Here is a 283,156-nt window from a genome sequence, read left to right on the forward strand (position 1 = left end):
AGGTCAGAGGTTGATACAAAACATACTTTTCCCAGTGCATTTCCTTTTGGAGCAAGCAAAGCAAACCTTGGAAGGTATGTAAGTGTCCTGTGGCTGCTGTAACAAATGACCACACAGTTAGTGGCTTAAAACAACACAGATTTATTCTCTTATGCTCCAGAGGTAGAAGTTCACCCCAGGTCTCACTGGGCTAAAATCAGTGTCGACACTGAAGCTCCAAGGGAAAATCTGTTTCCTTGTCTTTTCCAGCTTCTAGAAGTGCCTGCCTTCCTTAGCCTGTGGCCCCTTCCTCCATCTTCCACAACATCACAGCATCTGAGTCTCCCTGATTCTGACTCTTCTGCCTCCCTCTTCCACCCAGATAATCCAGGATGATCACCCCATCTAAAGGTCAGCCGACAGGCAACCTTCATTCCATCTGCAGACTTAACTCCACTTTGCCATGTAACCTAACACGTGCACAGATTCTGGGGATCACCACAAGGACATAGTGGGGGACATCATTCTGCCATCCACAGAATGGTACCTAGGAGGCCCTTCACCGTGGTCTCTATTTGACTTCTCTTTGCTGGGGCCTCCCCATCCCAGCCCCGACTCTTTTCTACCAGCACTCCCATGGCCCCTCTTTCCTGGCACCCCCTTCCGACAGCAGGGAGGCCCTCGATGGCTGTGTACAGTTCTTAGAGGCCTCAGGATGAAGCATCTACAAGTCCTCACACTTGCTGATACTGACACTTGTTGAAGACTGCATGGGGGTGCTGACCTCCACCTCCAGTCACTGTGATTCTCCTTCTCTTCCTACTGGCTCCAACAGCAAGGTGTTTTCAAATTGCAGCAATATTATAACCCACTGCCAATCATTCCACAACAAATATACACTAGGCAGATACTATGTACTAGCTACTGGGTTAGGCAACAGGAAACTCAAGATAAATGAAGCCGTGCCTGGCTTCCTGGCGCTCAGTGTTGGAAGATGGATGGAAGAGGCAGGCAGACATGAATAAAAGACAAAGTGATGGGGAACAGTTTGCCATTACTTAGTAAAGTGGAGCCCTGCAGCCCAGCAATTCTGCTCACAGGCAGTGACGACACATTAGATTCACCCAAGGCTTTGCTCTGAAAAATCCCAGGGCGCGGGCCCCACTCCACATCAGTTAAATCAGAACGTGTGTGTGTCTGTCTGTCTGTCTGTCTGTCTGTCTGTCTGTCTGTCTCTCTCTCTCTCTCTCTCTCTCTCTCTCTCTCTCTCTCTCTCTCTCTCTCTCTCTCTCTCCTGGACATCATTATTTTTTTAAAGCTTCCAAGTGATTCCAATATGCAGGCAATGTGAGAACCGGTGCTACCGTGTTTCCCTGAAAATAAGACCTAACCGGAAAATAAGCCCTAGCATGATTTTTCAGGAGGACATCCCCTGAACATAAGTCCTAATGCGTCTTTTGGAGCAAAAATTAAGGTAAGGCCCGGTCTTATTTTCAGGGAAACGCCGTAGCAGTGTGTGCCAGGGGCTCTGATTTAATTGGACTGGGTGTAGTCTGGGCATGGAATATTTTTAAGGCTCCCCCATGTGATTCTAAAGTGCAGCAAAGCTCAAGAAACACCAGTCTAGAGCAGTGGTTCTGAACAGTGGGAGGGCAGTTTTGTCCCCAGGACTTGGCAATGTCCAGAGACATTTTTGGTTGTTGCAAGTGGGATATGTTACTGGCATCTAGTGGGTTGGGGCCGAGGATTCTGCTAATATCCCATGATGCGCAGAACGGTCCCACCACAAACAGTGATCCACCCCAAAATGTCTAGTGTGTCATGGCTGAGAAACTGGTCTAGAGAAACCCTTGCCTGTGTGCCCTAGGGCTGGGAGGCGTGTCTAAGGGTGCTCCGAGGAGCGCTGGAACAGCAAAAACAAACCAACCTGGGTGGGACCCTGCTGAAGAGAGAAATTCATATTCATATACATCCGTATATATTTATAGCACTTCAGGGAACTATTGGTGGGGAGCCAGGCATAAACACACCAGTGAGAATAGAGGCTTCCCTGAGGGGGGGAGAGAGTCTGCAGGACTTGTGACTGCATTCCCAGCTGGCTCAGTAAGTTTACCGGCCTCTTTTCTTGCTAGGCTTCTTGGTTAGTTTGACATTTCATGGGCAAATTTATCCTATTTGGTCTTTTTAAGTAATTGGGGCAACTGCAGTAAAGAAAAAAACTCAGTATGCACGGAAGTATTTCCTGCACTATGAGATATATATATATATATATATCTCCAAAAAATTAGAAACCATGTAAATATCCAGATATGGCAAAGTGATTAAGAGATTATGGTATATCAGCTCAATTGAATGTTATGCAGCCATTAAAAAGGATAATTATGAAGGTGATTTAGAAACATGGGAAATGTTTGTGAGATGATGGGAAGTGAGAAAAACAGGAAATAAACAGCACAAACACAGTGATTACAACTTGGAAAAATATGTTGGCCTGTGGACAAATACTGGAAAGATTTGCAGAAATAAAAATTGTCGTAATTAAGATGCTAGAATTATGGGTGATTTTTTTTTCCTCCAAGATTTTCTTTAACACTATTTTTTTATACTTAAAGTAGACATCTTTCAGAACAACTGCCCAGCCTATACCCCTTTCCTCTGGACATTGTGTCCCCACCCAAAAGGGTGACTCCCCCTCAGCCCTGCTTGGTCCACATGACCCTGTACCCCATGCTGACACCTGATCCAAGCTGAATCAATTAGATTTTCTCTACTGAATGGCTAGAGAGATACTAATGCCTCTAGAACAGTCTCTCTGTCTCTCTGTCTCTCTGTCTCTCTCTCTCTCTCTCTCTCTCTCTCTCTCTCTCTGAGATAATATTCACATAACACAAAATTCACCATTTTAGCCATCTAAAAGTGTGCAATTCAGCGGTTTTTAGCACATTCACAGTGGTGTGCAATCTTCACCACTAATTCCAGAACATTTTTATCACTGAAAATAAGCGCTATAGCCCGTATCAGTCACTCCCAGTTCTCCTCTCCCCAGGTGGTAGGCAACCATTAATCTATTTTCTGTCTCTATAGATTTGCCTTTTATGGATATTACATATAAATGGAATCGTACAATATGTGGACTTTTGTATCTGGCTTATTTCACTTAGTATAATGTTGTCAAGGTTCATTCATGTTGTAACATGTATCAGTATTTCACTCTTTTTATGGCTGAGTAATATTCCATTGTATACATATGCAGCTTTTGGTTTATGTTCATCAGTTCATGGCCATTTGGGTCCATTCTTGGCTATTGTGAGTAATGCTGCCATGAAAATTCATGTACAAGTTTTTCTGTAAATACATGTTTACAGTTCTCTTGAGTATCTAGGAGTGGAATTGCTGGGCCTTATGGTAACTTTATATTTAACCTTTTGGGGTACAGCCAAACTGATTTCCACAATGGCTGCACCATTTTACATGCCTACCAACAGTGTATGAGAGTTACAATTTCTCAACATCCTTGCCCACATTTATTCCCCTTTTCATAAATTATTATTTTTTTATTATTATTGCCCTACTAGTAGATGTGAAGTGATATCTCAGTGTGGCCTTGGTTTGCATTTCCCTAATGACTAATGATGCTGAGAATATTTTCATGTATTTATTGGTTATTTGCATATCTTCTTTGGAGATATGTTTATTCAAATTCCGTTGCCCATTTTTTAAGTGGGTAGTTTGTCTTTTTATTGTTGAGCTGTCGGAATTCTTTTTTTTTAAAAGATTTTTATTAAAATATAGCTAACATCAGAATTCTTTGTATATACTGGATACTAGATCTTTATCAGGTATATGATTTGCAAATATTTCTCCCATTCTGTGAGTGGTCTTTTCACATTCTTAACAGTGTCCTTTGATACATAAAAGTTTTTAATTTTGATTTTTCTTTTGTTGTTTGTACTTTTGGTGTCATATTTGAGAAGCCATTGCCTAATCCAACCTAATCAGAAAGACTTACACCTATTTTCCCTCCTAAGAGTTTTATAATTCTGTATTTCCCTGAAAATAAGACCTAACCATTTGAAAATAAGACCTAGCGTGATTTTTCAGGATGACATCCCCTGAACATAAGCCCTCATGCGTCTTTTGGAGCAAAACTTAATATAAGACCTGGTCTTATTTTGGGGGAAACACGATCTTAGCTCTTACATTTGGGTTTTTTGATCCATTTTGAGTTCATTTTTGCATATCGTGTGAGGTAGATGTCCAAATGCATTATTTTGCATGTGGCTATCCGATTGTTCCAGCTCCATTTGTTGAAAAGTCTATTCTTCCCCCTATTGAATGATTTTAGAGTCCTTATTGACCATGGATGAAGGGGTTTATTACTAGATCTCAATTTTATTCCATTAATCTACGTATCTACCTTTTTGCCAGTATCACATTGTTTTGTTTACTGTAGCTTTGTAGTAAGTTTGGGAATCAGGAAGTGTTAGTCCTCCAAGTTTGTTCTTATTCTTAAAGATTGTTTTGCCTATTCAGGGCCCTTGCATTTCCACGTGAGTTTTAGGTTAAGCTTTTCCATTTCTGCAAATTGGAATTTTGATAGGGATTGTGTTGAATCTGTAGATTAATTTGGAGGAGTGTTGCCCTTTTAATAACATTAGATCTTCCAATCTGTGAACAAGGGATGTCTTTCCATTTACTTAGAGCTTCTTGAATGTCAATGCTCAGTCTTTTTCAGTGTCCTAGTCTTAAACGTCCTTGATTAAATTTATTCCTAAGTGTTTTTGTTTCATTTTGATACTATTGTAAGTGGAATTGTTTTCTTAATTTCATTTTTGGATTAGGGCAGTTGAACCAAGGGTGTGAGCAGGGAGAAGCAGAGAATAGCATCTGACACCTAGAGAAAAACAAATATGAACACACAGAAAAGGCAGGAACAGAAATTATGTGAGGGAGTTGGGACAGAGCTTGAGAAGTGTCCTTGGAGCAAATGCTTAAGCAAAATAGGCAAGGTTCCTGCAGGAACGCAGGAGTACCCTGGGGTAGATAAGAGCAGGTGGGCCAAGGAAAATGTGGACGAACACTAAAGGAGCCCATCAGGACCAGATTGACTCCTTCCTCCAGCAGGCGATGAGTTTTCACCCCGTCCTTAGTAGAGAGAAACTGGAGCTTGCTCTGAAGCCACTATCAGGCCTTCAGAATGCTTTGTGTGTCTGTGTCTTTGCAGAATGAGCCGGATCTCATTCCCTCGTGCCCTGTGAGATCAGACAGGCTCAACAAAGGCTGGCCTCGTCAAGAACTACCTCTCAGTATTTTCCTCTGCAATACTCGGACCAGAGGGTTCTGTCTATAGAAATTCTGGCCGCTAGAGATAGTCGTCAGCCAGGTCCACACCCTTGAACTCTCACCCTTGAATACATGATACCTACCATATTTCCATCTGAGTGGCACAAAGTCCCTCTGCGTTCCTCATGCCTCCTTCAGTTTTGCTCTGTGGGAGATCTGGTTGGTGTATGATATTCTCTTCCACAAATGGAGTGGATTGCGGGAGAGGGGAAGGAGGGGAAAATGGAGGGCACTTTAGAGCCTGTCTTCCTAGAGGATAAAACAAATAATTCTTGATAATTATTTGAAAACCACTTCAAACAAAAAATCTCTTTTTGTCATCTAGGCAATTGCTCAAGGATATGGCTTTCCATCAGAGTGCGTCTCCAGCACTAGGCCCCCCTCTCCACTCCTCTCTTTTCTCATCCGCAGCTGCCTCTGACCTCCCCTGTTTCGGAATTCCAGGAAGATACTGCACACGAATCACAGTGTCTCAGAGTAATGCGGACATAATCCTGCCCTGGGTCGACAGGCTGCTTCATTGTGGATGCTTACAAATATATGCACACCCCCAAATATTTCCATTTTATGACACAATAATTTAGCTAAAATGTGATGAAATCTTTGCTACTTGCCATGTGCTGTACACAAACCATTTCATTTCATCTTCACAAGCCCGTGAGACAGATATTACCATCATTGACATCTCCCAGATGTGGAAACAGCCTTTAAAAGGTGATGAAACCTACTCAAGGTCATTGAACTGGTAAACGGCAGGTCCAGGATGCATTCTGGGGGCCCTCTGCTGACTTTGGAGCCGAGAGTGTTTATTAGGATGCTGTCCTGCCTCCCTAGGCTTGGCCCTGCAGATGTAGCTGCTCTAAGCAAGTCGCTCTCCCCTCTGTTCTCCGTTTCTTGTTGGCCGAGTGACACCCAAGGCTTTCTGAACCTGAGTCCTGCTCCTCACCAGAGGTAGCTGTCCACCCTCACCTGCATCTCCTTGTAAGGACCCTCCTGTTATCCTGCTCTCTACGCCTGGCTCCTGGTTCTCCTGATCGAGTGCCCTAGGTCTGATACAACCAGCCATTAACCCACTCAGCAGATTGGGTATTTATCTGTAAAACTTGCTGGGCCAGGGTGTAATCTTGACAGATTTTGCAAAGGCGTCCCGCACGGGGATTGTTCCAACTTATACTCCCACCAGCAATGGAAGAAGGTGCTTGTTTTCCTACAGACTCTCACGCACAGGGTGTTATCCAACTTTTTGATCATTACAATCCAATAAATGAAAACTGATAATTCCTTGGAGTTTTAATTTGCATTTTCTTATTATGAGTGAAGTGAAGCACTTTTCATATTTTTAAGAGCCATTTCGATTTCCTATTGTATGAACTCTCTGGTCATATCCTTTCTCTATTTTTCTGTTGGAGTGACAGTCTTTTCCCATATTGCTTTGTAGTTCTTTATATACAGAAGGTGCCAAAAAAATGTATACACATTTTAAGAAAGGAAAAAACTATATTAAAATTGTAATACTCAATATATACCGATAACAAGATGAATACAAGCCATGTGTATACATTTTTTTTTGCCCTTTCCCCCCAGTATTAGGGAAATTAGCCATTTGGATGTGATATAATTTGGGAATATTTCCCCAAGGTCGTTTTGTCTCTCGATTTTTTATGTGCTTAAATTTACCAAACTTCTCTTTACGGATTCTGAGTTTGTGCTGTATTCCAAAAGACCCTTCTTGCCCTGAGATCATTTTCTTTTGATATTTTTTATTCATTTTGTGTAAAAATTTAAATGCTTTGGCCATCTAGAATTTACTTTGTACAGTCTGACGTTAGGACCCCCCCCCTTTGCTCTTTTTCCTGAGAACCTAAGTTCATCACTTTTCCCCAGGCAACGGGCAATGCTACATTTATCACATAGAAATTCCCAAGCACTTCTGTGTCCCTCTCAGGACTTCCTGTGATGTTTCATAGATGTTTCTTTAGTCATTCAGTTTTAATTATTGGCGCTTCGTACATTTTAGTATCTCTTAGGGCTGGCCTCCGTTTGAGTCCTGCCATCCCCATAATAAAATAATACCTATTTGTTTCCATCGTCACTGGGACTGAACTGGGGAGCAAATGGATGATTACTGTATGGCCTCTGAGGAAGGAAAACCTTTCTAGAGACCTAACTCAGAAGAGAACAAAAAGCAAAAAAAAGAAAGAAAGAAAGATTAATCCAAAAAGAAAAAAGTAGGAAAAGGAAAAGCTTCGGGGTTGGTTGACAAGGGTCAAACCTGGGCTTTGCCTCTCACTAACAGGATGACCTTGGTAAGTCATGTGACCTCTCAAGCCTGGGACTTATTTGTAGTTGGGGACAACTAACTGACAGAGTGGCATGAGGAGTAACTACAGTAAACTACGTGCCATGTGGGAGGGATTTGGTATTGATTTCTGTCTCTTCTGTATTTTTCTCAACATTTCGGCACCAAAACAAACTCAACTCTAGATAACATAGAAATCCTCATTTTAGCAAGGACAGGATGCTAGGGTAGAAAGAGCACAGACTTTGGAGTGAGACTAGCCTGCGTCCAAATAGTCCTTGTACACTCCAGTCTCGGAGAGAGCTAGGAACCACCACTACTATTTACTAGTTGCAAGGCTTTGTACAAGTCCCTATATCTCTCTGTGCCTCGCGTCCACCTTTATAAAATGGGAATAATAGTTCTTGGCCTACAGGGTTATGATAAGGATTAAATGAGGTAATGCATTTCAGGGCTAATAACAGTGCATGGCATTTAGTAAGTGCTAAATCAAGTGTTGGTAATGCTAGAGGTGGGTACCGGACTTAGCCAGTGCCTGCACACACCCCTCTCCCCACAGTCATGTCAGGGGGATGTCTGAGGGACTTGTGTGGGAATCAGTTACCAGCATAAGATAAAGAAAGGGAGGGGTTCACCCTCCGGTACCCACGGATTGTCAGGTGCCCTGTACATCCCCAAATAAATAAGAAAGCCCCTGCCCCAGAGCCCACTTGGGCACACTGTCCACCATCTGTCCTCAGCAGGCTCTTTGATCCTCTCTTTCATCCTTTGTATCTAGATGAGGCTTCTCTTTTTCAAATTGGGCTGCTGGCTGAGTTTTCTTTTGAACATCGAGCCCTGCCAACTCGCTCTGCTCTTTCACTAACCATGATAGAAATCTCACTCCTGTAAGGAGAGACTCTCTGAAACGGGTGTGTGTTTGGAGGCGACAGACTGAGTGCAATTCCAGCCACCGTTAACACCCACACCACCACCAACCACCACCTCTCTGTCCTGCCACCCAGTTCTGTGTCAGTCCTCCCAGTGTTTTAAAAATGGATCCCCAAATCTAAACGTCTGGGAATCACCAGGCCAAAGAGTAAGGGACATGAGGTGGGAAGAGACAGAAGACCGGGCTAGACATGCGAGCAGAGATCGTTGGTGCAGGGCTCTGCCTATTATGCTAAAGCAGTTGGTTGTTGAGCAAGTGAATGACATGGTTAGATGGATAATTTAGAAAGTTCACTTAGCAGCTGATGCAGAATGGATTGGAAGGATCAAGCCTGGAAGCAAAGAGGTTACTGCAGTGGCCGTGGTGAGAAGTGACATGGGCCATTTGGAGCAGTAGGCCAGAGAGAAGAGATGAATTCACGAGACCTTTTAAAGTAGAAATCAATAAAATTTAGATGTTAGGACAAAGGGCAGGGCCGAGGTTATAAAAACTGCTTTTGAACTTGGAAGAATGGATAGGTCGGTTTCTCCCCGCTTCCTCCCCCATTCCCCAACCTGGCACGTGTCCCCGGACCTGGCACGTACTGGGCGGTTAGTAAACGCTCTGTTTAATGAATGAATGAATGAGGACTAACCAAGGAGGGACAGGTTGGGAACAAGATGCTCAGGAGAGCCCCGTTTGCCCCCCCCATGAAAAGCTCTCCAGCAGGGCTGCAGCCCCGGGAGTCACGTGTATAATCAGAGCCCGACAAGGAGTTGAGAGCACTTAGGCTACTGAGCCAGAGAATAACCGCCACAAAACTTCGTGAGCCCGCAGATTCCTGTGCTCCTCCGCAAACAGACCGAATCAGAATCTCTGGGAAAAGGGCCCAGGAATCTGCCTGCGTAACACGTTCCGCAGGTGACTTTGAATCACCTTGAGGTTGGAGAGTTCGGCTCTAGGGAATGAGAGGCGCGTAGGCGGTGTGGGGAGAGGGGCTGAGACGGTGACTTTGGGTGGCTAGGTGACAGGGCAGCGGCGGGCGTGACGCCACCGGCGGGGACCTTTGGCGCACTGGGCCTCCGGCCGCGCTCCGCCCCGTCCCCGCCCCGCCCCCGTCCCGCGGCTGCGCCGTCCCATTGGCCTCCGCCCCGCCAGTCCCCCCGCCTCGGCCAATGGGGCGGGCGCACGCCGGAAGCCGGAAGCCCCGCGGCGGTGGCGTTTTCTAGGCAGCTGTCCCCTGGCGCCATGCGAGGCCTCGGGCCGAGTCTGGCGGTGCGGTGGTTCCTCCCGCTGCGGCTACTTCGGCGGCCGCCGCGGCCGCCCGGACCCCGGCTGTCGAGCGGGCCGGCGGCGGCGGGCGCCCTGGAGCGGGCCATGGACGAGCTGCTGCGCCGCTCGGTGCCCGCGATGCCGGCCTACGAGCTGCGCGAGAAGTCTCCGGCTGCGGCCGAGAGCCAGTGCGCGGACTTCGTGAGCTTCTACGGCGGCTTGGCCGAGGTGGCCGAGCGCGCCGAGCTGCTGGCGCGCCTGGCGGGGGGCTTCGGCGTGGACCACGGCCAGGTGGCGGAGCAGAGCGCCGGCGTGCTGCAGTTGCGCCAGGAGCCGCGGGAGACGGCCGTGCTGCTGCAGGCGGAGGACCGGCTGCGCTACGCCCTGGTGCCGCGCTACCGCGGCCTCTTCCACCACATCAGCAAGTTGGACGGCGGCGTGCGCTTCCTGGTGCAGCTGCGGGCCGACCTGCTGGAGGCGCAGGCCCTCAAGCTGGTGGAGGGGCCGCACGTCCGGGTAAGGCCCCGCCCGGGCCGCCCCTACCCCCTGGCAGCGGGGACAGCCCGGGTTGCGCCCCCGCCTTGCGCCCAGCTCCACGGGCTCGTGGTGGTCTTCCCGGTATAGTCCTCACCTGCCGGTCAAGCCCCAAACACTCTGCCTTCCCTTCCTGAAGCGCTGCACACCGCGTCCTGAGTTACAGACCCCTGACCCCCGTCCTCTTCCCGGACGTCCTGAGTCCTTAGCTCCCTCTAGGCATGTCTTGCTCCAGGCCTTACTATGTAGTGCTTACCAGAAGTGACACTCGCCTCCTTTTAAGGTGACTGTCAGGTCTCGTTCATGGTGAGTGTGCTCCATAAAGTCCGTTGTTTTATTACTTTAGCTGACAGGTTTCATCTCTATGTAGGACACTTGAATGAGTACCAAACTGGGCATTAGGCAGCCTTTCTGAAAACCTGGACGGTGTCAGCCAAAATAAGCCATCGCCCTAAGAAGTCCCGTGAAACAGCACAAAGATGACCAGAACTGGAGGTCTCCACTGTCTAGGAGTGTGGGTGCCTCTGGACTTCTCTTTGCTGCATAACATTGGGCAGGCTTTTTACCTTCCTGAGATCAGCCCTAAAACACGAGTCAAGTTGACTTCTTGAGGTAATCAGATGCTCAGTGAGCGCATGGTAGATGCGAATAAATACTTTACGATTTAAATAACGATGAGTTGAAAGATTGCTGATGGTTGAATGTAGTCGTTGTATACTATTGGTGTTGAATGTGGTGACACCACTAACTTGCTCTGAGTAAACGAATGATGTAAAAGTGTCAGGAAGTTCTGACATTGAGAATTTTATTGGGTCCAGTGGGCTCTAAAAAACTGAACAATTGAATGACATGTCCTGATTCCTATAACAACTCTTAACACTGGTGTGATAGTTGTCGTGTTTATTGCCTCACTACAGAGGTGATAGGCCTGTCCACTTTCACAGTAAAGGAAACATACAGTGAGGTGGTATGACTTGACCAAGAATTTAGAGCGCATAGATAATCCACAGCTGAGGTTCTTTGCACTACACTTCATATCCTTACCATGAGTTATAGTGTTATCAAAAACTTTCTTGGCTACTTAGCTTTAAATGTACAACAATTGGGTGTAGTTAAGGATGGGATTAATCGCGGTGGTAATAGTGACTGTGATTTGATTTCTCAGGAAGCTGGTTGATTTACAATACTGGTACGTAGGGCCACAAACCTTCACAGACGGAGAACCTACAGTTCATCGCACCAGCACCAAATCAGTCATGGAGTCCTGTGCTGAACTGACCATGTTCCTGGCTCAAGCCCAGTCTGATTCAGTTCCACTCACTGTGTGCATTTCCATCTGATTCCTCTTGAGGGAGGCTTGGGTATAGTCTGCCATCCAAGCAGGCTTTTTTTCTTGAAGCAGGGACCAGTATTTTATGATGATCCTTCTGGAACTTGATTCTTAACCACACAGGAGGCTAGAGAATTAGGTAGAATGTTTTCTGTCTCAAAATGCAATCATCCACCCATCCAGCCAACATGCAGCCATCTGGTGTTTATCTTGTGTGAGACATGCTTTAGACTCCAGGGTCGCTTGGTCCAGGAGCTTCCATTCTAGAATGGGAAGAGTTAGTAGGAGGCATGGTGGTTGCTAAGTGCTTTGCATGAACTTGCTTGTCGCATCTTCAGCAAGCCATAGGGAACTATGTTACCGATCAGGTGATTTATGCTTGTCGAAGGCAAGTACAGTGCCCAGAGCCCAGAGCTGGTGGGGGTTGCAACTCAAGTCGTCAAGTTGCTCCTTACAGTGTGTACTTTTATCACACTACACGGTGACTCTCGGAGTTGACTATTTAACTAGATCTCAAATAGATTTGTTCCCTGAGAATTTTGGCTTTTTTTTTTTCCCCTATAAAATGGAGGTCAAGATAAACCAACCCAGTTAATTGATGGCTTTGTTTTATTTAGTTTCACTGAATGAGAAGTTCAGCATTCTCTAGTTGTGACTGTATTTACTTCTCCCAAGAATTTGTGCAAGCTTCCATCTTATCAGCAATCCCAGTGCCCATCTTTCTCTAAAACCACGGGTCAGTCTTGACTCCCTTGTTGAAAAATCATTAAGCCTCACGTGCCAGAAGGATTGCATTTAGTCTTTCCTTTGGCATTTTTGATCTGCAGCAAACCATCCTGGACGACGCGTCCAGCTTTATTCTCCATTACTTGTTCCTCTCCATAGACGCTCCTCTCTCGCCAAGCCGGCTCTTGGATGGAAAGTTCCTGAACCCCGCTGTGTGATTCCTGCTTGGGAGGCCTGGTAGAATAAGGACTTCCTCCACCTCCAGCTCATTCACTCAGCTTTGCCAACTCCTCCAGCTCCAAGTGGTCTCACCCAGAGACCACTTAAGAGACCAAATAAGACCTAGCCAGACAATTTTTGAGTTTTGAGCTTCATGGCATATATTATCTGCCCCTCTCACTTGCATTTTATACATTAACCACAGAATTTAGTGTTTGAAGTGTATTATTCCCCCACCCCAACTAGATGATCAGCTCCTTAAAAACTGGGAAACTTGTCTTTAATTTCTTGCATAGCAAAATGATGACTGAAGCATTAAGATAAGACTCCTCGGTGCCCTGCTATAAGCAGGATCAGTGCAGTAGCCATTCTCATCTGTCTTGATGTCAGACTGCTCCACTCAGAGTTCTGAGCCTGAAAGGAAGCCAGGAGCACTCGGAGGTTTCTGCACAACCAAGAGAGACATACCAGCCATTTGGACTGCCCCCGGCCGAGTTAATCACGTGTTGGCCCTGGGTAATTTCTAGTATCCCATCCAGTTGTAAATCCTCTCATACTCTGACACATTACTGAATGTGCCCCCTTGCTCTTGCCCACACAAGAAAGCTTGGTTATTGTGCAGTTGAGAAGGAACGTCGTGGCAGCTGACAGCTATGACATTGAACCCTCACTTGCTAGGAGAGAAGAGCCGGCCCTGGGGAAATCCAGAGCTGCCAGCAACAGCTCGTCCTCAGATGTTCAGGGTTCCCTTGGTTTTTAACCTGGTCCACACACGTGAGGGAAAAAGATGCGTACCTACAAGCAAAAAGCCACACAGAATAAAGGTATTTCTTAACAAAGGATGAATATGATATGCTCGCCCTGTGCCTCGGCACGGGGTCTGGACACATTGGGGGCAGAAGCCTCTTCCATTTCTTTACCTAGAAGTTTCATCTTTCTCCTTAGTACATCTGATTGTTATCGGCGAATCTGGTGAGTCCCTTCTTTACTCTACATAATTACATAAAACTTTTTAAAAAAATCCCTGTCGTTGAAATCAAAGAGTAGTGGGGTTTTTAAATCCATAGAAATTGTCACTGCACTTGATACTAGAACCACTTACTATCCATCTTGATTCCTTCTACCTCATTCTGGATTTTACATCCCAAGTTAAAGAGGCGATACAGCTCAAACTTTGTGGGTTTTTTTGGAATTCAGTGTTAGAAACCACCAGAGGCTTAGCACGTGAAGCATTAGGGCAAAAGTCCCAGACCTCCAGGAGCCTGTGATGCCCTGTGAGGCTGGGGGAGTGGGAGCTCCCTCCACAGCTGCCCCAGATGTCAGCACCCTTGACTGTGTGCTGCAGGCACCCTGTCATGGGCATGCTACTCACCGGGCCCCTGCTGATACTAGGACTTGCTAGGTAAGGTCAAGTGAACACATACTGGTTTACTTGAGGAGTGCTGTAGGCTTGGCCCCGAGCATTTATTGACCCTGGAATGGATTCGATCTACTGCGTGCCCCGCATAGGTTGTTTACTTGATCCCATAGGGTGCGAAAGCACTTTAGAATAACCGGTGATGTGAGGCCAGAAAGAATGCTGGTTTGGTGTCTCCTACGCGAAGTGGTTATAGTAGAAGAAGCACTGTGTAGAGGGAAGAGGCCGGCTCCCAGTCCTGTCTTTGCCATCCACTGGCTAAACGCATGAATTTAGGTGATCTTAGCCAAGTCACTTAACTCCCGGGGCCAGTTGGCGCTGCACGGAGGTGAGCGCATCAGCTGGTGGGGGGTATGCTCAAGGTCAGCCTGCTTCTCTAAGAAATGCCCTATGGGATACGGTGGAGCTTTGGTAAATATCTGGCTTACAGATGAGGGCACAGTTTGTCCAGACGGTGGTCTCTGACCAAGGGTTGTGATAACTGGAAATACAGGAAGAATCACAAGACGGACACTTCCATTGGGAGAGTATGAAGACCAATTTGGTCTTGAGGCCCGGTGGGGGTATCTCTCTCCCAGGATATTTTAAATCAGCATGGTGTCTTTTCTCTCCCATGGGGAGTCTTAATCCTTTTAGATTTGAAGTTCAGAATCAGTTTCAAGTCTGCCTGGGAAGATAAAAGTGCTCTTTTGAACAAAGTTTTTATAACCTGGCAAAGGTCACCTATCAGTTGTGTTTTTATGAGATAGCAGATCCGATAATGTGAATGCCATGTGCTAACGCCTCCTAAACAAAATGCCCTGTGAACTTGTAGGTGTGTGTCCAGCTCCACTTACCGGGTGTATGTATGGGTGAGTGATTATGTGGGAGTATGTGTGTGTTCTGTGTGTGGTTTATAGGCTTTTGTCTTTCTCCAAAGACATTCATTCCCAAAGGCCCATTTGGGTTGAAGAGTTAGGGGTCTTACAGATCAAATCCCATTGAAACCAAACTGAACCCCATTATAGCAGACGGTCTGAGCGACTGAGCACTGTGCAGTGATTTGTAGGCACTAGAGCGAAGTTGGCCTTTAGAAAATGGGAGGGGTTTTTCACGGGCAGTTTAAACATAGACACGGTGGAATGAGAGGTGTGGGCCTCCACAGAAGCAGAGGCGGAACCTAAGAGCAGGGATTAAACGTCTGTCAGAAGAGGCTGCATCCCACCGCTGCAACGCCCAGCTCTGCTAGAAGCTTGTGCACGACCTCCTCTGGTGGCTTGTCTTACTTGTAAGGTAGTGGAGTGGTCTTTATTGGTTCTCCTAAACTCTGTGCTTAGCTAGACTAGAAAAGAACTTAGCAGGAGGTAGGAAAGCGTGTCCTAGCCACGTGGTGGGTAGCAGCTGGCATGAGTTGGAATTGTACCCAAAATGTTTTAGCTTCAGTTTGTGACCCTCACCAGTGGCTTTCAGCTCCCCTCCCCAGCTCAGGGCCTCTGAGCAATGAGAAGTAACTCTTCTTCACATACCCAAAATGGGAAGATCTTGACAGCCAAAAACTTCAGAAGAGAGTGCAGGAGACAGCGTTTTCTCTGCTGAAAGGGAGAGTTGACTGGCCTTCTAAACGATGTCATCCGAGAAGACTGGAATTAGCAGCACAGAAAATAGTGAAACCTAGCACTGACTTTGTTTGGCTTCGCCACAATATCCCTAGCAGTTGTCCTTCTCGGTCTTGGATAGTTGATCAATGATTGCAGAAGTAATGAGCAGAAGGTATAGGCGATGTCTGTCCCTCCTGCTCTCTGTGATCCGGTAACCTTGCTGCATGGGGTGCTTAATTCCAGCCTGAACAGCTGTCCCCGTGTCAGAACGAAGCAGCAGAGACTTGTAACCTTTAGCATAGATTCCCAGTTCTCGTGTACCAGTGTCACATTTTATAGTTGTCAGTAGCCCAAAATAGAATGAAGAAACTTTTAGACAGGGAGCTTTCATCGGCCAAACCATTTCTTTCATAATTAATACTGAATTAATACTGAAACTAGATATTTCTGGCTTTTTTTCTGTTGTAAATATAGTAGAGATGCCAGTATGTCTTACGTGGAACTCGGCTGATCCATTTCTAACCATACAATACAGAGGTTCCTAACCTGGGGTCCATGAACCCCTGGGAATGATCCATAGATGTGTTTCAAAGGGTCCATGAATCCCAGGAGATTGTATGCAAAACTTAATATGTTTGCATTTTTCTGGGGTGAGGGTCCCTGGTTTTTACCGTTTCCCCGAAAATAAGACCTACCCAGACAATCAGCTCTAATGCATCTTTGGAGCAAAAGTTAATATAAGACCTGGTCTTCTTTTACTATAATATAAAACTAGGTCTTATATTAATGTTTGCTCCAAAAGACGCATTAGAGCTGCTTGTCCGGCTAGGTCTTATTTTCGGGGAAACACGGTAGCACGTACTCAGGAGGATGTGAGGACTCCAGGAAGATTAAGAAGCATTGTAGCCCTACGCAGTAAGTGCAGTGTGATAAGGAGCCATTCTGTATTGCCCAGCAAATGACATCTCATATCCTCCTTTTCTGCCTCTTCCTACTCACCATTCTCCAGCTTCTCTTCTCTTTTTGGTTTGATGTCATCTAAACAGGGGAATGCTTTGGGAATTAGAGGAATGAATCGGAAATGACCTCTGCCCTTACAGAGCTCAGAGCCCAGTAAAGGAGACTAGATTATGGAATCAATGGAGAGGTCGAAGGAATTGCAGAGGGCATCTGGTCCAGCTGCCTGTGTGGGTCTTAAATCCTTTTTAAAACAGTCTCAGCAAGTTCTTGTCAACGCTGTGCTCTGTCACCTCCCGTGGGGAGGTTCCCACTGTCCCAAGATGACATCTGTGGACGGCCCTAGCTTTTCCGAAGCTCTTCTTTACAGTAAGTTCAGTCCTAGTCTGTGTGTGTCTTCCCCCAGTTAGCCCTGGATTTACCCCCGTCTCCTCATCACTCTAGCTGTTAGAAAGCTCACTGCTGCTACTTGCTTAGTGGTGGGCACAGCAGGTTAGGCTGAGCTGGTTCTGCTGCTCTCGCTTCTTCATGCACATCTCGTTCTAGTCTTGCTTGAAGGGTTTCCGTGCAAGTGTATCTTTGATGGGAAAGTTGACCCAAATAATTTTTGGAAATAAGATCAGATATAAACGAGTGAAATTAGAATAATTTCGTCAAACCTCAATGCGCTGCTTGCTACATACACTGTTATGTTGTGTCCCACTAAGGGAGAAAAAAAGGCTACCAGTTCAACTGTGGCCTGCCATCATTTGAAAGATGCCTCCTGACTTCAGAGGTGTTAAAATAGGAAAGTGCGCATCTCAGAGTTGACAAATTCTGGTCCCTGGGTCCAGTACTTGCTTCCCTTTGGAAAGAGGAATGAGGTTTTGGCGCATCACAAACTATTCCTGGGGAGGGGGGTTTGAGCTCCGTGCTGCCCGTGTTGGCATTTCCTTTATGATAAAAAACACCAGTTATTATACGAACTTTACATTTTCAGTGTGTTCGCGACGGTGAATGAATTGGAATATATTATTTGATTTGGGAAACGTAGCTCAAATTGAATGCTCCCATTCAGGTACCTTCCAGATTGAAGAAGTAAAATCTAAATGGAGAGCTGCATTGCATCTAACTTGGTTGAGATAAGGAGAGTTCAGCAGAGCTCCCTCAGAACAGGCCATCTGGAGATTTCATCTTCTTGCCCAGCCTCGTTTGGTATCATGTCTTGGTGTTTTAATTAATTCATTGTGCTGGCGACGATGCAGAGATGGGCTTGATCTCTTCTCCTTGGAAGGCTGACGCTTTCACTTCTCCTTTTCAGGAAATGAATGGAGTGCTGAAAAGCATGCTCTCAGAGTGGTTTTCGTCAGGGTTCCTGAACCTAGAACGGGTGACTTGGCATTCACCCTGTGAGGTGCTTCAGAAAGTCAGTGAGTAAGTATTCAGGTCTCCACGTTTCTTATAGTTTAGCCGAAAGCCAGTCTCTCCTTCCACGTGTACATTTGGTTCCGAGACTAATCAAACCCAGCACTGACGATGTGTGGGGGTCCTAGCAGGTGATGTCGTGGTCGTGGAGGAGGAAAGGGCACGGAAGGAACTGATCATTCTGCCGGCAAACCTCCCCACAGGGGTCTCGCTTAAGTCCTCATATTTAAAGCACATGGGCCCCCTTCTCCCCAAGACCCTACTGTCAGAGCTGTATGAATTCCCTGGACCAGGTGTTCTCGGGTAGTACTCCAAACAGCATCTATCGCATCTACTTGTTAAAATCTCTCCTTGGATAAAATGTCTGAATTAACTCTATGGGTGCATAATTCCAGCATGTCCCAGACACAGGGGAATGCAGGCGAGCGTGTCGGCTGTTCTTACAGACAGGAAAAGCTCCTCACATTCCATGTCGTCTTACAGCATCTGAGGTTTGGAAAATGTACTATGTGGAGTGTAACAGACTGGAGGGGCTGCTAGTGAGAGCCTGCTGCCGCTTCCTGTGTTGAAAACAAAATAGGGGTTGGACCAGGTTGCCAGCCAAATGGAACCGAGAGCTGTGTGTTTGCAACGTTGACTGCAAACTGCAGAGAGTCAAAGGAAATAAAACATAAAATGTTCACCGAGAGAGCATCTGGTTAGGTTTCTGCGTTAAAATCTTCTGCATAACTGCTTCCCAATGGCCTCACAAACTAATCTTAAGACCAGGTATTAAAAATTAGAGCATAATTTTGAGTGTAAAAATGGTCATTAATTATAGTTCCTCTCAGTCAGTGCTGTTTCGCGTTAAAATTATTTTCTTTGAATACTCCTAAAGAGTCAATTGAAGCTGTATTTAAGGATTTATTTGACTTTAGTGACTAATATGAATCAGAATCAGGATTGGTTATTTAACTGGTAAATTGTCCATTTGTCTTACCTCTTTCCAATCTTCTCATCAGGTCTGAGGCTGTGCACCCTGTAAAAAGTTGGATGGATATGAAGCGACGCGTCGGACCTTACAGAAGGTGTTGCTTCTTTTCTCACTGCACAACCCCAGGGGAGCCCCTGGTGGTTTTGCATGTGGCTCTGACCAGTGAGATTTCCAGCAACATTCAGGTACCTGGGGACGGCCGGTCAGCTGAGGGCAAAGCAGGCATCCCACAGTCCCTGAAGCTTTTCTAAACTTGCTCTTATCCCCTTTGTAAAAATAAACCGCTTTAGGCTTTTTGTGGATTTTTGAATAGGCTAGATAAACTCTCCAAGTTTGTAGCTCCAGAAGGTAGATGTGTAGTTTATAGACCGTTAGGAAATGCAGCGAGCATTCATCCAGCTCTGCTGACTTTGAGTCAGACCTGGTTAAAGAATATTTTATTCTTATTATTCTAAACCTTATTACAGAATATTTTTGTGAAGCACAAAAGAGTTGTGAAGGGAGAAGAAAGGCGCATGGTTCAACTTTTCAGCGTTTGTCAAGTGCCAGTGGGCCGTTTTAAAAGACATGTGATTGAAAAGTAGTCCCCGTGCTCCGGGCCTGATGCAGCGCAGCGCCCTGCCCAGTGGGTGGAGGTGCTGGGGGCCGGGTTTGGTAGGTGCTGTCGGCAGCAGGCTGGGTTTCTCCTTAAGGAGTTGGAGAGAGTGTTTGAAACATTGCTGCAGGCACATGGGGGCGGAAGGAGAACAGGTGCAGGGACTGGGAATAGGAGAGCAGATGTCAGTGAAGGTAAAGACAGGTAAGGGGACACGGGACACCTGGGGCACCGCGGGTTTGCCAGACCAGGAGGCGCGGTGGGCGAGGAGTTTGGGATGGGAATAGCCTGTTCAGAACTGGAGAGATGATAGCAGGCCTCAGGACAGGCACGCAGGGCGGCATTCCTAGTATCCGAAGGTAGAGAAATCGAGCGGGCAAAGGAGCAGAGGTTCTTGATCACAGGGAGAAATCCCTTACGGTCTCTGTTTGAAGGAACCTGCATACTCTCGCACTAGAAGTATTACAACCTCGCTGAGTCCTACTTAATAAGTTAATAAGTCCTATTTAACAGGTGATAGCTGTTAAAATATAAAACGTGCATTCCTTGGACCTAAATATTTCACTCAGGAATTTATCCTGGGGAGGTACTCAGACCTAAGCGTGCAGGCAGTTGCTGGAAATGATAACGTAACTGTCCATCAGTAGAGGACGCTTTAAAGAAATGATGGCCTATACGTCTGGTACGTGCTCACATGAGCTGGATTTCTATGAATGTATTTAAGTGTTGATTTAGTTTTATATTTTTGACATGGAAAGCCAACCTTGACGTACTATTGCATAAAAAATCGGGTTACAGAATATCGTAAATAGTGTGACCTTATTTATAGTATCAATAATATCCACGGAGCATTTGTCCTGTGCTGGGCAGCCGCGAAGCACATTCCATGTGTCACTGCCCACAGCGCCCTGTGTGTTAGGTGTTAGTAGCAGTAGTATGATTGTCCTCATTTTAGACATGAGGAAACTGAGGCTTAGGCAGCGTCAGTGATTTACCCACGATGATAAGATGAGGTGAGACCTGGGTGCCAACCCAGCCCACATCTTAGCCCTAAGGGCATCCGCCTTCCGGGTGTGGAGAATTGAGCATCTGGGATGTGAGTGAATGTGTGCGTACACAGTGTGTGTGTGTGTGTGTGTGTGTGTGTGTGTGTGTGCATACTTATTGCCAATGAGACAGACCTGGAAAGATGTTCATCAAAAGGTTGGCAGCAGGACGTGTTGGGTTTTAAGGTAATTTGTGATCTTTTTCTGTGCATTTACGTTTTGCCTCTTAGATATTATGCACGTCTCATTCGTATAACCAAAGAATGATTTGTTTTTATTTTGAAAACTTTAAAATAAGATTTGCTGAAAATGTTTCAATAAGGAACCCCAAGGTAACCCACAGACTTTTTGAAAAACAAAGGAAATAATTCATCAAGATGGAGACTAGGAATGATTGGAAGTGAGCTCTGTTCTTTGAAGCGCCGAGTTCTTCCGTCAGAGGAGAGGCACGGCAGACAGGGCCTGGCCTTAGCCCCAGGAGGCGTCACTGCCTCTGTTTCACCATCTGCCCCACTTTCCTTTTGGGAATCATAGAAAAGTCCCTTTGAGTATCTGAAGGGATGACTTCAAGAATTAAACATAGCTGGTAGACTTTAGACTAGTGCGAATGTCTTCAGAAGCAAGATGGTGTGCCTGCGTCAAAGCAAACTAAAAGTAACCACCTGCTCTTCCAGTCTTGTCATGTGATCTGCAGGAAGGATGAAAACACCCTGCAGTCAAGCCTCAGAGCTAATAAAATCAGACTTGGCTAAGGGCCTTTCTAGTACAAGCCAGATCTTAGGCTGTTTCATGTATGTATCTGTGGATGTGTGTTTCACTAAGGAAAAACAAGAACGGGGCACAAAATCAAAAAAGTACATAGAAAAGTCAGGAAAAGGTAAATTTCCTGAAAGAAAAATTATACAGGACTCAGTGGCCGATTGAGGAATCTAAAACACTAGATAGAGTTCAGAGAAAAGGAATGAAAATAACTATAGGTTGGAACAAACAGTCCTTTACAGAAAAGCTTCAGAAAGTGGAACTAGTGTGGCCTAGACAGCAGATCGATGTGTTATGTCTGGGTGTTGAAGGGGAGCAGATTAACCAAGTTTCAGTTTGCACAAAGGTCTGAAAAAGACAAAAGGGACATAAATTGCTATTCAACAAAGTTTGCACGAGAATTTCAAAGAGAAAGAAACAATACAGTATTGAGCAAACAACCCAGGGAAGTTGTGCAGTTGCCGCCTTCAGAGAGATTTCAGACTAAAACAGACAGTGTTTCATCTTCATAGCTGGCCCTTGAATAGAAGGGACACTGAGGTCTCTCTCAGCTCCCACCTTACGAGGATTTCTCATGCCCCAAAGTGAAAGGGTGAGATGCGGGGTCTGAGAGCATCCAAGCCCACTCACCACCTTCATTCATGTTTTCTAGATGATCGTGAAGGAGTGTCCGCCATCAGAAACAGAGGAGAAGAACAAAATCGCTGCCGCCATCTTTTATTCCATCAGTCTGACCCAGCAAGGACTGCAAGGGGTGGAGCTGGGGACCTTCCTCATAAAGCGAGTGGTGAAGGAGCTGCAGGTGAGTGAGGTGCCGGTCATAGAACTCTTTCCCTGCTGTGGTGCAGTGGCTTCCCACGTGATGGGCATGGGCTGAATAGGAGCCAGTAGGAGGCCGTATGGGGGAAAAAAGTGCCGGAGGCACTTCTAGGAGCTCTGAAACCACTGAGGGATGGAGATGAGAAAAAGGAATCTGGAGAACGTAAGGAATCTCAGGACCTTACGTGCTCATTTGTATGTGTGGTAGGAGCATAATTAAGAGGAGTGCCTCCTTTCCCTGTTATGTCTCCCAGTTTGAATGATACGTTTTCTGGTCGTTCTAGCCACACCTGACTGTTCCCCACACTCTCCAGGCTTCTGGTCCCTGACATTTCACCACCATGGGCTTTCTCATCGTTTGAAGGAGTGTGAAGGTTAGACCAGGCAGCTTAGAAAACACTGGCTTTTTATTTAGATGTATACATATAAAACTTCCTTCTCTTTATTGCCCTGGGAAGAACACTAACCATCCTGCAACTGCAATCTTCAGGTTCACTCTGGGTCTAGGCTTTTTAAAACTATGTCATAAGGGGCTTGGGTAAACTTGAATGAGTAGAATCTAATTATTAGGTAAAATAATTCAATTGTTAATAATTGGCTCCGAGAGTAGTGTTCTCTGCTTTGAGTGGTGTCAACACAGCTGTGGCCGAAGTTCTTCCTTAGAGAATAACAGAATGGAATGAAAATATTCACGTGCTTCGTATTAAATTCATAATCAATTTCAAACCTGAGGACTCAGGGTTCAGTTGGATATCAACTTTATTAGAATTACTCTCTGGCATTTTTCCCCTGAGGTGATAAGAAGACACCTCTAATCAATATTAGTTTCTTACTTCCCTCTTCTTTGCTGAAGGTGTAAATGAATAGGGTGGGGAGAAGGAGGACCCAGGAGGGTAGGAAAGGCAATCGAAGGAGAGCGGCGTCCGGGGTCCTGGATCGCTCCCCACAGGCCCTGTTTCTGAGGCAGTCAGAGTGGCCCTCAGCCCAGTAGCACCCTGACGGTGGGCGGCTCATCCCGCACTCAGCTGTGGGCCAGAAAGTCATCAGAGAATCCCAAAGGAAGCGTCGAAGGAAGTATCGTCATCTCCTGCACAAAAGTGCTCACGGGGCTTTGTGAAAAGAAACACAAAGAGCCAGTGTAAATGCCCGATAAAGAGAGTGTGGTTAGGAAAATCGTGGTGCAGTCTTGTCTTTTGATAAGACTGTCATTAAAATTAAGTTTTTGAATTTTGATGATGATGAGAAAATGCTCGTAAGTTCATAAAGCAGGATCTAAAATAAATGCCTCCCCCGTTTGAAAACTGCCTAGAGAAAGACCAGGAGTTGGACTTTCCCAACTATTGAGAGTAGTTATCTCAGAGTAGTAGAGAAGTATTGTGGTTTTCTTTGCTTCTGTCAGAAATTTTTTTTCAATTGCTGTAGTGAGCATATATTACATCTATAATCAGAAAATACAGGGTTTTTAAAAATGATCAGTGAGATCCCTATGTAGTTTGAACAGTAATGATTGACCCATACTGTCTGATGTGGGAAAAATCCCCATTGCCTCCCCTTCTACCCCATGCCCTGCGTCCGCTGGGACACAGCTGGGCAGTCACATTCATTCAGCCTCGTCGGGTACTTGTGTGCCAAGCACCAAACCACATTCTGTGGCTGCAAAGCAGTCCATGGGAGGGACGTAGTGTGCCAGAAAGGCAAGATCTGTAGTCAGAAGACCTCACACCATGGCCTGCTTCTGGGCAGCAGCCCAGCTCTGATTTCAGGCAAGTCCCCCAGCTTGCCGCCATGATCAGTGGTGCAGACGGAGACACCACCATAAAGGCCTGAGGACTCAAGATCCTCCAGGGCCTGGCACACATCCTATTCTTAACAAACGTTCCCTGAAAAGGAAAATGAATGCACGTCAGATACCACTTTATAACCTATACAGCAGCACACAGAGGTTAATGATACCTAAATGTTAACTGGAGAGGGGTTTCTATATGGTGACAACCCTGCTGAACTTTCTTTGTATGTGTATGTTTTCTCCACCTTCCTTTCCCCACGCCAACCGTGCCTTACAGAAAGAGTTTCCTCACCTTGAGACATTTTCAAGTCTGTCGCCTATACCTGGTTTCACCAAATGGCTTCTGGGGCTCCTGAACTCACAAGCAAAGGAGCACGGGAGGAATGAACTATTTACAGATTCTGAGTGTAAGGAAATCTCGGAGATCACCGGTGGTCCCATCACTGAGACCCTCAAGGTCTTTCTCAGCAGCAACGAATGGGTGAAGTCTGAAAAGCTGGTCAGGGCGCTCCAGGCCCCCCTGATGAGGCTCTGTGCCTGGTACCTGTACGGAGAGAAGCACCGGGGCTACGCCCTGAACCCCGTGGCCAACTTCCACCTGCAAAACGGGGCTGTGCTGTGGCGTATCAACTGGATGGCTGACGTCAGCCTCAAGGGCATCACCAGCTCGTGCGGCCTGATGGTCAACTACCGGTACTATCTGGAGGACACGGCCACCAACAGCATCGCCTACCTCGGCTCAAAGAACATCAAAGCTTCTGAGCAGGTCCTCAGCCTGGTGACCCAGTTCCAGAAGAACAGCAAACTCTAAACTTTCCTAAAGCAGACGTCCCCGGCCCGGAAAAGGATAATGTTCTGGAAGGGTCAGGGGGGTTATGTATCTAAAGGAGCTCTCGTAGTAAAGCGAAGTTACACAGTGTTCTCTCGCCCGCAGCAGGGTCCTTTGGGAGGCCGGGCCCTAACTTCTATTCACAATTAAAGGTGCAATACCTGATCACAAGACGGTGGTGGGGACAGGTGGATGTGGTCTGGGTGGGGATGCTGTGCTCTCCCGAAGGTTCCGTCCTTGCCTCTGGCCTGGCTCCCTGCCCCAGGGTCGGTGCTGTGGTAACTCGTCTTCAGAAAGACCAAGAGTCTCTGCCAGCTGTGACCCCAGGTGGATCAGTCAGCATCCCAAGGACCCGGGCAGACGGCCCAGGTGAGAACAGATTTTCCTTCCAGCTTAGAACATAATTCAGCCATGGTGGCTTTCGCCACGGCTCTCCGCTCATTGCAAAGGGATAGAGGGCTATGCTTTATTTTCTTAGTTACATTTGGGAGATCACAAATGTATGAAAAGGTTCACGACTTTGTTCGTTTACTAAGTCAAATCACTGAACACGAAAGGTGTTGCTTAGGGTTTAAATGTGATCATAGACTTTAAATTTTCAGTGATTCAAGTTCATAATGAACTTAATAGTATAGAACAAGTTTCTTCTGTGAAACATTAAAAACATGGTTATTTAAGATTGTGTGGTAGTTGTCTCTGAGATCCGAGACCACATACGCTGGAATCGGCCCTGAAATGTCAGCTGTGTCTCTGGGCCCCAGCCAGCCTGTTGGCATGTTTGGGTGCTCTGTGAAGAGGGCCTGGCGTGTGTGGCGTGAGAACAGAGATGAAGGGAGAAGCGATGGCATGTTGTGGGAGGAGCAGGTTAGGTGTGTGTCTGTGTGTCTGCATGCACAGTGTTTGTGCTGTTCTCAGTCAGGCCGACAGCTTGCCTTGCTTGCCATCTTTCAGCCCCACTCCCCTGGTCCTTCTTTGTCTTCTTCTGCGTGTGACTTGTTGCCTGATCACAGTTAGCATGGCGGTGTCACTACCAGAACTTTGGCTTCTTCTGAATACGAGTGGGAGCGGTCTCATGCTGCTTTGCGTGGCTTTGAGCTGGTTCTGAAAGCCCTTGGGCTCCAGAGTTACTCGCAGGCATCCTGGCGTCCTGTTTGTCGCCCCCGTTTAGAGACAGAGTGCGTCATGGCGGGTGGTGGGGCCTGCTGATGCCCCAGGCCATCGGGTGTCTGTTATAACCACTGCTATGCCAGGGTCTCCACCCGTGCTAGTCACCTCCCAGGCTGCGAGATCAACTGCTTCTCTGTGGCCGGCGTGCCATGGAGGTGTGTGGGTGTGCATGGTGCTGTGGTCTGAATGTTTGTGTCTCCCCAAAGTTCCCATGTTGAAATTCTAACCCCCAAAGGTAGTGGTATTAACAGGTGGTACCTTTGGGAGGTGATGAGGGCATGAGGGTGGAGCCCTCATAACAGGGATTAGTGCCCTTAGAAAAGGGGCCCCACAGAGCTCCCTCCCCCTTTCCGTGAGGATACAGTGGGAAACCTGCAACCCGGGGGAGGGCCCTCACCAACCATGCTGGCACCTTGATCTCCAATTTCCAGCCTCCAGAACGATAAGCAATAAATTTCTGCTATTTATAAGCCACCCAGTCTGTGGTATTTTATTATAGCAGCTCAAGCACACCAAAACTGATGGATATGGGTGGATGGATAAAGATGGGTGGGTCTCCCTTTCTCATGCCTCAGTCCAAATCACTGAAGGGGAAGAGCTTAGGAGGCTTCCTTTTTACTGCACCGAGCCGAAATTCCCCCTCACGTCATGAATGTTGCAGGAAACCCCTCATTGTTCCCTTCTCACACTTACCCTACTACACCTCCTAGAAGGCAGAAGGTGGCCAAAATGGTCTGGCTTCCCACTTCCTCAAGGGATGATCCGAATGCCCAGTCGTGTGTATGTTGTCCTTCATATAAGGACCATGGCAGAGCAGGACGCAAAACCAGACAGCAGCTGGGTTTAGAGGCGACAAAAGGTTGCGGGATCCTAGCATTGTGCATTTATATCCTCCAGGAGAGGACGCCCCACTGCCCAGGTGATGTCATCGCAAAGGGGACACAGTAGCTTCGGGCTTAGGCACTGCCTCGCAGGCCTGGTTTCCATCCCACTTGCTCTTAGGGGACCCCTAAGGCAGCCACTCTGACCACAGGATCCTCCTCTGGACAGTGCCCAGCAGAGTGGCAGGCTCACAGTAGGTGCTCAATAAATTGTCAGTAGTAGGCAATTCCCATACACTCCAGGTTCAAGGCTGACGCCATCCCCACCTCCACCCCTTGGATCCTGCTCCTCCTCGGTGGCCCCCTCTCCCCCAGCCACCACCACATCAGTCCTCGTCTCACTGCATGGCATAAATGGTTGAGGCTGCCAGCTTTGGCTCCAGCCAGTGTCTAGTTCAAATCCCAGCCCTGCCACTTCCCAGCTGGGGAGCCTGGAGCAAGCCACCTCTCACTCTGCCTCAGTTTTCCCTTTTGTAAATGAGTGTAATCACAGTCCCTGCCTCGGTCCGCTGAGAGGCTCAAAGGAGACGACGTATGTGAAGCACGTAAAGAGTACCAGTTACTGCCTGTATTACAAATGTTCACGCATCTGGACTTTGACTAGACACCCCTGTTGAGCTTACCTTCATGTAGGTTCTGGAATCTGTCATCGCCTTGTTTGGACATTAGAGTGTTTGGCAGTTTTCTGGCTTCTGTTCACAATTTCTACAAGGTAGCTAAGTGGCGTAATTCATTCCCAGGAATTTCTACTCTGAGCACAGTATGAGTGTTTGAGACATTCTTATCAGCCCTTGAAAACTAAGCAGCACCCCACTTTCAGTTGAGGAGCCCCAGGCTCAGCAGCATGGCCCAGTCTCTCCCAGTTGGTCCCTCGTCCCACAAGCCTCTAACCAGCTCTGCCTTGCTGGCTGGAGTCCCTCTGATGCCTGCTTTCTCCTTTCTCTCCCTACTCACTCCCTTTCTTGCTGAGGGCTAAATCTCCAGATCTAGAGCTCCTAAAGATTGTATAGCTCTGCCCTCTTTTGGTCATCTGAGGACATAACACTCCAGCAAGAGGGGGCCACTTTTTCCTTGGTCTGTCTGTATATGGCTTAAGGAGGGTTGTCTTAACATTTTGCAAGGCATCAGCTTATTCTGGGCTTTGTTTGAAATTAAGCATAAGGTTCATTTAAGACTTAAATGGAGCAAACATCTCTCTGATTTTTAATTGGACTCTAAGACATTCATTGGAATATGAAATCCATTTTGATTGATTGTTAGACAGAAACAAAAGCAGCCCAATGGTTTCTATTCACCACAGAAAGTTTCTGCATCGTTTGCAATTTAGCAAAATCAATAGAGGTGAAATCAGGTCTCTTTCTCGACTTTGGTTTTCTTTTTCTCTTTTTTCCCCTAAATTATATTTGCATTTCTCGAATAGCTAATAAATACTTCATCATCAAGGAAAGGAGAAAAAAACAGTATCTATCTCTCGTCTGGGCCAGATGTTCTGCACACCGAAGCCTGATGAGGAGACAGGCTCAGAGGGCTGAACAGCTGGTGAGGGTGGAGCCAGAGTCAGCTTTTCTCTGGTACTGACCTGGCAGCCCAACCAAGCTGCAGAGAAGAGGAGCCCAGAGGGCTTGGCTCAGGAGCTCTTGCTCTTACAGCACTGCTATGCGACCTAAGACCTCTCAGGGGAAGCTCCTTTGAAACCCCAAAAAAGGGAATTGAAAAGGCCACATTTCTCCTACCCCCACTTCCACCTCTCCTGAGCTAGACAGTGTCCCCCAGTCCCCTCAGGTTAAGTGGGGCTCTCCCCCTGGCTGTGAATGCAGATCCGTTTGTCACCACCCTACACGGAATGCTGCTGTTAGTGGCTCCCTCGCGGGGCTGTGGGGATTTGAGGAGAAAGGCAGGTTTTCAGTCCAGCACCGTACCCACGGCAAGGTATTAGAGGTGATGGTTTCTTGGCTGGTGACAGTGCCGTGGCCGGAGAGGCAAGGAGCCCAGGAATCCCCTTGTTGCCTCAGGCAACTGTCACTTGGGGTCAGGGACTCATTCTGATGCTAAAAAATCGTTCTGAACCTGAAACATTTGGATTTGAATCCCAGGCCATGATGGACGCTGTTCACCCCATTTGCCACTGGATGGCGGTATTGCCTCTTCCTTTCCTGAACTTGGAGCTTATCCTAAATTCTTCACCGGTAACAAACCAACCCTGGTGTTAAACCCTGTACCCAGCTCCTGTACATCAGGTTCCCCTCCCACCACTAAATAACAAAGGCTAACTAACAATTCTTGGAGCCACGGCAGGGATCTGGGGCTGCCCAAGCCTGCTGCTCTCCTAGCTTTCACATAACTTCCCTGCAGGCTCTTGAGAGACCCCCCAGCCAGAGCCCACAGACTCAAAAGGTCCTCAAAAGTCTTTCAAAAGAACAAGAATTGGAAAAGGATGAAATGAAATGATTGCTTTGTCCAAGAACCACCAGATTACCACACATCTCACGTGGGACACTCTGACGACTCCTGTCTCTGGACACACAAAGTGAACTTTTCCCTTGGGTTCCCAAGGCAGGCTCTTCAGAGATGTTCCCGGGAACCCAGCAGTGAGTACGAGGACCCGAACGAAAGCCACGTTCAGGCAGAACTCAGAACCCAGCTTCCTGGAGAGGAACTGCCTGCCCGCTGTGGGCAAGAGATAGCGGCTCCTCGGGTGACCTGGTGACAGCTGGGCTCAGTGACGTGGGGGGACGGCCAGGCTCTGTGGGCCTTCTGAAGTGCCCCAAATCCTTCATTAAGTTTTCATTTACACATCGTATTTGTAATTATTTTTAATTGCAGCGTAAACAACCTATTCATCAATGTGGTGTGTCAGATATTGGTGCCACCAACCTGTCAGCTTGTGGTACAAACTCATCTCAACTTCCCTGAGCCCTCAGCACACCCTGCTTTCTCCCGCAGTCTGTGCAGTTGGCACACGCCCTGAGAGAACTATCTAACGCTGCGGTAATTGGCGGCTCTGTCTCAGACTTTGATCATCCGCGTGACTCAGAGCGCTCTGTCAGTGCCGTGCAACCCCAGACGGGTCAGCTTGTTGAAACAAGCACCGGACATGCCAAAGCCCTCGTTTCCAATTTCCCCAAAACAGCCTTGTTGCGGAAAGGGAAGATTTTGACCCAGGACCTCCAAATCATGCAGCCACTACCCTCCAACGAAATAGCTGAGAACTGAACTTCTGAAGAGGCGTGTGGTATATTCAAAACAACAGTGATAATTGCACTGGCCTTAGACCCGGGCAGAAGGGGGCCTGCCAGGAGCCCACACTTTAAAGCGCCTCACACCACACACGCACACACACACGAGAGAGAGAGAGAGAGAGAGAGAGAGAGAGAGAGAGAGAGAGAGAGAGAGAGAGAGAGAATTAACTGACACATGCACATGGGGCCTCCCTCCCTCCAAACTAAACTCCACTCCTGCATTGACATCAGTGGAGCCCAGAGAAACACTCTTTCCACATCTTTCGCTTTACATCCTTCAATCAAAAGCCAGTGTGCCTGAACGCGGGGTGAGGAGGTGGGGTGTGCTGACCCCATCATACACCATCAGACAGGAACACGGCCGCAGAGCAGAGGGAGGATTAAAACGGAGGAAGAGATTAGGTGAGAAGGAAGACACGTCCGTTCAGTTGTCGGGTCCTTCCTTTCTGAGAGCAGAAACCCAGACAGTTTCTTGCAGGACAAAGCATAGCTTCCCACGGAGCCCGTACAGTTTATGAATTATGTATGAACTTTATTACTCATCCAAACTCAGTAGCCCGTGCATAGAGCACCCAGACATGACTGTAGTCAGTGGTCTTTGTTATATTGATGACCTTCAGAAATATAGAAACCATAGCTTTTACACAGTTGTCTTCCTTACACTTCTGTCATTGCAGAGGACCACTCCTTGTGACGGACGATAGAGGCGAGGACATGTTTTATTTAAACCCAGATACGGGTCTTAACCCTGGCATCATCACTTAGGAGCTGTGTGGCCATGGCTGAATTTACAGTAAGTAAAGGCATCCATTTTAACTGAGAAAACAGATAAACCAGTAAAATAATATTTTTTAATTTAGAATTTTTCATATTGGTATTCCAAATGAGATTCTGTTGGTTGTTGTTTACTACAAGCCTCTGTGGCTGTTGGGGGAAAAGTCTGGAAATGATGGACACGGCGATGTGCAGGTCCTTCTGAATGGCAGTGGCGACTCTGGAGTCTGGGCGGCCTCCACCCTGAGCCCCGTCCATTCTCCCTTCTGCCCTTGGGAGCAGCTGCTTGGTGGTGGCGATGCTCCGGGTTCTGCTGGCTCCCGCCTCTTTCCGGAATGCACTGTGTCCAGAAAGCAGCTCTGTCCAGAAAGCTCCGGTTAATACAGAAGGGTACCCACAGGTGTGGAGGGCCACCTGTCTGAGACACCCAGGATGCCACCGTCCTGGCGTGCTGGGTGCGCGCCCACAGGGCACATGAGGAGACTGAGTCTTGCAGAGGGTCAGACCTCAGCCCCAGGCCACACCGCATGCAGGTAGGCGGTGGCCCTGCTGACCGTGGGGGCACCTGCCCCAGAACCAGGGTTCTGAAGCATCCAATTACAGGGCCAGCAACCTCCAGCCTCAGGCTCACCTGGGCAAGGGGTGGGGACAGAGTCCCAGAGAGCACTTTCCAGGCTCTCGGCCTCACGTGGAAAGGTGCTGGCTCGGGTAGTAGATGGCCATCAGCTGTAATCACATGGCCATCCGCTGTGGCTGGGTGCCGTCAGCTGTTCCCAGTTAGCCATTAGCCACTGATATAACTGCCGTGACTGAGCTAGCAAGCGCGGATTGCAGTTAGCAAGGGCTTGATTGGTCGGTTGGCAGAGAAGTGGCGGCAGATTGCTGATCCTGTGTCTCCTGCTCCCTGTGGCTCCCACCCAGCCGCCAGCGAGACTGTAGTGGAATGACTCCCCCATCCGTGGCTCCGTGGGTGTTCCCTTTCGGCCTTGCCATATCCTGCGTTCTTATGTGGGGAGCAGGGCCGGAGACCCCGCATGACACAAGATGTGACCATTTTCAGAGTGCCCCCACTGAGGCTGCAGGTGTTTGTGGTGGAGCCACTGCAGAGGGAGGGAGCTGGGCCTGGCCAGGCTCCTCGGGCAGAGCCTCTCTGACCCTCTCCCCAACTGAACCCCCAGTCAGCCCAGGGTAGGACTTTGTGATGCGACAAACAGGCCAGCCTGGCCTCATAGCCCCCCACTTTTCTGTTGCTACATCCAACTGGGGAGGCGGGTCCCCTGGGGGACGGCCAGCTCTACTGTGCCTGCTCCCCTCCGCCTAGCACTGGTCACCTGTCAGCCCTGCAGCACCCAGCCTGTCATCAGGTAAGGAAGGGGGCTGGAGGCTTGGAGGGGCAGGGCCTTCTCCAGGGAAGACATGGGTTCTGGTGTGTTGGCTTGACCAGGCCAGAGAGGAGGAAGGTCTCCAAAGAGGAGGCCCTCTGGCTCCTGAGCAAGGAGGGTTAAGCACGTGGACTGTGGTGTAGGGCCAGAGAAGTGGATGGCACCCCACTTGCCATCCTCAGATCTTGGGAAAGTGCCATGACCCCTAAGCCTCAGTCTCCCTAGCAGTAAAATGGGCTAACTCTGGTCCCTCCCGTGCAGAGCTGCTGGGAAAGCAAAGGGAGTTCCTCTGTGGGAGGCCCGAGCACATACCCCACGTACAGAAGGTACTCACACCGTGGGCCATTGTCATCAGGCCACGTGAATGATGCCACTCCCGTCTCAGCTAAGAGTGGGGGCTTTCAGAGGACCAGGCCCAATACCACACCTCCTCAAGGAGCAGCCGTTACGTGTGTCCCCACCCACCTGCAATACTGAGGCCAGGGAGGGAGGGTGGTACTCACCTTGGCTGTGTGTCAGGCTGACCAAGACAGACCTTTGGTTGTCTGACTCGGAGTCTCTGGGAGTCAGGCCAGAGCCTGACATTTGAGTGAACGAGCCCCCATCCAAAATCATGTGCTTCACAGTGGTTTTGGCAAAGGAACCTCAGACCTGGCACAGACGCCCAAGGCCCCCATCCCTCCTCCCCACCCTGCCCCACAAGGGAAAACACTGCAGCCTTGCTGAGCTTCCTCCAGTTCTCGAAGGTTCGAAGGTTCGAAGGTTTGTGACTGACCTTCACTCACAGTTTCCCCAGCCTGAGTGTCTCCGTCCAGCTAACCTCATTCCAGGCTCGACCCGGCACTGCCTCCCCCTCCTGCAGGGAAGACAGGGCTGTGGTTTGAGCCCGGATGTCTCTGGATTTACCACAACCCTTGGCTGCCATGAGAATCCCCTGGGGAGCATTGTCAACCTAGTTCCACCCGAGAGAACATATCGATGGGCTGTGCAGTGTTCAGACCTGGATTAGCCTTGTCCCGGGTGGGGAGTCACGCCAGCCCCACTCCCACCCCTCCTAACCCTTGACCTCTGCTCCCCCTGAGCCCCTGGCCTCTGATCTCCCTGAACCCTTGACCTCTGGCCCCCCACCCCAGGCCCTTGGCTTGGTCAGGAGCCCCTTTTATACCTTCTCAGCTGCTCTGCCAAGACTAGGCTCCCCTGGTTCTGAGCCCAGCCCTGCCAGTTGCTGGTGGGGTGATTTGGGGAAGGTTGTATTACCTCAGTTTCCTCCCTGGGAGGGAAGCTGAGACACCCCATGATGTCATGTAGGTGACGTGCTAAGCTACGGGGGCAGGGCGAATGGTCCATAAATGGTGCCCCTGATTTCTCATCGCTGGCCTTGCAGTGTCCTCCCACCACCTTCCTAGGGAGCAGCAAGTGTTCTGTACGCTTGGATTCATGGGGAGTGGGGTGGGGGGGAGCCTTGCCATGATTAGTAGACAGTCTGTTTTTGTGCTTTAAACGGCCTCCGAGGTTGACAGCAAAGTTCCTGGGTCTTCCACGCCATGGCTGCAGGCAAATAAGGTCAGGCAGAACCAGGCTGCCCTGTGTCCCTAGGACTGGGTGACTCCACCTCGGGCAAACTCAAAGCTCAGACTCTGGGAGGGAGAGGCGCCAGCTGCCACACCCCACGGAGCCACATTCTCTGCCTCCAACTCCCAGGACAGGGAGCGGGGTGCAGAGCTGGGCGGGAACTGCACCTAAAGCCCAAACCTGAAACTTGGAAGGACAGGTAATCCTAAAGAAAATCACCTTTCAGTCAGGTTTTAATCCTGCTGCAGTCCTTCCTGCAGAGTTTCCTGGAGGCTGCTATAACAAAGGACCACAAACGGGTGGCTTACAACAACAGAATGTATTCTCGCACGGTCTAGAGGCGGGCAAGGCTGCGCTCCCTCCAGAGGCTCCAGGAGAGAATCCTTCCTGCTTCTTCCAGCTCCAAATGGGGTTGGAAGAGGCAGGAAAAAGTATGGGCCGCAGGCTTCCTTGGCTTGTGATTGCACCACTCCAGGCTCTGCCTCCTTCCTCACGTATCTCAAATCTCCCTCTCTTATAAGGACCCTTAACTTGATTGTGTCTGCAAAGACCCTTTGCACCAATAAGGTCGCATTCACAGGTTCCTGGGGTCAGGACTTGCACATATCTTTGGGGGCCACCATCCAGCCCACTACTCCCCGCCTCCCCCGTCTCTCTCTCTCTCTAAGACCTGCTGGTACATGGTGCAGCTAGCAAGTCCACGGGGTCTGCATTGTGACCAGTCAGGTGGATAAGCTTACAGTCTTGACCTACAATTCCAATTACATACTCCCACCACTCCCCAAGCCACTTGATATTAGAAATGAGGAAGGGGTAGAAGAGCAGACTTCCGGGATACCTGAGCGAGAAAGTACCGTGGGGAGGACCCAGGCCGGCTCTGCCATCACTGTCCCTCCCAGGAGTTTCCTGTGGCTAATGCCTTGCAGGCTTCACTCTCGTGTTTTGCAGAAAGTCTCCCAACTCTGCTCCTCGGGGTCAGAGCCTTCCTCGTGGGTTTTACCGCTGTCCCCTCCTCTAATCTATGAGCTCTCCAGACATGGCGCCATGGTCTGACCCCGGGGTCCCTGCCGGCACAGAGCACCAGCGCCAGGCTGGGGAATGAACGAAATGGGACCTGCCCCAATCCCGTGCCCAGAAAGCAGCCCAGCTGCGGTCCTGGCTCCCACTCTTGCATTCTCCTGGGCCCCTGCTGGAAGGAAAGCCAACGGTGTGAAGGTGCCCTCAGACATTGTGTCACCAGGGACAAAAAGGTCAATCCCAGAGGAAGGAGCTCAGGCGATCGTGGTCCTAGTGGTCTTTTGCTTAAGGAATGCTCAGTTAATGCAGGGGTATTTAGTGAGCCCCTACTATGTGCCAGGCTCTATACGAGGCTTGAGATCGACCAGGTAACAGGACAGAAAACATCAGCCTGCCTTCTGGGAACTTGCATCCCAATGTGGGGATGCAGACAAACAAATGACCAAGTAAGCGTGCAGTATGTGAAGTGGTGCTGAGGGTCATGTGAAAACACAGCTGGCTAAGGGGGGTCGGAGTCACTGTTTTATACACCGTGCTCTAGCCACTGAGAAGACATTTCAGCAAAGACCTAAATGAATGGAGGGAATGAGTCACGTGGTTATCTGAGGGAAGGTCGTCTAGTCTCAGGGAACAGCACATGCAACAGCCCTGTGGTGGGCATGTGTGGGGGCAGCACGACGCCCCAGAGGGCCAAGGTGGAAGGGGTCAGGTAGGATGGTTTACTCCCTGGATGAGAGGGAGGTCGCCTCTGGGCCAGGGACACCACCTCGCTTCGTGTGGTGTGATTACCCCAGCTGCTGTGTGGCAGGCGGGCCATGGTTAGCACGCTTTGCAGCAACCTGGGCCCATCATGGGGCAGCAGGCGTGGTGCCGAATGGTCACCTCTAAATACATTTGCAGGTAAGATAGGTGGGGTGTGCTGACGGGCTGGGGTGTGAACTCTGAGCCGCTGGCAGGAAGGAAGAGCAATTTCAGCGTATGGGGGGGGGGGGCGGCTTTTTTGGCGCCCAGGCAGGAGCAGGCTTCCTGGTGCAGGAGTGGAGGCGCCAGGCGGGTCCTGCCTAGAAGTCGGCCCTTTTCCACCTGGCTGCACCTTCCCTCTGCCAGTTGCTGCCTGCCCTGAGCCAGCAGGTCAGGCCAAGGAGTCAGGCACCACCCAGAGCCCGGAGGGTCACGCACACAGGTGCCATGTCCCTGAGCACCTGGGCTGCCTCCCCACTGCCCAGACCCCCAGCCAGGCCCCCCGGGGCCATCACCCCATCGCCGCACAGCTGGGGCCGCTCTCCAGCTCCTTCCCACTCGGAGCAGGAGGCACAGGCCTGCCAGGGTACCCACCACTGAGCCTTCTTTCCAGGAATGTGGTCACAGTGTGAGATGCACAGAAGCTCCTAATTAGAGGCCTGGGGAGGATCCAGCCCCTGCCTGGGCCTCTGCCAGCTGCAGACTCTTCCAGGTTGCGGTGTGCGCAGGGAGAGGTGGGAGGGAGCAGGCTGAACGGAAAAGACCCAGGACCCCGAGCCAGCCGACTTGGTTTCTAGGCTGCCTCTGCCTCCTGGGATCCTCCACTACTAATGGTAGCTGGCTGCACAGCTTACCATGTGCCAGGCACCGTTTTCAGTGCGATGCCTCATTCATAACCCTATGTGGCGGTTCCCATTGTCGTCTCCATTTTACCCATGAGCAAACAGAGGCCTGGACAGGTTAAGTCACTTGCCCCAAGTCATACAGCTGAGAAGTGGCCTCTGAGGGAAGTTCCTCCCCACGCTGCCCCGCAAAGCCCTGTGTCGTTGGCCCTCTGCCCACGTCTCCTACATCCCCCATTTCTCACCCCAGAGTTGACAACCTTCGATCCTGCTGCCATCCTCACACACACCAGCCCTTCCAGCCCTAGGGCCGTTGCCCACGCTGTCTGTCCTCTCTGCCTGGGATGCTCTTCCCATGGCTGACTCCTCACACATGCTTCAGGTCTCAGTGGAAATATCACTTCTCTAGGGAGGCCTTCCCTGACTACCCCAGACCCAAATCCAGGCGTCTTCCTGCTCCTCCTCCACCCAATTCGTCCAGGAAAGCCCTTCTGCGGCCAGGAATGCAACAGTGACCGGAACAGGTCTCTCCCACACTGCCTGCCCAGGAAAGCAAATTCTACCCTCCATCTTGACCTCCCGTTTTCACACGTGATGATGGAGCACCTTTTACGTCATCACATAAAGAATGGCTGCAAAATAGTCCATTGTAAGAATGTGCCAGAACGGATTTAACAAGTCACTTAATGATTCTCCCTGGTTGCGTCCATTTCAGCTCTTTTAAACAACGCTGTAATGAATAACTTTACACAGACATCATCTCGCATGGGTGTGAGTCTGTCTCTAAGTCAAATATCTCACAAGGCATTGCCGGGTCCAAGGTCATGTGCATTGTTTTCATGACAGACAGCCACATTGTTTCCCAAGAGAGCATTCCAGCTGCCACACCCACCAGCCATGACTAAGAGATTTTCAGTCACCTACACTGAGTACCTTTCTGTCCTGGAGAGCTCGCCATGTCCCCATGGGTTTCTGGTTTCTGGTCTTAGAATGATTTCTTCCAGTGACATCTTAACGCAGAAGGTTGATAAGTAAATGCAATAGAGGTGGGGTTGGGGTTCAAGCAGGAGTTGGCCTCTGTTCTGTTGTCTCCCACCCCCAGGACGCCACCTTTGGGGTACTCAACAAAGGAACAAGGAAAGCCATTGAGTCACCGTGGGGTAGCAGAGCAGGAAGCCAGTTCTGCCCCAGGCGGAAGGGACAAGGGGCGAGCGTGTCACGGGAGCCAGGTAAGAGTCAGACCAGGAGGGACAATCACAACTAGAGCGGGCCACAGAGCTCCCCCAGGCAGGCGTGACCGAGGGGGACCACCTGGCCCCGCGCGTGGTGTGCTCACACGGGCTCATGCCCACTTGTGAAAGCTGACAAAGTTTTAGGAATTTTGTGAGCCAGTCGTTAAAAATCATGTAATACAATTAATAACATATTCAAACAAAGATAATACATACTCAAAACTCATTAGTCCCTAATGACTGCTACATTTTCCTGCTAGCTATGGTCATGAGGTTCTCCAAATCTACGCATTCGTGCGGTAGAAATATTCCAGTCTCTACTTACACCACAGAATGGGGCAAACACCCCAGATTGGGGGTTTCTACAACACCCTCCTGAAGCTGGTTATTAACCGTTTGCCAGCACACGACTGCCCTGGCCACTCTGTCCCCCTGCCCTCTGACTTCCCACCACTGTCTACCATTGATCAAACCCAACCAGCAGCCAGCTGGCTAGGGCGCCAGCCTCCCTGGGCTCAGAGAAGGGCAGAGAAGGTCGGAGCAGATCTGGGAGAAGCCAGTGGAAGCTAATGAGCATGCCAGGCTTCTACTCTCGGGAAGACAAGAGACAGACCCCCTGTGATCCCCATCTCCCTCGGGTGGGGCATTTGGCCCGGATGGAAACACGCATCAGCGTTGACCGGGCAGCCAGCTGCGAGCTAGCTGGTTCCATGGAGGGGGCTCGGGCTGTGCTCTGGCTGGGTCTCTGATGACATATCAGATCACATCGGCCCCGTGTAACAGGATGCCTTTGCATGTCTTAGAAGCATACTTCTCCTCAAAGAAAGTGACGTTTCTGTTTTGATTGGTTCATTGCCAGCACATTCCCACGCTATGAGTCAGTGGTTCTCACACGGGAGCTACATCAGAAGCCCTGGGGGGTTGTGGGAACACAGATGGCCGGGTCCCAGCCCCCGAATTTCTGACTCAGTGAGTGTGATATTGTGATATAATAAGACCCATATGTTGTGGTCACCATCCCCTCCTCCTGGCTAGAGCTTGAGGAGCTTGGAACATAAAGCTCCAAAAATTGGTGGTTGGAACATTTCTTATACTAAGCGTTGGTCTTTGACCCCAGTTCCAGCTCTTAAACCCCTTAGACTTTCCTATGTGATAGGAGAGTCCTTGACTCTCATGAAGTGACTGTTGGTGAGTTCCAGGACAGCTTCCAGATGGGGGGCGGTCACCAGAAAGACCGTGATCAGAAGCTTAGATGTTTCAGCCCCATCCCCCACCCCCCAGGGCAGGGAGAGGCACTGAGTAATAATCCATCATACCTACATGAAGAACCCTCCATAAAAATCCTTAAAGTATCGGGTTTGGAGAGCTTCCAGATTGGTGAACACATGGAGGGAGTGGGCAAGTGACGCAGCCCAACTCCATGGGGACAGAAGCTCCTGCAGTCAGGGCGCTCTCAGACCTCATTCTGTGTATCTCTTCATCTGGCTGTTCCATGTCTATCTGTTAAACTATCCTTTGTAATGAATCAGCAATAGGAAGTTAATTCTTTTTCCTGGGTTCTGTGAGCTGCTCTAGCAAATCAGTGAACCTGAAGAGGAGGTTGTGGGAACCTTGGATTTGAAGCCAAGTTGGACAGAAGAGGGGTAACCTGAGGACCCACTGCTTGTGATTGGCATCCAAAGTGGGACTGAACCCTCAGCCTGGGGGGTCTGCGTCAACTCCAGTTAGTGTCAGAATTGCATTGCATTGTAAGACACCGGCTAGTGTCTGAGAATTGGTCGGTGTGGAAAAGCACTCACAGACCTGCTGTCCAAAGTGCTGAGAGTGTGACAGTAAAGAAAAGAAACAGTGAGTTTTTCCTAGACAGTGAGTCTGGGGTGGAGCCCAAGCACTTGCATTTCTAAGTTCCTGGGTGGTGCTGATGCTGCTGGTTGAGGACCCCACTTTGAGAATTCACTGCTGGGAGTGGGCTGGCCTATGAGACCCTCCTCTGCCAAATCAAAGTGTCACTGTGGTATCATGCCAATAAGCTTAGAGGTGTGGCCACGAGGATCCAGGTGACCTGTGGACCAGACTTTGCAGTGATTGAAAGGTCAGTGTTTACAAAGAGGGCACGCAGCAAGGCCCAGGAAACAGGGAAGCCTGGACAAAGTGCTGGAGAGTCCTCTGTGAGTGGGACCAGGGCAGCGTTGCAGCTCGGGTCCCCTGAATTTCAAGAACAACTTGCTGAAAACAGGAAGAAGTGGTCTCCACTGCTCAGGAACCAGGAACTTGCCTACAAAGCCTGTACCCAGGCTGAGGACGGCTGAGGACGGCCACGAGACGTGGGAAGAGAAATCATGGGAGAGAGGGAGTAACGCTCATGTAGGGGTGACAGACATCAGCCATTGAGGCAGAAGGGGTTCAAGCCCAGGGAGCCTCATCTCAAAGCAGGAGTCTGGAACAAGCAAAGGAAGGCAGGCCCACGAGAGAACATCTGTGTGATGCCTTTTACAGCAAGTTTAAGAACAGGCAGCACTAATCTATGGGGACAAAAATCAGAGAGCTGGGCGTGTTCCACATCTGGACCTGGTCGTGGTCACACAGGTGTGCACGTCTCCAAATATTCGCCAGGCTGCACATGTCAGATACATATGCTTTACTGTATGGAAGTCACACCTCTACATGTGTCCACTCGGCCTCACCGATTCGTTTACTGCACGTCTACCAACGCAACCTGTGTCCCAGGCATGCTGCCAGGTTGTGAGGACGTGGCTGGGAGAGAAAGCCCACCATTCCTTCTGTGCGTCTATGACATCTCCACACAGTGCAAACCTGCAAAGGTGGCTTAGAGGAGGGCGGTGGATGTGGGCCGAAGGTTTCGGGCTAGGGCCTGAGAGACGTCAGCAAGTCACCAAGACGCTCCAGTGACATGTTAGAGGATAAGGAGGCTGTCCCCTGGAGGACAGTGGAGGGACCTGTGCACCAGGCAGAACGGACAGTTTGTGCAGAAGGACAGAAATGACGTGTGTGCGGTCGTGGGCCTTCAACATGGCTGGAATGTGAGGTTCAAGGTGGAAGAAAGCCAGAGATGTTTGGGAGATAATCAGGGCGGGCGGTGGACAGCCGTGCATTGCTGCTGGCTTTCAACCTTTCCTCTAACCCGTAGAGGGGCCAGCCGGAAGGAGGCAGCTGCAGAAACCCAGGCGAGGGGTGCACCCCTCTGGAAAACCGTGCATAGTTTCTCGTAAACTCACAGACTTGCCTTCCCTGGGGCCTGGCAGTCCTACTTCTAGACATTTACCCCAAATAAATGATAACAGATGTCTGCACAAAGCAACAAGCTGCAAACAGCCAAATGTGCAGGAAACATAAACAAGCTATGGTGCCAGCAGACGGTGAAACTCTGTTCAGTAAGAAAAGGGAGGGAACCACACCTCAGTGTGGGTAATCCCACAGCCCATGGTGTCCAGCAGAAGATTCCGACACGAGAGGACATCCTGAGTGATTCCACTGACATCGAGATCAAGAGCAGGCAACACGAATGTATGGGGACAAAAGTGAGAAAGGGGGGCCTTCCAGGGGCTGGCGCATTCCACATCTCCGCTTGGGTCCCACGGCATGCACCTCTGCAAGCTTAAGAAGTGTGCACTGTACTGGGCATAAGTTACAAGTTCTACCTCATTTATCAAACGCTGATGTTAATACAGGCAAGAGATGAAGGGGCCCTGGGGAGGGGACAGATGGAGCGACATGAAGAGTGAGGAAGCAATAGGACTTCACGCCCTGTTGTGTGGGGCCTCCTTCCCGGGGAACAACGAGTCCCAGGCCTCACCCTGCCGACCGGACCGTGCTAGGGAAGGTGCCCACAGAACACTCTGGGCTGGGTGGGTATTGGGAGACCAGGTGAGGAGGGGTCAGGGAAACCTGCGGTGTGGGTGCTGGTTTAAGGCCAGCACACAGGCAGGACTGGTGCATTTCTAATCTCCATGTCTCGGGTACTCAGTGCCTAGCAGGAACTGGGCACCTGATGACATGAATGAATGAGTGCATAAGCAAATGAATGAATGACAGAAGGAGATCGGGGCCAGACTCCTGGAATATTCTTTTGCTGTAAGGCATTTCTCACCCTGAAAACGACTGGCTGGCGGCCCCACTCCTGGGTCTCTCAATGGATTCCAACCCGAGCCGGCTGCATGGTGTGAACCCTTAAAAGGGCCCCACACTGGGTTTAAAGCTCTGCTGTCACCGACTTGACATTCTTAATCATTGTTGGCCCAGGGGTATCTTGTTTTCATTTTGCACTGGGCCTGCATATTCTGTAGCCTGTCCTGGTTCCGGTCCAGGGAAAGGAGCCTCTGGGCAGCTTAGGGTAGAAAGCGCCAAGACTGAACCAGAACAGCCGTAGGCGTGGGGTGGGGGGATTGGGGGCTCCCCGACACACACGGGCAGTGGGGAGGTGTAGGGTATGCGTATGTTAGTAGCAGGGGGGAGACCCAAAGGACCAGATCCTGCCAGGACCCAGTCTCCTTTCCTCCGCATGAGGTCCTCAAGGAAGTGACAGCACAGGGGGCAAAGGGACATTTGATATCAGTGGGCACTGTGGCCCACAGCTTCCTGCAGAGTGCGAGGCTAGAGCTCAGCCTGTTTCACCCCAGTCAGAGACCCAGACCTTATGCTCCTGAAGCCACACATACCGGTTCCAGAAGAAGGAAGAGGAAGAGGGAGCTCGTGGGGGTGGCTGTCCCTACCCAGAACAGGCCACACAGACTCAGGGAAGAGAGAGAGCCACTGGGCAGTTCTGGACCCTGGAGGAGGAGAGACCACACCCATGGACCCTTGACTTTTATCCCCACAGCAAGCTCCACCCACTGGCATTGTGACCTCCCCTGTCTGCCACACACATGCACACACACACACACACACTCACACACACATGACCACAAACATACAGACATACACATACCCCCCCCACACACACACACACACACACGCAGAGCAACCTGGAATCTGACCTGTTCCAGATGGAGCATCTTCCTGGGGATAAGAAATGGCCATGGCCTTGATGCTTTCTTGGGACAACTGCCATAGCCCCTAACCCATGCTTGCCCTTATCCTCTCCACCATCTTTTCAAAATGCAGGTCTGATCCTATCACCTTCCTCTGACGTCTTCCCTTAGCTCTTGGGAGAAAGACCAAACTCCTTCCGCAGCCATCAAAGCCCTATGTGATCTGGCTGCCATTAGCTTCTCCAGCCTCAACTGATAGCTTCGCTCAGACACATGTCCCTTTCCATTTCTCAGGCTCCTTCCAACCTCAGGGCCTTTGCACCTGCTGTTGGTCTTGCCTGGAAGTCCTTTTCTAGGTGAGTTTATTCTTATGTACCCTCCATTCCCAGTCCAGTTGTCTCTCTCAGGGTGGCTTTTCCCAACATGGCCAGACTGGTGCGTTAGTGACAGTCCATTATTCATAAGTTTGTTTGCTCATCTTCCCCCTGGATCATCATCTTCTTGAGGGCAAGACCTGTGTCTTTTTCCCCAGCATTGTATGCCCACCGCTTAGCCCAGTGCTCAGTACGTAAATTCCTGCTGATTGAGTCACTGGCGGAGGAGCTGTGACCCCCTCCCCAGAAGTCAAAGCCACTTCACGGGGAGAGCAGGAGGGGGCTGAATTCCAAGGCTTGTTCCTATGCGTGACCCTGGATGAACCACTTCCTTTCGCTGGACCTCAGCTTCTCCACCTGAGAAACGGGACACTGGGCTCCTGGGACAGCTCCCTCCTAGCCATTGAGGAAACATCTGGGCTCCCAGTGGGCCACAGAAATCGCAGGATGAGGAGGGCACAGGAGCAGGGAAGATCTGATCCTGCCCCCTGACTGGGGAGACAGGGATTGCCCATCCTGATCAAGTGGCGGGGGCAGATTGGCGTACCAGAAAGAGGAAGAAAACCACAGTGGCCCGGAGTCCTGGAACCCTTAACGGCCAGAGGTGGGCAAGTCCATCCTTGCACAGACTCGTGAGGAGAGTGGAGCAAGGCCCAGCCTGAGGCTGTTTGGGCCTCGCATTCCATCATTCAAACGTCATTGCCTGTAGTGCAGGAGGTGTCCTGAGATGGGGATGGCTGGGGACCCCTGCTCGTGTAGCACACATCTCAACAACTCTTCTCTCCGTGCCCAGACAGCCAGGCTGCTCCTGCACCTCCACCCATGCCCCAAACACGCAGAGCCTGCACGGCCCTGCCCGGGCCTGACCATGCCCGCTGGTGACGCCCCTGCAGAGAGCAGGCCCCAGTGAGGGTCAGATGGCAGGCGGCCCAGCATGCCAGAGAGAAGTCAGCCCCAGGGGCCCAGGGCCTGTCAGGTCCTGTGTGGTGCGGCCCTGGGAGCAAGGCGGTGCTCTTGTCTATTCAGACAGGCGTCCCCCTGTCCCACTGCCTCCTTTGCCAGTGCTTACCATGGCATCTCAGTGCCACCATCAAACTGCCCTTCTCTACCAGCCAGGGGTGCTGTTGATGAAGGTGATGGTGATGGTGAAGATGACACGGGTGACTAACCAGAAGCCAGCTGTGGTTCCGTTTGGTCTCAACTCAGGGTGGGATCAAAGGGTACCAAGTAGGCCTCATTTCCTCAGAAACCAAAAGAAAGAATGCTCTGGGGAAGGGATTAGGCGAAATCAGGAAGATAGGCGCTTGGCGGGGTGAGGGGGTGGCCATCGCACTGCCTGGCTCTGCCCCTTGTCTTGTTGTCTCTTCGTTTGCTTGTCTGTAAATGTGCTAACAATACTACCTGCTTCAGAGGGTGATGTGAAGATTGATTTTATACAAAGCCCTGAGCACGGGCCTGGCATCTGGTTAGGATGTCATGGCTTGTATGATTATCATTTTATGCCCGTCTCTCCGTTCTCTCTGGCTTGCCCTCTCTCTGCCGGCAGTCCCAGCCCTCCCTCCCTCCCTCCCTGGGGTGCTCTGCCACCTTGGCCCCGAGCCAGTGGGGCATCTAAGCTGCTTTGCAAGGTCCTCACGGGATCTGCCTGTGGTGTGGGCCGCTCCGGAGTCACAAGCAAAAGGGGGAAGTCACCAGCCCCGTAAGACCCACCCAGTCAGCATTGCTGGGCTCCAAGGAGGAAACGAGGACAGGGCTGCTTCCTCACAGGGCTGGGGGGCAGCGAAGGGGGGTTGCAAGCACCTAAACAGGCTGTTGGGATGATGCCATTTCTCTTGGCTCCATCCTGGCTTCTTCCTGCCTTTCCTCCTCCTTCTTCTCCTCTTGCTCCTCTTATGCCCAGGCTTTCAACATCATCTCTTTACCAACAGCACCCACATGTATACCCCAGCCAAGACTCCTTGGTCTTCAGTCTCCAACCTTTGTACCCAGCTGGAGAGCTCTACAGGCAGCTCAGCATGGAAGGACAATGCTTGATCCCCCACACCACAGTCCCTCCCCACCCCCGTCTTCTCCACCCAGTAAATGCCCCCCATCATCCACTGTACTGTTCAAACCAGAAAACTGGCTGGCGTTCTTGACACCACCCTCCCCTCTTGCTCACCCCCGTGGAGGCTGCAGCAGGCTCACGCAGTGCCAGCCAGCTGTGCCCATCTCTTCCCAACCCTGCACATCACATCAGTGGCTTGAAATCCCCCCGGGCGGGAATATATGCACCACAGGAATTGGCAGATGCTACAAACCAGGGCTCTTCTTTTTGGGGGAGTCGGCTGTTTCACATTTAGCAGGCCACCACTGCTCACGCTCCAATTTCAATAAGTCACGGAGTCCCATTGACGCCTGCTCCAACATGGGTCAAGAAGCCACCATTCTCTCCACCTAAACTGCCAGCTCCCGCTGAACAGCCACCATGCCTGCCACCTGCTTTCTGCTTCTCTCTGCCCAGTCCCAACCCTCCCGGGCTCATGTGCAGGGCTCTCCCTGCAGCCTCTGTAATACCCACGGTTGTCTCTCGTCCTCCCAGGCTCTGCATGGCCTGGCCTTGACCAGCTCCTCAGGGCTCCTCCACACCCCTTCCTACCTTCCTCCAGTTTGTGAAGGAAGCAACCCCGTTCTTATCCTGGGGCTTCTGCACATGAGGTCTCTGCCCTGTCTTCCCTCACCTCCCCAGCCCAACTCTCCAGGGACCAAACCCACCTCAGCTGAAGTGCCACCCTCCAGAGGGGTTTCCGTGACACCCACTGACCCCACTCCTCTCTTACGTTCTTCAGTCTAACTCAGGACCCTTGGGTGTCAAACAGTTGTTGGCTTGGCTTGTCTGGTTGATAGGGGCAGGCGTCCCATTGGTTCACTGAGCACTTGATTATAAAGCCCTTAGTGTAAACCCTGCGCACAGTAGGGCTCAGGAAATGCAAGCTCCAGGTCCCCCGCTTCATCTGAATAGCAGAGAATCAGAGATGGATCTAAAGAGGTCTGGCCAGAACCAGAGGAAAGCAAGGCAGGGCATCACGGGCAGAGCAGCGAGGCAGCTGGTGAGGATGGCGTTGTGTGCTCAGGCAACTGGAGGAGGCCGGGGAGAGGCCCTTCCTACAGGCTGACAGCAAGCTGCGGGGTCCATGAGGCCTGGGGGGTGGGGGCAGCCTGAGAGAAGCAGGGAGCCCCTGGAGGTGGGCTAGCCAGGATCTACTTTGCAATTTGTAAGATACTCTGGAGGTGTGTGGGGCCTCAGGGGAAAGGAACAGAGCTCTGGAATCCTGCTGCCCACACTGAAGGACCCGAAGCCCTTCCAAAGCCCTCTGGGGTCTTCCAGGACTTCACTGCTGTAAACAAGTGCTCTTCCTATCACTGGGGAAAGGGCTAGTTCACATGACACCAAATTAGCTCACTGAGGCCTTGACCCCACCTGCCCGAAAAAGCAAGGCCTGGGGGGTTTGTGAAACCTGATAATAGTGGTAAACAGGGCTTTTTATAGCAGCATGTGGGGCAAAAGAAACAAAGAAATGCCTTTGCTCTCAGGGCAAAGGGGCAACAGCCATGATGCCAGAGAGAAAACAGGCCAGCAGCCCCAGGGCTGCTTCTGGCCTCTCTGTTGAGGGTAATGAACTTGGGACTAGAATGACCCCCATGCCTCTTAGGAGGTTCCTGGAAACCGGGGTTGATCAGACAGCCCCTGTCAGCCCGCAATCTGCAGACCTCTGCCGGGGGGTGGGGGGAGGGCTGGCACAAGCCCTTACAGGTATCACAAGTCCAGGAAACGTCTCCAGGGCTATGCCACAGGGCTCTGTCTTCAACCTTGCTTAATTCAAAATGGTCATGAAAGAGGTAACATATGGAAGGCATGCTAATCAGTATGCGTGTGATTAAAACAAAGGGGGCCGTTCATGCTCAAAAATGTGTTACAAGTCTGTGAGGAAATCTGCAAGCAAAGAGTCATTCAGTCATTCAGTGAATATTTATTGAACTACTACTATGTCCCCGGCTCTGGGGTAGGCGTCTGTAATACATCAGTGAACACAACACAACACAGAAAATCCTTGTCTCGAATTGCTTTTACTTATGATTATTACTGTTTACTACACAAGGATTTGAATTAGAATTTTAGAAATTAGAATTTTAAAAATCCATCTAAGCTTCCTTGACCCCGGCAATCATTCCAGCTTCCTTTCCCCCAGCCCCCCACCCCGATTCCTCTCTGGCCCCTGCCCACGGGCACAGCATCCCTATGATTTCGTAGCCTACTTCCCTCATTTCTGCCATAAAGAGTTTCCACACTGCCTCCCAGCTCTGTAACTGCCGTTTCCAAAGGCTGCAGGAGAGTCCTCCGTGAGCCACCACTCACTGCACAGTTCTCAGTAGTGCGCACGGAAGTGGCAGAGGTCATAGGACCAAGTCGCAGTAGATGAGCAAGGTGACCTCGAGGTTCAGCCAGTTGGTCCAGTCAATGGTTCTTCGGGCTTCTCAGAAGGCCCCTGCCATCCCGGTGCTCTGGCTCTTCTGCAGACGTATTTCTCTTGTAGCCTTCATGCCTGTTCCCGCGACAGCATCAAGAATGTGGTTTACAAAAAGATGGGCTGCTAGGGTCTGATGTCCTGGCCACCTCCACAGGCCACGTGGTTTCCACGCTGCGTCTCAGCTCATCCTCCAGCAGCAGCACGGACAGGGACGTCCAGCCCCACTACACAACAGAATCTCCCGTGAAAATCCCTCCGTGTTCCCCAAACCCCAGCCCACTGACGTCAGAATCTCTGAGACTGTATCCTCAAATTCTCTCCCAAGTGATTCTGATGTGCAGCGGGGATGAGAAGCACTGCTCTGCCATTATTTGTACCTTGTGTACAAGAAAATGGAAGCTCAGAGAGGTTAAGTAGTTGCCCAGAGCCACACAGCTGAAGGGGATGATGAGTTAGAATCCCACTTTGTCTGATTTTAAAATAGAAGCGTTTTACACCCCTGAGCTGGACTCCCTGTCCACCCTGACTGTGGGACAGGCATATTCGCTCTCAGCCAAAACTTTCCCCCTGGTTTTTAAGGAAAAGATGGGGAAATCCAGAAACAGAAGATGAACCCCATCCTCAGCTTCGCCCCTATGCAGATGCTCCTGCCAGGGCCTAACCCACACTTCCGGTCTAACTTCTGAATTCCCTGGTTCTCTCCCTGTGGAGTGGCATTGACACAGAGGTCTCTGGTGACTCCCTGAGTCATGGACCCAGGCCATGCCCTGCTGGCAGCTCCCATCCTTATCCTGGAGCATGCCTGGGCTCTGCAGTCTGAGTCTCCTCTCCCACTTCACTGCTGTGTGACCTTGGACCAGTCCCTCGGGGTTTCTTCATCTGTAAACTAAACATGTTATTGAAAATATTTGCTCACCTCCCTGGTTGTCTGGAAGATCAATGAGATCAGGCGAATGGCCAGGCTCTGTAAACGGCGAGGCACCAAGCAAATATTGGTTTTCCTGTCATGCACTGGAGGGGCCTGATCTTACTTGTCATGCCAGAGCGCTGGGCAGAACCTGGTCACGGTCCCAGCTCAGGCACCTACCCTAACTTTGGGGCCTCTTGCAGTCTCAGGGCCTCAGTTTGCTCGTCTGTAGCATGGGAGGGTAACACCGTGCCATCCTCACCAGACTGGTGTACGGATGCAATGTGCAGGTCCCTGAAACACTTTATAGTGAGTGCAGGCACCTCATAAAGGGGGTGGCCTTGGGGACAGGCAGCCCGTTCAGAAGAGTCCCCGGCTATGCCTTTGCACCTGAGACAGGAAGAATCTTTGTTCCTTCATTAGTTCCTTGTCTGCCTTTTTCTTGGAGGTTCCCAGACTCTGCAATAGCGGCCCTGGGCTTGAGCTCTAGCTCATTCTGAGTGACCTCAGGCACAAGACGGGTCTCTCTGAGCCTTCGTTGTGTGTAAAGAATGTTCTGTCCATGGTGCCCAGCTCCCGAAGGTGACCAACAAATGGCCGAGCTCTGAGAGTCGCCGCAAAGGAGAAGGGATGAGGAGGAACAGAAGGGGGGGGGGAAGAGAAGCCAGGAGCGGGTCCTGTGAATGCTCCCGGGATTTCTTGGGGACAGAGGAGTGGTAGTTTTGATGTGGGGGCAGAGGGGACCCATTCCAGTACCAGAACCCCCAAAGAAGCACCATGAGGCTACCCTACCCTCTCTTCCATGGGTTCCCCAGCTCTGGGGCACCTGTGGGACACCTGTGGGAGGCCTAGAGGGTGGGGATGGGGGGCCCCATACAAAACAGAACAGAGTGCTGCGCTTGAGCTCCCCCATCACATGCCAGGCCCCTTCCCTCAGCTGCACTGATCAGCTGTCATCACCCTACCAGCCCCACATTGGCAACACCAGTGCACAGATGGGGAAACTTCGGCTCAGCAGGAAAGCGTCTCTCCCCAGTCACACTGTCCAGCCCCTTGCAATGCTTCTGGGTGACCAATTATCATGGTTCACTCAGGACTGAGGGGTTCCTGAAACGCTGGGGGCCTTTCAGTGCTAGCCCTTGGAATGTGCCAGTTTGCATGAGCAGTAAGCAATGGGTGCCAACCTCCAGTAGACACCGAATGAGAGTGGAATGTGTAAATAAATGTTCCAGTAGTCACATTAAACAAGTAAAAAGAAACAGGTGACATTGATTTTAATAATATATCTTATTTAACCCAAGATGTCCAAAATATTTTCATTTCAACATGTAATCCATGTGAAAATCGTTAGACATTTCACTTTTTTTTTGGTACTAACTTACAGAAATCGAGTGTATATTTAATAATTAGAGCTATGTAGCTGCCAAGGTAACCTGGAATTTCAGATAAACAATGAAAAAGAAATTTAGTGTAAGTGTATCCCAAATGTTGCATGGGACATGCACTAAAAGTTTATTTCTTGTTTACCTGAAATTCCAAGTTACCTGGGCAGCCTGCACCTTTATTGGCTTCATCCGTTGCCCTACTTTCAGCTCATTTGAGCGCTGAGGCTCACGTGTCAGGTGCTTAATAGCCGCTTGAACTTGCAGAGGAGAGGGGAACAGGGCAGGTCTAGAGGAATCGGGGCTCCCAGTGGAGTCCAAAAGCACAGGTCCCCCAAAATCAACCTGCAAAGGACTCATCTTGCTCCTTCCCTCCATGTGGCCCCCTCTAACTACTGCCCTCTGTCTGCCTGTGACATTGTCTGTCTGCATCTTAGTAGAGCTTTCTGGAAGCAACTCAACACATTCTATTTCCGATAATCTCCTGGCAGAAAAACAGATGACAGGGAAGAAAGTCCACATCTCTCCCATAATTCTCTGTGTCAGCATACTTTCAAAATCCGGAAAAGGGGTCAGGGCCAGTGGAAGCGGGGGTGGGGGGTGGGGAGGGGGAACAGGTTAGAGAGGAAGAACAGGCCAGACCCAGGAGATGGGGAGTCCAGGAGCCCCCTCCTCCCTGGTTCTGCCCTCTGGACCCCCCTCCTCAGGCCTCCCTGAACCTCAGCCTTGCCCTCCAGATGGGCGTCTCTGACCTTGGGGTATTTCTCTCTTTCTCAGTTAACACATCGAAAGCACTGGGAAGTTGCAGACCAGAGCCCTGGGATGGGGAAGTGGAGCCAGTGAAGCGGCCGCTGGGGAAATATGCAGCCTGCACAAGCGGTATGTCCCTGGAAGCTGCACTCCCCGGCTCTCACAGGGCTCTCTGTGTGGTCAAAACCCCTGCTAGGTCCTGGTCTGTGAGTGGGGTGCAGGTTTACAGTGTCAAAGAATGTTGGTAAGAAGGCCACGTCTGAAGTAGACAGAGGCCCAGAGAGGTAGACCACCAACCCAAGGTCACACAGCACACCTGTAGCAGAGCTGAGGCCTGGAGCCCTGGGCTTCCCTCTAACCCCACCTCCCACATGCTATGTGACCCCAGCGGTCACTGCTGCTGAAGACCCCAGGAGGAAAGGTCTATGAGTGCCATTTTCCCTAGGTAACAAGAGGCCCGAAGGCGGCAGGCAGTGCCTCGCCTGAGCTCACCCAGCCCGTAGTGCCGAGCCCAGGGATCAGCTCTCACCCACCACACCCCAACACACGCCTGGTGCTGCCCATCCCAGACCAGTCATATGATTTGTGGGGTCCAGGACCAAATGAAAATGTGGGACCCCTTGTCCAAAAATGATTAAGAATTTTAAGGTGGTGACAACAGAGCAGTAAACCAAGTGCCAGGGCCCTTTTGACGGTGGTGTCCTGGGCACAAGGCACACACCCAGGAGCCCCCAGGGAACAGGGCAGGCCTGGCTCTGTCCCCAGCTCATCTCCCCAGCCTCCAAGACTGTTATCCGTGGACCCACCTGTGCCTGAAGAGCCCTGTGGTCAGACCTGGTCCCCTGTGACCATCAGGGCCAGGACTAGGAGAGAAACCACCTCTGGCACAAAATACAAGGCGGAGGATGGGGGGCGCCAAAGCACTCCAACAATCAGGGCACATAGTGGGTTTGTGCAATGTTTTTAAAAATTGAAAATAATGCCAAAATCCAGGCTGCATAAAACAGCATCAGTATTCTTATGTTTTGTATCATGCTTCATTCAGTATGGCTCAGCACGGCGCTGTTACCAATTCTGTCTTTATTTGAAATTTTAATATTTTGTTTATCCTGGATTTTTTTTCCCATTCATTTTGATTTTTTTTAATTGCATTATGATATTGTCTTGATCTCTTAGTGTTTTGGGCATCCCTTTAAGTGTTCCATGCAAGGTGCGTGCCTTACATGCCACCCACAGGGTGGGGCTGGCAAGTATCCAGGCAAGAGAGGACACACAACAGGGGACAATCGCATCAAAAATGAAAATAACAGCTAATACACACATGGAGGTCTATAGGCCAAATACTGTCCCAGCTCCATTCCTTCTTCCCTTCCTTCTGGAGCACCAACTATGCTCGGAGCACTGTTCGAGACGGGACACAGTAACACTGCCCTACCCACACAGAACCCACATCCTGGTTTGGGTAGCGTGATAATAAAATAATAAAATAAATAAGAACCAGCAAAATGTGAGGTGTGCGGCGCTCCATGCTGAGAAAAACTCACAAAGGAAAAAAGATAGGAACGAGGAGGCAGGATTCATGTTTTTGGCATGGTAACCAAGAATGAGGTCATTTAAATGCCACCCCCACCCCAAGAGGGTCTGTTACTTGGCCCCATTTTTCAGATGAGGAAACTGAGGCAGCTTATCCAGGAGGTGGCAGAGCTGGGTTCTCAGCCTGGGCAGGCTGGTGCCAGAGGACTTTTTATGGTGGGGAGTGTCAGAGGGGAGAGGGGCTATAGAGTGGAGACACCAAGTGGAACCAGGTGGAATGTGGGAACGGGACTCTTTCTCCACTTAAAGGGGCCACCTCTTACGCTGGGCAGAGCTGTCTCCTCCTCCCTAAGGGAAAAGGCCAGGTTGGCTCAGACAGGAGTCCCGGTTCCTCCATTCACTGACTGAGCCCCAGGGGTGGCGGCCAGCCTGGTTACCCCCAGTTCCTCTACCACAGTGACTGCCTTGCAGTGGGGCTCCTTTAAGGCAGGCCCTGGGGCAGGCAGCATGACTGCCAAGTTCATTCATCCAGAGGCCCCTGCTGACTCACGCTTATGAAAGTGATTTTCCTGGCCCCGCCTGCCGCCCGCCCGCCTCTTCCCAACCCTTGAAATACCCTCGCTTGCCCTGGCCTTTCACAGCCTCTTGGATCCCCACGGGGTAATGGGTGCGCTGCTCCCTTGGCTGGCACCGTGATCTCCTGGCCCTCATAGTGTGGGACGAGTCCAGACTCACGGTCTCCCTTGACCCCCTGCTGGTCAGGTGAGTGGCCTGGGCAAGGCATGGGGGTTGGGGGGGGACATCCTGGGCACATCCTGGTCAGGGGTGGCCAACAGGGCCTGGAGCCAGGCAGGGGGACCCCCACGTGGTCTGAGAGGAAGCCCACCCTGGCTTCCCTGGGGCCAGCATGACTCTCCCCATGCTTCCACCTTCCCCCTCCACCCCTCCAGGCCATGCCCATCTCCAGGTGCCTGGCACCCTTAGCCGGACAGCTGCCCTGCTGCCTGCAGCCGGAGCTCACCCTGGTCATGTGACGCCATTCTTGGCAGGAAAGAAAGAGAGGTGTGGCCGGCCCTGACACACTGCCTGGAATCCCAAGGCCACTGGGTCCCACAGCCAGGCTGGTACTTCCCTTAGGGTCCCTGCCTCTACTGTTCGAGTGGGGCAGAGCCCCCAGGGTCCCAGGGGCTTATTTGGCTTCTCACAGAAGGCTGGGGGGCTGAGAATCAGGGAGGGGAACCTCAGAGCTTTCAGGGGCTCCAGGTGGGGGAGATTCAGATGACAGAACACCTCTTCATCCTTGCCCTGCCACAGCCTCATGTCACTTTCTTGGTGGCACTGTTATCATGCTGTTTTACTCAGAGGGGCCTCACCCATCCTCAGATAGGTATCAAGGGGCAGGATTTGCACTCATGGGCATTGCCTCAGACTTTCCTGGGCTACCCCATCAAACCACCTCCTCCCTCCTCACCTCCGCCCTCCCTCTGTGGACAGGGGATAACCCACCTCCAGGGTTTGCTGCTGTCGGTCTAAGTCACCTGAGCAAAGGGCCTCCCTAACGGTGCTCAATAAATGGCGGTGTCCCAGAGACTTAGAGCTATTTGAAGCTTAAAGCACCAATGCTGCAAATGGAAAAGGAACAGCATTTGAAGGTGTCATGATTTCCATTTTTTATGCTTTGGTGAATTTGAATCCGTTTTTAGTGTTAACTTTTTTCAGTTGACATTTACCTCTTCAACCAGAGGGACATAAACAAAAAGTAAATGTGTTTCACCTCTAGGAAATTAAAAATAGCATAAAAGAAATGGAAATCTTGAACTTTCAAATGATCTGTTGTTGTAAGTTGGCAGTGAGAGCTTTAGGCTGCTCGGGACTTTGGGATGGCTGTATCGCTGCACAGGAAGTGACCTCTCTGGTCGGCCCTGGGTGGTGACCTCATGTGGGAGGCATTCAAAAGCTTCTGGGAGCAAGCACCGGACTTGGAGTCCTAAAGCCCTGGTGCTAAATGGGACCCCTGCACCTCCTGTGAAGCATTATAAGGGGCCATCAGTTCCGATTCCTCATCTTTCTTTCAGGGAGGGCTCCTGAAAGTACCTTCCTACCAGGAAGTAGGAGGATTCAAAGGTGGTCACGCTGTGGGCACTCGGAGCAAGTTGGCATTCTCATTTGGGGAAGGTTATGGGGTGTTTAGGTGGTCTCAACCCATGGGAATCACACTGGAGCTCCATCACCAACTAGTTCTGTGACCTTGGGGGCATGGCCGCACCTCTCCAAGCCTCAGTTTTCCTGTCTGTAAGATGGGTTACCATGAGGATTAAAGGAGTTAACACATACGGAGCATTTAGCAAGACATCACATGTATCCCCTTGGCTGTTATTCCTGGGGACAGTGAAGACAAGGAGTGGGCACCTCTACTGGAAGGAACCAGGACAAAGTGGGAGAAACAGCTCTAAGAACTACAGGCCTATTCTTCAGGGCTGCCAAACACACCCAGTGCCTGGTGGGTAATGAGAAACCAGCCCCTCCCAGCTGGGAACATCGGCCCCCTGGCCTCCCTCCCTCACCAGCACTGGTACAAGCAGGAATGGATGTGTGAGCTACACTTTCAGCCAGGAAGGACCTCTGGCAGGAGCTAATACACTCTGCCCCACAGTGTTCTGGAGTAAGGTGGCCTGGGCTCAATCCAGCTCGGCCCGTGCAAGCTGGGGCAAACTCCTTGCACACTATACGGAATTGTGAGAAGCTCACTGGGCCTCATTTTTCCCACCTGTGATATGGGAGTGATTGTAAGAGTACTTGTAACAACCCAATTAAATAAGGACTAAATGACTTAATGTACACAAAGTATTTAGAACATGCTTGGCACCTAGCCAACTCCACAGAAGTGCAAAAATATTAGCCAGTTGTTGTTATGAGGGGTAGTAGGGTCACCCCAAAATCCTCTCCCCAGGCAGACAGCACAGGCCCCGCTCCATGCAGGGAACCATGCATGGAGCACACAATGCACCCAGATGTCATCTGGATGTCAGTTTTTGTCTCCCCAGGGAGATGCTGGGGGACACGGGGCTCACCCAGACAGGAGGGAGAGGCTGTCCTGGACCCCAGGCCCCAGCTGAGGCAAGGAGCCTCGGGTCTTACCTGGGAATAGGCCGCGTGGCAGTCATAGGCAAAGCTTTGGCACCAGGGAGCCCTGGGTTCAAGAGTCTGTTGCATGACAATGAGCAACTTGTGTGGCCTCTCTGAGCCCCAGTTTACACATCTGTAAAGTGGGGACTCTCACTGATAGTACTTTGTGCGTAGGGTCAGTGTGAAAAGGACTTGAGAAAAAGTATGTAAAATGCCCAGTAGATGGCAAGGGCTAAATGCCCACCCACTCTGCTGGCACTCACATGGATGTGTCCCTCAGAGCGGCCAGGCTGCTGGACAGTGGGTGAGGCAGGGTCCTGTTAGCGGGCTTGGGGGCTGTGGAGAAGGTGGACCCTTTTATTAGACAGAAGATCTACTCAGGGCTGATGTTAATAACATTAATACATTTTACTCTTCGTCAAGAACACTCTAGTGAAACTGGCATTATCTTAACCTAAGTCCTTGTCAATATATCAATATAATGACTGCTAGTGAAGTTCGGGCAACTGCCTTGCTTGGTGCGAAGGTACAGTAGTACTTTTACCCACCACTGCTTTTACATTTTTAGTGCAAATGTCAACACAGTGAAAAAAATCAAAGCATATCTTGGTGTCATATGAAAATAGTTTTGATCTCATGGATTTCTTGCATCTGTGAACCATACTTGGAGAATTTCTAGGAGGAGTGGATACTCGCACTGTTAAATTTCTGAGGCAGCTCTTCTTCTCCCTTCCCGGACCCCAGGAGAGAGAGAGAGGGAGGGAGGGAGGGAGGGAGGGTGGGGGAGAGAGAGAGAGAGAGAGAGAGAGAGAGAGAGAGAGAGAGAGAGAGAGAGAGAGAGAGAGAGAGAGAGAGAGAGAGAATCAAACCCTAAGAACTGGGCGTTTGGGTCACTTCGAGTGATTTAGGCCTGTAGCCAGAAGGGGGTGCTGGTGCTCCAGAAATTAGCAGGTGTACAGGCATTTTCCCCAAATCAAATTACTCCAGGCTTCCCAAGTTTCCCCAAGTCCACGTGTTCCAGCCCAGCCCTTGGAGCAGGTAATGAGTTCTGGCCTTTTCCCAGTGACAGATTTGCTGCAGGCAGGTGCTTCACAGATATGACTGTGCTGTTCCCCATAGCCCTACTGGTTAGGGACATTATTCCCATTTTATAGATGAGGAAACTGAGACCCAGAGAGGTCCGGGACCATGCCATGGTCACCAGCTAGGAAGTACTTCCCTAGAGCCGGGTCATGGCTCCAAAGTCCACCAGACTCCACCCAACTCATGAGGGTTGGATTTCAGGCTGGGGGCTGTGGCCGGCACAGAAGTGCTGGGCAGGGCTTGCCTTTCAGGATGGACAGAAGAGGCCTTCTGAAAGATGGATAGCAGGTGTTGGGTCTCATTACAGCCCCATTGGTGAGATGGGGCTAGGGAAGGGAAGCTCAGAGAGATGGAGGTAGCCAGGCTGGGAAAGGGACCCTGCATATCTTGGAGGAGAAAGAACCCTACTGGAATGGAAGTGTGAGGAGGGGAAAATGAAGAGCAGAGTAGCACACTGATATGCCTCAGGGAAGACCTTGGATTCGACCCTGAGTGCCACAGGAGGACACCCTACAAGTGGGAAGGGACCGACCACATGATACCCACGGCTCACACAGTGGCCCTTCCTCCTCTGTGCCCCCAGGTCAGCTGCCAGTCCCAAGCCCCCCACCAGCTGCAGCCATGAACAACTGCAGGAAGGACCAGCAGCTCGGTGCCAGCAGCTCGGAGCCCCTCAAGGTCATCATCATCGGTGAGTGCCTCCCTGGGCAGGGGAGGGGCTGCACTGAGCCCTCCAGGGTGCCCCCAGCATCAGAGGTCAGGAACCAGGCAGGGCCAGGCCTGGCCTTTCTTTACAATTAATTGTTGTCTTTAACATTGGCCACTGAGCATTCACTGTGTGCCCAGTGCTACACTTGGCAATTTATGTGCTATCATTCCACGTAATCCGTCTAAGAGCCTACAAGGAGGGAGCAGCAAAGGTGTGGGAGCCCGGTCCTGTGCTTGCCCTGTACCTGGCACCACGCTGGGTACCCACACATGAGGGGGGACACAGCCGCAGCACGTGGGCCTGTCCCCAGGTCTGCAAAAATGGGGGACAGATGGCCTTTCCCCCGTGCAAGCATGAAGCTGAACCATGTGAAATGGCCAATTGTGTTAAGTCGAAAATAGTTGAACATCCGCAGTTTCCTGTGGCTCATCCTAATAGCCTAGATCTGGGTAATAGTCTGAACAACAAAAGATAAAAAGTAGAAAGACAGATAAGGATAGAAGCGATGGTACCGGGTTAATTGCCCAAGAAATGCCACAGGTATGTGGTGCGATTTGTTCAGACTTGGAGGTTAGGGGCCCCAAGTGACCTAGCAGCCCTCCTGAGTACCCAAGACCCCAAGCTCACCCCTCAGAGCACATAGCAATCTGTACTATAATATTTTACTTGTTCATCTGACCCACCAGACATTAGCTCTGGGAGGACAGGACTAGTTCTTAGGGAACTCAGAATCTCGGTCATGTTGCTGTGTGACTACAGGCTAGTTATTTAACCTCTCTGTGCCCCAGCTTCCTTGAGTATAAAAGGAGGAAAAGAGTAGCATTAAAGTCATTGGGAGAGCTCAGTGGGATAATGCAGGCACTTCAGAGCTTCATATGGGGTCTGGTACAGCAGCAACATCTGTCAGTTTATTATTATTTTGCTATTATCAAAATCCCTTGACACATAGTAAGCCTTCAACAAACGTCAGCAGTTACTACCACAGCTATATTGTTGTCCAAGTAGTACAGTACCTAGCACCTAGTAGGTTCTCAACAATTGTTCATGACTTTGTTAGTGATTGTTATTATGCACAGTGCCTGGCACATACTAAGGACTTAATAAATGTTTTATTTTTATGAATGAGCAAATCAATGAATGAGTCAGATCAAGACCAAAGCCCTCAGTGGGGGTGGTCTCTTGAACACAAAAGTGCCACCCTCTGACCCCACCCTCTCTCCCCAGGCAATGGTCCCTCAGGCATCTGCTTGTCCTACCTGCTTTCCGGCTACACCCCCTATGTGAAGCCAGATGCCATCCACCCGCACCCCCTGCTGCAGAGGAAGCTCGCAGAGGCACCGGGGGTCTCCGTCCTAGACCAGGTGGGCCAGAGCTGTGGTTGGGAGTGGGGTGGGGTGGGACACACACCCCTCTGGGGAAAACTCTCCCAGCTTCCTCAGGGCAAAAACCAAAGTATGTGTTTTTCAGACACAAGACCAAAGCCAGAAAAAGAAAGGCCACGAGTGAGAAACTGTGAGAGAGAAACCAGGGCTGTCTTTTGAGACCTGCAAATGCCCCAGCAGCTTGTCTCACCTCTCCTAGACCACTGGTTCTAAACGGGGAGATGACTTTGCTCTCCAGGGCAATCCCTGGAGACAATGTCGGTTGTCACAATTACAGGGGTAGTACTACTGGCTTAGAGGGTTGAGGCGGGGCTTACTGTTAAACATCCTGCAATGCACAGGATAGCGCCCGCCGTAAAGACATCCAGCCCAAATGTCAGGAGAGCAAAGTCGCAAATCCTGCCGTAGGTATTGCAGTTCCACTGCTTCCTGCCCATGAGGGCTTACAGATCTCTCCTCTATGCCTCTTCAGGCAACATCCATCCTCCTAATCACCAGCCCCCCCCCCTCCCCTCGAGTTGGTGGATGAGGAAGTAAGTGGCATTTGGTCTAGATCAGCGTTTTTCAAAATTCCTTCTACAGGACACTAGTTCCTCAGAACAATATGCAGAGAATATGTGCCTACTCCAGTAAGTCTGAGAGACACTGGGTTTGGCAAAATGAAACCTGTAAATAACAGCTGCAGGACTTGTCAGAGCCCTTAGTATGCCATTGGCCATTATCTCCTTCGGAGGGGCAGCATTTCCCAGCTTATCTGAGCACCCTGATATTAGGGTGGGAAGGCAAGACCAGGCGGCCTTCCTCCGGTGGCCCCTCTGACCTATGCTCCCCCTCCAGGACCTGGACTACCTGTCCGAAGGCCTCGAAGGCCGGAGCCAAAGCCCTGTGGCCTTGCTCTTTGATGCCCTCCTGCGCCCAGACACAGACTTTGGGGGAAACATGGAGTCTGTCCTCACCTGGAAGCACCAGAAGGAACGAGCCATCTCCCATGTGGTCCTGGGTCGGAACCTGCCTGGGGGAGCCTGGCATGTAAGTAGGGCCAGGAGGGGTGCCAGGGATTTGGGCCAAATCTGCATGAAGTCTTCAGGATTAGTACTGTTCCATTTCCTGCCCTTCCCTATTTGCCACCCTCCCCCTCGTCTCACTCCCCGCCCCCTCCCAGACCCTCTAGCCCGAATGGACTAGAGCAGAGGCCTGAACCAAAGGACGCTTTTTCCATGCAGTCAATTGAAGGCTCCATGGTGACCCTGAGCCAAGGCCAGTGGATGGGGCTGCCAGGCCTGGAGGTCAAGGACTGGATGCGCAGGAAGAGAAGGTAAGACAGCCCTGGAAAGCCCAGGGTGGGCAGGGAGGGCCCAGGCCCACCCCTGACACTGAGCCCAGGAGCCAGAGGTAAAGGGATCATCTAGTCTGCCTTCCTCTTCCTCAGGGTGGGGGTCGGGGGTACAGGACTGAGCCTTAGATGGGGAAGGGACTCGCAGGACCACATAGGGAGTGAACGGCAGAGCTGCGCTCACCCCAGGCCTCCTTGCCCAGTGGCCCTCGCCCTGTCACGTGACAGACCCTCTGACTTGGCTTCCATAGCATCCCAGCCCAACGAGAGGGTAACAGCTATCCCCTATGCCCCATACCCTACCCCGGCTCTGAAGTCCTCTGGCCTCCCTGCTGCCCCTCCCACAATTCTGAGCCTGGCCTGGAACAATCTCTGTCCTTCTAAGTCAGCTAAACAGGATGCTCTTCCTTTATTTTTCCTTTTTAATGTTCTTGCATTAGAAAGACAACCGCACTATAGAAAATTGAAAATTGAGAAAAGAAAGACAACTCACCCCAACCCCATACTTCTACCTATCGCTGTCACATCTTGAGGTATTTTCTCTCCGTCTTGGTTTCTAGCACCTTCCCAAATGACCACACTACACACCTCTGACCACCCTGGAGAAATAGGTAAATCACTGAATAAACAAATGCCAGCCCCTGCTCATCTTGGAGCTCGAGGCTAACGTTGCCCAGTGTTCTAGGCAAGGGATAGGCCCTGTTTCCTCTGCCCTCAGAAGCTGTGACAGGGGCACGTCACTCCCACCCAGCAGGCACTCAGCCTCTCAGGGCAACTCAGTTTCCACCTCTCCAGGAATCACTGTCTATCTCTTTGACACAAAGACTTCTGTTCCCTGCACATTTGGTAGGCAAACATCCAACACAGAGTGATGCGTTACCAGACAGACAGGAAATTAAATTTCACTTGTAGACATACCCTTTCATATCCTACTTTTAATACTCAACATTATGTCACAGCATTTCACTTGGTGATTATGCAGGGTTTGCAACCATCCTTTTACACGGCCATGTAATATTCCCCAGGGAGGGTGAGCATCTGCATTGTAGGTCTTTGTGCTTAGATGTTGGAACCAAAAACTAGACATATGTGCGCCCTGCCCCTGAGGGGCTGCCACAGTCCCTAAGCTTCTGCTCAGGCCTGGAGCTTTCATTCCTTCCAAGGCACTGTTTCTAGGAGTAACCCCATGTGTAACATCTTAGGACAATCCTTTAAAACAATTTGTGCTAAAACAGAGAAGGTGACATGAGAAACCCACAGAAATAAATCCCAGAATTCCAGTTTCTGTAGCAGACCAATGAGTTGGGCTGGCTGGGGGCTGTGATCTGAGCTCACCCTACCGTTGGCCGATGGGTCGTGCTGGCGTGTCACTTAGGATTCCCTTTCAGTGAGTTCATCTCTAACAATATGTTCAGCGTTAGGGACAGTGATTCACCTAAGGTCACACAGGTAGATACAGGGAGGAGCTGGAAGGGGGCCACAGCTGACACCTCAGTCATCAGCAGCACTGGCCCCCAGTCATTGCCTTGAAAAGGGTGGTGAAAATATTAATATTAATAATAATAATCATCATCATCATCATCAAATAGTTCCTGCTGTTACTGTATGTGCTGGGACTGCTAAGTGCTTTACATGGGTTCTTTCTTATCAACTTGTTTACTGAAATATATTATACGTATAGATAAGTCATATGTGTACAGGTGGATGAAATTTCTCAAAGTGAACCCATGTGGGTCCAGCCACCCAGACTCAAGAAATCCATCACCTCTTCTCAGGAGCCCCCTCAGATCCCTCCTAATCCCCGCCCCGTTCTCCTCCCAAGAGGCAATCACTTTCTTGACCTCTAATTACACAGATTAGTTTTACCTGTTTCTGAACGTTGTGAAAGTACGATCCCACATAGTGACATATGTTATTATTGAATCCTTTGGGGTAATAGTGGCCTGGCCCATAAGGCCTGTCAGGTTCTATTCTAAGCTTCATTTACATCTTCACCTAATTCTCTCAGCAACCACGCAGCATAGATACGTCACCATCGTCATCCTCATTTTGCAAGTGAGGAAACTGAGGCAGAGAGTTTCAGGAAACAGCTCACCAGTGGCAGAGTCAGGATTTGAACCCAGGCCATCGGCCTCTGGAGGCCCCACTCTCAACACCCCCTCCCCCATAAGATACCATTATCAGCTCCATTTTACAGAAGAGAAGACTTAACCTTCTGAGACGGTTAAACCACTTGGCCAACTCTTACGGCTGCTGGTGGCACAGTCATCGTGGGTTACAGGGCCTGACTCCAGGCTGGTCATCCCGTCCCCCCTGATTGACCTGCCACCCCAGCCGCTATCTGACACCCGCCCTTTCGCCTCCTTCCCCCAGAGGTCTCCGAAACAGCCGGGCCACAGCTGGTGACATCGCTCACTACTACAGGGATTATGTGACCAAGAAGGGCCTGGGCCACAACTTCGTGTCTGGCGCAGTGGTCACGGCCGTGGAATGGGGGACGCCCGAGCCCAGAAGCTCTGGGGCCCAGGACCCCAGGCCGCTCTTCCGGGTGAGCGGTTTGCTGACCACCGAGGACCAGAGCCAGCAGCCCTTTTCCCTGTATGCACACAATGTGGTCCTGGCCACCGGCACATCCGACAGCCCGGCGCGGCTGGACATCCCTGGGGAGACCCTGCCCTTCATCCACCATGAGCTGTCAGCCCTGGAGGCGGCCACCAGAGCAGGCACAGTGAGCCCGGCCTCGGACCCTGTCCTCATTATCGGCGCGGGGCTGTCAGCGGCAGATGCGGTCCTCTACGCTCGCCATTACAACATCCCCGTGATCCATGCCTTCCGCCGGACCGTGGATGACCCCGGCCTGGTCTTCAACCAGCTGCCCAAGATGCTGTACCCCGAGTACCACAAGGTCCACCAGATGATGCGGGAGCAGTCCATCCTGTCGCCCAGCCCCTACGAGGGCTACCGCAGCCTCCCTGAGCACCAGCCTGTCCTCTTCAAGGAGGACCGCCAGGCCATGTTCCGGGACCCCACGGGCCTCCAGAAGGTCTTCGGCGTCTCCCTGGTGCTAGTCCTCATCGGCGCCCACCCGGACCTCTCCTTCCTCCCGGGGGCAGGCGCTGACCTCGCCGTGGACCCCAGCCAGCCACTGAGCGCCAAGAGGAACCCCATTGACGTAGAGCCCTTCACCTACCAGAGCACACAGCAGGAGGACCTGTACGCAGTGGGGCCACTGGCTGGGGACAACTTTGTGCGGTTCGTGCAGGGCGGGGCCCTAGCGGTGGCCAGCTCCCTGCTGAGGAAGGAGGCTAGGAAGCCGCCCTAGCCCTTGGCCTGGCAGCCTCGTACCCAGACCCTAAAGAGAAAGGGAGATCACCACAGCCCTGCTGGACACAAGACACCCCAGTGAGGGAAGGGAGCCTCTCCTGGCAGGAGACAGGAGTGGCCATGAGCCCATGCAACAGGCTTCTCGGATAAAGAGGAGTGGGGAACCAAGGCTACCCAGACTCAGACCAGTGCCCAGGGTGGGAACAGTGGCTGCAGGTCAGCAAAGGCCCAGACCTGCGATTTGGGGGAAAGCTGCCAGTGTGAGCAGGGATGACCAGGGCCAGCTGAGCGCTGAGCCAGGAGGACTCCAGGCCCCACTCCTTCTAGAATCAGGTCCCGAATAAAATCAGTGCCTGCCTCCACTCATGCGTCTAAGGATTCTGTGCTTGGGGAGGGGCCGACTGCCCAGGAGCCTGTTCTAGGAGCAGGGCAGAAGCACAGGGCCAGGTGGGAGGAGGGCCTTGGGGTGGGCTTTGGGGGGCAACCCATGATGCTCCAAGTGTGGCAGATGAGAGGGCTACCTGTTTCCCGGAAAATAAGACCTAGACAGACAATCAGCTCTAATGCATCTTTTGGAGCAAAAATTAATATAAGATCCAGTATTATATTATTTATATTATATAAGACCCGGTCTTATTTTACTATAAGACCGGGTCTTATATAATATTTTACTTATATAATATTTTACTATAGTAAAATAAGACCAGATCTTATATTAATTTTTGCTCCAAAAGATGCATTAGAGCTGATTGTCGGGCTAGGTCTTATTTTCCGGGAAGCCTGATATGCTAGAGAAGTGAGGGGAGGGTGTGTATGAGGAATGAAGTGCTGAAGACGCTTTCCAAGCCCCCTCCCATTCTCCCTTGCAGCACATTGTCTTAGCCCCTCATGCTCATGCTTCACCTGCCACAGGGCCTTTGCACAATCAGGCCTCTAGACCACTTTTCCCTCCTCTCTTTAACTCTTCCCTCCTCTCTTTAACTCTTCCCCTTCCTTCCACTCTCTCAGCAGAAGAGTTACTTCCCCCAGGAAGCATCTTCTGACACAAACCCCTCCTTAGGCACCAGAGCAAGTTACCAGCTCATGGCCCAAGGTGTCACCTCTTCATAGCAGTTCGGTTTTAATGATTCATTTATTTGTGGAATCTGTGCGGTATCTAGCTCTACCCATTCGGCTGTCAGCTCCAGGAGGCCAAGGACCCTGTCTGTTTTGCCCATTATTGGGACCCAGAGCCTAGCACCTAACTGCACTCCTTTACTAATCTGTTGGAGTGTGTGGGGAAGGGGGAGTTCTGGGGCGAAGACTGGTTCTGGGCGTTGTGTAATGGGAGGGAAGGTCTGAGGGGGCGTAATGCCCGCAGGAGGGAAGGATGGGAGCCCGTGGGAATCGAGGTGGAAGCCCATCGCATGGGCACGGACCACCCGAGCTGGAGCCGGCAGAGGGCGCTCCGAGCTCACTGGACACTGCGCTCCGGCCCCTGCGGCGGTGCCGCGGGTCAGGTGGGGTGATTTTAGGTGGGGGCAGCGGGAGACTTTCGTGGGGGAAGCCCCCAGGGACGCCCCCCGGTAGCCAGACTCCCCGCACCAGCCCCCTGCCTACTGGGCAGCCCCTCCCTGGCCGGGGTCTAGACCCCAAATCTGCGCCCCCGCGGGCAGCCTCCTGCTGCGGCTCTGAGCCGCGGTAGGGGGCGGGGGGGGGGTGCGGTGGACACGGGGCACGTGGCTCGGGGTCCGGGCGGAGCGCACACCCCCTCCCCCGCGGCCGGTCCCCCGGCGCCGGCCCGTCTCCTCCGTGGCCGCGGCCGCGGGGGCAGAGGGAGGGCGGGCGGGGCGGCGCGGGCAGCGGCGCCGGGGAGGGGTCGCGCGGGGGCGGACGGGCGGGGGTCGGCGGGCTTCCGGGCGGCGGCGGCGGCGGCGGGCGCGGCGCGATGTGCGAGCGGGCGGCGCGCCTGTGCAGGGCCGGCGCGCACAGGCTGCTCCGGGAGCCGCCGCCGCAGGGCCGGGCGCTGGGCGGGCTGCTGCGCTGGGTGGGCGCCAGAATGGGCGAGCCCCGGGCGCCGCTGGCCCCCGCCGCCCCCGCCGCCCCCGCCGCGGACCCCGGCCCCGCCTCGCTGCGCGGGGGCACTGCTGTCATCCTGGACGTGAGTACGCGCCGCCGGGACCCCAAGCCCCCTCCTCCCGCGGGGAAGCCCGACGCCGCCCTACCGCGTTCCCGCCGGAACCGCGAGGACCCCCCACCCCGAGCGGGGGACCCCCGGCCCATCCCCCGCAGCAGCTCGGAGCTGGACCCGCAGCCGGCCTCTCAAGTCCCAGAACGCGAGCCCCAAGCCTTCCCTCGTCCCGGCCCGTCTCATTCCCGGACCGAGACGACCCCCACTCCTTCCGACCCCTCCCCCACCCTCTCGGAGCCGGGATTCTGGGGACCCCTCGGCCGGCCACCGCCCCCGACTTTTGTCCTGCTCAGACCCTCGTCTTGCCCCTTTCCCCTCATCCCTTCCCAGGACGAGAGCCCCTGACTGCCTCCTGCCCCCGAGCCTCTCCTTCCCAGGTCCCTGCCCGAGTTGCTACTTTTCCGAGACCACCTTTCTCTTCCTCGCTGGACTCTGAGCCCTTGTATTCTCATCCCTAATCAGAGACCCATTCTCCCTGCTCTCCTCTTTGAAAGTGAAGTCCCCTCCCCGCCTCTGTCTTTCCTTCTCCTTTCCAGAGGATTGGAACCATCCCCATCCGCACTGAGCCTGGACCCCTCTAGGCTCCCCCATCACCACCCCCACTCCATTCTGAGCCCCCTCTCTCCTCCCTTCCCTTCCCCACCTCCACCCTCTCTACTCACCCCTCCCTCATCCTCTCTGGAAACCAAACTGCCCACCTCTGGGAAGCCCACCTCACCCTCCCACCCACTCCCCAAATGGGAGGGAGATTTCACTGGTGGATGGCAGGGTGTGGGGGACTCCTGTGGAGTGCTAGGAGGTGGAGGGGCTTTCTCTCCTCCCCCCTCCCCATGACAGCATGGTGGTGGGATGTGCATGTCCCAGTGTGGTGGGTGGCAAGAAGATGGGGGTGCCTAGAATGTTCATGATGGGTTTCTGGGAGGGGTGTCTGTGTGTGTGTGTGTGTGTGTGTGTGTGTGTGTGTGTGCGTGCAGCACATCCTGTGAGTGTGAGGGAGCTTGGATTACCTCTCTATCCTTCTCTTCTCTCCTGGAACCCATAGCTGGCTTTGGGCAGAGAGCAATGGGTAGAGAAGGTGGAGCTGTGCCTGGTGTGTTTCAGGTTCTGGTGCCTCCAAACACACACTCGTGCATACACAGCCCAACACACAATGGACTCTCTCTCTGAAGACCCCAGCAGAGTTCACCACTGAAAGCCCTGGGCCCATGGGGTGTGCAGACCTAGGCCTGCCCTTGTAGGGAACCCCTATCCAGACCCCTCCTGATTCTCTCCTCTAACAGTACAGGAGGTGGGCGCCAGGTTCCTAGCGTGCTGTGTGAGGGCTGTGAGCCTCCATTTCCTCATCTGTGAAATGGGTGATGAGCCGAGATGGGGACTCACAGTGCTCATGCAGATTCCTAGAACCATACATGTGGTCACGTCATTCACAGGCCCAGAGCACACACCTGAGGGTGGGGTGCCTAGACGGGGGCTTAGAGGAGGTCCTAGGGTGCTCTGATAACTGCTCCCCTTTCTGCCTCAGCCACAGAGGCTCCTGCCTAGTACCCCAACCCCCGGGTTCAACTAAGGAAGGGGGTGACGTCTAGGAAGGCCTCCTGAGCTGCTGCTTTGATTTGTCAGAGCCCCCGGTGCCCGATAATGGATACCCGCACCATTGCTTGAAGGGATGGGGGTGGGTATCTGTCCTTTACCTCAGGGAAAGACCAAAGGTGGGCTGGTCAGAGGTGGTGGTTTCTCCCCCTCCTCTCCTATCAGCAAGGCTTACTGAGTCCCAGAATACCAGCAGGGGGAGTTATCTGGTCTCTAAGCTCAGGATAGGGTTGGGGAGTAGGGGCAGTGGCTGTCCTCCCCCCATCCCTGCCTGGTTTTCTGAGCTCCTGGAGACCTGCTTCTTCCCATTCCCCGACCCCCTAAAAAAACTAATCCTGCCCATGGCTGGTCCAGTTGCCAAACCTCCAGATTCCCTTAGCAGACACCTCCATTCAGACTTAACCCTATCTCCCTACAGAAAACCAGGGCCCTCAAGGGGTTCTGGGAGGGGTGCAGTGGTGTAAGGCATGTGGCTGTGTCCACTGGGCACAAATTCGGAGTGCGTAACTGAGCGTACGACTGGGTGAAGCGCGTGAACCGATGGCTCTGGGAGCATGTGGAACCAATGATTATGGGAGCAAGCATGTGGATGGATGTGAGCGAGTGTCCACATGCGTGTGCATGTGTCTCAGCGTGGCTGTGGGCAGGCTGGCGGCACAGAAGGGAGAGTGGGTGGCTGTTTCCGTGAGGGTGGCTGTTTCCATGAGGGCGGCTAGGAGCGCCTCTGCCTGAAACATCCCTTCCTCACCCCTGGATCCCAGCCAGATGGGGGTCTCCTCCCTGGGAAGGAAGAAAGAGGGAGCTCTGCTTCCCAGGCCCACCTGGGGAGGAGTGGAATCTCAGTATTAGGTCAGGAGCTGCTGGAGGGTGCCTGCTCCCTGGCCCAGGGCCGCCTTGACCGACTTCTCTTCTCTGCAGATTTTCCGTCGTGCGGACAAAAATGGTGAGTTTCCCTCCCACACTGTCCCCTGAATGAGAAGCTGGCTCTTTCTATCCTGAGCCTTCAGGGGAACAGATCAGGGGTAGGGACTGGACAACCTTGAACCTAACGGTTTAGAGTGCAGATCTCTGAAGTCTGAAGGCCAAATCCTGGCTCTGCTCCATGCCTCAGTTTCCCCTCTGAACAATGGGACTCCCAGAGTTCCTACCTAGTGACAATGCCGTGAGGATTCAGGGACTGATGTCTGTGACGCCAAGATGTCTTGCCCACGGTAAGTGCTTGGTGTGCAGCTGGGCTGGAGCAGCCCCGCCTCACGCTGGGCCCTTCACAGACCCTGGCACACTTCCTCATCATAGCCACCTGAGGCAGTCAACCCCGTAGCGGCCCAGAGAGGTTAACTGACTTGTCCAGGGTAGCCCAGCTGCGAGAAGGAAATTGAGTCTGTGCCTCAGATCCCGGCCCTTTTCCCCACATCACGCAGCCTCCCCAACAATGTGAGCGGCACATTATTTTGCCATGAATTCATGACACTCCACTTCTCACTGCTTGGAAAGGCTCTGTCTTGCACGAGGAAGGACGCAGTCCTGCAGATAACCAAATTTACCGAGGCCCACCTGAGCCTTGCAAGTGTAACAAAGCAGTACAACTTCCTGTACATACTGTAGTCATTATCCTCGGGCCCGAAATGACTCTACATGGCCTTTAACCAAGGCCCATTTCCTTTCCAAGTCTCAGTTTCCCTGTCTGTAAAGTGGGGTGATAACACTTAACCTGTCTACTTCCCTGGGTTGTTGGGAAAAAACGGAGAGGAGATGTGGGGATAGATGTTTTCAGAGAGAATTAAGCAGTGTTCAGTGTTGATTTTCTCATTCATTGAAAAAATGCTCATTGTCCATCAAGGCCCATGCTGGGGAGAAAGTGGGGAACGATAGTGCCTGCCTCCCAGGCCCCTCACGTTCTCCGAAGCATCAGGTCCCAGCATCCCCTCCCTCCCTGTCCCTGGGAGTTACTGCTGAACTTCACCCTATGGTGTTGGGGGTTGGAATGTAAGGCCTTGTGGGATGGAAGGGAATTCACAGACCTGGGCTGAAAGTCAGTGCCCAGGGGTCTCTACCTCTTGACCCCCATTCTTGGAGATGACGATGGCCTCTCCCAGGCCTTTTGGGACAAAGGACCATCAGAGCAATTCCATATGGAGCAAGGAGGAAGGAGAGGGTTGTGGTTGGGGTGGGGCAGGGACTTCAGTGAGAGACAAGAAGTGGTGGTGATATCACGGCCTGAACAGTGTTAGATTAGAGAAGGGGTTATGGGGTTTGTCCCCTTTCTAGCATCTTCAGCATACAGCCAGCCTGGGGTTGCATGGCTGTCGCTGGGCCCCTCCAGCAGATTGTGAGGTCTTTACAGGTGGAAATTGGGGCTTGTCCCTACTATGGGCCCAATACCCAGCACACAGTAGGTCCTCAATAAATGCCTGTAGACTTCAGGTAATGGCTTTATTCGTGGATGAAAGTGGACTGCGGCACTGGGGTGCAGCCGTGTGCGTCTGGCTGTGGTCTCCATGCTGCAGGGAATGTGTGCACCCACAGGTGTGTGAGGGTGTCGTGAGCCCATGCACACGCACACACGCATGTGCATGAATTTGTGGGTCTGAGTGACGTGTCTGTAACGGTTGCTGTACGTACCCAAGTCTGTGTGTGCGTATGTGTTTCTGATCGTGCACTCTGTAGGGACTTCTGCAGTGTGAGTGTTCGCACACACCTGTGTGGGCCGTGGGTGGTGCCCTGGTCTCCATTCAGGCAAAAATGGGCTTTTGTCTCCCTTCCCCGTCAGAGGCCATGTTTCCGCCCCCTGAACACAGCTGCAGGACCCTCAACTTCACTCCTGCGGTCCCCACAAAGGCAGAGCCCAGTCCGCCTCTTGGGGCCTTAAGTCTTACTGAATGGTCGTGGGGGGTTTGTCACCAGGGTTAATGTGTGTGGGGGATGCAGAGCCCTTGGAGGGAGGTGAGCCCCTCCTCTATTGCAGAGACTGCCTGGGTTCAAGTCCTGGCTCAGCCACGTCCCACCTTTGTGATCTCAGGCCAGTCACCAGACTCTCGGACCTCAGTTTCCTCATCTGTAAGTGAGGATATTGAAACCAGTACCCAGCTCAGAGGGCTATCATGAGGAGAGAAAGTGGAGCTCCAGGCTGTCATTCTGTGACGAATCAGTGAGTCCTGTACCAGCTGATGAGTATCGAGTGCCTTGGAAAATGGCCTTGGTTTGTCAACAGATGTTTGGTTCCCTCCCCATGCTGCACGGGGAGCCTGCCGGCTGGTGGAGGCTGCCGGCGGCCATTGGGCATCCATTAGGCACCAAGACTTTCATGGACCTTCTCACTTGCTCTTCACTCTGCTCCTACTGGGATAGGAAACACCGTCCCCTTATTACAGACAACAAAAGCAAGGCTCAGAGACAGCGAGTGACAGACTGCAGATGTGCAGTTGAGGAGGGGGCAGATGGGCTCGGATTCAGCCCAGCACAGTTTGGAAACATTGAATGGGAGGAGTATGGGCGAGCGATGAGTGTGGGTGTTACACACAGACACACACAAAGGCACACACATCCACAAGCACTTCTGGAACACAAGCGGATACTGGCCTTGCCCCAGGCTTCTGTGGGAGTGAGATGAGGGGGAGTGGAAGACGGGAGTGTGGTCTCTAGCAAGAGCCTGGGCTGAGTTGGAGAGGAACAGGCACTCGGGAGTACAGGAGCAAGGGCTGACCTGTCCGCATGGCTCCTCAGACAGAGACTTCACAGAGGTAGAGACAGGGCATGTTTCCCATGGGGCAGCCGAGGGAGGGGTCTGCCTGGCAGCCTGAGTTAGAAATCCACAGGGTGGTGGCTGGTGGAGGGGTGACAGACTGCATTTCTCTCTGGGGATGCGGACACTGGCAGCCTTCTGGCATTTGAAAGGTCACTGCGGAGGCGAGCTCATGCTAATTAGAGAAGACGCTTGCAAATGGCCCGCTCAGGGTCCTTGGGGGAAGTGGAGGTACCATGCCCTCTGGTCTAATTGGGCAGGGGCCTGGGTGGAGAAGTTTCTTCCCTCATTAGCTGATCTGGGTTCATTAGGTCTGTGGTGGGACAGGCAAGGTAAATGTCAGCCAGGAAGGCTTTGTGCTCAGGAAGCCTGGTGGGTCTCTCCCTGCCTGCTCTCCTGAGTGCAGATGGGACAGAGATACCCAAACAGGTAGGAGGAAGTGGGAGCAGGGAGACTTCCTAGCCGTGCCAGTGGGAGACATGACTAATCAATCAAGCACACTTCCACTGAGTCTGGACCTGGCCCCAGCTTTTCCTTGTAGCCCCGTGGCTGGCGGGCTCAGCACAGGACCTTGCCCCAGGTTGGGTTGAGAGCATGGACGAGGAAGCCAGGCAGCCTGGGTTCAAGCGCCAGCTGTGGCGCGTGGGCAAATCCTTTCACCACTCTGTGCCTCAGTTTACTGCTGTGTAAACTGTGGGTGAGGGTGATAGCGGTACCATAGGGTGTGGTGAACTCGTGCCTGCCCTGATTCTGCACTGTGGTTCCTGGTGGTTATCGCCAGTCTTGCCAAAGGGAACTTGGAAAGTCTCCTCTTGCACAGAGTACAGAGCCACAACTTAGAGTTGACGTGTTTCACAGCTGGTGTCATGTACTTTTCAGGGTTTGTTTCTGCGTCTTTTGTGTGTATGTACTGGAAGGACTTTTGTTCTTGAAATTTATGAATGTATTCTCCATCTGTGACACTGAAATCTGGGCCAGGATGTTGCCCCTTGCCCCCATGTATATGCCTGCATTTACAGGTCCGATTCTTCCTCTCTCCCAGCCTCTGATATTTTATGCCTGATGGGGCCCAAGAGAAGACAGGTGGACGTATAAGGGTCTCCCTCTCCTGAGCTTGTCCCTTTGCCCTCCTTTGAGCTCCTGCAGAGCTGCTGGGAGCAGAGATAGAAGCTCCAGGGCCTTTAAAATATGAGTGACTTTGACAATGGGCTCAAGTAGATCTTCCATGAATGGTTGGGCGAATTGTGCCCTGCACAAGGGCACCTGCCTGAGGGAATGGAGAGCCTCAGATCCAGTGTGCATTCTGTTCCAAGCTCATGTGCCCTAACGCTGGGCGACATCCCCCCACCAGCACCAGCAGGAAGGGGTATCTCTTTCTGTTCCACACAGAGGTGCCATGTGGGCTCCCAGGGGTTTTGATTACAGACTGGCTGGAAGTAATGGAAGCGGGTCTGCGTAGAGGGGACGGGGGCCCTGAAATGTCCTGGGCTGGCCCTTCTCCCGGACTGCCTCCCACCCTCTTCCCTGCCTTTAAGGAGGAGCAGGAAACTAAGATCTTTGAGGAGGACGTGATGGCTGCAGGGGGTTGGAGATCAGCTTTCTTTCAGGAGTTTGCTCCAGCAGGTGGGAGGAACTTAGGGTGGAAGCTTGAGAACTGAGCTTCTCCCTCAGGGCCCCTCTGCCCCCAGCCAGTGAGAGCTTTCCCCAGCAGTGCCGGTGCCAGGGCGACTGCAAGTAGAGGGAGAAGAGGGGAGACAAAGGGGGTGGAACAGGTGGCATGCACCGCTGTGGGGGCCCCTCTTCCAGAGCCACACCCCCTCCCCATCCCAGAACCACAGCCCCCAGACCTGAGGAGGGCTGGCCACTTGTGGCCCAGGACAGGCCCCTCCTTTTCTCATGGTTTGGCATCTTGATGGCCACATCTGTGGCATGGTGAGAACTCTATGCCAATTATTGGCAGCTGTCATGTCAGCCATGCAAAGATTTGGGCCCAAAGTTTCCCAAGTGGATGGAACAGAGTAGAGAGGGGTCGCTCCCTGTGGTGACAGAGCCCCAGAGAGCAGTTTCCAGGCTCTCGAGCTCACGTGGAAAGGTGCTGGCTCAGGTATTAGATGGCCATAAGCTGTAACCAGTTAGCCATTAGCCACTGATGTAACTGCCGTGGCTGTGTTGGAGGCTTGGTTGGTCGGCAGAGAAGCAGACGTGGCCTCTGCTTCCTGTGTCTCCAACCCAGCCGCCAGGGGGAATATAGTGGTCTGACTCCCCCATCTATGGCTCCGTGGGTGTTCCTTTTTGGCCTCACCATGTCCTGTGTTCTTGTGCGGGGAGTGGGAGCTGAGGCCCTGCATGACACTCCCTCTTCCAAAGTCGGGACCTGAGTACTGGCTTTGGAGATGATTCAAGAGTAGGGAGATGATCTGGGCATCTGGAAGCAAGAGAGAATGGTCATCAGACTGCCCTGCTTTGGACCTACCTCTTACAGAGGTGGTACCGTGTTCCCCTGAAAATAAGACCTAGCCGGACCATCAGCTCTAATGCGTCTTTTGGAGCAAAAATTAATAATAAAACCCGGTCTTATTTTATTGTAAGACCGGGCATCATATGTCATAATTAATATAGTATAATTAATTTAATATAATTAATATAAAATAATACTCAGTCATATTAATTTTTGCTCCAAAAGACGCATTAGAGCTGATGGTCTGGCTAGGTCTTATTTTCAGGGAAACACGGTATTACCATAAATAGTGCTTACCCCTAGGTGGTCAGGCAAATCAGATGGGAGAAGATTGCCTGGAGGGGCAGGTGCCCTCTACTTGTTAACTGTATGCACAGCAAGCCCCAGCAGACTAGCTACTTCTTGTATTTGTTGATTTGGGGATTATCTCTAAATAGGTATTTGTATGTTGGTTTGGGAATTTGCTGGATGAGTTAGTGATTCTCTATGAACTGGAGTTTACTGGTTAATTTAGGAATTAGCGGAGCGGGCAGGGGTTATCTGAGCTGCCGTTTATCTGTGAGTTTGGGAATTAACTGGGCGGACTGGGGTTAGATGACCGGACTTTATCTGTGAGTATGGGACCTGTCTGGTTTGGGGATGTCCTATCGCTCAGACACCAGCTGCTCTTCCTCCTGCCTCCCTTCCTTGCAGATGATGGGAAGTTGTCCTTGGAGGAATTCCAGCTCTTCTTTGCAGATGGTGTCCTCAATGAGAAAGAACTGGAGGGTCTCTTCCACACAATCGACTCGGACAACACCAAGTGAGCTGAGTCCTGCTTGCTCGAGCACCAGGGGCGCCCAGTGGGTCTGGGAGGAGGCACCTTCCTTCTCCCCCAGGCCAGGGGAGGGGCCCTGAAATCCCCCAACTCGCTAATCTCAAAGTCAGAGGCCCACTGTGTGGGGTGATTCGGGAGTGGGTAGGAGGACACTGCATTGGCAAGTTGGTCTCTTCTGAGCACACGTGGCTAAGCAGACCCTAGATTTTGCAGGATATACATAAGAGAGTGAAAGGGGAAGTTGGCGGGGAGGTCACCCTTCTGCTCATTCAGCCCAGGTCTGACCCAGCACGCTGTGCTTGTTCCTGGTCCCCACAAGAACTCTGCCCTGTTGGTCTTCACTGGATCTCATCTAAAGCTATAAACTGTAACCAAATACTAATCCTAGCTCTACTTCTTCACCTTAGCCCTTCTTCTAACAATGTACCCAATTAAACCTTTTCTTCAACCCCATCATAACCTAACCTGCCTCTCAGAATCAACCAGAAACTCTGCACCCACCCAATTCATCCCTAAGTCAAGTGCAAATTCTACTCATACTTGCCCCAACCTTAACTCCACGCTCTCCCTTTCCCTGGGGTCCCCCAAGCAGAATGAGCCCCCTTCTCCAGCCCACTCCTGGTCACCTTCCTCAGGCCCGCTCTGGTGATGAGGGGCACAGTTCCTGGGGGACTGCTTGGGGCACATTTGATAAGTTGCGGTCCCCTGAGACAGGCTAGAGATGGTCTAGATAAGGAGCTGTCACCAGGCCCATTCGCAACGGACCCAGCGCCATAGCGGCCTGGACCAGAGGTCGGGGCTGGGAGCGTCCTAGGAGGCATGGTCTGGGGACCCGGGTGGGGCAGGTGGAACAGGTCTCCTGTCCCTGGAAGGCCACTTGAAAGAAATGGCTTCCTGCTGCAGACTCCAGTGAAGGGCTTTGTACCTGGAGTCAGATGGAGGTTTCTGAGAGGTCCCTGCAGCCCCGGGGGTTCTTTGAAAGGGCTGAGGCAGGTGCCCATTAATTATTCATTCTCTTTTGGTGCCTTTTGTGTCAGGCCAGCTGGGTGGAGGGAGAAGGAGGTGCTGGTTTGAGAGTTTAACCATGAGAGTATGTAAGTGGGGAGCAGGGTGGACCCACCCTTGCAGAAAGTCAAAACTAAACTCCTTTAGGATTTTTTTTCTCCAACATTCCCCAGAATGGGAGCTATAAACATTCGCTCCTGGGAATGCTAAATAGGCCTTCTGCCTAAAACAATTCACACAAGTCAGAAAGACTGGTGAACTGCTAGTTTAAGCTCAGTGAAGCAGCTTCCTTTCTGCAAGGCTTTTCAGAACTTTTACTGTGTGATGCAGATTAGGGGAATCTCCAAGACAGCTTGCAAAGCCTCTGAACGCAGATTTAATCGGCCACGGGAGTCTTTCCCCAGAAGCATCTTGTTGAACCTGGGTAGCCCAGAGCACACTATCCCAGGTTAGCCTCCCCTTCTCTCCGCGAGGGAGCTGGGGCCCAGAAAGGGAAGGTTTCAGGACCTCACAAACACTCAGGTCCCCTGGCACACATCACTGCATCTCTGTTCTGAGGCTGCTATGTGCACCGTCACCTGCATGGCTGGGATTCTCCTGCTCAGCCTCCTCCAAGGAAGGACGGGATCCTTCTCCACCCACGCTGTAGGAATGGGGGTGCAGACCTTTGGGCTGGGGTGAAAACAAGGAGGGCTATCCCAGGGCCTGGGTCCCAAGACCCAGTGGGCAAGAATGCGCCAGGGCAGCAGCGTGTGTGTTGGGTTTCAGCCTGTAATAGCCTTGCCCCTATCCCTTTCCCCTCCCTTCTCCTGGGCTCTGCTTCAGCCCCGTATTTGGTCCCATCTGCTCATGCAGTCAGTAGAATTTGGGCAAGGAAATGGAGCAGGTGCCATGGTAATGGGATCAGACAGGTGCAGACATGGATACCTGCTTGGTTCAGAGGGAACAGTGCCATTTACCTGTTGCAATCTCACCTGTAAAGTGGGGCCATGGTGTCAGCATAGGATGAAGAGAGAAGGCATGGCCGGTGTTTTACCAGCTGCGTGGCACGGTGCATGCTGTGGGAGGGAGGGCAGGAGTGGGGGGATGGGACAGGCTGGCTTCTGAGTCCCCTCTCCCTCGTTCTCTCTGCAGCCATGTGGACACCAAGGAGCTGTGTGGTAGGTGCCCAGCTATGCAGGGACCAAGAGTGGGGTGTGGGGGGAGGGCGGAGATGGGACTGGGCAGAGGCAATGGGGGACACGGGTGGGAGGGCCCAGAATCCTCCTATGACCCTGACCGTTGCCTCCCTTCCCCCCAGATTACTTTGTGGACCATATGGGGGAATATGAGGACGTGTTGGCCTCCCTGGAAGCCTTGAACCACTCTGTCCTGAAGGCCATGGGCTACACCAAGAAGGTCAGTGGGTGTAGGTGGCCCATGGGGGTGCGAGGCCTGAGTGCTGGTTTGGTTCCAGATTTTCTCCTGGGCATCCTTCACCAAGGGTGCCTGGATTTGTGATGACAAGTGTTGGCTGGGCCTGGCTCTGTGGTGGGCTTTGCTTGGGGCTCTTACAGCGAGCTGAGGTAAACTGTGACATGAGTAGAGCGGCTCCATGAATGGCCCTGCCACCCAGTGTCTGGCGCCTAGTTTGGAGGCTGCCCTTTCCCAGAACTGGGCATGGTCCTGGGATGGAGTCTTGGAAAGAGAGCATCAGGCACCCTAAGCCCTCTGGGGTCCTTGGACCAGTGTGTACCTGATGCTCTCAGGCCCTTCGGCAGCAGGATTACGAAACAGGAAGGGGAGAGTTCACACATCTGACCTTGACCCGGGTATCGGGCGGTGTCTGGTATGAGAACACGCGTCCAGGCAGGGAGCCCTGAGCTGGGCATTGGAACCATCAGGAATGTTGGGAGGGGCAGAGTACAGGGACTGGCTTCATGTCCTGGAGAGAGGTCTCTGATGTGGCTCCAAAGTCTGCCTGCAGCCTGTCACCTCCTTGTTTGCATTTATGGGCTGGGTATCATTGTGCCTTCTCCACGATGGCTGGGATGGGCATAAGCAGCCCATCCCCAAAGCTTTCTTTCCCGCCTCTGAGTCTATACTCCCACTGGGCTGGCAGAGAGGGTAGGCAGGGTGTGTTCCTTCTCTGCATCCACGGAGAAGAGACACAAGAAATTTCCTGAGGACCTAGGATGGCTAGTTTAGTTCTCACAGCAGTCCCATGGGTGGCTACTCTCAGTTCCCCCATTTCATAGATATGAAAACAGAGGCTCAGAAGGGTGAACCTGCAGAGTCCTAGCCAGACAGCCATACCTGCTGGTTGAAACGAGAGGGGAAATTGAATCAGGGACCTGCCAGGAGCTAAGGAGCCCAGCATGGGACTCCAAGCTTTCCCGGGGGTGACTGCAGTGACAGTCAGTGAGGAGTAGGGGCCATTGCTTGGGCACAGTGATCAAGGCACTCAGGGAGAGAGCTGGCAGCAGGCCATGCTGTGAGGGGCACTTAGACATCCAAGGACTTACAGCCTACCAGCCACCTTGAGCAATCAGTGGGAGCTCAGAAAGGCCAGCCCCATCTGCTGGGTGAGGCCAGGAAGCTTGGCCAGTAAAGTCAGCCTGACCTGGCTGAAGGACCCCAAGCCGATCATTTCCCTTTCTGAGCGTCAGTTTCTCTGTCTGTGGAATGGGAGCATTCACCTTTCAGGGTCCTTATGAGGACTGAATGAAGTAAGGTCTCTGTCGCGTCCAGCACAACATGGGCAGTGAGGGTGTGAGAAGGGGCGGCTTGGGTTAAGTTTTTAAGAAATAAACAAACAGAGACTTAATGTAGTTAAATTTCTCCGAAGGCCAGGGGTCTCTCAGTCTCAGAGGACTGGAGCCCAGAATAAACCCAACTGGAGGTTTTTATTGGTAAGTATACAAATACAAGAAAGTAACATTGTTTCTTACACGGTCTGTGAGACTCATACATCATAGCAGAAAAATGTTTATTCCAATCACCCTTTGTTTGTAAACAGCCGAAGCACAAGGTCCCATGATGTCTTACTTAAGGTATGTACCCTCTCAGGATCAAGTCTCTCATATTGTAACAGCTCCATTGAGATAAGTGGAGAGAACTGATCTTTATTGTCCTCATGACTTCTCTCACAAACAGGTGCAAGGGAAAAGCCAGAGCTAGCAATGGCTTTTCCCAGGCAGGGGGAAGGGAAGGCAAGGCCCCTTCCCATATTCTTCTAAGGCAGCTCATTGGGGGTCCCCACTCAGTTCCGCCGGGCTTAGGTTGTATCTCCCGTGAGATATCTTACCCGTCTTTGGCTGCAAACCATCTTTTGGGGACCGGACAGAGAGATATAAGGTGTAAACACAAGGATGGAACAGAGTCCCAGAAAGGCACAGTCTCACAGACTCTTCTTTCCTTAAGGAAAGACACAGGGGACAGTTGGCTAGGCTGTTGTGTGACTACAGGTCTCTAAACTGCTTAGCACAGGGCCTGGCACAGAGCAAGGTGACTACTAGTTCTTATCATTAAACTTCTGTTGTATGCTCAGGCATAGGGAAGACCAATTCTGTACGTTTTTTCAAATGCTGCTCCGTTATTGCAATGTGGTATATTAGAGAATCCCTTTCCTCCTATACCCAGAAATAGCTGGGCCTAACCCTGAGCCCCCACTGCCCACATTCCCATTTCTGTCCCAGCGTCATGCTATTTTGAGTCTTGTTAGGTTAAAGTCTATTTTAATAACATATAAAACCAGCTCCCTTTATGGTTCATCCTTGTAGACTATGTGATATTTGGAAGTATCAAGGCGGGTGGGGGATTAGAAGGGAGCATGGAAAGACCCCAGACTCTAGAACCCCAGTCATTCAGACAAGGGTGTCAGCCCTGGCTCCGCTCCTGACAGGCTGTGTGAGGCTTACCATACACCCACACGGGACTCCTCACAATTGAAACTATCTCCGTGAGCCTCAGTTTTCTCATCTGCGAATGGGGCCACTTAGCAGTGTTGTCTTGAGCTGTTGATAACATCCATAGTGGCTCCTTGGTCTTTGGTTCCAACTGTTCAGAGATGTGACCTAATTCTCCATCCAGGAGAGGATTTTAACTTCTACCAGTTCTGGAGATTTTGCTCTCAGAAATCATGCACATGTGACGTTCGGTGAGTGCAGCCTTTGGTGCATTTTTAGTGGTGGCGGTGACAGTAAGTTGCTGCAGTGGCAACGGGCATCTCTTTTTCTCGCGTATTTTCTAACCACCTTTGCTTTGTAGAAATGCAGCTCATTGATTATTTCAAATGCATCTCTTACATCCATTGATACTAGTTGACTCGTTTACTGTTGTTGACAGACAGTCATAGCGTCAGTTGTGAAATACTGGCGTTCTCGTCTTTATTTCTGACATGTGGTCCTTCTATTTCTCTACTGTGTCCTCTTGCATTTCCCCCAAAACCTAAAACATTAACATGGTGCTAAGTCAGGCATCTTTGTTTTGCTCCTGATTTTCAACTGTTTCTCTCTACTGTTTCTCCACCAATTATAACATTAATACCAGCTCTTATTTTAGAATCCTCTTCAGCCTGTTAAAAAATTATTTTTGCATTCCTGTTGTTCAATTTTGTCTTCGGAGGTGGTAGTGATTTTTTCCCCAATGCCTTTTTGGTCATTGAAAAATGATCATGAGATTTTTTTTAAGCTATTGATGGAGTCTATTATTAGCTTCCTGTGATAAACCCGAATTGGTGCATTATTCTTTCACAGCATTGCTGAATCCTTGTCATTAGCTGAGCTTTTTACTTCTATCTTTATCAGGAATTGAGAATTGATGATAGTTTGGGAATGAATTGTAGGTGGTTTTGAATATTTTGTGTGTGTGAACCACTAAAGCTTGGGTCGAGGTACTAAATAGATGGGGATTATTTTAATAGTGACTTTAAGGTCAATCCTAGTTAAGTTTTTTACTTTTTGTGTCCGTTTTTAATATAGTTTTAAACGTGACTATCATGGACATGGTCAGTTGTATGATCAGTTATGTATAGTATGTTCTTATGGTTTTTTAAAAAAAATCTAAGACATTGACACAAACCAGGCACTTAATGCAGATTAAGTTCAAGAAAACATCTGCTTTATAGCTCGGTTCTTATTTTTATCCTGTGTTGCTGCATTTTAAAAACTTATATTTGACGGAGTTGTACCCATTCTAATTAGATGTTTTTACTAACCCGCCTCTGACACATTTATTTAAATTTCACAATGTTTTTTCACTTTTTCACAATGTATTTATAATTTTTATCATTATTATTTTCTTCCTCTATTTCCTTAGGTTTGTTGTTGCTATTCTTTTTCATATGTGAAATAGAATGCTCAGATGTTTTAGGTCATACGTTTTGAAATTTTAAAACATTTACCTTTGAATGATATTTTCACTGCAACCATAGATTTTAATATATAGTAGTTTCACTGTTGGTTTTTCTAATAGCCTATGTCCTCACTCATTTCTCATGTTGTGATGTTTGGATAAAACAGAATGACCAGTGTGGTTTCCACTGTATTTTTTTTAATGTGTTGCGATTTCTTCATTCCATATTATTTGATTTGTTTTTATACCTATCTCATGGATGCTTGAGAAAATGGGGATCTTACTTTCCGAGTGTAAACTTTGAAAATAGCTGTCCTTTCTTTGTTATGAAATCTATGCTGTTGAAAGACAACTTTGTAAAAAGGTAAAATCATGTCTTGTGTAGAAAAGTATAAAATGCACACATGTCAAAGGCCATACTTAACTCATTCATTAATGTGAGAACAGGAAGATGTGACAATTGGAAAATTCAAGGAACACACTCCGGGTATAGGCAACCAGGAATTTTGAAATGAATTTGTGAGTAAATGCAAAATTGGTCACTGTCCATTGAATTCTGCCAGACAAAATTCATGTGCATTTCTGTAGAGGAGAATTATTTGCATTACTATAAGTTTTTTGTTTTTTTTTTACAACTTGGAGGTATTTTTGGTTCTTTTTTTAAAGATTTTATTGGGGAACAGTGTGTACTTCCAGGACTTTTTTCCAAGTCAAGTTGTCCTTTCAGTCTTAGTTGTGGAGGGTGCAGCTCAGCTCCAGGTCCAGTTGCTGTTGCTAGTTGCAGGGGGCGCAGCCCACCATCCCTTGCGGGACTCGAGGAATCAAACTGGCAGCCTTCGGAGTTGGGAGCACGGACCCCCAACGGCCTGAGCCACCGGGCCGGCCCCAACTTAGAGTTTTAAAAGTAGCTCCAACACAAGGAAAGACTTACCGTAGATGAACAAGAAGGGTACACTAGACAAGAAATCCAGTAATCATCTTTGCCCATTTTAAAGACTTCCACACTTTTTCCTGACAGTGCCCATTGTATCCCTGTGTGTATGTCCTGGTGCCCACTGCCCTATGAGGCAATGATGAGCTGATTTCACACATTAAATTGTTTTGTCATTTTATCTTTGTATCTTAATGTTTTTTCCTTTCTATATTTTTAACCATGTTGTTTGATACCTATAGACCTTTCTTATAATATTTTTATTATATAAATGGTACATGTTCACTATGTAAAATTTAGGAAGAGAAAAGTATAAAGAAAAATGTCAAATCGCTTCTAATTCACACTCTCCCTAACTACTGTCAACATTTCAGTTTATTACCTTCGAACCTTTTTTATGTGTATTTGTTTACTATATTTAATATTGTTCTGTGTACCAAAATGTATTGTCTGCTTTTTTCCCCCCTAAGATTTCAACAGATACTTTTCCCATGTTATTAAAACAGTTTGGAAGCATCAGTTTAAATATTCTTATTTAAGTTTACTTACTATTCCTGTGTTCTGGGGGCATGTTAGATTAGATTTCCAGGTTTTTGCTATTCTGAATAATATTGGGACATAAATATCTGTCCACATTTTGCATGATTTCTTAAGGATAGATTGTCAAAAGTGGAGAATTACTGGGTCAAAGAATAAGAGCAGGATAGAAGGCCAAATTGCTCTCTGGAGTTGCTTGTTTCCATCTGAATCCATAAAGCCACGTTGCCTCATGTCTTCTCCCACTGCACGAAGATTTAATAATGTTACGTCCTTATGCATTATGCCTTTTGTCATTATGTTCTTACCCTTTTTGTGTGATCCTTTCACATTTATATTCTACCTCGATAGTGATATTGCAGCCTGTCCTTGATCAAATTTAGTTGCGGAATCTTGGCACAGACTTTTCTTTGTCAATCCTTTGATGCTGGTTTAGATGTTCCTCCAGCTGTCTCTCCTGTAATCAGATCTGGGATTGCATCTTTACGTGGGGGAGTTTAGGCTGCTTTTCTTTATTGTTATGACCTATGTGGTCTGACTGCTGTCATCATCTTTTAGCTTCCCGTGTTTTTACGCTTCGTCTCTGACATTGTATCTTCTGCTGGGTCTTTCTCTATAGCGCTGATAGTGATTTCAAAGGTAAACATTCTAATTTTCATTTCAGTAGTGACTTCTAAAACATATACTGTTAACATTCATAATCCTATTTTTAGACCTAGCTAATAAAAACACTTCCTAGTCCCTTTGGTGGAATTAAAGGAATTTTTAGATTTGGGGCCATTTTCCCCATACCTTCACACTCCTTCGGAACTTAATCCAATGTAATTAAATTTTGAAGATTAGTGACTAATGTTTTTATTTCCTGACTTCTGTAGCCTTAATGCTTAATTTTCAGGGTGATCACCAGCTACCTCACAACTTCCCTCTTCAAGAAGTCTCTCTCTGATTCAACCTTAGGTGATTTGGGAGAAATTCCTAGGCATTCTTTGCAGGAAAGATGATCATACGGTAAAATGTCACAGGTTTGCAGATGTCTGAGTAGCTCCCTGTTATCCTGCTAGATGAGTAATTTGTCCACATGATGCAAAATTCCTAGGCCTGATCCTTTTCCTCTGGAATCTGTGTAGCTGGTCTCTCGGCTAAAGCATTGACTCTGGCAGACGAGAAATCTGTAAAAGCTGCATTTTCACTCCTTTGAAAATAACTTGTCTTTTTGGAATTCAAGTAACAAGTTACACTTATTGACCCATGACCAGACACACCCCCTCAAATTACTGATCTGAGTGCTCTTTAACAAACTGACTTCAGCTCATTTTTCTACTTAATGGCTTCTAGCAGCCTTTCTCTTTGTGTGTACGTTTTTTACCATGTTTTGTCTTCTTGTTCGTTTTTGGCCATGCATTTGTCCAGAGCCCATTGATCACTGGATTGTATGTGAGTTTGGTTGTCTGCTAGGGAGGATAATCGATAATTACAGTACATTAGGCTACCAGAAACTCATATCCTCTCTGCCACAAATTCATTCTCTGTCAGGGCCGCTTTCCAGTGTGCCGGGTGGTCGGCACAGGATGGCGACACCTCCCTGTCTGTGTGTACCTCTCCTTTTGGCCTCTCTTCACCCCTGTCCCTCTTTCCCTGCTCCCCACCCCTGCCTCCATTTCTCCATCTGTCTCTAGCCATGTTTCCCACTGTGCAATTATTGTTAATTAATTCCCAGTCAGAAGTGATGGATGGTTTAATTTGCTTTCCTTGAGAGAGCCCTGTGTCCCCTTGCCTTGCCAGAAACTAGGCAGAATTCCAAGAATTCTCTGGGGCAGGTGGCTCTGGAAAGTAAGCTCTTGGCAGAAGAGGCCAGGAGAACAGCACAGGGTTTGCAGGACCTGCCTCTCCCCACACAGTGTCGTTTTGCTCTCATCCTCAAGTGACCTGGCCACAGCAGAGCCCTCTCCCTTCCAGTGTAAAGTCTTTTGCAACCAAAACAAATTCAGTTGGCTCCAGAATCCCTAAGAAATCTCTTTGCTGCGGTGTCTTGACAAAAGGGGAAATTCTGTCTCACATCACAGAGCGAAACTCGTAGAAAACCCTCTTCATCCGTCTTCTCTGGAGTTTCTCTCTTCATGGTCTGTAAGTCTCCCTCCCTCAGTTTCCCCCCAGATTCCCCTCTCGCCCTTTCCTCTGAGGACTGAGTCTCAAGCACTTTCCTTGGGGAGCCAGTTTAAGCTCTCTGGCTGCTTTTGATTCTCTTTTATCATTTCTCTGAGTAGCAGCGTGAAGGCCCAGGGGCCCTAAGAATCCGCCTTGGAGGAGGAATGGGGCAAAAGAGGTGAATTCTTCTCCCCTAATACTTATCCTCGTTAACAACAACATCAAGAACACCACCACTAATTACCATCACCACTGTCATCACCATCTGCACCATCACCTTTATTATCATCACCACCATCATCATCACCATCCTTATCATAACAGCTGCTGTGTATTGAGTATTTGCTATGTGACAGGCACTGTGTGAGCGTTTTACATACATCTTGTCATTTAATCCTCACTATGACCTTATGAGATAGACACTGCAGTAACTCCTAGTGTGGCCACAGAGATCATATTGCTAGTAAGTGGTAAAGCCAGGCTTCGAACCTTGGGCTCTGAGTCCACAGCCCCTGCCTAACCTCCAAGATGCAGAAGGCAGTAGAGTGGGGTCCCCCTTCCCACTGCAAGGCAAAGACACCGACTCCAGGTGTCCCCCCAAACCCTGTGCCAGACGCTACCCCAAGTTCCCTCCCCAACCCCTTTCCTCTTTGTGCCCTTCTCTTTTCACAGGTATATGAGGGCGGAAGCAACGTGGACCAGTTTGTGACCCGCTTCCTCCTGAAGGAGACAGCCAATCAGATCCAGTCACTGCTGAGCTCTGTGGAGAGCGCCGTGGAGGCCATTGACCAGCAAACCAGCCAGATCCGGTGTGTCTGGGGGACTTTGTAGGGTCACATGGGGGTATGCCACACACGCACATGTGCCAACTTACTGCTTGGTAGGGACATTTGTGAACTTGAGAGCTGGATGACCTAGGGCAAGTTGCTGCACCTCTCTGTGCCCCCATCTCCTCAACTGCACAATGGGAACAATTATATACCTACCTCCTCAGTGATTGTGCAGATTGAATGAGGTCATCTATGCTTAGAAGAATGCCCGGTGTGCGTGCACTACACACATACAATACATCCATCCATACAGTTACGATTGATTATCTCCTAGACTTTCATCAGTGTTGCCCCAGCCCCGTACTGCTCACATTATTATTTGCCTAAGACTATTCCATTGCTTGACTCATTTTTGGAAACTGGAAGTAAATTTTGGAAACTGCATGTGGCTGCCACAATTGGAAAACAAGCCTCATGTGCCATGACGAAGTAGCGGTAACACTCAGCACCTGCAGGGGCCCACAGCTCCCTCTTTGCTAGAAAGAGAGTGGGAGATCATAGGCATCGAAGACAGAGGAGCACCAAATCCGACTTCCTCGGGAGTGAAAGAGAAGTGCAATGGAGTGATTGTCTCACAGGCTTAGTTATTGTTATTTAAGGCCTTGTTTGCATGTCCTCGAAGCCATGGAAAAGCACCTCGGGTCCCCCACCCTTTGCTGGGGGTCTGTGTGGGGGCAGCGAGCCTGGTGTCTAGAGGGGAGTACTTCTCCTCTGGCTCAGTAGTGCCAGTTCTGGGGGGCCACGAGCCCTCGCATTTACTGCCCCAAGTTGAGACAAACTTCTCTTGGCCTGTTCTTTCCAGAACAGCTGATATGCCTGGCATAAGGGGAAATAAAGAAATACAGATAGATGGGAGCAAGATTCAGGTGCCTGGGCCCAAGCGTTCCTGAGCCTTGATTTCTGTGTGTGGCTGTGGGTTCCCAGGCAGAGGTCTGGCATGGTACGGTGTTGGTTGCTAGGGGGGTGGGGGTTTGAGTGCATGTTTTTTGGTTGAGGGGCTGGTCCCAGTTAGATGTGATTGCAAAGTTGCTCGATGATACTGTTCCCAGAATCACCTGCAGCCAAATCACTTGGAAAACGAAAAATACAGATCCCTGGACCCCAGGCCATGTCCACTGGTTTAGGATCCCTGGGAGCTGAGCCCTGCATCCGTGACCAGTCTTGTACTTCTCAGGGTCCGCCACGTTAACAGCCACAGCTCTAGAAGCGGACCGAGATTTCCTTCCTTTTTGCCACTGTCTTAATTAAAAACTTGGCCATTCTTAGCCTGCCATCGAACAGATAAGACTGCTGCACGATTCTCATAGCTGATTTCCTGCCCTTGGCCCGTTCCATCACACGTTAGCCGTTACACCGCCCACCCCCACCCTGGGACCTGACTTCGGAACATTGGTGGCAGGGGTGGGACATCACAGAGGAGAAACATGTCTGCTCCACACACACACTCCCACCTCAAACCGCCTCACATCTCAACTATTTTGGCTCCTGGCTTCGAGTCCCCTTAGGACATCCTGTTTCCTAGTCGCGGGGATGTCGTGGTCCAGGCACCAACAGCTGGCTCAAACCCTGCTGCCCCAGGGCCTCCCGTGGCCTCCCGCCAAGATTGACATCTCAGAGACTCTGACAGCCTTTCCAGTACTGGGGGGGCGTCGTGCTTGCCCTTCTGCACAGGGGGAAGGCTTATGAGCTTTCAGATTCACAAAGGCAGTGCTGCCCAAAGGGCTGGGGACGGGGCGTGTTGGCCATGCACACGGGCGCGTGCATGTGCTGTATGTGGACACGCATGTTAATTCACATTGGTATGCCTGTGGTGAGTTTTCCAGCGTCCCTTTGTACTTGGGTGTTCACGCATTCACCAAGCATTGGTTGAGTCCCTACTGTGGTGCCAGGCACAGTGCTTGGTGACCTGTGAGTGCCTCTCAGGGCTGTGCGTGTGCGGGCATGTCGTGTGCAGGGCAGGGGGGCAGTACGGGGACAAGAAATGGCCCCTGGCCCCTCTCTCCAGGGCCTGGCTGAGGGCAGGATCGCAGATTTCACTGTCCTGTTACATGCCGCCTCTCAACCATGTCTTAGGGATCCATTTTTCAGAGAGGGTACAAACGCAGCTCCCCCCACCCCGCAAACACCTAACTGACTCCTAGTGAGGCAGGCGGGGAGGGGGGAGGGAAGCTGTGAGCCATTGGGTTGGGGGTAGGGACCTGGCCATGAACCTCCAGGGAACTGGGCCTGGGCTGCGGAGTTCTAGAATGCGGCTGAGTTCCCATCCCGACTCAGCCCCACCAGCTCCGTGGTCCTGGCCAGGTGGCCTGCCTGTGGGCCCTGTTTCCTACTCTGTGAAACAAAGGCCACAAGGCTCTCTTCACAGGGATGGGCTTCACGGAGTTACCTGTGCACGTTTCAGCCCACAGTCAGTGCTTAATGTTTGTCAAAGCTGCTAAAAGTAGTCAGGGTTCTACAGACTCCCTCATAGTGTGTGGGTTTCCCCCACTCATGTTGTAGACAGAACCACAGCACACCCGGCCATGGCGTGGTGGAGACCTGGTATGGAAGCCCCACTCCCCCCTACGTCCCCAACCACAAGCTCATGACCACAGAACAAGAGAAGAGCCTGCCTTCTGGTGAGAGAGTGGGGTGGCCCAGGGTGGGGGGCAGCGGGTGGGCACTGGGTTGGGGTCCTGGGAGGAATCTGACAGTGGCCCAGATGGGGCCTCTGAGTGGGACTGGAACTAGGAGGACTGGGAGCCGATCTGGGCCCCTGGGGAGGTTGGGAGCTCCCTTCCCCCGGCCTGGCCCTGCCCACCACGGTCATCTCTGTCCCTCTTTCCAAGTCATCTCAGATCCCAAGGAGGAGGGCCTGGAAGCCCAGATCAGCCGTTTGGCAGAGCTAATAGGACGTCTGGAAAACAAGGTAAGGTCACTGAGCCCTCACCTCTATCCCTCCACTCTCCCCAGACCTCCAGGGAGAGCAGAGTTAGGACAGGAATTTGAGACAGAAGTCAGGGAGCCTTGGGAAGTCATCGCCCAGTGGATTGCGGAAATGCAGAACATGATACAGACAGACCCTGGGAATATGTCCATTGTTCATGCCCAAGGAGAGGTCCCTGGGGGAAGAAGGAGCTGTGGCGGGGTGAGCGGGCAGCGAGGAGGGGCATCTCGAGTAGATAGCAGTCAGCAAGGTCACGGACGGCCAGGGGACAGAGCTTCAAGGAGGCCTTAAGGCAGCTTGGGCAGGTGGAGCCGAGACACAGCATGGAGGAGGGATGGTGACATCGCAGGAAAGATTAGTAACAACCTGAGTGACCAGCGGTGTACAATCTTTTACATACAACATGGTGCCTCCACAGGTGATAGGAGGTGACTCAGCCTTTTCAAAATCACATTGTCAGAGAACGTGTCATGACTCAGGTACAGCACGGCTGTACCAGTCTCCCAGGGTTGCCATGACCACATACCACAGGCCGGGGGCTTAAACAACAGGTGTGTATTCTCTCACAGCTGAAGGCTACCGGGTTCCCCCCAAAATAAGACCTCGCCGGACCGTCAGGTCTAATGCGTCTTTTGGAGCAAAAATTAATATAAGACCCAGTGTTATTTTACTATAATAAAGATCGGGTCTTACATAATGTAATATAATATATAATATAACATATGATACCAGGTCTTATATTGGTTTTTGCTCCAAAAGAGTCATTAGAGCTGATGGTCCAGCTAGGTCTTAACTTTCGGGGACACACGGTAGGAGTCTGAGATCAGGACGTGGGTGGGGCTGCTTTCTTCTGCAGCCTGTCTCCTGGGCTTGTAGGTTGTCTTCTCCCTGTGTCCTCATAGGGTGTTCCCTCTATGTCCTAATTGTCTCTTACAAGGACACCAGTCATTGGATCAGGGTCCACCTATGTGACCTTATTTTAACTTAAATATCTCTTCAAAGGCTCTACCTCCAAATATAGTCACATTCTGAGGTACTGGGGATTGGACCTTCCACTAAGGATTGGTCCTTCAATTTGGGGGAGACACAGTTCAGCCCACAACAATAACCATTTCTTGGAAGAAATGCAGGTTGCCTTAAAGTTTACCAATGGGCTCCGGTATCAGGCTGCCCTAATGGAATCCTGGCTAATCCACTTCACAGCAGTGTGACCTTGCGCCAGTAACTTACCGTCTCTGAGCCTCAGATTCCTGCTCTAACATAGAGAAAATAATCAGGATCGTACCCCTCACAGGGTTGTTGTGAGCAGTAAATAAAATGATGTCTTAATGGCGTAGCACAGAGTCTGCTATGTAGTTAGCATTTAATTAGCAATGTCAGCAATTAGTATTAGACATTCTGGTGCCCAAACCTACAGATGTGCACATCATACCATATACCTAAGTAAACTAAGACAGCAGGTAGCACAGAGCCCTGGGTGGCAGCGATTTTACATTTCCCCAACTTTTCTAATTTCTTACATCTTTTGCAAAAGGGCAAAAATAAAAAGTACTTTGTGATGGGTTTTGGGGTTAGTTCTTAGGGATTTGTGGGGGCAGGGGGAGATGGAGGCAGCGACTTAGAGGGGAGTTGTAGGGAGGAGACAGCAATATCATCTGCAGGGCTGAGGCCAAGGTGGGTTTCCCCATACCTCCCTATCCCCCACGCCCGTTTAGAGTCGGCTGCTGAGTAGGAGCGGCTCCCTGGACCCTGTGGCCCGGTTGTCATAACAACTCCACATGCGCCTCCAGAGGGAGGCTCTTTGAAGTTTATTTTTAGTGCCCCAGTCGCCTTAACAACCAGCTGGCTAGAAACTGGAGTACCTGGGTGTCCTGGAAACAGGGCGGGTCCTTTCTTGCCAGCCTCTGATTGGCCCAGGGCGCCAGCAGGGGACAATCCGGGTCTAGCTGCGGGCCCTGCCCTCTGTGGGCCCACCTGAGCCCTTCCTGGGCCTAGAACCTGGAAAGCTGGGTCGGCCAGGCTGGGAGAGGGTAGGGCAGACATAGGTGCCACCGTGCCTCCCTTTCCCCACCCTCCCCTCATCCTCAAGTGTCCCTGCCAGCCAGGAGAAGGTGGGGGGGACCAGTTGCAGCCCCTGCCCTCAGGGAGCCGACCTACCCCCTGTAAAACAATGGAAACAGACTTGTCTCTAGCAGGCACATCTTGGCTACCTACAAAGCACGTTTATACCATGGGCACCTTGTATCCCCAAAATGCCAGTACCTTCTCTAAGATCGCCTGTTGAATGTACAGGGTCCAGCGCAAAATGAGCCTGCAGGGCCCCTTGTTTAAACATTAAGAATTTCAAGGTGGTGACAGCACAGGTCACCGGTGCACACACACCTGCTGCTGTTTTCCTTAAAAACCAGCTGATGTGCTCGCGTAAGGAAGACCTGGGTGTGCAATTTCGCCAGACACACAGGCTGTGCTCAGGGATGGTGGACGGGGTGCCCAAGTTGAAGGAAGGACACTCATGATTCTGTGTGTCAGGAGGAGAGAGGCCCAGGTTCAAACCCAGGCTCAGCACTTAAACAGCTTTTGTGGCCTTTGGAGCCCAGGATCCTCTGCTATGAGATGGTGACCACTGAGCATCTGTGAGGTTCTGGGCCTGTTCTGGTTGCCAGCATGGGGTCGTGAGCAGCATGCACAGGCGTCCTGCTTTCCTGGAACTTACAGTGGGGTAGCCTCTACCTCAGGTGTCTGGAAAGTTAATGTATTTGTAAAGCTGTAGCCCAGGGCCTGTGGAAGGCCAGTGAGAACAGACCACCTTATTCAGACCTTTCCATTCAGGGGCACCAGGGGTTGAGATTGGGGGTGATTTGTAAGTTGATGGGGAATCTCAGGGTTGTTAGCAGTTACGGCAAAAAAATACCATTCTGGATTCAGGATTCATGAGTCCTCATTGCTGCCTTTCCCCAAACCCCCAACCCCCAGCAACATGGAGCTTCCTTTGTACCCTCTGCAGTAGGTTTGCTTGGTCTCTGTGGCTTCCGGTGCCCCCAGATATCAGGGCCAGGAGGGATCTCTGCCACTTCCTATGGTTGGTCTCCCAGCCTGGCTTCCTGGGTCCCCTTTGAACCAGCACTGGGCATGGAGGGTGGACTGAGCCCTGTCCAGGAAGGCCTGGCCCCTGGAAGCCCCCAGAGCCCCTGGGACCTAGGGGTGGAGGGGCTGGAGCTCTGTGGCGGTCCCAGAGGTCTCCCTGACAGAGAGCCTTGTCTCCAGCATCATGTTGTGCCTTACTGTTTCAGACCCTCTGGTTTGACTTGCAGCAGCGCCTCTCAGATGAAGAAGGAACCAACATGGTGAGGATCCCCTCCCCTGAGGCCCCCTTTTCCCTCTCCTGTGGCCCCATCCCTGCCTGAGCCAGGACTCGAGATGCAGCTGGCTCAGTAGCCCTGCGACCCTGCTTGCAGGGACCACCGTGAGGGGACATGCAGCCCCAGCACTCGGTCACCTGCCTCTCCCAGGGGTGTTCTTTGAGACATCAGGGCTTTGATCACAAAGTTTGGCCTGGAGCAAAGTGATTAACAGGATGGTGACGTTAAAACACTGGTTTGATCAGAAACTAATGTTGGTTTGTTTTTTAATTTTTTTATTGAGGAATATTGGGGAATAGTGTGTTTCTCCAGGGCCCATCAGCTCCAAGTTGTTGTCCTCCAGTCTAGTTGTGGAGGGCACAGCTCAGCTCCAAGTCCAGTCGCCGTTTTCAATCTTTAGTTGCAGGGGGCACAGCCCACCATCCCATGTGGGAATTGAACTGGCAACCTTGTTGTTGAGATTCGTGCTCTAACCAGCTGAGCCATCCGGCCGCCCCTCCAGCAGCTCGTTGTCTTCAATCTAGTTGTGGAGGGCGCAGCTCACTGGCCCATGTCGGAATCAAACCAGCGACCCTGCTGTTCAGAGCTCGCGCTCTAGCCACCTGCGCCACCCGGCTGCCCCATCAGAATCTAATTTTGCGGATCGCTGTTTTGTCCTGTCTTGAATCTGGATGCCTTGCATACAGCTCCGGACGCCTCTAGAGCCTCTTTAAACACCCTTGTCTGTTTTTCAGCATTTGTGAGACTACGTCCTGCATTTGGCTTTTTAACTTCTAGTTCTTTTTTAGCCAGTTTTTATGTGTAAGAACAAAATGTTTTTGTGCAGGTGGCATTTGGGGGGTTTTATTTTGACCAAATGATTGTGTCCTCTCTGAAGGGAGGACTGGGGATGCTGGGTCTGGAGCTGTGCCCCTGGGGCTGCGTGGGGTCCTGCAGGAGGAGAAGGCTGTCAGGGCCCCGAGGGGTGGCTGCATGCTAGGATTGCAGGCAGCCCTGCTCACTCGCCCTGTGGCCCCACAGCATCTGCAGCTGGTCCGGCAGGAGATGGTTGTGTACCCTGAGCAGCTGAGTGAGTTCCTGGACTCCCTGCGACAGTACCTGCGGGGCACTGCCGGCGCCAGGAACTGCTTCCAGTGAGTAAGCTTCGGGGCTGGGTGGGGTGGTGGCCGGCAGCTCTGTCTGGGGGTGGAGGACAGGGTAGGACCAGTCTCACCCCTGAGCACGACCTACACCCCAGGGAAGCACCTAGAAAGACAATCAGGAGAGTGGGGTTCCAGTCCTAGCTCAGGCTCTTCTCCACTGTGTAAATGGGTGACTTCCTGTCTCTGACCTCACCTTACTCATCTGTAGAGTGGGACCATGGACTGGACCCATTCCCTGGGGTTGTTGGAGGCATAGACAGAATAATGACTGTGAATGGCTTACTTAGGCCAGTGCCTGGTGCTTAGTCAGTGCTTGCTCAGTGTCAACCACCACTCTTACTGTGTGGCTGCCCCTGGGGACTTCACCCCTGGTCCCTGCTGCACAGGTCCCTTGGCAGAGCTGAGCCAGATGGCCATGGCCACGTCTGAGTGAGCCACAAAAGACAACAGCCCTCACCCTTGCTGGGGTGGCACCAGAGGGCTGATGGCACAAGCAGCCAGACCCTCTCCCCTCCCCGTTTCAGGCCCACCCATCCGTGCCCAGGACAATAGCTGAAGCCTCTGGCTCACTTTTTCCACCTTGAGAGCACGTGTGCCTTCACCCTGCTTCCCAGGGCCTGTTGGGGGTCAGGCCCTGGGGATACAGCCATGAATCAGGTGGCTGTTTTTGCTGGACATTTATTCTAGGTGGCTTAGACGGGTGGACAAAGTACCCATCTGAATGGTGATGGGTACTGTGGAGGCCAGGAAGCAGGGTCCTCCAAGGATGGGGCTTTGGGGAGGGGCTCCATGTGCACTGAGGCCTAAGTGCTGAGCCCCTAGACTGCAGAATCTGAGCAAGGGCAGTCTGGGTGGGGATCAGCTGGTGTCGAGACCTGGGGTGGTAGCCAGGGTGCCATGTTTGAGAAAAAGCACGTTGCTGGTGTGTCTGGACAAAGTGACCAGGGAGGCGAGGGCCAGGGGTGGTGGGCAGGACCCACTCACCTCTGCCCTGCTCATTTGGAGTACGATGGACCATGTTAGAGATGTATAAGCAGGCGGAGACATGGTGTGGGCTCCTTTGTGTGCAGAAGGGTGGCCAGGGAGAGGCCCTGCGGTCACCCAGGGAGGAGGTGTGGCTTTGGACCAACCTGGGCAGAGCTGGGATCTGTTCTAGAGTACAGTTGACGGGGCTTGCCGGTGGTTGGGAGAAGGGGTGTGGAAAGAGGAGGCAAGGCAGAGTCTGAGAGTCTCTGGCTTCAGAAACATGCTGGAAGCTAGAGGAGTCAGGGAGGTCAGGTGTTTTGGTATGGGGGAGTCACGCAGGCCATTTGGGCCACATGAAATTTGAGATGCCAGTTGAGGTGCCATTGTAGGAGTGCGGAGATGCTGGGAGAGGGAGGGCTGGGAGTGGTGGGCATGCAGATGGCACTTCAAGCCACAGAAGCGGTGTGCTCACTGCAGGAGGGAAGGTGGCAGGAGAAGGCGGCGCAGGGCTGGGTAGGGTGGAGTGGGGTAGAGCAGTGAGGCCCAAGCGCCCCTCCTGTGCACACAGGCGGCACATAGTAGAGCTTGACACTCTGTGTCCTCCCTATACTCCCAGCCTGCCTGCCTGCATCTTCCTGCCCGTCCAGAGGCACCCCTCCAAATAAAAGCATCAGTGCATCGTCAGCTAAACACATGCACTCACTATGATTGCTCTCATCTTGCTGCAGTAACCAAACTTAGATGCACCAAATTGCTCTAATGACCTCTGTAACAGAGAGGAAGGCCCAGAAGCAGCACCTCTGAATCAGATGAAGGGCCGTGGTTCTAGCTGATTAATGGGCGACCCGTGTCCCCAGTCCTCTCATCGAATTACAGACCTATAGCTCCACGTGTAATTTTAGCTGGAGCATAATGAACTAATGACACTATTAGCAGCCTTGTTTCCCTGCTTCTATCCTGGGTGGCAAAACCTGGAATTGCCTGTAATTATACAGCAGGTGCCACCCATGACAGAATTCTCCTCCTCGAGGAATGTTCGGGGATTCTGTTCTGCTGAGCATCTGAAAAAGAGAAGCAGCCAGGAGATCAGGCAATAGGCCAGATGGGGCAGTGTTAGAAATAATGTAATCTTGGAGGTCAGCCTGCAGTCCCCCCAGGCCGGCCACATTCTTGGAAGCCTCCCCGTACATCCTCCCCACCCAGGTAGCACCAGTCCTATTTAAAACGAGGTGAGTGGTCTGCCGCTGTCACACAGGTAATGCAGGAGTGACCTGGTACCTGGCCTGCAGGACCACTGACCCAGGACAGGGTCCTCCCTCCGCCTCGGTTGGGCCAATTCTGACTCACAGGATGGTTTTAAGGGTTAAATGAGATGATGATCATGAAGGAGAGTGTGGTCAGAAGAAATAAATATTAAGCCTTCAAAATGACATTTCATTATAATTCAGTCAACAAACACGTATTGGCCACTCTGTGGGGCCAGGTCTTACTCTGGGTGGTGGAAATCAATCAGACTAGATGGCTGGTCCTGAAGGCTCTGGGTTGTTCCGATCAGAAAGGCAGCAGCATTATGGAGAGCGGCCTCAGGGTGGTGACAAGCTGGCTGCCTGTCTTGGAACACCGCTCGGTGCCCCAGCTTCTGCCAGGCTCGCATTTCCAGAGTCTTAGGGTATCCTGTAGCCTAGCTCTGGGGGCGCCCAGTACGGGCTCATTTGAGGGCAAGGGGAGGACATGGTTCCAGAGAGGCCAGGCCCGTGGTGGCCCAGGCTAGTCCACTGACTCTGGCTTCTCCTCACCCCTTGCAGCATTGCCGCCGTGAGGCTGTCGGATGGCTTCACCTTCGTGGTCTACGAGTTCTGGGAGACGGAGGAGGAATGGAAGAGGTAAGCACGACCATGTCCTCTGGCAGCAGGCCCGCAGCAGTTGGTTAGGTGAGGGGATGTGGAGAGGCAGAGCTGCCCTGGCCCCCCAGCACTTTCCTTGTCCCAGATATCCTGGGAAGGGGGGCTGAAGGGGAAAGAGGGGAAGGTAATAATGAGCCCAGTTTCCAGCAGCATCCACCCCCCAGAATGCTGGTCTCATTGGCTCATGCGTGCCCGTAAGCCAGTGGGAGACAGCATTTCTCAGCGTGAAGTGTGACCCCCTCATCCCACTTAGCTGGGCTCTGAATCCAGGTTCCTGGCCTTGAGAGCTGAGGCCAAGGCCACTCCTGTTTGAAAACTGCTGCCCCGAGGGATAAAAATCCAGAAAGTAAGTTACTTCATTAAGGACTCTCCCTGAGAGGCAAGAAACAGGCTGTTCTGTCCCCAAACCTGCCATTCATTCTCCAGGGCCCCAGCTTTCTTACGTTCAAGTGGTGGCTCTGAGCCCCAAGATTGGCTGGCTGGTGTTTAAGCCTCACCCCTCCCCCCATTCCCGGGCAGAGCCAGAATTAGAATTGGACCACAGCCCGAGCTCCTGTCCCAGAGGCTCTTGTGACTCCCCAATCGCAAGGACTCACCAGTGTCCCCCTGGTTTGCAGGCACCTGCAGAGCCCTGTGTGCAAGGCATTCCGGCACGTCAAGGTGGACACGTTGAGCCAGCCTGAGGCCCTCTCCAGGATCTCGGTGCCAGGTAGAGGGCAGGGCAGGCAAAGGGCCTGGCACAGCAGTGGGGGATGGCACGGGCCCCTGGTTCCCACGGGAGCAAGAGCCATCTCCAGGCAGAGATGGCTGAGTCGAAGGAAGAGCAAGACCCAAATCTTCCAACGACCCTTTATTCTGCTCCCTTAGCTGCAGGAATTACAGTTCACAAATGAGTGCCCCACGGTGATGCCAGGTGTGCAAAGAGGGTCCTAGAAGTGGGGAGACCAAGGGCAAGAGTGTCAGGCTTGCCCCAAAATAGAAGGACAGGGCCAGAGATAGAAGGTAGCCCTACAACCTTAGAACAACCGGAGAGGCCGCAGGTACAGGGCCTCAGACGAGACTGGTGGGCCTGTACCAGAGGCCTAGAAAATGCCCCCAGGGCAGGCCTGCCATGGGTGCCCCTACCCACATTCACAGCCCACTGACATCACCTCCATACCCCTCAAAAGGGCCCAAAGCCCTGCTTTTACACCCCTTCACCCCTCTACCACTTGCAGGCTAGCCCCCAGCCTGGCAGCCACAGAGCTGGCCCCGGATGAACGAGGGGATGTGCTTACAGGTGGTGCTTTCCTGCCCTGAGCAGCTGTGTCCAAGGGTGCAGGAGTGGGAAGCCTCCCTGGGCCACAGGGAAGGGGCGGCCCGTCCTCAACAATCTCGCCTGCTTAACGTGTCTCTCTCCCCACCCTCTCACTAGCTGCCTGGTGCACGGTGGGCCGAGACTGACAGCTCCCCGATGCCCTGTGGATGAGCCTGGCACCCTGCCCTCTCCTTATAAAGGACGTCCCCTCTTTTCTAGAAACTTTGGTATATGAGCTGTCTTTTCAATATACTTCCAGAAAAGAATGTATGTTCCCGCTGTTTGAAGTGAAGGTGAACCCCCTTCCCTGGCATTCCCCCCCTCCCATCGCCCCCCACTCTCCCCCCCCCCCCCCGTGTTGGTAGAGCAGCATATGAGCTGCTGAGACCCTGCTGAAACCAGAGGCCTGTGGTGATGGGGAGGCTTCCTAAAGCCAGCACCCTCACCCCTCACCCCAACCGAATGGCCACGCATGCCCAGTGCCCCACCACATGGCCCACTCTGGCCTCAGCAAGACTCACCTCTCCGCCAGCCACCACTTCACCCACCGTCTCTTCCACTCCTGGCCGACATTGCTCTACCTGGTAGGAGCCTGTAGTACCCGACCTAGGCCTGTGCCGAGTCTGCACGCGGCAGTAGAGCCCACGTAGCCAGTGCCACATTAGGCAGCCGCCGCTGGGACAGGCACCAAATAAACTCCGGTTGGAAACAGCTGTGTGCTGTGTTTGTTTCCCACTTTCTAGTTGATAACAGCTGGGGGAGTAAAGCTGGCAGGATACATGGGGCCCTGCACCCCTTCTTAGCCATGAAACCTGGACCCCGACACCCAGAACCTCCATTTTTCCTCATCTGGAAAATGGAGGTGCTAACCATGAGATACGTATTTTGACAAATAAGTTCATGCCTATTGCAAAGTTCGCGGATCCCCAAGACCACCCTCAGGTTCAGTAATTCACTAGAAGGCTTTACAGCATTCTGCAAAGCCTTTATACACTTTATACGCTTTGCCATATACAGATTATGGCAGCAAAAGGAGCCAGACTAAAAGCAAAAGAAAGAGATGCGTGGGACAGGAGAGACCAAACGCGCGCTTACAGCCGTCTCCTCCCAGTGGAGGCGTGGAGACAGCACCCATTCCTCCTGGCGCTAATGGGTGACATTACGCAGCGTACTGCCACCCAGGGACGCTTACCAGAGCCTCGGGGGTCAGTGATGGGGACATGGCTACCTTGACCTCCAGCCCCTCTGAAGATCAGGCTGATGCTCTGTGGCCCAAGGCCCCAGGTAAACACTCATATCAGGACATCCTAAGGTCCTGAGGTCACCTGCCGAGAGGTGGTGCAAAGGCCAGACCTCAGGGCGTAGTTCATCCTTCCCTACACACCTGTCTGTGAGCTCCGCCTGTAAGACAGGAGACCGAGACCCTGAACTGGACATAATGTTTAAATCCTGTTCTAGAACCTTTGTATGGACATCCCCGCTTCCATTTCCCTGTTCTGGTTAACAGGAAAGACACTGGACACAAAAATCTCAAGGGACAAAGAAGGAAAGAGCCATGGGTCCCTCACCTAAGGCAGTAAGGCCGGTGGGGGACAGCTGCCAAGAGCAGCCAAGGCCTGGGGAGGAGGGAGGGCGGGAGGAGACATGCCCTAAACCGGCAGCAGAGGTTGGGGCCAGTAGGAGCCCTGGGGAGGCAGGACCAAGGATTACATCTCTTTCCCCTTGCTCTGAGCCTGGAGCAGCCAGCCTGTGGAATGGGGTTTGTTACTAAAGCACCACACTGTCCTGCCTCCTGCGGGTGCCTGGAACCTTGACACCCCTGTTCCCCAAGGCAGGTCGCACCCTCCTGCTGTGGGTCCTGCTACCTCCTCACAGGGTTTGATTTGGCCACTCATGCAAAACCAGTGAAACACAACGTGGGCTTGAAGGAGAGTAAAACACAGATTCCAGTTCCAGCTGTGCATCTCTGAGCTGAATCTCATTGCACTCACCCTCTCAGAGACTGATTCTCACCTGTAAAGTGGGGAGAAGACCCCTACTCTGAAGATCAGGAACTGTCTGGCTCCTGAGAATGCCCCGAACTGGGTCCTGCTGGTGGCTTCAGCAAGCAGAAGAGCTGCCCCTGCCTCACCCCACCCCACACCACTGCTGCTACTGTTCCAATCAGTTCAGCTCTTTAAAAATAATATTCTCAGGGGGCTGAGGCTCTTTGGGGTGCAACTGAAGAACCCCATCAGCTGGGCATGTTACATTTCTGCCACACCTCACACCCAAGCTCTCCCCACGCTGTAGCAGCTCTGCTGATGGCGGCCCACGAACACTTAGAGCCTGTTAGATTCTGAGTGGGTGGAAGCAGGCTCTGAAGCGAACAAATTTCAACCCTAAAAGGTATGAGAGCTCCCATTTAATTTACACTTCAGTGCCAGGCACTTGGCAGGCACCATCTCCCTCAATGCAACCTGTGCCGTACTGTGATCAGCAGGTGGGGAGATGGAGACACAGAGAGGACAAGTAACTCACCAGAGTTCACACAGCAAGTGGTACCACTAATATCCAAGCCCAGAGCTACCTGTCCCCAATCCTGTGCCCTAACCACCACACCGCACAGCATAGACACATGAGGAGAAACAGCTCCACATTAATACATTAAGATCCCAGTGAGGTTCCTCAAACAGACAGAATTACCGTGTGGCCCATCAATTCCACTCCTGGGTCTATCCATGTGTAGTATGCCCCAAAGAACGGAAAAGATGCATTTAAGCAAATACTTATGCACAAGTGTTTGTAGCAGCACTATTCACAACAGCCAAAATGTGGAAGCCAACCGAAATGTCCATCAGTGGATGAATGGACAAATAAAATATGTTCTCTCCATACAAGAGAATATTTATTCAGCCATAGAAAGGAATGAAGCCCTGACACATGCTAGAACACAGGTGACCCTTGAAAACACTATTCGAAGTCAAAAGTTAGTCACAAAGGACCACATGAATGATTCCATTCATACAAAATGTCTACAACAGTTTATAGAAACAGAAAGCAGATTCTTGGTTGCCAGGGGTTGGCGGGGAGAGGGAGTGACAGCTAATGGGCACGTGGCTCCTTTTGGGGGTGATGAAAATGTTTTGGAACTAGATGAAGGTGGTGGCTACATACATTGTGAATGTACTAGATGCCTCTAAGAGGTTAATTCTAATGTGGCATGACTTTCACCTCAATTAACAACAACAACAAAAATTTCAACTCACCTGCATTCAACACTCTGCACCCTTGCCATGTCCAGGTCCAAACCCCGACCATCCTCGGGCGGCATTCAGAGGCAATCCTGTGTGGGACGAGGGCAGCTCCTTAGGCACTGGGGGCCGGCAGCTCCCTGGGCTGGTGTCCGGGAGCAGTAACTTGGGGGCACCTGAGCCAGCAGGAAGGTGCTTCCCCAGGATACACAAAGCCCCCCGCAGCCCATACCACTCAGAGCAAAAGAAGTCACTTATAATACAAAGGGACACGTGGCCACATTTGCAGCTGTTACATGAGACATACAGGTCTCTCCCCTCAAGCACAGTTGTCATCACTGACCAGGAACCTGTGACAGGCCAGCTCATCCTTGTGGCTGTCTTGGGAAGGAGGGGCCGTCCTTAGCTTTGTGCTAAAGGAGAATGTAGAGGACCTAAACCAGGTTCCAGAAGGAGGAAGGGAAGAGGGTGGTTCAGACCTAGGGCTGAGAAAGGATACCACGATTCGGAAAGCACTGAGTTTTTCCTCTGTTGGCAACCTGAGGACCATGAGATGTTCAGATGTCACAGAGCTGGTAAGTGGAAGGCAGAGTCAGCTCAAACCCAGGGCCCGTGCTTGAAGTTCAAGGATGCCACTTCAGCCCTCCTTTCATTTAGCTGCTGTCAAAAAGCTTGAGGGAGTGGGGCCGCCTGGTGGCTCAAGTGGTTAGAGCTCCATGCTCCTAACTCCAAAGGCTGCTGGTTCGATCGATTCCCGCATGGGCCAGTGGGCTCTCAACCATAAGGTTGCCCTGCAACTAGGATTGAACATGGCATCTTGAGCTGAGCTGCCGCTGAGCTCCCGGATGGCTCAGTTGGTTGGAGCACATCTCAACCACAAGGTTGCCAGTTCGACTCCCGCAAGGGATGGTGGATTGCACCCCCTGCAACTAGCAATGGCAACTGGACCTGGAGCTGAGCTGCTCCCTCCACAACTACGATTGAAAGGACAACAACTTGACTTGGAAAAGTCCTGGAAGTACACACTGTTCCCCAATAAAGTCCTGTTCCCCTTCCCCAATAAAATCTTAATAAAACCCAAAACCTTGAGGGAGCTACTTAGTACTGCAGCAGGACAGTCCAAGGGAGAGCTCCAAAGGATACCTTCCTTTCTAGGTCACACACCAGAGCGTGACCTCCCAGCCTGCATTGCTTTGACTGCATTATGTCCTTGCATTATGTCCATGGCTGCTTTGAGGCTCAGTTCTATGCAGATCACATCTGTACCCGTCACAGATCAAGATGGAAACTACTGTCCCCAGGGGTGATATTTGTCACCCCTTAAAGAGCCCCACCCTCATCTCTTCCTAGCATTTGGTGCTATTCTCCTTCCTTCCTGACGTGCTTTCCTGCTTTGGGGTGGGCCCTAGCATCCTATTTCTCTTTTTCCCTTGGCTTCCACGATCACCTTTAATCCTCACAATTAACCCACATCGCATCATACACAATAAGCCTGCTCCATTGTTCTGGTAGAGAAACCAATTCTTAGAAGAGGTTCGTAAACTTCCCAAACCTTGAGATAGCAAATGTCAGAGCCAGTGTTCAAAAGTAATAATCTGACTCCAAAGCCAATTCATACACTGCCTGTTTCTTCGCCCCCCCACTTACCCCATCATGCTTTGGTCCCAGCACAGCCCCAACCTTCCTGGCCAGTGCCACAACACTTTTAGGAAACACACAGCGTCCAGCTAATAAATGACTGACTAGCCATTCGCTGCTGGCTCTGGGGTGATAAATGCTCCATTAAAGCAGTTCTGCCCCTGCACATGTCCTTGCCTGGGAGGAAAACGTGACCACTACACACAGAGTGTGGCAAGTCGAGATGGGGGCTGGTCAGAATCCTTGGAGAAGGGTCCTATGTCCCCCTCACTGGGCCAGAGTCTACATTTGCAGCCATAACTTCCTGCCTCCACCAGCAGCCAGGAGGAGGGCAGAGGGCCCATCCCTGCCCTCAGAGTTGGGCACCCCAGTTCCCACACCCTGGGCCACGTAAGGACTAGAGAGTAGAGTAGAAAGGAAATCGGTGAGAGAATTTAACCCCAAATCAGTCCCTACCTCAACTCTGAACCTCTCAGGACAGGCATTCTTGACTTTTCCAAGCCTCAGTTGCCTCACCTGTAAAATGCACAAGTGTGAAACCATGCTAAGTTATGTGAACTGTCCAGAAGAGGCAAATCCGTAGGGACAGAAAGTAGATTTGGGGGGGAGAAGGGGGGCGATGGGGAAAAGAAGAGTGACTGCCAATGAGCACAGGGTTTCTTTGGGGGTGATAGACTGGAATTAGATATGGGTGATGTCTACACAAATCTGTACATTGACTAACACCCACTGAATTATACACTTTAAAAGGGTGAATTTTATGGTATGTGAATTATATCTCCAAAAAAAAAATGCAGGTGGACAGGCTAGAAAAAACAAGCAAACAAACAAAAACAGTTGTATTACCACCGACCTCACACAGTCATGTACACATTACGGGACATAACAAATAGAACCTACCCGGAAGGAGCTGTCCTCGAATGTCAGCCCAGGGCTCTGGCGCCATTGGCTTCTATCAGATGTCCCAAGGCAGAGAAGAGTGGCCTGAATCCAGCAACGTCCAGGACGTCCACTGGCCTAAGCAGGGTCGGTGCCGGCGAGCACAGCAACCTGGAGGAGCAACTGGCCCCTGTCTGCCTCCCCCCAACTCCCCCCACCTCCCAATCCCCACCCCACCCCCACCTCATCTCCTTTCCCTACCCCGGCCCCAATGCAGACCCTCGGTCCCCTCACCCTCAGCCTCAGGTACCACTCCTCACCCCAACATTGGAGGGGGTTGGGAGGGAAACAGAGCAAACATTCCACTTGGCTTCCAGGCTCTTCGGGTCCAGCCAGTAGAAGGGGAAGGGGGCTCTCTTTGGGGGTCCCTCCATTGGAAGTGGGCCAAGTACAAGGTTGTGGGTCTGGTTCTGGGCATCTCCTTGGCCATCTGGTCAAGGACAGGATTTTGGCCCAAGGACCAGCCTGAATCCACCTCCATCCCCAATGGACGCCACCTGAAATCCCCTTTTGGGTTCTCATCCACTGCCCTCACCCTGTTTCTTTGATCCCGGTGCCCCAAAAGAGGGTTCTCTGGGCTTCAGCTCATACTTTTCTGTTGTAAGTGGAATTGTGTCCCTAAGAAATAGTAAATTGAAGTTCTAACCCCTGGAACCTGTGAATGTGACCTTATTTGGAAACGGGTCTTTTCCAACCCTAATTAATTTAAGATGAGGTCATACTGAATGAAGGTGGGCCCTAATCCAGTGACTGACATCCTTTTAAGAGGGAAATGTGGACACAGACACACAGAGAAGATGGCCATGCAGAGATGAAAGCAGAGATGAGAGTGATGGCTCTACAAGCCAAGGAGCACCAACGATTGCCAGCAACCGCAGGGGCTTGAAGAGGCAGCCTCCCCTAGAGGCTTCAGAGTGAGCGTGGCCCTGCTCACACCTTGACCTCTGACTCCTAGCCTCCAGGACTGTGAGACAATAAATTTCTGCTGGTTGAAGCCACCAGTCTGCGGTTGTTTCTTAGGGCAGCCCCAGGACACGAATGTACTCTCCCCCCCATTGCACCAGAAACCCTTTGAAACAGCAGAAGCCCCAATGAGCAGCCTGAGAAGGCAGAAGGTATCAGTTTCTCCAGCATCTTTATGATGGAATTACACTGGTCTCATGGCTAGACCCAAGCAGCCGCTCCGCACCAGGGTGGCCTATGGAGGCCCCCTCCTGCTCAGGCATGGGCCGTCCCTCAGAAGAGCTCGAAGATGGCTGCCACCGTGCTCTGCCCGAAGATGAAGGTGCCGACGAGCACAGACACCACTCCCCAGACCTCCAGGCAGCACCTGCCAAGGCAGCAAATCCACGTCAGCACGTACTTCTCTGGGGTCTTGCACAGACAAGCCAAGCACATGCAGAAATCTTATTATTAGGTTGGTATAAAAGTAATTGCTGTTTAAAAGGTTAAAAATAACTGCAAAAACCTCAATTACTTTTGCATCAACCTAATCTTTGACGCCAGTTGTGTCATCAATTTGGAAAAAATTCAGAATATTCTCCCCTACCTGGAGAGATGGGTTTCTGAGACAACAGGAAATAAAGTACCCAAGGCAACTTTAAAAAACCTTTCACTCCATCTATTTCATAACCTCATTCCTCCCCAATATTTTATCAAAGCCCAAAAAAGGGGGGGAGCGAGACACTCGTTTCAAACCCCCTTCCTCTTCACTCCTCTCCGTTTTTGGGGGTGGGAGGACGAAGCCCCCTGAACATGAGAAAGGAGAAAGCTCTAAGTCACACACGATGGGAATAGCGACGAGGGGAGGAGCTCGCAGGAGGGCAGAGGTGGCTGGAACTGGCGGTCACCCAGGCCATGTCTGCGAGCTTCATAATGTAACTAGAAGAGAGAGTGTAGACAGTGAGATGAGATTGATGATAATAAAATTCCCACAAAATGGCAGGGCCGCCAGAGATATTTCCGGCCCCATTAATAAGGGCAACAAGGATCCGTTGTCATAGAAAGACCATCTCTAGCCAAGCTGCATCTCAGAGCGGCAACTCAGTGCCATAAACATCTGCCCATCTGAAGCGGGAGAGAGAGGTGAATACGACCGGGGGCTGAAGTGCTCCTCAGAGCAGCTCTGATGGATCAGAAGGCCCTAAAGTGGTTTTAGAGTTAAAATCTTGAAAGCCCATCACTAAAACTGTTGTAAGTGTGGATCAATGCACAAAACAAAAACAGCAGGACTTCAAAGAGTGCTAAAGAGATTGAACTAGATTGGGTGCCCCCAATCGGGGGCCAGATCTAAGCCCAAGGCAGGTTTAGAGACATCCAGGAAAACCCAGCAGGGAACCAAGCCCAGGCTGCAGCTTTGGGAAAACCAAGCTTGGTCTTGATGTGACCTAGAGGAAAGGGGACACAGGCACAGGCCTGCAGGTGGGACCCATGGCTGCGATCACTTAAGAGCATCTGTCCTGGGCTGAATGATGGTGCCCAGAATTCATGTCCACCCCAAACCTGTGAACCTGACCTTATTTGGAAATAGGGTCTTTGCCAGGAAGACCTCAAATCTTCCTAAAGCTCTAACCACAGATCACAACCATCAGAGTGGAAGGGAGGGCCGTGCATGAAATGAAAGGTCTCAGGCCCTGGTCACTGGCCTGAGTTCAGGTCCTGGCTCAGACACCTTCTCCTTGTGTGGACACTGCCCCGACCCCACGACCAGCAGTTTTCTCATCTGTAGGATGACAGGACCTCCACAGGCCGCTGCAGCATTCACATTCTCCTCACTCTGAGCCCAAGTTGCCACCCTCATTTGGAGACACTTACTTAACCCGTGGTCCTATGGGCTCAGCATTGATGGCACAGATGAGACACAGACCTGCAAAGGAGACAGGGGGTCGCCCCAGCTCTTCATCATCAAACCCAAAGCAGCCCAGAGCTCGAGAGAGCTTAGTCAACACTCAGTAGTTCCCAGGGACCCAAGAGGCCAGCAAGGCCTTTGCCTAAAGTGGCTCGTGGCTCATCCAGCTCATGGCAAGGGGGCATAGTGTGGTGACAAAGGATCCTGCAGTGGGGTCCCAGCTCAATATCCACCTAACGCCTTGGCCTCTCCGAGTCTCAGTCTTTCAGATGACAATGACACCACACCTTCCCACCAGGGTCTCTGTGACGAGATGTGCAGGGCCAGTCTCGGGCCTGCATGCAACAACGGGCAAATGCTGGTTTTCTCTTTTCCTTTCTTTCCATCTTTCTACTTTCAATCTTTCTTCTTTCTCTATTTTTTAATAGTTCTGCCAGACAGCTTTGCCTAAAACTGCATGGCATTTCCCCCCATTCCAAACCTGTCCCAGGACATGGGCACTGAGCCCAACTTACTGTATGTTTGTTTCAGACCCCAAGAAGCGTGACTGAACCAGCAGCCCTGGGCCAGGAAGCCAAGGGAGGAGGTCATCTGACCTCAGTGCTGTCATCTGAAAGCGCATCAGAGCCAAGGGCAGCATGGAGCTGTGGTGTCTGCCCTGAGCACCAGTGGCCCCTCCAATGCTCCTGCTCCAGAAGCACCCTCTAACCTTGGCTTCTGGGTTTCCCAGTCTGGGATGATCCTCAGAACGCTGGGACTGGAACATCTCATCGCTCATTAACATTGGGAAGGTTTCCGAACAAACCATCCATCAGAGGACCATGTTTGCCTCCCAGGCCAGGGGAGAAAGCGGGAGGAAGAACCTCATGAGGTGCCTCTGAATGATAGGAATTTCATGGAATTGAAAATGTTTTTAAAGAAACAAAACAAAATCTTGCAGTGAGCAGCAGCAGAGGAAAGTGGGCAATGCTGTGAGGTTGGTTCTGCACTTGCTGTGCCAGCTGGGAGGCCGCTGGGCCTCGGTCTTCTCATCTGCAGGATGGGATGCCAATGGTGCTCCCATCAGGTACGTCCATCAAGGGCCGCTGAGCTGCTTAACAGGGACGGTCTAGAAAGGCCCCAGTCCATGCCTGGCTCATTCACAGGGTTGGGAGCCATCCTACCTACACAGGGGCTCCCACCCTCCAGACTCTTGACCCCCAGTACAGGTACTCCCCAAAGACAGGGTGGGGGAAAGATGAGCAGGCAGGAGGCCCAGAAGCGGGAGCCTCACCTGGGAAGATGAAGATGAAGAAGGAACTGATGCCGCCGATTATGCCGATGATCTGGCTGAGGTCTGGCAGGAACAGGGCCATGGCAAGTGTCACAATGACCCACAGGATGGTCATTGGCATCCGGACCCCCAGCCTGGAGGGGTCAGCCAGGGCCCTGGGCCCACACACCTGGCAGCAGGTTCTCCTCCAGAAATCCTGCATCACCGACCTGGAGACACACATGGGCTCCCAGAGGCTCCAGCCCTGAGCTCACCTGCCTGCCACTGGGCTCCCTCGAGTCTCCTCCCTGCGCACCTGGCAGGGCTCCCATTCCTCACCAGGGGCTTATCCCCAGGGATCGAGCCAGCCCTCGGGGGTCAGTCCACATCAGGCAGCCGACAGCGAGGGGCCACTTGGTGAGAAGTCAAGGACTGCTTGGGACTAGGCTCCAGTCCTGACACTACCCGGTGATGCTGGGCCAATTACCTAATTCTCTGACCCCGTTTCCTCCTCTACGAAACAGAGATGATGGCAGTCCCTACAACACACCAGCTAGCAGTGCCTGTATGCGCTAAATTGCAGAATAGGTCAGTGCCCTGTGCTGAATGGTGTCCCCACTGAGCCAGGCTCACCTCCCCAGGAAGAGCACGATGGGGTAGACAGTCACGATAGAGACAGCAAAGAAGACTCGGGCAACAATGATGACCCTGTCGTTGCCTGGGTAGGACATCAAGATGTCAGCAGAAACTTCTGTCTGGAAAGTCAGGAAGCCATAAACACCTGGGAGGGAAGAAGGATGGAAGCCGGGAGAGCTGATCAGAAAATGCTGTGCCCCACCCCCAACTCCCACACACCAACAGTAACCGGCTTCTACCATCTGTACGATTTCCCTAGGAGTTGGTGGAAGGTTCTAGAAGAGTTCCCCTTTCTGCCATTTCCCAAGGCTTTCCTGTCCTCAGCCTATACGATACTGTGTTCTTCTGACAAAAAGTCCTGCTGGGCAAAATTATTGTTTATCCTTTCAAATAGCTCACTGTGCTGGCGGAGGGGGCCTGTTCACAGAGTGGACATTCACTGGAAGCACACAGTACTCTGAAAACTATATCAAATCCTTCCATGCCCTGGCCATCCCACACCTATAGAACCAAAGAAAGCAGCTGGCAGTGCACCCATCTTCCTGATGGGGAAAACAAAGGCCCAGGGCGTCAACAATTGCCAGAACCACCCAGACAGCTAGTTACCACAGAACCAGGTCCAGGGCGCCTGGCCACTTCCCCACCACCCAATGCTCTCTCGGCATCCTGGTCACCTGCTCTGTCCTGAGACACCCACCTCTGGCCAAGAGCTGTGGCTCATTTTGGTCCTATGATACTGCTGGCCCTGGACCTCAGCCGTCTAGAGGTAAATCTCAATCACCAGGTCGCTCTCCGATCCAGGGGCCACAGACTGACAGGGACCTCCCCTGCTGGGGAGAGGTCACCCAAGTTTCTTAGGTAACCATGGCTCCTTACGCATTCACTGTAGCCCAAGGGCTTCCTGACTCAGAGGTTCCAATGGGCAGACAACAGAGTGAGGGGGCCATGAAAGTAGATGGTCAAGGGCATGCTGTGTGACCTTAGGCATGTCACAGCCCCCCTCTGAGCCACACTTCCACCACCTTTGAGAACCCTTCTGCCTACAGCACAGGGTTGTGAACACCCGAATCCACGAGAGTGTTTTGTAAATGGCTACTCAAATGTAACGCTACGGTGACCATCATTATCGCCGTCCCATCAGAGAGTGGCAGGCAGGGGGCACAATGTGTAAGCATGGGGGCTTCAGACACAGCTGGGCCAGGGTTGGGGCCTCCGCTTTGCCACATCTAGTTGGGAGACCTTCAACAAGCAATGGAAGCCCTCGGAGCCTCAGTTTCCTCATCTATGAAATGGGGGTTTTCCCATGGGATGTTAAGGATTAAACAAGAGAAGGGATTCTATGCAGCACTGCACCTAGCACACCCTGAGCTCTCTATAAACACCTGGGTAGTCATATTTCTCCTGCCACTCCCTGCCCAGCTCCTGGGCGCCATCGGCAGGGCCTTACCTGTCAGTGAGTAGACGAGGCAGCAGGCCAGCAAGGACAGCACGGAGACCAGGGCCCAATGGGACAGGTTCTGGTTGCGCATGCTGCAGTAGATGGAGACCGCAGCTTCGTGACACTGGAAGACAGCGGTGGCACGCCGTGGGGCTCAGGCCAGCTAGGCTTTAGAATCACTTGGAGCAATCTAAAAAGTATCACTGTCCCAAAATACAGGCAAAAATCCATAGGTCCCCTCATCGTAGAAGGCATAAGCAAATCACCAGATAGTATTTGCATGGTGGAATATTATGTGGCACTGAAAAAAGATGCGTACACTATATACCCCCACACAGAAGAACCTCGTAGCTCTGATGCTGAACAAAAGAAGCCAGACACAAAAAAATGCTTCCATGCATAGGAAGTTCAAGTTACAAGCCAGAACGGGGTTCTCAATCACGGCCTTCCTGGTAGTTGGGGGCTGTCCTGTGCATTGTAGGATGCTAAGCAGCGTCCTTGGGCTTGACCCACTAGATGCCAGGAATACCTGTCCCCAGTTGTCAAAGTCGAAAATGTCTCCAGACATTGCCCAGTGTCCCCTGGGGGGCAAAGTCACCACCCAGCTGAGAACCACCACTCATGGTGCCAGAAGGTAGAATAGTGGTGTAGGTGGGGTGGGTGCCACTCAGTGGAAAATAGCATGCGGGAGCCTTCCAGGGGGGCTGACGATGTTCTATATCTTAACTGGGGTGATGGTTACATGGGGGTACATACACTTATGATTTATATACAGTGTATGCATTTATTATATTGCCGTAAAACTTTTAAATATAAAATACATCTCGCCAATGCCAAGAGCCCACCTGTGATGGGACCTGTATCTATCAGGGGCAGGCCCTGGGCAGTGATGTTTTACAAGTGGCCCAGGAGAGGCTAATGCCCAGGTTCAGAGATGCTGCTGTATTTGGAAGGTACCCTGTGGGTTCTGGGATCCTCCCAGGCCCGTGGGCTGGGTTCCCACCATCACATCCACTTCTCACTTCTGATCAGAAACCAAACGTGCTGATCTCCTCCTACCCACTCTCCAGGTTCCCCAAACATCACAATCCCTTCACTCACAGAACTCAGTCTCCGTCTGTCCCTCTGTGCTGCCTCGGGGCCTTTGCTCGAGCTGTTTCCTCTCCCTGGGATTCTCTCCTGGTCTGGCCAGCTCCTACTCATCCTTTAGGAAAGGCTTCCACAACTGGGCCAAGCTCCTCTCTCATGTGTGCCCATGTCCCCCCATGTGAGCAAGTTGGGGTTTGCTTGTTCATCATCTGACCGTCAGCTACGGCACGGCATCTGCCTCACTCATGCCAAGCACAGAGCCTGGCCCACAGCTGAAGAACACTCTGGGGGTTAGTCATTTACCCATCTCTTTAACCCACCCGGCAGCCACAGGTTACCCTCCACCCAATCCCAACTCTCTGGCACTCAAATGCTTACCGGTCCAACTCAGCGCAAGTCTGGGATCCCACATACACTAGCCCAGCATGGCCCCGCCCTCGTGGAGTACACATTCTCCCGATGCCAGCTGCCATGGTGGCAGCAGCCAGCCCAGGGGGAGAGGACAGACCAGCCTCAGGGCACCAGTGCACCTTCGAACTTCCTCCCAGAGACTTCTCTGACCTCACAGGAGCCTGCTGGTCTGCAGGCCGGCTCAGCCAGGCAGTGAGGGCCTAATGCCCCTAGGGGCCCTCAAGCACTAGGCAGTGCAACTTCACAGATCGATGTCCTTGCCTCCCAAATTCAGGAACGGAAAAAATGCTTGGCGGTGGCTGGATGGAGCCCTGCCATTCGTCCTCAGTTGGACCTAAGACTCCTGGGTCATGTTTCTCTTGGTTTTATAGGGGAAATACAGCACATCTCCCGAGGCCAGGGCTGCCCTGCTGGGAGAGCGTCTGTGAGGGTGGCTGGCTGCGCGCAGGCTCACTACTCACGCAGGGATGGAATGCAGGGCAGAGGAGCACATACTGGCTGAGACATGGAAAGAGCCCGATGTCCACCAGCTAAGGAATTGGATCAACTGTGATCCATCCACACAGTGGGCTATGATTCGGCCGTGAAAAGGAACAAAGCACCGACACATGTGACAGCATGGGTGAACCTCAGAAACATGATGCTGCGTGAAAGACGTCCGACAAAAAGCACCACGTATTGTAGGAGTCCATTTATATGAAATGGCCAGAACAGGCAAATCCTCAGAGACAGAAAGAAGATTCGTGGTTGCCAGGGGCTGGGGAAAGGCTGAGGGGGATGGGGAGTGACTGGTAATAGGTACAGGTTTCTAAATGTTCTAAATATTCTAAAATGTTCTAAAATTGACTGTGGTGCCGGTTGCATAACTCTGTGAACATACTAAACACCACTGAATTAGACACTTTCAATGGGTGAAACGTGTGCTATGTGAGTTATACACCAATAACGCTGTTTAACACACCAACCACAGAGAAGTCCCGAGTGTGGCCAGGGCTGGAAGCAGAGCTCACACCCCCCTCTGCTCCCCGCAGACCCCTCTTACCAACTCTGTGCAGGCTGGAGGGGGTGCCCAAGTGCTGAATGTGGTGGGAGGGGCAGTTTGAACCACAGCTCCTGAGGACAGCAGGTAACCTCCTCTTGCCCCCGCACAGCCGCTCCAGCCTGTCCCACTGCCCACTCAACTTCTTATCATCTTCATCTATACCTGCTCTGCCCCGACTCCCAGACCCTGAGATCCCTGACGCTCCAAGCTGGATCCTGGCAGCCCCTGCTCTGACCTCAGTGCCTCCTGCACCCCACCATTCATATCTTTTTCCAACTCCCCATCGCTACATCCCATGTCCCTGGAAACGGCAGCCCAGGCCTCGGTTGCTAGGAGAATCAAATGACGCAGCTGAAGCAAAGGTGAGAGAGGTAGCTCCTCATAAGCATCTGGAAAGCAGCCCCCTTCCCGCGTGAGCCTGTCACACCATATGGTGCTCAGGCACAGAAGGGATGGTTAAATGACATCTAAACAGTAGACAGCAAAGTCATTGCTTTACATCTTCCAAAACATTGGGGGTGCAAGAAGAAATGTGAGAAATGTCCTGTAAGCGATGTGGTAAGCCCCAGAAGTGACACCATCGACTCATTTATAAGGAAGACAAATGGAAGCATTTCAGAGTTTTTTTCAAAAGTGTTTCTGCAAGAAAATGCAAGATGAAGAACAGAATCTGGAGCTAGGTGATGAATACGGGAAGACACAATTCAGGCTAGGAAGCTGAGATATTGTCAATCCTGAACCACTTTCCCTTGCAAACTTGATTTTGCTTTGTGGTGGTGGTGTTGTTTCTGTGGTGGGTGGGTTTTTTAGGAGAGAAGCAAATATTTTCTAACATAAACAAGGACAGAATGAAGTCAGCTGCCATATGCTAGGAACCTGGAAATGCCCAAGAAAGATGGAAGGCAGGGAGTACCACTCCATGGAGCACCCACTTAGCCGAGACCTTTATGGCTCGCCAGCCCACCTGGGACCCTCTCCCCTTTGTGGCTCACTGGTGCTGTCCTCTCTGGCTGGAACGCCCTCCCCTTCACCTGCCCGCCTCCCACTATCTTCAAGATGAAAGGCATCGGAGCCTGAAAATGGTGCCTCTGCATCTGCCCCACCCAGGGCTATGTCAGAAGCCCCTCTGCTGGACTGCACATACAAACCCACTCTCATTCCATGACACTTCGTCAGAAATTCTGTATATTCTGCCCTGTACCCCCGCCCTGCAGCCACCTGCACACCTTCCAGCCCTTCTAGTCTGCCAGCCTCCCAAGGCAGGCACTTTCCTCTCCAAGGGCCCTGGGGCAGAGCCCACCTGGCATTCTGTATGAGGAAGTGGGTGGTGCTAGGTCTCCAGGTGTGGTGACAGTCTGTGAGAATTTTGCAGAGTAAGGGACAGGTGCCACATCCCCACCCTCCACCCTGGACCCAACAAATGTGCTGCGGCTGTTGGCTCCCAGTGGGGGCTGGGCTCCCAAGTTCAGTGGCAATACCAGCTTCCCTGAGCCCAGGGGCCAAGCCCCACAGGCAGCCCTAGAACAAGTTTTCAAACTTCTCTCCTGACGAGGAGGCCACACTCTCCCAAGGGAGCTGGGAGTCACCACACCTTGCAAACGCCACAGCCGTCAACACAGATATTAAGATTACCTGAAATCCAAAGCAGATGGTTGGGAAGACACTGAATACAGAGGTCCAGGAGGAAGGACTGCAAAGAGACATGTTGATTACAAAGAGTTAAACTCAAAACCCCCTTCAACTTGAAGATGAGTTCTAAACAATACCAGGAAGGTGTAAGTAAGCATGACTGCAAAATACATTTTTAATGACCGCATCTACTACTAGGTTTGGGGAAATGGAAAAGGATACATGTTCAATGCCGCACTTTCGAAATACATCTGTGCTCCCATTTGGTAACTTCATGTGCTCCGCGCAGGCAGAGCTCGGGTACAGCATGGCCAGCAAGCACTCCCAACCTCCCTCTGAGGCTGCCTCTGCCCAGTGAGCACAGGCGGCACCCATCAAACAGACCCCCAACAGTGCAAGGATAGTTTGACCTCCGTGCAAGCTTCCTGAAAGGACTGAGGTGTGCAAGGGGCAGAATTTTCAGAATGGTGGCGCTCCAGCTTCCTTTGACAAGCAGTTCTAGGTGCCACCCTCTGGCCCCTTTGGGGACATAGAGTGGAGTGGAGAATAAACCACACTCTCTATAGAGTCAGGGTTTCTTGGTTATACCAGAATAATGCCCCCCAAAGACGTCCACATCCTAATCCTAGGAACCTGTGAACATGTGGCCTGACGTGACAAAAGGGACTCTGCAGATATGATTAAGGGTCAGGATTTTCAGATGAGGAGATCACCCTGGATTACCCAGGCCCACCATATCACATGCGTCCTTGAAATCAGAGAACCTTTCCTGGCTGTGGTCAGAGGGAGCTGTGACTATGGAGGTAGCGTCCGAGAGAAGGAGTGTTGCCGACTTGGAAGATGGAGGAGGGGGCCATGAGCCAATGAATGTGGGTGTCCTCTAGCAACTGGAATTGGCAAGGAAACAGATTCTCCCTTCAAGCTTCCAAAAGGAATCATCCCTGCCGATACCTGGATTTTGTCCCAGGGAGACTTATTTTGGACGTCCGACCTCCAGAAGTGTAGGATAACCAGTGTGTGTTGTGTTAGGCCGCCAAGTTGGCGGTCATTTGTTACAGCAGCCATCGGGCACTACCCCAGAGCTGTCTCCTGCGCTGTGCTATGTACCTGCTGATTCTTAACTCTTCATTCTTAACTTCTGCAGCAGCCTAGGAGCGCTCGGCTGGCGTGGCATTGACTGCTTTTGTGTCCTTGGCTGAGCCCCGGTCCTCACTAGCAACAATGGTGCCCATTGTGAAGAAGGAAAGGGGCCTTCACTGGGCCCTGTGGCATCAGAAACATGAAAGGCTTTCACAGAGAGAAGCCAGGGCTCTGTGCAAAGCATGGTGGGAGGAGACGTGCCCTTCCTTCCAGGATCCCCTTGCAGTATCCCAGGAAGCCAGGAAAGGTCCTCCCCTGGACTCACCTCAATGCAGTGCGGGGCTCACGAACGAGGCCCTGGGGCCCGAGGTAATACTGCACCGTGACAACCAGGGCCAGGTAGCAGGCGGCCAGCGTGCCTAGGATGCTAACACAGACGGTGAGTGACCACAAATGCACGGGGCCACCTGCCCTGCCAGGCAGGGCCTGGAAGCCACACAGAGTGGGGTCTGAACGCCAGCTCTGCACACACTAGCAAGGTGTCCAGCAAAGGTCTCCTGCTCAGAGCCTCGGTTTCCTTATCTGCACGGTGGGGACAACGGGAAGGCCATTTCTCCTGCTCCCTATGTCTCTATTCCCAAAGTGAAAAGTCCATGGTTGCTCTCAACACAACAGGGAAAGGCGGGTTGCAAACACGTATGCATACTTTGGTCAGGCTTTCTTTTTTTCAAAAAGATACGGAAAGCCACAGATCACAAAATGAAAAACAGTATGTGTATGTCTGTGTGTGTGTCTCTCTGTCTATATGTCTCTGTGCCGTGTGGGCATGTGTGTGCGCATCTAAAATCTGTAACAATTCAATAACAACATGTCAGCAGCAGGCTATGTCATTACGGTATTTCCTTGCTTATCTCTATTTCCTATCATACATGTATATTGCTTGTGTCATTTTTCATCTTTTTCCACTTCTCCACATGGGAAGGCCTTGCTGGCAGCTCCTCTATTCCAGGCAAACAGAAACCCTGCTACAAACGCCGGCCCGTGGGACCCAGTCTGAGCCACTTCCCTCCCAGGAAATGTCCGCAGCCACGTACCTTGTGTATTTCTGGAACCTGATCTCCCTCGGGGCGGACAGGGGAAGGATGACCAGCAGGGAGAGCAGGGTGAGGGAGAAGCGCTGGTCGGTGTACCAGGGCTGCAGAGCGGGCAGAGCACTGGGCAGGAGAAAGTCACACACTGGCGGGAAGGAGGGAAGCAGGGAAGAGCTACAGTGAGCCCTGCACCGCCCCCACCCACCGCCAGTGCCCAGCCACGGCTCCCGGCTCTCCGTCCCTGGGTGGGGTTCACCACGGGCTCTAAGTCAGTCCAAAGTGAGTCAGACTACGTGAGTCTAACGGGATGGGATGAAAGTGTGATGGGGACCCTGTCACGGGCCACCAGGAAGCAAGGAATCCGAATCCCACCACAGGAATTCATTCAATAGGCGTTCAAGTTCCTCCAGGCACTGCTCCAAGTGCTGGAATCCAGCAACAAGAGAAAAAACAGAAAAAAAAAAAACAAAAAAAAACACACCGACCTACCCTTGAGGCACCTGGGCCTTTCTGTTCTTACAAAAGATCATTTTTGTCTCTGCTTAGGAGTTCTGTGGGTTTTGGAGGTTGAGCTGGGGCCTGGAGTAGCTGTTTAGTGCTGGTGCTAGAGAGAGCCAAGCTGCCACCATTCTCTGCACAACAAACCACCCAAAACAGTGACCTAGAGCAACAATTTTATTTTCTGCCTCCAACGGGAGGTGACAAATTGGGGCAGGGCTGTGCTGGTCACTTCTGCTCCCCCCGGGGCCGGCTCAGTTCACTTTGAGGGTATTTGGCTGGGTGGGGAAGGCTGGTCTGGAGGGTCCTCGATGTCTCCACCCACAGCAGGTGCCTGGTAAGGACACCTGGGCTCAGGGGGGCCTTCCCTGCCGTCTCAGAGCCTCTCCACATGGACCTGCGCCTCTCCCGTCCCCTCCCCCCGCCAGGCTAGTCCATGGCAGTTGGGGGCTCCCAGAGATGAAGGCCTGGAACTGGCACACTGTCACATCTGCCATGTTCCGCTGGGTCAAGCCATCACAGAGTCCACCCTGATTCATGGGAGGGGACACAGACCCCACCATCCTCTCAGTGGAAGGAACACCAAGGAACTAGGACCGTTTTTATTCCTCCACAGTAAGATGGAGAATTTAGAGTTCATATCAGAGGTAAGACAGGTGGGGGAGGGGAGACCAAAGGGGAGATGGCAAGATGGTTTGAGGCTGGAATCCGTGGGGTGAGATGGCCCCTACAACCTCACTGTGGAGTGGCTGAACTTTCAACTCTGGTCATGTGGTGGTGTTGCTATGTTCAGAAAGATTCTGAGGCTGCTTTCAGCAAGACCATATGCTGTCTATAAGAAACGCATTTTAAAATCCCAAGCCACAGCTAGATTCACGCTGAAAGACTGGGAAGAGAAATACTGCACAAACACTAATCTTAAGGCAGCTAGAGTGGCTTATATTCATAGCAAAGAAGGTTAATTTAATGACAAAGTATTACCAGAAACAAAAAGGAATATTTCATAATAACAAAAGGGTAATTCATGGGTGTGTGCCTAATAATAGAGCTTCAAAAACTCTGAGGCAAAAATGGACAGTATTAAAGAGAGAAATAGATAACTCTGCAATCACAGTTGGAGATTTTAACATCCTCTCTCTCAGACTGCTAGAATAACTAGACCAGAAAACATCAGCAAGACTATGGAAGATATGATCTTCCAAAGCTGTGGACCACCTTGACCTGATGGAGAATTCTAGAACACTGTATCCAACAACTGCAGCATACATATCCTTTAAGATTTAAGAGCATGTGGAATGCTCACCAAGACAGAACATGTGGGGGGGCCATAGAACAAATCTCGAACGCCAAAAAGTTGACATCACACAGCATGTGTTCTCTGACCATGATGTACTTAAGGTAGAAACCAAAAAGGAATCTAGAAAATGGAATTAGAAATCAAACCACACAATGCTAAACATCCTGTGAGTCAAAGAAGAAATCACAGAAAAAAACTGCAAATGTTTGAATGCAACAAAAATGAAATTAGAACATACCAAAACTGGCGGGATGCAGCCAAAGCAGTGCCTAGAGGGAAATTGTTAGTGGGAGACTAGAGGTCAAAGTGCTTGAGGTTAGTGGGGTTGAGTCTTCAACAGCCCAAAATTCAAGATGTTATCTCTCATAGGTGCTTTTTTGTAGTTGGCTCCACTTCCTCGTTTGTAAAAAGGTTAACCTCACTAGACATCCCAGCCATAGCCTCCCTCTCCTTCCATGATTCTCACTGTGCTAGTAATTACTAATTCCAAATCTCCCTCCCCCATGATGTTGGGAGCTCAGGGATGGTCTTGGTCTCTGCGGTTCCTAGGCCCAGCCCAGGGTCCAATCCTGCTCACCAACCAGGAGCTCCAGGTGCATAATGGACGCCTAGGGTACCCCCACTCCAGCGCAGGTACTTACACTTCTCCAGCTGGTCCCCGATCACCCGGAGGAAGGCCACAGATATCATGAGCAGGTTGACGATGAAGCAAGCCTCGCACAGCTTTCCGATGGTGGGGCCGCACAGCCCTCCGACCACAGCCTGGTAGGTGTCCTGGCCGCTGACGGACGCGGCATAGCCCAGGATGACCAGCCCACTAATCAGGAAGACCAAGGAGACCTGCAGAGCAGGACCGTGGGCCAGGGCGCGCCCACAGCCCGGAACCCACGCCAGCCGCCCCCTGGACTGGATGGTTCCCTCCATTGGGCGTCTCACCTGCAGAGGGCACGGCTGCCGACCACCTGGGGGCCCCTCCCCTGCCCTGAAACCAGAGCTGCAATGCAGGTGGATTGTACAGGCCTCACTTTCTGTCCATCTGTGACTCTGGGATGATTCGTACCATTCTGCCCAGATGAGCAGATGAGGTATCAGAAATCCAGAGTCTAAATGACTCTTCTAAAATTTCATGCACTGTGGGTTACGTGGATAAGAATGACCACTGGACGAGGCACAACAAATGTACCTCTATGAAGACACCGAACGTACTACCACAACCCTGACATTCCCTCCTGTTCCTTCCCGGTCAGTTTGTGCCCCCCTCCTATCCCCAGAAGAAACCTCAGCTCTAACATTTTCCCACTTTTACATGTTTTGTATCTGGCTTCTTCCACTCAGTGTAACATCTGTGAGATCCAGCCACGCTGGGTGCCTCAGTCCTGTATTCCTTTTTCTTTTGCTGAGTGTCATTCCATTATATGGGTATCGTCACCATTGCTTCATCCAGTCCCCTGCTGACAGACACCTGGGTTGTTCCTAGTTTTTGGCTGCTGTGAACAAAGTGTGGAGCAACCTAGAACAAGTCACTTTGAGGATGTACATTTTGTCCTCTCAGACACACATCCAGGAGTCAGGCTGGGTCACAGGGTACACATGTGTTTAATGCTCTAAGAAGTTGCCAAATTGCTTTCCAAAGTGTCAGTGCCACTAGACACCCCCATCGATGCAACAGAGCCCCACTCGCTGCACAGAGTTAAGTGATTTTGATCCCCTCCAGGGCTGAAGGCTACCTGACCCCAAGCTGAACTTGGTCCCTGGGCCCCAGTGCCCCTCCCACGTTTGTGGGAAGGAGAACAATGCAGAGCTGGGAGACACTCAGCCCAGAAGCCTGGGGGAAGCTAGGATGGCTGGTCTGCAGACACAGTTCATGTCACCTGACAAGCAGATTGGTTCTGTGTTAGTCCAGAAGCCACAATGAGAGCTGCTGAGGAGAAACATCTAACTGAACTGTGTCAGAGGAACGTAAACTTCATGCTCCCTCTGGCCACCGGACCTTTGCTCACGCTAGTTTCTCGCCCTCCCTCACTTCCCTCCACCTGGGAAACTCTTACTCCTTTTCTTCTTCCTCTCTGAGGTTACTTCCTCTAGAAAGTCTCCCTGACCCGTCACCCCAAGGTGGGCTAAACCCATCTCAGGCTCTGAGACAACCACAGTGGGCTGCATGGGGGTCCCCCAGAAGGTTATGTCCATACCCTCACCTCCAGAACCCGTGGAAGTGACTTACTGGGCACAGGCTTTGCAGAAATACATGATGAAGATAGAATTACATTTTTAAAAATGGGTCTTTACAGGGATAATTAAGGATTTTGAGATAAGGTCATCCTGGTGGAGGTGGGCCTAAGGTCCAATGACAAATGACCTTGTAAGAGACAGAAGAGAAGACAGAGAGGAGAAGGTAGTGTGATGATGGAACAGAGGTTAGAAAGATGTGGCCGTAAGCGAAGGGATGACAGGAGCCCCCAGGAGCTAGAAGACGTAGGAAGGACCCTTGCTTTGGTCTTGCAGCCTAAGGACACATGCTTACAACTATCCATGGATTACAGGGCTCTCCAGCATCTCTCACTCACAGACTCTAAGCTCTGTGCAGACTGGGATCGTGTCTTTTATTGCTCACCATTTCACTCCCCAGAAGTACCTGGCACACAGCAGGTACTAAGCAGATATTTGTGGATGAAGTGGGGGGAACAGAGGTGCAGTCAGAACACCTCTGCCAGTGAGATGTTCGCTAGAGGGACCCTGAGCCTTTGCGCAGCACGACAGCCGTTAGGACCCCGTGCTCAGGCCCCGCCTCTCTGCAGCTCTTAGAGAGGCTTGGGGTTCATTACATTTCAGGAATCTTCCAGTCCTAACGGGGGAGTCATTAGAGACCTACAACCTCACACTGCTGACCTCCCAGTGGTGGGGATGTTTAAGTGCTTCTCCTGCCCAAACTGGGGCCTTGTAAAGGGGACAAGGGCAGAAGTCTCCTTGGCTAAGAGGGGAGAGGCAGAAGTGGGGGTGCCCATTGCCAGCCTAATTCTTTCCCTTGTCCTGAATGTCCATCTATTTATGTCTAGGTCCCGTCTCCACCAGTCTGCTCAAGGCAGGGAGCTTTAGACCATGCTGCACAATGGACAAGCCACATCAGCAGCAGCCATGCCCCCCCAGAGCTCGTTGGAAATGCACAGTCTCAGGCCCACCCAGCTCCGCTGAATCAGCATCTGCACTTCAGCAATGTGCCCAGGAGATGCGGCAAGTGTGAGGAGTGGGGACCCAGTGCCCTGCCTGCCACCCTGGGATTGGCCACAGGTGTGACTGACCACACCCCTTCCTATCCCCCCCACAGCCCCACCTGCTTCATCATTAACCCTTTGTGGTTGGAGACAAAGCTTCTTCCCCGTGGTTCTGGAAGGGTGGCCTTTCTGCTGTACGCGTCCAAACACAGCTATGTGTGCCCCTCACATGCACCTGGACAAGTTCTTCCATTTCCGCTGGGGCTCAGCTCAATGTCACTTCCTCCAAGAGGCCTTCTCTGACTACTCACCTCATGTCATTCCTCCCCTCTCTCACAGGACCTCCTAGCAGTACCCACCATCTAAAGCTATCTCATTTGACTTCTTACATCTTGTCCAAGCTCCCCATTAGAACAAGCCTCCTGAGGCCCGAGCCCACACAGCCAGTCATCTAAAGCCATAGCAGGTTACAGCAGACACTGCACAGCCCGGAATTCCATAGTTTCCAAAAGGGCCCAAAGGCCCACAAACAGTTACCACATGCCTGTTACCAACTGGCTGCCATAAAAAAAAGTCATCTGAGATAAGCTCTTGGGCAGGCATTGCCACAACACACAGCGGCTTCAATCAGCCAGGAAAAAGAATCTTTGCAAAATAAAATGAGGCTTTGCTCATCGGTGGTTCTTCTCCACGAAGGACACTCGGCCCCTGGAGCTTCTGGAAGGGGAATGCAGGCTCGAAGGTAGCCAGCAGAAGTGGTTGAAGGTCTGACACTGAGGGCCGGGCCCAGCTCAGTGTGGGGGTGTCACCGACAGTCTTAGTCCTGACCCAATCTGCACACGGACTGAAGCTCTGGTTAGTGGAGCTGAGACAGGCAGGCAAGAGAAGTCAATTGACCAGGCAGTTGCTCAGAGACTGCGTCTTCTCAGGGCCTTCCCGACTGAAATGCCAGGATCATTCGATCCAGGTGTCTTGCCCACAGCTTCCCAGCCCCGGGTTGGCGGCAGACCTCCGCCGATAGAAAATGTTCTCTGCCCTAGCCTGACCTGCACTGGGTTGTCTTCTCCCCTCATGAGCTGAGCAAGGCAGAAAAATCAAACCCCACCGGTGTGGTTTCTAAGACAGGCAGATCTGCAGAAGCACTGCTGAGGAGAATCCTGCCCGAGGAGAAACCCCCCAAACACTTCCTAGGGGCTTACCAGCTCCACCAGGAGGGCGGGGCCCACCCCACCTGCCTTGTAGAAAGCCCAGGGGAAGTTGAGCAGGCCAGCCCCCAAGGCGGATTTCAGGAGAATGAAGACAGCGCCCAGGGAGGAGAGACTGGGGCTGGCGGCTGCGGGCTTTTCCAAAAGGCCTCTGCTTCCGAGGGTCTGTCCCTCCATGGTTAGAAGGAACTGAGGGGCAGAGAGAGGGACACTCTTTGCAGTTTCTCCTTGGTTCATGGTATCATTCTCAACCTGTGACAGGTCACTCTCCCCAGTTCAGCCACAGCCACCTCATGTGCCTCAGTGTTCCCAAGCCACCATCTCCCTCTTCCCGGGCCTCTGCTTCCCCTCCCCCTTACATTACACGCTCATTGGCCCCCAACTTACGGTCCTCACTGCTTTCCAGCTCATGAAATGTCATCCCCTTCACCTCCCCCTCTTGCTTTCTAACCGTGTTTATTGTCACTGCTGCTCTCCCACTCATCCCCAACCTTTTCGTCCTCCCCGCTTCTCTACCAAACCTGCATCTCCTTCCTGCTGCCCATCACTGCCCTCACCCCGCCACCGCTCTGCCCCCAGCCAGACTCCTGCCCTGACTGTGCTGCAGCCTGCAGGCCTTACCACCAAATGTGAACTGCAAGGCAAGAGACACTCCTTGGCCACCAGACGAGGACTCTGGGGATTCAGGCTTGCTCCAGGTGGTTCAGCTGCATTTCTTGGGCCAGGAGGGGTGGAAGAAGGAAGATTCTAGCTCTGCTAGGAGGGTAATGAATCATGAAGGGACTCTCTCTCTCTCTAAGGGAGCCCTAGAGAGGTATTGGGGTCACGTCCCCAAAACTGGAGGGACAGGCACATGAGATCAGCGCCATCTGTCCCAAGAACTAACGGCTTCTGAGACTTCAGGCCTGAGAAAGGGCATCTTAAAGACTCCTTCCCCTCCCCCCAAAACCCCTCCCTGGGGGCGGGGCTTCCCCTACTGCCTGAGGGTTAGAGGGAGCTTAGCTGGGAGAGATCAAGGGGGCATGCCTGATCTCAGGCAGGGACCTGGGTCAGTTTGCCCCATGCCTCTTCCTTTGGATGCTTCTCTGAGGCCCCCAGTCTGAGGGATGGGGCATGGAAAGAGCCTGGAGCTCAGTGTCTGTCACCGGCTAGCAGTGTGTGATCTCTGCAAGTCTCATTTCCCATATACCCGCCTCACAGGGGGATGTGGGAAGCTGTAGACTGAGGTACACAGAGGTACTTCATGGAGATGGTTCCCAATCACAAGGATGTGCACAAGAATCAGCTGGGGGTCTTGTGAGAATGCAGATTCCGATTCACTATGCCTTGCCTGGGAGCTGAGATTGCACATCTCTCACAAGCTCCGGGGGACAGGCCCTGCTTGTCCCATTTAAGAGTAGAGATCACCTCTGAGACCCTATACATTGTCAGTTAAGATGGCAGAGTATCCAAAATGGTCCCGTTCCAGAAAATGTAGGCCCCTGGAGGTCAGAGCTTGAATTTAGATGTGACCCTGTTTATCCCAGGCTCAAAGCCCCTCGAGGGTGTGTTACGACACAGATTGCAGAGCCTCGTCCCCAGAGTTTCTGATTCAGTGGGTCTGGGGTAGGTCTGAGAATCTGCTGGTCTAACCTACTCCTACCGTGTTTCCCTGAAAATAAGACCTAGCCGGAAAATCAGCTCTAATGCGTCTTTTGGAGCAAAAATTAATATAAGACCCGGTCTTTTATATATTATATTATTATATTATTATATTATATATTTTATATTATAGTATAGTATAGTATAGTATAGTATATTAAAGACCCAGTCTTATATTATAGTAAAATAAGACTGGGTCTTTTATTAAATTATTTTGCTCCAAAAGACACATTATCGCTGATTGTCCGGCTAGGTCTTATTTTCGGGGAACCTCGGTAGGTGGTGCTGATGCTGCTTGCCAGGGATCTCACTTTGAGAATAGCTGCTTTCAGTTAAACATCTTCAGTGCCAAGTGCCTCACCCAATTAGCCCTTATCTGTGGGGCATCAGATTGGCCTCACACTTTTCTTCCCATGTGTTTTCTGACGGTCTTAACCCCCTGACTGTGTCATGTTTTTGCCACAGACTGTTTGTACCTTTGCAGGCTCCACACAGCAGGTGGTCAATAAGTGCTGGGCCTGCGGTGTGGACAGCATCCCAGCATATACTGGTGAGAAGAGAGTGGGACTGGCCAGGAGCTCCGAGCTGGACCACACCTCAGGCAGCGTGGTTGCTGCCACCACGGGAGCCGGGCTCAGTGTGACCGTGCACTCCCAGCAAGTGCTAGATGTCCTCACACTGAATCCCGAGGGGGTGTCACCATCGCCACACTGCACAGAGCAGGAACTGGGCTCAGACAGGTGAAGTCAGTGGCTCACAAGGGCTGGGATTTAGCCCCGAGTGTGTGTCATCTCAACGCCTGTGATGTTATGCTGTCTCCTCCACCCCTCCCCCACCCTCACTCTAATGGTACCCTGGACAGGAAGTGCTGAATGAGTGAATGAATGAATGAATGAATGAATGGTGGGATAAATACACAGACTCCAGAAAACACAGAAGGAAGGAAAGTGGCATGGTTTCTCCCCATGTATTAATCTCCTGAATCTGCTGTCACAAATTGCCACAAGCTGAGGGGCTCAACACAACAGAAATGTACCTGCTCACAGTTCTGGAGGCCAGAGTCTGAAGCAAGGTGTGGGCAGGGCCGTTCCCTCCAAAGGCTCTAAGGGAGGATCATTCCTGCCTCATCCAGCTCCCGGAGGCTCCAGGTAATTCCTGGCTTATGGCCGCCATCACTCCAATCTCTGCCTTCCTCTGTCTGTGTCCTCTCTTTCTCTTATAGGGACACTGGTCATTGGATTTAGGCCCTCTCAGATATTCGAGGCTGACCTCATCTCGAGATCCTTAATTTAGTGAAGGATTAATTAATTATATACTTGCAAAGACTCATTTTCTAAAGAAGGTCACATCTACAGGCTCTGGGGCACAGACATATCTTTTAGGGGCCACCATACACTGCTCCTTATGTATCTGGGGCCTGATTGTATTCTCAATCACAGATAGTCATTTGACAAACACAGATTGACTGAGCACCTATTGTATGTCAGGCCCTAGGGATTCAGAGGTGGAAGAGAAGGTCTCTGTTCTGGAGGAGGGGATAGACCACGTGGAGATCAGACCAGACAACCACAAGGTCCAGTGGGAGGAGTGGACCATGAGTTTCCGGGAGGGAGAGGAATCTGGAGGAGCTTCCTGGAGGAGGTGTAGGAGCTGATAAGTCTGTGCACCTATAGTAAAAGGTTGGGGAGAGGGGAGACATTCGGGGGAGCGGGGAGTCCCTGTGTGAAGGCTCAGGTGGGGAGACGAGCCAATGCTCCCAGAAAGGCCTAGGTTTTCTGGGGTTGGAGTCTCCTGGGTGGAGACCCAGGTCGGGGCACCAGGGAAAGGCCTTTCTTGCTGCACCAGGGGCTGAGGTTGGCATGGGCACAGTGGGGAGGAGGGGCTGGAATAGGGGGCCGTGCAGTGCAGTAGCTGGCAGATGTAGGCTCTCAGGCCTTCCAGTGCAGCCCGACCATCTACTTTCTTCCCTAAAGCCGCCCCTGAGGCAGAAAGACCAGCGGGCTGTGGCTTTGTACTCCTTAATCTCAGCTCCCTGTCACTGCCCGGGTCCCTCATTAGCTGCCCATTAGTGTGCATGACTTAGAAATTGGCCACCAGGCTGTGAAATTCCACTCACTAGGAAAACCTCTTAATTCTGAGGGGCTTTGATATGCTCTCTCTGTAGGCATCCCAGGGCTGGGTGACCTTTCGTGGCAGCAGACAGGCACCCTGTGGGGCCCCATCTGTGTGGGCGGCGGGCGCTGTGCTGCACAGGAAAGCCTGAGGTGGCACATCAGCGCCCTTGAGGACGAGGCAGGCGGTGGCTTAGCCCGGTGCCTGCACTTGGGAGCCGTCTCCCTTCTCCCACCAGGTGAGCAACCATCATCAAGGGTTGTTCCTGGGGTCCCTCCTTTCCTTCTCCATAGAGTATGGGTCCCACGACAAGTGAGGGACTTCCAGGAGATGGTGACCTTGGCTTGTTTTCCTGGAGGTGTGACAGAAAGTTCTGGAAGACAGATGAGGGCAGGTCTAGGAGCCAGAGTGGGACTGAATGGCGACCTGGTCACTCACGGGCTTTCATCGGGGCCTCGCTGGGGCACCTGAGAAATGGGGTTACAACATCCGTATTCTGTTGGGCTGTCACGAGGGTTCTGTGAGAATGTGCTCACAGAAGTAAGCAGTGCTTGTTACCTGTTGTTGAAACAAGTACCCATCAAACCCCATGACCGGCACTTAATGTGTTTTTTCCCTCTGCCTGATGCTGAGCATTCCGAACCTTGGCCATACAAGAACACCCAATGCCAGACACCCCCTCAGGGCTGCAGATGAAGTTGATCGGGGTAGCCGGGCTTTGGGATTTCTGTAAAGCTCCCCAGGAGATGCCAGCATGTCCACCAAGTGGAAAACAGCAGTTCTGAGCGCGGAGGGACCCTGTCTGACCTGTGTCCCTCAGCCCACAGCCCCCTTTTCTCTGCAGTTTTCTGCCCTGGGGGCTTTAGGAAATGCTGGGTGGAGTGAGCCAGACTCCTGACCGTACAAAGTGTCAAGGTCTTTAGATGACTGGAACGGTGGACTTTTTAAGGCAACTCCACCTGTGGCAGTTAACCAGGGACCTAAGTCCTCCTGCAGGAAACGCATGACAGCCCAGGGAGAGAAATCCAGCATGGTCAGCTGGATGATGGCCCCTAAAGATGTCCCCATCCTAATCCCAGAACCTGTGAATACGAGGTGTGACAATTAAGTTCGTGAACTTGTTGCAACGATGTTGGTCACCTTTTTTTTTTTTTTAAAATATCAGAGGGATTATTCATTACGAATTTTTACTAACTGGACAAACAGTTAATCAAGTTTACTATTTGGAAGTGCTGAAAAGGCTGCATGAAAAAGTTAGATGACCTGAACTTTTCACCAACAATTCATGGCTCTTGCATCACGACAATGCACCAGCTCACAGGGCACTGTCTATGAGGGAGTTTTGAGCCAGTAAACAAATAACTGTATTGGAACACCCTCCGTACTCACCTGATCTGGCCCCCAATGACTTCTTTCTTTACCCAAAGATAAAGGAAATATTAAAAGGAAGACATTGAGGACATCAAGTGTAATAGAAAGACAGCTCTGATGGCCATTCCAGAAAAAGAGTTCCAAAATTGCTTGGAAGGGTGGACTAGGTGCTGGCATCGGTGCATAGCTCCCCAAGGGGAGGATTTCGAAGGTGACCATAGTGATATTCAGCAATGAGATGTGTAACACTTTTTCTAGGATAAGTTCTTGAACTTAATTGTCAGACCTTTGTATGTGAACTGGCATTGCAAAAAGGACTTTGCAGGTGAAAGTAAGAAGGATCTTAAGATGGGGTGAGGATCCTGGAAGATCTGAGTGGCCCTAAATGTGATCATAGTATCCTCAAAACGGGGACACAGAAGGGGTCAGAGGTCAGAGAGGTGACGTGATGACAGAGGCAGAGGTTGGAGCAATGCACACTGAAGATGCGGGAAGGGGCCATGGGCCGAGGAATTTGGGAAACCTCTAGAAACTGGACAAGGCAGGAAAGTGGATCTCCCCTGGGGCCTCCCGCGGGAACCAGCTCTGCTGACACCTGATTTTTGCCCAGTGAGACTGATTTTGGACTTCCAACCTCTAGAACTGTAGGAGAATAAATGTGTTGTTTTAAGCCACAAATTTGTGGTAACCTGTCTCAGCGGCAACAGGAAACCGATACACCAGCAGCCTGAGTTCTGACTGCTGGAGGCCCACGTGTACCCCACTCCCCATGCTGGAGCTTCCAGTGGAGACACAGCCCAAGGCCACTGACCGTGCCAAGTTCTGCTGTCCCCTTCCTGCTGATGGGAGGCTGGAGCCAGAGTTCTGATGGAGTCCCACTCTGGGTGAAGAAGACGGAACGGTACCTGGAAGGGAAAGGAAACGTCCAGTCTGAACGCTCACCTCCCTGGTACCCCTGCATCCTAAGGACACCCCATGGTGGCTGAGCAGCCGGACCGGACGCTGAGCAGGGCCAGCTCGGGGGCATGGAGCCCTTGCAGGGGCTTCATTCATCCCCTGGTCCTGACCCCAGAACCTCTCCCACTCTCCACACCAGGGGCTCCCACCTGGCCTATTTACAGGAATCCCCTGGGGAGATTGGGTGGTAAAATTCATAGAACATAAAATTCACCATTTTGAAGCGGACAGTTCAGTGGCATCAAGTACATTCGCAGTGTTTTGCAACCATCACCTCTAGTGCCAGAACGTTTTCATCGCCCCCAAAAGGAAACCCTGTCCCCATTAGCTATCACTCCTTGTCTCCCCCTCCCCCAGCCCTACGGAACCACGAATCTGCTGTCCCTGGATCTGCCTGTACTCACATAGATGGACTCATACATTGTGTGGTCTTTAGTGTCTGGCTCCTCTGACTTAGTGTGATGTTTCCAGACTCATCCATTTTACAGGTGCACGCGCAGCAGACTCAGTGTGGCAGGTTCACCAACTGTAGGGCCGCTCCTGTGTGTTCCTCAGGGTCATCAGGCACGGGGCCTGCTCCTGTAGGAGCACAAGATGGACAAGTGCACGGGCTGGGGGACCCGTGGGTAACACAGGGTGGGGCGGGGGTACCCAGTGGTCCCCATTTCTGGCTCATCTCCACGCAGCACCTTCAAGCTCCCTTCCGTCAGAGCCCCACCTGACTCTCAGGGGAGAGCATGGTTAGGGAGGAGTCCTGGGCCCGACCTTCATGTCTGGCCCTTCGCGGGCCCCAGGGCCCTGTGGACCCCCAGGTCTATCTGCAGTTGTAGTGGGTTGGTTACTTGTTTTCTCCGGTTCTTAAAAACAATGTAACTGTTCCCTAGGACAATGCAAGTCCACACCAGAAGAAATGGTCCCCTCAAAGCAGAAAGTGGGCCTGACGCGGACCCACAGCCTTCAGGTACATCTGTCTCTGTGAGGGACCACCTGACGTAACTGGGCACGGGCTCTGTCAGGCATGTGGCTATATGATGGCACACGGCTCCATGCGTTGCTCAGTTAAACCCTACAAGCAGGAAGTGGCCGGGCTGGAAGGAGACCCCAGGTAGTCTGGGTCTAGGGCCAGGGCGGGAGTTCCAAACCTGTGCCCTGGCTGGTGACATCTTCTCTAGAACATTCCTCCCAGGGGGCCTGGGTATCCCATGGCAACCGCCCGACAATGTCTCTCTCCTTGGACAGTGCATTGCACCCTGGACCCTATCAATCGGGTCTTCCCACAGATTTACTCCTTCGTCTGTGGAAGCTCTCCCCACCTGAGACTTCTCTTTCCCGCTCAATCTCATCTGCTCCTTCCTCTCATGACTCTGTCCCAAAGCCGCCTTGTCCAGTCATCCTCCCAAGTGTGTCCCTGTCCCTGAAGTGAGGCAGACGTAGGACATCATGTGGATGCTGGCAGGAAGGACAGAGCTTAGGTACTCAGGCTTCGTTCCAATCCTGCCTGCACGGCTAGTTGTGCGATTCTGGCAGGTATTGAGCCCATCTCTCTGGGCTGCCATTTCCTCCGGGAAATGGGGCCAGCGATGCCTCCCCTCCAGTGTTTTTGCACAGATGCAAGGAATTCCGTGTTATGCTGAGCATGGTGGGCCTGGCTCCCAGCTCCTAACAGTGCAATCCTGGCTGCAGACAGGAAGGGATCCACCTCCCTTTTCTATGTTGCAGCCTAGTACCGCGGCCCCTTTAGCAGGCACGTCACATGGTTCCTGGCACCCCTGTCCATATGCCAGGGCTTCAGGACTGCACAAAGCTGCCCTGTAGTCAAACACCAACCACAGTCTTTCAGGGCTGCTACTGAACTTCACCTTGTTAGATGATCCCTCATGCAGCTTCCCTCCTTGGAGCCACAGTAACCACAGGTCCCTAAAAATCTTGGTACCTTAACAGCCCTCTTCTGTTCTGGACTTAATGTCTCAGTGTCCGTGCTTGCCCCTCTCCAGCCTCTCCTGTCCCAACTACATGACCCTTCAGATGCCCAAATCAAAAGGAGCACCCTAAAACTGCCCTTAGTGTGCTTGGTCCTGAGCTGGCAGGGCCACCCCATCTAAACGGACAGGGCACACAGGGCAGCAAGCAACCCTGGCACAGGAATAGGTGGGGGGCAGGAGAGTGGCTCCCGAAGGCAAGTGACATGTGTAGACGCAGACCTCAGGTAGGAACAGGGGACAACCCAGGTCGAAGCTCCATCTTTCAGGGGTGAGGTATGCAAGTCCCCGGAGGGACAAGTGAGCCTGCGACTGCAGCCAGCGTAGGGACTCACAGCATGGGTTCTACAACGTCACTCCACAACCACCAGCCTACAGTGTTTGGACGACGACAACGGAGGTGGAGCCTTGTGTAGTTTACACAAAGCTTTCTCTAGCTCAGTCATTTGCCAACATTAAAACGAGGAGATGTCACATACTCTAGATTTCAGGTTTCTCTAGTGAAATCGAGATGTGCTGTCCCTGAGAAAGGGCACTGCAGCGTGTCCCAGCCCCGGGACCTGCTGTCTTACGCTGGGGCCATGTCCTCCTTCTCTGGGGGGACAAGGACGGGCCGTGACCCTGTCCTTCACAGAGATGGTACGCTGTCCGCACCTGGAGGGGAGGCAGGGGGATAAGAAGGCCCTGTGACAAGCAGTGCACGAGCCCCTCATTCTGACACATGGAAGCTACACGCAGATCCATGACACACCTCTAGGACAACACGCGACTGTGAGCCTGAATGCCTGTTCTCGGGCTGCTTTGCGGGGCCCTCAGCAGTTTCTCCAAAGCTGCAAAGCAGCAGCAGCCACGGAGTGCATTTCAAAGTACAAGGTCACCAACGTGACCTGCCAAGGAAAACCCGTCACAAGAGAGTTGGGCCTTAGTGGCTCCTCCCTGTCCCTTCTCCTGGGCCTTTTTCTTTCCAGAACCTCATCAGCCCAATCTCACATGGCCTCTGCCTGCCTCCTTTCCATTCAGTTCATTCTCACCTGTGATGTGAATGAAGGCTGATATTCAGACAGCATAGAGAAGACTGGTCAAACAGGGGTTAAAAATTAACAGGCTGCCTTATATTGGTTACTTAGAAATGATACCTAGTAGGCAAAATAGACTTCATCGAAATGAAAATATTTTATGCTTCAAAGAAAACCATCAGGAAAGTGAAAAAGACTACAGAATAAGAAAAAATACCGGGGTGCCAAAAAAATGTACACACATGGTCCTCTTTTTTATCAGTATATATTAATACCGTTGTTTTCTGTCTTAAAATGTGTATACATTTTTTTGGCACCCTCTGTATTTACAAGTCATGTATCTGACGAAGGACTTGTACCTAAAAAATACAAAGAACGCTTATAAGTCAATAATAAAAAGAAAACCCAATTAAAACATGGGCAAAGGCTCCGAACAGGCATTTCCTGCAAAGAACATGCACACATGGCCAGCAAGCGCATGAAAAGACGCTCCACGTCATTCGTCTTTAGGGAAACGCAAACCAAAGCCACATGGCACTTCACAACCACCAAGATGGCCAGAATCAAAAAGACAGACAGTCACAAGTGTTGGTGAGGATGTGGAGAAGCCGGAGCCCTCAAACAGGGTTGACAGGAACGTGAAACGGGGCAGCCACTTGGGAAGCAAGTTTGGCAGCCACTCAAACAGTTATACAAGAGCTGTATGATTTTACTCCTAGGTGTCTACCCAACAGAAATGAAAACTTACGTCCACACGGACACTTGTACACAAACACTCAGAGCAGCATTATTCACAGTAGCTGAAAACTGGAAACAACTCAAATGTCTATCAACTGAGAAATGGATAAACGAAACAAGGTCTATCCATTCAATGGAATATTATCCCGCAATAAAAAGGAACAAAGTACCGACCTGCTACAACATGGGGTGAGTCTTGAAAACATGCTGAGTGAAAGAAGCCAGTCACAAAAGACCATATATTATATGGTTCCATTTATATTTTGAAATGTTCAGAATAAGCAAATCCATAGAGACAGCAAAAACCTATGGACAAATTAGTGGGTGCCATAGGTTTTGGGGAAAGGGAACAGAGAGGATGACTTGCTAACAGGTACAGGGTTTCTTTTGAAGGTGATGAAAATGTTCTGGATTTCTGGGGGTGATGGCTATACAACTTACCAATATACTAAAAACCCCGCATTGTACACTTTAAAATGGAGGTTTTTATAGTATGTGAATTACACCTTCACAAAAACAAACAGGCTGATTCAGAACCCATTCCAGGTTGTCATCAAAGAGAAATGGGACAGGTGGAAAAAGAGCCAGTGACACAATTCTTTTCAGCTTCATACAGGTAATGCATATTTATTGAAAATTTTCTTCACCGATAATGGTGAAATCAAGACCCCAAATTACAAAACATGATGGCAGTTGAGACTTATAAAAATAAAGCGAAGGTCTATGTTTCACAGATCTGTGCAATTTGCCTTCAAATCTCAGTCTGTCCTTTCATCAAAAAGGAGATCACAGAATCTGTTATTCCTCATGATGGAATAGTAAAAAACTGCATTCCATTGACAAAAAAAATAGCTTTGCTTCCAAATAGCACAAGTTTTTAAAGTGACTTTTTCCCAACAATAAATATAGAAAATAGCCTTAATGAGCACATCTTAGCTTGGTCAGAGTGTGTCGTTGTTTAAAAGTACATCCTCCCGCTCGGGTCAGGAGGCCGCAGACAGCCTTAGCTCTCCAGGTCTTTGGTGCAGCAGTGGCGGCCGTCGCTCCGGAGGCTGAGCCTTGGAGCCCCTTCAGCAGGAGCCCCTCTAGCAGGCCCGTCGAGACCCTTGCGGATGTACGTGAACCTCCGTGCACCACAGGGGAGGCCCGTTTAGAACAGACTCTCAGACCCCTGAAGATGAAGACCCAGTCCCTCTAAGCGGGCGGCCCCTCTGGAGACTCCACAGCAACGCCTGCCCACCAGGGCCGTCAGGAAAGGCTCTCTCTGGCTCTCACGGTCAGCGGTCTGACGTCACACGGAAGGGGTCTTCGGAGGGTGGACCTGCTGCATGAGCTGTGGGCGCTTCACCCTGGGTTTCCTCCGCTTCGGCCTGCTTTTAGCCTTGTTGATTTGTACCACAAAGAAGGCCAGGACCACCATAGCCCCCAGGAAGGCGAACACGGGAATGGTCTGGCCCACCTCCTGATTGTAGCGGCCAGGCATGATCCCTGCAAGAGGACAGCAGGGGACCGTCAGGAACGCCACAGCCCCTTTTCCCATGAGAGGCAGGCTCATTGGCAACGAAAGGCTGGCTAATTTCATTAGCCGGGCTTGCAGAGCAAACATAATTTTTAAACCTTAGCTGAAATAACCCAGGCCATTAGCAGAGAATGAATGAGAGCGACCTACAGCTGCATTGTCAGATTAGCAGATCCTGTGTGTATGGCGAGGTGGGGGTGGGGGGGCGTGCAGTGAAGTCTCTGCTCCTCACCTCAGACAGAGACCAGGACTGGCCTTTGTTCTGTCGCAGACAATCTACAACAGGGCTGCCCAGAGCTGCTTTTTGTTTAGAAACAATGGAAGATGGATGAGTCTGGATGTGGGGAGGAGAGGAAGTGCTGGTGTGATAATAGCTGAGTGGGAAGAAGAGGGAGAAGGCCAGGCAGGGAGGTAAGGACAGCTGGCCATGTGCCACCCTCCTGGGAAAGCCTTCCACGGACGGGACACTGGTCAGGAACTAAGAGTGGCCAATGGAGACCCCTGGATCGAGAGTCAGCATGACTGTAACAGGACTGCTGGGATTCCAGGATTAACTGTTTTCAGTGCACCCCATGACCTGCAGGCAGGCCCTCAGGAGCTTGGCCTTCCCTCGCCAAGTTCCCAGGGTTGGACTGCAAGGGGTGGGTACCCTTTTCTGATCCCCAGAGTTTCTGTCCAATTCCTGGAATCAGAAGAAACCCCCGTTGGCAGTCATAAACTCTTGGAAGAGCACAGGGGTTTCCAGAGTGAAAGCTGCCCACACTCTGTTGGAATGACTGGGTAGCAGTGCTCCCAGGTCAGGGAGAACCTGTCCCAGACAGGCCGGTCAGGCCAAAAGCAAGTATCCATAGAGGGTACATTTGATGTCACTTGGGGTGAGGGGACAGAATCAGACCACCTGTATCTAACTGAGATCCCAGCCCCATGAAGTCCCACCCACGGAGGGCAGAGACTTGGAGACCTCTGGGCTCAGGATTCAGGCTACAGCCCCCGGCTGGGACCCACGCCTGCTAATGACAGACATCCCCTGGGGTATACGATACATGCTTGTTTGCAGAACTTAAATAAGAATGTACAAGTTACTCTGTTGGAAAATTTTAAGTGTTGTAACAGGCCATCATAAAAGAAATTCAAACTTGAAAATCATAGTAGAATTTTCTGAGAGGAGTGATGGAGTGTTAATTTCTTCGGCCTGCTTGTGGCCTTGGTGATTCATACGCCAAGGAAAGCCAGGACCACAGTGGCTCTCAAGAAGGCAAAGATGGAACCATCTGGCCCACTGCCTGGGGGAGGGAGGGAGACAACTTTGAACAAACTATAGTATGACTTCGCACAATAATAAAGCACCTAAGGACTGACCTCCAGGAATGTCCCAGGCACCACTCTCTCCAGGAGACAGGGGTCTCACTTGGGGACGATTCGATCGAAAGTTGGGTAATACCACTTTGTCCAGGTCGATGGAGAGTAACTTCTGATGTTTCCAAAGATTACTTCAGGAAAATGGGTAAAAACAAAATAAAAATAAGTAACAGTACTAGCCTAGGAAGCTCAGCCAACACCTAAGACACAAGGCGATTTAAAGAGAAATGTCAAATGACATCCCATCTGCATCTCCCTACATACAACCACCTAACAACCACAGTGACAACTTCCAGGTCCTGAGACAGGAATGTCAAAATCAAGTCCACACCCATAAGATTTTAGTATCCTGAGCAGGGATCAGTTCTACTGGGTTTATCACACTGCCACCTCAGAAACATTACCAAGCACTAGGAGGAAACCACACATGAACCTCAGAAAGGAGCTCGCGGACGGCAGGGGCCGACAGCAGGGTGTGGCCACAGGCCAGGCTGGAGGCGCACGGAGGTCTGTCCTGGAGACATTGGAGCTGGCAGAGCCTGCTTTCTGATAAATGCAAACCAGTGCAGCAAAGGTGCAGCCAGGATGGTGAAGAAAGAAAACACACGTGCTCTGTGAAATGTGCTGGGCTTGTTACGGCAGCACTGTTATTACTAATTCTGAGATCTGAGGAACTTGTTCAGGCCAATACAACTTACACCCAAAGAACAGAGAGGCTGACATGCTGCAAAGAGCAGCAGACACACACCTAGGTAAGAGCAAAGAATGCCAACGGAAAATCTGAAGATGGTTCTGGCTACAGTGAGGGAATGGAATTAAATCTGTTTGCAAATGATGAGTTCCCCATTTTTCTGCTTCTCGTTCATTTGGAAACAGTCGGCCTATCTCTGAGTTTGCCAGGTGACAGCAAAGCTGCTCAGGTGTGCCGGCCATCGGGGTAAAGGTCAGCAGGCAGCGGGGCGGCGCTGGGTCTGTGAGGAGGATTTCTGTGTAGGAAAGAGACAAACTGCATCGTGCACTTCTGCCTGGGTGACCGCCTGGAAAATGCAACGAGTATTACAAGCTATTCTACTGTATATGATTTAACTTTCCAGTTCAGGTTTAATCAGTCTGAAAATTAAACTGACAATGTTAAATTCTGAAATCAATGACATTTAAGCTTTATGATTCTAGTTGAATATATATGGGACTATATTGTAATTCTAATGGGTGATATCCTGTTCTGGAATTTAATTATCTGGTGACGGCCCTGTCTAGTTAGGCAATCATGGGAACGGCATGCCACACGATCATCTGAGAACTTCACAACGCTCTGATGGAAGGACAGAAGGGGTTCCCAGTGGGCACGATCCCCCTGCAAAGCTTGAAGGACACCTGATGCTCAACAAGACACTGGGCAAATGAGTCTTCACTTCAGAGATGGACCGAAAACTTGCACTCAGCACTGGGCTGCTGGACACCCTGCGCCTTTCAAGGGCTGTCGGAAGCTGCCGGACACGGTCTCACAATCTCTTCAGAGATTCAGAACGTAGACCTAGATCTAGGCCTCTGAGGACTGAGGATAATATTCAACAAGATGTGAAATGTGAGGTAAAGGTGAAGCCTGGTGGGTGGTGTATCAGGAAGGAAAATCAGATTCTATGAGCTATACATTATCAGCACCCTTGATGGGCCAGGTGGACGCGCAGAGACTAAGGACACTGTTATCTGTTTCTCGGAGTCCTGAGCCACTTCGTGGAGAATGACTGGGTTTCAGGAACTTGAGCCAACAACGGTTGTCCAATGAGTATGAATTGCTGATCGCAGCTGGAATTGAAGTCTGGTTTGAATGCTCGGATAATAGTGCGTTATAAATAGAAGGGATGTAAAAATAGAATCTTCTCAGAAATTTTTAAATGACAGGTTGTTAACTGGAATGGAAAAGTACTCAGTAATTAAAGTTTCAGGAAGAACACTGCTGATGAGAAGACAATGTCATGATGCTACAATTCCACTGTTTTCTACTGAGCACATTCTACACCAGGACATCTGGTCAGTGAGCGGAGCACGACGACAGGAAAGCACAGGAGGCTTCCAGGCCGTCACAGGCATCCTCGTTTTGGTGGTGCTGTCCCCTGCCAGACACCCCCTGGCCACACCAACACCTGTACACACTGAGACCCGAGCAAAGTTGGTGGGGGAGAGAGGGTAGGAGCCCCCCAGAGGGTAGCCTGCTGCCCCGGCACTGTGGGGGAGCCCTGGCCACCAGTGTGTGTGCGATGTGCCTGTGAGAGGAAGCCCGTTTCCACAGCATCGCTCAAAGGAGAGAGAGTGGGGGACGGCCCCATAGCTGTCTCGGAGACACGAGCAGCTCCTTCATCCTGCCAGGACCCCGAGTCAGGACAAGCCCCCATTCTCCTGAGAGAGCAGGATGTTGTCCACGGAACTCAAGTTTTGGCTTCCGAAAGGAAATGACACACATTAGGAGGTCGAGCTAGACAGTGAGATGGAGAAGCAGGCAGACCCACAACGTGTGGGCACCACATACAGACGCATCGACCCAGTTGTGGTGGGCGGTCACATGCCAGGCACAGCACTCAGCGTGACGAGGACACAGACACCCGTCCCGGGCAGGGCAATGTCCGAGAACCAGACCTACTCTGTGCTGTCCCAGCCCCTTGTGCATGACAAACAAAGGACCTGTCTATGTTTCAGAATCAACATCGCAAAACAGGGTGCACTCAATTCCTGAACCCCAAATCCAAGGAGTCAGAGCTTCTGTTCAACTGATACCACTGTCAGAGCACAGCTTTGTAAGCAAGAATCGACCAAACCTAACGAAATGCTAATTATGCAGAACACCACCAGAGAGCACAATTCTAAAGGTCAATACGGGGGCTCACTAATTAAAATAACCACCACAAAATGACACGCTAGAAGATTTGATTATTCAGTAATAATGTCAGTAAAATTCCATTCTCTTTTATAAAAAAAAAAAAAGTAATGAATCATAAACCCCACAGAAGGAGAAGCACAGGAAGACACCAACCTGGGCGCCGTCTCATTTAAAGGCTGCGGCTTGGCCCACGACAGGTGCGGACAGGCGGGCAGTGCCCGAGGCTCGGGACCTCCCAGACGGGCCTCCAGGACCTTGGAATACCGGTGCAGGTGGTTCCCTGCGGCGGCGTCAGCACAGACAGCAGGGAACGATCGTTATGAAGACGCAAAGGTAAAAAATGAAACTTCATCAATCTGTTTTCTGCCAATGGGCCCACTACACGCTCTGTGAACCTGCCTCCAGGGGCTTCAGGAGTGAGACCTGACCGGGGCCGCCCCGGACACGTGCTCACGGCCGAAATGGAGTGAGCAGAACAGCCATTCCACTGAAGGTGGCCACGCTGTCCGCACGGCCCTGGCTGGGCGCCCTTTACTGACCATGATTACATGCACCAGGCTGAACTTGAGGAATCCAACCTGTAGAAATGCTGCATGGAAAAATCTTTCTCTTTTGAAATTACTGAATTCCCATGCAAAAAAAAAAAATAATAATGTGCATTTCCAAACTTCCAAATTTCTTTTATTTCTCAGACCTGTGCTGTCCAATACTGCTGCCACTAGCCCTGTGGCCAGTGAGCAGCGAAAATGGGGTGAGTGTTGCCTATTTAAATAATGATACTGTGAGGTACTGGTCGAAAGTATTTTATTCAAATGAATTTCCCCTCTTTCCTTTTACTTTGTAATGTGGCTACTGGGAACTTTAGAATCACGTCTGTGCCTCCCACTATACTTCTGTGGACAGCGCTGGGAGGGTCGGGACACTCGGTCCGCGACAGCACGCGGACCAGCCTGCCGTGCAGCAAGCAGGCGGGGCCACAGGCCCCCACAGACCTCTCTCTCCACGCTCCACCTCATAACCACCCGTGGCCCCGAGGAGTTCCTTAACTTCCCTCAGTTCCGGTTTCTTCACTGATGAACTAGAAAGAATACTATCTATTTTCACAGGGTTCTGAGAGGACTCAGCGAGGGAGTCTGTGTAAAGCAGCCCCCACCCATTTTAGCGAGAGCTCAAAAATGTCGGCTGTCCTTACCAAAGACCCCCCGGAACCAGGGTCTTCGTCTGTGAAAGGGGGACATTAAATGTTAACTCGGAGCAGTGTGGGGACCTAGGAGTGAGAATGGGAAAACACATGGCACCCGAGAGGCCCTCAGCACATATCTATCCTGTTCACGGGAGAACGGCCCTTTCTGTGGGTTAGAGCTACTGGCCACCATTCTGCCTGTGGTCACTAGAAAAACCGTCAGCGGCCCCGCTGACTGGCTCCATTCTCTGGCAGGCACGACCATTTCCTGAAGCAGCCTGAGCCAGGCTTCGCCCAATTCTCCCCACGAGTGCCTGTGTGCCCACTCACCTTCCATCCTCTCTGGAGTGACTGAGCCTGCCCCGCTGGGAGGGCGCTGTCGGTTCCCAGAATGACTGAGGCTGGGAGGTGTCACCCCGTACGACGTGTACTGAAGGAGCGCATCCAGGAGCCAAAAGCAGTCTGTTGGTTCAACAAGCAAGCTGCTTAGGAATTCGATTATTTTTTAATGGAGAATAGAAGTTAGCCCCCAAGCGAGGGGGGGAATGGGAGGAGAGAAGATTAGGTCCAAGTAAACTCCTGTTCTTGAGAAACACACATTCTCCTCGGTCAGCATCAGACACAGAGCCCGGCGACAGAGACGACCTGGCCATGGGCTGCACGGCCGGCTGCAGCGCTCGGGAAGGTCAGCAGCACTATGCCCTGGCTGGACCAGCTGCCCCAGTGCTACTCAGTTCTGGATCCCTCACGATGAGGACACAACAGGGCTCATTCAGGGACAGCGACACCATGTGACACCCACTGAGAAAGGAACCATCAGAGATGGGGCTCCAGGCAAGGGGAGAGGAGAGAGCAGGGCACCAAAGCTTCTGCCAACGCCCGAAGGCTGTCCTGAGGGCAGGATCTACATTTACATCGTGAGGGCAGAGCCAGGACCACCACGTGCGCTCCACAGGGAGGTGGCCTCAAGGTCAACACAATGCAGACTCCAGCAATTTGGGGGGCCCTCTAGGACATGTGCCCCACCCACAAAGCATGGAAGCAGAAAGCCCTCGGTTACTCTGGGGGACACCACGGGGAGTGGAGGTGCTGGGATGTGCTCACAGCTCCCCTCACAGAGCCACGTGGATGGACCCTTTCTCTCAGGGGATGGAGATGCTACACGGTCGTCAATCCTGGAATCACCACGTGCCTGCCGTTTCTCCCCACATCTACCACTCCAAGTCCCAGCAACACCGGCCTGGCCCACATGAGACTCACGAGACACAACACCAGGAAGCACTTCTTGCAGGAAAGAGTGCTTTCTGGGGAGGTGCCAGAAGCCTCTGAAAGGTCCTCCATGCTGCCATTTGAAGTTTAAGGACCAGGACAGCCCCCTTGGGCATTTAAAATGTTAATAAAGACTCTTAGCGGGAGGCTCCAGGTCTTAAAAGAAAATCTCTGTGGAAATAAAACATTAATCTTCTTTGAACTGTGACTTTCACCTTCACTTTTGATTTTTAAAAAGAGCAATCCTACTCTAAGGATTTACATAAAATGCTAGGAATGTAGTCATCTTCAACTTCAAGTCAGAGAGAGACTTGACCACACAACTCCCAGTTCATGCTCTCGTGGCCTCTTTCTTTCCCGTTAACCCCGTTCACTGTTCGCAAATATGAGGATATAACCCACTGCCCTCCCCGCTGCTCCAGTTCTCCAGGGAGTTAGAAGACTAGGTGTTAGTCCTGGTTTTGTCATCATCTGGCCAGGCAAAAACATGTAACACTTTCACCATTCCATTTCCTCCTTTACAAAATGAGAAAAAGAAAAATGATGTCCGAGCTCAAAATCTCCAAATTTAGAGGATGCTGAAAAAGAGGAGGGTTGCTAAGGACTATTCCCCACCTCTGACACCCCCCGCCCCACTGATGAAACCAAACACCCCTCACTTGTGAAGGCTTACAACAGCCAAAATAAATAATCACGTCTGGGAGGAAAGCCAAGTGCTGCTCCTGCAGGAAAGAGTGTGTCCGACTTGAGAGGGGTACCACACGGCAGGGCTAGTGACATGCAGACTCCAGAGGGGGAAGCTGCGGAGGGCAGACCAGTGAAACCCGCAGAGGGTCTCTCCACGGAAACTCAGTGGTGCTGGCACCCACTGGCCAGGACAACAAACATGGAGGGGAAGGCAGAGGAGGCAGTAACTGCGGTTTTGTTTTGCTTATTAAATGTGTCCAGACTTATATATACCTATCAAAATATTCCAAGCAATCAAAGCAGCGGCAACTTTCCCAGCGGCGCCTGGTTCTCCTGAGCAGGTTTCTGTTAATTTACCAGCATCTCACCAGTGCCTTTTCAGGGAAAAGGGGGAGCAAGGATTTGAATGTCCAAGTCGTGAGGCACAATCTACTTTTCAGCCACAGCACCAGTTCTCACCCTTCTGTCGGTGACTGTCGTCCAAGCAATTGGAGTCCCCGTACAGCACGATCCGGCCTCCACCTTCAGCTGGAATCTGATAAAGTCCCAAAATAGGGACATTTTCAACAACTGCTGTTTCCTGCTTTAAAACCTCCAATCCTGAAACAACACAACAAAAACAGCAATGAGAATTTGTGTCAAGGAATTAAATGATTTTCCAGTTGCCACTGAACTTGACATTTAGTCCATGTCACAATTAAAGAAAACACAGCAAAATCTACTCTTCAATCACAACAGTGTAAACTTTTAGGGTAAGAAAACAATGCCTTAAGTGCCATTAATTTGGGTTTTAGCCAAATTCACGTCCACGATATATTTCCATATCCTCTTTCATTTCTACTTAAAATGGTGATGCATCATATTTATAATTTTCAAGGTGCCACTTTTTCTTTTTATACTAAAACCCACAAGCTTTTGTCCCTTCTTATTCTGCTAAAAGGTTTATGTCCTTGGATTGCAGTCACTAGGTGCAGCCAGCCAGGCAGCTATTGCTAAACACATAGGCAGGAACCTCTATGGATATCATCACAGACACTGATACCCAGTTTTGTGTCTTATTATTCAAAGCTAGGACAAACATAACTAAGTTTTAAAATATACGGCCACATATTTTAAATTTAGATTTAAGATATTTTTATATTAATCTCACAAATATAAATGTTCCAAGAGACTTCTTATCTCTGCCCAAACAGATGGCACAATTTTAATGTCTAGTGAATCAAGAACTCAAAGATGCATAAATGCCATGGGCAGCACCTGCCAGTTGTGTCATCATATGATCTAAGAGTCGCTACCCTGAAGCAAATGCATTCCTCGGCGCTAGATGACACACATTGTCATCAGAATCCAGTATTTACCATGTTGGAAACATCTAAAATGTCTGTGGCTATAAAAAGGCAGCATTTCCTGCTGTGTATAATTCCACTAGAAACTGAGTGCAAGAGAAAGCAAGATTCTTTCTGGTGGGGAGGGAAACAGCAGTAAAACAGATGAAATGGGGCAAGTACACACTGCATTGCCAGTTGGCCTCCTGGTTTGACAGAATTTTGTTTCCGACAATAAGGTCCTTTTTGATCCCACATAACCCAGATTTTCAAATTCCTATTTTGTACCCAAAAGGTTATTCATAAAAGCCTGTGTGGAGATTAAAAAAAAAAAAAAATGTCCTTAAAAAAATTTCAAGGTGATTAATTTTATTTTCAGACTAGCAGAATCCCAAAATAAAGTACACTACCTTAAATCTACTTTTGATTCCTCTCCCTCAACAAAATGAGACAAGTCACAAGCCAAGGGAACCACTGCTGTCATCCCTGTGTAGACCTGTACCAGAAATGACACTGCCCTGTAAGAAACCGATTTCAGAAAGCGTCACGAACCCATGGTAAACTGTGCTAAATGACTAGGAAGACATGATTATTTATTTATGTGCTTGAAGTTAAAATATAGCCCCATGAACACTGATCTATTGACTGACCTTGTCTTGATGAAAGGAAAAAGCAACCCTTTCTAGATAATTAAAAATAAATTCTACCTTGCAGTTGTAAAATCTGGCAACTATGAAAGCAGAATGATTCACAAACAGTAACAAAAATTTAAGCAACTTTAAAAGTAGTTTTTTAAAAAAGTCTACAAATATTCATCAGCAAAAGGCTCTTATCTATTTCTGCATCTCCCAGAGCCACAACCTAAAAGTCTTGCTTAAAGTAGGTACCATAAATAGTATGGAAATAAATTATAAAAGAAAAACAAAACAAAAATGCTAAGGAGTATAAGGATTTCTTTTTGGGGGTGATGAAACTGTTTTGGGGAGGCCAGTTGGCTCCGTGGTTAGAGCGCAGTGCTCATAACACAAAGGTCATCGGTTCGATTCCCACATGGGCCAGTGAGCTGTGCCCTCCACAACCAGATTGAAAATGACTTGACATGGAGCTTATGGGTCCTGGAAAAACACACTGTTCCCCAATATTCCCCAATGGAAAAAAAAAAAGAAAAGAAAACGTTTTGGAAGTAGATAGTGGTGATGAATGCACAACTGTGTGAATACGCTAAAAATCACTGAATTGTATACTTTAAAGGGTGAATATGTTACGGTACATGAATTATATGTGATAAAACCATTATTGAAAAGAAAAAAAGGAAGGAAGAAAACAAAAGCGTATGAATAGCAATGCCTCACCTTGGTCTTTAAAAGTCTGTGTTATCACTATGCCATCTTCTGGAAATTTCGCGATGCTGCACCCTGATGCGTAATACACTAGAAAATAGTTGTTCAAAGTTATGAGACCATAGAAACATGGAACATTTTATCCATAGCTACTCGTTTACCTAAAATGCATTCTTTAGACATTATACGTTTTCTAAGATTATTGTAAATTGTAAGAGAGGAGCTGCTATTATTGCCTGGTCACACTTAAACCACAAGGTTAAACTTCAAGTTAAAAAACGCTATTAATATAAGGCTCTGAATAGATTTCAGAAGTCAGAGTTGTCACAGACTTGAAACAACTAAGTCAGGACGAGCAGAATCAGTAGTAACAACAGCTCAAGATGTTGTTCTAGAAACTAGCTCCCAAAACTACTCTGGGGAAATTATTTAAATGAGATTTGCAAAGTTATTTCATAAACACAATTTTATAAAAAAATCAGGAATCGATGCGGTGTGTCTTATTTGGGAACACACGGGATACGGAGCACCTTACGGATGGCACTAAAACTAGACATGCTTGCACACAATATTTCCATTTGAAAAATGTGGACTGGACGAGAGTGGTTAACACCCAGGCTTCCGGTCCACTGTGAGGACATGGAATTGTTCTCTCCACGGACCCCAGCCTCTTCCAGAATCACACCATTCTCTGAAACTTAGACTTCAAAGACACACTGCATCTGCTCTTGCATTGCCTGGAATACGAAAACACAAACACAAAACCTTACTGTCATGGCTCGCCAAGGTAAAATCCCCTTCGTACAGGCCATCGCTGAACCCCATATTCCAGACAGACAGAAGTTCATTCAGAGCTGGGATATTGGCTCCTCCAGTGTCTGGCATCCACCACTGCCTGTGAATGTGATAAGGAGGCACAAAAAAGGAAGGAATTAAAACACTCCACATACACTTACTCTCTGCACAATGAAACTGAATTTCCTCTGCCAGAAACCAGTCCATCCACACTCAGCTTTCAGCTGAAACTAACTGTGTGGGTGTGAGCAGTACTATAACGTACATGCTTCAGCCGCTGTGCAGAGTACATCAAAGCCAAATTTATGAAATGCACCCTATATAACATAAATGCACTGCATTTAGAGCCTGGACCTCGGGAAGGTCAGTGAAGGAAAAGACATGAGAAAGAAAACAAGAGAGAGAGGAGAAGCTTCTGAAGTTGATCACAGACCCTAAAGAAAAAAATCCAAAATCTATTATAGGGGTGACATATTCATAATACATTGGGAATCCTTGATTAATAACTAACTTACTGGAAGGTTTCTTTAAATAACAGTTAAATTTGTATAGATTCAGTAATAGAGCGATGAGAGACTAGAAAAGAACTAAACAAATTTAAAGCTCAAATAGCTAAGATGAACAAGGAAAGCCAACGAACCCTTTAACTTAGTACTTGGAATCAATGAGCATTTTGTTCCCTTTCAAGTAGCTTTCAAGAACATCTCTACTACATGAAGAGATATCTTGCGCTAACCAAGCATCTGAACCTGTCTCTCACAGCTGAAAAGACCACCAACGGCCCAAACGGTCACATTATGTGTTTTCGAGGCAGAATTTAATTCTCCAAAAGGCAAACTTTTTATCCAAGTACCAGCACCTATCAGTACCTCGTGTTTTCATCGTAGAACTTGACTTTCCTCATAACGGACGTGTTGTACCAGTCACTGAAGACAATGAGGGAAAGGCCGTTGTCCACGTCCCGCCTCAGCTTGGCGACCTCCTCAGGGAAATACTCCTCTTCACTGTCCACCATGAGCAGCGTTCCTGGGGGAGGGACAAAGTGCCAGGCTGGGAGAGACTTCACCTCTGAACAGCGGGCCTCACTGTTTCACAAAAATGGTCTCTTACTGGCATCCACACCTCAAGTACCTGGCTTCTAACGCTTTGGTTTGTGCCCCTGAACCGCTTTAGAAGGGAGTGAAAAAGAAAAGATCAGGGCCCTGCAGTACAGACAGCAGCTGGCTGCGGCCTTGTTTCGTTTGTGACGCCCAATATAAAGACATCTCACTTACTTGGGAAGAAGCAAATTACAATGAGTGCTGGAGTTGCTTTTAATGAAAAATAAATAAAACTGTGCAGACGTCCTTGTCCCCCATCATCCTGACAGTGTCGCATTTTAGCTGAACATTCCCACTGTCACCACTACCATGTTTCCCCGAAAATAAGACCGGGCCTTACATTAATTTTTGCTCCAAAAGACGCATTAGGGCTTATGTTCAGGGGATGTTCTCCTGAAAAATCATCCTAGGGCTTATTTTCTGGTTGGGTCTTATTTTTTGGAAACACAGTAAGTAGGGCTGTTCTACTTGGCGCCTTGTTCTGGCCTCCACTAGGACCAGGAGACCCCACGCATGCTCCTTTTGCTGGCCTCTCATTTAAACTGTGATTCGCCTTTCAAACTTTCCACAAGACACCCACGCAAGCAGAAAGAACACCTGGCCGGCACCTCCGTACTGCTCACCATACTGATTAGCGTCAAAGCACGTGAAGGGGGAGCCGAGGACTTCGACAAAGTAGCCCATGCTTCTCAAGTGCTGGTACATGTCCCTGAAGTTGGTGTGGATATGGTCACCATTCCTGAAAAACAGCAAGCGCCGGCGCTGAAGGATCAATCGTTACTCATAACAAAGGCTACCTCACCAGTTAATTCCTGAAAGCTGGTCGCCTCTGCAGGGCACGGCTCCATCCCAGCAGAGGCCTGGGGAGGCCCGCCCACTGGCACAGAAGCAGCAGTCGGCCTTTCAGACCAGCTTTCTCTGGGCTAGCATGTAAAATGGGTGATAAGAAATCATGCACATGGCACGAGCACGAAGGAGATAAAATGACAAGAAATGGCCCAAGAAATACACTGAAGCATCACTTTAGTGGTGGCCTATGTGTAAATGGTTAGCAACCACCTGCAGTTGACAGAGTCAGCACAGAAACACAGATGTGCTGGAACGAGCCACAGGGGGCAAGTGCACTAAGACGGCAACGTCTACTTCACCTCGTATCACTGCTGCTCATCACCTTGCTATCCCTCTTCCTCCTAAATGTGCTCATTTCCCTATTGTACATTCTATGTAAGCTGCCTACCCCACCGTCCCATGAAAAGACCCAGCGGTCATTCTATCTGCCTCCCGTCACCTCTCGGCCCTTCAGAGTCCACCTCCTCAGTAGGGCTGAACCCAGGCGCTCCTCTCCAGGCCCAGGGCCATTACAAACTTCTGCCACTTTCTGTCTACCTGGCTCTGGTCTGAGCCCCTCCAATCTGATTTCCAGAGACATCTTTATAAAGAGCAGATATGACTTTGCAACTGTCCTGCTCAAATCTTCAAGACTCTTTTTCTCCCCTCACCTTCAGGGTCAAGTCTCAACTCCTTTACTTACACTAAGGCAGAAATGAACTTGGCACCTGGGCTAGGAGACTCAGCCCAGCTGCCCTGGAGGGGCTGTGAGAGGGCAGGGGCTGGAGGCTTGAGGAGGACACAGCAGGAAGTCTGGCACACAAACAAGTCTAGACAGGCAGCCACTGGAGTTTTAAGCAAATTGTGACAGAATTTGTTTTTAGGTGACTGCTGCACGGACAACGGGATTTAAGAGAGCAAGAATGGCAGCAGTGACTCATCAGGAGGCTACCGACACCGTCCAGGCGAGAGATGACAATGGCCTGAATGAGAGTGGGAACAGAGGTGGCAGCCATATAGGGCGGGAGTCAGGACATGTTCTGGAAGGAAAACTGAAAGGATCTGCTGGCTGATTCTACAGAAGTAAGGGAAAGAGAGCAATTAAGGACAAATTCAAGGGTTTTTACTGCACAATTATGAAAGTCTGAAAGGAGAACTGCAGGGTGCCTTAAAAGCATAACAAGGACCTAAAAAGTCTGGGGGGTCGTGGCAGCCCAGGCTCAGTGAAGAGCAATGTCTGTTCCCCAAAGGGACAACAAGCCCGTCCTGCTGCGGATGGACTGCGTGTTGCTGAGCGTCGCGTCTGGCGGCTGGCTGCTCACCAGTCCAAAGGGTCATTCTTCATTCTCAGATTATCCCTGGGGAAGTAGCCGGGTGGATAGCGGAGGTTGTGGTACTGGTCCCACAGAACTCGCTTGCTTCGAGGAGGAGCCGGAATTATCTTCACCTTAATTGGCAGCTTCACTGTTGAAGTCTGTTCTGCACCATTTTTTGACTAAAAATTAAACAAAATAAACTTGAAACCCCCCTCACGCTCAGAAGAAACTTTCAGATTCTTGGGTTTAAAAAGTCATTTCTATTATGTAACCCTAACAATTTGAAAACAAGAACTTCTAAAACAACAAACGGAACCTTCACTTATCACAACTAATTTCATTCAGAATCTTCTTTTAAGAGTTTGAGACTTAAAATTCAAAGCACTTTGTTCCTGAAACACGAGTGCTACATAGGATTCACCTTACATTCCCTGAGAGAACACCCATTTTCTGCAATCATTTTGAGCTTGAACTTGGGCACAGAATAGTCCTATCTGCTGCTGCTCAGCTACAGAATCGGAGGCACTATCATTACCGAGCGGGCATTTCAAATCCAGCTGCTCTATATGCCCTGGAATCAGGCTCCAGGGCCTTCAAGTCTAATAGTGTCTGCAAACTGTGCATCAAATCCGAGACCCTAGGCCTTCAGCCTGTCCCTCCCTTCCAGCAGGCTAGGGTGAAGGTCAAGAGAAACCAGTCCCTCCCTGCATGCACTTACTTCCACCTCTGCTGGGGAAGCTACGGTGATCATGACGTGCCCCTGTGCAATGCCTTCCCAGGAAGCCGCTTTCTTGGTGACAGAAATGGAAATGGCCAGGTAGCCTGACCAAGGCCATAACACCGAGGAGTAAGAGAAAGCTACTTCGATGTTGTCTCCGTTCTGTGGTAAATAGGGCTGCCAGTCAGGCTGCAGGAGAAAAACAAGCAAAGGCTAAGGTGAAATGCTCAATTCCTAAATGACCTACAGTGGTTTTTGAGAAATGCTTCATATCTTAAATAAGGCAAAATGAAATTTAGACACAGATACTAAGCAACATATACCCAAAGGAGCCTATGGAATGTCTAGAACATTATCCACTAGAAAACTCTAGAATCCCACTATTTCTGACAGACTCCAATTTTAAAGAGAATTTTTTTCCCTAAGCTTAAAAAAACAAAAAACAAAAAGGGACACGTTTTGATGGAAAAATTTTATCTGATAGAGAACGTAAATAAATGAAAACACTCAGATTTGAGGTGAGATCCCAATTAGTCGAAGGCTTCAAGCATCACACGAATTGAAAGGAATCATGGATGCAAAACTGTCACCAAATTCTGAAGCCAGTAATTGGGCAGGTAGATAGAGGCTTATGGTGCTCCCAGAGGAAGAGCTGGCTCGACTGTCAAGATGACTGCCCTTTCAGTTTCTTCCTGCTTTGAGGAAAGCGAAAAGGGAAGCATGAGAGGAGGCCATCAATAACCAGTATTTCAAAGTAATCTCAATTACTTATTTCCCTCACAAGCCAGAGAGCAACAATACACTCCCCAAGTGAGTCAGCATATTAAAAACAAATTGGAAAAAGAAGACGAAATATTTGTAGGATACATTATCCCAAACAATGAGGAAGGAAAGGGATTTTTAATAAACGCTCTTGAGATCACTGGTTAGCAATTGAGAAAAAAGTTAATTTTCATCCATTTCTTATACCACGTATCAAATTAACTCAACACACGAAAAAAATTACATATTTAACAAGCATAAAAGAAAATAAAATTGAGATTTTTATTATGTCTGTGAAAGGATAAGTTTCTAATTTTTGAAACAAATGAAATCACAAAAGATCAAAATTCAACTAGATGAAAATGTGAAATTTTTACAGAACTTCCCCCTTAAAATAAAACCTACTACTGCATTAAAGAGAAAACTAAACAATAAATCTGTGGGAATTTTTTGCACAAAACACAATGGTTCATTTGTCTATGATATAAAGATTTTGTTCAGATGGATAGAGAAAACCTAAATTCCAGTATAAGAAGGAGCCAAGACAATGAAAAGCTACTTCACACAAGAGAAAATGCAATTAGTAAACAAACCTGAAGACAGCCACCTCACAAATAACTGCACAAGTGCACATTAAACAAGGTACCCCATTTTACCCTCTGAATTTAAAGTTAAAAGATGAAACACCGAGAAATAAACCAAATGTCCATCGACTGGTGAATAAACAAAATAAGGTCTATCCATACAATGGAATATTATTCAGCCATAAAAAGGAACAAAGCACTGACACATGCTAGGACGCGAGTGCCCTTTAAAAGACATGCTGCTGAGTGAAGGAGGCCAGTCACAAAAGACCACATGTCATAGAACTCCATTTATATACACTGTTCAGAACAGATAAACCCAAAGAGCAGTAAGTATCTGAGAGATTGCCAGGGGCTGTGGGAAAAAGAATGGAGAGTGACTAAAAATAAAGGTTTCTTTTGGGGTGATGAAAATATTCTAGAATTACATAGTAGTGATGGTTGCATCACTACTCACTACTAAAAACTACTGAACTGCACAATTTAAAAGGGTAAATTTTATGGTATGTGAACTTTATCTCATTTTTTTAAAAACCTCATAAAAAAATGTTCCACCCAGGGCAGGCACCGTGGAAACACTGCCCCTCTGTATGCCACTGGCAGCAGTGTGAGATGGTGTCACTTGTCTTGGAGAGAATTTTGTAGTATGCAGCAAAGAGCCGTAATAATGTCCACACCCCCTGATTCAGGATTCCAATGCAGGGAATTTATGTTAAGAAAATAATTCAGAAGAAAAGAAAACTGTATATGCAAAGATATTCAGTGAAATGTTTATATTTGAAAACTACCTATTTGTAAGCAAATTATGGAAATAGTAAGCAAATTACGACTTGACAGTTTTATGTATTATTAAACAACCATGAAAAAGTACATTGGTGCTACTTTTAAATGTATGTATAGTTACGTTTTTAAATGTTTACAAGATGGAGAACTGAAAAAAAATACTAAATATTTGCCTGCTGCACAAAGATAACAAAAAATATGTATTTCAGATAAGAGTTGGAAAAGAATATTTTAAAAATAGTGGCTGTGTTAGTGAGCTGGGGCTGGAAGTGATTTTTCTGTTCTCTTTCCCTAGCCTTTACTTTTTTGACGTTTATGCAGTAAGTATAAAAAAATCATAAACACAAAATGCAAAAAAGACCATGCCTTCTAAACGCTAAGGCCCATTTGTGCTCATTAAGCAATAAAATAATTACAAGTGGGTCTTTAATTATAGGTGGGAAATAATAAAGATGAGGAATCAAATGCAATTAGTTGATTCAGGAGACAAACTCAAAATGCCAAAGTGGAAAAAAAAAAAAGCCAATTGGTTGCATTAATTTATCCCTGACTTATGTGGAAAGGATTTGGGGGAAAACAAATCACTGCTTCCAATACCCCAGCACCCCACACAGGAGAGAATCATCCCTGTTTTAACTTCAGGGGAAAGAGCTAAGGCACAAAGGTCTGGGCCAGGTCTAAGTTCACCACTAGCCAGAGTGCAATTTCACCTTGTCTACAATTCTTCCTGTGACGCCCATGCCATTGAGGATCGTGACATTGACGATTGTCGGCATTCCTCCATAGTAGATGGGCTGGGAGCAGTAGGGCCACATGTAGGGACACTCGGTCAGATCTATGTAGCTGGGGCTCAAACTGAAACAAAGAACATAGCGTTAGAAAACAACACCAATGTGTACACGGAGAGTCAGCAGGGCAGGCCTGAGCCTTAGAAGGGCCTGCCTGCAGCAGGCATCTGGGAACTTGGCTTTGAAATGCTTCCTGCGCTAAGACCACTGGGCCAGTCTGCCTCAACTGTCTGTACAAACAACGGGATGTGTGGGCAGCACCTCCTTCCTTCTGCAATTCTGGAACTTTGGTGGTTGTGGCTGGCAGAGAATAAGGACGTGACCAGCCCCAGTGAATGCCTTGGACTGAAAGTCTCAAATCATGAAATCACTGGGGCGAAGATGAATTTTTTAATAAATGCAGCTGTGACAAATTGATGGTCATCTGGCAAAAGATAAAATTAGATCCATATCTCACACCACACCTAAGCATAAACCCCAAATGGATTAGGAGTCTCAAGTACATAAAAGGAAGCAAACAAGAATTAGAAGAATTTCTCTTTCACCTCAGCATAGAGTAAGTCTTTCTGCAACTCAAAATCCAGCGGCAACAATAACAAAAGACTAACAAAGTTAGCTATTAAAAAAAAATTGCATTGGCAAAAAATCAAAGGACAATTGACAAACTGAGAAAAAGATCTGCACTATGTATCACCAACAAAGGGTTACTAACTCTAAATTATAAAGAACTCTGAACAACTGAGGGACGAAAAGAACCCCAGAACAAAATGGGAAAAAGAAATGAACAGACACTTCACAAGAAAGGTATAAAAATGGCCTTGAACCCCAGACAAAGTGCTCAACCTCACTCATAATTAGAGAAATGCAAATTACAGCATTACTAAGCAACCATTTCTCACCTATCGGATTGGCAGAAAGTGACCAGCACGACACGACATTCTGCTGGCGAGGCTGTGGGAAGGCAGGCGCTCTCACACATCACTATGGGATACACATGGACACAACCCTTTGGGAGGGCACAGGAGTGATACGTAACACAGCTCCTATGCTCTTCACTTGGACCCAGCAAAGCCCACTTCTAGGAATTTGTCCTGAAGACACACCTCCAACAAAACTAAAACACGAGGCCCAAGATGATTTATAGCAATAGCTTATCATTGCAAAATATTGGAAACACAATATAAATGCCCAAATATAGGTAAGTGGTTGAATAAAAGATGGTACATCTCCACTACGCAGCTATAAAAAGGAGGAAGATCTCTATGAATTGATATAGAGCCATTTCCAGGGTACTGTCAAGTGAAAAAAGATCAAAGTACAAAAGAATATTTGTAGTAATGCTATCCTCTGTGTTAGAAAGGGGATTTAAGAAAATACGTATGGATTTGCTCATTCGGGCAAAAAGAAACACAAGAAAGCACCAACGAATGAGGCTGTTACCTACAGGGTGGGTGGAGCCAGTGTGGAGAGAATAGAAGGGTGGAAATGGGGACAGAAGGATGAGGGGAAGTGACCTCCTCCAGGTGAACTTTTGTGTGCGGTTCTGACTTTCGAGCCGTGGTAATGCTTCACATACCCAATATGTAACCAGCTGAAATGAACAGGACGTGGAGGGAATCCAAAAAGAGATCCAAACACTAACAAATGAACTCTACTGTATGGAAACTGAACAGCAACACCACGCTGATGGAATGGAGGGAGACTTAACCTAAGTAACTTTGGGAAACAACATGACTATATTCTGTAAAGCTAAAGATAAAAAGCACTATTCATTATCACTGTAAGCAAATTTGCTAGTATATTTATTTTTTGCAAGGGCGCGTGTTTGCAACTCTAAAACTACTCAGTATGCATATACTAGGACTGAGCAATCAGTGAACATATTGTGGATAATGAGAGCCAGGTTCCTCACTGTTAGAAAAGAATTACAAACAAGGAGAGGGCAGACTAGACTGAGAACCGTGGTGATGGGTGGGATCGGAGAGAGACCAACTCATGTTTTTGGCATAGCTACAGATGGACATATAGAGAAATAGGTACTATGTGTGTATGCGTGTGCACACATACAGACATTTCCTAGCTCTGTCTGCTAAAAAGGCCTAGAAAAAACTATAAGCACAGCTGCCAAGAGCAAAACTAGTGCCAAGGTCTGGCTTCTAAATACCACCCTCCAGTTGAAGGAACCAGGCTGTTTGGAGAAAGAACTGACACCACGCCTGGGGCATGGAAATGCTGTGCTGCCAAAAAGTGAGAAAGTGCTCAAAAAATGATGGAGACATGCTGAAAAGACATAAGAGCCAACTCGAAGGGGCCCCAATAGCCAAATCTGAGACAATGTGAGCAACAATATAAACAATGATATTATTGGCTTATAACCCAGAATCAAATAAATATTCACGTGTCCACACTGATAAAAATAAATTGAATAAATAAATAAATGAGCGAGAAGGGACAGCTCTTCCTTACAGCAGATTGCCAATTAATAAATGTAGGAAGAATGAGAGAAATAGAAAATCACCATGGGGCAATCTCTATTGTAATAATCACTGTAGGCAACAACCATCAACGGACACTAAAATTAGTGAAAGTATGTTAAGAAACAAGAGGGTCTCCAAGTGTACCCGTACACGTGACACTGAGTAGTCACAAGGGACAAACAGTAACTGCAATGAAGAAAGCTGGCAGACGCCACTACAGGCAGGCACCGTGAGCCAGGCTGCTCGGATCTTCTGCTACAGAAGCGCAGCGATGGACGCCGCCAGCTGCTGGCCCTCTGGACCCTCCACCATGTCTGTGCCAGGGCCACGTTCCCCCAGGCTGCTCCCAGCCAACGACTGAGTACGGAGGGTACTAGGGTAGGCCCATCCTGAGGGACACAGCCTCCTCTAACAGGTCACTCTGGCAAGGACTCCTCCCAACCAGAAGAAACACTTAGACCTGTGTCATGGTGGGAAGATCTTCCTCCACAATCCTCCTTCCTCCCACCTCTTTTCACAGGCATCAGGTCAGCACGGCAGTCCTAAGACCATTCCTGCCTCCTTCTCTTTATCCTTCATATCCCCCTTCCCCAACAGCTCTCTTGGACAGCTGACCCCATCTTGGCATCTGATTCCTGGATGGAGGGCCTGGACTGACACATCACCTGAACTAAATGATGCAAATGACCTCCCCCAGTAACAAGAGGAAGGGAACCAATGACGTGTTCCCCGAATGAAGGAGACCATGGAGACAACTAGAACATGGGATGCTGGACTGGCTCCTGGTCCAGGGAAAGGACAGGGGTGGGACAGTGGGTGAAATCTGAATACAGCCTATCGATTAATCAGTGGTAATGTATCCACATGAATTTCCAGACTCAGCCTTATACTATGGTTATGTGAGAGGTTAACATTAGGGAAAGCTGGGTGAAGGATTTATGGATCCGTGTACTGTTTCTGGAACTATGCTGTAAATCTAAAATCATTTCAAAATAAAAAATGAAAAAAACTTCCTATCAAAAATATGTAACCTCAAAATAATCATGAGAAAGCATCAGAAGATGAGCCCACATCAAGAGACAGTCTACAAAACAGTCGCCAGCACTCCCAAAAGAGTCAGTCACGAATGACACCAAAAGACATGAACTGTCAAAGTCTGGAGGAGACCAAGAAGAAACAACAACTAAACGCAATGTGGGGCCTGGGTTCTGGACGGGACAAAGAACACGGGCGAAACTGGCAAACTGGGAATAAAGGCTGCAGATTAATTACAGTACAGTATCAGTGTTCATCTGGTAGTTTTAACAGTTGAATTATGGTCATCTAAGATACTGCCATTAGAGGAAGCCCAGAAAAGGGTAAACTCTGCTAATTTTGCAAATTTCTGTACACCCGAGATTACTTCAAAAGAAAGTTTTAAAAAGTAAAAAAGAAAATAGGAAATCATTATTTTAAACCATTCATGTGAAAAATAATAGAACATCAGGCAGTGGAAAGCAGTTCAAGCTCGACCAGCCGGCACCTTGGTACAAGCGGCAGCATGAAGCTCTCCCTAGGGGCCCTGAGTGTCGCGTGATCAGGGACTGGTTCCCGTTTGGAGACTGGTATTCTGTGCAGAGGGAAAAACAGCCTCAGAACGCAGTGCAGAGAAAGGCCCACGCAGGAGGAGAGCACACTGACCTTGCCTGTGGCTTGTAGCTGTTGAGGACCTGGTAGGCTCTGAGGAGATCCAACTTGCCGTGGCCTTGCTCAAACATATTGACCCCAGGAAGCCTCCGGGCTGATGCAATCAGGGCCTGCTTCATACTGGCTGGATTCACCAGTTCACGTTTCTGGACTGTGCTGGGGGAAAATCAAGTATTTGCTCATTTTCTCATAAAAAAAGTGAAAATCAGATTATTCATAACCTGCAAAAGTGCAAACATGTTTTGTGTCTACGAAAGCTTCTTTGGTCAGGCCTCTGCAAGATAAGAAGGAACATGTGTTCATTTCCACACCTGCCTCGGAAGTGACCAGTTATCAGCCTTCCACATGGCTTGTGAGAACAGTGTCTCAAAGACCTACTGCTTTTTATACTAAATTTATCAGAAAAACGTTATTTTCCCAGTAACGCAACTAAATCGACCTTACAGGTTACAAGAGGCAAGAAGAGGTAAGAGATACTGGCTCCTCAGGGAAAGCCAAGAGGAGGAAACAAGCTGGGACGTGACCTCGCTGGGAAAAGGAAAGGAAAACAGAGGATCCTGTAGAGGTAAGTTGATGCGGGCTGGGCAAGGGGCACAGCACCTGAGTGAAGCCCACCTCCTCCACAGCCAACAGCGCCTTTTCTGTTCCGGAGGCTGAGTGTGATGCATCACCCTGGTGCATAAAGCCTGCCAGAACCGCGCAGATCGGAGGCCACCTTGAGAGTTTCATCATCGGAATGCATCTGGACCAACCTGAACAGTCAGCTCTACTAGGCTAGGAACTTCGTGACACCTAGGCAGTATCAACTGCTTAAGAATGCTAGCATGTAAACATTCACTTCTGCATATCGATGCATTGTAAACACAAGTAAATTTTAGCCTCTCAACGCAGGGAAGAAAAATCCAGTAAGCAAAAAAGAAAACCTTACTGTCTGAAGTACCTACGTATTTCTCTATGATGGTGGTTGGTCTTGGAGTGCAAGACATTGGTGGGTTTTTCTAACAGGTCTAGATGGGAAATCCGACATAAGGGGAAGTAACAACACGTAAAGCGGGACCGATTTTCAGTGACAATAAAAGAACTACTCAGGGCTCAGCTGTGGTCACCGATCTTCCCCGCTTCCTGCCGACAGAGCAAGACCAAAGGTCGGTTTCTAGCTCCTTCCCGAGCTCTGGGAGGCTGGCAGCTGAGGGAGCACTCCCTGGTTGCTCAGCACCTATTAGGAGCTCTTTGTCAGGCCATAAGACTATTTCTGAAATATCACAGTGGCGTTCGTTTCTATCTGCTGCAGGGAGAGAGGCAAGTGAAAGGATTCCTCGACACTGAAAATATCTGAGCTTAGACATGCCCCTGAGGATGGAACGTCACACCCTCCTCATCTCCCCACTCATTGGACAGGACAGAGTTCTGACAGGCTCAACAGTAGAGCCTGAAACCTCCTTCCTGCTAACGGTCATGCTAAGTGGGAGACTGAACCAGTATTTTCTCAAATATAAAAACATTTACTATCATTTGACGGTTTTAATTTTAAAATTAATATAGAGTGTAATAACTTTGAAATATGCAGAGTTTTGTGTTATCGCAACACAAAAGCTCAACTAAAGCCTCACCTAGACAGAAAGAGGATTTTTAGGGAGGTAAGACAGGAAGAGTTGTTTTGGGAGGTAAGATATAAAATAAGTGCTAGTTCCAAAGACATCTTTTCATGACGGTAAGTACGGCACCATGGCCCATCTAAGAGCACCCGAGAGTCGATTCCGGTGGACTGTCTTTGAGAACTTTCTTCCAGTTTAATTAACTGCAAAATTAAGGGTCGATCACTAAGGTCCATTCCGACTGTGGATAGGATTCAATAAGACAAAGAGAATAAGTAAATCGCACTGTCTTTTATAAAGGAATGGTGACTGCTGGTTTGACAGCTCCTTAGCTAACAGAGAACATTAAAAGGTGAATCCCCAAGGAAATGAAGGATATGGCAGAGAAAGAGCTTACTTTTTGTTCCCTGCCTGATAAACACACTTGCTTGGATATAACATACAGCTGTAGCACAAACACAGTGTGAAAACAAACAAAATGGGGGCGCAGGGGACATGGGGGAATCTCTGTATTTTCCTCTCAATTTTGCTGTGACCCTAAAACTGCTTTAAAAAAGTCTTAAAAACAAATCTCCAAAACAAAACTTTATGGTTTAGTTTACATAGTGTGTTACCACATACGCCCTTAACTGTCAGAAAAATCCGCTATCAAAGAACAGACTCGGACTTCTGTAGAGATAGAGAAACAGCCGGAGCAAGGTCCCATGATGTGCTCCTAAACTTTAAACCTAGCTGGTGACAAGCGAGATTCTAAATCTAGCTGGTGACAAGCGACCAGCTCCTGGTCGGCTGGCACCACCTTCTCTCTCTGCTCAGCAACGCTTACCTTACTAGCAAGGTGACAGCACCGGCAACCACCGGAGAAGCTACGCTGGTCCCCGACAGGGCCCGGCACCCTCCTTTCACACCGGAGCCCCTCACTCCAGCACCATAGGTGACAATATCAGGTTTCACACGGCCATAGCCTCCTGGTAGCTCCTAGGAATAAAAGTAGGTTGGTTTCCACCACGGAACACACATGGGCTCACAGGTTACGTGTGGTTATCAGTGAATAAAACCAGAACAAAAATACGGGTTATTTAAATAGAGTGTCATTTCAGTAAGTTCCTGGTTTTAGTCTGAAATTCACTGCAGTACAAAAAACAAGCTTAAATGATAATGTAGAAAATAAAATTATTTGGGGTGTGTTTTATGATAACCAGTGTAACAGTAACGCCATCAAGCAATTACAAATGAATTATTTTTAATTTTGCTAACACACAAGACTAGAAACTGGAAACTGATTTATCTCTAGATAACTTAAAAATTAGAGGTATCTTAGAAAAATCAGAAAATTAAAAGTTAGGAAAAAAGATATTTTCTTTATAAGGAAAAAAGTACATTAATACAACTGAAGATTTGAATCTGTCACTAGAAGAGAAAGAAGAAAGCATTCAGAATGATAAATGTAACTGTAAGAGTAACTTGGGAAAAGATTTTTAACTGAGTACTCTGAAATTTCCTGGAAACTGAGGCAAAAATGAGAATTACAACAAGGGTCTATGTTCTGTAGAAAGAAGCACTCCAATTTAAAGTGAAAAAAATCTCGTGGCAATCAAACATAAATGGACTTTGCACCCATCTATGTGGGACACTGAGTAATGATATCTTAAACTGCAGCTCTGTATATGATTCAGGAACATTTCTCAAAATGTCATTAAAAAAGAAGGCCATGACAAAGGCCACGGCCAAGGCATTACAATTCTGTGAAAGCATTTACGAGGGAGCAAGAGAGACATCAACTGGTACAGGCATCCTTTCCAAGTATTTGGCAGTAAAAAGAAAGTGCTGAGGAAGTGTGGATGAACAGGTAGGAAACACATGCCTGGGACTGACTTTCTCGGAGTGGGGTCCCCCTGACTGTGGCAACAATTCAGTGAACATCATTCCGGGAGGCATCTGAGTGCGCACAAGGCAGGGACCCTCAGTGGGATCGCCTGACGGGGGCACCAGGAGCGGGGATACTGTCATGGTGGAACGCTATCCCGTAAAGTGGTGCCAGTGTAGACAAGGCCACAATGTTCTCAGGAGGCTGTGACTCTCTTCTGGGACTTCCCAAGACTTCCAAGCTCGGCACCCTTGAGAGCCTGAAGATCGCGAGGGACAGGCAAGAGTGCCCAGTGCTGCTTGAGGGAGCGTCTAACTCTGAATCCAACTCTGTTCTCATGGGTAGAGGAGGATGAATTAGCAGCACAATTAAGCCCCGAGTAGCTGAATTATTTAACTTGCTGGATTATTTTGATTTCGTCCAGCTGTATACAGTTATCTCTGTGTTAGGAGAGTTGATAGTTCTCCTCAGTGGTTTCTCTTATTTCTTAAGGCCAAAAAAATCATCTCACCCAGCCTCAAGGAAGACTGCTCACCTTTCTACTAGTTAGGACAAGTGGGTACGAATCTAGTTGAGACCTAAAAAGTGAGTCACTCAGGAAGAAGTTCAAAAGTGGAACCGGGAAGAAGTGGAACAGGGAAACACCCCTGCCCAGAGCTCCAGGGAAGTGACAGACGTCACAGGAGCCAGATCTCGTCTTCACAGCTAAACAAGTCCCCGCAGCCCTGACTACGTCACCTGTGCATGTGAGTGGGGCTTACAAGCTGCTTTTCTATCGGTGAGCTTCAAAATACAACCCCAGGCTTTTTGACAAATGGTTCCTTTAGGCACATTTGACAAACGCAGAAAAGCCTACCCAGGTAGTCATTCCCCTCGAAGAGAAGCGGGCGATGTTATCCTCAAAGTCAATGCCACCTACTCCAATCACATCCATCTGATCAGCAGGGTTGTTCAGAGTGCTACATTGAGGCACAAAAACACAAAGGAAGAGAAAGAATTTTAAATGAACTAATTTAAATAAGGGCAATTACTCCCCGAAAAATCAAAACCCGGTTGGGGTGGACGGCTGCTCCTCACCGCTGTCCTGTGAAAGGCCAGGCTCACGGCCACCTTCATGCTGGGTTCAAATCATTCCCTTGTACCTGGAACACTTTCTTACCTCCCTTCCCCGTCAACTTAGCATAGGACAGCCCAGGACTTCCTTTTCCCTCACGACTTCTAGGCTTGAAGGAACCCCCCCCATCCCTTTCTCTGAACTTCACAAGACAACACTACAACAATTCATCACCTATGCACACATTCTCGCACTGCTTTCAGATCGTCCCAAGTGTATTCATCTTGCCTCCCCAACTAGAGTCCACATTTCTCTGGGAAGGAACTATCGTCCCTCATTTGCATCTGCCATGATCAGGAAGTTACAAAGTTTTCCACAGATCTTTGTAGGGCATTCCACTTTCCTCCCAGGGAACCGTGGAAATGACTATCATTACTCCAGCATCTTGGGCTCCTCAGAGAGAAGAAGACTTGATGTAAGGGGAAATAACGTGTAATTCTCTTCAATACTTCAAAAGTACTAGATCTGCAAGGAAATTATAGTGAAATAAATAATGACAAACACGTTTAAACTATAAAGTCAAGATATAAATCAAGATGCAGCTGAACTATTAGAAAGTGTAAAACAAACAGTTATGAAACTGCATTTCTGAGCTTTATCTAGTACGGCTCTGCTACCAAAAAAATAAACTCTTTGACAATTCAATAACCCAAACTGATTCCAAGTGGCTTAAGGGATATTAACAGCAAAATTCTAGAGTATCTGCTTTTAACCAACTATTTTAAACCATACTGAGTCAACCTTGGCACTGCCTTCTTAGTTCAATGGCCACCAACATGCTACCAGGTGAATGTTCAGAGGTACAACAGTGATATTTTACAGACTGCTAAAAATGTATAAATTTCTATGAAATCAAGGAGCAGAGATTAGTATAGAAATCACTGATAAAACTTCCCACTATAGTTGACACACAAAAAAAGCCACCTTCCCACCCCCTTCTACCTGTCAATCCCTGTAATACTTAGTGTGCTTTAAACCTTTACAACATAAAGGAAAGTATCAAGAAATCTTTGTTGGTGCTCAAAAGGGGGCAGCTGCAGCTGCAAACTCCCTGCACCATGAAGTCTAAGTATCAAGGGTACCTCAGGATGAGAGCATTAGCTGCAGGGTGGCTGGCAGTACAACGCCTGCGATCAGCGATGCAGTTCTTTAGGCACATTACGGCTACGTGACCAGCCCTACCCCATGCCCAGCAGTAAGCGGTGCCCCTGTGCTTACGTGCCATTCTCAGCACTACAAAGCAGGTGGCAGATGCCAGATCTCTGTGCAGCTCTATGAGCAGGTGAGTCTGACACCAGGCCCTCCTCTCCAGAGCTCTCTAATACACTGTAAATGAACAACTCTTTGATTAGAAGCCACTGAATGTGACTGCCAAGAGATTTCAGCAAAGTGACTAGTGTGTGGCAAAGCAGTTGGAACGGCATGTGGAAGAACTGGCAGTCGAGCGGTGTGAACAGAAGAAACGCCAGCGAGGAGGGTCAGTAAGCAGGAACACAGGTGACTGAGACTGGGACGAACGTGGTTTCCTCAGGGAGACACAGGAGGAGACTGATCTGGGGAAGATGTGCACACAGTGTGGAAAATAAAGCTGAGCCAACAGCTGCAGCTACAGTTGGGGAACTATGGCTTTGCTCACAACAGGCTTACCACCTGTTTTTGTAAATAAAGTTCCACGGGAACACAGCCACGCCCACTCGTTCCCACATTCCAAGGCGGCCTAGAGCAGCTGAGTAGCTGGAACACCACATGGCTTGCAAAGCCGAAGCATTTACTCTCTGATCCTTTACAGAAAAAGTTAGCAGACTGCAGGCTAGAAGACTGATGACCCTGAAACTAAAAAGAAACATCTGGATTTCATTAGGTGAGAGTCATCCACTGCAGATTCTGGGGCAACAAAACTGCCAGAACATGTGTTTTCACAGGAGGAATACAGGAAAAGAAGGAAGAAAAGAAGAATAGCCACCACTTATAGAGGCTTGGTATTTCTGGTGCTTTCCCTTCGTTCTCTAATTTCACCCTCAAAACCACTAATCAGAGTGGGTCTCAAGCCTGCCCGTGACAGGTAAGGAGTCTGAGGCTCAAAGAATGAAGGCCCCACAGCCTGCAGTGGGCAAGTCGGGGTCACTCGGCTCCTCACCGGTGCTCTTTCCACCAGCCCACGTTGCCCATGCAGGGAAGAGCTGGGTGGGAAAAGACTGAAGGCAGAACGACCAAGTGATGACCTGGTAACCCTGATCTGATGAGGGCTGGCCTTGAGTGGGGACACCAGAAACAGGACAAGTGTGCAAAGGACAAACATTTGGAAGGGAAAACAAGAACACTTGATGAAATTACTTAACAGTTGGTGTTTTGCATGGTAGAGCTACAATAGTTAGAATGTTTATGTCACCAATGAGTCACAACATACGTTACTGATGACATAGAAAAATCCAGAACCTTGGACCCCTTACAAGGAGACAGCATCAGTGACTAAACAACTATTAGCCTGGAACCATGACTGCCCATATGCTTGGTCTTAGACCTATAAAAACATTAATTTCATACATTCAGCCTAACCCTATGCCCTATACCCTTTGCATAAGATCAGCCAGTCCTCAAGGCGGCTTGCTCTCCCCAGCAAGGACTCCTAGGATGTCACTGAGAGACGCAATGAGGGAGTGTTTCTGAAGGCACACGCACACGTCCTTGCCATGTACACGATAGACACACACACACGCGGGAGGGAACGCATACATTCGTCTCTTCCTCTGCTACTGGGTAATGGCGCACTGAGGGCAGACTCTATTTTTTCTTTTTCCTTTGTGGTGACCTCAAATCCTCTGTCACAGCACTGAACTGCACATATCCTGGGTACCCAATAAAGGAGGATGACAAACATCTTACTGCGAAAGCATTTCAGCGTGAGAGATTATTTACATACATTACCTATAGAGTAAAAATCAGAGCTGTAGGCACAAAGAAAACTGGGATCTCTAACCAAAGTGTATTGCGTGTGATTCAGTGACTAATGTTTCGCATCTCACGCTGCTTCAGTTCACCACGACAGCACAGCACAAAGGAACGTTTCCATGACACCGTTCTCTGCCTCCCCCACCTGATCCCTCTCGTCAATCCCCAAAGCACCATCTGTATCTGTTATGTCGCTTTCTCCTATTTAGTTCCCTCGTATCTGTACCTCTTCTTTCCTAAAGAGGCAGATCCCTCATCTTATCTACCTTTTCACCCCTGTGTTTCATATAGAGTACGTCTCAATAAATATTGCAGAATCTATTTATTTCTAATCGATTGAACTTCCTCACTGATTGTGGGGGGGAAAAAAGGAGAATAAAACATTAGGCCTCCAAATTGCTATTTATAGCAAAGTAAAAAAATAATAAAATAAAAATTAAACAGAAACAAAATTGGCTTTGAGGTGACAAATGCTGAAGCAAGTGGTGGGGACCTGTGGTTTATTATACAGTCTATTTTTTGGTATGTTGAAAATTTCCACATACAAGATGTTAGATATATATAAACAGGTATAGGTAAAATACAGAAACAGACAACAGATAGTTTTTTCAGTTATTTCAGGGGAAAGGAAACACACCTCTGAGTTCATCCCTATTGGGGCTACTTACCCATAAAGAGGCCCATCGTTTCCAATAGCAGAAACCATGATTACGTTGTTAGCCGTTAACTCCCACACCTAAAAAATCAGCAAGCATTTACTGATGACAGTACACCACTTTTGAACAATTAACATATAATTGTTAAAAAATAACCACGACTTTGAAAAACAGTCCTAAAAAAAGAAGCGTTCACCCTGAAAATAGAACACTAGACCCTAACAGGCACGAATGTGTTTGTAACAAGTCTGCTTAGATAGCAAAAGCCCGGGTGTAGGATTATACAGTGCACAGAGCAGACACCGCCTTTCCGGGCATGTTCAAAACACAGGTTATGTGTTTAGATAAGAAGGAATCAACAAAGTGCCGTGGGCTACTTCCGATGCAAGCCACTAAAGCTCGTGTCATCATCTGTCTGTCCTCACAGCAGGGTCACCTCACAGGTGACAAACCACCGGCCCCGTAGAGATGAAGCCCTCGAAAGTCGGGGCATGGAAAAGAGCAGGGGCCATCACCAAAGGAGGCAAGATTCCTTCTGTGCGGTGACATGACTGACCTTGTCGACAAAGGGATGGTCCATGAAGTCGGGGCCGCCAATGCTGAGGTTGAGCACGTCGATCTTCTTCAAGATGGCATAGTTGAAGGCGTCCAGGAACCAGGATGTGTAGGACACCTGGTTAACGACAACACAGGCCTTCAGGGCTTTGAGGAAATGTCTCAAAGTGCCACAACAGAGTTTCTCATTTTAAGAGTAAAGTATAGAATTTTAGCCGCATGAAGTATTAACTAAAATCTCAGAAGTGAACCCCAAGAACAAAGAAGGCTCTGAAATGTGAACTACTCTACCCAGAAACTCTAAGTCCCTCAAGGGACCTGGGCTCGAACGAGCGCGCATGTACTCAGGGTGCTTATCTCTCCAGGTCTAAGGTCCAGCTCCTTACCTTAAAGTATACCCTCTGAGGCAAAACCCCAAACTTCTAACTGCCTCTCTTATAAAAGGGGTTATCCCAAGACTCTTCTATTAAGTTGAGCATTTCTAAACAGTGTAATATATTTGTCCAATCATCTTTATTCCTAAATAGACTGAAGGATACATGGCAGCAATAAATGTTATCTCATAGAAGTATTTCTCTGATGTTCAATTCCTCCTAGTTTTCTGACAGAAGTTAAATTATTTGTGTATCACCATTTAGGGGTTTCTATAAAATACAAAATTAAACTTATAGTGGAAATAGAATGAGTGTAATAATTCAGGGTTTAAAAAAGTAAGACTAAACATTTATATTTGCTTGTGTATGCTAAAGAAATTCTAGGAGAGCGTATAAGAAAGTAAACCCTCCCACGGGACACGGGAAAGTAAGGTAAGCACCTGCGAGATGGGGACAGGGTTGTGACAATTATCCCTGTGTTGCCTTTTACATAAATACATAAAACTATACAAAAATTAAATTTTAAAAATAAATAAAGACTAGGACCCTCCCCCTTTTCTATGAATAAGTTATGCTTGTATATCCATGTTACCCAACACGATCCTAGGTGCTGGGCTACAGAGGTGACCCTCGAGGTGGTCCTAGGACAGTAGGGGTAACACGCACACAAACATGCGATTATTCTCTCATGTAGAAAGCACAAGAAATGTACCCGAGACAGGTGGCTCAGGAGCCTGAGGCAGGCCCAAAGCAGAGGGAGAAATGGCGGTCAAGGAATCCCTGCATGCAGCTGCCTCAGGGCAGGGTCTTCAGAGAGAGGTCGACGAAAGGGGTGGTGGGAGGAGGGCAAAGCCACACAGAAGGGACAGTGAAGAGATGGTGGAGAGACAGCATGACACACGTGGGATGCCAGCAGCAGCTCTCAGCTCGATGACGTGTGCTGCATTTAAACCCGTAGGCATTTTCTAGAATTTTCACTTTTTACATTTTAATATCAAGTCTTTATTTACTTAAGTTTCAGGGCCCTCAAAACACCTACCTGGTTGTTGGTGAAGACCCTGAAAATATGAAGTTCGGCATCCGGAGCAAATCCTTGGCATTCCCTCATGCTGGCTATCACACCCGCCACGAAGGTGCCATGGCCCAGCCCTGTTGCCCGTAAGGGGAGAAGTCATAAAACCGCTGAGACATGTGCCAACATGCAACATTTCAAACCACCAATTCAAACAGGCTCCTTCTCCAAGTCCTCGCTACCTAACGTGTGCCTCTGCACTTCCCCCACTCAGAGCCCACGCAGCACCTGCCCCCTCTTGTGGCCACCACCCCTACTGTCCCCCAAACAGGGAGCTGCTCCTCCACCAGGCGTCCCTCTCGCCTCAAACGCTACGTCCTCACATACTCTAAGATATTCAGCAAAGTCTCTGCAAAAAGACACAATGACAACTTGGGTTCATCTGAGTAACGATGGCACACGAACTGTTTAATCATTAACACACAGAAACAAAATACTCCTAACTGATAAAATGGAGGACGGGAGTCACGCACGAAGCCCGTATGGGACCAGAAAATGCCTCACTCCCGGTCTCACCATAACACTGCCACCTACCGTCGTCCAGCGTTCGCTCGTTGGTCCAGTTGGTTCTCTCCTTCACATTTTTGAAGTGGGGATGCTTCTCACTCAGCCCAGTGTCAAAAACAGCAACCCGCACATTAGCACCTTATTCCAAAAAGACAGGGGTCAAGTTTGGAGAAATGATCTTTTTGGATTTTTGCCTATAAAACACTTCCCTCCTTAGAACCCACAGAGAACGACATGTCATCGAGGGCCAAAGCCTGCCCAGAGTGCACAAGTCAGATGCCCCAGGGAGCCTGGCTGAGCTGAGACTAACAAAAGGGGACAGCTGGGGAACGCTATCATTTGCTGCTAAGCAAGACTTGAGGACAAACAGAAAATCTCTCTGGATACCCTTCAACTGTCACCAATGCTCAGAAATGAACCACCTCTCCCCACTCCTCCATGACGACAGATTTCCCCTTCTGGTAATTTCCCACAGGCCTCCATCCTCTCACCTCCTTAGAGAGGCCCTACAGGCAAAGGGCACCCACAAAGCACACACCTTTAGGAGACGGGGGAACTATCCCTATTCCTGACAAGGACAGCGATTTACTGCTGCTAATTCATGACGACACTCTACAGAGAGGACTTGTCAAACACATGCAGGGATAATCACATTTTAAGGAAAACTGTTATATTAGGCACTTTTCTACAATGAGTCTATTTCAGATACTGGCCAAAAGGCACCCGCACCAATGCAAAACAATTGATGCTGTCAGATCAAGAAATTCTAGAAAACAATGAAGAAAAGAATCCAAGATACTTCTGTTATTTAACAGCCACCAGTTGTCATGAAGGTAGTGTCTTCCGGTAACGAGAGTTGTGTTTACGTATCTATACTACATTAAATAATCAATTACACTGAGATAACCATCAAAATGTAATGCTGACTTTTAAAAATTCACATATAAAATTGGAAACTGTTTGGGGGGGGAATAAAAAATGCTTTTCTGATGATTAGCGAATTTCTGTTTTGTGAAGGACTTTTCACTCTAAAAAGGATAAAACCAAGAGGAGACAATCATTTTAATAAAATGTCCATAAACATCTAACTAGTATGTTGCTTTGTACACCTGAAAGTAATTAATAAAAAAAAAGTCAGTCCACCGGTGTTAGAAGTTTAAGTACCTCAGGCTTTCTGAAAGGCAGGAGGCTGAGGAAATCAAAGGACAGCTGGGGGTGGGGGTCTCTAGGTCTAGACAAACTGTGGTGCGCTGGGGGCTAGGGAAATGGGCTTACATTTTTAAAAATGTCAGGGTCTAAATCACATTAGTTAAAAAAGGAATTTTCTGCCATGATGAAGCAGTAAGAAAAAAAAAATCTTATTGGTTGTTTTATTTCATAGGATACGGTCATTTCCTGTTCTGAAACAAAAGATCAACCAAGAGTGATAGTCAGTTACTCAGCCATTCTGCACACCGGGCGCCACACAGGACTGAGAAACTCATTTCCATAAAACTGCCCGAGTCAAGGTAACCATCTTTTGACAATTAAAATCTCTTTCCTGAGAAACTACAGAACTTGGCTGGACTGCAGTCAGCTCTGGCTGTGGGCAGTGCTGTCTGTTCACATATGCATATGTGTCAAGAGGAAAGAAATGCTTTACGATCTACCCCTTCTAACCTCAGACACGGTACAGAAAACTAAAGTACCAAACGTGGATAGGATGAAACAATGGGAAAAGCCACAGAAACAGATGCCTAGCACAACAGGAGTCACAGACAGGGCCAGCTGGCTGTGTCCAGCTCAGTAAAGAATGACAAGGATAGATGCCTGAGGTGGCCTGGCTTCAGCGCCTGGCACTCGAGAGGGAGACCTCCGGGACACCGGATCCTGTGCTGCTTCCAGACGCACAGCACACACCTGTATATCCCATCTGCCACAGCACGTCTGCCTGGAGGGTCTGGGCAACCTGGCGCGGGATGGCTCTCAGCAACCGTCGACTCGAATGTCTTCCTGTAGCGTGCCAGAAACCAGAGCCCAGGGAGAGACTGGCTCTGCGCAGGGGACGGGACGACTGCCACTTCTGGCTCCATCGAGTGTCATTACAAGGCACTATGGGGTCAGCTAGAGGCAAAGAAGAGCAAGATCAGACGAGAAAAAACACCAGAACGACCCGATACCTGTCAGGGAAAACAGTCATTCTAAACAGTGCAATGGTTACCTTTTCAAATCCTGTTTGAAGGAAAATGGGCTTTGCTAAAAAGATTTTCTCAATGCAGTTGTACTTGTAGGATATTATTTAGCCTATATGATTCCCAAATAGTTTTTTACCTGAAATTTTCTAACCAATGTAAGGCAGAGAAAGAATGATAAAATAATCATTTTTAAAGAAATAATGTAAACTGTGATACCAAAACTGAAGAAATGCCTGACTTTTCATCAGCAACTTGTTCTCACTGAACCAGAAGAAGGGAGGAGAGGGGAGAGTTGAAGAGAATGACTACCACCCATTCGTGAAGTTTTATGGCACCGGATTTCTAGGACAGGAAAAATACATGTCATCTATCCCATTACACATGTCTCCAATCAAACATCAATACCTTTTTACAACTTTATGTCGCTCGGTATTCTCAATATACTTATCTATCAGAAAGTCATCTTTCAAACAGCAAAAGAACTACAAAGGAGTCGGGAGTATTTCTGAGAGTGATGGAACTATATCATATTTTGATTTCGTTGCTGGGTAACTGACTGTACCCTTTTATCAAAACTTACCTAACTGTACACTAAAAAGCATGCATTTCACTATCTGTGAATACCTTACTTTTTTTCAAATGGAGGAGAAAGCAAGAGAAATATAACAAGACCTGTCCCTTTACCTTTCAAAGACCATGCTATAATGAAGACAAAACTGCATTTCAAATCAGTTTTAAGAAGAGCAAATCCATAATGATACTGAAGTTCTGTTTCTAAAGCAAATTATCATCATTTTAATTCCAGTCTTACCAGACTACACCCATGAAAATACAGAGACCTGGAACAATATATACTCATGTCAATCCCATTAAGTAACTATTTGCTCAGTCCACCTGAAATTACTCTACACTGAACTTCCCGTGTTTTTAAATCCCAGCATGGGATAATACTGCAGGTACTAACTGAAGAATAATGTATAGAACAAGGGAGGGGTCTGTTCTGCTTTACCTTAAGTACTGAATTTAATTCTGGCTTCACTGTTTAAGAGCAATTTAGAAAAACTGAACAATATTCAAAGGAAAGCAAGTAAAATGGTAAGGGGACTTGAAACCACGTCATAGGAATAAAATGGTGAAGGGATTTGAAAACATGTCATCCAAGTAACTGTTGAATAAAGATATTTTTATTATCCTGGTAAGAAGAAATTCTCAAGGGGGGATACCATGGATATCTTAAAAATAAATCTTTTAAGTACCACCTTGTGGAAAACAGGTTAGCTCCATCTTTGGCCTGTGGGACAGAGCCAGAGATGGGATCCAAAGTGAGACAGATTTCAGACCAAAATGAAGCAAAGCCTTCTAAACCAGAGCCACAGAAATAATTAAAATTTAACGTCTACTTACAACATCCTAAAAACTCGGCTAAGCTCTCTTCACAAGCACGATTTCATTTTATCTTTATAAGAACCCTATAAGGTAGGTTATACTATCTTCACTCTTTGGATGAGACAAGTTGAGACTTCGAGAACAGTTGCTTACCATCCAAGGTCACAAGTAACAGGAGACTGGGCCCATCAGGCAGTAAACTATCTCATTAGTCAAGCATAATATGAGACAGCCATGGTGGAGAGTGCATCAAGGAAGCCCCACCGTGAGGGTCTATGAGTACCGTGCTAAAATCAGGCATCTCCATATTTCCTAAAATATTCTGGAGCTCTTTAAGATTAAAAATAATAATAATAAGGAATAATATATAATATTTGGCTAATAGTACAAGGCTTGATTTGTTTTTAATCTTCCTGGATTGCTTTGAGGTTATTGCTTTTTAAAGAGCAAAAGCACTACAAAACATCTGGACTAGTAGAAAGAGCTCTAAAGAAGTCAGACACCTGAGTTGGAGAGCTGGCGCCAGAACTGGCTGGTCATACCATGCAAACAACTTAGCCTTTTCCCGTGTGTTTTGTAAACCTCAGAGACTCACAGGCCTAGTATAGAGCAAAGGAAGAAAAGCGAAAAAAAATTTTTTTCCTTCTGATGAAAGAAATGATAGCAAATGGTAAGAGAACCGGCAATTTATTACCCTAGTTTATGACAAATAGGAAAAAAACAAAAAACCTTTCCTTTGGTAATCCATATGCTTCGGGAAATATTATGTAATAAGTATACAATTTGTTTTTTGAGGATAAACTCTATCTTGACAAGCCCAAGTTGTAAAGAAGGAGGAAAGAATAAGCCCTCGTGCTGAAAAGGCAATCGTCAAATTCTTTCCGTCCGGACACCCGCTTGGCACAGCCCAGCCAAGGCGTATCATGCATGGTCGGGAAGCTCTGAGCAAACAAAATGAAACCCAAGGAAAAGATGTTTTGCAAGACGCCATAAAAAATGAAAACACACAGTGATAGAAGCAAAATTCAAGTAAAGAGGAGACTCAAAGACACGGTCTTTTATGTCAGTGTGAAGGGGCTACAGGGCCTCAAAGTCTGAAGGCTGGGAGACCAACGTGGGTGAAAAATCACTCCTGACAGAAGCAAAGCTCACTCTCATCCTCTACTGTAAAGTCTGATTTTTTTCCCTACCAGAATAGCATGATGCCTCTTTTTTGTTTTTAAGTTCCTGCCAAGAAAACATTCACAACTAATGAAATTAGATGAAAGGTCATAGGTATTCATTCACTGTACTATTTTTCAATTGTTCTGCTAGTTTGAAATTTTTCAAAATAAAGTAGAGGGGGTGGGGGGGGTAGTTTGTCATGAGTAAATATGTACATTCTCTCTCTAAATCCAAGTGAAACAAACTGACACAGATTAGCCTGAGATCTCAGTACTCACACTCAGCATACTTGAGGGAACGAAAGACTTTCCGTTGGGGTGTTACCCGTTTGATGTTTGGATGATCTTCAAGTGTTAGCAGCCCCGCTTTCTGTTTTTCTTTAATCTGAATCACTTCAAAATCACTAGGGTAGTCACTGGATGGATTATTTCGAGGAATAATTCTCCAATTGTCTATTTCACTGCTCTTCAGGGCACTTGAAATAAATGAATTTCTAGCTTTGGCTGTAAAGTATCCATTGAAAGCCACAATATATTCTGAAATCAATGACCACAAATAAAAATAAGAATTTATATACATATGGAACGTAAGATTATACCTAATCTAAAATTTCGCTGGCAAAAGAAAACTGACATATCTTAAAACCCACAAGAACAGTAAACAAAGAGACTGGTTTAAATGCTCTGGACAGCAGTTTCCAGAGCTTTAAGTTATAACGATTGGCACGAACCCCCTGATCACAGGACACATCACTCAAAATCAGATACCTGTGCTATTTTTTAAAAAGCAATTACCAGAAGTTGGAATGTACAGCAAAGAATTGCATGTTAAGCTTTTCAAATAGGCAAAAGGAATCCAAAGAAGTGAAGGCTTAGTTTTATTTCACTGAAAACAATGACAAAATGTGGAGATTATATACGCATATGCTAATTATTCACATCTGGTCCCTGGAACTTCAGAACATAACAGCCGATTCCTCCAAGCCCCCACCCTCACTAGCTACAGTGGCATCTGTTCCACGGACTCAGATTTCAGGGAAATAATTCAGAATGTTGATTTCCTTGCTTCATATTAGCTAACTAATTTTAGCAGAGATAACACCAAGCGCTATACACTCACTCCATTTGAAATGTAATATAAATAGGAGAGAAATACTTGGTGGCAAAAGCTAATGTTTAAAATAAGTTTGAAACAAAAATATGGGGGCGGGGGGGTCCCTAACATGTACAATAATATCGTTACCATATTCCACCACCGTTGAAGAGAATTCCACCTTCAAAGTCAGGTGGGAACAGCCAGGGCACGGGGCCTTTTCAAAAGATCTCTTTTCCAGTCTGTCACCCAGATGTTTCTTCCCACAGAGCAAAACCATTAGCAGGAGCAGCCAGATGTTGACAAGCTTCATGGTCATAAGTGAATACGGTCATAAAATTGCATAAATTCAAATCACACTTTTTTCTTCCTTGATTATAAGTTAATTTTTGTTTCAGCTAAAAGCCGAAACATTACTGATCAGCCATTTTACAGTCTTGTCCAATGTAAATAAAAGTTAAATTTCATGGCCTTTTGTGGTTTGGCCTGAAAAGAGGCTTTCATTTCTTTCTTCGTTTCTTCTCCATCTTGGACATGAGGCTTCTGTCACTCTGGTCCAGACAACTGAGTCCTACACTCCATTTGCACCACAGAACCAAAGTCCAACAGGGATGAGCCAATCTACAAAACAAAACAAGCACAGAGACATAAGTAGCACACTGACAGAACCAGGTAGGATTTAGTAGTTACCAGCATAATTTAGATAAGAATCTCAAAAAGATACCCCACTTATAAGACAAAAAGAATGCATAACACAACCATGAAAACACCTTATTATTTCATTTTGAGTTACTCCTCACCTCATTCAGGGAAAACAAAGTTTGAAGGCAGCTTCAAAACTAAGAAAGGAAACAATGAATGAGAAAACTAAGAATAACAAATAACCAGGAATATGACGAGTTGGTCCTTGAGAATCCTGGCAGCCAAAGAGAAGGAAGAATCATGGTCTTTTGCTTATTTTCCTTTACTTTGTTTCTAATTCAGATTCTGTATTTTCCTACCATTTGTAACTCTTCATCTCCAGGGCATTTCCCCAATCAGCACTTTAAATCTCCACAAATTCCACTAATTTTTCAGGCAAAAGCTTGGTATATACACCCTTACTATCTAGTGTAAAATTAATATCTAAGAACAAACTAATTTCTATTCAAGTCTTGTATGTATCACCTTCTTTAAGAGATACTGTGCTTTAAAATTATTCAAACTACACCTTTTTCTTTTGAAATATTTTCTGCCAATTCTATGAAAAGGCCATAGAAGGGTTTTTACCATCATTAATGTTACTTTATCTGATGCCTCAATTTAAAGAAATTTAACGTACTACATATGTCATAAAACCAAATCATCTCTTTGCTGGAAACAGTATGGGAAGACAGTTTGTGAGGTAAGCTTCTGCCTAAGAAAAATGTTACTTGAGTGTTAAATTACATATGGACACAAACACATTTCAAAATATCTGAGTGGTAGGAAAAATGATCATTCTTCACAGTGAAAATTATAGTAGCAGTAAAAAAAAAAAAAAACAAAAAACAATGCTGGCTGTAGTATTCCCAGAAAAATTAGTTGCATAGATCATACCAGAAATGTAAATAATCCAGCAAGGGGAAGATAGATGAATCAGACAAGACAGCCTTATATTATCACTTGTCTCTAAAATGAAAACATTTAGGAAAAGAGTTAGCCCCCTTTCCAGATGGGAATGCCGAGCTATTAAACCCGTCTTCGAGCAGAAACTGGTGCTTTAGAGTAACAAGGAATTGGTGGTTTCTGGGGTTATTCATAGGCACGTCTATAAACAAGAAAACACTGATAAAGTAAGGGGTGAGAGTGTCTAAAGAATTTTGAAAAGTTTAACAATTAGGACTTTCACTCCTGTAATAAATGATTCTGAAAAGCAGGCCTTTCTCTGGAACTAAAGACTAAGGTTGGTGAAACGCAGCTCATCCTACAGAAATGAAATTGTAAAAGTTATTTCTGCATCAACACAATGAACAATGAGAATGCCAACCACAAGAAGAAAGAAATGAAAACCAAAGTCCAGAACTGAAAGACCAAAGAAGAGGAACAGACGACACCAAAGCCACTCCACACACAATGTGTTGTATGGTAATCCACCTGGGAGAGAGCCCAGGAAGTTTGTGTTTATACTTCCTACTTGCAGCAACGGAGTATCACAGAATAAACTACATGGGGCATGTGCCTCACCTAATTCTAGTCTTACTGGTCAAAGAAGACTGAAGCTCATCACTGGTGGTAAGAGTGCTCATGTCACATTACATGAGCTTCCAATTAAAAGATTTACATAGGTCTCTCACTCAAAGCAACCTTTTAAAGAAATAAACGTATCTCTTAAAACTCTTTTGCCTCAAGCTAAAGAATCTATGCCATATTCGGACTACATATAACACAAATATTAGTGCGTGATCCTAGTGAGCAAATCTTAGACCAAAATGTGTCAGATCAACTTGAATTAAACCTGTTCCCAAAAAATTCACACAGGTAAAGACAGTGGACTTACAATGCAGCCTATGGAGAAGAAATGGTTGATGTTCTCTTACAACTGAGGCAGAAACTTAACTTTAAAAGAGAAACAGAAAGAAAAAGTTAGTGGGGGGAGGTTAAATTTTAAAATGCCTAAAGTAATCCGTTCTCTCTCAAATAGAAAAACAAAACTTTTTAGGCTTTTGGAAACTAGGACACTGCAATATCATAAGACACGCTATCTTAGTTTACTCACTGAATCATGTCAGTTTACAGAGTGCTAACCAAGTTTAAGACACCACCAGGTGTTGCAGAAGAAACACGTATTGTTAGTAAGTGAGGGACATAGGCCTCCACGTGTGAGCCAGCAGAGGCCAACCATAAAGGCAAGCAGCTAACCAAGGTGCAGGAAACTGCCAGACAGTGCCAGGGACACTGGAGTGAGGGTGTAAAGGGGAGCCTTCTGTTGATGACGTGGATGGCCGCTGGCTCTGGTGGAATTGGAGCTGGTCGGGCTGGAAGTAGGGACCTAAGGAGAGGAAAAGGGCATTCTGAGCAGAGCTCCATCACAGAAGAGGAAAACACGCGCCGTGCACAGGATCAGCAGACCAACTGGCAATGAGATGCCAGTCTGGAGAGGCTGAAGATGGGGGACAAAGACCTCAAGCAGGTGTGAAGTCGGAGCGGCACGGCCAGCAAACAACCAGAAATACAGACCCGCTCCATCCAGTGGGAGTGAACTTCACAGAGGTAAAACAGAGCCGTGTGGGACTGCTGAGCAATTTTGTTCACTTATCTGACTCATTTACCGAGCGACTCCGAAGAGCCAGGCCACTGTTCCAGATGGTAGGAACAGAGCAGCAAACAAAATACAACAGAAATCTCCGACCTCATGGAGCTGACCTTCTAGTGTGGGGAGACAGGTAACACACACGATAAGTAAAACATATGGTACTCTTAGCCAGTGATAAGTACTGTATTTTGAAGGAAAAAAGAAAGAAGGGGAACATGACATGTCAGGGGGAGGGCTGAAGTTTTAGACAGAGCGCTGCAGAAGCCCCTGAGCCTCTGATGGAAGCAGGAAGCCTGCCAAGCCATCTGGAGAAAGACAGCAGGCGCTGGGGAGAAGCAAGTACAAAAGCCCCGAGGCAAGAACTATACCTGGCTTGTGTAAGGAAAGGCAGAGACCAGTGTGGCTGGAGCAGAGTGAAGGAAGGGCAATCAGAATACGAGATGAGAGAGCTGAATGGGAGGCAGACGAGGAATCCTTGTGGGTCAGAGACAGGTGTCCACTTTCCCTCTGAATGGGAAGGGAAAGCACGAGCAGAGCAGAGCAGCGACACGGGCTGGCTGGCTCATTGACTGGCTTGCTCTGGCTTCTGCATGGAAGGGGGAACAGGCAGGAGCAGGAACCAACAGGAAAGCTCCTCTAAAGATGGTGGCTTTATAAGGCCACGGGGAGGCAGGAGAAGTGATGGGGTGGGCACATTACAGATCAGAAGGCAGAATGGAGAGAATCTGCTGACTACCAGACGTGGAGTGTGTGCAAATGAGGAGCCAAGGACACACCCAGGCCTCCTGTGCTAACACCATCGGTGTTTGCCCCTAACGGAAACTAAGATGGAGAAGGCCGCAAGCAAGCTGGTTTGGGCCCCTCAATACTAGCAGGAGCTGAGTCCTCAACATGGGAAATTTAGGAGCATTAGAGTTGGGAGTGCATGGCTCAAGGCAGACAGAAACAGGATGATAAAAAAAAGTTTTAAAAATAAGCACCCCAAATAAGTGAAAACGACTTTCCATAATGAAAGGTGGTCACCTGAAAGAGACCACTGGTGTAGTAAGTAAAAGGTCACTGACCCATTCCACACAAGGGCCACACCAGTGAAGGCCATCCTGCTCTAGTCTCCAACCCACCAGGGCCTGGAAGGAATACACACTCAAGTAGAAAACCGCATGGGGTTGGAAATGACAGATAAGGTACTGTGAGCAACTGGCTGAACTACTTATGCATTTCAAAGATGAACTAACATCTGGGTTCTAAGACGACATTCTTTTCAAGACCTATAGATCATAAAACTAGGACAACAGATACTGAGGTTTCTATGATTTCCCAATCCAAGAATAAGAGGGCTTCAAAATATAAATCTGCTTTATGGAAAACAAAAACGCCACCACGGGACCAGAGGCATTGGGCTCTGGCGTCACAAGACTGGCCATTTACTGTTGACCTCTGCTTCTGGCCTGATCGTTTTAAATAGGCCAGTCCCCACTGGCTCCTCTACTGGGCCTCTGAAGGCACAGACTGCGCTTTCCCACGTCTAAAACATCTATTCACCTGTGTTGACAACAGACCCTTCCGGGCTCACTGTCTAAAGCAAACCTGGTGAGCATTCGCCCCAGGACAGGCTCACCATCTAGTGGGAAGCAGACAAGTAGCAACAAGCAAAAGATAAGCACAGAGCATGTAAACAAAGACACATACATATACACACATGAAAAGAAAAACACTTTTTTAAAAAGAGTTGTAACTTTTCCTTTTCTTCTTCCTTTATATAATTCAGCCGAGGACAAGGTAGGCATATGTGGCAGCCACAGCAGCCCCGTGTCGGGTGATGGAGTCTGCGAGGGTGAGGAAGGGGTGTGTGGGGTGGGGAGGGAGGCAGCTGGTGAGGGGTATCACAGCCTGAATGGGGTGAAGGCAGTGACACACCTCAGTGACAAATGGAAATCGATTTGATCAAATAAATACGTTACAGATAATGGGAGGCAGCTTTTTCATTGTTAGAATGAAGTCACAGATATAAAAAGGGAAAAATCTTGAACCATGCAAGACCAGATTAAAATTGAAAAGTACTGCTGTGAAGTTTTCACTATATAGACCAGGGGTGTCCAAACTTTTTTCAACGTTTTTCCCCAAGGGCCATATGCGGTAAAATACACAAACAGCCAGACCCCTCACTCGAGGTGAAGTACGTATTGCCTCACCTGGTTTATTTAAGTAAACTAAATATATTTGTGGAATTTGCTGCGGGCCAATTAAAAATGGATCGTGGGCCGCAGTTGGCCCATGGACCGCAGTTTTGACACCCCTGATATAGACAGACAGATGTAGAAATAAATATATGTAATTGTCTGTATGAATGTGTACACACACACATACATTTCCTAGCTCTGTCTACTGAAAAGTAACATCCCAAAAGGAGGGAGTGCACCTTACTGCCCAGAACAGGTTTTTTGTTTGTTTGCTACGATTGGCTTTTTATTTTTAATTTCACACATTTTTTGTTTTCTAATTAATGCATATTATACAAAGAACTAAAGCTACCATTGTTTCATATGACCCAACAAGAGCCAGGACTTAGACAAACTCGTCTAGAAACAACCCCTATCAGGAGGAGACAGAGTAAAGCCTGAGTGGTTCTTCCCAGTTACATTCCTTTATTCTGAAATGTCATTTTCAGATTTTACCAGGACTCCATGCCCACTTACTAAAAGGGGCTCAGGAATAAAGGGCATTATCCCCACTTCACAGTTGAAGGAACTGAGGCTCTGAGATGTCAGCAAGTTTCCCAAGACAACAGAGGGAGTTTGTGGCAGGACTGATGGCCACACGAGGCTGCCAGCTCCAAGGTTAGTGCTCTTTCATCATCATCCTGTACAGGGCTTCTGGCAAATAGTGGCGGTTGGCTCCTTCCTCACAATGGCCTCAAGAAGCACCCAGCGGACACCTGTGTTTGCAGCAGGTGCTGGGGACAGAGAGAGAAACCAGACCCAGCCCCTCTCAAGGACCTCGTGGTCTGATTGCGGAGGGGGTGGGTCCTTAAACAGACTCTTAGAATCTTGTGTGATAAGTGATGGCAGAGTTGTACACGCACACACCAAACAGGCAACCAACACTTCAAGGTGTGAGACATACAATTTTAGATTCCTTCCAAACTCTAGTATTCCATCCGGAATAGGAGGAGGGGTTGGAGCATCGGGGCTGAGTTCAAACCTCAGACAAAGAACACTGATGTTTATATTTGATATGAAGTAGCACGGCTACGATTATAGCTCTGAGATCAGAAAGCATTAGTTCTTTTCTCGTGGAAGGCAAGTTATGATCTCCATTTTTCATGTGAGAAAACTGAGGCTCACAAAGTCGAGTCTAAGATCAGCAGGCCTGCAGGTGGCAGAGCAAGACTGGAGCACAGGTCTCCAACATCAAGGCAGGTCTCCCACTCGCCTTGCTTTGCTTGGGTGGTTCTCCAGACCACCCCTCTACTGACCCCTGGCTCGGTCTGCAAGACCAGACCTGGCCCACCATCTCAATTTTACTTTGAGGCTAGACACCTGAGTGCCTGGGAAAGGCTGTCAGAAACATGTCCCTTCACCTGGAAAGAGGAAATCTCGCTGAGGGAAAGACCTACCCCTTGTGAGTCTTGTAATGCTGACTCTATTAGACTCCACTGCGTGAAGCCAATACTCTGAAACTCTGGGTAGACGGAGGCATTAGACTGTCCTTTTCCTTCCCTGCAGGAATTATCTCTGGAAGTTTACTCAGTTCTTCTGTAGGGCTCCTGGTGCCCCTGCATTTTTTTAAAAAAATTTTTTTTTTCGCTTACGTTGACATTCAGTATTATATTAGTTTCAGGTGTACAGCATAGTGGTTAGACATTTATATAATTTATGCAGTGAAGCCCCCTGATTAGTCTAGTACCCACCTGTCACTATACACAGTTGTTCAACATTATGGATCACATTTTCTATGCTGTACTTTACATCCCGGTGACTATTCAGTAACTACCAATTTGTATTTCTTAATCCCGTCACTTTTTGCAACCAGCTCCCCAAGCCCTCTCTCCTTGGCAACCATCAGTTTGTTCTCTGTATCCGTGAGTCTGTTTCTGTTTTGTTTGTTAGTTTGTTTTATTCTTTAGATTCCATATATAAGTAAGGTCATGTGTTATTTGTCCTTCTCTATTTGACTTATTTCTTAGCATAATACCTTCCAGGTCTATCCATGTTGTCGCAAATGTTAAGGTTTCATTCTTTTTTACGGCTGAGTAATATTCCCTTGTATAAATGTACAATTTCTTTATCCAATTGTCTACTGATGGGCACCTGCATTGCTTCCGTGTCTTGGCTATTGTAAGTACTGCTGCAATGAACATAGGGGTGCATATATCTTTTTGAATCTTTTGGAAGGGTTTGTTTGGATTTTTTCGGATTAATAACCAGAAGTGGAACTACTGGGTCATAAGGTAGTCCTATTTTTAATTCTTTAAGGAATCTCCAAACCATTTTCCATAATGGCTGTACCAATTTGCAATCCCACCAACAGTGCACAAGGGTTCCCTTTTTACCACATCCTTGCCAACACTTGTTGTTTGCTGATTTATTGATGACAGCCATCCTGACAGGTGTGAAGTGGTATCTCATCGTCATTTTAATTTGCATTTCTCTGATGATTAGTGACATTGAGCATCTTTTCATATCTATTGGCCCTGTGTATATCCACTTTGGAGAAATGTCTACTCATATCTTCTGCCCATTTTTTAATTGAATTGTTTTTTTGGTGTTAAGTTGTACGAGTTCTTTACAAATTTTGGAGATTAACCCCTTATCATATATATCATCAGTTAATATCTTCACCCATTCACTAGGCTGTCTTTTTGTTTTGTTGATGGTTTCCTTTGCTATGCAAAAACTTTTTAGTTTAATATCGTCCCATTTATTTTTTGTTTGTTTCTTTCCCCTGCCCGAGGAGATAGAATAGAAACAAATATCACTGAGAGCAATGTCGGAGAGTTTACTACCTATGTTTTCTTCTAGGATTTTTTGTGGTTTTGGGTCTTACATGTAAGTCTTTAATCCATTTTGAGTTCATTCTTGTACATGGTACAAGTAGGTGGTCCAGTTTCATTTTGCTGCATGTATCTGTTCAGTTTTCCCAACACCATTTATTGAAATAGACTGTCTTTACCCCAATGTGAATTCTTGCCTCCTTTGTCATATATTAAGTGACCATATAGGTGTGGGTTTATTTCTGGGCTCTCTATTCTGTTCCATTGATCTATGTGTCTGTTTTTATGCCAGCACCATATTATTTTGATTACTATAGCCTTGTAGTATAGTTTGATATCAGGTAGCATGGTACCTCCAATTTTGTTCTTCTTTCACCATTTCGTTCTTCTTTCTCAAGACTGGCTATTTGGGGTCTTTTATAGTGTCATATAAATTTTAAGATTATTTGTTCTAGTTCTTTGAAAAATGGTATTTTGATAGGGATTGCACTGAATCTATACATTGCTTTGGGCAGCATGGACATTTTAATGATGTTAATTCTTCCAATCCATGAGCACAGGATATGATTCTATTTATGTATTTGTATCTTCTTCAATTTCTTTTTTCAGTGTCTTATAGTTTTCCAAGTACAGGTTTGTTACCTCCTTCGTTAAACTTATTCCTAGGTTTTTTTGGGTTTTTTGATGCAATTGTAAATGGGATTGTTTTCTTCATTTCTCTTTCTGACAGCAGAACTGTTTTTCTAAATACCATTCTCTACTAAAAGAAGACAGGTTCCCTGGAGCAGCTAGTTGGAGGCTAGGCAGGGTAAGAACAGATGAGTATGGGACATCTTCTTGTGCCAGAAAGTGGGGAAGTGCTCCAAGAATGATGGGGGTGTGTCAAAGGGACACAAGAGGCCAGCTTAGGACATTTTGGGTATCAAAATAAATAATCGAACCCACTGAGTAAAACGGAAACACATGAGTCCACAATGACATATATAAATAAATTGAAAGTTTTAAGAAGAATTAGATATTTACATAGTCTCAGAATGCCTCCCAACAAAATGCTGATTTACAAAGGGGAAAAAGGTACCTTTACGTGGCAAAAATTTATTAAGTTAATCAGCAATGGGACACATGGAAAGGGAGCCACAGAGCAGATGCTCTGGAAGAGCCCAGCAGCCACCGTGGGGTTCCTGCCAAAGATGCACAACCTGAATCGGGTCACGAGGAAACACCAGAACCCAAACCGAGGGAGTCTTCAAAATAACTGGCCTAGAATTTTCATAAGTACTGAGGTAACAAAAGCCAAGGAATGATTGAGATACAGCTCCAGACTGAGATTCAAGACACATGACCACTAACTACAACTCAAGATTCGGAATCGGGTCCCTTTGCTATAAGGACAATCCTGGAACAAACTGCAATACCTGAATGGGGCCTCCCTGTAATTAGATAACAGTGCTGTGTCAATAGGAATTTCCTGATTTTGAAGGCTTTGCTATCATTATGTACAAAGGTCCTTGCTTGCAGGAAATATCCACTAAAGTATCTGGGGATAATGGGCATCAGGTCTGCAACTTACTTACTTTCAAATGGTTCAGATTTAAAAAAAAAAAAAAGTTTTATACTGTTTTTGGAACATTTCTGGCAGGTTGAACTTGTTTCCAAAATATGCAATATATACATGCACTGAGAAGGGTGGGAGTACTAAATTTTAAAAAGTAGTGAAAGGAACACACATATAAACCCCTTATATTAGACTCACTGGGTCATAACTAGACCATACACCATGTCAAAGAGATTTACACGCATCAACTATTACACTGAATGACATCATAACATCCCAACAGATGGGACAGCTCATCAAAATGAAATGTAAAATATTTCACATTCTACATAATTGAGAGAAATGAAAAGATTCATGGTGAAATAACTTTCTGTTAAAATTAACCCGTGTTTCCATAATTTATATTATAAAAAGCAAGTAACATTTTGACAGACATAAATTGACACTCAGCATAAAATACAAATCATGTTTAAGAATTCAACCCAATAGGGAGCATTTTAGATCTTGCTTCCTGGCAATTGTCATTAGTTTGCCTCAAATAAAATCTTATAAAAAAATCTTTGCAGGTTTGGACATTTCTTATGCCAAAAAACCAATAAATTACTACCCTGTTTTTGTTAATCTTAAAAAAAAAAAATCAACCCAATAAAATGAGTGATCTCGTATGTTGCTAGTGAATGTAAAAAAAAAAAAAATTCTTGTAATCTTTTAGAATGGTAATTTGCCAACATGTATTAAAAGCCTTAAAAATGCATGTAGTAAGTCCAGTAATAACAAAAACAAACACTTACTGAGGTAGACACTATTCTAAGTAATGTGCATGTATTAACTCATTTAATTCTCGCAACAACCTGTTACTACCCCCATATTCAGATGAGAAAACTGAGGCCCAGGTAAACTCAGAACCTTGCCTGGAGCCACATGGCTAGTTAGTGGGAACGCTGGGCTGGGAACTTGGGAGTCTAGCTCCACAGACCACACTTTTAAGAGGTAGGCTACCCTGCTTTTCTAAAATCTCCCCTAGAAATTCATTCCATGTAAGTGTGACTCTGAAAGCATACAATCAAGGATTATAACTGGGATAAATTAGGGACCATCTAAAAGTACAACAGGGGACTAGCTAAATAATTATGGTTCAGCCATAATTATGGAATGCTATGCAGCAATTCTAAACTATGCTCCTTTAGAAAGTTGAATAATGGTCCCCCAAAGATGGCCCCAGCCCCAGAACCTATAAATGTTACTTTATATGACCAAGGGGAGTTTGCAGGTGTAATGAAACTAAGGATCTCGAGATGGGGAGATTATCCTGGACCATCCACGTGGGTCCAATAATAAGGGTCTTCATAAGAGGGAGGCAGGACCACCGAGCTGGCAGTAGTAAATACAATGATGGATGTACAAGACTGAAGTAATCAGAGAAAGAGGTCAGGAGCCAAGGAATGCAGGTGCCTCTGGGAGGCACCTGAAAAAGGTAAGGAAACAGTATCTCCCCTGGAGCCTCCAGAAGGAATGAAGCTCTGCCGATACCTTGACTTTAGCCCAAGACTGACTTTGGACTACTGACCTCCAGAATATTAAAATAATAAACTCGTACTGTTTTAAGACACAAAGTTTGTAGAAATGTGTTACAGTGGCAATAGGAAACTAAAATATTTCCCAAAGAATATGGGGAAATACTAATGAAATATTAAGTAAAACAGTTCATGTACAGTGTGATCCAAATTCCGAATTTAAATATGTACCTACCACATGCACAGGAAAAAAGGAACATGAAAAGATGTCTACCAAAGTGGTAACAGTGGTTCTACATTTCAATGGTATAATTATTAGTAATTATTTTCTTAATTCTATTTATTTACATTTTCTACAAAGAGTGTATGTCACACTTTTATAATTAGACAAAACATAAGTTAAACACCTATAAACCTTTTTAATTTTTCTGGTAAGACAGAGATACAAAGATTCAAAATATGTTAAAGGTTTAATTTTATTTGTACATATAGAACTTAAAAGGGATCTATTTCCTAGGAATTGTTTACAAAAATCTATCTGTGCCTACCTTCTAAGGTAAGGCTAACTTTTAGCTAGTTCATTCTGAATGAACAGGCTTATCATCAGTAATATCATGTACTCATAGGGTCTAATTAGGACTATTACTGGAGCCACTAAGTGTTTATTGGATTTAATATCTATAAATTCTCTACATAGAGATCTGGTTATCTTTACATACAAAGGTACACTCTAAAAGATGGTATATACATAATTATGGGTTTTCCACAATTAGGTATAATTATGCTTCTAATACAGATTTAATCAAAAAATAGACATCAAATATTGAAGAAAAACAGTTTAAATAATACACGCCAAGAATAATATTTGATTATTCTTGGAGCTATATGTGAAAAAGGGAGATGAAGTAGAGGAAATATATTACTTGGGCTACCAACTGGTCTGACATTTAACATTCTTTGCAACTCTGAGATTCCTCTACTTTGCATTATAAAAGAGCATCACTAAGAATATAATTCTAGGTATAGCTAAAGTACATCTGAAATTATTTCTTTGCCAACAATTAAAGAACACAATTCAGGTGAGAGGAAATTACTTGTACTACCGATAGTTACCTAATTATGCAGATATGCCTTGCTTTTTAACGAACCTTTACTGAAATAGCTCCAGAGAAAACTGAACTGTGTTTAGGCCATGAAAGGGTACCATTCAGCGTAATTAAAATTTGGCTGTAAAAATACCACTTTCATAACTAATTGCATACTTGGCTATATTATCATTGTTTGATAAGCTAACATTTAAGAGATGTCAAACCACACTATCTTGGAAAAAAGGTGTATTCTTATGCCTGATTGAACCATTCTTTCCGGCACATTCTGTCCATTAGGTTTTATAAGGGGAAAAACACACACCTAATTCAGCCCAAAGAATCAATAGTGCCAAAGTTAAAACAAATCTTGGTCTGCACTGCCTTTCATTGCCGACCTAGCCTTTCACCCATGTTGCACCTGTCTAACTTATTTCCTTTATCCTTCAGTCCTCTGGTACTGATTAGCCACAGAAGAGGCTCCTTCAAACTCAGTCCTTTTCCCATTGTACTTTAAACTCATTTCCTTAAGCAAAAAGACATTGTCCAGATTAATAAATCTAGCTAACAGATTTCTGCAACAGTCAAAACTGATGAGGAAAACAGAATGAAAAATCAACTTAAGTGTCTTTTAACCACCTCCTAACCTGTCTCAGGCAAAACACTGGAAAAGACCACAGTCCTCGACCCAAATGCCACGTACAAGGTCTAGCTTCCAGTTCTTAATAGTTCAAATCACCAAGGGTTGGAGTTGTCAAGTTTTTCCAATAAAATATAACCAATATCTCTACTCTCTCCTGGTGCAAAGAGGCAGTTGTAAATCTCCCCTGGAAAACCCTACTTAAAACACCAATAGGAGCCTTTACCTAAGTCTTCAGCCTTCCTAGCTTTTGTTACTCTAATTATTTGTGGGACTTACTGTGGTTGCCACAAAAATAAAGAGGCATTGGGCAAGAACTATCTACCACCATAATTACAGAACATGGAATCAAAGAACATGTAAATTTGAAGGAAATGCTAAAAATCTCTTGACTAGAAGAGATCCTGCTTGATCTCATGGGTGCTTCAAAGGCTCTGCAAGCATTTAATTAGAATTTCTTTTTTCATAGGAACAACCGACTCTTGATTATCAGGGATGGTTGGGGAATGCAATGGAGAGAACCAATGGACAAATGTCCCACTCAGGCGACACCCCCAGTACCTCCAATAAAGGGCTCTGGCCATCTGCATTATACATGGGAACATAAAATAAAATTTCACTTGCAAAAAGGGTACAAAATGAATGGATAAACAAAATGTGTTGCATCCGTAAAATGGAATATTATTGGGCCAGAAAAAGGAACGAAAGGTTGACACATGCTACAACTTGGATGAACCTTGAAAACACGGTACATTAATAAATTAAAGAAGCCAGACAGAAAAGGCCACCTATGACTCCACCTGAATATGTTAAGTATTTGGAAAAGACAAACCTAGGGAGACAGAGAGAAGAGTAGTGGTGGCTGGGGCCGGGGTTAGAAATAGGCAGTGACTACAGATGGGCACCAGACATCTTCTTGGGGTGGCGGAAACGTGGATTGTGGTGATGATGGCACCACTCTGTAAATCTGCTTTAAAACACTCAGCGAGTGCAACCACTATGTTGTACACCTGAAACCAATATAACGTGGCACGTCAACTAGAATTAGAAAATTAAAAAAAAATTATTTGACATCCCTTAAATACCTTAGTACACGTAAGTAAGTGCCTTGAAACAGGTGAATTCTATGATACATTTCACCTTAAAGCTCTTAAGTCTTAAAAAAGTGTGTATGTGAAACGGGTGCTGCGGACAAAAAGGTTTGGGAAGCATCACTGTTCTCCCTGCTTTTCATACTTGTGCTAATAAGACACGTGCTAACTAGGACCCTGACGTCAGAGAGCTCCTCACTAGCCCGGCCAGCCATAGCAAACCCAATTCTCCAGCAAGTTCAGCTCACATCTCAGGCCCCTCGAGCTCCCTGGGAAGCGTCTTCAATAAATTTAGGTATTTCCTTTACCTTGCCTGAACTGATCGGCCAACATCCCCAGGGGCGCTGACCCAAACAAGGGGTAACATCTTCATAGAAACGATCGCTCTACAAGAGTCTTACTAAGCAGCCCCCCGTGGCAGGGCAAGGCGAGACCTGCAGAGCCCACGGGTCTGCAGGGCCCTGCGGTTCCCACAGTAAAGCCGGGTCTCGGGCCCTCCTTGACCACGAGCTTCCCACCCTGCGGTTCTGCAAACCAGCGGAGCCGCGCGTGCGGGCTGCGGCCGCGCCGAGACCCGAGGGCGCTAACCATCTGACAGCAGCGGGCTCCGGGCGCAGAGCTCGGCCTGGGGGAGTGCTCGGGGGCGAGGGCCAGGGCCCGAGCACTGGGTCACGCCGCGTATTGCACAGACGGAAAATGAAATTGTACCAGCAACCGCGCCGTGTACGCACGCACAGGGGCCAGGCGGGGACAGCAGCCGTCAGCCTGGGACCGCCGGTTTCCTGGCGCCGCGTCCAAACGCCCCGCTCACCGCACGCCCCGCTCACCGCACGCCCCCTTCGCCGCCCGCGCGGCGCCCCGGTCGGCGCCCTGCGGGTCCGGCGTCGCACGGAGGGCCCAGCCGCCGCACGCCGCACCGCCACCCGCGGGGCCCCGGGCCCGGCGAACACAGCTGACCGCGCGGGCGGTCGGGAGGGCGGGCGGCGGCCCCGGGGATCCGGCCGCCTGACGTACCTGCGGCTGCCTCAAGCTCGGGTCCGGTGGGCCCGGGATAACGGCGCCTCAGCGGCGGACACACCTCGGGGCTCCATTCGGGGCTGTTTACTCCCAACTCTCGCGATACCGCGCGTCGGGGCGGAGAGCCCGGCAGCGGGAAGAGCCAGCCCCGCCGGCCGTGCGTGCCTTGCGTGGGGCCTGCGTGCGCGCTCTGGACCCCGAGGGCCGCAGGGCCCAGGCCGGGCGGGCGGGCGGAGGTCTCGCGACATTTGCGGCGCGGGGGCGGGGGCGGGAGGCCGAGGAGAGCGGTCCTGCGGCTCGAGGGGAAAGTACAGTAGGAGTGGCTGGGAGTGGGATGCGCCGCGCTGCGCTGCGCTTGGGGGCCAGGAGCTTGGAGGACGGGCGCGGGCCCGACAGCGGCCGCGCCGGGCAAGGTCCGCCGGAGGAGGACGCTGACTGACGCCCCCCGTGGCCGGCATTTGCTGAAGCGTGTACACGCCTGAAGCGTGTACTCCAGCGCGCTCCTCCCGGGGCCTTTGGGTGTCCCTGTGCAGGGCCAGGCTCGGGCGGCACCCACTCTGCAGACCTCGCCCCATTTCCCCGACGTGGCAGCTGAGGCGCGGGCAGCTGCATCAGTCACCCGTCTGACGCCCGTTCTGCCAGGAGAAAGCCCGGCGCCACAGCCCGTCCGCTGCAGCCCTGACCGCTCCCCACCTCGCCGGGGCCGCGAATGCCCGCCAAGTGGCGGCCCTTTTGGAGACGTAAGGATCCATGTGTCCAACTCTGAAAAGGGTGCCGCCCCAAACTAGCTGGGCGACTGAGATGTGAGGACCACAGGCTGTTTTCTGTCTGAGTGCCGAGCCGGCCACACGTGGCATTGGGCACCACTGGGGGACCGAGAACACGTCTTAGGTTACGCTAAGGACAGTGATGTGCTGTGTAATACACGGACAGAACCGCTTCTACTAGAACTTCCCACGGCACCAGGATAATGCAGAATGGTACCGATGTGACCAAAAAAAAGAAAATCACAGCATTTCACTTTACCATTTAACAAAACTGACTTACTAGGGTGGATAAATGCAGAATCACCTGTTAGCCTTGTGATCCTGGGCAAGTTGTACCCAATTCTTTGTACCTCACCGTCCTCACCCCAAAAAAGAAATAGTACCTACGTCATAGAACGAGGGTTAAAGCAAACCTACACATACACGGCCTGAGGCATACATATTCAATAAATGGTGGTGGTTATGTCTAGATCTACCCACACCTGATTACATTCTCCTCCCCCATTCCCACCCCCCATTTTGAGATTGTATCACTTAGGAACTTGCAGAGAGAGAATTCCATGGGGAAAGCCTCAGAGCTAAGCACTCCCTGCTGCCGCCATTAAGGTACTGGATCTTAACTGTGTTGTTCCAATTTGGGGTCAACTGGGCTTGGCCAGGGTTCTTTTAACTCCCCTTTAAGTCACCAGGCCATTGAATACACAACCCAATTATTAGGGACTGAGATAGGCCAGTGAATTGCAAATATCCCGGTAATGTGACAGTGAAGCCGAAAAAATGGGAAAGGGGAGAAGGCTGCCAGCTTCTGAGAACCCTACACACTGAAGGGAGTCAGGACATGAGACAGAGACGGTTCGGAAATCTACCAAGAAAAAGCTGAGAGCCACAGATTCCACCACTCCAGGTTCTAAAATAACGTCCTAAATCCATGCTTCATGTGTGTAATAAAACATTCACAATACCATGGAAGGTAAATCTTTATTCAAACTAAATGTTATTTTAAAGAGTAACAGCCTAGCCAATACTGAGACAGAGAGAAACATGGAGAGACGGGACTTGGTTTCAGAGGGCACAAAATGTCACGATGGAGGACACTAGCTAACCCCCTGGTTCCCAAATGTGGTAAGACTTTAAGTCACAGGTTAAAACAAAACAAAGACTCCTCAGCAGAGCTCTCTCTCCTTGCTGTCTCCCTTGTATTTCCCACTCTTTCTTAAATCCACTACAATCGACCTTTCATCCTCACACTCAAGGAAATGGCTTGTGGCAAAACTGCCAGTGATCTCACTGCTAAAGTCAATGATCAGGAGAATGAGATCAAGAAATCGACTCAGTACTTTCAAAAGACATGGTTGTATACAATTTTCTTGCTGAATTACCAGCTCTTAATGAATTACTACCGCCGGTGTTCACAGATTAAAGTTTTCTAATTTTTAAGTAATTGTTTCTATGGGAGGAAATGTATCTTTCATTCCAGACAACGAATTTACAAACACACAGAGCAAAAGCTCTTCCAAAGAAAGAAGCAACAGCTGTCATTGTTAAATTTTCAGTTCACAGATTGTTTCAAAGGTTCTTATTTTCCACATTCTTAATAAGAAACCCATCTACAGTGGTCCAACTATGACTCTGAAATGAGCTCTGGGAAAACACATTTTATGTAAGACAAACCGTACGGAAGATTCCTGGTTTTGATCTTTCACTAACTGCACCAATCAGCTTATTTACATACGTCCTGCCAAGTAGAGAATTTTAAAACATCACTGACATGGTTTACTTATTCTCATCATGTAACAATGATTCAATACCTAATCTATAAATATAAGACATCGCTGTACTACATAACACCTTAGAAATAAATATGGTATTTTTTTACATAAAGTTACTACTTCTTATTACACATCAGAGTTCAGGTCAATGTGGCAAGAAGTCAATTTATTTTCTAGTCTTAATGACCATAAATTAATTGGTGGATGAGGAAAAATGCCAAATGTGACCAAATAAAGGCTTCCAAGCTAACTCCTTCAAAACCTTCAGTGTTATGTAGTGTTGCTAGTGTGTCAGTTTTCATATCTGAATGTCTTCCTCTTATGTGACGAGGGCCTGATCAGTTAAGTGGAAGAGCTTCTGCACTGAGTTGAAGTCACATCGGGAAACACTGAGCCAATGTCATTGGCAAAATTGTGGGTATAGCATAAAAGCATGCTTAAGCCTACTCATGATGGAACATCATCTCAGGAGAAAACAATTCAAGAAAAGTCCTGATTTCAATCTATTTACTAGTTTCTGCATCAGCGTCCCATTGAACTCCAAATTTTCAAATTGCACAGACTGCCATACTCATATAGTGCTTCACAACTGCCAGAGCGCTAGGTAGGTATGTGGTCCTCAAAGGTGTTTGCCTTTACAGGCCCTGAACCAAAAACATTTCCAAGTAGGTTTCAATGCTAACCCGTATTATGGGCTATGGGGGGTTGTGCACAATTATCTTCACACCAATAAAAGTATTCACTATAATATATAAATTAATTACAAGAATCGAGAATGAGCTTATAACTTATTTCAACAGATACAATCATTACATCACACACATAAGTTGTCCCTATTTTAACTACTATTCCATAAATACTCGATGTTTACACACCAATAATGCTACTGGAATGGAATAATACTACATGGAAAAGTGTATGAAAACCAAATTAACAAGCTCTAAAGGCCTAAATTCAGTTATAAAATGGGTCATAGGCTTAGAAATCACTACTTAGCCACAATAATTATAAATCAAGATATGACTGAGGGTCAGTCATTACACGTCCAAATATAGGAATGCATTAATTCCATAGATTTTTAAAACACAGAATATTGAAGTAATATTATACATGGAAAACCTATAGCACAAAATTGGGTAGGCTTGTTTAGTACAAAAAAGGACAACCTAGAATTTTAGTACCCTGTGAGATACCACGTTAGGCCATCTTGACAAAAAAATCTTTTTGAAAGGTAGATAAAGTTGCCCAGATACACACAACATACATACACATATGATTCACTAATGAAGTATCAGTCGAAGAACAGTATTTTCTTAACACAGAAAGTCAAATAATTAGAGCTATACAATATTAATACACACAGATTTCTACTGCTAATCACACCAGCAATCTTATTTATAAAATAACACTTTTAAATAGCCTTTCCTGATGAACATTTGAAAACCAATACTAAGATCCATCTACTGAAATAGATAATTTCCTTTAAAAAACAACATCTGGTAAGAAGAGACAAGTCATGTTATAAGTATACTTCAATGTCAGATTGCTGTAGCAACATATATCACCCAACTTTTGAACAGCTTAGGGAAAAAAAAAGAATCGAAATTTAGGTTTCCTCTATCGGTTCTTGTACCTCAGTCACTATTCATGTTGTGCCACCCACGTGGCCCTAGAGGTTTTTCCACAGCATTCTCTGAAAGTATGTTTGATCTGCAAATGATGCGTCAACAGTATGCTAAATAACCAGTAATGAAAGAAAATACAGAAGATAAATTAGATGTGTTCTTCCAAACGTCAAAATACTGCAGGTTCCCGTGAGTTGGCAAAACTTCCCAAACCATCATCCAGTTTCATGCTTTGCAGGATAAGGCCTCTTTACGTAAGGAACGATTGAGAATATTTGCTCCCCACACCCAGAGCCATTCAGGCATATACTGTGCAAAAAGAAACTAAAAATGAAAGAGAAAAAGGTTATAAGGTTAGAACCCAAAGCCACTGACACTGAAATGCACAAATCAGCATATGATCTAATCCAACATATATCACCAATCACTTTAAACACAAAAAAGGAATAAGCCCTTAGGCGCTGCTGTACTGCACACCTACTTGTGCATAAGACCCCGTGCTAGGGGTCTTATAGACTCAATAGGAACAGAAACATGATCAGCACCCATCCACCCCCTTTCTCTCAAGAGGCCGGATAGACCTCTATGCAGTAATATGATTCCATTTTTACTTAACATGATATTAATAGTATGTTCATTTGGTTAAGAATTACAAAATCATTTCAGGAACAAAAGGCAGTTGAAACAGATAAATGCACACGTGCTCAGTACTGTATGAGAAAATGCGTTTGAGGGGCTGAATGGAGCTCAGCTGAATGAGAACTGAGTCAAGAACACCAGGACGCTGGTTCACTGTCTTAAGACATGATAAAGACGACTTGGGGATCCAGGCAGGGAGTCCTGCTGACATCCTTCTGCTCTAGGGGCTCTCAGCCAGGGCCGTTTTGCCCCTCAATGGACATATGGACAATGTCCAGAAATATTACTGGTTGTCACAACTGGGGTGGTGGTGCTACTGGCCCCCAGTGGGTAGGGGTCAGGGCCAGGCTAAACAACAAGCAATTATCCAACCCCCAATACCAGTAGTGCTGCGGTGGGAAAATCCTACGCAATACTGACAGATCTGTTAGAACCCAGATTTGTCAGTATAGTGAAAGCTACACTGAAAGTTCTAACACCTTGTGTGTTAAGAAAGGGAGATGAACAGGCCCCTGGAAAGTGCTGAAACTATAGCCTTGAACAGAAGTATAATAATAGAGGTTACCCCACCTCCTCCTTAAGAAACAGACCCAGGTTACTCTCCAAGGGCCCACACTGAGTGAGGAGGGGTCGCAGTACCAGGACGACAGCCCCAGAACTGAAACTGTTCACAGCACGCTTCCCAGCTGGGAGACAGGAGCCCAGTGTCTGGCTTCGCGTCATGGGTAACTTTCTGGGGAAAAAACTAAGGTCTCTGTGGACCTCTTTAAAGAACCAGGATTTCATGGAGGAGAAAAAAACAAACAAACAAACAAAAACCCAAAAAACACAAAACCTGGATATCCCTCCTTGGAGCTGCTGTCCTAAAGCAAAAGGTTCTAAATCCAAGGCGATAAAAGTCAGCTTATGATCCCTAAGGAGGACCCTGTAAGGACCGTCATGCTCAAACACACAGGTGCACCTGACACAGATGACATTATTGGTTCCCCCTTCAAAGTCCTTTTTTTTTCGCTACTGATTTAGTGGAGAAAGAATGAGCAGCTGCAAACCTGTTTGTTTTTCATGACCACTGTGTTATGACGCACGGGGAGTAGTACCAAGGTGAACTCTGCCTGTTTCCTCAGGTGCCGCACGTGGAGGCTTCCCTGACACCCTGTCTGCCTCATCCCAATGAGGTTTCAGCACCCTGAGCAGGAGGGTGGAAAGAGCGAATGGGAGAGGAGAGACTTTCATCCCCTGGGTATCTAGCTAAACTACAGGGGCTGACTCCTGGACCTGTGTAGGTAACAACAGAAGCAAGGAATGCCAAGTCTCTGGGCACTCGCAACTGCAGGAGAGTGCCCCAAGTGAGGAGATGTGAGCGTGAGTGTGTGGATAAGAGAGGAGGGGTGGGTTTCGGGTTCTGGCAGGCTTTGCGCATGCTCAGGGCTCCCGACCAGTCTGTCCAGGCCTAAGAAAGGAGCTGGTCCTCCCCTGCAACAAAAACTGACAGAAGGGCTTTCATCTCGCACACAGTTGTCAGCCTGCCCCCCTGGGCCCTCCCCTACACTGCAATATGCAGTCCCAGGGCCTTTCGTTTCCTCCAAGCTCCACCTCTCGCCAAAGCCACGTTTTCTCTTTCCAATAGCAACACACAGACACAGAATATGTGTGAACAAATACATCAAAAGTAGGTAGGAATTCAGAAAAGAGTTCAAGCCAATCCGAGAGCTCAGATTCTCCCACTCTGCTCCCCATTCCCCAAAGATTTCTCTACGGATCCTATCACCTGGAGCACAGTCTCCATATTCATAAGCAAGAGATTTATTGGTCAAGTTTTCAAGTTAATTGTTTTTTCAACCAAACACATAGCAGCGTGTTTCTGGCCCTTATGTCAAGTATCAGAAATAGAAAGCTACAACAGAAAGGCTCTTCTTTTTCCGTCAAACTTACTGTGTGTTCTGAAGCTGACAATTTAATATTGCCTGATGCCACTTCTGAAAATGATAAGAAATGCTCCCAAATCAATACTGACACCTAGTTAAAATTAAAGCAAATACATTTCACTCCTTTCTAGCTGTTTTTTAAGTCCAAATCTCTTTTTTCCTATTTTTTGCTTGCAAATCTTTATTAAGACAGCTAGCATAATACATAAAGATGTAACTGTTAAATTGTATGAATCGTTGTGGAGAAAGCAAAGAAGTTATGGTTGTGAGTCACTCTGACACTGCTCCTGCTGAGAACTGCTATTTGGCAGACATGTGTAAGGAAGGCTGAGGCACGGGTCAAGAGTGAGGAAACCTGCTCCCTAACTTCTTTTCATACAAATTTAGAAATGTGCCCAGTAAAATGTGGGGAAACTACCTTAGATGCCATCTTTGAAGTGGCTTCAAGAAAGGTAACTCCTACATACGAAAAGTGCTGAATCCTGCTGAGGAAAAGCCGCAGAGACTGCAGCCACCATCAATTCTGAGTCCCCATCATCACTCGGGCCTCCTCTCTGCTCAGTGATCCACTGGTGTTTCCCCGGGCACCTCACTCTCCCTTCTTCACAGTTATTATTTCAGAGCTCCCCCACGCTCAAGCCTCGAACACCGTCCGCCTCACCGTCAGTGAGATGACCCAAGCGCATAGGAGCTATCAGACAGGAGTGCCGCCGCTTGCACGTGGGCTCCCAGCCTTTCCTCTCGCCTCTGTCGCTTTCTAGTTGTTTCCTAAGTCCACACCACTGCCCCTCTACCTGTGCTATCAGTCCTATCACCCCAGCTTCCTGGAACCATGCCTTCTTTCTCCTGTCTTTCAGCTTTTCTTTGACACCTACCTTTTCCCTTCAGCATTAAGTTACCGTCGAGTCTCTGCTAACTTGCATAAATTAACTAACAAGCAGAACTTCCTTCCTTCGACCTAATCCATCCACCAACACCTGCACAGCCTTACTTCTTGAGCATGTCCCCCTCTTCTCCACACACATCTACTCACTGCAATCCAGCTGCTCCCTAAAATGCCTCTAAAAACTGCTTTCATCAAGGTCACCGAGGAGTTCCAAGAATCTAAACCCAACACACATGTGTTGGTCTTTATGATTTGGGACAGATGACATCACGTGACACTGATGGCTGTTCCCTCCTCCACCTGAAAAGCATGTCTCCCCTTGGCGCCTGTGTTCCACTCTCCTCCTCTCCTACTGATCCTGCTGACTGCCCTTCGCAGTCCACCATCCCCTGGAATGTGGGAGTTCCTTGAGTCTCTGACCAAGCTGCCTTGTCTCTCTACACACTCTCCTTAGATGAATGTCACCTACCCCACATCTTCTCATCCAGCTAAACACTGATGACCAGTAAGCCTTTACATCCGTATAAACCTCTCATCTGAGGTTCCACCTATGCAGCTGCCCACTCTACTTCTCTTAACAATTTCCCAGAACATTCAAATCCAGCACGTGTAAAACGCTTAATGTTTCTCCAAAACTTGGTCTCTTCCTCCCATGCTACCTATTTGAGTCAATGGAACCACCAGGTTTTAAAGCCCAACACTTGAGAATGTCTTGTTGCTTCCTTTCCTTCCACCACTCATGTTCAATCTATCACCTTTCTCGTTAAGAAATAAAAACAGTCTAATATTCTTATTTAACTCATAATGTAGAAAACTAACCAAAATAAACACCACAAAACAAAGCTTTACACAATATGTTGACATGTCAAAGCTCATACAGTAAATTTCTTATTAGCTGAAGATTGACAGAGGATTAAAATTTTAACAAAATTTAGATCTTTGCAATCTGAGTAAACTACATTCAGAAGATACAATGATTACAAAATAAAGGTCGCAATGGCAAAAGCTATCAGAGAAATCTGCTATGGGCAAAAGCTATAAATAAGTCAAATCTTGTTGTAAAATTGAAAAAATACTGATGATGCTAAAAATAATTTGAGTAAAATAAAAATGAAAATAGAAAAAAATGGAAAGTTTTAATAGCTTTGTATAGAAAAGTATTCTAGGAATTAAATTAGCTTAACAGAATTTTTGGCAGAAAAATACACATTTTCAAGAAACGTTCATCAATGTGAACAAAGTTTAATTGTAATTAAAAAGTTGGTGTCTTATAACTGCAGTCAAAATATTTGCTGCATCTAAACCCCGTCCTCATTATATCTTCACTTCTCAGGGAACTTCATGGTCAGTGGCTTCTAAAACTATTTTAGGTTTCTCTGCTTTTCTCCAGTAATAAAAGACCTGGAAATAACCACCTAAATAAAACTGCTTCTTATTAAAGAAACTTTTAGCCAAACCTTTTGATAAAAGTAAAAGTTCACTGTTGATTTACCTATCTATTTATTCAGTAAAAGTAAATTTAACAATCTTTATACACAGAGTCTCAAAAATATCTGTTTGGTAATTTAAGAAAACTCCACATATTAAAGAAAAAAGACGTCTAAACTAGGGCTTATCTAATTACTATGCCAGATAAAGAAACACAACTGTATTATAACAAATCATTATGAGTTCTCTATGTAATACTTACAACGAAATTTTCAAATATGTAACAAAGTTGCTCTTTAAAATACTAAAGACCCAAACTTTGTCATGCCTGAACAATAAACGTAAAAAAGAAAAAGCTGTGATTCTTGAACAAATACGTCTAAGAATATACTGACATATCATCTGACATAATGGGTACATGAAATATAGACCTATTCTGTGGTTTTGTGTTTTGGGATTACCTTGTTAACTTAGAGGTACCCCCTTAAGCATTACTAGAATCTCTTTTGAAATTCCCCTATAAATCCTTAGTAATTTTATACTATTACTATCTGCTAATATTATAAAAGCATATTTTATCTCTCAGGTGTCAAGTAGAATGCTCTTAAAATAATAAGCCCACAAAAAAGAATTCAGTGACTTAACCAGAACCACTAAGAGTGTCAGGTTTAAGAATCAGAATTTGCAATTCTCATCTTTCAGCATTAGGCTTCAGTCAGATTCCCATGTGTCATTTAGAAAGGTTTAGGGTGCATTAAGCTAATTATTACAAGAGCTGAGCGCATACTGTTACCTGGATCGAATGGGACCAGTATCCTGTGGTCCTTTTTGAAATGCCAAGCGTAGAAACAGCATGATGTGCATATACTTTTGGCGAAGGTACCAACCACGGGCACTTGTGCAGAAAGCTGCCAGGTGCGGTCATGTTGGTAGCCACGTAGAACGGGATTAGACTCTGTACAAAGATTCCTTTGGAAGCATATTCATACTGCAATGCTCTGCTGAAGTGGTCTAAGTAAGCCTGTTAAAATGGAGCAGGGGAAAAGACATTTAATTTTCCGGAACTTGGAAGAAAATTCAGGAGACAAAAGGCTTGCTTATTATCATTTCAGGAAAGAACACAGCATTAGCAAACATGAGTTGCTGACAAAGAGCTCCACAAATGGGACCAAACTATGGTAATAAATGTCCTATCGCATCATGATTTCATTTTCAACCAAGAACACATTACCTTGGAAGCGGAGAAGGCAGCCAGCTGGGGCGTTGGTTTGCAACAGGAGCCGGAAGAGATAGTGACGACAGCGCCTTTCTTTCTCTCCACCATCCCCGGTAACACTATGTGGACCATCAAACTAGCCGCAGCAATGTTGACATTTATGATGTCCCAGAGTTTGTCCTCGGAGACCTGAGTAAAATACTGGGGGTAGGGATAAAACACGCCCACATTATTTACCAAGATGCCAATGTCTTTGTCTTTCAAGGCTTCTCGAATTGGGTGGTAGATCTCACGGCCGCTGCTGAAGTCCGCCACTATGACATCGGTCTCCACTTTGTAGGTGTCAGCGATGTGTTTAGCAACCATCTGTAACTTCTCTTGGTTCCGACTAATCAGGATGATATTGAGACCACGGCTCGCTAACTCTTCTGCATAGGCTCTTCCAATCCCATCTGTTGCACCTACAGTACAACCAGGAAAAGTGAGCATGCTCTTTTCGTGGTGAGATCTTCAAAATTGAACTTTAAATACCCCATTTCCCATTCCTGCTTTCATCAGAGAAAGAATCATACTACAGTCAAGCGAGCTCTAATACTGGTCAGTCAAGCACAACAGCGTAAGATACATGCCAGTCAAACGCTCTCCCAGACACCCTGACGGGGACAGGAAGAGCTGTTTCATATTCACCAAGTTGACTGTGAGACACAGTAGGAAGCTGTTTCCAAACTTATTTCTCTGGCTTGAATGAGTGCCAGGAGGTACTTTCCTGGGCAACAATGACAAATTAAAATGACATTTAAAATAAGGAAAGCATTTCTGAAAGTGAAGGGAGTCCATCAGGACAATTTCAAAACACAGCAAAAAGGCAAAGGTGTAGGAAGGTGGAGCTGGAACATGACCGGGAACAGGAGAGGGCAGAATAAGGATAAAAACCACAGGAAAATTCTTCCAAGATGGGGGCAGTAAGGAAATGGGAACACAATCATAACAGAATATGTTTTTATTATCAGCAAGTTCCCACGAAAACATCCCATTAAATTCAGTGACGCCTAGAATCATGCATCCAACTTAAAACACAACTTAAACAGGAACCATCATTTCCATTTTAAATTAGGCAAGAATTGAAATCTCATGTCTTACCACTCACAACTGCCCATCTTCCATACTGCTTGATCAGATCTGCTCTGCTCACCAGGCGAGGGACAAAGTGCAGCCTGATGAGGCTATAAAAGTCACAGATAACAGTGATGCTTTTTCTGGCCGTATACCAGGCCCCAACCAAGGCTAGAGCTTCCACGTAGCAATTGCACGACCTGGCGATTTCCCTGTACAAGAGGTAGAAGCTGTCAACAGCAGCCATGGCAGCCTGCAGGGAAGGGGAAAGACAGGTGTGCTTTGTTTAGTAACGTAAAGGAACGCACATAGTCTGAGTGAAGAAAGACATCTGAGGACATCAGAGCTTAACAATTTTGCATTCCGACAACAGTAACAGTTCCAATGCAGGTAGCCCGTGGATCCAGGCAATTTATGATCTCACTAGCATTTGTAGTTTATAAAGTTCTTTTCTTCCAAGGAGATTAGTTGTGTTGACAGCTACCAAGAGATACCAAATTCCTACTAAAATGCAGGCGCTGTGCTGCATGTTGTGGATACAAAGATAAACACAGCATGCGCTGTGCCCTAAAAAAAACCTCCTAGCCCAGTGTAATGACAGGCACAGACTTTTTAATTCATCTAACTGCTGAGAAGGATGTTTGTTTCTTTCTTTTATTCATAATCAGCAAGTGCAGAGGGCCTACTACCCAGGTAGAGACAAAGTAGAAGAAATAGAAGTAATATATTAAGACCTGACCTTGGCCACAAAGGGCTTACAGTCCATTTGAGACAAAGCTAAGCTTTAATAACCTTTCACATAAATTAAGCACACATTACACATAAATAGTATACACAAATGGGTATTAGAAAAGACATACTCTACAAACTTAAAAGAAATGGTTTTCTCAAATGACAATGGAGTAGGCGCTCCTCCATCCTACTAGCTTAATTTGTACACCGTTATGATCTTTGTCCCTTTATGTTTGAGGAAAGGAAAGTCCAATACAACTCTTGTAAGTATCCACACAGGAAGAATTTACAAAGCACCTACTATGTTCATGTACTGTGACAGATGCTAAGGATTCAAAGGTGAATTAAATTACTGTATGGAGAAGAGACAGACATGTAACAGAATCATTTTCAATGCCATGTGAACTGGTGCAGGCAGGCAATCAGAGACAACCCTGAAGAGTAGACAAGGGCCGGGCATGGCCACGGATGACGAACTTCATCCTAGATGGGACCTGGGGAGCCACTGACCCAACTGTGCACTACCGATGAGGGGGACAAAGTACCAAACAGGACCAGAACAGACTACAATTAAACTACAGGGAGATCAGATTTACACAAACACAAAGACACAGCATTTATTATATAAAAGAAAACCGATGGTAAGCCGAAATATATGTATATAAAACTTCTGGGATTAGACCCTGTTATAGAAATCCCATTAAAATGGTGGGGGGCAAGGGGGACATCATGAAACTAAGAAAACACCCAACAATAGCAGCAAAAATTGACATAAGCTTAAGGAAGAATGAGTGAATTTCCTCCCACTCGGCTACAAAATAAGCTCAACTAAGCTGCAGAGCGAAAAATGAAATAAACAGGAGAAAATAAATTAACCACAAATGGAATGTTTATATAAAAATGACACCATATTGTGATAAAAGGCACATAAAATAATCAAAACTGTTGAATATATGAATATATGTGTTGACTATATATATACATATGAATGCATAGTCCAAATTAAAAACAAAACATACAAAAGAAATATGATAGAAAACCGAAGTAATGGATAGGCAGTAGGATTCTTAAATGCCCCCCAATAAGGATATATACTCTCTCATCAAACAGAAAGTTGTATATTGCTACCCTATTACTAATTAAGTTGATGTGGCATTAAGTAAGTTAAAGAATGTTTTTCTCTAATGACAATATAGAAAATGACTGAAGTTGGGCCACCTTATTTCCTATGGGTAAAATGCTATATACTGTGGTTCTGTTCACAGAAACTTACCTCCTAAATAAGAATGTCAAGATTGATTATGGAAAGAAAATATTATAAACTTTATTAGCTGCACAAACCAAATACTTGATAAATACAATTAAATGCTCTTTTGGGGTAATTTTCCCTCATGGACTCCAAGGACTAAGATTTCCTAAAGTATGAAGTACCAAGATCAACAAAGTTTGGACTGGAGATGCCTTTCTTTTCCTGACCCATCTGCCAGACAACAGGCAATCACACTCCTTGTCTGCTCCCAAATCATTCAAAGTTAGGATCATTTGTCTCAAAACTGTTCATTCTTTTTCTGCTGTGCATGAATGCCTCTCCAAGCTTACCCACACTAGAGAAGAGGGAATGACATCCCACCCCCTTTCAAGGGTCTCCTGCTCTGCCGTCTCGATATATAATTAAGTCCCTGCTGAGGCAGGCAGCTGACTGGATATGCCCCTGACCTGCATTGTATCAGCGTTCACAACGGTTACAGCCCCTGAATAGTATTAGCTGCCAGATTCCCAAAGAAACGACCAAAACATTAACTTCGTATCAGAAAGAATATAAAAACTGAAAGTCCATGTTAAGCCATCTGAAATTGGGAGATCCTGAAATTATGTTTTAAAGTATACACGTGCCTTTTGTCATAATTAATCAAAGACTAGGCCATGAGAAAGTAAATGCAAAAAATAATCACTTGCATGCACTAGTACTTTTCAAACAAAGTGTAATAAAAGTAGAAATAACAAAACTATGACAAAAAAACTACACACTTGCAATATTGAATATACTCTTCTAAATAACAGGTGCATGTTTATCTAAGATGTTAAAACAATGTTTTCAATGAAAAATTAAATACCACACATCAAGATCTAATGGGTTGTAGCCAAAGCAACACCTGTGGGAAAGTTAACTGCATAAAGTGTCTAAAAAGAGGTTCCAGCTAAACAGGCGGTCTGATATGCCTCATGGAATGACCTCATACTAATGGGAAACTCAACTTCCACCCCCCACCCCAGACCATTTTTTTCAAGAATTTGAATATTTGTGAAGGAAAAAACTCTTAGCAAAAGATGCCTGACTATAAAGGATCTATAAACAATCTTTCTACTCTAGTCATTAACTGTCACGGTTTCCTCTTACTTTGTCTCTTGGTCTTCAGGAATATGCTGTTCTACCTCTCTTAAGGCCAATCTGTAAACAAAAACCAACACAAAATAAATTCCTTTCCTTTGTCCTCGTAGCTCAGCTGGGAAAACTTGATATGAAACTGAGATAAAAGTTTTTGAAAATTTGAAGAAAACACAAAAATTCTTATGCCATGAATTCCTATATACGGGGGAGAGGGAGGGTGCCAAAAACTGTATACAAGTAGACACTTTGGTCAACGTTGCTCAAGCAGTAGGTCACCGTAATCAGAAGTGTCTGGACGCTGATGGTACCACTTTGAGCACCTCTAGTAATTGCAGAAGTCAAACGTGACTTGTATGCATCTTTTGTTACTGGTATATATTGAGTATTACAATTTTAATACAGTTTTCCTTTCTTAAAATGTGTATACTTTTTTTTGGCACCCTCTGTATATAGGCAGCAAAGCATTTCCTCATCCCAGAATAAGGAAGGGAACAACAGCGTCTGTCTGGTGAAAGGCTCAGCGGAAATGGGCCCCTTTTCCTGCACCTTTTTGCTTCAGGAACATTTCATCAAATGGGACAAAACCTGTTCAAATAGCTTAGAGCGAGATGGTGCTCTGCACAGACATGGGGAGCTCAGGACACACGCACAGGAAGAAGCTGGCCAGGGAGGAGAGGCAGACACAACCATCCTTTCCCCCTGGTGTCCTCCTGGGCTTTCCCCTGGGCCTCATCTTTCCCTCTGCAAACCACCTTCCTGCACTCTACCTGAAGAGCACTTGAACTTCCACACTCCTGCAGCCACCTGGCATCTCTATTCCAAATTCCTGGCAGAGATTCTCACTAGCCCTTGAGCTCAGGTATCCAGCACTTGTCTGATCAGCTGGCAGAGGTGGCGGGGAGGAAGTGTCCTGCGGTATCTTGAACAGCCCATTCTAGCCTGTGAGTGGGGCAGGTGCTGCAAGAATGAGGAAATGAAAAGAAACTCTGGTACACCTTTTCCCTCTCCTTCCACCCTAGACACTGTGTTATAACTGTTCTGTTTTTGACCCAGTCCCACCCACGAGGCTGAGTTCTCTAGGGCTGAGGCCCAATCTGACTCCTCTGTTTCTCCAGCACCTTCCACAACCCCTGGCATAGAGCAGGAGCTCAACAGATGTTTGTTGCATTAAACTGTACTACCCAGTGTCTGCTCAGCTCCCAGGCTGCTTTTCCTGTCTAGCTCTCAGTCTCCACAAATCATCTTGTTCCCCATTCCAGAGGGGACCACCAAAGTCCTTTGATTCTTTATAGAAAGAAAAACGTCATGGCAAAACCCACCAGGGACCTCCTGCTCAGCTCCAGCAGGAGACACACTGACTTCAGGGGTGAGTTGAGAACAGTGGTGTCCAGGGCCTTCACCCCCAAGTTGGCCCCGCTTCTTGACTCTACTCACTCAATTCCCCTTCACCATATTGTTGGGGGGAATACCATTACCATATTTTAACATACAATTCCACCACAAGTACCTTAAACATGTATTATCACTGCTATATTTTTTAAAAGTCACAGAAAGTCAGAGGGCTGAAGGCATTCAGCCTTGAGGTACAGAAAGGCAACTTGATCATTCCCCAGATGCAATTCCAGTGGGAGAGATTTGACTCACATCAACCAAACTCACAGAAGACTGACAAATTCAAACACCAACTTATTTATGAATAATAGACAATATAGCCAAGAAGCCTAAACATGCATGGTCACTTGTCTGTAGGAAAGTCTACGAGGACATTCAAACTATGAAAACAACAGCAATGCAGAAAACTCTGGGTCGGACGCTGAGGACCCTTTCCGAGTTAAGCCAAGAGCCTCTGCCGCCCCGTGGACACAGAGAGCACTGAAAGATGAATAGAGCAATTCAATGTAATGTGGTGAGGGCGCTGCTGACGAAGGTGTAAGACCGTTCTGGGCGGAGAGGAGGCAAGGCCCAGCCTGCCCGGTCCGTGAACGGTCCGGCCTGCCAGGAAACAGAGACAACTTCAGTGTGCTTACAGCACAGGATGGGCACCTAAGGACGGAAAGGGGGTGGAGGGGAGGCCAGATAGATCGTGACACACCTTTAGGCCAAATGGAAGCTCGGGCCTCACTCTCAGTAAGTCCCTTAGGCCAAAGGAGGAAGCTTTGGGGTTTGTTGTGGAAGGTGGGGCTGCAGTAGTGCAGGCAGAATGTGAGGAGTCCTGAATCCTGGTCGGTCCAGATGGGGCTGAAGCAAGGCCGGACTAAGAACACATGGCTTTATGATTGAATGCTTGCTGATCCTCAGACACACCATTTCCACACATTTGTTCATACCTCGATGGGACCATAAATGAAAAATAACAGGAAATTGTCAATTCCTTTCCTCCGCTCAATCCTCTTCTCCACCCTAAAGTACAAGATGGAAAATCATTTCTAATGAAAGAAGAAATCAGGACCCCCTCCAAAGCCACTAAATTCCAGGAAAGCTCATGGAAACAGAGTTTTAAAGGCGTTTACTACGCATTTAAGTCTAGGAGCCAACCAAGATATGTATAGATATCGCGCTGCATTTAACTTGCTTTAAGGGTTTGACTTGTTTGACTTGTTAATTTCTCTGTCGATAGGTATTAGTCTAAAACTTAGAGAAATCCATTATTTAAAAAGCAACAATAAAACACAGTACAATTCTGGTTCCTGTACAACCTTCCTATAAAAGTTATTATAAATCTTTGTTGTCTTGCCTCTACAGAAAATACTATCAAAACAAGAGAAACAGGTGCAGGAAGAAAACAACTCCCTGCTGTCTGTTAAGCATCTTCTACTTTGATAAGGCCATACCCATCAGGGCGAATTCATCAAACACTTAAAAGTCTCTTAGGTGGGGCGGTCAGATGGCTCAGTTGGTTAGAACGCGAGCTCTGAACAGGGATACTGGTCCGATTCCCACGTGGGCCAGTGAGCTGTGCCCTCCACTAGATTGAAGATAACAAGCTGCCGCTGAGCTTCCAGGGGGCAGCCGGATGGCTCAATTGCTTAGAGCACAAGTTCGCAACAACAAGGTTGCCGGTTCAATTCCCGCATGGGATGGTGGGCTGCGCCCCCTGCAGCTAAAGATGGAAAATGGCAACTGGACATGGAACTGAGCTGCGCCCTCCACAACTAGATTGAAGACAATGAGCTGCCAGAGGGGAGGCTGGACAGCTCAGTTGGTTAGAGTGTGAGCTCTCAACAACAAGGTTGCCAGTTCAATTCCCGCATGGGATGGTGGGCTGTGCCCCCTGCACCTAAAGACTAAAAACGGAGACTGGACTTGGAGCTGAGCTGCGCCCTCCACAGTTAGATTGAAGGACAATGACTTGGAGCTGATGGGCCCTGGAGAAACACACTGTTCCCCACTATTCCCCAATTAAGAAAAAAAAGTTTCTTAGGTAAACTATGGCCTTTGGGAGATGCTGTGTCAATCCAGGTTCATCCTTGGTAGAAAAAAAAAGGTACCATTCTGGTAGTGATGTGCGCTGACAGTGGGGGAGGCTCTGCAGGTGTGGGAGAAGGAGCCTATGGGAGATCTCGGTACCTTCGTCTCATTTTTATCATAAACCTAAAACTGCTCAAAAAAAAACCCTCTTAAAATGAAAAAAACCTCCGGGAAACAACCTTAAAGGTAACATTACAACTATAAAAATATCATGGGAAAATTATGGTCAAAACTGCAAGGAGCAAAGTCACTTCCTCAAAGCACAACTGCTATGGCCTATAACACTGCCCTGACCTACAACTGAGATGACTCAATTCAGCGGTGACAAGGGCACCTGAATCTAATACAGGCAGACCTCAGAGATACGGTGGGTCCGGCTCCACTGCATGCTTATCTAAAACCTTCAAGAACCAAGAGTTCTGGGAAAAGTGTCTTGGGTGAAACATAGACACCACCGAGCTATCCAAATGGATGGTAAAAGAATCCAAGACAGATTGGCAAAAATGTTTTCAGAGAAAATAAAGCAAGTATCACGGGAAGAAAACAAAGCACCACCAAACGAAAGGTAGTGTGGTCGTCTCCAAGATGTCCACCCCTTAGTCCTCAAACCTTGTAAATATGTTACCTTTGTAGCAAAGTGGACTTTGTGGGTTGATTAAAGATTTTAAGATGGGGAAATTATCCTGAATTATCTAGGATGGGTCTAATGTGATCACATGCATTTTTATGAAAGGGAGGCAGAAGGGTCAGAGTCAGAGAAGATGAGACCAAGAAGCAGAGGTTAGAGGGGGGAGGGGAGATACTTAAAGACGCAAGGCTGCTAGATTTGAAGATGGAGAGAGGGGGTCACAGTTTAAGGAATGCAGGCATCTCTAGAATATGGCAAAAGCAAGGAAACAAATTCTCCTCTGGAGCCTCCAAGGTGACATATCCTTACTGACACCTTGACTTTAGCCCAGGGAGACAATTTCAGACTTCTGACCTCCAGAACTGTAAGAGAACAAATTGGCAAATTAGGATGGATGGACGGATGGACAATCTGCCAGTCTAGTTTCTAGGACCGTAAAGAGACAAGCTGCAAATCCTGCAACATCCCTTAAACCAAAACCTTCAAGTGTATGCAGGAACAAGAAAGCCTCTGGTTTCTAGGATCTCTCATAGCTGGGATAGACCTGAGGTGGTCCTCACCATCCTCATCAAAAGCTGGTACTGTCCAACTTTTCAGGAAGGCTCCAGGGCTGTGGACTTCATTTTCATTAACATTTCCCCCCCCACAGGAATCTTACTTCTTTCACACAGTTTAAATCTGCCTTGCTGTCAGTACTCAAATCCAATCTCAAATCCTACTAAGAGCAGCTCAAGTCCCGTTCCTTCTCTTCCATTCAATCCCAGCACTCACTGAGAGGCACTGATGACACACCAGGCCCTGGGGACAAACTGGAGGCCCACATACCTCTTCCTTTTCTCTCCTAGGTCATAGCACCAACCCCCACCTCTGAGTTCCCCTCTCTCTCTCTTACCCAACGTGGCACTTACCAAACTGCTCTGCATTCTACTTAAGTGTCTAATTGGTTCTCTATCTTGGTTCCCCAAGTAAAGCACCAGGCCTCTTGAGGACAGGAAATGTCACCTAAAACTAACTTTTCTGTAATTAAAAAAAGAAAAGAAAAATACATGTGGAAGTTGTAAAACCTATTATGCACCGTTCAAAGAATAATAAAACAAAACACCCACGCAGCCACCCTACTTCACAAACAAAACCCATCTTAGAAACCCCATCCACTTCTTCCCTGATCATATCCCCTTCCACCACCCTGGGGCAACCACCTGCCTAAATTCTGACAGAATTATTCCTTTGCCTTTATTTTTTTTTAATAGCTGTACTAGGTATTACCCCAGCATGGATTCTGAAATACCTAATAGTATTCAGTTTTGCCTGTTTGTGAACCTTATATAAAGGAATCGTACTGCATGTATTCTTTGGTGACTTGTTTCTTTCACTCAATATTGTTTTTGAGACTCATCTGTGCTCCTATAGCGGTAGGTCACACTTTCACTGCTGTACATTATTTCATGGTACGAGTACACCATATTCATATATCCCTTCTATTGCTGACGGGCATTTGGGTTGTTTTGTTGGTTTTTATTTTACAGCTTTGATCAGTGATGCCATGAACATTCTTACGCACATCTGGGCACATGTATGAGAGTTCCTCAGAGGAATACGCCTGAGTCACACCGTGTGGCCACAAGGCATCCATGCATTCAAGCAGACACTGCCCAAGTGGCTGAACCCATTGGCATGCCCACCAACAGTGAGTGTGAGTTCACACTGCCTATTTCGCAATGGCTGGCAATGTCCAACAGTTCACCTTCTGCCCACAGGGTGTTGTGAAATGGGATGTCATTATGGTTTTAATATGCATTTCCTGATGACTAATAAGGTTGACTGGCATTCTTCTGATATGTGCTGTGTTTTCCCATCTATAAAATGCCTATTCCTATTTTTGCCTTATTTTCCTCTATTGTGTTGTCTTTTTCTTTCAGAATTATAAGAATTTTTTTCTATATGCTGGATACTAGTTCTCTGTATGTTTCGTCTTCAGTGCTTTCAATGACCTGAATGTCTTCATTTTAATGGAGTCCAATTTGTCAGTCTTTTCCTGTATGGTTTGTGCTTATGTTTTATTTCAGAAATCCTGCCTTATAAAGATGTTTTTCTATGTTATTGTCTGCAAATTTTTACAGTTTTGCTTCTCAGATTTACGTCTTTAATCCTCCTGCAGCTTTGTGAAGCTGTGAGGCTGGGCTTCCTCCACCTATAATATTCCTCCTCAGGACCTGGCGGGGTGCGGTGGATACAATATTTATTTAATAAATAGAAGCAAATACTGCTTTGCATTCAAAGCTCAAATTTCACTCTTGAGGATAAAAAGCTTAAGAAGCTTCTCAAACTTCGCGTCAGCACTTTGACAAAGTTATTATTGGTGTATCATGACTTTTTGGATTTTCCTTACCTTCCTTTGCCAATTTATAATAAGCCACTAAACTGAATCCATGGGAACCTGAGTGGAAAGAGCAGAACATGGGATTACTCATCCAGGATCCAGTACTCCTGTTTCATGTCTCCATTTGTGTAGTAGAAATTAAGATATTAATAACATCTACTCCTAGGTGTGTATACCCAAGATAACTGAAAACTCACGCTCACACAAAAATTTGTATAGCCATGTTCATAGAAGCAGTATTCACAACATCTAAAAAGTGGAAAAGACCCAAATGTCGACCGACAGATGAATGGATAAACAAAATGTGGTCTGTCAACATAATGGAATATTATTCAGCAATAAAAAGAATGAAGTATGGATACATGCTACATGGGTACATGCGACAAATCTTGTAAACATTACGCTGAGTGAAAGAAGCCAGATACAAAATCATGATGCCAAATATCATGATTCCAATGATATGAAATGTCCAGAAAAGGCAAATCCGCAGAGACAGAAAGTAGATTATAGTTGCCAGGGGACAGGGGGAGTGGGAAATGCGTAGTGAACTGCTAATGTGATTTCTTTTTGGAATGAGAATGTTCTGGAATTAAATAGTGGTGAGGGCTGTACACTGCGAATATACTGCTATGAAAAGTATATTTTTAAATGGCTAAAATGTGAATTTTCTGTAAATTTTATCTCAATTTTTTAAAAAATCAACTAAAAAAATGCCATGCCCCTGGACTATTACTATAGTAATTAAAAACACAGACTCTGAAGAGCCTTCCTGGGTTCAAATCCAGAATCCCCATGTAAGAGTTGTGTGTCTTGGGTGAAGATGAGGTTACTTTACCTCTAAACATGAGACAATAGCTCCTACCTAAGATTATAATGAGAAGTGAGATCAGACACATAGAGCACTTAAGAACAGTGCCTGGGATGTAAGTAAGTGCTCAACAAATCTTAGCCAGGAGCCACTATAATTCAGTGCTCAATATCAGCCATCAGTTCTCTGTGGTGGTCAGGGGTAAAACTGAGAGCTGGCTTTATGCAAAAGACCCTTAAGTGCTTTATTCCTATCGCCTCACTTATTCTCGCCTCAACCTTATGACGCAGAATTATAATCATCCCCAGTTTACAGATAGGAAAGCTGAGGCTTATAAAGGCAAAGTGACATACACGGACCCCACAGCAAAGAAGCGGCCGGTGGGAATTCATTTCAAGGTCTATTCAAGTCCAGAACCCGGGATGGGGGCCCCAAAGTGCGCCCCCTGCCTCCGCCCCTCTTCCCCCGCGGGCATCCCGCCGGCATCTCGGAGAGGGTCTCAGGGTTTGCTTTGCTCAAGTGTCTGGGCTGCACGTTCCTTTGAAGAGGAGCAGCCACACTGGTCTCCAGAGCCGTTCCCCTCCAGCACCTGGCAGGGCCCAGCAAGCCCGAGCAAACGACGGCCGCTTCGGGAACTGGCGGTGCCCTTTCTTCAAGCGCTCCTTTATTCTAAATTACTTCTAATTCGGAACAAAAGACGACAACAAATTCCACTCGTACCAAGTCCTTAGGAAATGAGAATAAAGAAGCATGGACAAAGGGAGGGATTTTCAGAGCGCTGTAGGGAGCACCCCGGTTAAGGGTCTGGGGGGACGGGGACCTGGCACTCGCGGTGGGTGGGGCCCCGGATCTGCCGGGTCCTGGGGGAGGAGACAGGCCCAGAAGAGAGTCCTCTGGGATGCAACGCAGGGATGGAATTAGGGGAGAGCGCTCCGGGGTTGGGGACACGGGTCTAAAGGGAGAGGTGTTGGGGTGGGTGTCCGAGGGAAGGGAGCAACGAAGGGGTCAGTGTCCCGATGGCGCGAAGGGGCACTGGTCCGGGGGGGCGTGGTGGGGCACAGCGAGAAGGGCGCGCCCAGGGGAACGAGGAGGACCAGGCGGGCCTGGGGCCCGGGGCCGGACGCTGGGAGCACGGTACCTGCAAAAGCAACGCAGTCTCGGAGCTGCTCCCGCCGGACCGGTGCGTCTGCCGCCCCCGTCGCCGCCGCCGCCGCTGCCGCGGGCCGCACCCCCACGTGACCCGCGCACGCGCCGGAGGCGGAGCCGTTGTAAGGCCCGCCCTCCTGCATCCGGACGGGCGGACCTGCCTGTGTGCGCCTGCGCGGCGGTTGCCGTGGAGACCAGGGAAGCGTTGGGCTACTAACGCCCCGGGCTCGAGTGGCGGGCAGGGAAGAAAAGCCGGTCCTCCCTGGCGCGGCTGAAAGCCACAGCGACTCCGCTCAGCGAGGCTCCCCAGGGCTACCCTTCGGTGTTCGGAATAAACATGCACCCCGAGACTTTGGAGCCCGCGGCGGAGGGGCCAGAGGAGCAGGACTGCGTGCAGGAGCCCGGCGTGGAGCAGGGCGTGGAGGAGTCTGCGGGTGACCACGGGAACGCAGGCCACGGAGACCGCAAAGAAGGTGCCGACCGCCGCCCCAGGGAGGCGAGGGGGGCCACGGGCTGACCTCAACACCACACACCTGCTCTTCACAGCCGGCAATAACGATGAGGATAATAGCAGGGGCGGCCCACACTTGGTGAAGGACACCTGCCCGCTGCGGAGGGCTCTCCTCTCCCTATTTCATACAGATGAGCAAGCTGACACTTAAAGAGGTTCTAGGACTTGCTCCAATCGGATGACCCTCCGCCAGTCAATGACCACAGAGACGCACAGCTGGATAGTCCGACTGCGGGGCCGAATCCTTACCCCGCACGCCATTCTCTCAGAGCCCAACTTCTTCGTGTTTTGAATGTATCCCTTTATGGCTATGAGTATGTAAGATCAAAAGGTGTCTCGGCAGGACATCCTGAGTGAACCTGCAGCGTCCAGTCCCATCAATGCCTGACCCACGGTAGAGAGAGTGAATGAAGAGCTGGTGGTGGTGGGGTCAGCCGGTCGGGCCCCCCCACTGCTTCCCAGCATGAGCACAGAAAACAGGCTTCAGCCTCTGCTCCCACTTGGCTTGGGTCCCTAAAGGAAACATTTTAGTGACTGAAGGAAAGACTTGATTTGTGTTTCGTTTTTTGAACACAGTCAACAAAAATGTATCTTGAGCACAGACTGTCCAGACAAGCCCTATATGAGGAGCTATAGGGAAAGCACGTTGCTCTGTGGAAAGCCACTCACGCTGGGTTCAAATTGCGGCTCTGCAACGGGCCAGCGTTGTGGCTGTTGGCCCAGCGCTTAACCTCTTTGTGGTGCAGTCCCCTCATCTGCAAGCAGGAATAATTATAATTAGAGTTTCTGGCACACGGTGGGCCATGAATAAATGGTAGCATTTGTTATTAATGTAATCAATTGTATACATTGAGCACCTCTTCTTTATTTCACAAACCTTTACCTAGTGTGGTAAATGCTCCTGTGGTTGAGCATTGTAGGCAGTGGGAAATGGGGAAGTGTAAGACAGTCCCACACACCCAGTGTTTAGTAGACCACACAAAGACACAGACAGCAGAAGCCAGTGGCCCTTAAGATTAAGTGCATTTGAATTAGCCAATTTTGGTTGACCTTTAAAAAAAAATTAAGTGCATTTAAATGGGCTCATTTCCACCATTTTTGTTTCTTTTTTTTTCCTTTTGTGAACTTTAAGAACAGAGAACATTATAACAATCACGCATGTATCGCCAACTGAACTGAAAATGATTAATATTTCTATCGTGTTTATTTGAAGTATTTTTTAAGTCTTTTTTAAATAAAGAAATAAAACATTTCAGATAAACTTAACATTCCTTCCCCTCCCCCTCCATTCCTAATCTCATTCCCTTCTCCCCAATGCATAACATTGGCTTGTGTGTTTTTAATTAATATATAGTAACTTGTGCTTATTATGAAACTTCTTGCTTTTTTCACTCCATGTATGTTTCTTAGAATTAACCATATTGTTGATGTAGCTCCAGTGCATTCTTTTCAAAGGCAGAATAATAATCCATTGTTTTATTTAACCAGTTCCTATGGATGGACATCTGCATTGTGACGAGTTTTTGGCTGTTACAAATAATGTAACAGAAATGAATAACTTTGTGCACATCTCCTTGTTCACCTGCACAAGAACTTTTATAGAGGACCTACCTAGAAGTGAAATTTCCATAGTCCTTACAAAGCTTTAAAAAACTGTTATAACAGCACTAGGAATAGAGACAGTGGAAATGTAATGGCTCGGTGCGATGTCAGAGGGGTAGTGGATGGGAGAGGGGGTTTACACAGTGTGAGGGATATAAATGATAAACATCTAAGTATTACTTTGTCTTGTGCCCCTGAAACTAATAAAAAAAAATGTATACATTTAAAGAGAACTGGTGTTCCCTACTAAAAGCAGACAGTAATCAATGAAGTTGACCTTGGGGGAATTTTTAAATATTTTTCTTCATCTCCACAGACCCAATCTCTTATTTTACAGAAATTAATGATCCTAAGGCAACATGTGTGGGTCCTTCTGACACATCCTACCAAAGAGAGCAGAAACAGAGTGGTGACAACAGGTCGCATGGTTGCTTAGAACACCAGAGAGATGACAAGGAAAATTATGGTCCCAGGTATGTGGGAATGATCCTGCCAATTATAGCACATATTTGCCCAGTAAGGGAGATGGGTAATCACCCCTTTGACAGGTAAGGAAATTGAGGTTCATGGAGATTAAATAGCCCACTGTCTGTAGTAGTGGAGTCAGGACGGCTGATTACACTATTAAAAGTATTCTTATTAGAACATATGTTGCAATTTTTACAAATGCTGAAATATTAGATGAGGCCCTGAAAGCTATACAAAAAAAAAAATGAAGAACTTAAAATAGTTATCAGGTACATAACATATTGTGGCATTTGGGGAAAGAATGGATGTGGTAAAGAATTTCTGGAATATATTTTAGAGCTGACAAACTCAAATTTCTTGTTCATGTTTTTCATTTAACAGAATGACTAAAAGTTTCCTGCAAAAACTCTGCAAGCAACACAAGCTTTATATTACCCCAGCATTGAATGATACACTGTATTTACATTATAAAGGTAAGGATCTGATAGAGGAGATGTCTCATGTCAGGCAGAAAGACTGATGTTATAAAAAATTACTTGGGGGGGGAAATCATCTGGAATTCTCACATTATATTATAGTAGAAATTTCAGAATTTAGTGGAGGTTTACAGAAAAGCAATAATATTTCTCTGAGCAGAGTCTTACCTGACTAGAATTTATAAAGGGTCACTGGCTCTATGCATACGAGGGAAACACATTGTTATCTTTTATTTAAGATTTCCATAAACTTAATAATTTTTCAAGCCAGAAGCTAGTTGTAAATTCTTGGGGCTTCTGAGGGATGTATTGTAAAGGATTGAAAACTGGCATAGAAAACAAAGGATGAGGGTCCTGGGGTGCCTCTCAAAATTGAGAAGTATGAAGAATGGCATCCCCGAGGGCTCACATTTGGTGTCCAGTATCTCTTATAAAAGTTCAGGTTCATACACAGAGCTATTTCTCCCAATGCTAAAGAAGAGTGATAGCACCCAGTCTGGGCTGAATGGGAGATGCTCCACTCGCCTCCTAAGTCGTCTATGTGTTCATTTGTTTATTCAGTAAGTGTTTACTGAGGGCCTTCTGTGTGCCTGGCACTGTCCTGGTGCTGGAGACACAGGGATGGATGCCGTGAAGATGGCTTCCTGGTGTCCCGGGGAGGGGCCCCGGCCAGGGAGGCCCAGCAGCACAAATATCTTACCAGTTCGGAAGGACTCCCGAATGGTCTCCTTACCTCCACGTTGTCTCCTCCAAAATGCTCCATCCATTTTCTAGGGGTAGCGGTGATAAGATGACGTAGAAGGGCAGATCCCCGGGAGGTCAATATTTAATAGGTGGGAAGAAGAAGGGGACCCACTGGGTTGGACCAAGTAGAAAGATTCGGGGAGGTAGAACAAGGAGAGAGGTGTGCCCATATTATCTACCACTGTGTAACAACTTACCCTCACACTTAGCAACTTAAAACAAATTCATTATCTCACGCTGTTCGCTGTTCCTCGGGGCCACGAACCTGGGAATGACTTCTGCTGGGTGGTTCTGGTTCAGTCTCTCATGACGTTGCAATCCAGCTGTCAACTGTTTCTTTTCCTAACTTTCCATTTGGATCCCCAAACTGAAAAATAAAATAAGAGCCACAGTTTGCGTTAGCTCCAGGTGTAGCTCGATCCCAGTATTCCTAGTGCTTCTTCAGGAGGCTGCACTCTCCTTTTCTTGGCCCCACTTTCCTCTGATTCATTTCCTGCAGGTCACCCCTCACCTCTACCCACACCAAGCCAGGAAGGGAAGGCAGCTGCTGCAGAGCGCGGCTCCCCCTAGCCAGGCTGGCCACTCCAGCAGAACGACCAGCTTTTTCCCAATGGAGCCCACCATACGCCCCAGGATTCACCAAGTGGGCCCCCACTTGGCTAAGTGTGACCAACCCTGAATAAATCACTGTGACTCTGAGAGTCACGGGGTAGTTATCAGAGAGGATGTTCCTCGAAGAAAAGTGGCAGTGGTGTCCCTAGAGGAAGAAGGCATGGGATATTAGGCAGGGAGGCAAAAACCATGGTGACCCCTGTGTTTCTTATCTGCGGGGAGTTTAATGGACACCCCGTTCCTTCTCACTAGGTTTCGATCGCATTGAGAACTTGGAAGAGTACACGGGACTGCGCTGTCTCTGGCTGGAGTGCAACGGAATACAGAAAATTGAGAACCTGGAGGCCCAAACCGAATTGCGTTGCCTCTTCTTGCAAGTGAACTTGCTTCATAAAATCGAGAACCTAGAACCTCTGCAGAAACTCGATGCTCTTAACGTCAGCAACAATTACATCAAGACCATTGAAAACCTTTGTGAGAATGCCCCACCAGGGGTCTTTCTAATCGCCATCATGTCCACCACTTTCCCCTGGGGGAGGTTCTACAATGTTATGTACTATTGTGGGCAAGAAACAGTTTGATGCCTTTGTTGCTTACTTCTGCTGACTTCCCCTTCCAGCCTGTCTGCCGGTGCTGAACACGCTCCAGATAGCGCACAATCACTTAGAGACGGTGGAAGATATTCAGCATCTAAAGGAGTGTTTGAAACTGTGCGTCCTTGATCTTTCCCACAATAGGCTGAGTGATCCCGAGATCCTGAGCATTCTGGAGAGCATGCCCGATTTGGTAAAACACACCCCCAAAATCTCTCTTCTTTCTTCTGCTTCATTCCACCCTCCCAACCTCTCTCCTTCCTTTCTTCCTACTGTCTTTCCTTCTTCCTCACTCTGCCTCTTTGTATTTTTAGCTGGAGTATATTGAATGCCAGATGCCATATCATTGCACCCACAGATCTTTCAATGTGTCTCTCTGACAGATAAGGACCCTTTTTCAGCAAAATAAAAATGCTATTATTCTATCTAAGATGTTATAATAACTACATCCAATATGCAGACCATGTTCTGTTTTCCCCCTTTGTCTCAAAAAGGCGTTTTGACCATTGGGTTGTTTAACTCCAAACCAGATCCACATATGGTACTTGGGTTATCTGTCTCTCGAGTCTCTTGATCTCTCACTGTCCCCCTTCCCTGTCCCCCACCCCCATCCACCCCATTAATCGTTGAAGAGGCTGGGTCCTTTCTCTGGCAGTGTGCAACGTTCTGGAGTCGGTTGATTGCATTCTCATGGGGTCATTTACCAGGTTCTGCTGTACCCAGTATTCCTGTAAAATGATAATGGAGCCAGGTGCTTTATCAGATCCAGGCTCAGTCTTTAACTTTGGGGTGTGGTGTTGCAGCACACCCTGCGGCCTGTCATGTCCGGTGGCCTCTCTTTTCCTAACTTTGAGATTGATTAGTGGACTCAGGTGTTGTCAGCCTGATCCAGCCATTATGTCCCCCATCGATCTTCCTCCCAGTTGTTTTAGCAGCCACTGAGAAGCATTGCCGAGATGCCTTATTTCATTAGGGCACACGACGATCATTTTCTAATTCTCTTATTCCTTCTGCATTTATTGGTTGGAATGTTCCTACAAAGAAGAGCTTTCCCTCATCAACTAATGGTTCCCTAATATCTGGTTCATACAGAAAAGACCGGGATAAATATCTGGTTCTTTCTTTTTATTTATCAGTTTTCAGAGAAATGCGTCAAGAACCTAGCAACAATCAATGGTGACCATGAAGGGTTTTTCTTTTCGGTGGAATTTATACATACAGTGTATAAATGGATTTATACATACAGTATTTGAGGTGACTTAACCCTTGCTTTCATTTTAATATTGGATGTTCAAATGGTCCCATCTTCGGACTTGTGACAACCCTCCAGGTGGCACCCATGTCCTTTTCACTCAACCCCAGTGGCCTTTGATGGCTGTCTTGCCTTTTAGGGTATATGCATTATCATTTGTACTAGTAAAAAATATTTAAAATAGCACATAAAACACTTGAGTTCACTGTTGACTGCTTAGAGCATGGGTAAGTAAGGAAAAAGTGAGTCAATTAAAAGAAAAATAGTTTAAGTATACTCTGCAGAGCAGACTGTTAAGGACTGTTTAGAATTGCTAGCACTTGGTGATAATATAAAGCTGTATTATAATATGTACTTTTTTTTCCTCACTTGGCTGCCATAACAAATTACCACAGCCTGGGGGGCTTGCACAACAGGAATTTATTTTCTCATAATGCTAGAGGTTAGAAGTCCAGAATCAAGGGGTCGGCAGAGGTGGTTTCATTCTGAGGCTTCTCTCCTGGGCTTGTAGACAGCCATCTTTTCCCCATGTCCTCACACTCTTCCCTCCGTGTCTGTCTGTTTCGTAATCTCTTCTTTCTGAAAGGACGTCCATCCCACTGGATCAGAGCTCACCATTTGTGACCTCGTTAATCTTAACCACCTCTTTATAGGCCCTCTAACCAAATACAGTCACATTCTGAGGTGCTGGGGGCTAGGACTTCATCATATGACCTTTGGAGGGACACAATTCAGACCATAACAAAAGCAGTCTGCCTTAGAGTTTGTTTTATGATTGCTTTCGTCTCCACACCCCCTGTACCCCTTTAGTACCTCCACCTGGAGTACTGGCTCCTACCACCCCAGGCCCCACAGGACAGGGTACTGGACAATATGACAATAATGTTGAAAGCAGTACAAGAACGAAGTTAGGGAAATGCTAAACTAACTAGTTCACAATATATGCATTTTCTCCAACAACAAAAGCCACTTTAGATGTGAAAACTATTTCATCAGCGTAACCGATGAAATGGTTTGCCCACCTGTCTTCTTAACTGTTCGCCTTCTTTGAGTTTCATAAGCAGGAGAGGAGGTGACAGTATTTAAAAATTGGGTGGGGGACAGGGGAGTGGCATGCCGTCACTGCTGTATCCCTTTCCCTTTCCTGGTCCCCACATGACATCAGGGAGACCTGTAGGCCTGGTGAGAAAGGCCCTCGCAGTAGATAAGCAGGCATTTGGCATCCTTTCCCCTTAGTCACTGCTTCTCTGTCAAGCCGTTGTGTGTCTTTTCTTAAAATGGATCCTGGCTGGGGAGGAGAAAAAACAATTAGACTGAGATTAATTTCAGTAGGAGGGATTGGGTGAGCAAAACTCCTGTAATCGCTGCCCTTGGAAAAGGCCTCAGGAAATGTTTCCCAGTATTGTTCTGCAAGGCCGAGGAGACTGCCATCAAAGCTCAGAAAAGAAAGTGCTGCCCAGTTATCAGGACAGTTCTGATGACACAAAAACAAGGATACCCTCCTCGCTTCACTAATAAAGTCCTCAGGACACGACGAGGTTGGCTCTTCCTCTTGATTGATTTATTCTGAGAGCACAGCACATCTGAAATATTTAAACCACATCCACTTTTTAGTAATTAATTTGGTTCTGTCCGTCTGCTTACAGCGTGTCCTGAATTTGATGGGAAACCCGGTTATTAGGCTCATCCCTAACTATCGAAGGATAGTCACGGTTCGACTAAAACACTTAACATTCCTGGACGATAGACCAGTTTTTCCAAAGGACAGGTAAGGAAAAGAAAAGCCTTTTGATCACATTTTAATATACAACAGTGAAGCATGCTTATTAAATGTTTTTTAAAACTCTATAATTTTTGGAGGATTTTCACACATTGTTAAATGTTCTTTAGAAATAGGTTTAGGGCTACCTAATTGGTCATAGTAGGAAATTTCTCTATTGTTGAGCCCTTATTCATAGGTTTTGTTTTTGTATTTTTTTAAATAATCCTTTGATAAATATCTTTGTGTATAAGTCTCTGACCTCATTGCTGATTGTTTCCTTCTAATGGAATTCAACAAGTTGTATCATCAGCCTAAAGAGTATGGTTTGAGCCCTTTTTGAAGGTGCTTATACATATTTTTTAATCGTTTTCTAGAAAGTTTGTAACAGTTTATAACTTCACCAGATTTTTCCATGTAAAAAAAAAAAGCTTTGCCAGATGAACTGATGAGTGAAGACGGTATCTCCTTTTAAATTCGCATTTTCTGGTAACTAATGAGGTTTGTCACGTTTACCATCTTTGTTGGACATTCATGTTTCCTCCTCTCTGTGTCATCCATTCATGACTTCTTCCCAGTTTCCTTTTTTTCTGGCAGTGCTGTTTCTTATTGATTCATAAGAGCCCTTTTTATATTAAGAATTTTGGACCCGGGACTGCCATGTGTATTGTCACTCCCTTTCTGTGCGTTTTTCATTGAAGTCACTATTCATTCTAACTTAGACTAAAAACTTCAGTAACATGGACAGCTTGAAGGGAAGTGCAATCTGAATTTTGAATGATACAACATTTTGAAAGAAATATACCTGGTAATATGTTTTTGAACTCACAAATTTAAGTCAAACTAACAAATATTTCAAATAGAAGTGAGAGCAGAATTGGGCAGAGAGGCACCCAGCTGCCCGGGGCACCCAGCCTTGGGGGTGATGGGGAACAGAGAGTGGCGCCTGCATGCTGACATCAAAGCCCAGCTCTGCAGCCACAAGTTATGTCCACTTGGGGGGACATAACCTCCTGAGCCTGACATTCCTCATCTGGAGAGTAGGAAAGTACTGACTGCAGGGTCCTTGTCAGTACCTGTGAATAACACGTGGGGCTTGAGCAAGTACAGGGCTCACAGGAGGAGTGAACCAATGGGAGTAGCTGTTGCTGAGGAGTCTGAGCCCCACCCTGGGGCAGCACTGACCAGCGGGAAAGTATAAGCAGGGATATGAGGTGGACCCTCAGCAGCGAGACACACCGCCCTGTGCAGTACAGCACCAGTTCAGGAGTCAGGGTTGGAATCCTAAGTCCACCACTACAGGCTGGTCCATTTTGGGCCTTGCTGTGGCTCTCTCTGCCTGGGATGAGCTTCATGGGTGTTTGCAGGTATCTCTGCTCACCTGTTATCTTATTAAGATCTCCGTGACTGACCACCCTATCTAAGTAGCACCTTTTCCTCCCAGTGTCTCTTCAGCCTGATTTATTTTCTTAGGATACAACAACGTCTAACATGCCTGTTTCCTTGTTTAGGGTCTGTCTTTCCCCATTAAAGGGCAGCTCATACAGAGAGTAATGTCATCTCCAGTATTACCTGTGGTCTCCACAGCCTCAGAACAATTCACCCATTTAAAGTGTACAATTCAGGGGTTTTTAGTATAGTCACAGAGTTGGTGCAACCATCACCACAATCAATTCTAGAATATTTTCATCACCCTAGCAAGGAACCCTTATCCATTGTCCTCCCCATTATCCATTATCCATTATCCTCCCCATTACCCGCCTTCTCCCAGCTCCTGGCAATCACAAATCTGCTTTTCTATCTCTGTAGATTTGCCTATTCGGGACATGTCACATAAATGGAATCATACAGGCGGTGGTCTTCTGTGACGGGCATGTTTCACTTAGCATGATGTTTTCAAGGTTCATCCACCTGTAGCAGGTGTCAGTGCTTCATTCCAAAACAATGTTACAAAATAATATTCTACTTGGATGTGCCACTTTTTATCTATCCATCAGTTGATGGACACTTGGGTCATTTCCACTTTTTGACTCTTGTAAATAGTACTGCCGTGGATATTTGTGTGCAGGCTTTTGTGTGGACTATTTTTTATCAACTCATTTGGGTAAACACTTAGGAGGAAGATTGCTGGGTTATATGGTAAGGCTATATTTCTAATTGCCAAACTGTTTCCCAAAGTGGCTGCACCATCTCGCACTCCCACCAGTATGAACGAGCGTTCTTTGTTGTTCCACATCCTCACCAACAGTTGGACTTGACAGTGTTTTGGATTTTAGCCATTCTAGTAGGTGTGTTGTAGTATCTTGTTTTAATTTGCATTTCTCTAATGTCATATGATGTTGAACATCTTTTCATATGCTTATTTGCCATCTGTATATCATTTTCGGTGAGGGGTGTCCAGATCTTTTGTCCACTTTTTTTTATTGTTTTATTTTTGAATTTTATTAGTTCTTTGGATACAAGCCATATTCAGTTATCTGTCTTGCATATATTTTCCCCCAGTCTATCGCTTGTCTTCTCATGCTTTTAAGCTTTGCACGTTTTTAAATTGTGTTGTCTTTGTATTATTGAGTTGGGAAAGTTCTTTATATATTCTAAATACAAGTCCTTTATTAGGGATATGATTTGCAAATACCTTCTCACATTCTGTCTTGTCTTTTTATTTTATTTATGGTATTTGTGTTACAAACATTTTTAATGTTGATGGAGTCCAATTTCTCTATTTTTTTTCCTTTTGTCACTTGTGCTTTAGGCATTGCGTCTAGAAGACTTTGCAAACCAATTGACTTTAGAGATTAAAATATACGTATGTTAACTTCTGTCCTTGCCAGTTAACATATGTGAACTTCTGTCCTAACTTGTGTCCTTGCCACATGTCCTATGTGCCTTTGGTTTGATTTGGGGGGGAAATGAACAAGTTTGGTCAGATAGTATGTTTAGCATTTACCTTTACCTGTGACCATTCAAACCTCCCTGATTTCTGTTTATTTATCCTTCTACACAGAGCTTGTGCAGAGGCCTGGGCTAGGGGAGGGTATGAAGCTGAGAAAGAGGAGAGATGTCAGTGGGAGAGCAGAGAACAGAAGAGGATCACGGACAGCTTGGAGGCCTTGGCAATGATCAAGCGGCGGGCTGCAGAGAGAAAGCGGCAGAAAGAGAGCCAAGAGAAAGGTACATGCTGGAGACCAAGATGCTACCCAGAGCTCTGTGCAGATTAGAAATCCAGGCTGTTGAACTCAGTCTTTCATCTCTGGGTTTTGGTTGGTGGGGGGGAGGGTTGGACCATTTACTCACATACTTGCAGATCCAGTTGCACTGGGCGTCTCCAAACGGCCGGGGCAGTGAAAAACCCAGACAAGTGTGTGTAGTTTCAAACCACTTCTAGTGATTAAAACATAATTTGTTATTTTCCAAAATAAATGATATATTAGTTTTCTATGACTGCTGTAACAAGTTACCATAACTGTAGGGGCCTAAACAACACAAATTTATTATCTTACCACAGTTCTGGAGCTAAGTCTGACATGGGTCTCCCTGGGCTAAAATAAAGGTGTCAGCACCGGGTTCCTGCTAGAGGTCCCAGGGGACATTCTGATTCCTTGTCATTAAGGAAGACAGCTTGTTTTCCCCATTCCTTGGCTCATAGCCCCTTCCTCCATCTTCAAAGCTAGCAGCACAGCATCTTCAAATCTTTCTCTAGCTCTGACCTCCTGCCTCCCTCTTTTGAGGTCCCTTGTGATGACATTGGGCCCACCAGGACAGTCCAGGATAATCTTCCCATCTCAAGGTTCTTAATCCTAATCACAGCTGCAAAGTCCCTTTTGCCATGTGAGATCACATAGTCACAGCTTTTAGGATTAGGACACGACTGCTTTGTGGGGCCATTGTTCTGTCTACCACAAATGAACATTATGACCTCATATCAAAGCAGCACGGTATTGTACAATACCATAAATAAAATAAAATCACCAGCATGTGTACTGGGGGCTTCGTCAGTGTCCTTTATGCCTCGTTTGAATCAGAGGGTTATAGTAATCTTGATTTTTTTTTAAATTGCTATTAAGGTTTTTCATGACTACTATTGCCCCTTTAATCTCACATTTTTCTGCACACAGAAAGGTCTCACCACCCATTTAGTTGGGGGGGGGGCACTCATAAATAAATAGGTTTCTGTACATAAATCTCAGGCCCAGATACACACACTTAGATACATGTGGAATGAGCATGCAGACACTGTCAGAGATCCCACCAGAGGGAGAGGATATGGTTCTGCCTCCTCCAAGGAGCCCAGTTTCCCTGGGGAGGCAAAGAGGAGTGCCAGATACCCGGATATAGAATTAGGTTGTCAATCGGGAAATGAGACAAGGTTAGCTGGGCTGGATGGGAGCATATCAAGAAGGGCCTTGGAAACCAGCTTTGACATGGCAGGTGACAGTAAGTCATGGGCTATGAAGGATAGACAGTGGTCAGGAAACAGTGTTAGTGGAATGAGCTTGGTGGTGGGGATGGTTGGATGAATAAGGGGTAGGGGGTAAGGAGGTCCTGCACGTGGGGAGCCAGGAAGGGAGCTGCAGCCCCAGGACTGGGGAGAGACCTTCTGTGCAAATCACAATGGCAGGACCAGGGCAAGCCTGGGAAATGTTCTTGTCCCCACGGACCCTCCATGCTATTCTAGGATCTTGGAGTCTCTCTCTTGCCTTCCTTCCTTACCCCCCACCCCCACCATTTCAAGATGGTCTGTTACTTTTCTATGACTGCCGTAACAAGTTACCATAAATTTAGGGGCCTAAACAACAAAAATTTATTATCTTACCACAGTTCTGGAGCTCAGAAGTCTGATACGGGTCTCACTGGGCTAAAGTCAAGATGTCAGCAGGGCTTGGTTCCTTCTGGAACCTTCGGGGTGATGGGGCAGAACCAAGTATGGCTGCTTGCTGCCCAAAAGCCAATACCTGAGAGACAAGGGTTGGGTGGAAAGGAAAGTTTATTTTATTCAGGAAGCTGGCAGCCTGGAAAGATCGTGAATTAATGTTCAAAGATCATCTTCAAAGTCTGGGACCAAGCAGAAGAGTTTTAAAGGGGAGGAAGGAAAGGGGGAGTTCCAGGGAACTGAGAGAGAAGTCTGTTTCTTTAGTCACAGAACACTTTTTCACGTCAGACTCCTGGGGGGTGTCAGCAGCTGGTCACAGCTACCTTGTGGAAACATTCTTTCCTTCTGCAAAACAAACTCAAATTCTCCTTGAGACCCTGAAGTTATCTCCTGCTTGATAAAAAAACAGCACATCAGCAACACAAAATTATACTATGAGCCCAAAGGAGTTGAGCTAGAAGAGCTGTTAACATGTGAACAAAGGCCTAATTAAGAATTAAATTATTTAATTCTAGCTGCCAAAATACCAGGGGCACTAAAATTACAAGGAGCAAGGCTACATGTCTACTTTCAGGTTTGGCGTAAATGAACCCCTCCCTGCCCCCCCAATCTACTGCCCTGAGTAGCCAGCATTTGGTAGATTGAGGGAGGAAGTGAGTCCTGATCCAACCCCAAAGAGAGCCTGTGGGATCCTGGGGATGGTGCTCAGGGCTCCTTCACAAATAAGAACCCCCTTCCGCGTTCTATACCCAGAACAGCCAGAGTCCCCATATGTGTTTTTAAATGACACATTGTTTTTCACCTGATTACAAAATGTGAATACACTCACTACACATAGGCAACATAGAAAAGCGTAACATAATTGCAGCAAAGTCACTCATTATTTCGTGTGGGTATTTCCTGACTTTTCCTCATACATGTAACATATATATATTTTTAAATAAAAAAATGGCATAATTATATTTGCCTACTCTTTTGAATTAACATACTATATTTTCTATAAAATAGTCATTCAACACATAAAATAGTAATTCAAAACAACATGTTTTTTTCCCAGCTTTTTATTTTGATAGTTTTCAAATTTTCTGAAAAGCTTAAAGCATAGGAAAATGAAAAGCTGTTGTGTCTAGATCAGATGGTTTTTAACACTTACACACACACCTACACACACTTTCCACTTCTGTTGAACCATTAGAAAGTGAAAGCAGACACTGTGGCTCTTAAACCCAAATACTTCCAAGTCCATCTCCTAAGAGCCTCCTGCATTTTCTTAACGGCTGTGTCTAGATTCCTCTCCTGGACATTTAGCTCCGTTTACTTAACAATCATAAACAATGATTTGATGAACACCCCTGTGGGCAATTCTTTACTGGTCCCTGACAGATCCCCATGGTCACTCTTAGCAGTTTGCTGCGTGTCCCCAGGACACAAGACACGAGATGTGGAGATACCCTCGTCTTCCCAGAATGCTTCCCTGTTCACCTTTGGACTTCTCTTATTCAGGAGAGGGGCCAGCGCCAGACAAGAAGGAGAACGGGGATGCTGATGTGGAAGGGAAGGAAGAGCCTTGTGAGGATGGAGAAAGGCAGCAGGAAATGGAGCTGTTTGTCAAGGAAAGCTTCCAGGCCAAGGATGAGCTCTTCCCGGAAACGCCAAGTCTCTCAGAGCAGCTGCCTGCAGAAGTCAATGCACCGGTTGAAGACCAGGAGCCACGAGGGGCTCTCCCAGCTGAGGCCCCCAGGGCAGCGACCCTGGGAGCTGCCTGGGAAGGTACTGTGATCTAGAACACAGGTGCTGGCCCAGGGCCACACTCCCAGAATCATGGCCTCGGGCTCATGCATTTGTGGGACCTGGGCTGGTTTCCACTTCCGGTTGCTGTTTCTGTAAGCTAACGTACACATATCATCTCATTAGCCAGAGCAGCATGGCCCATGGTAGTGTAGCGGGAGGCATGACTACATTTTCTAATAGTCTCATGAAACAAAGTAAAAAGAAGTGGGTGAAACACTAACAATATATTTTATTTTCCCCAATATAGCTTAAATATAATAATCTAAATCAGTATAAAATTATTAATGAGATACTTTACTTTTAGGGGGCACTAAGTCTTCCAATCCAGCATGTATTTGATACTTAAACAGCACATGGCAATTTAGATGATAACTTTTCAATGGTTAAAGTGAAATGTAGTCCTACCAAAAGAAGCGAGTTGTTTTATACTGCTTCCGCTTTTAAATGTACTTCATTAAAAATAAAAACAATTACAATGAAAAATTCAGTTCCTCAGGAGCACTGGCCACATTTCAAGTGCTCAGTCGCCATACGTGGTTCTGCCTACCTTAGCGGATAATGCCGATCTAGGAAAAGGAACCCGTCAAGTTCTAGCCACGGTCCTTGGGTCCTGCCGACTGACAGATAGCCGCAGGGCTCACCTGGGATACTGTCCTGTTGCTATGGTATTAGTGAGGATGAGGCAGAGCTGGCACCTGCCCAGTTCACAGGCCCTTGGGAAATGGGATCATTCTGTCCCCAGCCCGCAACATGTGAGGTATGCTTGGGGAGTTTAGTTGGTCTGGCCCAGTGTAGTTCTCCCAGAATGGAGGTTCCCCACTGTCTGGGAGAGACATAGAACTGCTGATTTAGGTGTTGTCATACCTACAATTCTTGCATAATCACTCCATCCCTGTGATTTCTTGCTTTGAGATCACACCTGGTCTAGCAGTAGAGTTTTCCATGAGTGAAACCAGCCTTCGCCTCACTGAACAAAGGGCACATTTCAAAAGGAGTGGCTTAATTGCAGCATCTGAGGTCGGGAGACGGAGACGAAATCCAGATCTATGTTTCCAATATGCATGGGTACACAGTGAAGGCCACGGCTTCACAGGCTGTCTTGTTTAGCCTTCTCAACTTTACAAGTCAGGTGCTATCATCATTGCCCCATTTTATGGAATTGGAAACGGAGGCTCAGAGAGGTGAAGTAACTTGTTCCAAGTTGCAGAGCAAGTAAATGGTAGAGCTGTGTTGTGGGGCTGGGGTCATCCAAATCACCCACAGAAGCCCTGTCTGCATGCTTCCTTGTTTCCTCCTAAACTGGTGCCCCACTGTGGCTCTTTGAGTCAGGCTGGGTATGGCTATTACTCAGGTGGCACACTCTGGACCTATGTATAATGAGAAAAGTTGGGCCATTACTCTCTAATGTAATAACTGAAGCCATGAGACTGAAGAGAAAGCAGAGAGCAGGACCCAAGGATACAGCCTTGGGAAGCTTGAAAAGTTGGGGCCTGGAGGAGGAAGAGGAACCAGATCTTGATTCCATATTTATTCCCAAGTTAAGCTTGAGATCATTTAACAGGCCTCCCTGGCACTTGTGCAGTGCTCCCAGGCATGTGCCCTGAGGGATAGGCAGTCCAAGAGGATGGGGGGTTCTGCCCTTCCTGACAGGACTATGTCACTTGACTCTCCAGTTTGCCTCTTCTCCAGCTTCCAAGTTGGCCTTTGACGTTATCACATTTCTCAGTCTCCTTGCCCATCCATCAAGTCTTTTCCAAGGTTCCTGTGTACTCTGCCTTAATTCCTGGCTGGCACTTCCCTCTCGTTGGAGTCGTCCCTGGGTCCCAGAAGGGAGAAACTCTCTCCTTTTCCCTTCCCTTCCCTTTCTTTTCTTTTTAGACATAACCCCATCCTAATCTGGGGATTCTCACAGCTCCTATCACAGGGGCTGGCCTTTCAGGCCAAGAAAGTGTTGTCCTTCCACCGCTCTTGGAATCCATGACCTTGGCCTCGTGAACCTGACTGCTGCGTATAAAACTAACCCCAAGGTTAATTCTTTGTTGTTGTTCCTTAGAATCGACTCCTCAGCCGGTGGCCAATGAAGGTGCATCAGGTGCAGAACTTGATGAAGATGTGGAAACCATTATGCAGGACACAGAGGAGAAGCTCTTCATCGATGTACGTAGATAGTTCCTTCACTGATATGTAAATACCGTGTTTCCCCGAAAATAAGACCTGGTCTTATATTAAGTTTTGCTCCAAAAGACGCATGAGGGCTTATGTTCCAGGGATGTCCTCCTGAAAAATCATGCTAGGGTTTATTTTCTGGTCAGGTCTTATTTTCGGGGAAACACGGTAGTTCCATGAAGAGATAACTAACTATGTGCTTCACAGCTTATAAAACAGGTGATCAGATACAAACCTTCAAAATCCTCACTCTCCTAAGTGTGGTCCTTGGACCAGCGGGCGGGGCATCCCCTGGGAGCCAGTTAGAATACAGACTACCACGCCCGACACAGACCTACTGATCCAAATCTGCATTTTAATACCATCTCCCCAAGTGGGTCATACACGTGCACATTCAAGACTAAAAAGCGCTGCCCACATGATTCCCCTTGAACTACGTAGGTCTACAAAACTCTTGTTTTCCCAGAAAGAAACGTTACTAAGCCAATTCTTTCCAGCTTGCCTTACGCGTATACACAATGGTTGAGAAAATTCTGTTATCATCAGAGCCTCCAATCCTCTGTGGACAGCTGCCCAGCAAGTGGTTGCTGCCATCGGCCTAGCCGGTCACTTCTCCAGCGGCTTGATATGACAGCCCAGTTCAGCCAGGGGGGTGTCTCGCCTCTGATGATCACCGCCTCACGAACCCTCACCTTCCTGACACTGTTCCCATTTTGGTAACCGTCTTATATGCTTGGGCCCAAGGAACGAGCACCTTTTATCACCACCACCCCCAGGAACTAGAGTTTGGTGGGGCAAGGAGTGGGGAGGCGTTTCCTTGCACCTTTAGCCTCCTCAGCCCTAGTGGACAGCTGGTTGGTGTTCACTCTGTCCTCCTGGAAGGACGGCCCTGCCCCTCTGCCCGTGAGTGAGCTCGCCAGTTTAAACCCGTGGGTACAACATTGCCCCCTGCCCACTTCCTTGATAAATTTCTAAACTGCTTCATTTCCAACTTCACAATTTCACTGGGCTCAGTAAGACTTAAACTGAGCATTGTCAATTTTCAGAATGGCTTTCTAGTTTTCTGGGTGTACATACTAAGAAACAGAACTGGGCAATTCATCTTTAACGTTTGAGAACCAGACATGTAGAGGACACCTAAGAGCTAATACTTACTGTTCTTGCCCTTTGCCTGGCACTGTTCTAAATACATCTTGTATTGACTGATTCAACCTTCCAGTAACTCTGAGAGGTAGGTACTATTCTCATTCCTATTTTACAGATGAGGAAATTGAGAAGCAACTTGCCCAGGGCTACATAGCTAGGTGTCGGTGGAGCAAGAATACCCACCTAGACAGTCTGGCTCCAGAGTTCATACATCTAACCACACATTGGGTTGCCAGCCTCCATGCTGGACCAGTTGTTAGACATAAAGATACCAAAAAACCACAACACAAAATCCTTCTAGTTTTGTGGCGGTCCAAAATATACTTATTTTATACCACAGAGTCCTGAGACTTCTTTGTATATAAAAGGTGCATTTGGTTTGGGCCCCATCATGTCCCCCCAGGTCACCTGGCTGTATCTCCGATGACAAAGTCGAGTGGAGAAGAATGTGGAAATTCTTCAAACATGTCAGGCCTTCCAAATCTCATTCAGTGATGAGATCCAGATACTTGAAATGGCAACGTGTGTGTGCGCGTGCGTGCTGAGCGTGTGGGGGGATGCCCGAGGGGTTTGCATCGTTCCTTATTTCCCCTCCACGCTGTGCTTGCATAGAGTTCAGGCTTCCTGGACTACGAAGGCATGTGTGGCCTCCCTCCAATGTTCGGAGTGTGAGTGGCCTCCTGGTGACACGGGCTCCTTTGATCTTTCAGGACCTACCCGACTTGGAAGATGTTGACACAGGCGAATCTCTGGAAGGCCAGGACAAGGTGATAACACAAGCTTTCCCACCACCAGCACAATTCCACTTTCACTTCGTCTTCCCACTTACAAAGTGTATCTCCTTACCTTCGAAAGTGGTCTTTGTGCTTAAAGCATTGCACACCCCTTGTATTTTCACCTTTCAAAAGGAAATGTAGCTGTTGCTCACTTCTTCCGGGTTTTATGATCAACCACTTGGGTTTTCTTGAACATATTTTATCTCTGATTTTTAATAACTAGGCACTTACATCATCACCTGACATTTTTCTGCCCTTCCGCTGTATTTATATGTTCATCGTATGAATGTCTACACTAAAGCAACACAGAGAGGGGAAGGACAGATGGGGGGAGGAAGGAGGCGTATAAGAGGCACAGTGGGGAGTTCTCCCAACGTGACCTGACCCTCCTTCCCACAGCGGTACTGGGCATCTGTGTCTGCCAGACCCAGGCCCTTAGGGAGAGGAAGTGTGAGACAACCTGTGCTCATCACTGAGGAATGGAACAGACACGAGCCACAGTTCCCATGGGGCCTGACCTCCAAGGGGACTAAGTCCAGGTGGCCGGATTAGGCTTATGGTAGCCCGAGGCCAAGCCTCAGAGATGAGCCCATTCAGGAACCCGGGAGGGGTGGAGGTGTAACCAGAACAGAGTGGGCAGGGGCAGTGCAGCGTGGAGACCCAACAGAGAGTGGGAAAGAAGTGCAGACGTGGTTATGGAGCTCACCGTGACTTTGGGGCTCAGAAACAGCTGGCCAAGGCTATCCATCCCGAGGCCCAACTTTCCAAGGACAGAATGCTCTACTCCCTGCAGCCTTTCTTGTATGTGGCAACAGAGTATCTTGTGCTAGATAAAAGTGGAATTAACATTGTGCATTTTAGTGACTTGTGAAAACAGAAATGTTCAAATACATCTTTTTTAAACAGACAACGTGCTCTCCAAAGATTACAGTCATCTCGAGCTTAAGTGATGACAGTGACCCTGAGCTGGACTACACCTCAGTTTCAGGGCTGGGAAACACATCCACAGACACCCTTTCAAATATATTCGCAATCTCCAAGGACACCTCCAGGAAGGCTGAGACTCCCTTTACACACATATTTAAAGGAGCAGCAAAGAGGGATTTGGAAACCCAAAGCAAAGAAACCAAGTGCCCACGCCCGCTGATTCAGGAGGTCAATGACGACGAGCCTTCAGGCCATCTGCCAATGCCCCCAACCTGCAAAAGGGACGCCACACCACCCCTCTCCAGTGAGGATGGAGACAGTTATCTACTTTCGGCCTCTCCTCCAGGTAATGCCACCCCACTCTCAAGAACGCAGGGGCTGAAAGCTTTGACAGTGAGGAAATGAGCTGTTGACCCACACCCAGAGGTGCGTAGGCAACGGGGCATTCACCCTAAGAATCCCACGTTCTTGGACTGACTAGAGATGGCTGTGATCACGTTCCGAAGTTTACGCCTCTTCGAAACAGCCACTTGTTGGCCTGAGCCGATCCATTCCGAGGCGGGTGGCATCTCTGGGCTACTTAGGGCCATGCAGACCTTAGCAATCTTGTTCACCGGGTGTAGATGGGGGGCTGGGAGCCTGCATTTTTCAGCCCTTTGGCCTTTCCAGACCAAGGTTTCTGAGGCAGGGAGGGGACGGGTGACACCACAGCTAGGAATGTGGGACAGAACGAGGGTGGCTGCAGGCTTGAGGGAATAGCCCCTCCATAGTGAAAGGCCTGAATCCGGATGGGTAACATGCAAGATGGTGCTGGCAGGGAAGGGAGGTTCACCAGGCAGGGACAGCGTCCAGATCAACTGGCTGGGTGGACAAATGAAGCCACAAACTGACATATCAGCTCAGCCTGGTGCTGGGGGCCTGAGCACGTGACCAGGGAGATGCATTTGTGGGGGAAGCTGCCTAGTGCTTACTGATAACTAAGAAAACTGTGGCTATTTGTTCAGCAACTGCCTTGGGGACCCAAGTCAGGGCGTCTGCTGAACCTGGACAATTCCTGCTCTTACCTGACACTCCTCGGTAGCCAGCTTTGTCTCTCAACACAAGCTTTTGTGGTTCACTCAAGGCCTGCACAAGGGAAGAAATAAGGGGGTGACCACACTTCCCAATACTGAGTTATCTTCTTTCCTCTTTAGGAAACCACACTGGAAAGGATGGAGTGCCATCTGAGATGGAGCCCAAGGTAGAGGAGCAGGACATTGAATACGGCTTAGACTGAACCCCCTCCCCTCTACCCGGCGGCCCCTCTGCCCTTGGCCGAACAGGAAGCCACTGCTGGTGCAGGGGGCTGGGCTCCCCCCTTCCTTCCTGCAGTTCCCGGGAGTGCTCTGGGGCCTTGGCTGGAATGCATGCCTGCCGCACGACTCCTCTCCTATGCTCTCAGCCCCTCAAGTACTTCCTGTTCTCAGCATAACCCATTTCCCCTGGTCATTTGTGCTGTAAACCGTGTAACCGTAGATGTCTCATTTGAACATTATAAACATTTTAGTATCCACACGAGATGTGTTACTAGATTTAATATTTATATTTAATATCCGCGTGGGTCACGTGATCCATATCATCAGGTACCCTGAGACAAGAGCCTTCTTCTCTTCACGGGTGAGTAGAAATCTAGAGCAGATCCTGGTGTCCTGTGAAATTTCAAGTGGGTCTTTTCCTCACGGGAGAGCAGAATCCTCCACCAGAGCTGCAAAACTTGCAGAAGCCAACTTCATGCCTTAGACATCAAATCTACATGTGACACCTCCCAGGCTAAGAAATTTTATCATTCAAAACCATGCTCAGGTAACAAGTTTATTCAATCCCGAAACGTGGATCCAAAGCCTCTCCCTCTAGGAAACATTAATTCATGGTAGAACAGTAGATCATTTCTTCATACACACAAACCAGCCCATAGCACTTGCTGATGCCCCCCGAGGACCGCTAGGCACTAGCAGCTCCTCAGTGTCTCATTTCATTGTCACTGACCATGGAGAGGGGCTGGCACTGTTACCCCAAAGTCACTGAGGGTCACCGGGGCCACGGCTCACGAGGTGGAGCCCACAGCCTGAAGGGAGCTTGTGCTTCAAGCCCAGCACCGCCTCCTGGGGGATCTGACGACAGACCTTCGGGCCAGGCGACTGGGGTCTTCACCACCTGCCTTCGGAAGCATCGTCAGGCGAAAGGACAAACTACTATTTCATTCCTATTCGTCCGACCTGGCTCCAAATCTTTTTTGGATGTCTCCCAGTCACAGTGGCCTTTAGGAGGCAGAAAGGTCTGCACCGGCTTTATTTCCTAAGTTTCAGTTACAAAAGGCACAGCTGGAGCAGGACTGAGGGCTCCCCAGAGGTGGGGGAGCAGCTTCCCTGGGCCCTCAGAAGCCCATGCGGGGCTTCTTCCGGTGTGGCTGCTGCCTGGAGGGGGTGGCCCGGGTGCTGGAGGTCTGGGAAGAGAGCACAGTGGCACCTCCCGGGGTGTCCCTTTGGAGTGATAGCTTGGCAGTGCAGTCCCGGAGGGTCTGCTGCCTGGAGGGGGTGGCTCGGCTGCTAAAGGTCTGGGAAGGGGGTGTAGAGGCACTTCCTGGGGTGTCCCCTTGAAGTGGTAGCTCGGCCATATAGTCCCGGAGGGTCTGCCGCCGCTCTGAGGGGACGCACTGGGCCCAGAGCTCCTGGGTCAACTCCTGGGAGGGTGGGGTCACCGGGGGCCGAGGCCTGGACACAGGGGATGTCCTGTCTGGGCTGTGAGGGGGGCTGGTGGCATCTGAGAGGTCCAGCCGGCCGCTGAGAGAGGAGAAGGTACTGGATAGCTGCATCCGGCGCTTGTGCCGCTTGGGCTGTTTCCTGGGTCCCGAGCCCCTTCCCTGCCGCTGCTCCCACCAGGCAGCAGCTGGACCTTCCCAGGCTGCCTCCAACCGCTCGCTGAGCTCATCCTCGGGGCCTGGCTCGGGGGCAGGAGGTGGCTCTGCTGTGGGGAGCGAGCCCAGGTCCCTCTGCTGCACTAGCCGCCCTTTGGCCATGGCCGCCCGAAGACCCTCTGGCACTGTCCCCTCAACCTTCTGCTGCTCCTTGAAGCCCAGTAGACGGCGGTGGGAAAAGGTGGGTGTGGCCCACACAGGGGGAGCCGGGGGCACCTCCAGCAGGGCCTTCAGCCACCTGCGACAGCAAGCAGTGGCCTGGGGGCTCCAGGAAGCTGTGGGGGCGTGGGAGTTGGGCCCAGGATCACTGGGGGGCCCAGAGTCTTCCTGGAGGTGGAGGCGCTGCTGGAAGACATCTCCAGCTGCTGAGAGCTGGAAGAGCCACAGGGCTGTTGTGGAGGCAGAAGGTAGGAGGGTGGCGGCCAGACCTGGAGACAGGAATGACAGTTACCCCAAGGCCTGGTGGGGGTGCAGCCCCCCCCCAAACTCACTCCCTCACCCAAGCACACCTATGGTTGGTGCTTGCAGACGCTCCTGCAGCCGCCACTGACTCTTGGGCTCCAGCAGGGGGAATGAGGAGAGGGAGTCGCTCCTGGAAGGGAGAGACTGGGGGGGCCCTGCCAGCCGGGGCGTGGAGGCCCCCTCCCCTGGAGGAAGGGCAGACAACTGAGGCCCTGTCCAGGCTCCAGCCCTGCCCATCTTTCCACGTCCCTCCTGCCCTCGCCCGGACTCTCACCTGTGATGTGCAGCAGCTGCAGCTGCCCGTCCTGGCCTCCCAGAAGCAGCGGCCTCGGGTAGCCGGGGCGGGGTGGAGGCAGCAGCCGGGCCAGCAGGGGTGCAGAGGGGAGGTTGTGGTCCCATTTCAGCATGGGCACCAAGGGGAGACGCTCATCCATCAGATAGAGCGAGAACTAGCGGACCAAGAAGAAACGAGACTGAGGTACGGGAAACATCTGCTAAGTCTCAGGATGAGTGTAAACCTACTCCGTGACCAGCCCTGCCCACCTTTCCACCTTCGCCTGCCCAGCCCTGCACAGGAGGCGTTTCCCGAGTGGGCGGCATCATCTCTCATCCTGACAGCCACAACTGGGAGGGCTCTCATCACATCAAGACCCACCTGGCTTTCACCAGCCTTTCCCTAACTCACCACACTCTGGAACCTATGCATGAGACACACCTACTAACACCCTGGGACCCTGAGGGGGTGGGTGGGGAGCAGACCCTCGGGGACCCTCAGACCTCCTTCCCTTTCCTGAGCACACGGTGAATTGTCCAGCTTGGCAAAGACTGCTCCCCCGCCCCCTGCCTTTCCTCTTCACCTGGTCCATTGCCAACGGCATGTTTCAAGCCCTGCTCAGATGTCACCCCTCCGTGAAGTTGTTCCCACCCGCCAGTTAGCATGTTTCAGCCACAGACTCATCAGGGTTTTGTGATTCTTATTTCACCTGCATTTGTCCTAGAACCGTCTTTAGTAACCGTGCACAAGGGACAGGAGGGGGAAAGTGTTACTCACCTGGGTACAAATGAGATGGAGTGTGGGCTGCAGAGAGTCAGGGCCACACTCCCCTAGGTACTGGGTTAGCATGACACGTTCCCCTTTCTGGCACGATGCTTCCGCCCCACCACGAAAAAGCAGCAAACCACAGCCTGGTGGGCCCTGGAGGGAAAAGCCAGGTGGGTCCTCCCACAGTCTGAGGTCTGGGGCACCACCCTTGCAACTTTTCATTCCCCAGGGGAGGGGCCCTATGCCAGCCCCCACCCAGTGTATCTGCTCTGAACCAATGCTGGGCTTCTGACAGTCCCCACTCTTTCACCTGAGTGTCGATAATTTTCACTCCAGTGCGGTCACCCACAGTCAGCGCCCGAGGGTGGGCTGTGAAGTCTGCCCAACGCCAGGGAGAGGGGTCCCGGAACACAAGGGTCTCAGGATCCTTATAGATTTGCCGAAGCCTTGGAGAAACAGGCCAGCCATGGGTGGGGAGACAAGCTGATGGACGGGAGGTGGGGGTGGGGAGTGCATGCCGTAGTTCAAGGGGAACCATTTGTGAGGATGGAGTTGTTTCTTGGAAAAGGGGCATTACCCATCCTGGGGGGTCCACAGACAGACGGCTCCCGAACGGCTGCAGATGGCCAGCTCCCCAGGCAGGTGCGGGCTATAGGGCACAAGTGTGAGTAATGTTGAGCCATTCCCTTCCCCCATGCCTACCCCTTGCTCACCAGCCCGATTCAGCCCCCTCACCTGAGGTTGATCCCTGTGGCCCCCTTCCTGACCTGCAGCACTTGGAGCGGCGCTGGTTGCCCCCGCTTACTGACCTTCCAGAGGGCACAGTGGTAGTCAGAGCGGACAGCCAGCAGAGCTGATGAGGGGATGGAGAGGGTCAGGCTAAGGCAGCAGGTCAGTCAGCAAGGGAAGGAGGTGTCTAAGGGCCCTTACCTTCTCCCTGCACAGTGCGGGTCACCACCTGCCGGACAGGCCCCCGGAGCTGGATGTGGCCAGGGTCCCCAAAGATCCGGGGGTCACCGCCTGGGGTCAGACGGACCTCTTGGAAATCTGAGCCTCTTGCTCAGGAGAAGTGCATGACCGCGACAAGCCCCCTGCAACCTCCTGCCTTTCCCCTGGACCAAGCCAAAAGCACGTCCCCCACCAGAGGGAGCTGGCCGGGATCCTGCCCAGTGAGAAAGGATACACAGCCTGTCCCGGGCGACTCCTGCGGGGTAGACCAGCTGCCCTACCCGGGGCCTCCTTCCGGGCAGCCAGGCCAGTGCACCTCCGGTGAAGGCATCGTCTAGGAGCAGCTGCTCCCATCGCATTGCCAGCTCCTCATGAAGCAGCTCTCCCAGGAGGTTCGCCACTGACTTGCCCAGGATCGGGCCCCCAAGGATGGAGAAGCGGCGCTGTCGGTTGCTGAGGTAAGCCCAGGGACACCTGGGGACAAGAGGATGGCAGGAGGGTCAGGCTGTGGCAGTGACAGTGAGGAAGACTGGGTACCACTCCTAGGAAGGCCAGGTGCAGTACACACATCTTTCATCTACCTAGAATTTCTTCCTTTTGGAAACCACTCCACCCTATTCCCATGCCCTGGGGATAGTCACATGACCCAAGCCCGGCCACTCAGAGTATTCCATCACCTCTGGCCACAGTGATTGGCTCACAGATGGGCACGACACCCAAGCCAAGCCAATGACACCCTTCCCAGGGCTTCTGTGAGTGCCCCAGGTAAAGACACTGGCTCTTTCCTTGGAATCATAAACCATCTTGCTGCACTTGGAAACCACCTAGGAATTAAGCCAGGCAGAGGCAAGTGGATGAGAAAATAAAAAGAAACAGAGCCCGATTTCAAACATTTGAAAACCTGGATATATCCTTGCCTGCAGCCCATGAATTTAAATTCCCCTTTCCCCTTAGGCTATTGGAGTTGGGAGTTTTGTCTGAGGAAATATGGCTCGTGACTGCATGAGGTACAGAGCAACTGTGATGGAAACCTGGATCCATTCCCAGCAACGTCCACATCTCCCCCCCACACCAGCTAGGCCTACCCCCCCATCCTTTCTCACTAGCCACTTGCCCCCAGGGCTGGTGTCCACCGAGGTCCTGGAGTAGGCTCTTCACACTGACCACTGTTTTCTTCTTAGAGCGGCTCTGTGTGAAAAGGCCTCGTCAAGCTCATACACGCTAGGGCTCACCCCGACACAAAGTGGGAACCCCTCTCCTAGACGGCCAGGGTTACTCACCCTTGCTCCCTCCAGTTTGAAATTCTCCAGCATCAGCTTCCCCAGGGGTGCAAAGGCTATGTCCCCATGGTCCCAGAGGAATTGGCTGAGCTGCAGGAGGAGAGGAGGCTCGGTCACTAAGCAAGGCCCCCGTCACACAGCACTGTCCATTCCCTTGTGGGCCACTCACCTGTTCAGTAACATCCAGCACAGGTCGGGGCTGCCTCCGGAACTTGGGACTTCCCCGGAAAAGCAGGTCCTGGGCAGTCAGGCCAGGGTCCCAGGGATCTGGGGAAGAGTGAGGTCGAGGAAGGGGTCTGTCCCAGGGACTGGGAAGGGCCCAGGCGACCGGACGTACCCAAGGAGCCTGGGGGTGGAGGGCATTAGGCGGGGGCGGGAAGGTCTCAGGATGGGTGGATTGGGGGAGAGAACCGATGGGGCTGCAGGTTGGGAGGGGGCCCTGAGGATCACGACCCTTACCAGGACCAGGTGGCAGCACAGGAAGGGGCCCAGGGGTGTCTGGCTCCCAGAACAGGCCCCTGGCCAAGGGCAGCACCCTATTCTGTGGAAAACACAACCATGACAACAATGCTTCTGGGACAGGTGTCGTCGCCAGCACTTGTCTTATTAACTCATTCAACCCTCACAAGGAGCCTGCCGAGTGGATACAAGAGTCATCGTCACTTCACTGATGAAGAAATGGAGACACAGGGAAGCTGTCACTTGCCCGAGGTGACACCCAGTCAAGAGAAGGGCTGGGTCTGAACCCAGGCAGTCTGATTCCAGTGTGTGCTTTTGACCTCCAGGCTGCACGGCTCTCGAAGGAGCCCTCGCGCTCCCCGCACCATTACTGGCTGACCCAAACCCTACCTGATTTTATTTCTACTCAGGACACCCTTTGGTCACTTATTCGGGGCACCTACAGGCTACTCCCTACTGCAGGGCTGGGAATGGCTCAGCTCAAACACCAGTAGATGGAAGAAAGAACCCGCAGGCCAGGCTTCCAGAGAATGATTTGACTTAAGCCCTTCCTTGTCAAGGAAACCACACTGTTTCCCTCCCCAGTCCCTCACTGTCTCTTTTAATTTTCTCACCCACCTGCCACTGCCTGCCATAATCCTCAGCCAACCTGTCTCCAAGTAGCAGCTTTAGGCTTAGGCTTCCAGGCTTCCCTCCTGAGCCAAGAGGTCTCCGCTCCCCTCCCTACCTCACCCCCTTGTCCTGTTTCAGCATAGTTTTGGTTTCTGCTCAAAGCTATTAGCATTACTTTGTAATGATTTTGTCCTTTGGTCTGTTTACTTGTCTATTCTCACTCAACCTAAGTTCCATGGGGTGGAGATTGTACCCAACCTATTCATGCTGGATTCCCAGGGCCTCCTAAGGTATCTGGCAGGGTTGCAGGAGCTGTTCAATTGAATATTCAATGAGTTGAACACATAGAGGAAGGAAGGGCTGGGGGAGAGGGAGGTAGGAAAGAGCAAGCCAACACTTTACTAAGCTCCCACTCAGTAAACCCTGTGGATGGTAGATTGTCCCATGGACCCCAAAGGAGGTGCATTCTGGCTCAGCCTGCTTTTAGCAGACACATCACCTTGTACTCCTACCAGCTGGTGTGAATGCTAGAAAATGGGGGCCAAGTGAAGGCTCTCTCTCCCTGCCATCCTTACCTCAGAGTTCTGGGGCAGGGACTCTGGCAGGGTCAGTGCATCTCTCCAGCTGCACATGAAGGATGTGTCAGGGACATCGCTCAGACCAAGTGGGCCGGTCATAAACAACGTGGGGCGGAGGGAGCTGGGGAAATCCATTCTAGAAAATAAGAACCACATGTCACACTGGCATTCTCAAAGGCCTGAATCTGACCAATAGCCTCCAAGGTGAAAAGTGCCTTCAGAGGAGTATACTTCTTTGAAGAAGCAGATAATAAAGAACAAATGAGTATGTAGCCAACTGCCAGAGAGTAGCAGTATTAAAAACCAACCAACCAACCATGAGGGAGGGGATGGCGATAGGCTGAGGGTGTGGTTTTAGCAATGGAAGCCAGGGAAAGCCTCGGTGAGGAGGTGGCTTTTGGAATGGCCTGAACCTAATGAGGAAGAGAACCACAGACAACAGGGAAGAGGGTTTCTGGTAGAATGAACAGCAAGTACAAGAGTCCTAGGGCTGGCAGTGTTTGGGAAACAAGTAGGAGGCCATCCAATGAACAAGAAGAGTGGCTAGTGACAAAGGATGAAGACAGATGGCGAGGGGTCCGCTTCCATCATAGCTCTTAGGTATTATAATCACGTGTTAGTAAGCTATGCACCCTACACCAGGCTACATTCCCAGGAGTAACTCAAGTTCCCCCTAGCCAGGCACTGAGTCTTATTTTCCTGTCTGAACCACTGTCAAGCATAGTATCTTCCAGAAAACACAATATGTGTTGAATAAAAATAAGTTCAGTGAAAGGGCTTTGCTACATACAAAGTGCTCTAGAAGTACAAGTAGCCACATCATCCCTCTTTTTTTACTAACAGCACAAATCACAGCGGTGCTCACTTACTGAGTGTAAACATCTGCCAAACACAGTACGACACGTGTTAGTCTTCTAGTCTCCCTATTTTGGAGTTTAGGAAATTGCGGCTCAGGAAGAGCCACTTGCCCAAGGCCAATAGCTTCCCCCATCCAATTCACAGTCCAACTTCTGCACCGCCACTCTCCTGTGCACCCCAACGCAAACACGAGCATTCGGGTCTTCGTATGCACAAAGCTTTTCCCTTGGAACTGCTGCTGCATTTTATCAGCTGATTCTGTAAGCTCCGTGCATCCATGTATCCTCAGGACCACGCAAAGTGTCCACCACACGGTAACTACTTGTCAAATGAATAAATGTTTCTCCAGCAAGTCAGCCTCACTGCAGCGGTGGCTTGAATGTAGTCTTATCTCTTCCGCTAGACTGCAGCCCTCTGAGGGCAGGGACTGTACCTCATTCATTCCGGGGTTACTGGTGCCTGGCTGCTGCTGTCATTCTCTTTAACGTGACCAGAGAGAACAGTGGAAGGAATCAAGAAGATGCTCAGTGAGTCCTTGAGAAAAACACTGGCCTCCACAGGACTGACTGTACCGACGGCAGTGAAGAAGCCCCTCTCAGAGGCGGCTGCACCCCTGATACATCAGTGTGCGCCTGTCTCCGGGTTGTCTCTTGTGCCTGGGCTCCAATCACACTGACCTCCTCTAGGTTCTTCCTCACCAGGCTTTTCACCACAGGGTCTCTGCACCCTGTCGCTCTGCTGGAAGCGATTGCCAGGGTCCTTCCTATCTATCGACAAACTCCTACTCATCCTTCAGATTTCCAGTCGGGAAGCCCCTCCCAGTTCCCTCAACCCCATCCTCCCACAATACTCTGCATGCTTTCTGCAGAGCACGCACCCCCCGCAATGTGTAATGACATCATTAAAGACGTAGCTGTTCGATTAAAAAGCGGGAGAGGGATTTTATCCCCAGGGCCTTGGTATTTGCTAGGCGGTAACAACCAGCACCAGGATTGGTGCAACAATCAAATGCAGGGATGAATGAACGACAGCGTAGTCAGGGGTTCACACAGCCCGAGCCTGTACCTGGGGAGAGCAACCTGGAGCCCCGTCCCCTGGCCAAGAAGCAACAGTGAGCAAAGAGAGCCACAATCACAGGAGAGAGAAGCAGGCTCGGGAAGCGTGTCTAAGGCTGTGCACGCACCTTAGTGAAAAGGGCTGCCCTGCAGTTAACGCTTCCTCGTTACGGTAATGAAAAGCACTCTCCCAGGCAGAGTCTTACGCCGCTAGCACGAAGCAGCCCGCGGGGCCACGGCACAGCGGCGCGTAGGACCCGCTTCCCCGTACTCTGGGGGGGACACGAGAGCGAGGCCTCCAACCCCAAGGGTCTACATGTCCTCTCTACTGGCGCGTGCGCCCGTGGGGCCGCAAACTCTCGCTTCAAGAAGCCTGTCTCTCCGCAAAACTCCCGCCCACTCCCGTGACGTCTATTCCGCCAAGGGCAAGGCAGGCCCCGCGCGCCGGGGACCCGAGGAAACGGAACCCGCCGGCCTCACGCGAAGCCAGGCAGTCCGAGGGTGCTGCTGGGCCCAGGAGAGCCTCCAGGCAAGGCCACCGCGCCTGCCCAACCTCCCCTGCGGCTCTCCAGGCCTCCGAGGCCGCGTGACCGCCACGCGGGACACGCAGAGAGTGGGCCCGTGGCAGGAGTGGGGGAAGGGATCCGGACGGCCGCCCCCTCATACAGCTACCTGGCCACGGCCTCCCTACTCCTCTCTTCCGACTCCCACCTCCCGGCCCTACAATCTCAACAGCAAAGGACTGTCATCAAAAGACAGCTTGGCGACCGTGGACTCGCGCGGGGAGCAGACCCGCGCTGTCTTCTCGGCCCCGGGGCCCCTCTTCCGGCCGTCCCGCAGGGCGCGCGCACTTACGTGCCCCGGGCCTCGCGGAGCTCGTCTGAGAAATGGACCTCCACGTGACGCTCGCCTGACCCTCGTGACACGAGGGAGCCCTAAGCGACACCCTAGCTCCAGCACACACCGATGAATCAACCCCACAACGGTAATTAACGGACTTCCGGACCTAGCCGGAAGTGCTCCCTCGAAGCAGGAAGTCCCGCCTCCCAGCCTGGCCTCACGGGCGCCCCAGAGCGCCACCTTCCGGGAGGAGGGGGAATGGGAGTGGAAGTGGTGCTGTGGGCAGTAGAAATCAAACCTCAAGTCCCGAGAGTGAAGGCCACGTCGAGGAGAGTTCGAATTCCCCCTGTATTTAATTAACGTCCTATTTTGCAGGCTTGTTTTAAGTATTAAATTTATTCACTCAGCAAACACTTTCTGAGCACCCACTATGAGGCACTGTATTAGTCAGTAGGAATCCTAATGATTGTCCTTATATCCTATGAAGTAGGCTTTACATATAGACGTACAGGTAACTCTGGGGATGCATGAGGTTTCCCCAATGGTCAGGAAAGTATAGCTTTAGGCATTGATTCTCAAATGATGGCGTGCATCAACATCACCTGGAGGACATGTTAGAACATAGTTCCTAATTCAGGGAGGCTGGGGTGGGACCTGATAATTTGAGTTCCTAAGTTCCCAGATGATGATTCTGCTTGCTTAGGGGCCAAGCTTTAAGTATTGTGCAATTATCTTAACCTATCGTGTTTCCCTGAAAATAAGACCTAGCTGAACAATCAGCTCTAATGCATCTTTCGGAGCAAAAATTAATATAAGACCTGGTATTATATTATACCCAGTATTACATTATTATTATATTATACCTGGCCTTATATTACATAAGACCCGGTCTTATTTTACTATAAATAAAGTAAAATCCTTTATTTTACTATAAATAATTTTTGCTCCAAAAGACGCATTAGAGCTGATTGTCCAGCAAGGTCTTATTTTCGGGGAAGCACAGCAGTAGCTCTCAAACTTGATCGCGTATCAGAATCCCCTGCAGCGCTTGTTAAAACAGCTTGTTCGGCCCCACCCCAGAGTTTCCAGTTTTGTAGATCTGGGATGGATCCAAGAATTTGCATTTCTAATGAGTTCCTAGGTGATACTCACACTTCTGGTCCAGGCACCACACTTTGAGAACTATTTAAAGAATCAATTTCCAGAATCTTGGCTTACATCTATAGTATATTAATAGCTTTTATCTGGGAAATGCTTGGAATCAGATGATTCCCTTTTTGCATCTCCCCTTTCACGATTGCTTTTCCCCCCACTTTGTAGTATTGCCCAAGATGGGCACTGAACAAGGAGGGCGATTCCAAAAAGTGGCATTCCTGCAAGAGAGTCCCTGTGAGACTAAGAAAAGCAGGTTCAGTAAGAAGTAATGATGGACGGGTGCAGGAAGGAGAATTTTGGGGGCTGACAATACTTTGTTCCTCTGAATACTGGTTACATGGATATGTTCAGTGTGTGAAAATTCATCAAAAAATTTGTACACTTTTCTGTACATACTATGTTATACTTCAGTAATGAGTCTTTTAAAAACAGAAGAAAAGAAGAAAATATTGCTGGCTGTGACGCTATCTCATTGAGACTTTAACTTCTTGGTTAGGCTAAGGGCTTTCCCAGCTACCTATCTCAGAAATAGAATTTAGAAGTCACTCTAGGAGGGTGGGAATTCTTCTGTCTGTGCTGGTCACCAGTGTATCCCAAACAACTAGAAGGGTAGATGCTTGATAAATATTTGAATCAATGAAATGAGATGGTTCTTCTGAGAAAATATCAACACATTTATTTAAGTTGAACAAACGAAGTCAGACTGTTTCTGATAAAAAGTAAGTCTGAGTTAGGTGAGTGTTTTGACTATGAGGATAGGCTTTGCCAGTTAGATCATTTGGAGAGAGTTTTCATAAATGAAATAGGCTCAGTCTACATCTCTATGGTGTTGATAAAATATATTGGAAGGATTATTATAATAAATAATAAGTAAAAAATTGCTCCTTTTGTAATTATTTAAACTTGTGACTAAAATATTTGGGATAGTTTTTAAAAACTATTTTATGGGTATGCATGCAAAAGAATTGAAGACTATATTAGTTACCTTTTCCTGCTGTAACTAATTACCACCAATTGAGTGGCTTAAAACAACCCAATATCATACAGTTCTGGAGGTCAGAAGCCTGAAATGGGTCTCACTGGGCTAAAATCAAGGTGTTAGCAGGGCTCTGTTCCTTTCTGAAGTCTGTAAGGGAGAACCAGGTTTTTGTTTGTTTGTTTGTTTGTCTGTTTGCCTTTTCCAGCTTCTGAAAGCTGCCTGAATTCCTTGGTTCATGGCCCCCTTCCATCTATAAAGCCAGCAATGGCCAGTTGAGACTTTCTGGTGATGCCATTTCTGATTTTGACTCTCTGTCTCCCTCTTCCCCATTAAAGGATGCTTGTGATTACACGGACCTACCCAGATAATACAGATAATTGCATTATCTTAAATTCAGCTGATTAGAAACCTTAATTCCATCTGCAACCTTAATTCCCCTTTGCCATATGATGCAACATATTAATAGACCGTGGGGATCAGGACCTGGACATCTTTGAGAAACTATTCTTTCACTTTCCACTCTTACGAGCCACCCATCCAGCTTCTGCACTGGGAGGTCAATTCCATTTCTTCCTTCTTTCCTTTCTCTAAACAAGCTGTAATGTTTCCTTTTGTTACTGCGTATTACTTAACATGCAGTAAAGTGCACAAGTCTTAAGTATACAGCTCATTGAGTTTTTACATACATGTAAACTTAAGACAACCACTACCTAGCTCGAGACAGAATATTTCCATCTCTCCAGAAAATTCCTTGGTGCCACTTTCCAGTCAATATCCCCTTCAAGAAGTAACCACGATTCTGACTCTTACCACCATAAATTAATTTTGCTGGTTCAAGAACTTTATATAAATAAGATCATGCAGAAGGCACTCCTTTTAGTCTGGCTTCTTTCATTTGTCAACTGAAAAATAATATGACTGGGTGTCTCATCACCAAAAAAAGATTTGGGAAAAAGAAGGGTTGTAACCCAGGGCAAGTGAATATGGCAAGTCATGTGCACACTCTGGCCTGCACGCCAAGATGGAGGAGTATTTAGAGATGGGAAAAGGAAGTTAATGGAAGGGGAAGTTAGAACCATGGAGTTTTACCATAAACAGACTTCTTCCTGTAGGGTTCTGATGAGTAGGATTCTTGCAATTACATAGAGTGCAAGAACTTCCATAAACCCTAGCTCCTCCCATGCTCCTCTTCACTGATTATGTTGGCTTAAAGTTCCACTTTGTCTTTTATCACATTTAACATGCCCATGAGATTTACCCATGTTGTGCAGTAGTTTCTTTTTTTATTTTTTTTCATTACTGAGTAATAGTCCATTGTATGACTAATATCACCATTTGTTCATGCAGTTTCCTATCGGTGACCTTTCTGGGTTGCGCAACTCTGTTCAAGGCTCTTTGTGGATATGGGTCACCATCATTCCATTTCTGAATGCTGCTGTGCTGGGCCTAATTCTGCTCTTTGAACTATACCCCAAAACCAGAATTGTTCTTCCTGGTGCCAATCCTTGAAATGTTTGGGAGGTTGAATCTACTCTTCCTCTCACATCTACTCTTTCCAAGTTAAACATTCCTGGTTCCACCACCTGCTTGGTATATGCCCCAGGTTACACACAGCAGCAATCCTGGTTAGCATTGTCAGACTCAAAGGTAGCATCTACAGCAACAATGGGACAGGTCTTAGAGACTGTGAACTGACTAACTGGTCATGTTTTCCCCAGCACTGGCTCCTATAAGATCCGGTTAAATTTGTGGCCCCCTTCATGCTATTGTGTTCTATAGCAGGCCATACGTAAATTGCCTTTATCCTCAGTTTCATCTTAATTCTGTTATTTCTCCTTCATTCCTAGTCCCTCATCTTAAAGAATGGCTGTCTTGTGGTATTTTTATGAGCCAACTCAAAATCCCTTCTGAAGAACAAAAGGGCAGGGTGCCAAATATTTAATTTTGGCTAAGGAGCACTTCCAGTTGGCTTCAGGAAGGCGTACAGTTTACAGTTTTTAAATGTAAATCCTGACTATGCCGTGGGATTGTTTCAATTAAGAACACCTTTATTTATGGGATGAGAACCCCCAAGCTCAGCTCAGCGGCTAGGGGCTGGCTGCTGTGATGGCTGTGGCTTGGGGGCATCCTTGTGCGGAAGCCACAGAAGATGCCCGACTTGGGTCCCCAGACATCTTCCCTAGTCTTCGCCTTTCCAGGACCACCTAAGGGCGAAGAGGCTGCTAGGAGAGGCCCCACGCCTCTCCAATCACCGCCCCCGAAGCTCTGCACCTGAGATGGGATGTCCACTCTATCCACATCCAGGCTGCAGCTGTCCAGGAGACTGGCCTTCCCATTGGTTGGGCGCACCGTCGGCCACACCTCTGCGGGCTCACGGCCAGCCGCGAAGAGGGGGCGGAGCTCGCAACGTGCTGTAGGGTGCGCCGCGTGACCCCCACGCGGAAGCCAGCTGGCGCGTGTAAAACGGAGCGGGCGGCGCAAGATTAAGATCGGCACACTGTGCCCTCAGGTCCTCACGTCCAGCCATGGCCTCAGCGGCTGGCACGGCCCCGGGCGCCGACGAAAGTGGCCGCAGGAGACACCGTCTGGCCGCTTCATTGCAGATCAGCCCGCGGCCCAGGCCCTGGCGTCCTTCTGCCGGCCTGGGCCAGGATCCCTTGGAGCCAGCCCCTGCCCCCAGCTCGGTGGACAATGAGGGGGGTGGGCAGCCCCTGGCCTCGGCTGCTGCGGGGGACAGTGGGCCCCGGGCGGGGGCTGGAGTCAGGGTGCTGGGGGCAGCTCAAGCCCAGGAAGACTTGGGAGAACAGACGGGGCAGTCCCCGAGGGTCTCTGTCGGGCCTGCAGGGCCTGCTGGGGACTTCTGGAAGGCGGCCAGACATCTGGGCCTACAGCTCAAAGACCCGCCTCCCGGCCAGGCCGTAGCCTTGCTCACGAAGTACGCGGCCAGTATAGGCGTCTCCCTGATCTTCCGAGAGGACCAGACTGCAGGTGAGGAGGCCCTGTGGCCTGGGACGGCAGCATGTCCCCGGCCAACCCCAGATGAAGCAGTGGGGTGGGCCTGAGCCTGGGGTCCTGAGAGGGACCCCTGCTGTGAGCAGTGTGATGTTAGGACTACTGGCTACAGTGCACATCTAACTGGCTGGTCACCACAGGGTGAACAATATCCCCATCTGAAGCGCCTGGAGGTTTAAGGACATGCCCCAAGCTACCCATCCTTTCAGTATGCTTTGTTTTGAAGACCAATGACCTGTAGTTACAGTTGCCTTTCCAGCATTGGAGATGAGATACCTGAGTGAGGGCCAGCCCCAGACTTAAATACATGATCAAACACAGTTTGATAATAAGAACACTACATGGAGATGTAATCATACTATGTCCTTTCCTCTTCCTCAATGCATGCCCTCTGCCCCACACTCCTGGCTCAGACACAGACACACACAGCAATACACCGGGTCCCAAATTCAGGTTCCCAACCTGAAGCCAGTGCATTCCTAGTTTCTAAGGAGATAGCAAGAAAATCATTCCTTAAGCTGTTGGGACCTTTTGTAAAACGACCTAAGAGAACCCTGAATGAACAGCTTAAAAAGAAATAATGTATTAAATATGGATTGAGATTTGCTTTAATTAGGTAGGGTAGGACAGCAGACGTAGAAATGATTATCATGAAGGAGTAAGTAAATAGTCACAGATCCCTAAAAACTGAAGGCACAATTCGCCATGCAGGGCAACGTGCGTGCGAAGGGACTAGGGTGGGTCAGGAGGCAGAAGAGGGAGGGGGAGAACAGGGCCCAGAGCCTTTATTGGGGTTTTCTTGGGAAGGAATGGTCGAGGCAATGCAGGTAGGCTGAGTAAGCTTAGGATTGAGGAAGGCATGACATTGAGCAAGTTTCGGGGGTCCGGGGAGTGGTCCCTAGTTATCTACTACCTGGCCCTGGGGTGATTTAGGGTATGAGGAATATTGGCTTGAGTGAGAGTTTGATGATTAGGGTGTGAGCTCTAGATTGGCTGGTTTCTATATCAAAGGCATGCTTTCTGGGGAGTCATTTGCTACCTCCAGGAATTAGGTAGACCTGGGGGGGGCGGTCTCTACAGGATCAAGGGCCCAAATGCCAGAGCATCAGGAATACAGAAAATGAGAAAATAGATTCAATACAGATAATAATAGCTAACATTCAATAGTTCTGGATGATGGGCCAGGCATTCTCTGAAGGGCTTCGGGCACGTTAACTCATTGAGTCCTCACAACTATTCCTTACAAGAAATACAATACTGTTAAAAAAAAAAAAAAAAAGAAAGAAATTCAATACTGTTAACACCATTCTGCAGATGGGAAGACAGGCCAGAGAGGTTGTAGCTGCCTGCATGGTACAGTATAACCCCAGGCAGTCTTTTTTCAGAGCCTGAGCTAAACCACAAGATTATAGTGACACGCCCTTTGGCTTACAGTATCCTTCCCACTGTTTATGTGAGTAGGTGCTGTTCTTAGTCATTTTTATTTTCTATGTTGACACAATTTCAAAGAGTATCATAAAAGAACTCCCATAAACTCTTTATCCAGGTTCACCATTTAATATTTACCACCTTTGCTTTGTGTATCTCTCTCTCTCTCTCTTCCTTCTATATATGTATTTACATAAAAATATCCACATTAATTTTTTCTGAACAATCTGAAAGTTCATTTACCCCTTAAGTGTGTATTTCCTAAGAACGAGGACATTGTCTCTATGACTACAGTACAATGATCAAATTCTAGAAATTTAACATTGATATAACACCATTGCCTGATTACCATTCACATTCAAGTTTTGCCAGTTGTCCGAATAATGGCCTTTATGTTTTCTAATGCCACGTGAACTGTTACATTTAGCGGTCATAGCTCTTTAATCGCCTTTTTTTCTGAAACACTTTCTCAGTCTGTTTTTGTCTTCAGGACATGATGTTTTTGAAGAGTCAGGTGTTTTGTAGAATGTCCTTACACTGGGGTCTGTCTGCTTCTTCAGGTGTGGGTTCAAGCTATGCATTATTGGCAGGAGGGCTGTGATCTGTATGTCCTACCACTGATGGTGTTAGCTGGGAGGGCCTGACAAGGGTGGCATCCAACAGATGCCTCCACTTTCCCCCTTGTGCTTAATCACTCGTGCGGGGGGTAGGGTATCTGGAGACGGTGTGAATATTCTGTTCCCCATAACACGGTCACTTCGGGATTTTAGTGTCCTTTGATGATGGTTGCCAGGTTCGGTTATTATTGCGCTGGCTGTCGCATGCTGGTTTTCTGATGCCAGCATTCCTTCTGCATCTACCAGTTGGCATTCTTGATGCCCTTTTACAGTGGGTGAACCTGAGTGCTAGCAAGCAGTGCTGAGATGTGGGTTCTCTTCTAAAAGGGCAGTCCTTTTGGGAAACAATTTAGCAGCAAGTACCAGCAACTACCGTGAACTCAGTTTATGCCCTTTCGTCAAGTGAACCCAGTTCTAGGATTTTCATCTGTCTTGTGTCATACGTGACCCTTGAAATGATGGTGTTTGGTAGACAAACCTTTCAAATGTAGAAGAGAAATAGAGCCGTGTGTCTGGGGAAAGGCAGAGGGGGTGCTGTGTGCTCACGGTCATCATCCTGGGAACAGAACGGCCCTGGATTTGGGTCCTGGCACAGCCTGGGTACACTGCCTGTCCTTTGTGTGCCCCTTTGTAAAATGGGGTCTAGCCGTCCCCATTTCAGAGGGACTTATGAGGATTGTCTGAGTGATGATGGGCTTGGAGCAGCAGAGCAACTGCTGTGCCTGGTGTGACAGCAGTCTGTCACCTGTCATCCTGGCGACCCTCAGTGTCAGATGTCAGGAGGAAGCGGTGGGCTGCTGTGGCTCCGTAGGGGCAGATGTCATTGTGGTCGTCTCAGAAAGGGCCCATGATGGGCATGAAGTGCAGGGCGCCACTTCACGCCGCCCTCCTCCTCTAGACTCCTGCTTCCCATTCTCGGTGCGTGTGGAACTGGACGGGGTGCCCTGCCCTGCAGGCACTGCCAACAGCAAGAAAGAAGCCAAACAGCAGGCAGCTCTCTCTGCCCTTCGCTACATCCAGAGTCAGCTGGAGAGCCTAGGTAAGGGGGCAAGTAACTCAAGTGACCCAGCCCCAGCTGGGGGTGGGGGGCTGAAACACTGTGCACATGCGCATGTGTGTGGGCAGGGTGAACTGCTGCAGAGACCACCTGGGCATCAGACGGGGCCTGAAGGGAGCTCAGGAGGGGGCATGAGCTGACCCTTGCCCTAATGTCCTTTGAAGCCTGGCTACCCTGGGGACAGGGACAGCTAGAGGGCCAGCCAGAAACTGGTTTCTGGAAGATGAATTCCGCCCCCCCGTACCCCCCCCAACACACAATGGAACTTCTTGGCTTCCTGAAGGACAAAAGGATAGCAGAACAGATTGCAGCATCTGTGGTGACCCGCCTCTCCTTGTCTCTCTTCCAGAGCCCCCAAAGACCCCCAGCAAGCCTCCACTGGGCTCCGTGAGTGTAGGTAGGTGGGCCCCTGTTGACCCAACCCCCATAGCGAAGGGAGGGACATGGCCTGTGGGGCTCCCACCTCTGCCCCTTTCTCCCCCATGTGCAGAGAACATCCTGACCCACGAACAGCGCTGCGCAGCTGTGGTCAGTGCCGGCTTTGACCGCCTGGTGGACATGACCTCGCCATACTGGGCCTGTAAGGGGACTGTGGCTGCCATCATCTTGGAGAGAGGTAGGCGTTGCCCTGCCTTCCCCTACCTCAGAAGGCCGCCATGGGCCCCTTGCCTTAAGCCAGGCTGTCTCTGCCTTTTCCCCTTGCAGAGGTCCCAGGTGCCAGGGGCCACGCCAAGGAGATCTACGAGCTGGTGGCACTGGGCACAGGCAGCAGCAGCTGTGCTGGCTGGCTGGAATACTCGGGCCGGCAGCTCCATGACTGCCATGGTGTGGTCGTCGCTCGACGGGCCCTGCTAAGGTGAAGGGGGGGTGGGGTGGACGCTCTGTGGCAGCCCTGGGCAGGACGTGGCATAGCCCAGCTGCTTCTCTCCCTGTCTCTCCCAGATTCTTGTTCCGGCAGCTCTTGCTGGCGACACAGGGCGGCCCCAAGGGCAGAGAACGGTCGGTGCTGGCCCCCCAGCCAGGGCCCGGGCCCCCCTTTGCCCTCAAGCCCCGGATTTTCCTACACTTCTACGTCAGCAACACCCCCAAGGGAGCTGCCCACGACATCTAGTATGTGGGGAACTCCCACGGGGTCCCTTGGTGTGGCTGGGTGGGGAAGGGCAGTGTCGTGTGGGGTCAGAAGATTGGCCTTGGCTCTCATATCCAACGTCCTGTTTCTTGCCCGGCCTCTGCAGCCTCCCACAGTCCTCCGAGGGCAGCACCCCCTTCCGCCTGCAGGCCCACATCCGAGGGGAGCTGAAGCCCGTGTGTTACTTGGCACCCATACTCCGGGACACCCACGTGGGCTGCCTCTCGGCCAGTGACAAGCTGGCACGCTGGGCTGTGCTGGGACTGGGCAGCGCCCTGCTGGCCCACTTCTTGCCTCCCCTCTATGCCACCAGCCTTGTCCTGGGTGAGGACCCTGAGAGGCATGGGGGTGGAAGGGGGGCTCTGGGTGGTGTGTGGGAAAGGGTGTTGGTGACGCAAGTCATGTCTTGTGCCTTCTGCCCCCGCAGCCGACCCCTGCCACGACCCCCCTACTTTAAACAGTGCCATCCACACCCGGCCCACTCTAGACAGGGATTTGGGGTCATGCCTGCCACCTCCCTACACCCGAAACACACTGCACCTGTTTTCGGGGCCCCCGGTGGCCCCCTCCGACCCCAGTCCCAACACCTGCCATGACCTGAGCCTCAACTGGAGCCTGGGAGATCCTGACGTAGAGGTTGTGGACGTGAGCACCGGGCGTGTGAAGGCTGAGTAAGAAGGGCCCCGGATGGGCTGGAGAAGGGGCGCCGTGCTGAGGGGTCCGCATCTCCCTGCCTCGGGATAAGAGTGTCCATCTAGTCACCAGCTTGCGTTCTAATCCCAGCTCAGCCTCCTACAACTCTGACTGTGACCAGTGCTTCTGTCACCCATGCAGTGACAGCCCACGCCACCCTCTGAGATTGTCATGGCATGAAATGAGATGGTGTAAGGGGTGTGGTGCGGGCCTTTTAGCTGAGTCCATCTTTTCCCTCCTCTAATCTTCGTGTCTCTTTTTCTTCATCTCTAGTGCTGCCCTCGGGCCTCCCTCCCGCCTCTGTAAGGCAGCTTTCCTCAGGGCCTTCCGCCAGGCTGCCCACGCTCTCGGGAAATCCCACCTGCTGGCCTTGAAGACCTACGAGGAGGCCAAGGTCAGCCCCTTCCCTCCCTCCGACCCTCCTTCTTCTGCAGCCCCAGGAAGCACCTTTTTTTCACTCCTTCTCATCTCCTACCCTAGGCTGGGCCCTACCAGGAGGCTCGCCAGCAGCTATCTCTCCTCCTGGACCAGCAGGGCCTGGGGGCTTGGCCCTCGAAGCCATTGGTGGGCAAATTCAGAAACTGAAACAGCTCTTTAGGAGCTCGAAGTTCCTGAGCGAAGCTGGATCCTGCTGGAGGAGTGTTCCTGGCAAGGGGTGGTGCCGGGCCGGGGAGAATGGGGGCTACACAAGGTGAAGTGGGGATGAGGGAGTGGCCTGATGTGGTAGAGGGATGGGGGTTACTGCAGATTTGGGCTTGAATAAAGAAAATTTCTGGTGCTTCAACGTGTTGTTGGCTGTTTGAGGACGGGGTAGCCTGGAGCCCTTTTGTTTGTGAAGAGAGAAGCCCCTGCTGTGGCAGGGCTCTCAGCTGGACCCGCCTCACAGAATTACATATTGCTGCGCCAGTCCTGGGTCCTGCCTGCCTTCCAGCCTACGCGCTCCAGGGGAGGCTGAGGCTGTGTTGTTTTGGAGCCAGGCTGTTGGCAGCAGGTGTGGGAACACTTCCTCTTCAGGTGTGATGGAGGCTGCAGCCTCTCTTCCTTTCCCAGGGCTCGACCTGAGAGGAGTGGTAGAGAAGGGCGGTGCCTGCTCTTGAGTTCCCCCCACCCCCAGTTGAGCTAGCCCAGTGGGCCTGAGCACCCCCTTGTTGAAGGGTGCCTGGAAGGTGTAGGCACTGGTAGTCCCCAGTCAGGAGGGGAGGAGAGTCCTGCAAACCACAGCTCCAGTCTCTGCTCTGAGGTCCTCTGTGTTTCTGCAAGTGGCTAGGCCCTGGAGCCCTGTAGGTGTACTGGGGTGAATAGTGTTCCCCCAAATTCACGTTTCCTTGGAACCTATAAAAGTGACCTTACTTAGAAATAAGATCTTTACAGATGTCATCACATTAAGATGAGGTCATACTGGATTAAGTGGGCCTTGAATCCAATGATTGGAATCCTTAGAAGAGGAGGTACACAGGTTGACACATAGAGGGGAGGAGGCCATGTGAAGATGGGGGCAGAGATTGGAGTGAGGCAGCCACAAGCCCAGGAAGGCCTGGAAATGCCCGGAGCCAGGAGAGAGGCGGGGACTGGTATTTTCCTTCTCCAGAAGTAGCCAGCCCTGCCAGCACCTTGATTTCAGACTTCCAGCCTCCAGAGCTATGAGAGAACAAATGTCTGTTGTTTGAAGGCTCCCAGGGTGTGGGACCTTGTGTGGCAGCCCTGGGAAGCTAAGCCTCCCACCAACTCTGCATGATGGCTGCATTTCACAGGTGAGGAAACTCACAAGGTGAAGTCGGGTCCAGAAGAGCACATGTGGCCAAGGTGGGGCGGCGGTTTCCGTGCAGGCGTCTGCTTCTGAGCCCTTCAATCCGTCACTGCCTTGGCTGCTGCTCAATTTACTTCTATGACCTTGGACCACACTCCCAACCTCTTTTATACACAAAACTTGGTGATGTGGTTCCTGCAGTTCCCTCATAGCTTTGACGTTCTCACCTCTGCTCTTTCCTGATGGCCACCAGAGGTGGGAGATGCAATTTTGCCCTTCAGAGAGAGAGCTGTGGCCTGGTGTGCTTGGGAGAGGGTGAGAAGTGGCTGGTGGGCGGACAGGAGAGGGGAGGTTTTCAGGAAGGTGCACGTGGCACAGACTGGTAGGAAGATCAGAGGGAGGGAAGTTTGAACCAGGAGGGAGGGTCTCAAAGCCAGGTAAGCACTGAATTATTATTATTACTATTGTTTGTGTAACTGAGGAAACAGTTATTTATTGTTAGTTTTTTTTGTTTTTTTGTTTTTTTTTAACTTCTAAGGCCAACTTTGAAATGATTTTTTTGTGGTTTCTTTTTTCAAAGATGGAGAGGATTTTTAAAACACCCAGGCCTGGGGCCGGCCGGGTGGCTCAGGCAGTTAGAGCTCTGTGCTCCTAACTCCAAAGGCTGCCGGTTCGATTCCCACATGGGCCAGTGGGCTCTCAACCACAAGGTTGCCAGCTCGATTCCTCGAGTCCCTCAGCAGCACCCCCTGCAACTAAGATTGAACAGGGCACCTTGAGCTGAGCTGCCGCTGAGCTCCTGGATGGCTCAGTTGGTTGGAGTGCGTCCTCTCAACCACACCGGTTTCAATTCCTGCAAGGGATGGTGGGCTGCCCCCCCTGCAACTGGACCTGGAGCTGAGCTGTGCCCTCCACAACTAAGACTGAAAGGACAACAACTTGACTTGGAAAAAAGTACACACTGTTCCCCCATAAAATCTTTAAAAAAAACAAAACCACCCAAGCTTGTTAATTAGCCCATTTATTACATATTGTTTTCTTCAGGAGACAATTTAAATTGATTTACTTTTTGCGCTAAAATGGTGACTGCAATCAAACCTAGGAATATAGTAACCATTCAAACTGTAGTTTTATGCAATGAGTCTTTTGATATTCATTAATCACATAATCACTGGGTAAACAACTTATTCAAAATGACATTAACTCTGCTGTGTTCTGCCAAGTAAGTAATATTTGTCCCCATGTTGCATAAATCGGCCTGTCCAATCCCTTTCTCCCAAGACAGTCCTCATTACACAATATTCGCTCCGTTCCCTGGACTCAGCTGATTTATTATTGCAGAGTGATGATGAACACCGCTATTGAAACGGAGAATCTAAATCAGGAGGTGACGTAATCAAATGCTGCTTCCTCCAGGATGCCTTTGCAATCATTCCCCTGCTCTGTTCCCTGCAGCTCTGAGCTCTGGGGATCATGCCTAGACACTGGGCACCCGCGCCACGCCCCCAATCCCAGCACCATGCTGTCCCTCTGCTGGTGTGGTGTTTACCACTGAATGGAAGTGTAGACTTAGCCCAAGGGGCCACTCCACCTTTCCAAGCCTCAGTTTCCCCATCTGGCAAATGTGAGTCACTCACAAATGCGTAGCCCGTAGGGTTAGGGTGAGATAAACTGGGACCTAGGCCGAGCACTGTTCCTGGCCCTTGGCAGTCCTCCGGCAGTGGCTGTCATCAGTCCTGTCCGCTCAGCTCCAGAGGTAGACCAGTTGTTTGTTTCTCTCCATCCTCCCCTGCGGGTCTCCCACATAGAAGATGCCTAACGGACAAGCATTGAATGGAAGATCAGTGATGTATGGGATCTCCTCTTTGCAGGAGAGGGTGAGAGGGAGAACATAGTAACCCTCTCCTAAAAGAGGGTTTTAGAAGACATTTAGAAAATTTCCCTTTTATTGTGGCTCTTTTTTTCTCTGCCCTGCGGAAGCAGTCAGTAAGACCTAGAGAAAAGTTAGTGAGAGTCTAGAGAAAGAGGGCCTTCTCTATAAATTGTCATTCTGCTCCCTGGGTTAGCAGTGAAATGACAGCTTAAAAAAACATTGGGCACGTGGTAAGATGCTCTGACAAAGACAGCCCCATACTCTGGCTTTCATCAGAGGTTATTCCTCACCGTGTACCATCCTCACCTCAACAGGAGGTGGCTGTCCTCCTCCGGAAAGACATGACCCGGAGGTTCCCCACGTCGCTCTGCTCACATGCCTGTCGATCCAAACTCAGTGATATACCACACCGAGCTGCAGAGGTACCTGGGAAACAGGAATCTGGCTGCAATCTGGGTGGGTGTAGGTGAGAACGGTAATGGCAGCCGTTCACGGTTTTCCCCACATGGAGCTAGGAAGGACTGACAGGCTCTACCCCACGAGGAAGGACCAGGCACTGCAGGGAGCATCCCACAGCCAGGAAGGGAACACAAGGAGACTCCACAGGCTGCATGTGCCACGTGAGGGAGCCCTGCCCTGTGTCCCCCACTGGTCCCTTACCTCACCTCTTTCACCACCCCATCACTCCCTCTACTCCAGACATGGTGGCCTCCATGCTGTCCTTTGAAGGACCAAATACATTCCTGCCTCAGGACCTTTGCACCTGCTGTTTCTTCTTTCCCAAAATGTTTCCAGAAATCTGCATATCTCGCTCCCTTCACTCTTTCAGGATTTACTTAAATGTCATGGCTCAGAAAGGCCTTGCAGGTCACCCTTTTACAAAATTGCAATCCCACTCCTACCCTGCTTTGTTCCTTGTCTGTTTCATTCCCTGCTGAGTCCCCAAGGCCTGGAACAGTGTCTGGCACAATAAAGATTTATTGATGAATGAATGAAGAATAAATATGAAAAACAAACAAACAAAAACACTCATCTGCATGCCTTGCTGTCACCTCAGCGTCCTGGCAGCTCAGTTGGTCACATCGTAGACACCCCACACCCTTTCCACAGCCTCACCCACATCCAGCATCCTCGGACACCCTGGATTCATCTTTCCTAGTGCTATCCCATGGTGAGCCTGGAGCTGGTTAATTTACTTTCGAAAGATCCCAGTGCCTAGAGTAGGTGTCAGTTGAGAAGACATCACGTGTTGCATTGCCCCCACTCTGGGTGAGGTGGTAATGGGTTTGCATGCATGTTTTCCCCACAGAGATTTTCTATTGCACTTTGGGTACAGATTCTTGTTCCCAGAGTGGCAGATCACCAGAGCCAGCCTAGGTGGCTGGAGAGCCAGGTCTCCTGACCCCTCCAGGACCAGCGGCCAGGGGATGACTGGCTGAAGGATGCCTTTGGAAACTTCTATAGAAAACAGACATTTGTCCATGGGGTGCAGGGTGGAAGGGTGTACCAACTGCTGTGACACACAACCCTCCGGTTTCAGTGGCTTATTGGTGCAACCCATTAATGCTGGTGATCAGCATGCAGCTCCTTCCATCTTTTGGCTCCATTGCTCTTACAGCTGGGCTGGCAAACTTTTTCTGCAAAGGGCCAGAGAAATATCTCCCGTTTGAAGGCCATAGCAGTCCGTTGCCTGACTCGGCTCTATCATTGCAGTGCCAAACCTCCTTAGACAATATCTGAATGAATGGGCCTAACTATGTTTCAATAAAACTTTATTTGCAGTAACAGGCAGAGGGAGATATAGTTTACTGACTCCGGTCTTAGGACTTTGAGTATATTTTGAATCTGCACAGGGTAGCGGGTGCAGAGGATCACGCAGGGGGTATTTGCCACTGGCCCACAGTGGCGTGTTCCCCTTCCACCACATTCTACTGACCAGAACTCTGGCCCTGCCCCCCCCCCCACACACACACCTGCAGGGAGGCTGGAAATGTGAACGAGGAACCAGATATTGGCTAATCCATTTCAATTTCAGAAGCCTGTTCAAATTTGGCACCCCTGTGCCTCCATGTATGGTTTTCACATTACCACTCTGTGCTCTTCCTTCCTAGGACTTACCACAAGCTCTGCTTGTCCTGTTTATTTCCTTCTTGACTTCTTTGTGGTCTGCCTTCCTACCTCCCTTCCTCCCCTCCACTCAGGCACACGCATCTCCACTGAGCTGGAACAATATCTGGCACATGGCAGACACTTAAGAAATACTGCCCCAGAACCTAACTACTGCCCCTCCTGACTTCTGACTTGGCAGTGGCCCTGGGATGGGTGACCTGTGACCCCTGCCACCCCTCACTTGGGGGACCCTCCCACCTCCTCTCACATCTCAGCAGCTCTGACACTAGACATGCCCCAATACACCAGATGAGCCCCAACATCACTCCTTAACATTGTTTCACCTTTCTCTGGGAGTTGGGAGAGGCAGAGGGGGAAAGTCCCAAAAGCTTAATTAGGAAGGTGCTAGGTGAAGCTGCTGAGCTTTCCAGGGGGTCTTCTTTCATGCTGGTCATTGGCAGAGTACAATGGAAGCCTTTGGAACAGCAAGATTGGCTAATTTTAGCTCAGGGCGCCCAAATTGATTCCCTTTTCTTTGGCTTCGTCCCCCTTCCAGCGAAGGTGAGTGGTAAGAGTCACATGTTCTCCATGTGTCATCCAGAGCAGGCTGCGCTGAGGCAGGGCTGGGCTCTGCAGCTTTAGCCAAGGTCGCTTGGGACGACTGGAGCCATAGGGCTCACGGAGACAGCCAGCAGCGTCTCTTTTTATGTTTTCGTTTTAGCTGACATTGTGTTCCTGGAGGTGCCCCTTGGTGAGATGTCAAAGGATGGATGAGACAGCTGCTGGGCAAGGAGCTGGAGGCACAGAGCTGAGGGCACTGGATGGGTAGCCCTGGCGTTGCCACGCCTGGCTGTGGGACTTGCCACATTATGTCTCCCCCCTGGGTCTCTGGTGGGCCTGGTGACCCTAAAGATCCTTTTAGCTCTAAGAATCTGTGAGGCAGCCCATAGTTGGCAGGATCAAGGAAGACCACCTGGTAGCAGGTGGAAAGAGATCACCTGATCTGAGCCTCAGGGATTCGTTCATCTGCAAGCAGATACTCTCTCTTCCTCACAGAGACGGCCCGAGGTGGCCTGCGCATGCCTGGCCTTCTGGCATATTCTTAAACAGAAGTTAATTTTGTTTCTTATTTGAATACCTTTGGAATCAGCCAGCACTCTCCAGCTCTCCCCACCCCCACCAGTGTTTCCTGGGGTCACATCCCAAATAAAGGGCTCATACGTCACCCAAGAGGAGTATATCAACCCCAGATATGATACCCCGAGAGGGACAGAACTTCTGGCTGGGAATGCACAGCCTTAATCTAAGCATGAGGAGACATGGAACGGACACAAAATGAGACTTCTATTAAAAAGAGGGGTTTGTAGTCATCCAAAATTTCCATGTCATCTACGTCAAAGGTGGGCAAAGGTCCAGATTACGGGAGGCAAAGGAGATAGGACAAGCAAATGCAACATCCGACCTGGAAGGGAAAAAGCCCGAAAGGGTATTATTAGGTCAGCTGACAAAATTGGAACAGACGGTAGATTGGATTAAAATATTGCATCCAAGTTAAGTGTACTGACGTTGATCACTGCACTGTGGTTTTAGTAGAGGATATCCTCCCTCTTAGGATCTACACATAGAAGTATTTTGCGTTTCCCTGGGCTCTGCATCTTACAGTGGAGTTGGTTTACCTTAGAGCTTCCTATCCATTTATTTTGACGGGGAGTCATGGATTCCTTGAGAGTCTGATAAAATCATTGAACACTTTGCACTTTGAAACACATACCACGTACAGATTCTTTGTTGCCTGTCATCTCCAGAGGTCACAGACTTTTATGGAAACTCTTGCCTAAGAATCCTTGGACTGATGGCCTTCCACTGACCACATTCTAAAGTTTGGAAAGCAAAAGACAACTTACTCTCACATGGCCCAGAAAAACATACTGTGTATATAATTTAAAGAGAGAGAGAGCATGCGCACAAATGATAACGCAAAGGGGCAACGTATTTAAAAAAGAGGTATATTCCAGTGTTCTATGCGCTGTTTTTGTTCTTGCAACTTTCTCTTGTGAATTTGACATGTTTTCCAAAGAAGATGTTTTAAAATGTTATTCAGTAAGCAATGCCCATTATCAGCATTTCAATACAAGAGGAGGCAGGGCGTTTAATGCCGCTGAAGAGTGGCAGGCAGCCGAGCACGTACAGATATACACAGATACGTAGCCAGGCACTGGCGGGTGCCATGTCAGGGTGGGGTGGGTTGGAACGTAGCAGGCAGCTGGTGGACAGAGATCTCAGTGAACTATTCAAACTTGAACTACTTGCTGATTTTTGCTAAGTGAGCAATTGTGTGGATAGTCAGGGACCATGGTCTGTTTTGCTTTCTCACCTCTCTCCTTGTTTCTTACATGCCCCTTGCCCCTCTGTGGTATGAATTGAGATGAACTCTACTTCCAGAATCACACACTGCCCACACTGGGAAGGACATTAACCAACATCTCATCTGCCCTCTCCTTGGGATCAATGAGAAAAGGAAGACCCAGTGAAATCAAGTTCTAGGTTCACTGTTATATAATGCAGGGTAGGCGAGAGTTGGTGCCCTGGACATCCCAAGACAATCCTGCTTACTCTGCTCAGGATAGCATTGCAGTGTTATCATCTTGTCTTGAAAATTTTCTTTGAGGGTTTGGGCATTGTTTCAGAAGAGCCTAACAGCTGCAGCATGTACTAGAAAGAGTATTCTGCTGGGAACCAGGATACTGGGATCTAACTAAATGAACTGGCTTTGTGGCCTTGGACAGGTGGCTTTCCCTCTCTGAGCCTTGGTCTCTCCATCTTAAAATGTGTGTGTTGATTTACTTGAGAACTTTTTATCCTTTTTGCGGGGTTGTGGATTCCTTCGAGGATCTGGTGAAATCGTTGGACCCCATTTCAGGGCTGTGCTCTCTCAGATGCATAATCTCCACAGGGTCACAGAGCCCCTCAGGGAAACTCCCTGCTTAGACTGTCTTCTGATGGTCGTTCCGTTTACTAATTTTTCAAGTCTTAAAAGTCATCAAAAGGGAGGCAGTGGATGGAGCCCCACTCACATTGTATTGAAGAATTAACCCATCCATCTCCAAGTCACTTTTTGGGCTCAACTCTGACTAGGGGATGTTGAACCAACATTTTAAAGTTACCTCTGGTAGATGTATCTACGGTACAACATGAAAATGGCTTGAAGTAAAGGCCATTTGCTCTTTGACTTCAGCTGGAAAATTACTCCCTTTGGCTACAGTCACACCCATTGGCCTCAGATAAAACAAACCCTTCTGGGACTCACAAGACTCCTTCCAGCCAATGGGGATGAGGAGACCATCTAGCAATTTGCTTGTCATCCCTCTGCCACCCAGTCAGCATGAAGGAAAGGACGACTCTGCAAAGCTAGACTAGCCCCCCAGGACATTACTGCGGAGGAAAAAAAAAATAGAGCGTTTAATTAAGCCCTACATGTGAGCACTTGATTCCAATTTTCCATTTCTAATTTAGTAAAGAATTTCCACTGGATATGTACTAAGACACTTAGAACCTTGCCATGTTGGTGTTGGGCTCACCTATTTTTCTTTCAGTCCCTGCATGCTTTTGTTCAGATGCCTGGTATGTGAAACAGAGGAAAATGGAGATGCCGGGGTGGAAGCCATTCCTAGCGATAGGCAGAGCTGGAGTGAGGATATTGCACCTGACACACAGCACAGCACAGCACAGGTCTCTAATTAGAAGAGGCAGGGCCGGTGTGGGATCTGATGTGGGTTTCAGGCCTTCTGTTGGCTGTCGAATACTCTTCCCTGGTCCGGGACAAGCTTGCCACCTCAGTTCAAAGGGCTGTGGACATGCACTGATTAGAAGTGGGAAAGCTGTCTAGAAATTCGCACATGCTTTTAAAAATCATTACTTGCCAATGTTGCACTTTGGGGTGAAGAATTCTCCACCCACACCGAAGCCCTGAGGCTCCTCATGAAACTCCAGCCAGAAAATCACAGATGTAGCCCTACTCCCGAAGCTGAGGGTGGAAAACTAAGGTTCTTGCAATTCTGGAGGAACCAGCAGCAGGAACAGGGTACTCTCGAGGGACAATGCAGACCCCCCTGCAAGAGTTCGCCTCTGTCAAGGCCAAGGATCGGATTATTAGAGAACGTCCCACCTGGAGTCCAGTTGGCAAAGCAGGGCCTGCTGTGCTGGCAAGTGGCACTCCTGCCCAGGTCCCAGGCAAGTCAGGAGGGATGGCAGGCTTGCAGCCACTGTGCGCTTTAATGCAAAGAGGCCAGGTCTGCCTTCTTGGCTAAGAGCTTCCGGAGCTGGGCGGGAAGTGGGGAGGGGGGCGGCAGCTGCATTAGGAAAACCATTAGAGGTGGTGAATAGACGGAGAACCCAGTAATCCCTGCTGGAACCCATGATAAGGCTGGCTGGGGAGATCGGATCGGATGGGTTTGCAGTGACTGGACCCTCCAGTGCCTGGTGGTGGGATGGCCCAGGAGAGAGGGTCTTAGGGGAGGAATGAAATTCTGTAGGCTGGATTCTGTGGGAACCCGCTGGGGAGGGGATGTTGAAGACTCTTTTGGGAAGGAAATGAGAATAAAGGGAGATTGTCATAGCCAGGAGGGTGAAGAATCACAAGGACCTACATCTCTGGCCTCGGGCCTCTCCTAGCTTTGGGAGCACTCCCTGAGCTCTAGAAACATACTGCCATATGGTCTGTGCCTGGTGTTCTCCAGCCCAAATCAGTCGAGGGTGACGGGTTGAAGTCCCAGCATACTCATGACAGGTTTTGGCTTAAATGTATTTGATGGGCGAGGTGGGTCCCTCTAGGACCAGGTCATCCACGTCCTTCAGGAGCTCATGTTCACTGGCGGTGGTGGCGTTTTGCAGGCGGTGGAGGCGGGCCTGGAGCTGCTCCTGCTCCTTCTTGAGCTCCAGATAGGAGTGTGAGAAGGTGTGGAAGATGGACGTGGCTGGGAAGGCCATGATGAGGATCCCACTCAAGATGCTGCTGAGGGCCACCATCTGGCCGGGCACACTGCGTGGGACCATGTCTCCGTAGCCCACCGTCGTCATGGAGATGATAGCCCACCAGTAGGAGGCCGGGATGCTCGTGAACTCCAGGACCCGCCCGGACTCGTTCTCGGCCACGTAGACCAGAGGAGAGAAGAGGGTGATGGCCACGCAGAGGAAGAGGAGGAGCAGGCCGAACTCGCGCGTGCAGCGGCGCACGGTGAGGCCCAGCGTCTGCAGCCCCAACGAGTGGCGGGCCAGGCGCATGATATAGAGGATACGCAGAGCCCTGAGCACGCGCAGCACCAGCCCCACCTTCTCCAGGTAGGAGCTGCCGCCGCCTGGCTTCTCACCGTCCCCTCGGGGCTCCTCTGGCACCGCCAGGGACACGTAGTAGGGGGAGATGGCCAGGATGTCTATGATGTTCAGGGGCCCTTGGAAGAACTTGCACTTGTTCCGGGCCTGGACAAACCGCAGGCAGAACTCCAGGGAAAACCAGGCCACGCATACGGTCTCCACGATGAAAATGTAGTAGCACTTCTGAGAGCACTCACCCTAGAGAGACAACAAAACGCAGGGTGGGGAGTGGACAGGCAACAGCGCTGGAAATGGGAGGAAATAAGCAGGCGGAAGAGCGATTCCGTATGTCTATATTGACATAGATATCGGTATTGATATAAGTATATATGGAATTAGTATAGATATTGATTCCATATATAGATTCCGTATATAGATTCTATATGTGAAATAGTTTCTGTATAGATGCTACGTACACTGGATATTCTCTATTCTATATATTATCGATCTGTATCAATTGAGCTGTGCTGTGGACTCTCACTTGTCCATCAAAACCCCCTTTTTACGTAGCTGTCAAATTGTGGCTGGGCACGCAGCCCGTCAGCTAGATCAGAAACCACCTTTCCAGTCTCGCTCGCGGCTAGGTGAGGCCAAATAATTAAGTCCCTGCCTGCGGAATGTAAACAGAGGTGACATATGCCACCTCCAAGATGTTGGTGTGAATTCCTGCACGTTCTTTCTCCCTGGGAGCTGGCACAACCCATTTGGCCCTGCAACCCAGCTCAGAACCAGCAGATTGGACCAATGCCCCAGGTCGAGGATGGAGCATCCAAGGGGAAAAAAATCTGGGTCTTTTGAATGAGAGCTGTCTACTTGACCACTCTCTGTGAAAGAAATCAACCTCTATTTTGTTTAAAGCCATTCTATCTTGGAGGCTTTTTGTTATAGCAGCCAACCTTCGCCTTTTCCGATACAAGCCCTCTTGTATACCAGGCACTGCTCTAGTGCCGTCACGTAAGCTCCTCGGTGGTGCTGTAAGCAGGCAGCACCTCATTTAATGGCGCAGGACATGGTTTCCAGTGGTGAAATGACTTGCCTGAGCTCACAGCCATAGTAGATGATCTCTCAGCCACTGTAGTCTATTTTATGACTTTGCCCACCATCCTTCATTCATTCATCCAACAAAAATATACGGAGGCTTCACCTTGTGCCAGGCCCTGAGTTAGGCTCTGGAGGTAAAGTACTAGAGAAGCAGTTGTCATTTCTGGGGGCTTGGAGGCTGGTGGTGCAGAGAGGGCTCCTGCATCCCTAGAAGGGCCCTATGACATGGATTGCAATTGTTCCCACAGGGTCTGCTTCCCTGGGAGAGTCCAGCTGGGTGGGAGCTGTGATGGAGTACCTGTGTCATTCACATGCCCTGCCTCTGGCTTCTAACAGAGAATCCCACCTGCCCCTCTGCTACTCCAAGTGTAGTCCTGGCACCAGAAACATCTGCTTTCCCTGGGAGCTTGTTAGAAACACAGACTCTCGGGCCCCACCCCATCCCCAAAGATTCAGAATCTACATTTTAAGAAGACCCCCACGTGATGTATGTGCAAGTTCAAGTTTGAAAAGTCCTGGTTCAGTGCAGTGGTTCCCAGCCTTGGCTGCACGTCAGACTCTCCTGTGGAGGGGAGGGGCTTTGAAAGAAATTCTGATGTGTGGGCTGGGACCTCAGAGATTCTAATTTAATCGATAGAGGTCTGAGCCTGAACGGTAGAATTTTCCAAAAGCTTCCTAAATGATTTTAATGGGGAGCCAGAGTGTAGAACCTAACTCTAAATATTATATTTATTTTTATATATTTATATTTATGATGGATGAGTAAAGGAATGACCGAAGCCACTTGCCTGAGTAAACAGCAAGATGTTGACAACTGCAGTTTTCTTTGGATTCAAAGGCTCTGAAGTGGAAAAAGAAATTATTTCCAGTGCCTGGGCCCACAGGAATACTAAAATTGAAATGTCCTTTATGTCTGGCGGCTGGAGGAAGAGGAAGAGGCTGGTGGGTCCTGACATCTATCTGCCTGTGGGGGGGTGGGGGGCAGGTAGTTTTCTCTCCTGACTTGTGTCTGGTCTACCAAGGGGTAGGAGGCGGTAGGAGTGCTGTTGAGGGCTAGGAGTCCAGAGCGTCTGTGACTCAGGCTCAAATCTCACATTTCCACTTTCACAGGGATGTCACTTGGCCTCTCTGGACTTGCAGTTCTATGCCCCGGAAGTTGCTGTGATAAATAGAAGTGACGCATGTGAAGTAGTCAGCAGGCTGCTGCCCCTGCAGGCACAATATATTGTAGCTATCTTTATGGGAGGATTGACTGATCACAGATATAGCCTGCCTGGTTAGCTTAACGGTAACAATATCCTCCTCCTATCACTGGAGTCTACAGGAAGCTGAGGAAATGCTCCAACACTCTGGGAAGTCTGCCACTATTGCCCGGGTTTGCTTCAGGATCTCAGAGGTCTCAGGAGTTTGCGATCCTGTATACCCAATCCTGCCACAAATTTGCTGTGTGACCAAGCAGTGGTCACGGCCCTTCTCTGTGCTTCAGTTTCCAATAAAGAGGTTGGAACAAAATGTATTTCTCAACGCTGATTCAGAACCTCCTGCATCAGAATCCCCCCGGGGTGCTTGTGATGAGTGCAGAATCTTGGGCCTCCATCACAAAATCAAAACCCTGGCGTGGGGCCCACGGACCTGCATTTTGGCGAACCCCTCTTTTGACTCAGAGGCACTTAGAAGTTTTTCAGACTCTGGGCCAGAATCTTCTCCCAAGGTGTCTTTCATCTCTGACATTCTGGGAGTTTTCCTCCTGGCTTAAGAGCCTCTTGTAGTTGGGAAGAACGGTTCTAGGTCAGTGACCCAATAGCTCAGGAAGGTGACTCTTGAGAGGTGGAGAAAGCTCTGTGGGTCCTCTCTCTTTCTCTGGTGTTGGCATTTGGATATGCAAAGCATGCACGGCCCACCTCCTTCCTGCGGCCTGGCCCTGGCTGTGCTGGCCACAGCCCTGCACTGCAGCAAGCGCTGTGCTGTCACCCCCCCCCCCCCACTGCCGCTCTATTTTGCATCTTTAAACCAACCTCCCAGCCCTCGCTCATTCTCTGAGAAACGACCTGACCCGTTAGCAGCTGGTGTTGGGGTGGTGGTGATTTATGGGGCTCCAGCTAAGGAAATAATTCCCAGGTGAGACAATATTTGAAGAAAAATAGAAAGGAAAGAAAAAAGTTATTCTTTCTCTCTGAGAAAGTTTCTGCTTGCTTTTTGTAGGTAACGTGAACCACTTATCCTGGTTTGCCCAGAGATGTCTGGATTTGTGCACAGAAAAGGTCCCAGGTCACCAGAACCCCTTCAAGCCTGGGCAAACCAAGACGGCCGGTTGCCCTCTTGTCATGGGTGGAAATGAGGTGTGCTCTGGTTCTCTCGTGCCGGGAAGAAGAACGGGAGAAGGCTGGAGGCATGAGCCATGCAACCACATGGATGAATCTCACAGACAGGACGTGGGGCAAGACAAGGCAGACATACGTCTCCATTTATGTGAAGTTCATGAACAGGCAAAACTTATCTGGGGTGGGCCACATCACCAACAACGTGGCTGTCTCTGGGTGGGTAGGGATTGACGGTGAAGGAACATGAATTTTCTGGGCTGCGGGGGGTATCCAATTGTTAAATTGTATAGCTAAGATTTGTGCATTTCCGTGCATACATTTTTTACCTAGAAAACTGAAAAATAATAAAATGAATGATAATAAGCACCTGGGGGTAGGGAGTGGGTGGAGAGAGACAGAATAAGAATGGCAGATGTAGACAGTTGTGGAAGCTAAGTCTTGGGGACTTGGGGTACATTATATTATTCTGTTTATTTTGTAAACACCTGAAATTTTCCATTATGTAAAACTGGGGGGAGGGGAACAAACACCAAAAAAACCAAACAGGTTCAGAAATCAAAACCACAGTGAGATACCACTTCACATTCACAGGGATGGCTATGACGCTAAAAACAAAAAATAACAAGTGTTGGCAAGGATGTAGAGAAATTGAAGCTCCCAAACATCGCTGGTGGGAATGTGAAATGGCATAGCTGCTGTGGAAAACAGGTTGGTGGTCCCTCAAGAAGTTAAGTGTGCATTTGTTAGCAATTCCATTCCTACTTCAACAACTGAAGGAATTGAAAATAGGTATCCACAGCAAAACTCGTACGTGAATGTTCACAGCAGCGTTATTCATAGTAGCCAAAAAGTGGAAACAACCTAAATGCCAATCAACTGATGAATGCATACATAAACAAAATGTGCTCTATCCATACAGTGGAATATTATTCAGCAATGAAGAAGAGTGAAGTACTGTTTCACGCTTCAACATGGATGAACCTTGAAAACCTTATGCTCGGTGAAAGAAGTCAGATACAAAAGGCCAGATATTATATGGTTCCATTTATGTGAAATGCCCAGAAAAGGCAAATCTATGGAGACAGAAAGTACCACATTCATGGTCACATGGGACTGGGGGTGGGGGTTGGGGGGAACAGGGAGTAACTGGTAGTATGTGTAGTGTTTCTTTGGGGGGGTGATAAAAATGTTCTCGAATTAGATAATGATGTTGATTGCACAACTCTCTACTAAAAGCCACTGATTTGTTGCACTGTAAGAGGGTGAATATACTAGTGTATGAATTACATCTTAACAAGAAAAGCCAACATCCGAGCTGAAGGCGCCCAGTCAGTCAGTGAGGAGGCAGTGAATGCAAACCCCAGTTTTGCCCAATTCCTTTTCCAAAGCTCCACAGCCGAGCTGCTCTGAAGGGCTCAGGGGTTAGAGGGCTGGCAGGCCTTTCCCAGGGCAAGGCCACCGTCCCTGAGGGTCCATCTGGATAGGTTGCCCAGCAGACCGCTGCAGGCTCAGTGAGGGATAGTTCTTGAAGTTCCATCTGGGAAGGATTCAGGACTGAGTTCTTGACCTTAGACCTTTTCTTCCAACCTTCTCTCGCATCAATGCCTGCCAGCTGCCCCCTTGGGAATATGGCCATATTCAGCCACTTTCACCTCCTCTTTAGCTCAGTGCTGGTCGCACTGCTCCATTCAGCAGTGGGGGCTTCTCTCTCCTTCCCTACCCCCTGCCTGTGATTTTCCCCCTCTGGCTCTGGCCTCAGGTCCAGGCTGTTTCCTCTGAGAGTCTTCAGGGCCTGGCCCTGCTGACTCATGCCTGTCCCTGGCTTCTCTCTTCCTCTCTGCCATCTCTACTCTCCTTTACACCCCCTTTCACAACCCTCTCCCTGCTCCCCCCTCACCTTGAACCATCGTCCCTGCTCCCCAAGTCTCCCCCTCCCCTGTACTCCCTCCTCCCAGCTGCCCCAACTCCCCAACCTTGACACACAGGGTCTCTGAGAATGTGTGGAGCTAAGCAAATGGGGCTTAGGAACTAGGCACCGAAATGAGGAAAGCATGGCTAGGCAGGAGGAACAGCAGACTCAGGAAAGGTGGGCCCTGTCCAGGAAATGGGGGATACGTCTTCTTGGCCAGAACATAGGGAGACTGAGCTGGGAAGAAGAAAACCCCAAGACAAACAAACAAACAAACAAACAGGTTAAGAAGAATTCTCTAGAGCTATTACCAAATGTCACTGAACACAGAGAGTCTACAGAGAGCGGGCAATTCTTTGTGGAGCTGATTCATGATCCAAGAAGGGGACAGGAAAAGGGGAAGCTGGCTCCAGCATGTGGCTTTTTATTAAAGGCAGGGAGGTGGAAATTGCAGCCCAAAAGGTGAGTTGCAACCCTATGGGGAGGGCATTGTTCTATCAAGGGGTTCCCAATAGTTCCACCTGGTCTTTTAAAAACAAAATCTCTCTGTGTCCCCCTCCTTCCCCAGCCCTGCACCTTAGCGAGACGCTGAAGCCACAGGACAGGATGTGAGGGAAAGTGAGAAGCAGAGCCCCGCTGTCCCAGCCTAAGCCCCTCACTGGTTCTGTGACCCCCCCGGGGCACTTTGCCCAGCAGCAGTCCGTGTGCATTGAGCAAACCTCTGGGACAGGAGTAGAATCGAAGGTGGAAAGAGAAACGGCTGCTGGGTTTGTGCCTGTACTTGTCCCCCCTGGGTCCCCAGCACAGAGGACACCCTCAGGGAAAGTCTGTTGAATGCATGAGCAAATGAAGGATGAGAACGGGCAAGGGAAATGGACAAAGAAGACATTTGAGCCAACTGGCCCCTGACTTTGCCGCTGCCATTTGGGTTTTGTAGAGCTGGGAGAGAAGTTGATGCAAAACAGATGAGCTGGGGGGTGTGAGCTGAGTCCCAAAGGATGGGTACAAACAGCCAGTGTTCGCTCTGTGTCGACACATGATAAATAGGATCATTCAATCCCATCGCCACCCTCTGAGTAGGTATTATCATTATCCACTTCTATAGGCGAGGGAACAGAGGCTCAGAGAAATAGAGTGACTCATCCAAGGGCAGAGCCAGGGAGTGCCAGAGCTGGGATTCAAACCCAGGACTAGCAAAACAGATTCTGGCTCCTTACTATGATGAGGTACTGTCTGTCTGCAGCCACTGGGATAACTCAGCAGCAGGAAAGAGGGAGAAGGAAATCAAGAGAGGAGGGGCGAGTGTGCAGCTGCAGCTGGCAGTGACCTTCAGCCTCCCCCAGCGGGACGGAAAGCACTCTGACCAGCAGAGCTGCCCGGCAAGGGCCAAGGCCACGTGGAAGGGTGCTAGGCATAAGTGGCAGGGTTGACAATCTTGACAGAGGACTTGGGCAAAAAACCAGAGGAAAGCAAAAAACCTAAGAAATTGCAACATTCATCACCAGATGGATTGGGAAACAAATTATGGTATATCAGACAGTGGAATATTATTCAGCCACAAAAAGGAACAAAGTGCGGACACACGTTACAACCTGAATGAATCTTGAAAACATTATACTGAGTGAAAGAAGCCAGACACAAAAGGCCACATATTGTATGATTCCATTTATATGAAATGTCTGGAATAGGGAAATTCATGAAGACAGAAAGCAGATGGGCGGTTGCCAGGGGTTGGGGTGTGGGGGAGGGATGGGGAATGACTGTCTGTGGTTACAGGTTTTGTTTTGGAGTGGTGGAAATGCTTTGGAACTTAATCGAGGTGGTGGCTACACAACAGTGTAAATGTACTAAATGCCACCGAATTAATTAATTGTTCACTTTAAGATGGTTAATTTTATGTTGGGTGAATTTCACCTCAATGAAAAAAGAAAATGAACCAGGAATGCTTGCAATATAAGCTCCAAAGGTAAGAAATTTGTCTTCTCTTGTCTGCAGCACCTAGAAAAATGTACTTAGCAGGCACTCAATAATTGTGGACGAATGAATAAATGTTACGATTTCCTGATAAGTCGCACCTAATAAGTGAATAGTGATGACGACTACCATTCACTGGGCACTTATTCTTATGTGTCAGCATTGTTCCACTGGCTTACACGAATTTAATCCTCACCGTAACCCTTGAGAAAATAGCATCCCTATTGTACAAATGAGGAAACTGAGGCTCAAAAGAGGTTGACTTTCCTGAGCTCAATGAGTTCATAACGGGGATAGGCCAACATTCAAACCCAGGGTGCCTGCAGTCTGAACCACAATGCTGGACAGAGAAGCACCTCGTAAAGCCTGGCTGCCTGGGAAACGCGAGGGCCGCCAAGGCTCAGGGTCTGGACTACATGCAGAGTGGCCCCACCTTAAAAGGCAGTTTGAGAGCCAAGTTGAGGTGAGCGTAAATCCTGGCTCTGCCACTTCCTAACTGTGAGGTTAAGAAAGTGATCAAACTTCCCTGAGCCTCAGTTTCCTATTTTGTAAAATGGGTGCATCTACATTCCAAAGCGGCTGCAAGGATTCAGTCTGTTCTGTCAAATGCCAGTCTCGTGAGGGGCGCTGAATAAGTATCGTTCTTTCATCCCTTTGGGGATGAGCTCCCCCAAGGAATCCAGGAAGGTCTGAACGTTTCGGGAGGTGCTTCGGCCCTCGGTGGTCCTTTCTGTCTATACTGCCTCCTCTGTTTTAATTTACAATCTTGGGCACAGACCTTTCATCCAACTGCCACGTTTACTACAAGGGGTGTTGCTTTGAGAAGGCAGAAGGAAAAGGAAAAGGAAGACTGCTTTGTTCAGGGGTCTTTTAATTCTCCAACCTAGCGTTACACCTCTTCTGTGTCTGATGGAGGGGTTCTGTGAGTCCTATCCCAGATGTGTTTGTCCCCCCACGTGGCATTAATTCATCTGAGGGGATACCATCAGAGCCCCTCAGGAAGACTCAGTGTCCACAGCCAGCTCACTGAATCGCTGCTTTCAGACTGATATCCCTGGAGGTAAGTATGGAAACACGCATGGAAACACCAGGCACATGCGGTGGGAAGAGAACACCATCTTTTCACGCAAATGTAAGGACGCAGCTTAGAAGGAACAAAAAGCCCAGGCCTCAGCCTCTTGACTTTCTAAATTAGTATTATTATTATTAAAACAGGGAAGTCGACACACTTACGTTGAGGGCCACACCTCCCGGCTTCTATCTGGGCAGCCCACAGAAAGGTGGCGACACCCCTCTTATCCCAGGAATAGAAATGGCAGCCTGATTCCTCTACTCAGACTTGGGGCTGCACGGTTCTGCAGGCTTCTTGCCCACCTCTAATTAGATTTTCCGAATTTCCATTAAACCAAGCCTCGATTCATACGCTGGGTGATTTTCAAAGCATTAGACTTTGAAAAGACCTTGGCCCTCTGCACAGTCTAAGTCCTGGCTCCCTGGAAATCCCTAAGAGGAACAGGCTAGTGGGAATCCAGGGGTTCTTCCTCAGCACTGGGATCGAGGGCACCTTTGGGGGGTAGGGGGAAGAGGCCACTTATTTTGTCCTAATCTTTTTACTGCAGTGTCTTTTTACTACTTGTGAATATTTCTGTGAAGGAGCAGGGTCTTAAATCCCATGATACCGTGCTAAAGAATGAAAAATCGCCAATGATTGGAGCGATAGTCATATACAGGGAATAAAGCTGTTTGAAAGGCAAAACGTTTTGGTTAGTTTGCTTTAGGACAAAATGCTTATAGGTTAGATAAGTACATTTTATCCAACAAATAATGAGCGCACTGACAGTGGTTATGGGCCATATACCGTGTGCACTGTTTTGTGTGTGTGTTTCATTTATAGGCTCCCTCCATCTACTATAATGTAAGCTCTATAAGTTAGGGTGATGGGGAGCCAGGGAGGAGTACAGAGCAGGAGTATAGAGCAACATTTAAAATGAGGAAACAAGCCAGTTCTCAGTCTGAAGCTCTCCAATCACCTTCCCAACAAAATATTATGTTCTTATCTCATTTCTCAGATCATCTGACCCTCTGGGGGATCTTGGGATCCCCACAGCTCCCTGGAAAGAGAGTGCAGGAGTAAGTAAGAAAATATTTCACTCTGTGGCAGTCACTTAGAAGTTAACTCATCTCTCATCTCCCCATCCAGGGAGACTGAATGAGAAGTTCAGGAGAGAAATAACAAGCAGGAAAACTGAGGACCTTGTATCTCTGCCACCATCAGCACCTTTACTCTGTAACTCTGAGGAAGCTAAATGCCCTGTGCCTAAGTTTCTTCATCTGAAAGTGGAGCTGGGATGTCCGCTGGACACTGACTCAAGAAGGCAGGGATTTCTGGCCTGGCAGAGTACATGGCACAGAATAGCCGCTCAATGGACATGTAGTGAGGGCATTGAATGTTGAAACTTCATAGAAATACTACCCATTTTATGGAGGAGGAAACTGAGGCTCGAAGAGTGCATGAAGCAATTTGACAGTGGTCACAGAGCCGGGAGCGGTGAGGCTGGGCCTGCCTGGCCCGCTAAGACCAGGGGAGGCTTATCAGTGTCCAGGGTTCACTATCAGAGGCAGGGCCACCTCGTGACTTTCATGAGCCCAGGGTACCCTTGCCTTCATGGGCCGCTTCCTCCAAAAACTATATTAAAGCTTATCTTTTACAACTGCATTGATCTAAAAATGAATACAATCCACACTGGATAATATTCATTTTTTCCCCCTTCTTGTTTTAAAAGACATCAAAACGTTTCCAGAGGCCCTAAGTCTCATGGGCCCAGGGCACTGTGCCCAATGGAGAAAGGGACCCTGGTCAGGAGCCACTCACTTACCTTGTCCTCCTCGGCCCTCAGGTCGGGCATGGTGCTGACACACAAGCTGACCGCCGTGGTGGCCACGAAAAGAATGGACAGACAGGCAAAGACCTTCCCCGGCAGCCCCGACTGTGGGTTTTCCACCATCTCCCGCAGCCAGTGCATGAAGAGCCCCCAGCGGGAGTCATGCATGGTGGGGCCACACGCCTCCCTTTGTTGCTGCAGGGCCTCGTCCCTGCGCAGCTCGGCCAGCTCCTCCAGCTTCTTCAGCAGTTTCCGCAGGCAGCATTTCTCCAGGTTGGCTTCTTCGATCCCCCAGTAGGTCAGCTCCTCCTGGAAGGACAGCACGCACATGTCCCGTAGGAGGGCCAGCTTGCCGGCCGCCAGGAAGCTCACAATCATCCCGAAAGCACTGGGACTCCTGTCGAAGAAGAACTCCTGGTTGTCCTGATCGTAATCGTCACACAGCTGCGTGATCTCCTCGAGGCTCCGGCAGAACTTGAGCTTGCTCAGGCGGCTCAGGGGAAACTCGTCCAGCGTGCTCCAGGGAAGGACGTACCTCCTGCCCCCGACGTTCACCAGGATCTCCTTCTTCAGGTCAGCCGTCGGGGAGGCGTCCAGCGCACCCACCTTCCGGGCCCTGCGGTAGTAAAGGCCCTTAATGGACGGTGGCTCCACAGAGCCAGGCAAGAGCTGACTCAAAGGACTGCAGGAGCTAGAGTGATGGTGTCTGGGACGCCGGCCCCTGACCCTGGGAGGCATGGGTACCACTGTCGACGTCCTGGCACCCAAAGGGAAAAGAGCAAGAAAACAGGAGATGTCATTATCAGGGAAGAGCCCTAGAGGTCACAGACATTTTCTCACACTTGCTTGCCTGCAACTGGATCTGCATTATTCATTCATTTAATCTTACAGCCAACGCATATTTATTGGACATCTACTACGTACTTGAGATCTGTCAGTGAACCAAAAAAGAAAAATGTCATCCCTTCCTGGTGGAGCATATACTTATATCTCAGAAGAATCTCCCTGCAATGGGCATTACGTGGATCGGGACTTGGCGATTTCAGTCCTGAGTTGGACAAGTCAGAGCAGTACCATGTCCAGGCTGTGTGGTCTTGGACCTGTGCCTTAACCTCTCTGATCTCAGCATTGTGCATTCCATGACAAGACTTGTACCAACCTTGCAAGGAACAGTTGCTAAAAATAGAGCTTGGGAGCATCAGAAGTTCTCAAGTTCATGGCGAGGTTCTGACCACTTATGGACTGCCACCACAGGTGGGTTACTCAGCCTCTCTAAGCCCTTTGCTTCATTTATCCAGCTGGTGTAATTTGAGTGCCCACCTCATGCGGCACGGTGAGGGTTACGTGCAGTAATACACATGAAGTGTACATTAAGAATGCTTCTGACATGCCAGGCACCCTGTATACATGCTTCCCTATATTTACTCATCTCAACAACCCCCTGAGGTAGACATCAGTAACGCCATTTTACAGATGAGAAAACAAAGGCCCAGAAAGATTAAGTATGGATGAACATGACTGTCTTAGTGTGGCGTCTGACTCTCAGCAGTCAGCTCCACAACAGTCACCTCATCCCTCCTGTTTGCCTTCTCATTTGGAGGAATTTACTATCCGTGACAGCGCTCTTCCACTTTCATTGGATGCTTGTCTCAGCCACGCTTGCTGTGTGACCTTGAGCCAGTTCTCCCCCTCTCTGGGCCTTGGTCTTGTCATCTGCAAAGTGAAGGGGCCTCTAATGCTCTCACCATTTCAGACCTGTGTAGGGCACTTGACATACAACAGGGTTTTAGATATAGCCCATGCATTTAAAAAAATCACCTCCACAATAGTTCCCATCCTCAGAATCCTGCAACCATGTCCTATGCTAGTCATTGTCGCCAGAGCTGTTTTCAGAAGCTCTATAACCTTACATTCCAAGATGCACTCCAATCAAGAGAAAGACACAGCAGCCGAATGGAAATAAAACTTCCTCTCAGTTTCAGAGCCAGTTGGATTCCTGTAGACAGTGAAGATTTGAATCACAGCCTATGCTTTTCTTCACACTTGCTCCCCACACATTCTGTTATTCTGCATGCGTTACTTCGTTTACAATGTATGACCAGAGGAAGATGAGCAGCCTGCAGAGAGAAGAGTTATTCTGAAATCCAGGGAGCCCTTCCCAAGGTTCTCATTTTCTGACTGCAAAAAACAATAACCAGAGAGCTGAAGGGACTCATCCAAGGTCACACAACAAATCTGGTCCCAACCCAGGACTCTGTCTCCCAGCCTGGAGCTCTTTCTAGCACCCAGAGAACTGTCCTTTCTGCATTCACTACACAACCCCAATTTTGCAATCCACAGCCCCCTGAAACAGCTGGCACACAAAGCTCCTCACAGAGCACGGGAACGGGAAAGGTAGTCACTCAAAACAGCACTTTGGCCAAGAATGTTTCACAGTGTCCTGCAAACAAACCCCCACCCCTATAGCAAACACTAACTTCTTCCCCTGAAGTTGAACTCACCCTCCTGTCTCAGGGAGCCCGTTTCCAGCTGTTTCTCTGCCAGACAAGGGGAGCCCATGTCTTGATGCCCCTGAAAGAGATGGGTTTGTGGTGGAGATGAAGGGGAAGAAAAGAAAAATCCCAAACACATCAGTTTCTGGCAGAGTTAGTTTCCAATCTTTCTTCCCTTGCCTCCTCCAGAAACCTGAAGTCCGTTCATTCTGCATCTCTCTCCAGCAGCTGCAGAACAGCCCTGGGGGAGTGGGGTGGGGGTTTTAAAAGGATCCAGAAGCCCCTTTCCCTGAGAGGTGAGAGTCTAAGGGATTCATGCTAGGAGTGAGCCGGGCCAGCTGTCCTGCTTCAGCCGCGGGCTCTGCACTCTGCGTCCCACGGGGACAGCCAGTGTAGTCCTGCAAGGGAAGGGGGGAGGGTGGAGAATGGGAAGGGCTTAGAAATAATCTCTCCATCAGCCAGGCAGCAGACAGGAGCAGCAGCAGCCGCTGCTCTGCCAACCGCCTGGAAAGCAAGGAGAGCCATCCTCCCCTCTCCTCCAAGGAGAAGCATAACTTGGAAGGAGCAGAGGACAACTTGAGGCCGGGGAATCTGCAGCTACCTGTCCTTGGCAACCTGGACGCTCCTCGGTGTGTGTTGATGGTGGGCAGGTGCCCAGGTAGAGGCTACAGGAAGAACTTTTTGCTGCTTTGAATCAGCCCAGGCCTGGGACACTTTCAGAGAAACCCAGTCTCTTAGCACCGGGTGGGAGTTCCTAGTGTATGATGGACCAGGAAGAGTTGGGAACCTAGAATCACATACACCTGGATTCCCCAACTCCAACGTGAATGTCTGGTGACCTTGGGCAGGTGTTAGTACCTCTGAGCCTCGTTTGTAAAAAAATGAGAATAATAGGGGCTTTGGGGAGGTCACACCAGAAGCCACAGAGCAGTCCCCGTCTGTGGGTTTAGCTGGTGCGGTGGAGGCGAGACGAGGCATACTTCTAGGCTCTGGGGCCCAGCCGCGGCTCTGTACTACCTTGCTGTGTGTCCTTGCTCAGTCACTTGTCCTCTCTGCTCCTCAGTTTTCTTACTGGTCAAGTGAGGACAGTCAAAGCAGTGATGGGCTGGAATTGCAAAACCATCTTCTCATGTAGGTGCTCAATGTACACTGGCTCTTCTTAATTTTCTTAAGAGGTTCTGAGGCCCCATCTCTTGGCTTCCAAAGGGGAGTTATCATTATTAGCTCCGTTTTGCAGATGAGGTCTGGAGGCCGAGGGAAGAGGCATGCTCAAGGTCACCTTGCTGGTTGGAATCTGCACTTAACAGAGACTTTGAGTTCTGAGGTGAGGATCTGGGAATGAAGATCTGAGCTTGTGTCTTCCACAGTCACACAGAGGGGGTGGCAAGAGCTGTTGGCCTCAGTGGGCTCTCCGTGGCCTGGGCTAGCGATGGGGACGAATCCACACAGGAGCAGAAAAGCCGATCGAATGGAGGTGGTCTTGGGCAGTGGTTTTCGAATAGTACTGCTTGAAAACTGAGGGTGCTGCCGAAATGACTGAGGGGCCTGGAATGGGGGGTGACAAACGAGAGGACACCAAGGTGAGACTCCCCGCCTTACCATGGCAGCTCTTCTCCGATCAGTTTCCCATCGTGAGTCTATAAGTGTAACCCAAATTAATGCCAAGGCCCTACAGGCCCCGTCTCTGCACTCAGCCCACTCAAAGAGACCCCAGGGCACCTGTTAGAGATGGAGACCCTTCTTTGCCCCTCTCCCCTGTTCTGCTCCCTTTCCTCACACCTGCTCCAACACCTCTCATGGACCAGACACCAAAATGATCTTTCGAGCTCACGCTGGGTTTTTATTCCCCCTCCTCTCTCTGTCTCCCCTCCTCCCCCGGCTCTTTATCATTTATCTCAACCTCTGGCTAACTCTCCCCAACCTGTCCCCCTGCCTTTCAGTTCTCTTGGGGTCTGGAGTGCGTGAGTTCAAATCAACAAATTATCACTTCCCTCCTCGGTGACCTTCAGCATGTTTCTGAACCTCAATTCACTCATTTGTGAAATGAAAATTATAGGACGTACCTATCTATTGTATTGAACAAATTCATTTACATTTAAAAGGCGCTTGGCAAAGTGTCTGGGGTGAAGCAAGTCCCACTTAAGGGCTTGCTGTTATAATATTTATAATAACAGCAAGCTGTTAAGTAGGACTCAAGTCACACAAGAAAGATTTTGTTTGAAGGAAGGAGTCTGCATTTAAAAAGTATTTTAAAGGAGAAGTTGAGAGGTGCTAATCTCATACAAGCCTCTGATAACTTACAGAGGAACTGAGACCAAGAGAAGGGGTATAATTGTCTGAGCTCCCATGGCCAGTCAATGGCAGGGCCACGCTCAGTTAAGACTCATAGTCCAGTGCTCTTTCCACAGCCCCACTGCCTTCTGTCAGCATTGTCACTTACCCAACCTATAGGCCCTTTGTCTTTAGCCTGCTGCCCAGGGCCGTCAGCCTCTGCCCCAAACCATTCACTGAGTCCTTCCACAGGGCTTGGTAAAGTTCCAGTCATCTATTAGCTCAATGCCACTGCCTTCCTGTCCCCCAGTGTTCCTCCCTTTTGTGTGTACTTGAACTCAGCTAACTAAGGAAGGGAGCCAGGGGTGGGGCCTAGCCCTTTCCAGCATCCTGGAAGTCCAGGACACAGGACAATCCATGCTAGCCCATCCTTACTCTCTTCTAAAGGACTGCGCCTGTCATGGATTTCTGATAAAGTAACCACGTATGAGCCGCCTATGGCTGCTGTAACAAAACACACACGTATTACCTTGCAGTTCTGGAGACCAGGAGACCACAATGGGTCTTATGGGGCTAAAACCAGTGTGTTGTCAGGGCTATTCCTGCTGGAGGCTGTAGGGGAGGATCCGTTTCCAGGTCTTAGGGGCCACCCGCATTCTTTGGTTTGTGGCTACATCACTCTACCTTCTGCAACGGTCCTCACATCTCCTACTCCATCTCCTACTCGGACCAGCCTACCCTCCTCCTATTGGGACCCTTGTGATTCCATTGAGCCCACTGGATAATCCAGGATAATCTCTGAATTTTAAGGACCTTAACTTAATCACACCTGCAACATTCCCATTGCCCTGTCAGTAATATATTTACAGGTCTCAGGGATTAAGACTTGGACATCTTTTTAGCCCAGTGTGACCCATTTTGGGCTTTTGGCCTCCAGAATTGTAAGATAATAAATTTGTCCTGTTTTAAGCTCCTAAATTTGTGGTATTTATTACAATAGCAATATAAGCCCTGACTGGGGGTGGGGCAGGCAGGTCACACAGCAACCATCAGAGATACTTGCAATTTGTTGAGGAGAAGGTCTTGCCTCGCCTGTATCGCCAGGCCTCCCAGCACCTGCTTCCAGAAGTTGGAATCCATCCACGCATGCAACAAATATTTTTTGAGCACCCATTCTGCTGTGACTATTTTCTCACTGGCTGTGTGACCTTGGGCAAGTCACCTTTCCTCTGTGTGCGTCAGGAAAAATGTGGTAACGATAGTTCTTATTGTAAAGAGTGACTGCAATGGTTATTGTAAGGAGTGAGTGAGTTATAGCGCGGGAAGCACTGATTTCAGCGCCTGGCACTTGGTAAATGCTCAATTAGAAATTACAAAGATGAGCGGAGCTGGAGTGGGTGAGTCTCAGGGTGCCATGAGGGAGCAGAAGAGGCAATAAACAATGGTGTACTGTTAAACGATAATAACTGGCTTTCTGACGGGGGGGAAAAAATCCTGATTGTCGAGTTTGCCAATTACTGTGGTGTAAATACTCCTACCATGACCTATTTTGTGCTAATGACATAACATCCTTGAATGCTGAGCAGGGAAGAGATGCTAATGAGGGTTTCTTGCAAGCCTATACCAGTGGGTTCCGTATGTCACTGCACACACAGCTCCAGGGAGGCCAGGGCAGCGCTCCCCAAGGCATGACCCTGGGTAAATCTTGATGGGAGGTCAGCAGCGGTGCAAAGTAAGAGAGAAGAGCAGAGAGGCAGGTGGGCATCCAAAATGATGGGTTTCTCTCCCTTGCTGGGAACTGTGGACTCTACACAGGCCTGGGGGAGCCACTGGCGATTACAGCTGTGGTTCTTTACTCGGGAACCTTCTAGAATCACCTTGGAGAGCTTTTTAAAAATTTCAATGACTGGGCCACATCCATATCTGTGAAATCCACTTTGAGGTTTGGGGACCTACATGTAGAATTGCTTTGAAATTTCCCTAGGTGGTTCTAATGTGCAGCCTGGTTTGGGAATGGATGCTTGAAGTCAGGAGCGACACGATCAGGTATACATTTTCCGGATCTCACTTTGGCTCACTCCGATATGGCGGGAGGCAGTGGAAATTGGTACCACCCTTTTAAAGGGCAAGTTGGCACTGTTGACCAACAAGCAATGCAGACACCCCTTGGTTTACAATCACATATCTAGGAATTTGTTCTGCAGATATGTTTGTGCATGTGCACAAAACATGTGTATAAAGATATTCATTGCAGCATTGTTTGTGATAGAAGCAGACTGCAAATGACTGAAATAACCCTCATTAGGGGACTGATTGAATAAAGGCTGGTCAGAAAGGCGAGAGAAAACTCTGCAGCTGTTAAAAAGGAGACGGGAATCTATATATACCGATGTGGAGGGACCAGGAAGCCGCATAAAGTGCAAGGTGCAGAACAGATTATACTGAATGCGCTGGTTTGTGTAAAAATAGACAAGGGGTGAGTGTGTGTGTGTGTGGGTGGGTGTGTGTATGCATAAAATATTTATTTCTGAAAAATGGGTAAAAAAACTAGAAACTGTGGTTGCCTCTAGGGAGGGAAACCAAGAGGTTTGGAGAAGGGAGGAGAGGGGAAAGGAAATTTCCTTTTCTCTATCATTTTCTATGGTTTAATTTTTTTAAAAAACTGTGGGAATGTAGTGATTCAAAACTTTTTTTTTTTAAGTTAAATTAAAAGGCATCCTCGTACCAGTGCAGAGGAGGAGCCAGCCTGGAAGAAAAAAATGATTTCCCAGATGGGTCTGCAGGTGACAGGAGGTTGAATAAGGCAGTGACTGTGGGGCTGGAAGGAGGACTGCAGAGGAGCTGGAATGGACAGAAGGAAGCACATGGAAGGTGCTAGACAAAGAGCAGTTGGTGGACCCTGCCCTGCCTTCACTGTCGTAACCACAACCACACCCTACCAGGGACATTTTGTTAGTGGCCAAGGCCACAGACGCCACTGGAATGACCTGATCACAGTCTTGGGCCACTGGGCTCATTCAGCATGACCTCATTGGGGAAATCAAGGCAGCCCAGTAATTTTCATTATGGACTGGAAGGAAAAGCACATGTGGATCATTTACCACTGAGAGTCCTAAAGTCGAGGCGACTCCAGGAGCCCTGTGGATGACGTAAGGCAGGCTGGTGGGTGCTGCAGCAAAATGGGGACCCCAAACCCTCAACTCACAAAGGTAGAATGTGGGACCAGTGTGGCAGCATTTTTACACTTGGGAAGAAGAGCTATAATCCTGATGTTTACGCTAAATCTCTCAAGTTCTAAATGTTACCAACTATCTCAGAAATTCATAAGGTACCATGGGGCTAAACGGGTGCATGTCTGATGATCCAGCAATTTCACTCCTTCATGAAGACCCATGAGAAATGCTGTGGGGACAGAGCCAGGAGTGCAGTTTCCAGGCTCTCACCCTCACGTGGAAAGGTGCTCTCTCGGGTAGTAAATGGCCACCAACTGTAATTGGATGGCCGTCAGCTGTAACCAGTGAGCCCACTAATATAACTGCCATGGCTATGCTGGCAGCTAATGGGGGGCTAGCAAGAAGATGGTTGCTGAGCTGGCCAGTACAGATTGCAGTTAGCAAGTGGGGTTGGTTGGTTAACAGAGAAGCAGACAGCAGGTTGCAGGTCATGTGAATCCTGTTTCCTGTGTCTCCAACCCAGCCGCCAGCGAGACTATAGTGTTATGACTCCCTTGTCTATGGCTCCGTGGGTGTTCCTTTTTGGCCTCACCATATCCTGTGTTCTTGTGTGGGGAGCAGGAGCTGAGACCCCACATGATACCCTGCATGACAAATGCGCACATGTGCATACCAAGGGCATGGCTTAGCAAGCTGGTTACAGCATTGTTTTATAACAGCCGCCAAGTGGAATGCCCACTAACAGGAGAATTGCTAAATAAATTGTGTATATTCACACAGTGGAATATCATACAATAGTGAGAATGCGTGCACTACAGACATTTGTGACAACATGGAAGAATCTCAGTCAGGTTGCGTGAAAGAAGCCAGACAAAAAAGAGCAGATACATGATTCCATGGATATAAAATTCAACAACAGGCCAAACTAATCGAGGGAAATAATTACCTTTGGGGGTGCATAGTGAGTTCTGGGGGCCGGTCATATTGTTTGATCTGTTTCCTCTGGGGGCCGATTACTCAGTGTGTTGAATTTGTGGAATTGTATTTAAATGTTAAAACTGAGTTTTCTGTTGTTGTTTTGTTTTTAACCACCACTGCCATGGAGGGCCAAATAAGATGCATCAGGCTGAATCAGGTCTGGATTCCGCCTTCGGCTCCTGGTTATGACTGCTTATCACAATGAATTGTTTTGAAGTGGCCAGGCTTCCAAAGCCTCTCCAGCCTGGAACCTCTATTTTTGTCAGTCTCCACTGAAGCCGGTAGTTACACTCATCTCTATGTCTTTACCTGGACCATGCCCACTGTTCCTCCTCCCCTCCTTCTCTCCATCCCTCCCTCCCTCCCTCCCTCCCATTTCTCCTGGAATTCTGGGGTCCTTGAAGACATAGGAAGTCAGTAGTGAAGATTTGCCCTACCTTCTTCCTCCTCCCTCTGCCTTCCTTTTCTGGAAGGAGAGAGGTGATTGGAACACTCACAATCACTTCAACTTTCTGTTGAAAAATATTGCTCAAGATGTAATTAACCCCAGTGAAAAATGCAAGCTCTGTTTTGACAAAACAAGTCTGTCCTCGGGGCAGGTTGCAGAAGTTGTAGACTGTCAGAGACAGCGGCTGCTACAAAGGGATCCTTTGCGTTTGAACTCCAGACAGCTGAGCTCTAGAAGCTGCGTTCCTTTTATTGGTGGAAGGATTGCCCTCCAAGGAGACTGGACGTTTTATATTCTGATTGGGGGGAATTACAGAATGGAACACTTGCTGAAGTCTCAGCTCCCCGCTGGACCCCCAAGTTCCTTGTAGCTTTTTATCACGACATTTTTTAAACAAGTGAAAAATTTGCAAGACTAGTACAATGAATGTCCCTATTCACTGCCTAGGCTCATAATTACTAGCATTTTGTCACACTGAAAATATACATATATATATATATATATATATATATATATATATATATATATATATTTCCCCTGAAACACATCAGAGTAAATTGCAAACTCTGTGATATTTCACTCTGAATTCTTCAGCATGGATATCCAGAAAATTAATGATAATTGTCTACATAACCACAAAACTATTATCACATTTAACACGATAAACACTCGTCCTCTAATATCATCTAATATCACCCAGTCCATAATCAAATTTCCCTCTCTAAAATGTCTTTTACAGTTATTTTTCAAAAACCAAGGTCCAAATAAGGACCACGTATGACATTTGGTGATTATGTTTCTTTACTCTTTTGATCTCCAACAGTCCACTGTCCTCTCCCACCACCTTCCCCTTACCCTCTACCCCATGACATTGACTTTTAAAGAGATCAGGCCAGTCTAGTAGACTGTTCCTCCTTCCAGATTTATCCCATTGTTCCCAGGTGCCCTCTCTCCTCTCTATTTTTGGAAATTAGGTCTCAAGTATTGAATACATTCGAGTTAAATAGTCTGGGCAAGAATGCTTCATAGGTGGGGATACTGGGAACTCATGATGCGTGGCTGTGCTTGGGGGATGATGCTGAGATGCATGGCTGGGGTGAGGTAGCCAAAGCAGAGGTGTCCATTGTAAGGGAACACTTTCCTTTTGTGATTAGCAAGGCTTCTGAGGTGATATTTGGGCCAAAACACTTTTAATCTTTTGTCTGTGGTGGGAACTCAGGGAAGGGAATGTTGGAAGGCAGATGAGGAGCCCCACTGCTCCTTCCCGAGGTAAGCTCACAGCACTCACAGCTGCAATTTTCACAGTGGAGAGAAAACAGCACAGTCTAGAGGTTTCTCTGTAGCTTAGAGAGGGCCAGGCTGGGGCACTAAGAAGAATGGCCAGTACATCCTCACTATTTATAGCTGAGCTCTTCAGTGTACCACACACTGAATGAAATAACACATTTTAACCCTTCCAATGGCCCAATAATCAGAGATAGTAGATGCAATTATTCTCCCATTTTAGAGATGGAGACACTGAGGCTTGGAGGAATTAAGACACTCGCTCATAATCATCCAGATTCAAAACAAGGTCTGTCTGCTGCTAACCATTCTGTATAGGGCACCAACATTTCAAATTCCACAAAAACTAAATTCTGAGACTGTGCTTCAGTCTCAGGAGGTAACAGAGGCCAGCAGAAGGGTTCAAGGTTGAGTAAGAAATGTGAGCTGAGACCAGGTGTAGATTAAGCTGTGACTGGTAACCTTAAGGTTACAAAGATCCTGAATTTTACTTTTCACTTACTCTATTTTTAATCTTCATGTATCATTTTGAAAAATACTTATGACAGTAATGACCTAATACAACAGCTATTGGTAACTATAATAAAGTTATGATTTTATTAATGTTATTTTTTAATGGGCAGGGCATTGGCTAGTGTATTGGGCCTGTTGCAAAAATGCCTGCACAGGTCATGTTGAAGGTGCCCAGCCCCTGCTCGAGTTCCACTCCCCACTGAGTTCTGTCACTGATGGAGCTCAATTATGGAACATGAGTGGTGTTCAGGGGTGAATAAGACACAGCCCTGGATTTCAGGACAGCACATTGGGGAGATGGACTCACAACTGACTATAGCAAAGACAGATTTAGAGAAACATTAATTGGGGTAGGCCACTGAGTCTTGGGAGGACAGAGAAATTTGAGATTGATTCTAATTGGGAGAATCCAAGGGAGATTTTTGCAGGAAGGGACATTTGAGCTGGGTATGGAAGTACAAGTAGGAGTTTGAGCAATGACACTGACAAAGGCATTGGGGGCTAAGGGGAGTGCAGGAATGAGGGCTGACGTGGACAGGGAACAGAGTGTGCGATCCGCTCAGAAGGACAGTTAGAGATAAAGTTAAAAAGGGAAACAGAGGTCAGAAAGAACATGGCTTTAAATGCCGGTTTGTGCATGTGGATCTTATTCCAAGGGCTTTACAGTGTTATCGAAAGAACTCAAAAAGAATATGACCAGATGTGCCCAAAAAGAACTCAAAAAGAATATGACCAGAATATTTCCCTGATGTACCTCAGGGAAAACACATCTCGGATGGGATGTGAAGACCAGATGAAGACAAAAGGCAAGGCAGGTTCCTCCCTTAGGAGGTCATGAAAAGAATGTGTGAGGGAGATGGCAAGGATGAGAAGGAGGGAGGTGGGGGGGGGGCGGGGATGCGGGAATGTTTCATGAGGCGCATGAGGGGCATTGGCAGGGTGTGTGTGGGGACTGGGTGGGTGGAAGGTGGGATGCAGGGAATGGAGGAGCTGGAGAAGGCTATGGTGACCCCAAGATTCCTGGTCTGTGGCAGAGCAGAAAGAAGGGCAGTAACCCAAATGGGAAGCAAGGGGGGAGGAGAGTTTTGGGGAAAGACGATGTCATTCCACTGCAGGTGTTTGGGAATTTGAGGTTGGAGCCCAGAGAAGAGCTCAGGGTGAGAGGCTCAAATGTGAGTCTCCTCAGCAGCCCCTCCAGGGAGGTTTGGGCTGAGGAGAGGCAGGCAAGTGAGGGGTGACCCAGAAGGCAAGGTGGTGTGTAAAGCAATGACTTTCCTCTGGGTACTGTGAGATAAGAGGAAGGACAGAGTACCTCTGGGTCTTGGGAGACCTGGAGAGCACTTGAAGGACGGCCAGGTCCTGGATGTGAACCTCAAGAAGGAATATATCTGCCAAGGACTCCTTATGGTTAA

The 283,156-nt window shown here is 48.8% G+C and overlaps 10 protein-coding genes and 1 long non-coding RNA gene across 23 annotated transcripts; 5 read left to right on the plus strand and 6 right to left on the minus strand.

Annotated features, from left to right (window-relative positions):
* Positions 1 to 9,311: 9,311 nt before the first annotated feature.
* MLYCD (malonyl-CoA decarboxylase) lies at positions 9,312 to 26,414 on the plus strand. Its single transcript, XM_081032378.1, has 5 exons — positions 9,312 to 10,319; positions 17,864 to 17,976; positions 18,969 to 19,125; positions 21,993 to 22,142; positions 24,223 to 26,414. Exons 1-5 carry the CDS (start codon positions 9,780 to 9,782, stop codon positions 24,754 to 24,756), a joined length of 1,494 nt encoding a protein of 497 aa, XP_080888504.1. The 5' UTR covers positions 9,312 to 9,779; the 3' UTR covers positions 24,757 to 26,414.
* A 26,286-nt stretch (positions 26,415 to 52,700) lies between these two features.
* Positions 52,701 to 63,382, plus strand: OSGIN1 (oxidative stress induced growth inhibitor 1). The gene is made up of 6 exons (XM_081031456.1): positions 52,701 to 52,825; positions 56,856 to 56,963; positions 58,206 to 58,342; positions 59,201 to 59,392; positions 59,587 to 59,678; positions 62,070 to 63,382. The coding sequence occupies exons 2-6, from the start codon at positions 56,894 to 56,896 to the stop codon at positions 63,016 to 63,018; spliced, it is 1,440 nt and encodes a 479-aa protein (XP_080887582.1). The 5' UTR covers positions 52,701 to 52,825; positions 56,856 to 56,893; the 3' UTR covers positions 63,019 to 63,382.
* Positions 63,383 to 64,932: 1,550 nt separating this feature from the next.
* NECAB2 (N-terminal EF-hand calcium binding protein 2) lies at positions 64,933 to 96,884 on the plus strand. Of its 4 annotated transcripts, none has more exons than XM_081032715.1 (13): positions 64,933 to 65,160; positions 67,699 to 67,723; positions 73,674 to 73,782; positions 75,937 to 75,962; positions 76,103 to 76,200; positions 84,422 to 84,558; positions 87,079 to 87,197; positions 87,408 to 87,487; positions 90,796 to 90,849; positions 91,885 to 91,997; positions 94,778 to 94,855; positions 95,494 to 95,585; positions 96,291 to 96,884. In XM_081032715.1, the coding sequence occupies exons 1-13, from the start codon at positions 64,948 to 64,950 to the stop codon at positions 96,317 to 96,319; spliced, it is 1,173 nt and encodes a 390-aa protein (XP_080888841.1). In that variant the 5' UTR covers positions 64,933 to 64,947; the 3' UTR covers positions 96,320 to 96,884. The 4 variants fall into 4 exon arrangements, with proteins under 4 accessions (XP_080888841.1, XP_080888843.1, XP_080888842.1 ...); XM_081032717.1 differs by having other exon boundaries at positions 90,817 to 90,849; positions 96,291 to 96,453; XM_081032716.1 differs by having other exon boundaries at positions 87,417 to 87,487; positions 96,291 to 96,453.
* On the minus strand, positions 94,366 to 103,037 carry LOC308490457. Its single transcript, XR_013992207.1, has 5 exons — positions 101,945 to 103,037; positions 101,501 to 101,560; positions 99,422 to 99,498; positions 95,473 to 95,805; positions 94,366 to 94,979 (listed from the first exon to the last, which is right to left on the minus strand). It is a non-coding gene; the product is annotated as an uncharacterized lncRNA (long non-coding RNA).
* A 37-nt stretch (positions 103,038 to 103,074) lies between these two features.
* Positions 103,075 to 121,442, minus strand: SLC38A8 (solute carrier family 38 member 8). Of its 3 annotated transcripts, XM_081032707.1 has the most exons (11): positions 121,330 to 121,442; positions 120,703 to 120,897; positions 116,936 to 117,134; positions 114,503 to 114,644; positions 113,734 to 113,835; positions 112,332 to 112,389; positions 108,167 to 108,281; positions 106,717 to 106,864; positions 106,105 to 106,313; positions 104,798 to 104,849; positions 103,075 to 103,313 (listed from the first exon to the last, which is right to left on the minus strand). In XM_081032707.1, exons 2-11 carry the CDS (start codon positions 120,883 to 120,885, stop codon positions 103,220 to 103,222), a joined length of 1,302 nt encoding a protein of 433 aa, XP_080888833.1. In that variant the 5' UTR covers positions 120,886 to 120,897; positions 121,330 to 121,442; the 3' UTR covers positions 103,075 to 103,219. The 3 variants fall into 3 exon arrangements, with proteins under 3 accessions (XP_080888833.1, XP_080888832.1, XP_080888834.1); XM_081032706.1 differs by lacking the exon at positions 121,330 to 121,442 and having other exon boundaries at positions 120,703 to 121,037; XM_081032708.1 differs by lacking the exons at positions 113,734 to 113,835; positions 121,330 to 121,442 and having other exon boundaries at positions 120,703 to 121,037.
* A 4,174-nt stretch (positions 121,443 to 125,616) lies between these two features.
* On the minus strand, positions 125,617 to 185,713 carry MBTPS1 (membrane bound transcription factor peptidase, site 1). Of its 3 annotated transcripts, none has more exons than XM_081032703.1 (23): positions 185,588 to 185,713; positions 170,572 to 171,042; positions 169,608 to 169,865; positions 166,505 to 166,708; positions 164,633 to 164,743; positions 164,066 to 164,175; positions 162,654 to 162,770; positions 162,110 to 162,177; positions 158,235 to 158,337; positions 156,338 to 156,489; positions 153,911 to 154,072; positions 149,676 to 149,820; positions 146,837 to 147,025; positions 146,125 to 146,297; positions 144,598 to 144,713; positions 143,744 to 143,900; positions 142,850 to 142,974; positions 142,092 to 142,169; positions 139,874 to 140,014; positions 137,789 to 137,920; positions 136,429 to 136,555; positions 133,401 to 133,531; positions 125,617 to 126,737 (listed from the first exon to the last, which is right to left on the minus strand). In XM_081032703.1, the coding sequence occupies exons 2-23, from the start codon at positions 170,738 to 170,740 to the stop codon at positions 126,499 to 126,501; spliced, it is 3,207 nt and encodes a 1,068-aa protein (XP_080888829.1). In that variant the 5' UTR covers positions 170,741 to 171,042; positions 185,588 to 185,713; the 3' UTR covers positions 125,617 to 126,498. The 3 variants fall into 3 exon arrangements, with proteins under 3 accessions (XP_080888829.1, XP_080888831.1, XP_080888830.1); XM_081032704.1 differs by lacking the exon at positions 125,617 to 126,737 and adding an exon at positions 131,119 to 132,010; XM_081032705.1 differs by lacking the exons at positions 125,617 to 126,737; positions 133,401 to 133,531 and adding an exon at positions 127,230 to 127,368.
* A 1,603-nt stretch (positions 185,714 to 187,316) lies between these two features.
* HSDL1 (hydroxysteroid dehydrogenase like 1) lies at positions 187,317 to 208,605 on the minus strand. Of its 4 annotated transcripts, XM_081031366.1 has the most exons (7): positions 208,502 to 208,604; positions 207,953 to 208,089; positions 206,565 to 206,612; positions 196,986 to 197,211; positions 195,861 to 196,306; positions 195,423 to 195,650; positions 187,317 to 190,075 (listed from the first exon to the last, which is right to left on the minus strand). In XM_081031366.1, exons 4-7 carry the CDS (start codon positions 197,203 to 197,205, stop codon positions 189,977 to 189,979), a joined length of 993 nt encoding a protein of 330 aa, XP_080887492.1. In that variant the 5' UTR covers positions 197,206 to 197,211; positions 206,565 to 206,612; positions 207,953 to 208,089; positions 208,502 to 208,604; the 3' UTR covers positions 187,317 to 189,976. The 4 variants fall into 4 exon arrangements, with proteins under 4 accessions (XP_080887492.1, XP_080887491.1, XP_080887490.1 ...); XM_081031365.1 differs by lacking the exon at positions 207,953 to 208,089 and having other exon boundaries at positions 208,502 to 208,605; XM_081031364.1 differs by lacking the exons at positions 206,565 to 206,612; positions 207,953 to 208,089 and having other exon boundaries at positions 208,502 to 208,605.
* A 69-nt stretch (positions 208,606 to 208,674) lies between these two features.
* On the plus strand, positions 208,675 to 229,758 carry DNAAF1 (dynein axonemal assembly factor 1). The gene is made up of 12 exons (XM_081032174.1): positions 208,675 to 208,982; positions 210,960 to 211,095; positions 211,472 to 211,563; positions 213,175 to 213,396; positions 213,542 to 213,708; positions 216,414 to 216,535; positions 219,531 to 219,697; positions 222,900 to 223,166; positions 225,241 to 225,344; positions 227,210 to 227,266; positions 228,182 to 228,548; positions 229,396 to 229,758. Exons 1-12 carry the CDS (start codon positions 208,847 to 208,849, stop codon positions 229,476 to 229,478), a joined length of 1,920 nt encoding a protein of 639 aa, XP_080888300.1. The 5' UTR covers positions 208,675 to 208,846; the 3' UTR covers positions 229,479 to 229,758.
* Positions 229,759 to 229,762: 4 nt separating this feature from the next.
* Positions 229,763 to 239,457, minus strand: TAF1C (TATA-box binding protein associated factor, RNA polymerase I subunit C). Of its 3 annotated transcripts, XM_081032171.1 has the most exons (15): positions 239,305 to 239,457; positions 236,534 to 236,672; positions 235,347 to 235,428; positions 235,057 to 235,154; positions 234,888 to 234,977; positions 234,722 to 234,795; positions 233,843 to 234,081; positions 233,590 to 233,706; positions 233,395 to 233,512; positions 233,237 to 233,308; positions 232,970 to 233,105; positions 232,669 to 232,812; positions 231,892 to 232,066; positions 231,665 to 231,802; positions 229,763 to 231,583 (listed from the first exon to the last, which is right to left on the minus strand). In XM_081032171.1, exons 2-15 carry the CDS (start codon positions 236,669 to 236,671, stop codon positions 230,616 to 230,618), a joined length of 2,589 nt encoding a protein of 862 aa, XP_080888297.1. In that variant the 5' UTR covers position 236,672; positions 239,305 to 239,457; the 3' UTR covers positions 229,763 to 230,615. The 3 variants fall into 3 exon arrangements, with proteins under 3 accessions (XP_080888297.1, XP_080888299.1, XP_080888298.1); XM_081032173.1 differs by lacking the exons at positions 234,722 to 234,795; positions 235,057 to 235,154; positions 235,347 to 235,428; positions 236,534 to 236,672; positions 239,305 to 239,457 and having other exon boundaries at positions 234,888 to 234,918; XM_081032172.1 differs by lacking the exons at positions 234,722 to 234,795; positions 234,888 to 234,977; positions 235,057 to 235,154; ... (1 more) ...; positions 236,534 to 236,672; positions 239,305 to 239,457 and adding an exon at positions 234,285 to 234,415.
* Positions 239,458 to 243,948: 4,491 nt separating this feature from the next.
* ADAD2 (adenosine deaminase domain containing 2) lies at positions 243,949 to 249,944 on the plus strand (the record flags this gene model as incomplete). Its single annotated transcript, XM_081032175.1, has 10 exons — positions 243,949 to 244,411; positions 247,379 to 247,519; positions 247,887 to 247,934; positions 248,028 to 248,153; positions 248,243 to 248,393; positions 248,480 to 248,647; positions 248,773 to 248,990; positions 249,094 to 249,337; positions 249,633 to 249,753; positions 249,840 to 249,944. The coding sequence occupies 10 exons, from the start codon at positions 243,949 to 243,951 to the stop codon at positions 249,942 to 249,944; spliced, it is 1,785 nt and encodes a 594-aa protein (XP_080888301.1).
* Positions 249,945 to 256,496: 6,552 nt separating this feature from the next.
* KCNG4 (potassium voltage-gated channel modifier subfamily G member 4) lies at positions 256,497 to 273,410 on the minus strand. The gene is made up of 4 exons (XM_081031457.1): positions 273,087 to 273,410; positions 272,496 to 272,702; positions 270,580 to 271,342; positions 256,497 to 260,656 (listed from the first exon to the last, which is right to left on the minus strand). Coding segments are annotated over exons 2-4 (1,539 nt in total). The 5' UTR covers positions 272,498 to 272,702; positions 273,087 to 273,410; the 3' UTR covers positions 256,497 to 259,882.
* Positions 273,411 to 283,156: the final 9,746 nt, after the last annotated feature.

This window comes from Rhinolophus hipposideros (genome assembly GCF_964194185.1).
Source record: "Rhinolophus hipposideros genome assembly, chromosome: 21".
NCBI lineage: Eukaryota > Metazoa > Chordata > Mammalia > Chiroptera > Rhinolophidae > Rhinolophus > Rhinolophus hipposideros.

Coding starts and splice junctions, on each gene's coding strand:
- OSGIN1 (XM_081031456.1), top strand. CDS start 56,894: ATGAACAACTGCAGGAAGGACCAGCAGCTCGGTGCCAGCAGCTCGGAG. Junction 58,343..59,200: donor GGGTCTCCGTCCTAGACCAG/GTGGGCCAGAGC, acceptor CTCCCCCTCCAG/GACCTGGACTACCTGTCCGA. Junction 59,679..62,069: donor TGGATGCGCAGGAAGAGAAG/GTAAGACAGCCC, acceptor TCCTTCCCCCAG/AGGTCTCCGAAACAGCCGGG.
- TAF1C (XM_081032171.1), bottom strand. CDS start 236,671: ATGGATTTCCCCAGCTCCCTCCGCCCCACGTTGTTTATGACCGGCCCA. Junction 233,106..233,236: donor CTGTGGACCCCCCAGGATGG/GTAATGCCCCTT, acceptor TGTTTCTCCAAG/GCTTCGGCAAATCTATAAGG. Junction 232,067..232,668: donor TCCATCTCATTTGTACCCAG/GTGAGTAACACT, acceptor TTGGTCCGCTAG/TTCTCGCTCTATCTGATGGA.
- SLC38A8 (XM_081032706.1), bottom strand. CDS start 120,945: ATGAACCAAGGAGAAACTGCAAAGAGTGTCCCTCTCTCTGCCCCTCAG. Junction 114,645..116,935: donor CGGGGACCAGCTGGAGAAGT/GTAAGTACCTGC, acceptor CCTTCCCGCCAG/TGTGTGACTTTCTCCTGCCC. Junction 106,314..106,716: donor ATCGTGCTCTTCCTGGGGAG/GTGAGCCTGGCT, acceptor GTGTGTCTCCAG/GTCGGTGATGCAGGATTTCT.
- HSDL1 (XM_081031364.1), bottom strand. CDS start 197,205: ATGGCTGCTGTTGACAGCTTCTACCTCTTGTACAGGGAAATCGCCAGG. Junction 196,307..196,985: donor AAGATGGGCAGTTGTGAGTG/GTAAGACATGAG, acceptor GTTGTACTGTAG/GTGCAACAGATGGGATTGGA. Junction 190,076..195,422: donor ACTGGTCCCATTCGATCCAG/GTAACAGTATGC, acceptor TTTCATTTTTAG/TTTCTTTTTGCACAGTATAT.
- NECAB2 (XM_081032715.1), top strand. CDS start 64,948: ATGTGCGAGCGGGCGGCGCGCCTGTGCAGGGCCGGCGCGCACAGGCTG. Junction 87,198..87,407: donor AGAGAAGAGCCTGCCTTCTG/GTGAGAGAGTGG, acceptor CCTCTTTCCAAG/TCATCTCAGATCCCAAGGAG. Junction 91,998..94,777: donor GGCGCCAGGAACTGCTTCCA/GTGAGTAAGCTT, acceptor CACCCCTTGCAG/CATTGCCGCCGTGAGGCTGT.
- KCNG4 (XM_081031457.1), bottom strand. Junction 260,657..270,579: donor TGAGGGCCGAGGAGGACAAG/GTAAGTGAGTGG, acceptor TTGTCTCTCTAG/GGTGAGTGCTCTCAGAAGTG.
- MBTPS1 (XM_081032703.1), bottom strand. CDS start 170,740: ATGACCATGAAGCTTGTCAACATCTGGCTGCTCCTGCTAATGGTTTTG. Junction 158,338..162,109: donor AACGATGGGCCTCTTTATGG/GTAAGTAGCCCC, acceptor GCCTCAATGTAG/CACTCTGAACAACCCTGCTG. Junction 136,556..137,788: donor CACTCCAGAGAGGATGGAAG/GTGAGTGGGCAC, acceptor ACGCCGCCGCAG/GGAACCACCTGCACCGGTAT.
- DNAAF1 (XM_081032174.1), top strand. CDS start 208,847: ATGCACCCCGAGACTTTGGAGCCCGCGGCGGAGGGGCCAGAGGAGCAG. Junction 208,983..210,959: donor CCACGGAGACCGCAAAGAAG/GTGCCGACCGCC, acceptor CTTATTTTACAG/AAATTAATGATCCTAAGGCA. Junction 227,267..228,181: donor CTCTGGAAGGCCAGGACAAG/GTGATAACACAA, acceptor TTTTTTAAACAG/ACAACGTGCTCTCCAAAGAT.
- MLYCD (XM_081032378.1), top strand. CDS start 9,780: ATGCGAGGCCTCGGGCCGAGTCTGGCGGTGCGGTGGTTCCTCCCGCTG. Junction 17,977..18,968: donor GTGCTTCAGAAAGTCAGTGA/GTAAGTATTCAG, acceptor TCTTCTCATCAG/GTCTGAGGCTGTGCACCCTG. Junction 19,126..21,992: donor AGATTTCCAGCAACATTCAG/GTACCTGGGGAC, acceptor CATGTTTTCTAG/ATGATCGTGAAGGAGTGTCC.